The sequence below is a fragment of the Barbus barbus genome, assembly GCF_936440315.1.
Source record: "Barbus barbus genome assembly, chromosome: 35".
In the NCBI taxonomy this organism is placed as follows: Eukaryota; Metazoa; Chordata; class Actinopteri; order Cypriniformes; family Cyprinidae; genus Barbus; species Barbus barbus.
In genome coordinates, this window is record NC_136763.1 from 22,859,761 (window position 1) to 23,125,500 (window position 265,740).

Below are 265,740 nucleotides of genomic sequence, written 5' to 3' on the forward strand. Positions count from 1 at the left end.
CACAGTGAATCTTATAAACCAGTCAGCTCACATTTCACCACAAAATCTAAAGTAAAAAAGAAACTTAATCTATGGAATTATTACATGTCTGTATATTTGCCTTTATATTTCTATAATATATGTAGATTTTACAGAATTTATCATCCATTCAAAATTAGGTGTGCATTTGAATTCATTTTAATATATAGTATTAAACTCAGGGGCGCCGCTATGGTTTCTGGGCCCTCTCCATGCAGATCGCATTCCGCGATCCTCTTGGTAAATCGCGTTCTGAGGGTCCCCCTTGGTAGAAATCGCGATCGCGTTCCCCTCTGTAGAAGTTGCGTTTTCTGCTCAGGGGGCCCCCCTCCATCGCCGGGCCCTTAGAATCGTCCTAGCAACCCCCTACCCACTTACGGCGCACCTGATTATACTGCACAAATGTTCAGGGTTGTTTTTTGTTTTTGTGTTTGTGAATACATTTTTTCATATTTTTAAAGCTGAATTTTCAGCATCATTACTCCAGTCTTCAGTGTCAAATGATGCATCAGAAATCATTCTAATATGCTGATTTGATGCGCAAGAAACATTTTTTATTGTAAGTGGCAAAAACGATCATGCTTTGATTTAATAAAATGTTCAGAAGAACAGCATTGATTTGAAATAGAAATCTTCTGTAACATTATAAATGTCGCTGCTGTCACTTTTGATCAAGTGAATGCTTCCTTGCTGAATTGATCGAAGTACTATTTTGTTTTTCTGTCTGTCTGTATATGGAATAATAGAATATATTTCACACACACACACACACACACATGCGCACGCTCATACATAGGTGTGTATGTGTAAAATGTAAATATTAAAATGATATTAATGGTATGATGTGGACATGTTCATGATGGTTTTTGTTATATTCATGTTACAGATGATACAAATAATGCCATTCAGGTCATGTACAAACCTTGAGGGGAAAAGCCTTATTCATCACAGAAACGGTGATATTTTCCTGGCTAATGGTGACGAAAGACGGATGTGACATTTCTAGTAGGGATTGATCGAGGTTTCTGTCTCTCAGCGGATGTCTCTGAAAATGTCGAAGTCTGAACTTGCAAAAGCATTTTGCAATACAAATCGGCGACAAAAACATATTTGTAACAAGTTCATATTGATTGTTTGAATACTGACACAGCCGAATGCTGTTAAAGAGCGCAAGGGGAGATGAAGCTTTCCGGAAACCCAACGCAATTTAAACGGCACTCATACATCTTCATTTCACGTGTAAATTGTCATCATTAACTGGTGAGGCTGTGCTTGTCTTCCTTTCCTCGGGAGGACTGTAGGATGATGATGGACGAGTGGCATCAACATGTGACTGAAGCGATACGGCCTTAAAAGTGCATGTGCTGTTTTACACCATTCACAAGCATCTTCCATCACAACCTCTCTTTCTCCATTTAATCTTCAATCTCAAGGAGATCAACACCTCTGTGACCCATATGACTTGCAACACAAATGGAGAAATGTTGAAGAATGTACAGGCCGCTCATATACAGAGATATACAGAGTGAACAGGGACTCTAGTTATTGAGCTCCAAAATAACAAAAACACAATATAAGCAGTTTATATGAGATATGCAGTATATTTCTAAATCATCTTGTGTGTGTGTTCTACTGTTTTCATTATTTTTTAATTATTTTATTTTTGACAAAAATATTCAAATTTTGTCAATATTTCTTCATTATATAAACTAAAATGGGATGGATTTCTGTCTGAATTTAAACATTTAACAAAAGCAACATGTGAAAACTGTACTTGAGAATTAATTTTACACAATTTTAGTGTGCTGTTATAGAAATGTGACTTTCTCACTATCATGTAGCTTAGTTCAAGGGCACTTGTGAATTATATGTTATCATAAATACAATTTTCCTAGTCAGAAATTGGACATGAACTGCCTCTCAAGTCATATTTATGACTGAGAAGATAATTGTGACACCCAAGTTTTTGACTCGGGTGGGCCATAAACTTTAAACATGGCGGGAAAGGGAAGCATTACCCACATAACCCACATAAGCATTTACCCACATCTACATTGCTTTCTCTTGCTGTTACAAACAATATAAATAATCATTTGATGCAAATTCTATTTTACTCAGTAAATACAGCATTTAACTGAAACTTGAATCGTTAGCAAAATGATTATGGTGAATGTGTACAATAATGCAAGAACGAGACACTATTTTAGTCAAAATCCATTGGAAATTGGTTGAATATCTTCAATACATTTAGGCTTTAAAAAGATTTCCCAAAGAAATGGAAAAAATTAACCCGGTGTAATCCATGATTCCTATTCTTTTTGACAATAAAACCCTTGAAAACGACAAACTTATAATTATGACTTCAAAAGTGGGAAGTAGGACATTTTCAATCGCTGCTGGTAAAGGCAACAATTAACCCACTTCAGTTTATACAGCTTTATTTACCTTTATTTTGCATATCCTTATCATTGACAAAATACAAAACCTTTGTCAATAAACATTTTCATCTGTGAACGAGATTAACACTGGAAGAGACTGAAATTTAAATGGTCATTGACTAAAAATCTTGCCACATTAATGTCGCCATTTTTGAATCAATGCAGAGGGTAAATGACACTTTAAGTCTTTCTATTTGCCACACAACGTTGTTGTTAGGCTTCTGAATGTTTGGAATACAACAAAAAAGCACTAGAAAGGATCCTAAAAGTAGTCCATAGTAGAGCTTGACAGGTTCATTATGTGGAAAAGAGTTCATTTCTCAATCATTCTGATCTCCTATTAGTTTGGATTGACATGTGGGTAAATAAAATGGGAAACTTGTCTATTAAGCCGTTATATGCTTAAAAGGGATGCCTATAGTATACGAATATTTGACTTGCCAGGAAATGCTTAATATGCTCCAGAGGAGACATGACACATGGCAGACGTTAGCACAAGCCTTTCATTCATCTCTGTGTATCTTGCTGAGGCACATCTGCCATTTTTTGGCGGTCCCACCCCTTGGCCGTGGTTCTGAACCCCTCGAGCTGCAGAGTCTGCCGAGGGGTGATAATGAGAGATTGTGTCAGAGGCGGTGGGTGCCGTGGCTGCGCTGTGATCGCTGGGTACAGAGAGACCAGGGCTCATTGAGCACACTGCAGGGGGACCGTTGTCTCTACTCTGCACTAGGCTGTGTGTGTGTGCTGATGACCTGCTTTTACACATTTGGAAGAGACTCTCTACTGAAAACAAAGCTGCAGGCTGGGAGTAAAAAAAAAAAAAAGTGTAAAAGTGTGAGTGAGCGTTAGAGAGAGACAAACGGTGAAAGAGGAGAGGGCTGTGGAGGAGAGATTTTGGATAAAAGCGTCTAAAGTGAAATAAGATTACCACACAACACCTAACCGGTACGGCCAATAGCGTTAGGCATTGTAAGAAAAAAAAAGAAGAAAAAAAAACTATATTCTGCTTTTTTCCTTTGACAACTCCTGAGGTGTGTCTCAGTTAGCTCCCTAGCTCATGAGCAGTGTTGCCAAGTCTGTTTTTCCCACGGAATTGGGCTAATTTATACTGTTATAGTTGTGGCCTAATGGTTAGACTCGTAATCCAAAGGTTGTGGGTTCGAGTCTCAGGTCTGGCAGGGATTGTAGGTGGGGGGAGTAAATGTCCAGCGCTCTCTCCACCCTCAATACCACGACTGAGGTGCCCTTGAACCCCCAACTGCTCCCCGGGCGCTGCAGCATAAATGGCTGCCCACTGCTCTGGAAACTTATAGAGAACAACAACAAACCGATTTTAACTGCTCTGCACCAAAGCATTAAGCTAATCACAATCGAACCTGAATTATATACGTCATATACAAGTCCAGGTCAGGTATGGAAAAAAAGTTTGCAGCTTGACCAGAAATCGATGTCGTCAGTATGTTCCAAATGACAACCTCTTTAAACGGTGTTTGGAGAGAGTCTTTTCAGGCTGACGTGTAACTACATTGTGAAAGTGGCATTTAAAGAGGCAGCCAGTCCATCGATCCGCTGCTGTCAATCAAAAAGACACAAAATCGGACCAGCACTCACATCCCTTCTGTTCCTCAGGTAAAGCAGAGATTCTGCTTTTCAAATGTCTTTAGATCAATGGTTGAAATGTACAGCTTAGGAAAAAAACAAAAACAATAAAAAAAAACAATGACCATCCAGGTATGCATGCATGGAATGCAAAGCCTTTTCTTTGTAGTAAATGAATAATTATCCTCTTCATAAAAAGTACAGCGATCTTGGAAAAGGCTTGATATCTAGCACATGGCTTCACAGTTGCACTTTGTTCCCGCCTACGCAAAGCTGTTGTTTGAAGTCTTAATTAAGAGTGTCTTAATTAGTCTTTGCCTTCTTCTTTTTCTCCGTATCCTCCTGCTGACCGGCTGACGGTTTTTTCCAGGGCAGGGCATTGTAGGATATATACGCAGAAATCAAATATGTGGCCATCCCCGTGTAACCACCTATAATCAAACACAACGGCTGAATCAGCACAAACAGGCAGAAGACATTGACCGAAGCGCTGTCGGGCAAATCCACACGGCCGTCCTTGTTCGCCTGAAACACGCCGAAGAAATAGATCAGCGCCACGGCTGGGTAGAAAGCTAGGTCTACCATGGTGCCAACTCCCGAGAGCAGTCTCACGTATGAATATGTTGCAGCTGGTGAGGGACACGATATAACGACGACCCTTCCTTCGACCTTTCATCCAGCAACTGAGGTAAAACATTACCTTCTTGCCGAGATAACATGTGCAGGCATGTTATCAAAGACCAAAGTGCAAGTTCCTCTCCCAACATCAGGAAGCCCCCAGAGAGTGACCTTTACTCTCTAATGGAGTTTGAGAAGGAGCCAACAGCCGCCTGCAGGGCTGCTAGTATTAGCATCAAATACATGAAAGGAGACAGCCGAGAGTCCCCAGCTTCCAGCACATGCTTGGATTAGTCTAGTGCGCTGTGCTTGGCAGAGATTAGGCCGTAGGAACGGACTGCTTTGAAAAAGTCCTCAACCACCTCTATTCTTTGCCAGGGACTGGAAAACACACTGGTGGGAGGGAAAAAAGATGCAAAAATTGCTGTTGGTGGTAGAGCTGTAATTTATTCATGAGCCTTTGCCAGCAGCTGATGGCCTTTTGAGCACCTGTGAGCTGTTAGATTGTTATCTTAGACTCCTATTTAAAAGATGGCGCCACAATAGAAGTGATGTCAAACAAATTCTGGCTTAGATGCCGAGCAGGATGGCAAGTATAAGCCTGTCTGTATTTGACCCCCCGGTCTTCTTTGTACCCATATTAATCATCTTATCAAGACCTTGCAAGGGTCTTCATTTGGACCTTACCCCTTCAATTCCCTCCACTTAATTGCACCCAAATAGGCCTATTTCTGGCCCTGTTGACGCAATGTGAGAGAAACACAGCAATTAAAGCCCCAAATCACAGTGAATGGTGCAGTTTGGCTGACATTATGGAAAACATTCTTTTTTCCTGTCTTTGTTCTCTGTGGCAGCTTTGCCTTCCCATCTGGTGCGTTTACTGGTCCCGGTTACCAGTGCAGAGATCCAGTTTGCATCCCTTCCTCACCCTGGCATGGACTTCACATCGCCTAAAGTTGGCACTGGGTGGTAATTAGTATGTGCTACAGGGTCAAAGTTGAATACGGGCACCACTTCTTCTTCTCACTGCTGTGGTGCTGAAGGCACCACAATTAAACCTCAAAATCAAGAGCAGATCTGTGTGTCCTCGCGTCCACCCACACGCCCATCTGGAGGGCCGCTTGCTTTAACGTGGCCTTTACAATCATGACTCACTCCAGAGGGGAAGGGGAGGCGAGGGTGGTCGTGGTGCCAGTGTGAGGCTGTTTCCGTGCCCACTGATCTCCAAAGTGGCGCCTGCCTCTCACCCGGGAGCTTAAGACCACTCTACTTAAGTCGTCCAAGAAAAAGGGATGAAAATAATTGCTTTTAATAGACTCGCATTCTGGGGAGAAAAAAGGTGGCTGCAAGGATTCAGCCGCTACTCAGAGCAACAAATATAGAATAGCAATACTTTGTGTGATTTTACCGCATTAGTACTTTCGTTCTGTACGCTGATGTTTCTTGGAAATGGTTATTTGGTTCAGAAAAGTGTTGCTGCAGTTGCACTACTGAAGATAATAAAAATGTGCACTGCCTTCCTGTCAAAATAAAAGAAGGAAGGAAAGGCACATTAATTGCATGCTTTTTTATAGTCCCCATTAAAAAGAAAGAGATTAGCCACTTATGCATAATTTTTTTGCATAAGATTTTTAAACAAACACTGAAACATTGGGCTTTTAGGCAACAGTAAATATGTTTGCACATAATAGCTGACTTTTCTGTGGTTGAACTTTGGTTCAAAAAGTTCCCCTGTTGCCCCTACGCACATTGGCTCTTGGGAGCTGTCCACACATGGTGGTGCTGAATTTACACATTTTCCTACAATTCTAGGTTAGAGCTTTGCATTTTTACACTAACATAATATGAATTCACAATGGATCTTTGTTGGACAAGTGACTTGATGCTTTTGATTACTAATGCAATGGATAGTGCTACATATTTCTTAACACTCTGATGCATTCAATATGAAATAAAAAAGGAAAAAAAAACTCATTATTTCAGTCTCTCTCTCTCTCTCTCTCTCTCCCCAAAAATTATGGATGTATTTTGGGAGAATTACACATCTGTCCTGTGTAATAGAAAATAGGGGTGAATATTACAGAGGTACTCCACTACTTTCATCAGCTCTAGCACAGTATCAGCCTCATTATTGGAGGCTTTGCATCCAGTTTGAAAAAATTCTGACTAGATCCAAAATTTTGATTGGATGAGCAGATGAACACACACACACACACACACACACACACACACACACACACACACACACAGTGACCAAACAGCTAAATTCTTTATTAATGTGACAAGTTGCTATGGCAACCTTATGACAACTACACGACATAATTTTTTACATTTAATTTTATTTTCTTTATAATGAAAGATTTCTTGCTGATATTTTATAAAATATTAATAATAGCATTAAATCAGTAAGTCTTTATAAAAAAATACCATCAATGGCAAAGAACAATCAATAAAATCACAGACCCTGTATGTTATTGCATACATATATAGATTAAAATGGTGTCTTTTGGCACAACAGGATTTAGATTCGGCTTTTACTCAGTTGTAACTCAAGCCCCACGCAGCGCTGTAAGGAATCGCGTATGTTGAGTGTGGTGGAGAGCGCAGTAGTACGCATGGGCGTGTTGGAGATAGCAGGGCAGGGCTGGAGAGCGCTGGATGCTCTTAACGAGCGCACATGTAGAGCTCTTGATGTGCAGAGGAGATCTTTCTCTCTCTGGCGATGAGCCGTAGCGGACCACCCGATTCTCCAGCACAGTTTTGAGAGACTTTCCCCCGACTTTAACCCCATTCAAGTTTCTTGAGTTGTAGGGGGGCTCTTCATTAATACCCTGGCCTTGTTAACTCCGGGTTGGTCCGAGCGGGACCGTGAAAGCCTCCGCGGGGCTCAGCGGAACTGCCCCGAGCCGCGCGCGCTCATGGAGGGAGACATCATGGACAAACTCGAAGACATGGCTTCGGTCTACGAGTTCGACCCGCTGACGGGGAACATCCCCGCCACCAAAGTGGAGATCACAGTTTCATGCAGGTAGGATAAAAAAAACCCCGGCGATAGCAGGGGGGGAAATGCGCGTGCGTTTACGCCTCTGCCAGAATAAATCCTAGATCAGCCCCGTTCATAGGGTTATTCAGCCCAGAGAAGTTAACTGGAAACTTATAATTCTGTCGGGAATGGCGCTCTAATGAATAGAATCTTCAAACATTGCGTGTAATAGAGCAAAAAAAAAAAAAAAAAAAAAGCATGCGTTTTTAACGCATAAACGTTACATGTCTAATCTACTATAGATTATTTGCATGCGTATATATTTGTACTTGTTTGCAAGAGGATTTTAATGACTTAGGAAGTTTTGGTTATGGGTGGGGACAGTTGCCACTATGTATGCATGAATAATAGATAATGCTGCTTGTTTAAAGTGTTAAAACTGTTTTATAATTGTTCATTTACTGTACTGTATGCAGAGAATATGCATAAACCAGTAGTGTGCTTACTTACACACGATGGATTCATGCAAAAGTTCACAGTTTTGAATTATTGGTAAGGAATACGTGTGTTTTTCTCTGTGGAGATGCTAGAACATCTGTGGCGGATGCATGCACAATATGCTCTGTTGCTCTGCTCTCATATTCATTGAACATTCTCAGCTAGATATTGTCATCGGCTCTAGACCAACAGAGTCTATACTGTATGTTGAAGAGCAGCTGTATTGAGTATCTGCACTCATTGATTGATAGCCTGTGTAAATACTCTCTCATAACTGAACTGAATGTAGATTAGAAGCATTGGGTTGCATCTGTATTAGGCTATGCCTGCTTTAACTGATGCAACATGCATTTTTGTTGTAATGTTGTGTTGGGTGTTAATGGACTAACCGTATCTGGATTATGTAATCCGACTACAGACATCAAGGTTATTTTAATTCATATTTTCCTTTTCCTGTCCCTAAATTTTAAAATAGCCTGAGACATAGGTTGAAAGAAGTTTAGTGGATCTTCATGAGATTTTTGAAAGGGGAGCAGACAGACATGATCCCAGCAGCTACTTTAAAGATAGAGCTGTCTCGTTCCTCATTTGACCACGAACAGAAATAACTTTCAAGGAGACATATGGAAAATATCGCTGAAATGCAGTCCTTGCCTTTCAAAAACAGCAAAAATATACCCACCGCAAACTTTCCTAGTTCAGTATAGTCTAACTAGAATGAAAGGATGGCTATTTGGGATTATTATACAAATTTTTGATGAAAATGTTTCGTAATTTTTTCATGCATTGAAAAACAATATAGTTTTCTTCACACAACACCAAATAAATAATACTATCTTGCTATCTTACAATATTAATTTCTGTAATTTGTAATCAGTTGTACATTACATTTCAGAAGGCAGCACTATATTCTTTAAGATTTCAACTGTAAGCACAGTAGTAAAATTTCTTGATTCGTAAATCCAGTATGAAGATTAGCCTCAAATTCCAGAAACATGCAATATAAAAGAAAAATGACCAGCTATGTAATCGTGACTGATTCAAACGTCAAAAATTTCACTCGCGTGAATATTCATTTTTATGATCAAAATGTCATTTGTTCACAAGTATAAAGATGTTATTTAAAAAATGAAATCTGAATTCCATTGTACAAAAGTGATGATACATGGGGCAGATTCCTAAGAGGTGATTAATTGCATTTAAATGAAAACAAATCTCTGTGGATAAGTGCTATTATTTTGTGCCAGGATGATTTGTCTTGGTTTGAAGGTACTTGCAGATAAAGGAAGAGCGAGAAGTCATTTGTACATGGGTGATTTATAACTGCCTGCACTTGTGGACCATTTATCCTTTTCCTGTCTACTCCAGCATGTATTGCTAACATGTCATTGATAAATAGTGGACAATATTGATTTGTAGAACCCTTTGAGGATAAACCGTGAGTGAAAATACCAATGAATAATAAGTGTGAAATCCTTTGGCTAATCTCCAATACTCTTCTATTATATGAGTCATACAAAAGCACATTTTATTTTCTTTGAGAGCCTGGAGTTAGAATGAATGCTACAAAATAATGCTATTTCAGCTTTTATGCAATTTCAACATGCCTAATACAGCACATTATGAAGTAAAGAGAATGTGATGATTGACATCAGTCTGAACAGGAGGACGAGGCATCAACATGATTCCACTGGTTTCATGAAACAGGAGCTTCATTTACTCTAGAGACTTCGATTGGCATTCCCTTCACATATAGAGCTGAGAGCTGTTGTCATAGAGTGACAAACAGAAGGATCGGCAGATTAAATCTATAATGGATTTCACCAAGTTTGCATTCAAAGGTCCAGCCAAAAGACTCCATTACATCTGACTAGTCGTGTGATGGTTATGCGGTTTGTAAGCTAAATGGAAACCCAGTGTGGCAGTTCGGCTCACATGGTGGTCTTTCAGTTTAACCTCTTTCATTATCAATGAGATGTTCTTCCAGTGCTTATGTCATTATGATGACTTTTGACATAATATGGCAGTGGCTTCCCAAGCAATCCCTGTGCAAACAGGAGACTATTACCATTTTTCTTCATTCAACATTCACGCCACATTAACAATTCATTTGGTTATTTCTATAAATGTAAATATTAATGTTCCCCATAATCTAAAACACTCAACCCACCCACTTTCTGTTTATATAACACATCCAAATCTCTAATTGGCACCAAGAAACACTTTGAGCTCATCATACACTCCATATAGTTGTGTGATCAAGAGCGTTGCTTGCTTGTGAAGAGCATTTCATTTCTTAGTTTTTTACTGTAACTAGACATGCCCTGATTTTAATCGCAAGCATTAAATTATTCAACAGCTTTTTAAAAAAAAAGCTTGAAAGAGATATGGCGCAAAGATCAAACTTGTGTTGATTTGTATTTGTGCTTTTGAGAGCCTTCAGAGAGACGAGGGGAAAGCCGTGATGTTTTTCAGGTGCACTCTGGGGTGTAGCCCCTCTTGCTTTGTTCTTTTATGGTTTGTTAATTGTTTATCTGTAAAGTGTATGTTTGCCACCAGAGACCGGACACCAGTTTTATTACCCGAGATAAACGCAAACATATCTGCAATACGGTTCACCATGCAAAGAATCCCCTCTGCTTTCATATTCTCTGTGCATTGTGGGAGGCGTGATGTTTGATGATTGATTGCTTTCAGCAGCCAATCACAGTACAGATAACCGCCAGTGTGAAATGTCGGCGTGTACCTGGGGACAGATCTCTCAGAGCCATTTCCCTCTCCTGTCAGCTCTTCAAATCACCCAGGTACGGTGATTCACTGTTCTTCTCTGGATTCGGAGAAAAATAAAAATTACGACCTGTCTTTTGTATGTAATTACAGTGATTTTACAGCAACTACTGGTTGGCTCATTAAAATCCCTGTCACAATGATCAGGCATCAAAAACCTCTTAGAGAAAGACCCTCACCGGCGGGTGAGAGAGGGCTGGGATTACTGTAGCTGGATAAAGCAGAGAAGCCAGATTACACCACACACAGTTCAAGATTTTTCAAGCGCTATCGACAATGGGAACATTGAGCATCTGTTTTCTTTATCAGGAGCATTGCTGTGTGATCACAGAGATATGCTTTTATCAAAAGCAACACCAAACTGCTTTATTGACCTTCACTTGAAGTCCGCTGTGTTCCACTTTATAATATAATACAATACAATACACTACAATATAATTTATATAATAATATAATATAATATTCCAAATTCAAAACATCTCCAAAAATGTTGTCAATTAATTTTGTCAATGGCTGGGAAAGAGTTAATAAACAGGAATTTGATTAAATGTGACCACAAAACCAGTCATAAGGGTACATTTGTCAAAATTGAGATTTATACATCACCTGAAAGCTAAATAAATAAACTTTCCATTGATGTATGGTTTGTTATGAACAGACAATATTTGGCCGAGAGACAACTATTTTAAAATCTGGAATCTGAGGGTGCAAAAAAAAATCGAAATATTGAGAAAATCGCCTTTAAATTTTTTAATTTGTCCAAATGAAGTTCTTAGCAATGCATATTACTAATAAAAAAATTATGTTTTGATATATTTACAGTTGGAAATTTACAAAATATCTTCATGGAACCTGATCTTTACTTAATGTCCTAATGATTTTTGGCATAAAAGAAAAATAGATAATTTTGACTCATACAGTGTATTTTTGGCTATTGCTACAAATATACCCCAGCGACTTAAGACTGGTTTTGTGGTCCACGATCACAAATGACATCTTGCTATGCACTGTAAAAAATAAATAGTTGAGAAAACGTAAAAAAAAAATAAGGCAACTTGATGCAGTAAGACTTGATTTCTCAACAATATTTCTTTTTAGTTCTGCTCAGTAAAGATACTTTGTTGAGCCAATGTAAATTAGTATGTTTATGAAATGTTGATTGTCTTATTTTGCTAATAGAAAATGTCTTGTCACAGCAACTGAAACAACAATTAATGTCGCTGAGGTAATTATTTTTTTTCTGTTTTCTGGAAGAAAAAAAACAATGTGCAAAAAGTCACCACATTAACAAATGTATGTTTGTTTACGAATGACAAACGTTAATGGATAACTTAATCTAATAAGTAGACAACATTGTCTTTGTTTGTAAGACAATTTACAAGACTAAAATATCCAAAAAATGGATATAAGCTGTTGAACATACTTTTTTAGGGAGTAACCCAATATTATAATGCATTACTTTTAAAAGTAACTTTCCCCAACACTGGTTGTGGAGTAAAAACATGTTACAATATTCTCTTGGACAACAGGTTTAGAAATGCTTTCACATTGCAAGTGAAGATGTTTGGCATGTGTTGCTTTTCCAAAAGCACGTTATAAGCAGGGATGCATAGACTCATGGACACGCACAAATGAGCCAATTCAGAGAGAAATAGATTGCACTGAAATGACTTAAATGCAAAACCTGAAAAAACAGGCAATTCACAAGCATGTATTGAACCGTGGTTGTCATATCGAACGGTTTAATATTATATTGAGAATTGTGGCATGCCTAATTTCTATAGAGTGGTTAGTAGCTTAGCTAGCTAGATTTTTTAATGGCTAGCCTGCTAATGAGGTGATTTAGCTGATGCTTTATGCAAAATACTTACAGAACATTTATTCCCCCTATAGAAACCTGGGTTAACTGAAAGGTAATTATTTATGGATCGCACCCTGTGGGTTTGAACCAGCAACAGCTTTCTGGATATCATTCACCACTACAAGTCGTCCATTGAGCACTGATGCCTCGCAGAACCTCATATTACGGAAAAAAGTCTTTATATAAAAAACAAGAGGAATGGAGAGAGTGTTGGAAGAAAAGAGGAAGTCTTTGAGGTGAGCAATGTCGACAGCCTGCCCACATTCAACAGTCACTCTAATGACAAAAACATATTTAACAGACTGTCCGCCATGAAGATGCAGTCCACTGAAGCACTGAGGAAGTAAACATGAAAAAACTCAAACCAACAGAAAAAATCTGATTTCTTGAAACAGACTTTTTGCTGTCGTCGCCGATAAGGATCACAGAACGATTGGTGTTCGAAGCGGAGGCGGTGGCAACCTCGGAAACCCCAGCGGAGATCTAGTCCAGCCTGAGCTGTTATGATCACAAGGAACATTGATTTTTCTGATCCTCAGAGGTCTGACCCTTGTTCCTGTATTCTAACATGTGCAGACACATGACAATTGTCAATCTTGCCTCAGTCTCTCACAAATAGCTGTTCAGTATGGCTGACTGGTGCTTTTTATTGGTTTTTCTGATGGACGTGGCAGAGATGCCGTAAATAACTTCATCCAGTTGTTCATTTTCTCAGTCATTGTTGCATGCCGTCAGAGAGCCCGAGTTTTCTTCATTTTGATTTGAAGCAGAAGAGCCTCTCTCTTGTGAAGTGTGTTCATGAGCCACTCAACTCTACTGATTGTTTGCTCTTATAAGTGATTTTGGAAAGCATTCTCGACAAATCCATGTCAGACTGGAAGCGAAATTCTTTTGTTATTGAACACATCATTCGGTAAGCTGGGTGTGACCTTTCAATGGCTTTCTATATTCCATTAAGTTGAAGAAACGATAGTGCCTATTAAAGATACAGCTTTGACCTAATTAGTATTGATTAATCAAGTTTTTAAGTCCAGATTCAAAGTAATTACTGTAGCATAAGTCAAGGCCGTAACCATGTCTTGAACACTTTACATTAGTTTTATAAAGTATAAAGAAATAGTATGAAATTCTAGGTCTAATTGGGAAGTAATCATTTTTAACTATTTGCAAATCATTTTAAAATATGCACACATTCACTCTTATTTGTATACCTAAAATGTAAAAAATGCAAAACGTTTATTGTCTCATCACATCCAGTTAAAAATTGCATGAATCATATAAATTATGCAACATTTTCAATTCAAAACAGCAAAATTTGAGGATAAAAAGTCGAGTAGTTTGCATCTCTAGATGTTACGGTTGGTTGTCAAATATGAAATATATTGCTACTTCACTCTTTAAAATGGCGTTTAAAGCAGAAAAAACACACTCTGCTTCTGTGAATAGCAAACCCGCGTACTTTGTCTAATAAGTAGGCTTCATTCCCTCAGAAGTCAAGAACTGGCTGAAATGAACAGATCTTATTGGCTGGTTTCTAGGATTGGGACACAAGTACTGTACATGCTTGTGTAGTCCAATTCGTTATGAGTGAATCTTATGAGCTGGTCCTTTAGTGATTCAAAAATATACAGTGTGACCAATATAGCCTGACTCCTGAACAAACGACTCTTATGATTGGTTATTCTTAGTGAATCAATCAGCTTACAACTAAGTTTGTTTTGTTAGCTATGTTGTACTTATCCTGTGAAACTTCAGTGACAAAAAAAAAAAAAAAGCATAATAGCACGGTTGCATCAACAAATTAATTTTTATATCACTTTTGCATTTAATATTGGGTAGGTTTTTGTGTTTGGTTTGGTGTAGGGTGTATTTGCAGTACGAGCGACACTCCTGGACATTTGAATTCTGAACTGTCACAATACGTACCTGAAGCAACGTAATAAAAACGCCACTCACTGGATGTTTCACTTTGAAACTGCCTTGAAACATGCAGCAAGTTATGTAATATCGGTCTTGCAGAAATGCCACCAGTATGTATTCCAATGAGCCTGGGTTGTAAAAAGTGTTTATTGCAGTATTACCAACCTGATCTCATAACGAAAATGTACCTGTGGGAACTCTTTTCACAAAATACAAAATTTGTACCAATAAGTACGTATCACTGAAGTTTCCAACTGAACACTCTTTTAGCGCCACATTTCACATCGAATATGTGATGAAGCATACATAATGCTACATATTTTGCGTCTTGCAAAAAAGGTCCCACAGGTACATTTTCGTCATGAGATCAGGCTCAGTATTACAGTACAACAGTGATAATCCCACAATTTGAGGAAAAACTGGTATCTAGATTTGTCAAAAAGTTTGGATCTACTAACTTCTTTGATGTGTCTTTATAACCTGAAAGGCATAGTTCAGCAAAAATGAAGATTCTATCATCATTTACTCACTCTCATGTCATTACAAACCGCTTAGACGTTCGTTCCTGTGGAAAAACTAAAATATTTTCAGAAATGTTTTGTGGTTTTGGCCATACAATAGAAATCAATGGTCGCCAAAATTGTTAGATTACAAAAAAGAAGACACTTTGAAGAATTTTGTTGTGTTCAGCAGAAGAAATAAACTCATACAGGTTTAAAACAACATGGGGGTCACTTAATTATGTCAGAATGTTCATTTTTGGTATCTTTAAGTGAAGACTGCTGTTGTAAAACTTTGTGCACCAATCTATCCTGTACCTGTACCTATAGTCAAAATTTCAGGTTCATGTACTGCAAACCATGGAGCTGTGACTGGTGTTGGCTTTTACTTGCTTCCTGTCTAAGTAGAATAGGTGGTTTTTGGACAGAATATCCTGCAGGGTGGATCAGACCTTATGCTAGAGAATATAGTTTTAATGACTTATGAACTTCCAAGCATAGTCTGTGCTTATCAGTCGTGGCCTAATGGTTAGAGAGTTGGACTCGTGATCCAAAGGTTGCGGGTTCGAGTCTCGGGCCGGCAGGGATTGTAGGTGGGGGGAGTGAATGTCCAGCGCTCTCTCCTCCCTCAATACCACGACTGAGGTGCCCTTGAGCAAGGCACCGAACCCCCAACTGCTCCCCGGGCGCTGCAGCATAAAATGGCTGCCCACTGCTCCGGGTGTGTGTTCACGGTGTGTGTGTGTTCACTGCTGTGTGTGTGCACGTTGGATGGGTTAAATGCAGAGCACGAATTCCGAGTATGGGTCACTTCACTTATCACTCTTAATCGCTAATGGCTCTTTGATGTGCATCCTTAATTTGTGACAAACACGAGTCGCTCTTTCAATCATCTTTCTATTTCTCTGCTATCCAATTGGCTTTTAATGCACTTCCTCCATTCCATCTGGCTTTGACTCATGTGCAGAATCTTCCTTTCTCTATCAAAAAAAGAATCTGCTATCTGCCTCCTGTTCTTTGTGGCTAAATTGACCAAATGCGACTGGCCGTGTGGACTTTTTCTCGAGCTGATAAATGCTCCGGGCCGAGCGAGAAGACCGTGAAACTGAAAGGAACGCCGACTGTGGTGGCAGAATTGGATGTGTGTGGGGCAGTGGGACGCCCCTGTGCTTCTGTCTGTCTCATCACAGTCACACACAGAGACACACACCAGACTGAGAGCTAGTCGAGCGTAGAGGGACCTGGTTATATATGCAGACTGCCTCAAGACCACCAAAGAGACAGATCCGTTCTGGAATACAAGAAAGATGGTCTCATAATGAGTCTCAGAAGTTATAATTAAATAACTGGTGGATGAAAGGAGTTTGACACCATTGCATTTAAAACCAGTGATGTGGTTCAGCTGATTTAAACTTAGTTAAAGTATTTCATTGTTTTGTAGGGTTGTTATAGGGTTGTTAATTTAATGTTCTCTTTTAAAATAAATTGATGAATTATATTAATGTATCATTTAAATATATTAACAAATAAATAAAACAATAAGAAACTAACCATATCTAGACCTGTTCATACATTAAGTGTAAAGAAACTTTTCTATACTATTAGAGCTAATCAACTACCACCTAAATTGTATATACACACACAACAGTTCTTTCTGGCCCACGAATCTGATTGGCTGATAAGAGTTTTGATATTAGATTCCAACAGAACTCCAACAGCCGTTTCACCATTAGTATCACTCCACTTGCCAAAGTTGCCGTATTTCTCACAGCGAGTGTCATGGCAGATGCCCAAATCCACTATAATTTAAAAAATATACTGTTTTGTTTTCACGGAATGCAGTTTAAGAGCTTTTTAGGCAAGAATGTACTTGTTTGGACTTCAAATATGCAGTTTGCTAATAAAGATAACTATTTGAAAATTTGCTTTGACGTTCTCAGAGATGTGAGCTCCTGTTACGGGGTCAACAAGACGTGAGACATGCGGATCCATTTGCAAGGCTTTATTAGCAAACGTGGTCGTAATACAGGGAGGGTCAATGGGAGCAAACCGGTATGGCATAGATAAGACACAAGAGCAATCCTAGAGCAAGCGTGGGTCAACGATCGGCAAACAGTATCCAAACAGGGCAAGGCAGAGAGAATAATCCAGGAACACGGGCAGGAATCAGAACACAGGAACTCAAACAAGAGCTACATGAACGCTTTGTAAGGTAGCTAGGCTAGACAATACTCGGCAGAGAGCAAGAGAATGTCCCAAGCTTATGTAGTGTGTGTGATTGGGTGATGGTGATTGTGAGATGGTTCTCAGGTGCAAGCGTGATCAGTGTGAACAGCTGTGTGTCGTCAGTGCAATGTATGATGGGAAATGAAGTCCAATGTGCTGTGTAGTGTGAAAGTCGATGTGGTAAGCGGGTGACCTCTGGTGGTGAACAAATGGAAGTTGCACGGACCAGATTCGTGACAGCTCCAGGGCTCACAAACCCATGCTCATGAACCCGCCGAGAGCAGCCTCATCTTGGCCAGTTATATTAAAATTAAAGACTTATAAACTGAAAAATACATTTTGAACAAGGACGTTTTTTTTCTTTCAAAACCAGCTTGTACGCAGCCAATAAATGCACCGAGCAGTGTTGTCATCAGAAATTACCCATAAAAGATGAAAGCATAGTATGAGATCGGACATTCAAACAAATGTTTTATTGTGAATATGAGATTGAGCGGAAAAATGAGTGCTGTATCAGATGCAGGTAATCACACTTGCTCAGTCCATCTCTCTGTACATAATACACTGCTTTTACTACAGTAATACAATAAGCTTTTAATGAAGCAACTCAACGTTCCTTTGTTACTTGTTCTAAAGTGACATTTTGGATTTAGTAACGGAGGCTTTGGATCAGCTGGTGGAAGGAAATAGTTTGCACAAAAGAGGGTTTTTAAAGACCCTTCGTTGTTGTTGTTTATGTATTTACACACTTATGCCGTCAAACTGTTGTATAAACGCAATATCACAGATGTAGACGTGAGATATGGCTGTATATCGGCATGCTGTGATTACCTACGGCACTTGGCCTGCAGTCTCGTGCCTACGGCCGAATCACAGCTGTACTGATATACAGCCAAATCTCACGTCTACTGTTGTGATATTGCTCATAACTGCTAAAGCCACTTTATTTTCAGTGCCTAAGTATTTTACTAATCTAAGCAATGCAATATGCCATTAAAAATTAATATTTGAAGTAGGGCAAATTAAAATGTCTCTTTCACTACATAACATAAAAAGAGGTACTAAATGTCACACAATGTCATAGTTGCTCTTTTGGTGTAATTTATATCAATCCAATTAAAATGACACAGTGACTAATCCAGATGTAATATTCTAATTGAACTTAGGGCTGAGGTGATACTGAAGCACATGTGCAATGCTTCATTAGCATTGAGTGTTGGAATGATTGATTGTTTTGGGGTTGAGGCTGAAAATGTCGGTTCTGGTTGTCTCAACCAGTCTGCTTGTTGAAACATGTCATTTGGCTGGCAAAACTGCATTCACCAATGGTCGTTTTCATTTGGGGCAACATATGTTTCCTGACGGGCCTCAACACGTGAGCCGTTGCTGTGTTCCCCCTAGCTTGATGATAAATTAGTATCATTAGGTTTTGCTTTATTAGAATGGATGCACTTGCCAAGGCAAAGCATACTGGGTACAGCTGTTAAACACCAGTGAGCTTTAGAACATGCAAAAATCTTTTATTTTCTTTTTGGATTAAATCGAGTCAGTTGATTAAATTTGCATTGTGGCCATTTGAGAAGATTTAATGGTTGGAACTTTCTGTGACAGAAGTTTCTTTTTCTGTCCATTGCTTGGACATAAGTTTGTGACACTACAGTACATCAGTCAGAAGTATCTAGATTTTATTGCTTTGAGATGTTTTACTATACTAAATACTGAACATTTTTCAAAGCAGGGTTTAAAAAGAAAAAAAGGCAGCAGCACCATAGAAGAACCCATCTGGGTTCCCCAAAGAACCTTTCTGTGAACAGTGAAGAGACATTTTTTTCTTAAAGTGAAGAACAGTTTATTAATCTAACAAACCATTATCCATTATAAAAGAGCCTTTAGTGCAATAGAAAGGGTCCATGAATGTTAAATGTTCTTCATGGAACCATAGATGCCAATGAAGAACATATTTTTAAGACTGCTGTGTGCTCGAAGTCACAGGTTTTCATCAACAGCTCTGGGATCTTGGGTGAAAGATTTCTGAAGCCTCAAATGCCACCTCTTTATTCTAAATTTCATGTAAATAATGTTCTATCAAAATGAGAGAAATATTGCACACAGTATGTAGGAGTAAGAAGAAGTCTCATTCAGGGATGTAAGAGTCTAGAGACATGTAAATGAATGGTGCATTTGACAAAAAAAACCTGATGAACTTTAGGTCCACTTATAAACTCATATATTTTAAGGTATGAATGTGCAATATATAATATAGATGTGTCTTATCTAACTGAAACTCTCCATTAATTATTTAAATTAATGCTCTTGATTTAAATTAAAGGGTTAGTTCACCCCAAAATTAAAATTATGTCATTAATTACTCACCCTCATGTCGTTCCAAACCCGTACGACCTTCGTTCATCTTCGGAACATAAATTAAGATATTTTTGATGAAATCGGAGAACTATCCTCCATAGACAGCAATACAACTGAAATGTTCCCAGATCCAGAAACATAGTAAATACATCGGTAAAACTTCAGTTTTGTGATGCTACGAGAATCCTTTTGTTTTTGCGCAAAGAAAACAAAAATAACAATTTACTCAACCATTCTACTCCCCTGAATTACATCGTCCGCCATTTTAGGGAGTATCACAATGCATACGCACGCTTTCGCCTAAGTGTAAACAACGCTTATTACGCACCTTTCGTTCATGCGCGCGCTTTCCCCCTAAACGTAAACAACGCTGATTACGTCAAATATGTTCTTGGGTACTCTCCAAAATGGCGGAAGACGTAACTCAGGGGAGAAGAATGGTTGAGTAGATTGTTATTTTTGTTTTCTTTGCGCAAAAAGTATTCTCGTTGCGTCACAAATCTTACATGGACTGTTTTACTGATGTATTTACTACGTTTCTGGACTTGGGAATATTTCAGTTGCGCTGCTGTTCATGGAAGGTCAGATAGCTCTCCGATTTCATCAAAAACATCTTAATTGTGTTCCAAAGATGAACAAAGGTCTTATGGGTTTGGAACAACATGAGGGTTAATGTAATTAATGACATAATTTTCATTTTGGGGTGAACTAACCCTTTAAGCGCAATCTACAGTGTCTGTGATATGCTGTTAATTAAAAATTGGACTATATGTGGCTATAATTTCCAAATGCTGTATTTAGAAACTGAATAAATTAAACTGCATTCAATTTGTGTGTTTCCCTGTAGTCTTCTATATAATGTGCATTATTGAAAGCAACCAAAAAGCCTCTGTGCTAGTTTTCTTTAAGTAGGCTAAAGCTGGTGGGGAAAAATGCTATCAAGACCAAATGTCAAATTTTGCTGTAGAGAACAAGTGTGTGGGTTTGGTGTGTGGCTTTGGCTTTAAATTTGAAGCTAGATCTGATCTATTTGCTCAGGATTACACTGGCAATCACTTCCACTGAATGTGATTCAGCAGTGTCATGGTCAGAACAAAAAGCCTCCAACAATCCTCCGAAGCATAGCGGCGTAGTTCACACACTCTAAAGATTGTTCAGATAAAAGCATTTGTGTAGAGCACTTTTTTTCTGTTGAGTTTTATATAAGATGAAATTTCAGTTCACAAGAATGTTTTATAAATGAGACTCGTGGGTTGGAGATATGTGACATAGATTTCTGAGTGCGTAAGTGAGAAAGAGGGAGACAGAAAGACAGAGACAGCAAAAATGGGGACATACAAGGTTGTAGAGCCGAGATAAGAGTTTTAACAGTAGCTGGGGGCAGGGGTTATAGAAAAAAACCTCAGAGAGCTTGAGCCAGACCCTTAAAACAGATTTGTGGAAAGAAAATCTTGGAGGACAAGACAAGACAAGCATTCTACAGAGAGTTGGATCTCACTTTGAAGACACTGTGCAGGAAAGCACTTGACAGGTGTTGTAGAGATGTTTCTGCTACTTCTCCTGTTCTGCGACCCATGCCTCATTCTTTAAGCATACAAAGCTGCAGTGGTGAGGCGACCCATAAGGCTGTGCAGGTATCACCAGCTCTGCATCAGTGGGATTGGTGACAAGAACCATCAAAGTGTCTCCTCCTTTCTTCTGTAGAAGACAAAAGAGGGAATTTTTAACATGTCTATAATATGTGTATATGCTCTTGTCCATGCAATTACAATGAATTAGTTTCAAGACTCAAAATTAATGCAAAATAGGGTGGCCATCTGTCTGGTTTTTATCTGGTTTTTAAATTCCATTTCCATCTACAACCAATGTTAACACATTACAAGTAATGTGAGTTACGTAATCAGATTATTTTATAAGTATAGTAAAGTAATGCATTAAATTTACAAGAAGATAAGTTACTTAGTTTTCCCATTTATTCACTGACAGCTCTCCTGTCTGTGTTGAGAGAAATTGGGAGTGTGTAAGAGCCTTTACAGTTGTCAAAAATATAACTTTGGGGTTTTTGCTTCTTAAAAATTAATAAGCAAGCCCAGCTCAGGTGACAAAAATGAACGCACAATTAAATGTAGTGCATTACTTTCCATAAAAAGTAACGGCAACACTTTCTATGAAGCCCAAATTTATAATTCATTATAAGGGTATTCTTAAGGCATTATAATGAATGCATAACGCATTATAAAAAACCTTATAATATGTTATATTGTCTTATAAATAATCATAACAACAATTATAATACATTGTAATGCTTACGCATTTGTGGTTATAACTTTTAAGATTATGATTATTTATAACACAATGAACACCATATTAAATCTACTTTTACATTTATAGTGGATTATATATCTGTCAGCAGATAGACACAAAACACAGAGGTAAGTGCAATACAATCAACAGGTTTATTGAGTAGTAGCAGAGGGGAATGAGATGAGCAGAATGTCCAGGTAAGCAGGCGGGGAATGGGAATGTCTCTAGGGGCTTATCTGAGTGTGAATGTCCTTTTTCCTTTTCCAGGGGATCCGGAGGTAACAGTGGAGCATGGAGACGGTGGAGAACTGGAGCGGTGGAGAATAAGGATAGGAACACTGGAGCAACTGTTAAGTAGACAAAAGGTAAGTGGGTCAGGTAAGTCAACATGGAAAGTTTGAGACCAGACAGTGAGTGAATGGGAGGAGTACAGGGATATAGTGCTGCTGATTAGTGCTGACAGGTGGCGGTGATCAGAAATTAGGGGATTGGGATCTGGTGAGTGTCATTGGTGGAGACTGCGGTGACTGTGGTGACTCTCTGACAGTACCCCGTCCTCCAGGGGCGGCTCCTGACACCCTATTACGGGGACAGGGTCAGCCACGGCCTCTGGGTGCGGGACGTTCAGGGTGGTTGGTGAAGGTGGTTAGCACCTGAAGGTGACCTCATTTATCTGCCTCTCGATGGTAAATGGACCAATATAGCGGGGACTCAGCTTCCGGCAGGGCAGGCGGAGACGCAGATCCCGGCGTGGAGAGCTAGACCTTATCTCTGGGACGATAGATGGGGGTGGCAGACCGACGGGCATCTGTATAGGTCTTGTGTCTCCGCACTGCCTGCTGGAGTTGGACATGAGCTGAGTGGTGATGGTGCAGTGGATAAGACACATGCCTTTGGTGTGAGAGACCCGGGTTTGAATCCACTGTGAGACACCAATGTGTCCCTGAGCAAGACACTTAACCCCCTAGTTGCTCCAGAGGCGTGCAACCTCTGACATATATAGCAATTGTAAGTCGCTTTGGATAAAAGCGTCAGCTAAATGAATAAATGTAAAATGTAATGTAAATGTCCCATACTCTCTCGCTCGCTCGGAACCAGTGGTCGACAGCTGGAACGTCGGAGGGCTCTTCTGTCCAAGGAAACAGAGGGGGTTGGTAGCCGAGTATGCACTGGAAAGGGGTGAGGCCGGTGGTGGTTTGCTTGAGGGAATTTTGTGCATACTCGGCCCACGGGAGGAAATGGATCCAGCTGTGCTGGTTGTCATAACAGTAGGCCCGGAGATATCTCCCAATCTCCTGAATCATCCGCTCAGCCTGGCCGTTAGTCTGGGGGTGATACCCTGAGGAGAGACTGACGGTGAAGAATGAAGAATGCCTTCCAGACACGGGAGACAAACTGTGGCCCACGGTCGGAGACAACATCTTCCGGGATGCCGAAGGTGCGGAAGAGATTATGGAAGAGGGTCTCTGCTGTTTCGAGGACTGTGGATAAACTCCGGAAGGGAATTAACTTGCAGGCTTTGGAGAATCTGTCAACTGCAACGAGTATGCAGGTATAACCTTCTGACTTGGGGAGATGTTTGATGAAGTCAACTCCTATGTGGGACCAGGGGCGACGTGGAATGGGTAATGGGACTAATTTTCCGGCGGGTAAGTGATGTGGAGTCTTGGAGATGGCGCAGACTGAACATCCACGAACGTACTGGGAGACATCCCGGGCCATACTGGGCCACCAGTACCGAGCTTGGAGGAGCAAGAGAGTACACTGGCTGCCCAGAGCCCGGGGAAGCATGCGGGGAGCCCAGAAGGGAAGTCCTCAAGGAGGTGGGCATGTAGGTTTTGCCCTTTGGGCCCCCCAGCAGAGCGGGTTTGATGATGGAGGCGATGCAGATCTATTCATCCAGGGCCCACCGGATGGGGCTCACAAGGACGGCTGGAGGGAGTATGGGTTCAGGTGTGGAGGGTTCGTCAGGGGCATGGATACGTGAGAGGGAATCTGCCTTGACATTCTTATCTCCGGGTCGATACTTGATGGAAAACTGGAACCAGATGAAGAAGAGGGCCCAGCGAGCATGCCGGGGCTTCACCCTCTTAGCACTTCAGAGATATTCCAGGTTTTTGTGGTCAGTGATGACCGTAAAGGGGTGTTGAGCTCTCTCCAGCCAGTGTCTCCATTCCTCCAGCGCCAGTTTAATGGCGAGCAGCTCCCGATTTCCAATATCGTAATTCTGCTCCGCTGGGGAAAGCTTCCACTAAGAATGGGAGTTGAGGTTCAGGATGTGAGAGGATGGGAGCAGTGCAGAAGGCCTCCTGGAGCTTTTTGTAGGCGGCTCTAGCTTCGGAGTTCCAGGACAAAGACTTGGGTTTCTGACGGAGCATGGAAGTGAGTGGGCTAAGAGGAGACTGAAGTTCAGAATGAACCTCTGGTAGAAATTTGCGAAGCCGAGGAATCGTTGAAGTTCCTTTACTGATTGAGGCTGGGGCCAGTCCCGGATGGCTTGGACCTTCCCCTGGTCCATCTGGATTCCATCTGCACTGAGGATGTAGCCGAGGAACTGAACTGTGGGGCGGTGGAACTTCTCGAGCTTAAGGTAGAGGTGGCGTTTCCTGAGTTGGCGTAGGACCTGCATCACGTGATGGTGATGTTCGGCCAGGTTCCGGGAGTAGATAAGGATATCGTCTATGTACACGATGACCAACCGGTGGAGGAACTCCCGGAAACACCTCATTCATAAACCCCTGAAAGACGGACGGAGAGTTGGAAAGGCCATACGGCATGACCCGATATTCATAGTAGCTTGAGGGGGTAATGAACGCCGTCTTCCACTCGTCGCCTTCCCGGATACGAACGAGGTTATAGGCGCGCCGCAGGTCCAGCTTAGAGAAGATGCGGGCCACACGAAGTTCCTCGAGGGCGGCCGGGACCAGGGGAAGAGAATAAGGGAGCTTGACAGTGTGATCATTGAGGGTCCGGTAGTCGATGCAGAGCCGCAAGCCTCCATCCTTCTTGCCCACGAAGAAGAAGCTTGAGGCCGCTGGAGAGGTGGAAGGGTGAATGAACTGTTGTTGGAGAGCCTCCTTGATGTAATCTTCCATCGCCTTGCACTCCGGAATGGACAGGGGGGTATACTCGACGCTTGGGGAGTATAGCTCCAGGCAGCAGGTAAATGGCACAATCCCATGGCCGGTGCAGTGGTAACTTGGTGGCTGCCTGTTTGCTGAACACATCCTGGAATGCCAGGTTGTCAGATGGGATCGTCGGAACCTCACGAGGTTCGGGGCTCTCCACTAGGGTGGAATGAACTTGGAGCTTCAGGTTTCTAACCAGGGGCACAGGGACGTTGGAGAGGAAGTTTTGGATGCAGGTTTTACTCATCGGAGGATCTCGCTGGTATCCCATCTGACTTCGGGGGAATAGCCAGGGGCTATCTTGTTGAGATAGCCAGGGGCGTCCCAGGATGATATCGAGGGTGGGTCCCTCCAGTAAAGGAAATCCTCTCCTGATGAAGACAGCCTACTTGCAGAGTGATCGGCGGGGACCAGAACTTGATGTACCCACACCCGAGCGGTTTTCCCTGTATGGTCTCGATCTTCAGCTCGGCCTGTCTCTGGTGGGGTAAATCAAGCTGTTTTAGGAGGGCTTGTGAGATGAAATTGCCTGAGGATCCCAAGTCCACAAGGGTGGGTACTGAAATGAAATGATGTGGGGTGAGCAGTTGTACGTTAGCAGTGGTAGGGTAGAGATAGCAGGCTCCAATTGGAGGGTGCTCACCGCTGGGCGTGGAGGGCGAGAGGGGCACACCCGAATGAAGTGCCCCGGAACTCCACAGTAGAGGCACAGCCCTGTGGCGAGATGTCGAGCACGCTCAGTGCGTGAGAGGCGATTAGTATCCCTTTGCATAGGTTCTGGTACCGCATAAAGCTCTCCAGACCGACAGTGTCATCATAGATCACCATCTGGGCTGCCAAGCCCTGACGGTAAGCAGTGAGTAGCGCTGCCTCATTCCATCCACACGAGGCCGCCAGAGTACGGAACTGCAGAGTATAGTCACTGGCCGAAGAATCTCCCTGACGGAGGAGGATGAGTTGGTCGTCAATGGAGAGCGAGCCGGTGGATAGGCCGAAGTCCTCCTTGAAGTGGGAAGAGAAAGCATCGAAATAGTTAATTATAGTGGTCTGTGAGTTCCAAATGGCTCGTGCCCAGAGCAATGCCCATCCAGTTAGGAGATCAGGAAGGCATCTCTATGTAGAGTGAAACTTGGAGTAAAAAAACGCTACATTCAACCGCCTCACCCGAATAGTTTGCAGGGATGGCCTTGGGACTGGCAGATGCAGCCTGAGGGTGTGTGATCGGAGAGAGAGCTGTTCGAAGAGCGCTGACCAGCTCTTCGAGGGGGATCTGCAACGGCAGGGTTCGGGAACTCCATCTCCGGTCGTCGGTTCTGGTCTGGTCTTCTGACAGCAGATAGACACAGGACACAGAGGTAAGTGCAATACAATCAACAGGTTTATTGAGTAGTAGCAGAGGGGAATGAGATGAGCAGAGTGTCCAGGTAAGCAGGCGGGGAATGCGAATGTCTCTAGGGGCTTATCTGAGTGTGAATGTCCTTTTTCCTTTTCCAAGGGATCTGGAGGTAACAGTGAAGCGTGGAGACGGTGGAGAACTGGAGCTCTGGAGAACAGGGATAAGAACACTGGAGCAACTGGTAAGTAGACAAAAGGTAAGTGGGTCAGGTAAGTCAACATGGAATGTTTGAGACCAGACAGTGAGTGAACGGGAGGAGTGCAGGGATATATTGCTGCTGATTAGTGCTGGCAGGTGGCGGTGATCAGAAATCAGGGGATCGGGATCTGGTGAGCGTCGTTGGCGGAGACTGTGGTGACTCTCTGACAATATCTTGACATTATTTAAGATCTGCATAGTATCTTACTACAGTACATCTTGTAAGTGTTTAGGTGTGGAGTGTTATTTGAGTGTTCCCTGTGAGGCTAATATTAATTTTGATGTGAGCTAGTTAATAATTTCAACTGAAAAAAAGCAATGTCTATATGTTAGGTTACATTTTATTTTGATGGTCCCCTTAGTCTATTGACTCTAAGCAACTTTGCAACTACATGCCATTAGAGAATTAGTAGGCTTAGGTTAAGGTTAGGGTATAATGCTGACATATTTGCAAAGTTAATTATAGTCAGTTTGTCTGTTGGGGAACCATCAAAATAAAGTGTTAGCATATATTTAGCAGACATACTACTAATTCTCCAATGACTGCTAGTTAACGTGTAGTTGCAGAGATACCTAACAACAGCTGTCTATAGGGTACCATCAAAATAATGAAACTGATATTAAAATAAAAATAGTTCAAAGCAAATGTGTCATATTACACATTCATATGCTCTGATATCTGATCTTATGGCTGTTTGAGAGAAAATTATTATTACTATTATTATTACTATACTTATAAGTGGTCATTGATGGCTTTAAATAAAGTAGCAACAGAAAGGTGGCAAGATATGAGACTTATAATATATTATAACAATGAGAAATATAATCCATTGTAACTTAAGTGGTTGCAACGTGTTCACTGTGTGTTATAAATCACCATACTCTTAAAAACTATAACCACAAATAAGTAAATATTATATTATATTAAAACAGTTCTTATGAATATTTATAAGATGATTTAACACATTATACGTTTTTTTTATAATGCATTATGCATTAATTATAATGCTTTAAGTATACCATTATAATGTATTATAAATATGGGCTTTATAGAAAGTGTTACCAAAGTAACTAAGTAACACAGTTACTTTTTTAATGTTGTAATGCATTACTTTTAAAAGTAACTTTCCCCAACACCACCCCAGCCTTGAGCGGGGTGCTCATTTTTCCTTCTTTTAAGATAATCACTGTAACATTTTTCAAATGGTATATAATTAATAAAATATAAAACAGGCTAAGTTTAAGCTATTATTAAATGACATACATTTTAGATACATTATTGTCAATGTTGTCTATTTTTTCACTAACATAGTTCCAAACAGCAGAACGTTTGCATCTCTGAACAGCATAGTGGTTTTGTTGTTGATTATTTAGTGACCCATTCATAAATCACTTGCTTTGTTCCAGAATGAATCAGCCTTTTAAAAAAATGTTTTATTAATGTGTAAATGAATCAATGACTCCCTTATTAAAACTTTTTTTCTACCTACTGGTGGTTTTATTTTCGTATTTGAGCTATACAAAATTATAATATCTATTATAATTATATATTCATTTAATTAATCTACATGCCACTTCAGATGTAGCTTCTCTGCCACCTTTGCAGTACAAAGATGGATTTTGTCTGATTTCATTTCATCAGCCCTGTAATGTTTTATTATTCTAACTGCATTTATTGAATTAAAAATAAATAAATAAATAAATGAAAGTGGACACATACATTTAAAAAGGTTAGATATCACCCCTTAATGGAAATGTTTTAGAAAAGTTTCATGTCACTGTTAACAGGTTTTTACATTTTTATCCTGATTTCGCTGCATCCTGCAAAGTGTGAAATGAACGCATGAAAGTTTTAAAAGTATCATAAAAGTAGTCCATATTCCAGCGATTTTGTGTGACGGACTGCCTGAAAGTAAGTAATCAATTGGTCAGTAAGTCAATTGGTCATTTAGATTGATTTTCCAAACTGAATCAATTCAGTGAATGATTCATTCAGTGACCAGATCATTAAATATAGATTATGGTTGAATAATTTACACCAATTTTGTGAACTGGAACAGACTGATTAATTGAAAAAATCCAACCCTGCGTGCAAATATACGTACCTACTTGCCTACTATGTAGTAGGTGAAAAGAGCAGTATGTCCGAATTCACATTATCCTCGAAGCAGTATCCCAGAAATGCCCAAATGACCTTTTATTCCTAAAGTGTGCATCTGATGGGCAATTTACTATCCTATGAGGCCACAGGAAAGGATTTGTGAATGACAGTGAAGCGATGCCACATGACAGAGTCACATGACAATGACAGTATAAAGAATGTATGTCCAGATTTCATTCATACTATGCATATTTATACTACTGTATTTATACTAATGTTTCATTCAATGACCGAATCATCTTGACAGCCCAATTTCCATTCACTTTTATGATGTTGAAAAAAGTGTCAAAAATTGACATTTTGTGTTCCATGGATGAAAGAGAACGAGATGGGTGAGTGATGTTGATGTTGTTGCCTGTTAGTTGTGTACGTGATGTGGTGTCGCTTTCCTCCTCCAGAGAGTTGTACCGCCACAGAGCTGCAGTGATACATCCTGCAATAGGCAAGCCTGCCTCTGCATCTGTACCTCTGACATTCCACACACTGCATGGAAAGCCCTTCAGGGGCAGCTGGCCGGAGTGAATAATTAAATAGATGGTGGGAAAAGCATACTGCGTGGGCATCCAGATCGATCCAGAGAGTCCTAGCTCTGTTTGCATCGCTCGGGTTCCCATTGCCGGGCACACATCAAGTTTTTTTATTAAAGGGATGAAAGCCAATTAGGCCTCACGGCAGCCTGGCCCCAGCCACCACAGACCGCACTATGGGATTGATTCATTCTGATCTGGGTTGTTTAGAAAGAAAACTTGGCATTAGTATGCATAGAAGAGGATGAAGAATTCCCAAACGCCATCACAACTTAAAGCCTGCAGACTCTAGAGGTTTTCCAAAACGGCAGGGACATGACTGGACTGGAAGATTGTCTACACTCAAAAGCAGTCGGGTTACTTAGAGAAAAATCATTTTAACTGAAATATTGTGAAATACGGCGTATAACTGCACTGGTCTCTCTTGAGAATCGGGATATAATTGCTTCTGGGATTGGAGAGGTTTTGTTGTTGTTGTTGTTGCTGGAGCAAATTGTATCTATCCAATATCCATTATAAGAGGCTGCCCCAACAAAACTCCTGTTCTTGGGACACATATTCAGTCATGCACTATGGCCTCAGATATCAAGTCTAATCTATACGTAAATAAAGAGATAATTCGAGCGATAGCTATAAGTAAACATCGCCATATGTTGCTGTATTTCTAGTCGGGATATAACGAACCGCTACATATGCATATCATTTGCATTTTAAATTCTCAAAGGCTGCTGTAAGGAGGCTGCCTATTGTGGTTTGCATCCAAGATGAAACTCTAGAACTTAAGCGTGTGTGGGTGTATTGGCTCAATTAGTTCATCTGAAAGTGTTGCAATGAAAGTGCATCGTGTTATGATGCAGTCAGGCGTTATTTACGTTGACTTCGATCTGCACTGACAGACAGGTGTTGACAGCATGATGATGCCTCTCCAGACAGGCTGTTTGTAGCTCTCTTTTGTGGTGCTCAAATGTATTGTACTTTGATGTTTCATTTGTCTGAGGAGGAGAAGACTCAATCAGTCTCTTTACTTCAGAAGTAAACAACACACATGCTCTGTTCCGTTGTTGTATTTTCAGAATTTTCCTCTCTTGACTCAGATTTCATATTCTATCTCTTAATTTGGGCTCTGACGTCGTTCTGACAGATCCAACAGTCCTGTGATAACATCAGTTTCAGAGTTGTCATGGCGATCCGTTGAACCACTCAGAGAGATGTTTGATGTGAGGAAGCCGGTGCTTTTGCTGGAGAGCATAGGAGTTTTGCAGGATTTTTTAATCAATGTATTTAGCATTTTAAATTTGTGCAACACGTATGGCAATAGAAAGACCTTGCATGAGGGACTGCTATGAGGAATAATCAATTTTGGAACTCAACATGTATGTAACCTGGCATAATGACTATTTGATGGTGACTTGGTTTTCTTTTTAGTGGCAATGTGATTGGTAGTCACAGTGAACTCTCATTGGTCCAAAATCACTTTCCAAATAACTGTATTGCAAGTACTGTAGGGCTGGACGATATGATCTAAAATCAAAATGTCGATTAATTAAATCGACATAGTTCGACATAGACCTCTCATAGTTCACTATGTTTTTACTGTACAGTATATGTCACTTTCTAGTCTGTGTTGGTTTTGTTTTTCCCGTGTTTGTTCCTGTTTCCTTATTTGGTCATTTTCCTGTCCTTGTTTAGTTTTATTATGATTCCGTTCAGCGGTGTTTGATTAATTATCTAGTTTCATCCTGTGTATTTAAGTTCCTGTCTGTTCAGTTAGTTTTCGGCTGGTCTACTCATTACTCCCGGTGTTTCTGTGCGTCAGCCCTGCCTTGTCTTGCCCTGATGGATTGTATTAAAGACTGTTTAATTTGAGTTAACTCCTCATCTCGTGTTCCTCCCCGTTGTATGCACCGTGACAGTATATATGTTCTACTATAAATTTGTGATTTTAAAATTATTGAAGGAAACACAAACTGTGATTATTTATTGAATATTTTGTACAATTGAAATCAAAGCACACATTTCTTGAAATGAAAACTTCTTATGAAAAAAGTCAAATTTCAGTTTAATGTAACAAAAGGATATTTTCACATTACAAATATGCAAAAAAGCATATTTTTACGCTGCTTCTGTTGTTTAGATGACTGGGGTTTGAGTCCTTCTTTGCTTCCATGCCTCTGACTGCATGGAGTCATGTGACTACATGTAGTATGTGTTAAGAGGAAAGTCAGGGTTGCCAATTCAGGCTGCTGCCGTGGGTTGTTTTTCAGTTCACTTTTAAATAAAGTGATCGGCCCCACTCCCTGAACACTATTTTGAAGGAGGGGAATACTGCAGGAAAAAATGCAATTTTGGTCTAGCTTTGAATAACAAACGGCCTTATTTGTTTCGCTGACCTGGCAACCCTGGGAAAAGTATTAACAGGATTTAAAAAAACTAACTAACCCACATAGGAAAATTACGTCGTTTAGACATTCTGAATTTCGATTACTTTTCGATTAATCATCAAGCCCTAATTGCAAGTCAACATGACATTAAAATGGACCGTTTGCCTTGTTAATATACAGTAAGACGTGCACTTACTGTGAATGGTTCATCAGTGTACATTGTTCATAAAATATGTTTCTTTTTCAGTAAGTTTACAGTCTGTAACTTCGAAATTGACAAAATTGAAAGGAGCAAGGACACCATAAATCCATCTTCCAAACCATGTTATTGCCTTAACCTGAATCACTATAGTAAACCTTTAGTTATTATTTATATTTTAGAGCTGTTAGGACAGATTTAGCAAGGAAACTGCATACTTCTGTCATTTGACTGTGAGTGTTTATGTCGTATCCGGAACAGTGGAGCCAAAGTCCAACTCATATTTGGCTAACCGGGCCAAAATTTACAGTGTAGCTTTAATCAAAACATAAAACACCTCTAAAATGAGTTTAGCATGTTAACTTTTTGGCTAATGCTAAGTAATATCCAGAAACCTATGTAGGCATTGTTTTGTAAAATCTTGCTAATTATTAAGGCAATATTTTATTGTTTATGGCAAAAACATCATATATTCTAACAATTAGATTATTAGCTCTCCATGCCCTGGTAAATAACTGCTGTAAAAGTAGGCATTTCACTTCAAACTAAGGGCTTCTATAAAACAGTAGAATTAGCATTCTGTTAATTTCCATTAACATTCCCGTACATGTAAATGGCATTGCGGTACGCCTTAAAAAGTCTGTGAATGTATTATATCCTGACGCATTATCACTGTCAGTATGGACATGTTACGTCCCTCCTGGTTCAGTCACAGTGCTAGGTTCTGATGTTTGTAGCTTCAATATATTGTTGTCGATGTTTTACAGTGTCTTGTCTTCCTGTCTCATGCTGCTTAACAATTTGTTGGAACAAAAAATCTGTTTGTTCCAACAACAGATTTTCCAGCTGTTGCAGAACTCTCTCATAATGCATGTCAGGAACCATGTCAAATTATGTTTGTGTTTCTACTGAGCGCTGGTACAACGCGTTCCTGGTTTGGGCTGTAACAAGCTCAGAACACTTTTAGAGTGCTTTAATTTCTTAATTTCTTTTCTCCAACATCGTTACGTCTACAACCAGTATTGGAAAATGCAATGTATTGATAAATGTTTCAACAAAACCTCAGCACAATGGAGCAGAACATTTATATTTCATGCAAAAGTACAGGTGTAATACATGCTAGTCATGGTAAATCTGCTTCTCTCTGACAATTTGAATCACCAATTTGTTTAGGTAATCACACAATAACATCACATATATGCAATTGTTCATCATTAAAGCATGCAATGATGTGAAACGCAGATTTACATGCCTAGAGCATTTGAAGTGTATCAACTATTTTTAATCAACTCTCCTTTTTACATTAATCATGGGAAACCATAAAAATCTCTATTTTGCCCCCTCATTTAAGTCATTTGAGTCCAGACTGTTTTCTCAGTTCAGTGTACTGGTGACTTGAGAACTGTTGTAACCATTAACTGACTCTTGACTCAAGAACCATTAAAATTGTTTTATTTTCAATACATTTTATTTGTTATGCTCTGCAGCAAAAGACATCAGAAACATACATTTAGCCCCTTTGAAACCCATATCAGACATGTCTGTACTGTAGTCAGTCCATTGTACTTGGACTAACTGGAGAACTGAATGAGTTGGGGAAATAGCAGCATCAAGATCAATTTTGAGTCTGAGTGACTATCAGGCACGTCCAAAAGTGAGCTTTGATTGAGTGACGATTAGATAATCAGTCTGGCCCAGGTGGAGCTCGTCAGCTAATCACCTTAACAAGCACAACAGCCAACTCACCGCTGTTCCATGACAGTTTTCCAGCATCCAACTCTCATCCGCTCTTAATCTAATTTCATCCCATTCTTGGGATGGGATGGGATGGGGGGGGGTCCCTTGGTTCGGGCTCTATCTCAAGCTTGGAGCCCTCCCTCTGGACAGCGAGCCAAATATGCTTACTAATTGCTCAATCATATTATATGTTAGTGTGAACTCATGAAACTGTTTCAGGGATTTCAGTCCAATTTAGTGAACTGGTTCGTCCAGTTCGCAAAAAAGACCAAGTTCTAAATAAAGATTAGTTCACGAAGCAGACATGGCTAGCACACGCACTGACACATGGAAATACAATACCTGAACAGAAGGAAACATGGTAGAAGATGTAGAGAAAGACTTGATTACTCAACAGACAGGGGGCTGAAGATAACCGTTATTCAGAAGGCATTGTAATCAGCACTATATTACAACCCTCCACCGCCCCACTCAGGGTCAAATCACTGCCCCCACCCCATAAATAGAGCTCCATCTCTGAGATATCACCGGTCTTTCCCTCAACAGCTTCTCTTTCAGCCAGCTGGCCTGAACAGTGGACGTTATCTCCAGCTCTGGGACTAAAATAGTACTCTAATGGAGCAAATGGAGCTCAGGCCTCTTTGTCCTCTCTAACTTCGCTGCTCAGGTGGTGTTGAGCGGGTGGCTGGCAGTGGTGATTGGAGGCACTTTAAAGGCAGGAACGGGCACTCCTAGACGCCAGAGTGTGTGCTCTCTGCAGTGTGTGTGTGTGTGTGTGTTAAAACTCCAGGGGAGCTGCACAGGAGGCTTCTGTTGGAGAGGAAAAAGGGGCACGATATAGGCCTGTTTTATGTTTTATATCGCCCCCTGAGTGCAGATGACACATGCTGTTTGCCTTGCGCCGCAAACTAACAGGAGAGCCCAGCATGTGTACTGACCAAGGCCATATCCATAGGCTCATTTGAGATGGCAAACGCTTTGCTTAGAAAGTAGACGAGAGTAGGCGGCTTCAGTTAGGGAAGGAGTGAAATAAGTGCAGTCAAGATGGACAGTTCTTACTTATCGTTGTGGATTTGTTGATGTTGTGCTTGTGATTCACACTTATGTGGTTTGTCCATTTTAGTTTAATAAAGACTATTTTTTTTTTTTTTTTTTTTTTTTGTTAAGAAATATGTCAGCAATCACAAATCCCATGAAGAGATCAAAGCATAAAGAGCCATCTGCTCTGCTCTCTATAGCGCTCATGAATGTCACAAAATGTTCTACCTGCACAGTGCAAACAGCCAAAACCCTGAGAAGAAATCCTGGCAATGACGCGTCCCGTAAAAATGGCCCATATGGTCACCCTATAATAAAAACATCACACTAATCCACAAGTAATCCACTCAATCAGTGATCATCTTGTGAAATGAGAAAACTCTCATATCTATGATGCTTGTAGCCCTGGCACTGACTCACTTCAGTGTAGCCGGACTGCTGGAGTAGCCTCAAAAATCAGCTGGCAAAAAATTTCCTCAAATTGGAAATGGGGGATATTTAATTGAGTTTATAATGTCAGTGAATCCTGGAGAGCGAGATTTGGTTAGCAAATCCGAAGGGCTTGCAAAATAACATTATGAATACACATTTCTTATGGTGTTTCATGATCTTCAGGAGCTCATTAAGCACATAATATTTCAATGTCATTTTTTTAGTTATTTTGTGTCATTACATGCACATTAGACATCTAGTTAATCATGGCTAATTACACGACTCGCTCCCTGAAAGGAACTTTACTGCGACAAAAAGCAGCAGAAAAATGCAATTTTAAAGAGGAAGTAAACAGTGGGAGCAAAACATGGCCTCCCACAGATTGTTTCAACTGTCTACATCACAAGTATTATCACACCTAGCCCCCGCATTCACACTTACATATAACTCCACAAAAACAGAACAAAAGACGTGATGTCCAGCGATTGTGGGTGTGTTTGCTGTCAGCTATTAGTTATATACTCTGAAGTTAATCTGTCACATTTATACTGAGGTCAGCGTGTAGAACATTTTAATAACACGTTCCCTCCAATGAAATCAGCAGTTGTCAATAGCTCTTGTATGCAAAATAGGCCTACTCTCAAAAAGAAATGTCACTCTGTACTGACATATAGTCATTCACCACTAAAACATTGTTCTCTAAATACTTTTCAGAAGATTACATAAAGGCTTCTCTTTTGGATCTCTTGTACTACATTTTGCAGAACTTTTGTGCTTGTTAACAAAACTGTTGATGGAAATAACATGAGGTTTGAGCAAAAACTATTTCAATGCTTCTGTGAGTGAACCCAAGGGATTGCAAAACCTTTGCGTGGAAATGCAGTTTTTGGGGGAAACACAAAACCTTTGTGATTGAGTACAAAAGCATTAACCCTCTGGGGCCCCCTGTATCGCCGGCGATACCAGCTCGGTTTTTTTAAGATCAGTGCAAAAGACACTAAAAATACTAAGTTGATTTTGGTCACACAAATAAGTGTTATACATCAATCGAAACTGTTAAGTGTCTTTTTTTTGTGTAATAATAATAATTCAATATTATATTAAAGATAATATGATAATATGGATCGATAGTATGAATGAATTTGGACTTATGACATCCCCCACTGTTGCATGACCTATCACTGTCAGTTGCGTCGTTTCATTCATAGATGTATATACATAGATGCCTCATTAAAGGCTGTTTCTTTGGGCCGCTGTATGAAAGGTCATTGGAACAGTTATTGATTGGAAAACTGTGAGTGATGACACTTTGACCATTCCAAGATGGAGGACATGTCGACATGTCTGGAGCCGTCAAATGTGGATTCTACTCATACATATCTATAGTTCCACTGCCATTTACAATGCATCTTCCATGGCCTCATGGGATAGTAAAGTGTCCATTAAATGAGTATTTGGTACTTTTTGCCTACTGGTTTGATTACATACTGTGTACTGCTTTCGTTTACTATATACAGTATAATGGAAGAAGGCATATTCAAACTCAGCTTAAGCGAAGAACATATGACAAGAAGTGAAAGCCAATGGAACGTTCCATTGCAACAGCGGTGCCCAGCAGCAGCCCTGCGCTTCCGCCATTTAACTTCTTGCTGTCACTATGGCAAATATCAGCTGCTTTGTTTAAAAAAACGTACATTAAAGCTGAAATACAACCTGAATGATGACAACAATGACGTACAATCACTAGACTAGTGATCATCAAATCCTTTTAACAGTTTATTTTACAGACTTTGTGTCTAAGTCTTCCCTTTTACCTTTGCTCTCTATAAACCATGTCCGTTTCGGTTGAAATTATTTTAAGTTAAAGTGTTAGCATTATAAACACTTAATTAATACCGACATATGAAATTAAATTAATAATTAAAAAAATATGAATGTTGGACAATAAATATATAAAAGGATAAAACAGCTTGACTGTAAACTGTTTTTGCAGTATTTACTTATATTAATGTCCGTTAAAGGAAGACTGTAAACAAAAAAACTTTATGAAAACACACACACACACACGTTGGTTTTTGTGGTTGATGTGGACTCTCCATAGGCGTAATGGTTTTTATACTGAACAAACTGTGTGTGCCATTGCCCTACACCAACCCTACACCTAAACTTAGCCCTCACAGGAGACTTTGTGCATTTTTAGATTTTCAAAAAAACACCATTTAGTATGTTTTTTTTAAGCCTTTTGAATTACGGGGACATAGGCAGTGTCCTCATAAACCACCTTCATATTGTAATACCTCTGTCATACCCATGTCATTATACAAATTTGTGTCCTCATAAACCACATAAACATGCACACACACACACACACACACACACACACACACACACGTACAGCCACTTTCTCCAAATTAAATAAATTGTATTATTTATTGAATTATATCCAGTTGGAATTATGGCTGTTCATCTAGTGGCCGTTACCCAAAAAACATCTTCTATACTATCTATACAGTCTTCTATACTCTTTGGCGTAAGTCAAAACACAAGAAAAACAAATGTCAGATTTGACCATTTTTGCTTCAGTAATATATTGGGATGTAAAATGATCGCTGAGCTTAATTTGATGCAAATTAATCCATCGTCCTGTGATTCTAGAAGTCTGCATCATCATCTAAATAAAGATGTTTTAGGTGGTCCCTAGATGGTAATTCACATCCCTCAAACAAATGTGTCAGCTCCCCCTGAGGGTTTCCTTTATTCAGAGATCCTGCTGTCAAATTGATATGTCATTCATGATATTGTAAAACGTATTACATCATCTCCTCTAATCCATCTTGAGAAAACGGGCTTGCCTGCAGCTAAATCTTGAAGACATCAAAGCTTTGTTGCTTTAAGATGTAGAAGACCGATTTGGGATGATGACAGACTTATTTTGGAACGTCTTCATTATCGTAGATGTATTGTGTTTATTGGTTTATGAGATGCAGATGTTTAATCAGATCTCCATAAGGTTTTGTTAAAAAGTGGATTAAAGCAGTGATTTAGTACAGGGGTACAGTATGTACCCATCATCTCTTCATCGCCACCAAACCTGAAATGCATTTCTGTTAGCTCCCATAATACTGGATGTCACTGGATAGCAAATTCATTAATAAATGAAATCCAGGTGGTACATGCAATGCAGGGTGAAGTCAATCAGTCTTGGTGTGGTGAAATTTAATTGTCTTCGAATTATCTTGAAAAACACACACAGATAATATGACTGTCATGCAAAAAACTGACAAAGCTTACACATACCATTTATTTTTTCTTTCCGTAAAACAGAAGCTGAACAATTATGATATTACTCGCTATTAATAATTTAATAGCGAGTAATATCATTAAATGTTTAATTCATTTTTCAATGTAAAAGTTGAACTTAAAAATGCATATTTTATCATTACATTACAAGTCAAGTAAGTATTAAATTAAAAAAATAATTAATAAAAAAATAACAGTTTAGCATATCTATTTATTAGTCATTTTGAAAGTAGAGCCAACCTGTCACATTTAACTACATTTTTTTAAATATTTGTTTAGTTATGAATATTTTAGCATTACATTTATATTGCATTTGACATATTAAAAATAGTAAATGAAATATCAAATAAAAAAATTAAGTAACAGTTTTAACTTTGTCTATTTATTATTCAATCTGAAAAGTGATTTGTTAATTTACATTATTTTTTAAAATGAATACATTTCTTGCTGATTCTAGCATTTTGTTTTTAAGTGGCATTTCTGGACCTCCATTGATTTCTCTAAAATATCCTGGTAAATATGGAGCTATTATACTTAAAATGCCTTTAAAGGAGATACCAAAGATGACCATCACGTATGCAGACTGATATCTAAAAGTCCATAGATATCACGATCAGTTAATGCTGTTCAAACTTTCTTCGACAAGTGAATACGATGAAATCGGTTTTCTGTTTTGGTCAGGTGATTTTCGACAAAAAAAAACATTCTTTTTTAACAAATTCGAAATATCTCCATATTACTCAACCAAGGTTCATTGGAAATACACACTTGTGCTAACGTTTCCACAACACCATACCTTACTGCTCGTTTCTCAGCAGTTTAAAAGTGAATTGTCCGGTAAGTGGCACTAAAACGTGTGTTCAATATGTGCCTCTGTGGCCACATTTTTATGTTGGTACAGGCATGTATTGTGGCATTTTTGTTACATTGCGTCAGGTACGTATTGCGGTGGTTCAGAATTCAAATGTCTGGGGAGTGTCGCTAAAAGTTTAATGCTCTATTGGGTTGGAAAATGACATACCCTCTACACCAAACCTAACCCTAAACCTAAATAGTGTAAATAAAAGCAGAAGTGATATAAAAATACATTTGCTGATGCAACCGTGCTATTTTAAAGGAACACTCCACTCTTTTTTAAAAATCATTTTTTCTTAGCTTAGCATAGATCATTGAATCAGATTAGACCATAGCATCGTGCTCAAAAATGAACAAAGAGTTTCGATAATTTAAAGCTTGACTCTTCTGTAGTTACATCGTGCACTAAGACTGACGGAAAATGAAAAGTTGCGATTTTCTAGGCTGATATGGCTAGGAACTATACTCTCATTCCGACGTAATAATCAAGGAACTTTGCTGCCGTACCATGTTATGATATAGCTGGGGACTACTTTTAGGTGCTGCGTCATATCATTGGACCTGCAGCACCCATGGCAGCAAAGTTCCTTGATTGTTACGCCGGAATGAGAGTATAGTTCCACCACCAGTTCCTGAATGGATTTCGAAACGGTAAGGCTCTACTGTATAACTCTTGGGGAGTTGCAAAATGAGCCTATTTCCAAAAAAAGTGGAGTGTTCCTTTAAATTAAACGCATGTTTGAGCTGTTTTGTCAAAGCAAACCACTTCTGAATTAGAAAACCCGTATAACTGAAGCTGTATATGTGACGCTAACGTTCAAAAGTTTCAGTTTTCAGATCTCGCAGTATGTTAAAATTGTTTTGAAATCATAACATAGTATTGTGCAAGGAATTGTGTGAAAATGAGGCCTTCTTATGGTAACCGTGGCCCTGTAAATCATAATATGTGTGAAAAGGAATATTTGTCAGTTTTACTGCCTCTAGTTTTCACTTCAACTAGAAACTGCAGCGATTCATACGAATAGGTAAGTTTTTTTTTGGTATGAAGTACGAGCTTTGCAGAAATGTAGGTGGAGGCACATATTTCCAATGAGCCTGGGTATAGGCTACAATGGATAACAGAGTTGATGCTTCTTTGGCTGCTCTTCCATTATATTTCAAGTGTCAGTGCCTGGTTTTTCACACACACACACACACACACACACACACAGAGGACTGTGACTCCAGGGCATCGATTTACTGAGTGGTGAGCGCTGTTTTTTTAGTGATCAAACCCTTCGAGTTCGTAGTGATCGGAGTTTGATGCCAAAGAGAAGAGAGAAAGAAAGTGACATAGACAGAGAGAGACACAGTGAGAAAGAGAGAGAGAGAAATATGGAAGGAGAAGACTGATGAGATGAAATATGTGAAATCAAGCAGAAGGTTGCAGAAAATAGAGCTGGCATCTTCTCCAGAGCAGTCGGTATGTTCTCTCTTGTGGGAAGAAGCCTGTAGACCGCTTCCTTTTATAGTCTTTCTGCTGTGCCTGACGGTTCTGGTGGCAAAGCAAAACTGCCACTTCACAACACTCTACTACTCTCATGTACAAACCCTCTCGGGATTCGATAACAGCCAGCCGTCTGTTTCCAATGCCATCTCACAGGTTTGCATCACATTGCCACTTCGACATTCCCTCGCTGAAGTCAAGAATCTTTTCATTGTCCTGGAGCAAAGAGAAGAGTGTGACTTTATGTTAAAGGAATATTCAACGTTATTTTCAATCCTAATGTCTGTGGACCGCAGCTATTGCATGCTGTCAGTTACAGAGGATAGTATTTGCCACTAATTTCTCAGGCTGTGAAAAATGAGTAAATACACAATAAAATACACATATAACAGATGCATGTGTATGGGCCCTCTGAAATCAGTTTTTTTTTCTTTTATGGATTCCGTTTTAATGGTTAAAATACATTTTTGCAATCAAAAATCTTGTTACATTAATAATTAAATAATTATTTAATTTAATTCATTCAACTTTTAAAATGTGATCAAATGAAAATGTCTAGCCATTCCTAGCTTTTGCTTGCATCACAGTACTGAAACTGCTTTAGTAAGGGTTGTCAATGACCTCCTACTTTATGGTGATTTGAGCAATCGTTCCATATTCTTATTACTGAATCTCAGCTCAGCTTTTGATGCTGTCTGTCATAAGTTATCACTTGTGCACCTTTCAGAGTGGCATGTCAGAAGCTGCGTTATCCTAGTTTTCCTCTTATCTGACAGACAGACAATACTACATCACCATGCAAAACTATAAATTTCCCACTGTCTTACTCAAATGGTGTTCCCCAGGGCTCAGTTCTTGGCCCATTATTGTTTATTATTTACATTATGGCTCTTGGACAAATAATTCGCCGCCATGGTTTTCAGTACCACTACTATGCCGATGATATTCAGCTATACTGTATATTGCTTGCTGACCACAATTCACCAGCCTGTTTCATGTATCAATGAGTTAAAGACCTGGCTAAACTCGTTTTCTCATCTTACTTATCGGTCCTCAAACTCTCACAAAAATGTAACTAATGCTCCCAGACTTGACCTTGAAGCTACATCAATTACTCCATCTGCCGCTGTCAAAAACTTAGGTATCATTCTTGACTCTCCACTGGCCCTAGATGCTTATATTAGTAAACTTAAGCTACGTTTTTCAACTTTGCCGTATTGCCAAAGTCTGTTCCTATGTCAGTTCAGAAGATGCTGAATCATTATGCATTTATCCCATCTCGATGAATGTAATTCTCTTTATTTTCTGGACTACCAGTGTACTCTTTCTCCCATTTGCAATATATTAAAAACTCTGCTGTGAGAATGTTAATTTACATTAAAGGCCTCATATCACTTCTTAATCTTCACTGGCTACCTGTGTTGTCTTATATTATTTACAAAATTCTTCTGCTTACATTTATGTTACTCTATGGTCTTGCTCCTTCCTATCTGTCGGACTTACTTTCTCCTTGTATTCCCTCTTGACCACTTCGATTATCTGGAGGTGAGCTTCTTTGTGTACCGAGATTTCGTCTATCGTCTATGGGAGGCAGGTCTTTCACTGTTTTGGCTCCTTAGATTTGAAACTCATTGCCACTGTTTCTAAGCACAATATCCACACGCATGAATTTAAGTCTAAATTCAAAGCCAATTTGTTTAACCAGTACTACCTGTCATAATGTGATTCTTCTTAAAAACGTTTTTTTTTCTGTTTGTATTTGGTTGTTTGCACTACTATTGTGATATGCAACTGCAGTCGCTCAACGGCAGAGCCAACTGTCTATTTAAATAATTATGTATGAAATGAATGTTTGTTTGCTACTGTTACTGTGAATTGTCCTTGAGCTTGGGAAAGGCACAATATAAATTAAACATATTATTTATGTTATGATCATCTAAAACTGTTATTTTGTTACTTTGGTTAATGACCAATGATGCAAACTTCGGTAACACTTTGTTTTAGGGTCTCTGAACTAGTTGCTTATTAGCATGCATATTGCTAGAATATTAGCCATTTATTATTAGTAATCAAGCACATATTAATGCCTTATTCTACATGACCTTATTCTACATTCCTAATCCTATCCAATATCTAAACTTAACAACTACCTTACTAACTATTAATAAGCAGTAAATTAAGAATTTATTGAGGGAAAAGTTGTAGTTAATAGTGAATAATTGTTCACTATTCTAAAGTGTTACCCCAAATTTCCTGTAGCTCAAATAGTAGAGCATGGCGCTAGCAACGCCAACGTCATGGGTTCGATTCCCAGGGAAAGCAAGAGCTGATAAAATGTAAAAACTGTAACTTGAATGCAATGTAAGTCGCTTTGGATAAAAGCGTCTGCTAAGTGCATACATGTAAATGTAAACTTCTGAAATATGATTTACTTTGGTAACTCATAACCAGATATTTCTACACTTAGTAAAAGCTAATTCTTAAAATTTCACAGCTGAAATAACATATTTTGCTAAAAAATTAATGTCAGTGCTTGAACTGACTTAAAAACCAACATACATATTGAACTGTCAAATGGTCCCTAATATGTATATACAAGGAACCCAGCCTGTTGTGTTAAAATGAGTCACCCAAGCAGTTAAGTTATTTTTAACCTAGCCATTTTTAGAGTGTACAAGTCCAACATTGCAAGTGTATTATTGTACGTCTACAATACATGTGACAAAAACACAGAATGCAAGGTCAGTACAGGGGTATTCTCTCTGTTTATCATCACAACAATATAGACTGTGTGTCAAAAATATAATATGTTGAATATCCCTTTAGCCCAGGCTTTCCTTCACATTACCACAGAGAGGAAACTGTTCATTGATCTTTAAAGTCACAAGGACCTGCTTAACCTTTATACCACTGTGATATAATCACACCATGACACTCAACAATACAATAATTTCCATTGCCACAGTAACTCACAATCCTGCTACTCCAGACGTGTCCAAGTAGCCCGTGCCCATCCACACAGCTCTCAGATAACCTTTCCGAAATGAAACAACATTTTTGATTAATCTTTAATGAATTCTCTGTTGACCTCAACAGCACATTTCTCAGGGTCACAGAGTATCGAACTGGGATATATGAATTTCACTTTAGAAAGAAGGATTGACACGGAAAGAAGGAAACAAGGTGGACTGGTTCCCTGGTCTCGAGACACAGGGGCTTCAGAGCGATACTCATAACGGATTCAGCTTCATCTCACAGCTCTTAAAGGCTATAATTAAACCTCCAGTAGGACTCCTCTGAGCCTGGAGAGAGAGAAAAGATCCTTTTCTGAGCTTTGGACAAGATATTCTGATTTTCAGTAGGTGTGATGACAAGGACATGAATAGAGTTTAATGATGGCACTTGCTGTCATAGACTTAGCAATTAATGAAGAATGGCAGGTATTCATGCTGAGCCATCACTATGATATAGTATAGCTTTTCACCCTACTTAAAATGCATTTTACATGGTCTTGAGTGCTTGAATATATGGTCTTATATGCTAGAAATGATTAGTAAGAGGTTTATAGTTTCAGCAAAACAAGCAGAAGGTTTTGTTTGGTTATTTTCAGAAAAATCATCAGCCCTCCCTCGCAATGTCTTTCAACAAGCGTGACGGAGAAGATCAGGCTGATTATTTGCTCTTTGATATGCAGAGGACAATACTTAAAGTTAATTACATTTTGGGCTGTTGCAAAGTGGATGAGTAATTGAAATTAAACTCACCAAGCAAAGAGCGTAATTTACAAAGATAATCATCCACACCTGCTTCATACTTTTTCAACAGGCTTTTTGGACACAGGCAAAATGTTTCACACGTTATTATCAAAATTCTTTAAATTCTCGATTGAAAGCTCCTTATTTCTCAAATGTGTTGAAATTGGAGATGGTGACATGTTTACACGTAAACACTTGGTTAAAGTTGCATTTATGACAGCGGGGGAGCGAGAGGGGATATTATAGAAAAGATCCTCAGATCCTCATGACTGTGTGACAACTTCAATAAGTTTCATAAAATATCAAATCAAATAATTTGTTCTTTTCATGGCAAGGCAAAGTTAGACCAGCTTGTAAAACGTAATGCAGTGTGATTCATTTGTACAAATATTTTTTCCCCGACAGTCCACTTTAGACATTCTTCTAACTATAAGTAACTTTATATAACATTTCTCTATAAGTAAGTATTAGTAACTAACTGTCATTAGAGTAATTAGTAGAGCTATTAGTAAGGAATCTGTGTACTCACACTATAGACTGAACACATAATACACATGTGCACCACATGACAGTTTTCACAATTTCACATTTCTATAGTTTACACAGACGATAATGGTATAATTTTCAAAGACTCATATATATATATATATATAACTTGATTACACCACATTACATGCCTAGAGTCATTTGATTGTAACCTTTCTCAAAAAATGGTATATGTTTTTCAACACCACGTTAAACCAACATGAATGCAAAGAGTACATTTCTAAGAATTTAGCAAGTCTTAAGCTCATTAATTCTTTGCTTTGTTGTAATCATTCAGATTTGTCACTGACCCAGTTTTTGTAGCAAGCAGCGGATCTTGCCTCAAATCTTCATCTCTCATCGAAAATAAAAGAATTCTGGTAGCTTTGTCACAGCAAATAACTATGTATACGCCTCTTAATGGGAACGCCATGAGCATTTCTTATTTTCATGTTAAATATACTAAGCATAAACGGGGATGAGTGTTATGGATGATGAGTTCAGAATAAATTTAGTCACACAGATCTCTAAATGTTTTGCTAAACCTTATCTGCCATCTGCATTTATTCTGCATGCGAGAAAAGTAATAATGTCGCAGACATTTGGCCTCTGAGCAACCGTTTATGAAAGAGCAGGGCAGATTCATTTCCATATTAGAAATCCAGAGTGAACGAAAGAAGAAAAAAGAGTTTGGCATTTTCTGAAGGATATTGCAGTGCTTGCAAGCCTGCAAAAGAATCATGTTCAAGTTTTAGGTAAGATTAGATTTGGGTTTGGTTCTGTGTAAAGGAAATGCTGCATCAGATATGCTTTTTTTACTCAGGTTGCACACAAAAAAATCAACACATAGAAAGACTACTGTACCCAAAGGCATTTTTTCATGTTCTTATACTTGTAGGATGCTACTCCTATATTCCTTCCTAATTAAAGTGATTCCTTGCATAAGTTTCCGCTAAGAAAGTTTGGTGCCAATCAATAGGCACAAGGTAACGCAATAACAGGAATACGTTCAATAATAAATAATAAGGAATAAGAATTACACTCTGAATACATTAACATGTTTCTTTCATTTTTTTATTTTTTTCAGTAAGATATAGTTAAGGTTAAAAATAGTTACATTTATTGAGCTCATTCTCTGTTTCTTTCTGTTCATTTGACATGCAAGTACACACACTATTTTTTTTCTAGTCATAGCTTTGGTTTGTTTCTGTTATACACTGGTTATGCCAAACTTTTGCCAAATGGAAATACGCACATAATTACAGTATAAGTTATTACATAAGTTATCTCTTGATTGTAAGCAGCTTAAACTTTATTTATAAATGACCTAATTTAGCTGTGCAAATGTGTACTTTGTCTAAAGTGTGTTTCCTTCATGATAATATTTTTACCAAAATTAGTTTGTGCCAATTTTTCATTTTATCGGGCGTGAGTAATTTTTAATGGCCCAAAACATAACATAACATAACATAACATAACATAACATAACATAACATAACATAACATAACATAACATAAAACCCCCAGTAATTACAGGCTATCAGAAAACTGGGATATACAAGGCAAGGCAAGTTTATTTATATAGCACATTTCATACACAGTGGTAATTCAAAGTACTTTACATGAAAGTGAAATAGTCATGAAAAACAAATAATTTTAAAGTGATATACAAATTGATTTAAAATGAATTTAAAACAGTTAAGAATAGAAAATGATTACATAAAATACAGTGCAGTCAGTTCGGACATATAGCACAGTGCTCATTCAACAAATGCACAGTTAAACAGATAAGTTTTGAGTCTTGATTTAAATGTGGCTAATGTTTTAGCACATCTGATCTCTTCTGGAAGCTGGTTCCAGCTGCGGGCCGCATAATAGCTAAAAGCTGACTCCCCTTGTTTTGTGTGAACCCTTGGTATTTCTAACTGACTCGATCCTAATGATCTGAGTGGTCTGTTCGGTTTATATTCAGTGAGTCTATCTGCAATATATTTAGGTCCTAGGCCATTGAGTGACTTATAAACAAGTAAAAGTACTTTAAAATCAATCCTAAATGTAACTGGAAGCCAGTGTAAGGACCTGAGGACTGGTGTGATACTGGATGAGTTGCAGCTGTCTAATGGTCTTCTAGGGAAGGCCGGTGAGGAGACCATTACAATAGTCCACCCTGCTTGTGATAAAGGCATGAACAAGTTTCTCCAAGTCTTGACTGGAAACAAAACATCTCATTCTTGCAATGTTTTTGAGATGATAGTATGCTGATTTAGTTACTGATTTGACATGACTACTGGAACTAAGGTCTGTCTCCAGAATCACCCCAAGATTTCTGACTTGATTTTTAGTTGTTTGACCCCTAGAGTCAAGGTATGCATTCATCTTGAGAACGTCATCTTTGTTTCCAAATGCAATGATTTCAGTTTTCTCCTTGTTTAACTGAAGGAAGTTCTGGCACATTCAACTGTTAATTTCATCAAAGCATTGGCAGAGGGAGTCAATGGGGCTGTAGTCATTTGGAGATAAGGCTAGGTAAATCTGGGTATCATCAGCATAGCTGTGATAGGCATATACAATGGTTAATGAAGTAATAACTTCCTAACTTCATAGTTATTTAAAAAAAATAAATAAGTAAAAAGCAATGTACAGTTGAATGATGGGTGGGAAATATATAATTACATATAATCGTTTTAGCATATTTTATCAATTTGTTTTTTTTCACATTTTAATGATATTATTTTTAAATTTCAATTTTTTATGTATTAATATTTCATATTTGTCTATATACAATAATTGGATTCATTTATTTAATTAATTGAAAATGAGCGGATTATGAGCAGGTTCCTGTAGATGAGGTGAAGCAGAAGCTTGTAGGGTGAGGGCCTTTCCTGGAGGCTATAATCACAGCTGCTTTGTTAGTGAGAACAAAACCACACATTTCCCTCTGATCATCTATCCTGCCTGAGTCCATCCTGAGTGTGTGTGTGGGTATGTGTATGTAATCCTCATAATAGAAATGCCATTTCTGATTTAGACGTTGAGATGTGATGACAGTCGTGCCGCTGGGAGTGAGGCACACAGCATATCAACAGAAGTGAAACTCTAGGGCTGGAATCAATATCTGTGTTCAGAGTTTACCGCAGCTGATCAAGTGTCCTCATATCTGGAGAGCAGCGCTTTTTAAAGAAAATCATTTGACTTTTTATGGAGTAGTTTACTTAAACATTCTCATATGTCTTCATATGATTTGGAACATAAACAGAATTGGGAGATCCTCACTGTATGCAAGAACAGCAAGAACATTTTTCAAAATATCTGCTTATGTGTTTCACAGAAAATAAAGTTATTCAGAATGACATGAGAGTGATGCAATTAAGTGCATTTTAAATTCTGGATGAACTATCTGTTTGACAATCTCCACAGAGAATATAATGTTTATAAAAACTGCTCTGACCTTAACAACAAAAGAATGCATTGTCTGATGACATATAACACTGTGGTACCTTGATATATAAGCTGGTCTAAAAACATGCCCAAATTGAAGTAAATACCTTCATGAAGGCTTTAAGCCAAATGTACACATGATGGTTAATATGAGTAATTTTGTCATTGATCATGTGATTTTTGGTGTATGTCCTCATAATTATTAAAATGACAATTGTTAAAACTTTTGTAAAAGTCTGTTAAAAGTAAAGGTAAAAGTTTTAGGGTCTCTTAACTAGTTGCTTATTAGCATGCCTATTACTAGAATATTAGCCATTTATTAGTACTAATTAACACATATCCTACCCAATACCTAAACTTAACAACTGCATTTTTATCAGGCTCCTATGTCTAGGCTCAGTAATTTTACTCTAATGGCAATGTATAGGTCCTTTACTATGCAATTAAAGTGCAATAACTGCACATAAATGTAGGAGCCTGGTACAAATGCTCATTATAGAAGAACATTTCAGACGGCACTTGGTTTTTGCATCTCAACTCTTCAATTGTTGTTAATTTTTGCCTTTTCTTTTCTTTGCTTTGCTTTGTTAAAGCTGCTCTGTGTCTTTTGAAACATATTGTTCATAAGTTTACCTTACATATTGAAAGTGAAATTTAGTTTCTGAGCAGCGAAAACCCCTGCAGTAGTTGAAATGACAAATGTGATGTTACTTAAGCGGGGTTTAAATGTGAAAATCCCCTTAGTATTTTTGTGGGAGCCTACAGTCAACATTTCTGATGTCATCTTGAACCTTTATCCTGATATCTGCGTTCGTGCAATTCTAATAAGCCAGTTTAATGAAACTGTCAAAAAGCCTCTTCAACAAAGCTTCATATTTCAATGTGTCACTGATAGCGTTTAATCGCGCTGTCAGAATTATACTGATCTTGGTTTTTTTTTTCTTTCTCCGCAGGAATCTATTAGACAGAGACACGTTCTCCAAATCTGATCCACGTGAGTATAGCCATTGGAAGATGAAACTGAGCTATCGTCATTTTATACTCCTCCTGCATTAATTAGCGACCCCCACTCGTTTTCAATCTCTTGTCTTTCGCCTCTCATTAAACATCAGCGTGATTCTGATGAGTTCTTCTCATCTACAACGCTCTGCATGGTTCTAACGAACCTGAATGAAACATGAACTCAAATGAGCAATGGCAGCAAGTTTCATAGAGACCCTTTGAAGAGAACTGACAGATTTAGTTGAAAAAGAAGGAGGGAGAGAAGAAAGAGGTGGATAGAATTTCAGCGTTTTAACTAAGCGAATCTCTCTCCTTTCTGAAAGAAATATCTCTTCTCATCTGCCAGAGTGGTAGATAAGGGGTTATAATAAAGAAATAGTTCACCCAAAATATTTAAATTCAGCTCACCCTTATTTCAAACCAGTATGATTTTCTTTCTTTGGTGAAACAGAAAAGAGAAATCTTTAAGTACAGTATGTATTGAAATCATAATGGCTACATAATGAACAGACATATGGATCACAATGAAAGTGCTACATAGATACACAGTATTAATTTTTTCAGTGGTGTTGTATACAAATAGAAATGAATAGGGGAAAAAATTTAATATGTTTCCACATATATATATATTTTTTTCATTTTTAATGTTCCCAGCATTTGGCATTTCCAAATACTTTTATCTCAAATTTAACCGAATCATTATTAAAATAGTTACATTTTCCATCCCTATTGTTCATTAAAGATGTTACTGATGTGTTCCATTTTAAAGCAATATATTTGCTTAAACAGATTAGTATCTTTTGAAATTAGGGATGCACCGACATTTCGGCAAACTAAAATATCCAGACAAAACAGTTATTTTTGGTTTCAGATAAAATTGTTTTAAAGGGCCATAGTCATTGAATCGGTGGTGCTAAATTAGCATTTCTCCGATGGTGCATTTTGACTCTGTCAGTATCCATTGTCGGTGCTGGATTTCAAATTTTTAATCGATAATCAGATAGATTCTTAAATCTCAAGACCAATCTTTTAGTATGTGCTGTTTTCTATATTGATGCATGAACTTAAAGCTGCAGTCCGTAACTTTTTTGTGTTCAAAATTGATATAATTAAAAATAATTAATTTTCCAAACCGTGTTTTTGGCTTGTCCTGAATCACTACCGTACATCTATAATAAGTGTTTATATTCTGATTATTTTAGACTGGTTCAGGTAGGTACTGCTGTGGAGTACCTGCATGGTTCGTCATAGACATAAACAAAGAGAAGTAGCTCCGGCGACAATGTTCTTCCTCAAGACGCTCGCAGTTCTGTTTATTAACCGCTAGAGCGCCAAAATGTACGGACTGCAGCTTTAACTAAACATTATTTGTCACAAAGTCTCAGCTTTCAAATTCTGTCAATTTTTTGGATGGTCTTTAAATGTGACTTGACAGATATTAAGTTTAAGTGGTATGTGAATCAATCATCTCTTTATTACAAGTTATAGCAAGAAATAAATATGATGAACATCAGAAGGTGTTGGAAAAAGAAACAGCACAACTTACTGAAATGTATCATGTCACATGTAATTGCTCAATCAATGTTTCAACCGCAGAAAGATGTCAACATTATAACAATCATAATTTGCCTCCGAAAAGACATTCATTGTCCACAAACTCTATTCAACTAGTCAAAATAACTCTAGAAAATAACATATGTAGTATATTATATATTAATTACATTTGACTTAATTATCATTATTTAATGTATGTTTGAATAAATTTGTCATTTTATTACAGCCACTGTTTCAATGTTTATATCCCAGCAACAAATTAGACATAATTTTGTTATTTAAAAAATCATATACTTGTGTGCAGTTTAAATGCATGTACAATTAAATTTAGTTTTTTGGCCAAGTACATCCTTAATTTTCCGTTTTGGTTTCTGTTTCACCCAGAATTTTCATATCGGTGCATCGCTCTTTGAAAGGGTATCACAGCAATCTCAGCTTCACCTTTTTTCTGAGAGTGTAGCACTAATTTTTGCTGTTTTTGTCCCTTTTCACAGTGTGCGTCTTGTACACTCAGGGTGTGGAGACCAAGCAGTGGAGAGAGGTGAGTCTCTCTCTCTCACACACACACACACACACACACACACACACACACACACACACACACACACACACACCATGAATGATCCCAGCTTGCATTGCTATGGTTTCATCTCTGGTGTTGTTGTCCAATCAGGCGTGTCGCCTCTCCCTGCAGCAGCATGCAGTCAAACCGCTGTCTGTTCTTCTTCTTCTGTACGCCATCAAAACACATCCAGCATCTTATCACTAACAAGCAACACCCTTTTCAGTGCCTGTACAACAGCTCTCTGTTCTGTCTCGACCAGCTGTACTGAGCGAGTGTTGTTTTTCCAACGGTGTCTTTATAACGATGAGTTAGTTTCTGTAGTTTCCAATTTGAGGTTATGAACCAGAAGAGTACTATCCTGCTGGGTGGTGCAGATTAAGCTTTGATGTTTTTCTCATAGGTTAGTGGTAAGATCTGTTACATGGTTGGACATTTTACCCTCTAAATGTTATTATAAGTATGATAAAAATGATCATTAATAGCATTAAATGACCAAGTGGCGCAACTCCTCTATTGCAAAAAGGTGCCTATAAATGTAATTCACTGCAGTTTTAGCTGAAATGAACACTAGTGGCAGTAAAACACCAACAACCTTTATTGCTTTTCATGCAAATAATTATGTGGGCAGATTATAACCTCACAACAGTATAACCATAGTGTATGAGTTGTAAACTAATACATTTTGCATCAAATAACTATCTCCATATGTACGGATTTTCTGCTGTAGTAAACTTGCTCAGTTACTCACCTGGTACAGCTATGTACTTGCGATCCAAACCACTCGTATCCTCTGAAACAACAGTCATGAAAATAATATCAGAAATAAATCAGCCGATTTCCATGCTTTAAAGTGCTCATGTATCCGTATAATTGACTTTCTTCTGCGGAACACAAAAGAAGATATTTTGAAGAATGTTCACACTGTTCTTAATGATGAAAGCATGTAGATACTACAAACTGTTAAGCTCATGATGGTGACGAAAAAGCATAATACATGCACCATAAAAGTGGTCCATATGATTCGTACTCTATATTTCAAGTCTTCTGAAGTCATGTGGTAAGTAGTTAATCTTTCAAAATACATATCAACAATGTCAAATGCCAATAGTCCTCACATGTCTTTTCACTAATGTGCCAAATGAGACTGTGAATGAATGATTTTTGAGAGGTACATTGGGAGTGTAAGAAGTTTAAATTTCAAATCTTCTGATGAAAATACAGTATAACACAAATTACAAGTCATATGGACCGCTTTTATATCAATTTGTGTTCAACAGAAGAACGCAAGTCAATAAAGGTCTTGAACCACATGAGTGTGCAGAAATGACATAATGCTTTTCTTTTAAAGTTAGAGACTTAGAAACAGAGAGTGACATTTTGTAGTCATAATCAAAATGTCTGTATGAACTTCAATGTAACTGCAACTGAGTACGAAACCAGGAATGTTTTGCCATCTGAATTTCAGATCTGAGATGAAATAAAAACACACCTCACAAAATGTCAAATACAATCACAAAGGTTTTGTATTAAAAACAGAATTTCCTTATCCAGCGGCAGATGATTTTGCTCTGTCCCCTGACTGTTAGATATAAAGCTGAGGGCTGCCTCATACACCTGCAGAATATTTGTAGGTTTTCGTGTAGGCGATGACAGCTCACCATAGCAATAAATCCTGGCATGCTTCATTTCTCAACTGTCTATTTTTATAAGCACTCTGCTCGTATTCAGTGTGAATAACACAAGAGACTGTCATTAAAGAAGTTAAGCAATCTGAACGAAAGGTTATTATTTTGGATTTTGTTTAGAAAGCTTTCATTTATATTTTATGGTATGTTATGGGACATTCAGTAATATACATAATCTACATGTTATTGTGTTAGAGTTCAATCTTGGGGTATGACGGAAAGGCACTTTGCCTTTTAACACTCAATAACACAAACACATTTGAACAACAGGAGATGATTAGTGCTGGTTCTGCTCACTGCCACTGCATCTCTCAGTATATTACACTGTGGTGCTCCACTGTTCTGTCAAGCATGATCTCCTCAACTCATTTCTGTGAGGGTCTTGGCTGGTTTCCTGCTCTGGAAAGGGGTTTTGGGCCTTTTTGTTATATAAGCTTCAATGCTTTCATGACATCCTGCCCACTCTCCATGCAATCTCTGCGCAAGAGCTTGCTTTCTGACAGAACCGTCACCTCAGGTTGGCAAATTCTGGAAGAGAATTTACTGTTCGGAAATGTTTGGATTTCACAACAGTAGTGTGAGTGTCAAAGATTTTAGCTGTTGCTTCTATTGTACAATTAAAAAAAGAAAAAAAGAAAAAGAAACACAAAACTCCAGTGCAAAACATGTCTACATTTTGTTTTGACTAATTTAATAGAAAGTATTTTTATTTATTTATTAAATAAATGTACCCAGATAAAGACCCAGATTTGATTTGGTATCAAGTGGTGACCCAGCAGTTTCCAAACTGATTATTTTACAGCGCTGACCAGTACGGGTGACTGCCTTTCATTGGTAGGTGTGTGTGTGTGTGTGCTGTCACTGGCAAGTCAGTGGGAGAACCCTGGCTTGTGTTATTTGTCTAAAAAATGGTTTCCTATAACCTTTCTGTACCGAAATGTTTTTATACAATTTTGAGGCCAGTTAGATTATTAAAAAGCTTTATGTGGACCAGAAATAATGCATAACAATAACAACGTGCATTAGTTAATAAATGTTAAATTTTTAACTTCTTTGTCTTAAAATGTTGCACACTAGTCCTGCTGTTAGAACGGTTGAAAATCCTATTTTATCAGACACAGTTTTTCTATTTTAGAATGTAAATCTGTTGGATAATAATAACTTTTATTTAAAACTATCTAAAAATATAGTGCAACATTGCCGCTGGGTCATTTATAACAGTGGTTCTCAAACTGGGGTACGGAGGTAACGGAGGGGGTACGCAAACAAAATTATGAGTTTTGGCATTAATTTAATTCTACTCCAACTTAGAGTAGGCTAACATTCCAACCGAACATGTATTTCTGACAAGTAAAATGCCACTTCTAATGTAAAATGGGAGTACCGTAAACGGTTAAATACGTGATATCCAATCAGCTCACCTCATCTTTAGCGGGCAAAACTGACGGCATCCACACAAGCAGCGTGCATGTGATAGGATGCCTGCTGAATGCGCTGCTGTTCAATGTATCTTTAAAGTAGATCTTCACTTAATAGCATGAAGAGCAAATATTGACACGGACTGTACACTGAGATCGATTTAAACTCTCTTCGATACAAACACATACCCTGCGCGAGTTATTGTTTTCATGTTTAAAATATGAGCAAGAATGCAAATTTCCCTGAATATCAAAACGATGGCAAATGTGACATTAATTTTTACAACAGTTCAACAAATAAAGAATATTGTATATTATTTAAACAGAATATTGTCATGTTTGTTATATTTTAATAATCCGTATCATCTGGTGTGCGTCTCCAAGCAACAGCGGTGTTTCGTTAGTGAACGAATCTGCGGTTTTGAACGATTCGGAGAGTCAGTGATTAATAACCCATTCATAACTACAGCATTGTGCGCCGTTACTGAATGAAAGAATGAATGAAACGATGCCTTGACTTGCCACCATCTATTGGCAGTTTTGTTTTTAAATCTACAAGTATCATTTTGATTTGCCATCATTTATTGCTTTATTATATTAATAATAGACTTAATATAGAATGTTAAGAATATGACAAAACATGGATAGAAAATCTGTGCCTCTATAAAGGTATAAAAATGCAACTGTAAATCAATTTAAGGGGGCAAATATTGTCCTTTAATAGAAAAGGTGTGACTGCGGTCTAAGTGGAAGAGAGGGGGTACGCAGAAGAATGTTAAATGCCTCAGGGGGTGCGCCGCTGTAAAAACGTTTGAGAACCACTCATTTATAATAATAACACAAGGAGAACTTAGCGAATTAGTTCACCTAAAATTGAAAATATATTGAAAATTTACTCACCCTCAGGCTGTTCAAGATATAGATGAGTTTGTTTCAGAATGAGAGTCCTAACGGCTGATAAAAACATCACAATATTCCACAAGTAATGCACACCACACCACTCCAGCCCAGTCCATCAATTAATGTTTTTTAAGTGATTGTAACTAAACGTATACCTACGGGACATTCTGAGCAAGTTACAGTAATACAGGGGGCTGACTTTAGTGTAGGGATCATTCATGAAGTTTTCATTTCGGTTTTAACAAGCTGAAATAAAATTCACAATGTTTAGAACATTGAGCACAGAGAAGGCAGAAACCGCTTAGCATATTCTGTCAACAAACATTTTAATTACGAGGCTTCATTGCTGTCATTCCTGACAAAGTAATTGCAAAGCTACATAGACCGTTTAGTTCTTTCTCTATGCAAAAGGAAACAGAGTATAACATTAAAATCCAGTCTATAGAGTGAATTGTTTTAGACGAGGAGTGATTATAGCAATTGCACACATTTGTCAATAATTGCTAATAATTAAGGCTCTCTTTATATGGTTTTTAGCTTGAAATTAACAGAGCAGTCTGAAAGGTTCATTTCTACCAGCAGAGCAGCGCAGTGCTTGTTTGCCAATTAGGTTTTATTCATTAGATGGTTGAAAGCTCTTTGTGGATACTGCAATTAAAGTTGTTACTTAATTGTTGCATGAGTAATTTGAACTCCTGACTTTCACAAGGTTTCGCATTTGGCTTTCCCACCATTTTCTGTAGAGAAACTATTGCTTTTTTATGGCCATTGATGTGATGGTCATATTATTCACTTTTGAATGAGCAATGTTTTCACTGAATGTGGTTTCAGTGTCTGAAAATAAAGAATTTTTGAGGGGCTTAACTTAAAATATGTCTAGCCACTGATTTGTCCTTAAATTGTGTGTTATAAAAAGTGTGTATCTATTTTATATATTTTTTTATTAATACTTAAAATGCATAGTGAGATATTTTTGTTTGAAAATATCAAAACATTGTTAATAGTGAATTTGAAAAATCATTGTCAGTGTGGAAAAACGTTTTTCATTTATTTATTTGTTTGTTTGGAAAATAATTCATAATTAAAATGTGTACCCAAAAGCCTATTACATTTTTAAAATGTATTAATTCCTAATGGTTAAATTGTTTTAGGGTCATTAAACAAAAAAATGTATGGAATTACAGTGAATGCCAAAACATGACACAATTTGAACTACATTTTTAAAATTAAAAACTTGATTTTTTTGACCATTTAACACCATTTACAGTATGCTCATACATGAGTCACATGACAATTTACTGTATATTTGCTGTAATATCAGTTTAACATCAGGTTATGCATCTCTTGACTGTCAAAAAAAACAAGGTTTGCAGGGCAAAAAGTAATAGAATTCAGTTTACAACTTGAATTTTAATTTTTTTTTCATTTTGAGTTGTCCAGACCCCCTGGTTGAGAACCACTGTAAACGGTGTGAAACACTTTATGATCCACAGAGTAATGCAGACACTCTATAACATTCGGTTGTTATCATCTAAATATCAGTTCATGGAAACAAACTCTGTTTGCAGGCTGTCTATTCACTTACGTAAACTTTTATGACACTGAATAATTTATGGTCGACATATATCGCATGAAAAGTCCCCATGCCTGTAGGCCACTAAACAAACATTGGCTCAGATCAGTTAAATGTCAAAAGGTGGCCTCAATTCGTTTGTAGCACATTTAGCCTTACAAAGAGGGGAGGGAACCTATCCAATTATATAGTCTTTTTTTTTAAAAGGGAAAAGGGGTTAATGATGGAGTGAGGTGGCCCTAGCTGGGGTTCAGAGGAATTTAGCACTGTGTTTGGCTGAAGTCCCCCTCTAATTAAGCAGACATAATTGTCACCGATCTTCAGAGCTGTCGAGTAGCTACACCACTGTAATTAGTGCTGCCGCTGAGGACTAAACCTTTCCAGTCCTCACACAAGAGCGCACACCTCAGCAAACCAAACCTCCGGCTTTAGACAAGTCTCTGGAGGACAGCAGGAGAGTAAAGGAAAAAAACAGTAACAAGGGAGAAAGAGAGTGAAATCAGGGAGGATTACATCAGTTTTTTATTAGAGAGGAGTTGCCATTTCAGATTTAATTCTCATCTCTGCAGTGTCCTGAAACAAACTTTTCCAATTACTCATTGTTACCTTTCATTTTCTCACCTTCTTTTCTCTCTCTCTGACCCCATCTCTCCCTCCGCTGTCCCTAATCCACTCTCTAGTTTGGAAGAACGGAGGTGATTGACAACACACTAAATCCGGACTTTGTCAGGAAGTACATCCTCGACTACTTCTTTGAGGAGAAGCAGAACCTGCGCTTTGATTTGTGAGTTCTTTCTTTTGATCCCTGTGCTGAAGTGCCACATCCACACCTCTCACCTCCTCCCACTTCCTGTTTCCTCTGTCGCTGAACAGGAATATTGCAATGCATGAAACAAATCTTATGTTCTCATTTCCCATTTTATTCTGATTTACTTTGACCCTCTTACTAACTTAATCTTGACCTTTGTAAGTATCCATGCATGATTGTTTTGTGGCTTATTTAGATAGGAAATGGGTGTCAGTTGAAATTATAGTTATTGTTATAGATATCATCTCTGGTGTGAACAGGCCTTTACAGCCTCTCTCGGTTTACTGAATGCTTCACAAATCTAGCGTGCTGGACTCAAAATTCTGTCCCACTTTATAGTAGGTGTCTTTAATGATAAAATAAATAATTGTTAGGGACAATGCACCTATTGTGTTCATGTTGAGTTGCTAAACACTTTTGCTGATCTTGAGGTGGGATATTGGTGAGGTTAGGGACAGGTTTGGTGGTATGATTAAATTTAAGTGTGAAAGGTAGGGTCGACAGTGTTAATTATAGATGTAGCTACAGATGTAATTACAGGACGGATTTTTCAAATATAAGTACAATGTAAAAACATGTATGTACACAGTAAGTTCATTTTTTCAAATGATTAAATTAAGTGTTAGTATAGTAGTTAAGGACACTTAATATAAAGTGGGTCACAAAATTCAATAACTTTTCAAAGAAAGACAAGTTTTATGTCTTGAGGCAGGAATATCAAAATAATAAGCTTTACTTTCGAAGACGTAGAAGGGTGTAACATACAATCACGGACAAAAACTGAACAGAAAGGATGACTTAAATAGTGCAGCTGACGAGGGATGAACAGGTGATGGGAGTTAACTAATCAAGACTAATGAGCAAATTGATCCTAAACCGAACAGGAACAAAACCAAATAAGGAAACACAGAAAAAGGCAGATAAAACAGAAAAAGACAAAACTAAAGTCCAATATCCTAACAGTTGTTAAGTTTAGGTGTTGGGTAGGATTAGGAATGTAGAATAAGGTCATGCAGAATATATGCTTAAGTAATATGCATAAGTAATAATGCTTAAGTAATATGCATGCTAATAAGCAACTAGTTAAGAGACCCTAAAATAAAGTGTTACCAAAATTCTTAAGACATATTCTAAGAAGTTAATAACGTCTTAATTTTCTTAAGAATGTGAAATATAGTTCCTGAAATTCTTAAGACGTTCTCAAATATTTTATTAAGATTGTCTTAAGAAGAAAATGTCAGGCCTTTGCATTATCTGATTGGATGTGGGTTCTTGCCAAAGATTAGCTGATCAACTCAATGAAAAACACCTCAGAGGTTTTCTTTTTACTGTAATAATCACATACTAGTGTGCACATTATTTTTGTTGTGCCAGTCTTGAGGAGCATCCAGCACTGAGAATTCAGAACTCTATTGAAAAAAACCTTAATTCTAAAATTAAAAACAAGCTCCTTGTTTATCTTGTTATTTGTCTTTACATCATTCTTAAAGGGGTCATATAATGCTACATGCACTTTTCCAAGTTTTTTGAACTGAAATGTGTGTTGGCAGTGTGTGTACACAACCACCCTATAATGATAAAAATCCACCCAGTGTTTTTTTTAAATTTACTAAAATCTTTACCCCTTTCTCAAATCGAGCCGTCTGTCTATGTGACGTCACACGGATGGAGGCCCCTCCCACGATAGTTTGATTGACAGTAGCGTTTTAGCACAGACTGCACTGGTGTCTTACCTCAGACCCGACCTGAGTGAGCCGTCATCAGTTGTTTCACCGCCGGAGCAGATGTAGACAAGAATGACTCCTAAGCGATTGAGGTGTTTTGTTGTTGATGTAATAATGAACATAGCAGTCGTCATTTACTCCCGTCATCTGAGCGGCTGAAGAGGATTACGTTTGGTTCTGAAGGGAATGCGCCCTCGATCTACCTAAATGTATCTATGTTCGCGTGAATCATTCGTGATCCAGCTTCACCTACAGAAGTGAGTACAAGGTTTTTTTAAATGAATCTTAGCAAATCACCTTTCCTAATAATGTGTTAATTAGCAAGTTTCACGATAAAAGTCTGTGCTGACCAATTGGCCCCCATCTTTACACAAATCTTCAACAGATCTCTGGAGCTGTGTGAAGTTCCCTGCTGCTTCAAACGCTCCACCATCATTCCCGTCCCCAAAAAGCCCAAAATCACTGGACTTAATGAAAACAGACCTGTCGCACTCACGTCTGTGGTCATGAAGTCACTTGAGAAACTGGTCCTGGCCTACCTGAAGGACATCACTAGACCCTTGCTGGATCCTCTTCAGTTTGCCTATAGAGCAAACAGGTCTGTGGATGACGCTGTCAATATGGGACTGCATTACATCCTGCAACACCTCGACAAACCTGGGAATTATGCAAGGATCTTATTTGTGGACTTCAGCTCGGCCTTCAATACCATCATACCTGACCTTCTCTCAGACAAACTGAGACAGCTCTCTGTGCCCTCCTCCATCTGTCAGTGGATCACCAGCTTCCTGACAGACAGGCAGCAGCTAGTGAGGCTGGGCAAACTCACATCCAGGACTCTCACCATCAGCACTGGCGCCCCTCAGGGTTGCGTTCTCTCCCCACTGCTCTTCTCCCTCTACACGAATGACTGCACATCAAAGGACCCCTCTGTCAAGCTCCTGAAGTTTGCGGACGACACTACAGTCATAGGCCTCATCAAGGACGGTGACGAGTCTGCTTACAGACAGGAAGTTGAGCAGCTGGCTATCTGGTGCCTTCTTAACAACCTGGAGCTGAACACGCTCAAAACTGTGGAGATGATAGTAGACTTCAGGAGAAACCCCCCTGCTCTCCCCCCACTCACCATCATGAACAGCACTGTGACTTCAGTAGAGTCATTCAGATTCCTGGGCACCACCATCTCCCAGGACCTGAAGTGGGACAATCACATTGACTCTATTGCGAAAAAGGCCCAGCAGAGGCTGTATTTCCTCCGCCAGCTAAGGAAGTTCAACCTGCCTCAGGAGCTGCTGAAACAGTTCTACTCTGCAATCATCGAGTCTGTCCTATGTTCTTCTATAACTGTTTGGTTTGGTTCAGCTACCAAAGCAGACATCAGAAGACTACAACGGACAGTTAGGACTGCTGAGAGAATTATCGGTGCCCCTCTGTCCAGCCTCCAAGAACTTTACACCTCCAGAGTGAGGAAAAGGGCTAAGAAAGTCACTCTGGACCCCTCACACCCAGCTCACTCTCTCTTTGTACTGTTGCCCTCTGGCCGGCGCTACAGATCACTGAGCACCAGAACAACCAGACACAAGAACAGTTTTTTCCCCCAGGCCGTATCCCACCTGAACAGCACATAACACACCCCGGTACTGTACATCTGTAAATAACCCATCAAACCTTCATCTGTACATAGGACACATGCACGTTCACAGTTCTGTCTATGGTCATGTCTCTTTTCTGTATATTTTTATTTTTATTACTATTGTTATTCTTAATTATTGTATATTCTCTTCATTAGTGTTCTTTATCACCTTAATTATATGTTGTCTGCACTATGTTTGTACTTTCTGTACTGGAAGCTCATAACACCAAGACAAATTCCTTGTGTGTGCAAACACACTTGGCAATAAAGCTCTTTCTGATTCTGATTCTGATTCTGATTCTGAATGCAGCTAACAAACAGTCCCTCAGAGAGCGGCTCGGAAGAGAGGGGCGGAGTCAGCAGAGCTCATTAACTTTTAAAGGAGAATGACACAATACCGCTTGCTCTGACAAGAGCTGTTTTTGACGCGGTAAAAAAGGTGTTTTTAACACTACCAATGAGAAATTTTAACCAAACTATGTTACAGACTTTTCATTAAGACCCTAAAGAATAATATCAACTTGTGGAAAATGGGCATTATATGACCCCTTTATGAACAAAGAAAAGGATATTTTAAAGAAGTTTCCTAATGCTTTTGAGAATACAAAATATTCTTAACTTTATTCTTAGGGTAGGAAACAAGAAGAATGTTTTGTGAATCCAGCCAGAGATACATTGCTTTAATAGTAAAAGACGACAAGTTTTTACTTTATGCACTTTATGAAACGTGTGTCAACATCAAGCATGTTTGACTCTTATGTTGTTATGCATGCTTACTTAAAAGACATTTTGTGTGTGTGGGTTTGAGCACTTGTCTTATCTTTTAATTAGATATTCAATGTGTTTGAAGACTTTGGATAACAGTGTTTTTCCCCCTACTTAATTCAGATATGATGTTGACTCTAAAAGTCCTGATCTTTCCAAACACGTAAGTAGTGCTGTAATATGATTGAAAACATTAATATGCAAATCAGTTTCTTTAAAAAAATATCCAAATATATTTTGAGTGCACTCCCCTTTTTGAAGAGAAAGTCATTGAGATACTGTTACTTTCCATTTGAAATTAGATATTTACATGAATATTTATTTTAGTTGGGTCCACAGTTGATTCCTGATGTCATGAAACTGATCTCATGTAATATTATACAGGTATTTTAGTTATTTTAATTCTTATTTTATCTTATCTTATTTTTGCTATTTATGTTTGAATCTACATTTAAAATCTACAGTATTAAGTTTTGGATAATAAAACTAACTATTGTTATTTAAAAATGAAGTACAGTGTTTGAAGCCACTGGCATTTTTACTTGTGCAGAAGCAAAAAAATGAGAAGGAAATCAATATATTTGGATATATTTTAATCATATTCCTCCCCATTCCTGTGATTCTCATCACATTTCATTTAATGCATGCAAAGCGATCATGTAGATCTACTAATCTTCACTGTCTTTTCTGGTCTGATCATCCCCTTAATTGTATATGTTGTTGTCTGTGTGGCTGGTATTGTATTTGTGTCTTGTGCTTTCTGTTACATGCTGTGCTCTGTTGTAAACATGGCCGTGCTCCTTCCCAGAAGCCCCTTGAACTATACGTACGTCTTTGCCTTTCAATTCACTTCTATAAGAAGAGGGCAGAGCGTTGGTATTTGTTGAATTTGATAAGCTCTTACCGCCTCTTCTGCTTGATCCTGCCCGCTCCGTCTAGGACTTTCTTGGCCAGATGTTCTGCACACTGGGCGAAATAGTTGGGTCGCCGGCCAGCCGACTAGAGAAACCTCTCGGGTGAGTAGAATTCAAATCACAGCTGTGTTTTCAGAAGTGTGCTCACTGGAACTGTGCTGGCTTGTTTCCAGGGTCAAGTATTAGCCACACCTGCCAGTTTCGGGTACATTTTAAGGTCCAATTCTCACCATTAACAAACCATTTACTATGACTTTTGCCTCAATAAACTACTAATTTGCTGATTATTAATAACTAGTAAGGTAGTTGTTACGTTTAGGTATTAGGTATGATTAGGGATGTGTAATATGGTCATGCAGAATATGGGTTTTATACGTATATAAACAGCCAATATGTTAATAATAGGCATGCTAATAAGCAACTAGTTAACAGTAAGAACTGGTCCCTATACTAAAGTGTTACCTTTCTTTTCTTATTTAACATTATTTGGTTACACTTTATTTTAAATATTCTTGTTACAGTGTAATTATACATGTAAGTACTGAGTAATATTAATTAACTACATGTATTTACTTGATGGTTAGGGTTAGGATTAGAGTTTGGCTTAGGGTTACGTGCATGTAATTATGCATAATTTATTGTTATTATAGTAGTAAGTACATGTAACGTGTAACAAGGACACGTGTAACAAAGTGTTACCCTTTATTAATCAATTAATTAAAAATATATATGGTTGCACTTAATTTACCCTTGTTACAGTGTAATTACACATTTAACCACAGACTATTTTTTTTATCAATAACTTACTTACTATAGGGGTTGCGGTTAGGAAAATGTTTGGTTTAGGGTTAGTCGCATGTAATTATGCATAATTTGCTGTTATTGTTAATGATAATAAATGTATATAATACTACTAAATAAATTAAACAACAAATACATGTTTTATATAAATAAATAATTTTTTTTTTTATATAATATATTTATGAAAATATTTTATATACTGTTATTATATAAATATATACAAATACAGAATATTTTTATTTAAAAATATATATTTCTACTTTTATTCAGCAAGGATGCAATAAATTGACTTTAAGATTGTATTGTGGTTTCCAAAATATATTCCACAAAATAGAAACTGTAGAAATATTTATTGAACAGAAAATTAGCATATTTCTGATTTCTGAAGGATCATGTGTCACTGAAGACTGGAGTAATGATGCTGAAAATACAGCTTTGATCACAGGAATAAATTACATTTTAAAATAGTAATAATATTTCACAATATCACTTTATTATTATTAATACTATTATTTATTTTAATTTTTAAAAAAAGCAAGTTTGATGGGCACAAGAGACTTGAAAAACATGCAAATATCTTACTGAGCCCAAATGTTTGAATGGCAGAGTGTTTAATATTATTTATAACTATATAAAGTGTAATTGAGTGTACAATTAAAGTGTAATATAATACATTATTTATATAAAATGTTTTATTTTTATATAATATTTTTATATATTAAAATACATTTATGACAGCCAGCACAGGTCATTGTGATAACTTACATTTTAAATTTGTTCTTTCCATTTAAAGCATATATAATGTATAAGGTTACTGGCAAGTTTATTCTGTTTTATTTACACACAAAACCAATTTTCAGTCGCATTTGGCGCTTGGCGAGTGTTAATTTTGTACCCTGCTTGTTTCTGTTGGCTGTTTCAGTGTTGACAGAGAACACATTTACAAAAGCAGTCGTCTGTGGCCCATTTTTTTCAAAAGCATTGTTAGTCTTTTCATTTCCCCATCATTGGCCCTGGTAGAGCAGGTCCATCCAGATGGAGTCTGATCGTGGAGCGCAGTATTTCTGGCAGAGAAACTCTTTAATTAGAGAGGTACCCTGATGTGTGATATCAACAGATTTCAAGGCTTAGCTAGTGATCCTCATTAGCTATAACTGTGTATTGTGGGTAAACTTGTCAGATGATAGTTTCCTTGGTGTAAAAATGTTGAGACATGCATTTTTATCCTTTTCTCCATAAGTCTTTGTTCTTTGTTATGTCTTACAAAAACAGAATCACGTATTTAGAAAGTCCCAAGGCAGATACAACTTTTAAAGTGAGCAGGAATTAGCAGAAAAAAATACAATAGACTAACTCATGTGATTGTTTAGTATTGAAATCATTTGTGAGTTGGGAAAGGCGTTTACATGAGCTCTACATTAATGTAAATGACAATATTGTTCAGACAATTACCCCGTTCTTGATTTAAGGCTTTCAAACATGAAACATACAATGCATGTATTTCCCCGGAGCGCCTCTGAGTCAGTGGACCCTGTTCAAAGCTCAAAGTATGTGTGTGTGTGTGGAGAATGTGAACATGTTTTCCATTGATTGACTCAAGGAAACTCTTCTCGAGGGAATAACTGGATTCCTAAAGTCCAGCAAACACACTAAATTGCCTCCTTCAGGCTTGTAGACCGTCTAATAAACTGAAAGGGATAACACAGTACGCTTCTGAGGCTGTGTGAGGATATTCACTGTCAGCATGTGTGTTTCTATCACGTCTAAGAGAAATTCAGTTTTGCTGTGCTGCTGTTGTCGTGCGTAAGCCTGTATCCGGCTTCAGGCATTAAAAGAGATGCTGACCACAGGAGGCTTTCATGACATTGATGAAACAGATCTAAAATCAGTAAACCTGAAAGTTTAATGTCTGCCTAGCCTTCCCTGGACGTGCCAAGGGTTTAAAGATCTGAGATTCTCATACAGGTACAGAGAGATTCATACACATTTTCAGAGATCATATGCCACTTTTCATTCATAGGGATTAATTTGGTGTTCTGTTACTCTTATTAAAATCAACAGTTCATTTTTCATTGGAGTAGAAAATACTCAAATCTGTTTTTGACTTTGACCTATACTCATAACCTCCATAGTAACAAATCAAATCAAAGTCTTGCAAAAAAAAAAAATTGGGGACACTTTAGAATAGAGAACACTTATTCACTATTAACTACAACTTAACTACAACTTTTTCCTCAATAAATTCCTAATTTGCTGCTTATTAATAGTTAGTATGATAGTTAAATTTAGGTATTGGGTAGGATTAGGGATGCAGAATAAGGTCATGTAGAATAAGGCATTCATATGTGCTTAATTACTACTAATTAGGGGTGGCATGGTACATGTATTCGTACCGAACCGTCACGGTACAGGCATCTCGGTTCAGTGCATGAGGCCTTACAACGAATACACCCCCAATCCAGAAGTAATGCAACGCTGTTTGATAACCGCCAGCAGAAGAACAGCAAATGCCACGAGTTGCGCACTTGAAAACAAAGGCCACTAAACAGTGACCGTGTGCTGATTCTGAACACGCGTCTCTCACATAGACTGACAAAGGTGTATACTTTAAATGCTTGTGCACTCAATTGTTTGCGAAATGGAGGTTTGTGCTCGTGTATCCTACCTCTCTCATTCGGCAAAAATCCAAATATTCCATAATATTTCCATATTTGTGATGTAACAGAGGCGGGCGCACTGATGTTTGGTTCACTGTATTTTATTTTGATAAAGTACCAACGTTAGCAATGCTGGAACTGATGTATATTGGTGTGTGTGTGCGTGTGACGCGATCACTTCTACTGTTTCCTTATACCAGCAGAATCAACTTTAAACACTTATCGTCTTAATAATGCATCACTGTATAAAAGCCTGCTTTTATTTGTGTACACTCACAATGAAATCAAAACTGTCTTTTTATAAAATAAAGAAAACGGTCCCACTTTATATTAGGTGGCCTTAACTACTGTGTACTTACATTTAAATTAATCATTTGATACAATGCACTTATTGTGTACATACATGTTTTTACATTGTACTTATATTTTTAAAAATACCTATTTGTAATTACATCTGTAATTAATTTCTGTAATTACATTTCTAATTACTCTTTTGACCCATCCCTTACACCTTAACCCACCCTTAAACCTACCCATACCACCAAACCTGTCCTTAACCTTACCCCTATCCCACCTCAACAGCAGCAAAAGTGTTTTAAAATACAATATGACCACAATAAGTACATTGTACTTATTTTCTGATGTAAGTACATGTAGTTAAGGCCACCTAATATAAAGTGTGACCAAGAAAACAAATAGGATGTTGCTTTCTGCCATTTGAGTTTTCCTTTCTGTGAACAAATTAAGCCTGTCACAAAAATGAACTTAAACTCAGCATATATAGGCTATGTTACGTGTCATACTGTAACATACCATAACTAAATCAAATATATTTCAAGAATTGATTCCTTGTATGTATATATGTACTGCTGATTATATATATAATGTAATAATAATAATAATAATAATTTATTTGCATAGCACTTTTCATACATAAAATGCAACTCAAAGTGCTTCACAAGCATAGAACAAATATTAAAAACAACATAAAAAAACACACAGTTAACAAACACAACTTGTGAATTTAATAATGCATCAGTAAATGCTGAAATTAACATTAACTAAGATTAATAAATTCTGTAGAAGTATTGTTCATTCTTAGTTCATGTTTACTAATGTTGTTAACTAATGTTAATAAATGGAACCTTATTGTAAAGTGTTACCAAAGATTTTTACTGTTTATAGTCATTTTTTACATTTAAAAATTATATTTACATAAATACAGTGGTGGGAAAAAGTGTTGGCCCCCTTCCTGATTTTTTTTTTTTTTTTTGCATGTTTGTCACACTTTAATGTTTCAGATCATCAAACAAGTGTAAATATTAATCAAAGATAACACAAGTAAACACAACATGCAGTTTTTGATTAAGTTTTTTTATTATGAAGGGAAAACAAAATCCAAACCCACATGGCCCTGTGTGAAAAAGTGCTTGCCCCCTGAACCTAATAACTGGTTGGGCCACCCTTAGCAGCAACAACTGCAATCAAGCGTTTGCGATAACTTGCAATGAGTCTGTTACAGCGCTGTGGAGGAATTTTGGCCCACTCATCTTGGCAGAATTGTTGTAATTCAGCCACATTGGAGGGTTTGAGCATGAACCGCCTTTTTAAGGTCATGCCACAGCATCTCAATAGGATTCAGGTCAGGACTTTAACTAGGCCACTCCAAAGTCTTCATTTTGTTTTTCTTCAGCCATTCAGAGGTGGATTTTCTGGTGTGTTTTGGATCATTGTCCTGCTGCAGAACCCAAGTTCGCTTCAGCTTGAGGTCACAAACAGATGGCCGGACATTGTCCTTCAGGATTTTTTGGTAGACAGCTGGATTCATGGTTCATTTAATCACAGCATGTCTTCCAGGTCCTGAAGCAGCAAAACAGCCCCAGACCATCACACTACCACCACCATATTTTACTGCTGGTATGATGTTCTTTTTCTGAAATGCTGTGTTACTTTTACGCCAGATGTGATGGGACACACACCTTCCAAAAAGTTCAACTTTTGTCTCGTCAGTCCACAGAGTATTTTCCCAAAAGTCTTGGGGATCATCAAGGTGTTTTCTGGCAAAACTGAGACTAGCCTTTATGTTCTTTTTGCTCATCAGCGGTTTTCGTCTTGAAACTCTGCCATGCCGGCCATTTTTGCCCGGTCTCTTTCTTATGGTGGAGTCATGAACACTGACCTTAACTCAGGCAAGTGAGGCCTGCAGTTCTTTAGATGTTGTTGTGGGGTCTTTTGTGACTTCTTGGATGAGTCGTCGCTGCACTCTTGGGGTAATTTTGGTCGGCCGGCCACTCCTGGGAAGGTTCACCACTGTTCCGTGTTTTCGCCATTTGTGGATAATGGCTCTCACTGTGGTTCGCTGGAGTCCCAAAGCTTTAGAAATGGCTAATTAACCTTTTCCAGACTGATAGATCTCAATTACTTTCTTTCTCATTTGTTTCTGAACACTTTTTCACACAGGACCATGTGGGTTTGGATTTTGTTTTCCCTTCATAAAAAAAAAAACCCTTCATTTAAAAACTGCATGTTGTGTTTACTTGTGTTATCTTTCATTAATATTTAAATTTGTTTGATGATCTGAAACATTAAAGTGTGACAAACATACAAAAAAATAAAAAATCAGGAAGGGGGCCAACACTTTTTCACACCACTGTATATATTTTTAAGTGTTAATATAAACAATGATCTAACACTAACCTAGCATGAAAAATATAGCTAGTTTTGAAGTTACTGACAAGATTATATATTACAGAAAAAAAACATAACAAAAAAAAAATTAAAATGAATTTGAATTTAGTCAACACTACAATTTGTAGATTTTTTTTTTTTAACTAATGGAATACGATTTTTTTTACTTGTTCACAATACTTTAGAAATGCTAATGTTATTTTGTGAGAGGAATGTAACTTTGTTGTTGTTGTTGTTGTTTAGAAGGACCTTATGCAGTAACAGGGTTTGGAAAAAATAAAAAATGTTTAAAAAATGTACAGATTTATCTTAAATTTAGAAAAGGTTTATTGGAGTCACTGTAATAATGTTATATTACTAACATCAGGTTTGTTTGTTTGTTTTATTTGACAAAATTTAAAATATAATACCAAAAAAGTCCAAAAATACTAGTTAATACACATTTCAAAACTGTTGAGGGTAAAATACACACAAAAAACCTTCGGCTTATTTCCATTGTGGTCCTCCATATTTAAAAAATGGACGAACAAATCATAAATGGAGTGCAATCTACATCAAGTTCAGAGACTCACCACACAAGCTTCAAAACATCAATGATAAAACAACCATTTTTTAAATTCCCTTCTAAAAATACTATCAACTTGTATCTCTTGTATACACCCAGGTAATTTATTCCAAGCAACAGAGCTAGTATATAATTTTTTTTTTCCCAATTTCACTCTTAAACCTACAAGGATATACAGGTCCTTTTAAAAAAATTAGCATATTGTGATAAAGTTCATTATTTTCTGTAATGTACTGATAAACATTAGACTTTCATATATTTTAGATTCATTACAACACAACTGAAGTAGTTCAAGCCTTTTATTGTTTTAATATTGATGATTTTGGCATACAGCTCATGAAAACCCAAAATTCCTATCTCAAAAAATTAGCATATTTCATCCGACCAATAAAAGAAAAGTGTTTTTAATACAAAAAAAAAAAAAAAAAAGTAAACCTTCAAATAATTATGTTCAGTTATGCACTCAATACTTGGTCGGGAATCCTTTTGCAGAAATGACTGCTTCAATGCGGCGTGGCATGGAGGCAATCTGCCTGTGGCACTGCTGAGGTGTTATGGAGGCCCAGGATGCTTCGATAGCGGCCTTAAGCTCATCCAGAGTGTTGGGTCTTGCGTCTCTCAACTTTCTCTTCACAATATCCCACAGATTCTCTATGGGGTTCAGGTCAGGAGAGTTGGCAGGCCAATTGAGCACAGTAATACCATGGTCAGTAAACCATTTACCAGTGGTTTTGGCACTGTGAGCAGGTGCCAGGTCGTGCTGAAAAATGAAATGTTCATCTCCATAAAGCTTTTCGGCAGATGGAAGCATGAAGTGCTCCAAAATCTCCTGATAGCTAGCTGCATTGACCCTGCCCTTGATAAAACACAGTGGACCAACACCAGCATCACTGACTGTTGGTACTTGACACTGGACTTCAGGCATTTTGGCATTTCCCTCTCCCCAGTCTTCCTCCAGACTCTGGCACCTTGATTTCCGAATGACATGCAAAATTTGCTTTCATCCGAAAAAAGTACTTTGGACCACTGAGCAACAGTCCAGTGCTGCTTCTCTGTAGCCCAGGTCAGGCGCTTCTGCCGCTGTTTCTGGTTCAAAAGTGGCTTGACCTGGGGAATGCGGCACCTGTAGCCCATTTCCTGCACACGCCTGTACACGGTGGCTCTGGATGTTTCTACTCCAGACTCAGTCCACTGCTTCCGCAGGTCCCCCAAGGTCTGGAATCGGTCCTTCTCCACAATCTTCCTCAGGGTCCGGTCACCTCTTCTCGTTGTGCTGCGTTTTCTGACACACTTTTTCCTTCCCACAGACTTCCCACTGAGGTGCCTTGATACAGCACTCTGGGAACAGCCTATTCATTCAGAAATGTCTTTCTGTGTCTTACCCTCTTGCTTGAGGGTGTCAATGATGGCCTTCTGGACAGCAGTCAGGTCGGCAGTCTTACCCATGATTGCGGTTTTGAGTAATGAACCAGGCTGGGAGTTTTTAAAAGCCTCAGGAATCTTTTGCAGGTGTTTAGAGTTAATTAGTTGATTCAGATGATTAGGTTAATAGCTCGTTTAGAGAACCTTTTCATGATATGCTAATTTTTTGAGATAGGAATTTTGGGTTTTCATGAGCTGTATGCCAAAATCATCAATATTAAAACAATAAAAGGCTTGAACTACTTCAGTTGTGTTGTAATGAATCTAAAATATATGAAAGTCTAATGTTTATCAGTACATTACAGAAAATAATGAACTTTATCACAATATGCTAATTTTTGGAAAAGGACCTGTATATCATTATTACTTGCCCTTGTAGAATGACAGTGAACCTCTTTTACAAATACATAATATTCTAACAGATACTTTGGAACCATTTTCTTTAATATCTTAAACATCAGTTTGATGTCCTTTTCAAAATAACCCTACACAACTTATTTTGAGCAGTCTGCAATTTATTTCTTAATTTCTTTGAAACACAGCTATACCAAAAAACTGCAGCATAGTCAAAGTGTGACTGCACTAATGCACCAGCCTTGGTGTTAAAGAGAACGGTAGTAAAGAGAAAACCACATGATGAATTAAAGTTCATCACAAGAAGGTGCACAGTGTCATGCACACAAATACAAAACACACATTACATGAAATGTCCCATTAGATCTACTAGTTTAGTAATATTTAGTTTGACCCTGAGGCTGACAAACAAGAACTTTCTCTTTCAGAGGCTTTGTTGAAAAAGTACATAAATCAGACTTTTAAAAAATTAAAAAAACTCTATTTATGGAAAGCGCCACAACTTTTCAGTGATATATTCTTGGAATATTTGATACAAGCTCTGCCCAGCAGTGGGCTGTTGAAAATCCCGCAAGTATTTCAATTAGTGTACTTTAACTCTCCTTGCATGAGCACCATCTGCAGATGGCAGGAAGCTAACTTTAAGTGCTAGACGACCCCCTGCCATAATGAGGTCTATTATATGTTGCAGTGGATGTAAATGTCAGTGTATAATTAAATGGAGAGACAGCAAAAGTGAAGGTATGTGAGGTGTCTGTGTTCATTTCCCAGCATCATGGACCCAGCGCTGTCACCACACATATGTCTGAGTCTCAGGGGGGGGGAGAGTTCCAGACAAGACACCAATCTGTTTTCAATGGCTTAATACGCGCTCCTAAAGCACATTTATGCAGTCTATTACAAGAGCCAACCTTCTGTCCACAAGACACTCCATGAACACATGCACATTTTCTCTTTACCTCTAAGATTGCTATTACAACTGCTCGTGCTTGAATCAGGGATTTGTTCAAACATCAGTGTGATGTAAACTTCTGCATGTAACTCGACCCACATCATTTGTGATCCGGCTGTTAATGAATGACACATCAAATATTGTGACTTGTTGTAGCCATATGGTTTTTGGTCTTAATATGTTACTGTATGGTATATGAGCTAATATAGTGCATTATGTTGATATTGATAATACATTGTTGGTGCATTAATTCATTACATGTTGCCTGAAGATGTTGTTATTATTATCATTAAAATTTACCTAAATATATCAAATCTAGATTTATATTAAATATTTTTATAATATATTAAAATTATGAATACATTTCTATACAAACTGTAATTTAATATGAATATATTCATTCAAATATGTGGTTTGTGTATATATATAGAAATAATGTATACAAATATTCATAAAATTATAAAAGTAAAATTTTGTATTATTTATATTTAAATAGGAAGGTCTTATAGAAAAAATCTTCGTCCTCCGTAACATCATCGAGTAGTGCGTCGAATACCGGAATCTGTTAGCCATCAACTTCGTAGACTTCAAGAAAGCCTTCGATAGCATCCAGCGCGAGTCCCTTTGGCCGATCTTGTGCTTGTACGGGGTACCGGAGGCCTTTGTCACCATCTTCAAGGGACTGTACCTATGCTCGAATTGCTGCGTCAAGACCGGGAATGGCCCCACAGACTTCTTTGAGATTGCAACTGGGGTCAGGCAAGGATGCATCCTGTCCCCTCTCCTTTTCCTCGTCGCCCTTGACTACGTAATGTGGCGAGCTGGAGCACGCGTTGGGACTGGCATCCACTGGTCAAAACTCGATCGTCTCGACGACCTGGATTTCACCGATGACATCGCCCTGCTCAAAAGAAAATGAACCAAAGCTGCATCATGCCACGGCCACACTGGAAGGAGAAGTAGGCAAAGTTGGCCTCAGGATCAGCACCGAGAAGTCCAAGATCATGCACGTGAGCAACACGGCCCAGACATGGGGAGTCACAGTCGGGACACAGCAATTGGAGGAAATAGAGAAGTTCACCTACTTGGGGAGTGGGATCTCCCAGAACGGCGACACTGAGGTGGATGTCAAGTGCCGCATCGGGAAGGCAGCAGCTGTTTTTTGGAGCATGAACCAGATCTGGTCCTCGCCGTCCATCTCATTGAAGATCAAGCTTCGCCTATTCTCCGCAATCGTGGTCCCCACAGCCATCTATGCCAGTGAGACCTGGAAGGCATCAGGAAGCATTAACAACAGGCTCGAAGTCTTCCAGCAGAGGTGCCTACGCCGAATTCTGAAGATCCAATTTTATGATCACATCACCAATGAAAAGGTACTTTGAAGGAGTGGCGTGTGCAAACTTCATAACATCGTCGCCTGTAGAAGACTCCGACTGGCCGGCTACATCCTCCATATGGAGAACAACAGGATCCCCAAGACGGCCATGCGATGGGTACCCCTTGGCACCAAATGACCACGAGGACATCCCGGAACACCTGGTGAAGAACGTTCTTACAAGATCTGAAGACGCTTAACATGGCATGGCATGGGATGCCATTTTAAGACCGAAGCTGATGGAGAATGATTGCTGCCCGATATGCTACATAGCATGGGAGGAACTAAGTCTAAGTAAGTATATATATATTGTGACGAGTCGGCTGCCTGAGCCCTTATTATCATCACAACCCCGTCCCATATTCGCTACCCTTCACCAGGCTCCCGACGGGAGTGCGTGCGTGAGAGAGGAGGGGCGCTGAAACAGCTAGGGCTGGCGGCATGTGATCTCATGGAGCCTCATCACCACTGCTGTTTAAATGCCGAGCGCGCCTCTCCTCAGGAGACCGGTCTCTTCCCCGTGCATGCACGCTGGTGTCCTCGTGGGTCCAGGAAGGGAGCGTCGAGAGCAGATGGACCACCACACACGTGAGATGCCAGGATGCCGGGCCGTCGAATCCCCCGGAAGTGCTGCGGACAGAAGATGGACGAAGCCGCTGATAAGAAGCCGCCGCCACTCGCGCCCCGGCCCCGAGAGGGGAGCGTGTGCGGCCACAGGACTCCGCCCCTTAACTGGACCCTTCCTTTCCGAACACTGCCCTCCGTCATGAACCCCACTGCACGACGAGGACACCTGTTTATTTTGGACACTTTTACCCCCTTTTGGACACGTTATTTGATTATTTTGTTTAATAAAAACCTCTCCGAGGCCTGACGCCACCCCCACTGTGTCTGTCGTTTACTCCTCCCGCCACAATATATATATATATAATGTACTAAAAAGAAACTTAACTCTCAGACGAACTTTAATTTAAATGAAATATGCATGTAATGACAAAAACATAGCATGCTAATTCTGTACTAAAATATAACTATTAAACAATAATTTTAATTGTTTTATTATTATATTATATTGCATTAATATGAAAATAACGAAATACACTAAATAAATTGATTAATTTCACAGATACACAGAAGTAAATAAATGAAAAAAAGTGCTGCTTTTCCATGTGTCAAAAGGTTGGACACTTGTGGGGTTTTAGAGTGGTTCACTAGAATTTTGTTAATGTTCCAAATGATCCCAGGTCCCTCTAAAGCAAACCGAGCAGATCATTACAGAGGTGTGAAGACTTAAAATGTGGATTAAGAGTGCCAGTCAAACATTTTCACATATTTTGGAGAGGTAACAAAAGTAAACTGACATTTTTCCAACCAAAAACCGTCTCTCATTCCTCCTCTGGCCTTTTATTCGTTCTCATTTCTCGTGGTCAATCATGGCTCTTTGGGCAACATAATACATTTCAAAACCACCTCAGTGCTGTTCTCCAAACAAGCAAACAAAAGCTTCTATCTGCAATTCTTCCTCAATTTCCACCTCCTTTCTCCGCTGCTTTTAATTGTTTTGCCTTTAATCTTCAGGAAATTGGACCTCACATTAATTATGAGTCGCAGGTTGGGTTTTGATGATGAAAGAGGGACGTGAGAGAAAAAAGCAGAGGAAAACACTGAGCATATTCAGTGCAAAATACGCTACAGATCAAGTGTGTGTGCTTGAATGGCAGATGAATAACGGTCTAGAAGGTACTAAGCAATAAGAAAGAGCCAGTTCTGAACAAGTACAGAGACAAAGAGGATCGTGCCTTATGAGACTGGATTGTATTTAGAGATAAAATTAGAATTTCACCTGTTTTAAGGAGAAAGCTTTCCGCTGGCTTTCCTATTTATCTAAATGGCAGCCGTGCAGCAAATGCATATTTACTCAGGATTTATATGTTGCTTAAAAAAAAGTTTTATTTTTTCAGAATAAACAGCTACTTTTGAATGGCAGTCAGTTGAGAAAGATGCTTTTTTCAGCCAGATTGTGTATCTATGACAGGGTCAACGGGTCCATGCTAACTAGCCAAACCTTGTGCCCTTGTATTTGGTCAGCCAACGATTCATTAAATGTAGTGGGGAAAAAAAAAAGTTATTAAAACAGAAAACAGTTATTTTAAATCACACAATATTACTGTATTTTTGGAACAAATAAATGCAGCCTTGGTGAACATAAGAGGCTTAAAAATCTTACCGACCCCAAACTTTTAAAAATAGTGTAAGTGACTGAGTACCATTGGTAAACTTATAAATAAAAAGAAGTTGTAGGGAGAAATGGGAGTTTTAACTTGATGTAGTTGCTACTTTGTTTCTAACATAACCAATGTTCTGCAGTTTCACCATGTTATCCCTGATAGCACACATACATCTCGGAGACGTCTATTTCACGTATGTATTTACATCTGCAAGACGTATTCAGGTATTGTTTAGAGTGTTTGCTCACCTGCAATACGTCTATAGGATGTCTCCTATCAGATGTCAAACAGATGTCTATTAGATGTCTTTAAGATGTTTATGATTTAGAATGTTTGTAAAACTGACATCTGAAAGACGTCTGTCAGACGTTTGTAGACAGCAGATGCTTTCCAGATCAAGAGATCTTTAACAGACATCTTGCAGACATATGTATGCTATATATGCAGATACAGCAGAGAAACATTTAAAATGTGCAGTTCTCTGAATAAACTGACAAAAAAATGTAATCACAACTGATCTTGTATGCATTCTAGAGAGCATTGTATTGTACAAAAATTCTACCATTTGTCATAAAACATGCTCTGAATGAGAATGTCATTAGTATCAATAGCAGGCAGCAAATCATGGTTTGTTTATTTGTTCTCATTCATGCATACATTCATTTCGCAAACATCAGCTGTTTAAAATTACTGATTTTGAAACATTAGTGATACAAGCCAGAAAAAGTGTTTTTTTATTTTTTATGTTGTTGTTTGTCTTAATGCTCGGCTGCATCATAGACTATTGACTATATGCTCCAACCTAACTTCCTGTTTCAACAGGAAATACAACAACACAGGAAATAAAACTGTACCTTGAAATCCATTTCATGACCAAAACTGTCTCAAGATGCAGCTTATAAAATTGTTCAGTCGTAAAATGTTTCACTGCTATAACTAATAAATAAATAAATATAAAAAAATAAATAGATAAATATCACAAGAACTCCCTTTTCATTACAAGCAGAACTTGATTTAAGAACCAGATGTTGTCTAACATAATCAAGATAGTTTCATAGCCATTATGTGGCTAATAATGACCTGAAATTAGGCACAAATACAAAACGACAGTAATTGAAATTCAAAGACAGTTGTGCAGGCTAAGTAATAGGATGCAGTTAAATGAGAGCAATTACAATTTCCTGACCTGAAGTTTTCTTAGTTCAAGCTCCAACCTGTTACACACACCAAGTTCAAATTAGTGCACTGCGGTGGGATAAGAGTTTTGGCTTTTTGTTTCTCATTGGAATATCAAATTAGATAAACAGCGCTGAATACAAAGCGAGCTGAATTATTGCTGCAGTGAGTTGTGAGTGCCCATCTTCTTTTTGTTGAATACAATTCCTCATTTCCTGCTGGTCTCAGAAATTAGTGAATTCCCTTTACACCTTTTCTCTGCTCATTGAAAATGCAGGCTTTTGCCCTAAGATCACTTTGTATTCAGCTTTGTGTTTAGCTATTCACCAAAATCCCAAACTATGTAAATGCACCACAGGACCAGATTTATATTTTATTTAAATATGAGGAAGAGGATCTGTGGACAAATTCCATCTGTGACCTGCTGGTGATTACCAAAGAAACAAATTCAGACTCTTCGACCCTCAGTTTTCTTCAAAATGCGTTTAAAACTTTTGGGTTGGCTGGCTGCTAGACTTCCATTGTAAGTGCATTAATGTACATGCATATTCAATTCCTTTTTTTATGTGAGTTACAGAAAGTGTCAACAGGGACTGATTGCCTCTTTAAAGGGCCCATTATGTATATAAAATGTTTGTGTATACAGTGCCATATGCACAATTTCTATACCAAACAGTTTCTGACCATGCTTCCTTATGATATCAGTCATTGTGTTGTTTCTTGTAAAATCCCAGCCCATCATAAAGCAGTATTTCCAGACTATTTTAGCAGCCATTTCTAAAAGATATTTCTCAATAATTAACTGAACCAAAACAGTCCAGGCGTGCTGTGCAAGAATTCAGTGATGGAAATCTTTTTCTGAAATTAGCCGTCTGATTTGGGTTTCATGAGGCCGTGGTAATATCCGTATGAGCCTCCTTCATTTCTGCTCTGCATTTTCCAGGCTGCTTATACGAAAGCCGGAGGAACTGAAGACTTTGAATGATCTTTTGTCTGGTTTGTGTGTCAACATCAAGCCCATATCTTCCTTTGTTTGATCAGAATGCATAACCTGCACTTGTGTTGATTGTCTTTTAGAAGCATGCATCGCCAAACAAGCTATTGGTTTGCTCCAGATCATGATAGATGCGAGTGTAATAGGTGATATTCAAGATTTGTCATGTCTCCCAGAATCACACCAACTTTGAGACATCCACAGGAGAAATCACACACCACATCTCACAGTCACACACCTCGTCCTTGGTATGGCGACCACCTATTTCAGAACCTCACCTAAATAGTGGCTGGTCCTTTGAGGTTTGTTTTTGTGTATCTCTAGTATGCAGATGTGTATGAAAACATCAGCATAATAAGTTCACCTCGCTGCCTTTCCAAACAGCCCTTTACAGCCTGTCGCTTGGGTTTGATAAGGAGAGTATTTTTATCTCCAGGAAAGAGATGGTATTTTATTTGGACCCCATTTCTTTTGCTCCTGATCTTTACACTGAGAGATCCTTGATGGGCTCTACGTGTAATTACAAACTCTCAATTCAGTTCACGAGTTCGCACTAACATATTGAGCAATTAGTAAGCATATTTGGCGTGCTGTCAGGAGGGAGGGCTCCGAGCTCGGGATGGAGCCCGAACCCAGAGAACTCCCCCCTCATCCCAAGAATGGGATGAAATTTAGATTGGAGTGCGGAGTTGGGGTGGAGGCGGGATGCTGGAAAACTGTCATAGAACAGAGGTGAGTTGGCTGTGTATATATACACCTGATGTGCTTGTTAAGGTGATTAGCTGCACCTGGGCCAGACTGATTATCTGATCGTGCTCCTCCCGAACCTTGTTAATAAAACATCATCTGTTTAAATGTGGAAAGAAATTAAAGCTGTATTTATGTATATATATATATATATATATATATATATATATATATAACCTGTAAGATGACAGTGCTTTACTCATATCATCTACTTGTATGAAAAATCTCCTTAATACCTCAATTATTTCACCTAGACAGAAGTGGGATTAAAGGAATAGCGAAAATGGATGAATCCTTTGCAGTGAATGGGTGCCGTCAGAATGAGAGTCCAAACAGCTGATAAAAACATCACAAGTAGTAATTCACACGACTCTAGTTCATCAATTAACGCCTTGTGAAGTGAAAAACTATGTTTGTAAGAAACAAATTAATCATTAAGACATGTTTTACTGGCTAAAATATCTTATCTGAATCAGGAGAGAAATATGCACATATCAACCACTGTTTACAAGAGAAAACAGTCCAAATCAGTTCTAAACAAATATATTGGTGGATTTTGATGTTATAGGACAACAGAGGATGGACTTTTTAAGTGGAGGAAGTGCTATTTTAGATTATGGGCACATGCTAGAAATCTTATAAATTGTTTTACTGTATACATTATGAATTTCTTTACTCTCCTTTTTGTCACATTAAAGGGATAGTTCACCCAAAAGTTAAAATTCTGTCATCATTTACTTTACCCTCATGTTGTTCCAAACCTGTATGATTTTCTTTCTTCTGTTGAACATAAAAGAAGATATTTTGAAGAATGTTGGTAACCAAATGACTTCCATAGTAATTATTTTTCATTCTATGGAAATCAATGGCTACCAGCAAATGTTTTATTACCAATGTTTGACTTTCTTTTGTATTCAGTGGAAGAAAGAAACTCAAAATATAGGTTTACTCAACCTGAGGATGAGTAAATGTATGAACTATGCCTTTAATGCATCCCTGCCGAATAAACATTGTTAAAATGACTTATCCCAAACATTTGAATGGTAGTATAGTTTTGAAGACTTCAGAGCTTTTCAGTATCCATCCCATTTCATTGTATGGAAAAGAGCAGCTTGCATATTGTGCTTAAAATCTCTTTTGATGTTAATTGTAGAAAAGAATAGGGTGAACTATTTCTTTAAATTAAATTACTGACAAGCTATGAAAGAGCAATAATATTTTCCTCAGCTGGAAACAAAGCTACAAAAATGACATTTCTCTAAGTGCTTTCATCCGTTGTTTAATGTGACAGTTATTTGTCCACATAAAAGCCTTTGAACTAGCAGAAGTGTCGGGGGTTCCTGCACACCTGCAGAAGTGATGATGCCCCCTATAGATGGACATCCCTCCTGCTGGCATTTGGCTGTAAACAGCTGAGACAGTGGTCATGTGACCTGCTCGCGCGTGTCTTGATAAAGACATCACATACTCTTCTGTCTCTGCTCTTCCCGTTTTCCCATCAGCACTTGCAGCAGTGCTCAGGGAGCGAGTGCTGAGCTATTCTCTGTAGTGGGATGAAGGATATGAGTTCCATCACTCGTCTTCTTGATTGTCCTGCTGCAAAGGTATGATGACAGGCCCGATAAGCCCGAGACAGGACTGTAATGTTCTCCTGCTGCAGAGTGCAGAAGAAGAATAATGATCATCTATGTAATTAGATCTTTGGGGCTCTTTTTCCTCCTTTAACACACTTTTTTCTTGCTCTTCTCCTCTTGTAAGTACCTATGTGATGAATGGTTCCCTTTCAGGAACTCGAGCTGTGTCGAAACGTTATGAGAATGCCTCCAGCGTGACAAACAGTGTTGTTTGTCCCTACACAATCACTTAAAATAAGCTCTAATATGTCTATAAGTGCTGCAAAAACTAAGCACTTAGGCGAGAGCAGATCACAGTATAGGCTGTGTGTTCCTGCCTGCAAACGTAACATCTCTGTTGGGGATACACACAGTCTGTGTGTGTGGGGTCTGCTTGGGAGCAAAGCACGCAGAGTCGGCTCTCGAGGGAGTGCACTTTGCTCCTGGAGGGCTCTCTTTGCCAAGGGAACCCTCGCAAGCGTTCCCTGTGGTGTTGATCCCGCTGCCGCTGAGGCAGAACGGCGGCTGCATTCGTGGGGTTCACAGGTGGATCTGGTGGAGGGAATGGAGACGGGCGAGTCAGACAACGCGTGCATTACGTCATTCTCGGTTCATTATATGAATCTCTTCATTAGACCGTGTTACTTGTCTGTTGGTTTGGTTGCATTTGATTCTAAGGAATTAAATTATGTATTTTCATATAACTATGGGAAGATATATATATATATATATATATATATATATATCCACAGGAGCCTCTTAGGGTATTTCTCGTGTGAGAGGGGGCTGCTGGGCGGAGCAACCCTGTTTCAGCTCCCGGGCCGAAGACGTCGGCTAAGACATCCTGCTGCCTATGGCCCAGGACTTTAGAGGGCTCAGGAGATCAGTCTGCCAACCCTGCCAGTGTTTCAGGGCGCAGTGCTCTCCAGTGAGCGCTTCACTTTTTTTCCGCCCGTAAAACGAAGCAGAGCTGAGAGGCTCGCCACCCCTTCGGGTGTCCCCAGAGCAGCTGGTTTCGGTCGTCTCCTGCCGTTCCTCCGCTTCAGGGCACCGAGCTAGCAGCTCTAGGCACACCAGAGACTGGGAGACTGGTTCCCTTAGCAGGGGGTTCATTAGGTTTGCTTTGGGGGCAAAGCATACCAATATCGTTCTTCCCCTCAAAACGGTCACTGCAAGCGTTGTAGGCCTCCTCTCGCTGCTGAGAGTTTTCGAGGCCTCCTTTTCCTAGAGCTCTGCTGGGACAGTCTGTGAGTGGTATGCCCTAGGTGAGCCTCTTTACAAAATCCCAGCATGTGGAGTGTAGTAGGCATCCTCTCGATCCAGAGAGTCGTCATGCTGAGGCCTCCGCTCCTAGTGCCCGACCGTTTCGGCAAGGGTCGTCAGGCCTCCTCTCGCTAAACAAAGAGTTTTCGAGGCCTCCGCTCGCCAGAGTTTCGCTGGGGCAGTTATGTGAGTGGTAGCTGCACCTCCTCACAGGATGCCCAGTGTACGGAGTGTAGTAGGCCTCCTCTCGATTTAGAGAGTCGTCATGCAGAGGCCTCCGCTTCAAGAGCTCAACTCTTCAGCGAGTGTCACTAGGTCTCCTCTCGCTCAGAGAGTTGTAGAGGCCTCCGCTCGCCAGAGTCGGCGAGTGTCGCAGGCCTGTTCCTCTGCAGGGTTAACCCACTCCACCCTGAAGGTCTACGTGGTGGCATCATTGGCCTACCGCGCCTTTCTTGGTGGCCAGTCAGTGGGCAGACACCCCCTGTTACACGTTTCCTCCAGAGCGCCAGAGCTCTGCGAGCAATATGTCTAGCGTATGAAGTGTGGTAGGACTCCTCTCGACCTACAGAGTTGTCATGTTGAGGCCTCCACTCCAAGAGCTTGGCTGTCTTGGCGAGTGTCGTCAGGCCTCCTCTCGCTCTGAGAGTTTTTAAGGCTTCTGTTCGCCAGAGTCTGTGAGCGTCGTAGGTCTCCTCTTGCTCAGAGAGTTGCTAAGGCCTCCGCTCACCAGAAGTTCAGTTATGTGAGTGGTAGGCTCTAGGTGAGTCTCCTTACAGGATGTCCAGCTTGTGGAGCATAGTAGACCTCCTTTTGGTTTAGAGAGTCGGTATGCAGAGGTCTTCACTCTGAGAGCTCGACTGTTTCGGTGAGTGTCGTCAGGTCTCCTCTCGCTTAGAGAGTTTTAGAGGCCTCCGCTTGCCAGAGCACGAGGCCAGAGAGCTTATGCCTGTGGTGGATGAGGATGCTACTCTATAGCCTCGAGTCCTCTGCTCTCCTCTCTCTTGGGGACCATGTTATCATTTTCACATCCTGCGCCATGTTGTTTAAATAGCAAATGCATTTGCGCCCATTTGTGCACTCATGGGCGTGCTGGTCTGAAAACGAGGTGTGTTCAGGCGCATTGTTGGCACTTTGCTATTTTGAGGCAACTGAAATAGACCGCACCATTGGCCAACTAAAACCTGGTCTATAGTCAATGGCGCAGTATTTTTGTTGTTATTTAAAGAGCACATTAGTAATATGCGCCTATAGGTGGGTCCACAACACGCTTACACTCTGCTTTTTACACACACACAGGGATGCGCAGCAGCACACAAACAGATATAGTCAGATATTAAAAATTACAAGGTAAAAGATTATTATTGTGTAGGCTACATCAATATAAAATGCCTACATGTCATAATGGATAGTCATTGCATCAGAATGAGGCTACCTATTTGCTCGTGCAAGAGCAACTCCTTTTCCTCTCTGGAGACGCGTTCAGTCTTTGCTCTTGCAAATTCCGCCGTGTAAATAGCGAATCCCCCATGGCACGAGCACAACTGACAAAGGGAATGGGAGATGAGACTCTGATTGGTTTATTGCACGTTATGCCCAAAACACATCCATTACTCATTAAGAGAATAGGGACAACCCTTTTAGACCATGCGCCGGGCACGCCAACTGTTTTTCCCGTCATTAAACTAGCTAAAGTCGAAACACGCCCTAAGTGCACCTGCTCCATGCGCTTTAGACCTTGCGCTTAGATCGTTAAAATAGGGCCCAATGTTTCTAAGAATTTTGCACATGCCTTTTTTTTTTAAAGATTTTGGTAACACTTTATAATAACAACTTTATTTTATTTTATTTTGCTTATTAGCATGCATATTACTAGAATATTACTAGCCATATATTAGTAGTAATTAAGCACATATTAATGCCTTATTCTATTAGACCTTATTCTACTTTCCTAATCCTACCCAATACCTAAACTTAACAACTACCTTACTAACTTTTAATAAGCAGCAAATTAGGAATTTAGGTTACACTTTATTTTGCTAGTCCACTTTAGACATTCTACTAACTATAAGTAACTTTGTAACTACGTGTCAACTACATGTCAACTAATTCTCATTAATTAGCAACTACATGTCTATTAACTCTCAGTAGGGTAGGTTTAGGGTTAGTAGAATAAGTTGACAAATACTTGCAGAGTTTCTAATACTCAGTGTGTTGTATTTTGTGGACCCATCAAAATAAAGTGTTAGAAGTTATTAAGCAGACAGTCTACTAATACTCTAATGACTGCTAGTTGACATGTAGTTGCAAAGTTACTTACTGTTAGTAGAATGTCTAAAGGTGGACTATCCAAATAAAGTGTTACCGGAATTTATTGATGGAAAAGTCATAGTTAATAGTGAATAAGTGTTCCCTATTCTAAACTGTTACCTAAATCATAAACAGACATTATATGACGCTTAATAAATCATTAGGTGATATATATATATATATATAACAATATCTAAAAACATTAGATATTATGCTTGTTAATGTTTATTAACATTACCTAATGATGAACAGATAAAATCTACAAATGATTTGAACAAATGTAATACAGTGAGGTTAAGGTTAGGGACGGGTTTGGTGGTATGAAGTCTACAGTGTACAGTGTACATTTGATTACTGTAAGCGAACATGGTTCAATCTGTTTACATTGTTTTGATAAATGATAAATAATGTCTTGAAAAAGTTATTTATTTTTTCCTGTTGATGTATATGATTCAATAAATAACCTGTTTAATACAGTAGGATACTAATACTGAGGCAGTAAAAACATGTTTTGCACCCAAATTACAATGTGTGTCATGACTTTAGTACGCATTTAGATAAACTTAACGGTAACACTTTATAATACGGGTGAACAAATATGCATTAATTCCTGCTTACCTAATGCACAGATAATCACGAGTTAATGTATAACTCATGAAGAAACAAAACATTTTTTAATGATTACTACATCAGGAACTAACTGACATTTTATATGATTCATAGATTAAGTAATAAAGGAATTGCTATTAGTTAAATGTTTCATAATGTATTAGTTCCCTAATAACATTATATTAACTAATGATGTAAATGCATATGTTAGATACCACAGTGGTCAAAGCTATGCACTATAACTTCCAGTTGTCTGCTTTAATTAATCATTAGCTAATTATTTGCAAAGGTTTCATTATGTTATGGTATGACTTGACTTGTTGAGGCACAGAAATATTAACTAATTGTTAGGTAATATGTCATTGTGGTTATGGATATTAAATTAGTTAGTTAGTCATGTGCCTCAACAAGTAAAGTCATAACATAATGATATCTTTGCAAACCATTAGCTAATGATTAATTAAAGCAGACAACTGGAAGTTGAAATGCGTGGCATCGACCAATTGTGCTAACACATGAATTCACACTATTAGTTAATATAATAATATTATACTTGTTATTAGAGAATACATTAATACATTATGACACATTTAATTAATAACAATTTATTGATTACTTAATCTATGAATCATATAGAATGTTCATTTGTTGCTGATGCAGTAATTATTAATAAATGATTTAGTTCTTCATGAGTTATATATTAACTAATGATGAAGCTGCAGTCCGTAACTTTTTTTGATGAAAAATTATCCAATATCAATATTTGAGCAATTACATAACCAGCCAGTGTTCAAAACTATCGCCTTACTTAGCCTGATTCACAATGGTTATCTAATAATAATGTTTTCTATTTTGAGTGGTATGGGTATGTTTTCGTGGGAAATTCGAGCATGGCACTGCGTCATTACGTCACATCTGTAAACATAAAGAAGTTGTCCCGGCTACTAGGCTATAATCACATGTAAGGACCCTGCAGGTGCCGGATCATTTATAGCCTTTTCTTACAGCTGCTAGAATTATTAAATGTATAATTTTGATGAAAATTCCAGAAAGGATTATGTGTTTATGAAACACATGTGAATGAAATTAAATAATATTCAAGTTTTAAATGTGCTTCTGATTACAGATAGCCTGGGATTACACAAGATTTGTATTTTAAAGAAAACCAGCTTTTTGGATTAAAATAATTTCTTAATATGAAATGACGATTAGATTAGACTACAGATATTGAAATCTACACGTTATAACCAATTATTATTGTTATACTTTATTCTCAAATTGTTAACAACATCAGCATTGCATGACTATGTGAGGGAACCATGTGAGGGAAGTCGTGGCCTAATGGTTAGAGAGTCGGACTCGTAATCCAAAGGTTGTGGGTTCGAGTCTCCGGCCGGCAGGAATTGTAGGTGGGGGGAGTGAATGTCCAGCGCTCTCTCCACCCTCAATACCACGACTGAGGTGCCCTTGAGCAAGGCACCAAACCCCCAACTGCTCCCCGGGCGCCGCAGCATAAATGGCTGCCCACTGCTCCGGGTGTATGTTCACGGTGTGTGTGTGTTCACTGCTGTGTGTGTGTGTGCACGTTGGATGGGTTAAATGCAGAGCACGAATTCCGAGTATGGGTCACCATACTTGGCTGAATGTCACTTCACTTCACTTCACTTCACTATGGGTATAGTGTGTATTAGCGTGTAGATTTCAATTTCTGTACAGTCTATTCTAATTGTCATGCCATTTGAATTTCACCTTTATTTATATAGCACTTTTAACAATACAGATTGTGTAAAAGCACTTAACAGTATCAAATTGGAGGACTGAGTGTCAGTAATGCATAGAAATAAGATTAAACACTCCATTTTGAGTTAAGGCATTTCATTATTGAATTCAGAGATGTTATTCTCTAGCTCAGTTTAGTTTAAATAGTATGTGATGATAATAATAATAATAGTATAGTGATGATAATCACTAGAAATGAAGTGTCCCCAACTGAGCAAGCCAGAGGCGACAGCGGCAAAGAAACAAAACTCCCTCTGTGACAGAATGGAGAAAAAAACCTTGGGAGAATCCAGGCTCAGTTGGGGGGCCAGTTCTCCTCTGCCAGGAGATTATTGTTTATTTATTGTTTTAATTAAAATGTAAAATGCATTATATTTCTATTTTATATTGTTGCAATTTCTAACAATGATATTATTATGTAGTTAGCTTTTTTATTATATTTTTTGTTATTTTATTTTATTTTTAGTTTTACTATATTTAAGTCGAGGTCTTCACTGGGGATATGTCCCCAGGGCTCATCCAGGTGTCCCGCCCTCCACCGACAATCAGGGAGACATCATCTCCCGGCGCCGATCCACCATCTGATCCAGACACGGACTGAGAAACAGAAAAAGAAAGAAACAGACAAATATTAGCGTAGGTGCCATTCTTCTTACGATGTAACGAGTACATCGTGAGTTATGGGGAGTGTTCCCAGTTCCGGTTGATCTAATTAATGCAGCCTAACAATCCTTTAACGGATTTGAATAATATAAGTGTATTAGTGTGTTATGTGTAAACCAGGTTAAAGAAATGTGTCTTTAATCTAGATTTAAACTGACATAGTGTGTCTGCCTCCCGAACAGTGTTAGGTAGATTGTTCCAGAGTTTGGGTGCTAAATAGGAAAAGGATTTGCCGCCCGCAGTCGATTTTGATATTCTTGTTATTATCAAACGGCCAGAGTTTTGAGAATGCAGTGGACGTGGAGGACTATAATGTGATAAAAGCTCGCTCAGGTACTGAGGAGCTAAGCCATTCAGGGCTTTATAAGTAGTTAACAAGATTTTAAAATCTATACAATGTTTGATAGGGAGCCAGTGCAGTGTTGACAGAACCGGGCTAATATGGTCATACTTCCTGGTTCTAGTAAGAACTCTAGCTGCTGCATTTTGGACCATCTGTAGTATGTTGATCAAGCATGCAGAACAACCACCCAATAAAGCATTACAATAATCTAAAGTTAAGCTCATAAACGCATGAATTAGAATTTCTGCATTTGACGTTGAGAGCATAGGTCGCAATTTAGATATGTTTTTGAGATGGAAAAACGCAGTTTTACAGATGCTAGAAACGGCTTTTTAATGGCTTTCAAATGAAAGATTGCTATCAAACAGCGCACCTAGGTTCCTAACTGATGAAGAAGAAATGACAGAGCAGCCATCAAGTGTTAGATAGTGTTCTAGGTGGTTTTAAGTCCGATAATTAACACCTCTGTTTTTTTTTTTCAGAATTTAGCAGTAAGAAGTTACTCGTCATCCAGTTGTTTATATCGACTATGCATTCCGTTAGTTTCTGAATTTGGTTTGTTTGACCGGGCCGTGAAGAAATATAGAGCTGGGTATCATCAGCATAACAGTGAAGGTACCTTGAGGTACTCCATACTACACTTGTGATCGATATGATACCTCTTCATTCACTGCTACGAATTGATGGCGGCCAGATAAGTACGATTTGACCCATGCTAATGCACTTCCACTAATGCCAACAAAGTGTTCTAGTCTATTCAAAGAATGTTGTGGTCGATAGTGTCGAACGCGGTGCTAAGATCCAGTAGAACTAATAAAGAGATACAACCTCAGATGATAGAAGCAGGTCATTAGTAACTTTAACGAGAGCAGTCTCAGTACTATGATCCGGTCTAAATCCTGACTGTAATTCCTCACAGATACCATTTTTCTAAAAGAAGGAATATAATTGTGAGGATACTATCTTTTCTAGTATCTTTAACAGAAGAGGGAGAGTTGAGATCGGTCTGTTATTAACTAGATCTTTGGGGTTAAGTTGTGTTTTTTTAATGAGAGGCTTAATTACAGCCAATTTGAAGGTTTTGGGGACATATCCTAATGACAATGATGAATTAGTAATAGCCAAAACAGGATCTATGACTTCTGGAAGCAGCTCTTTTAGTAGTTTAGATGGAATATGGTCTAACATACATGTTGTTGGTTTAGATGATTTAACAAGTTTATACAATTCTTCCTCTCCTACAGTAGAGAATGAGTAGAATTGTTTCTCAGGGGATCTATAGTACACTATCTGATGCGATACTGTAGCTGACGGCTGCATGATTACAATTTTATCTCTGATAGTATCGATCTTGGAAGTAAAGTAGTTCATAAAGTCATTACTGCTGTGCTCTTGAGGAATGTCAACACCTGTTGATGCTTTATTTTTCGTTAATTTAGTGACTGTATTGAATAAATACCGGGGGCTATGTTTGTTTTCTTCTAAGTTTTCTTGAGACTAAAAGTAATCAGATCTAGCAGTGTTTAATGCTTTTCTGTAGGATAGGGTACTTTCCCGCCAAGCTATACGAAATACCTCTAGTTTTGTTTTCCTCAAGCTGCGCTCCATTTTCCGGGCTGCTCTCTTTAGGGTGCGAGTGTGCTCACTATACCACGGAGTCAGACTGTTTTCTTTGATTTTCCTTAAGCGTAAAGGAGCAACTGTATCTAAAGTGCTAGAAAAGAGAGAGTCCATAGTTTCTGTTACATCATCAAGTTTTTCTGCGCTGTTGGATATGCTGAGGAATTGAGATAAATCAGGAAGATTACTTACAAAGCAGTCTTTTGTGGTAGAAGTGATGGTTCTACCATACTTGTAACAAGGAGTAGAATTTACAGTTTTAGCTTTTATGGAGTTTACACAAGACTAGATAATGATCTGAGATATCATCGCTTTGCTGCAGAATTTCAGCACCACTAACATCAATTCCATGTGACAGTATTAAATCTAGAGTATGATTTCGACAATGAGTAGGTCCTGAAATGTGTTGTCTAACCCCAATAGAGTTCAGAATGTCGATGAATCCTGATGCTAATGCATATTTTTCATTATCAACATGGATATTAAAATCGCCAACAATTAAGACTTTATCTGCAGCCAGTTCTAACTCAGATAGAAAATCAGCAAATTCTTTAATAAAGTCTGTGTGGTGCCCTGGTGGCCTGTATACAGTAGCCAGTACAAACATCACAGGGGATTTATCACTAACACGTGTTTCTCTAGATAATGTTATATGCAGCACCATAACTTCAAACGAGTTATACTTAAAGCCTGCCCTCTGAGAAGTACTGAGAATATTGCTATAAAATGTTGCAACACCTCCACCTTTACCTTTTGGATGTGGCTCATTTTTATAGCAGTAATCTTGGGGGGTAGACTCATTTAAAGTAATGTATTCATCTGGTTTTAGCCATGTGTCTGTCAAACTGAGCAAATCTAGGTTATGATCATTGATCAAATCATTTACAAAAAGTTATTTTGTAGAAATATTATTACCTATATATATTACCTGATATTCAGTAAGCCAAGTTTTATCAATTGTTTCTCTGTATTGTAAACATTTTTTATTTGTTGAACATCAATTAGATGGTTACTCTTAATTTGATTTGGACGTTTTCTGTATTTTCTAATTCGGGGAACAGACACAGTCTCTAAAGTGTGATATCTAGGTGAAGGAGTCTTTATGTGCTGAGAATTAACTGACTTCTGTGACGTGAGGTGGCTAGCAGATGGTCGGTTTAGCCAGTCTGTCTGCTTCCTGACCTGGGACCCAGTTAGTCAAGTACGAACTCTAAGACTATGTGCCATATTTCTAGAGAGAAAAGTGTCACCACCCCAGGAGGGATGAAGGTCTGCCCCAAAAACTTGTCCAATTGTCTATAAAGTCTATGTTATTCTGCGGGCACCACTTAGACATCCAGCCATTGAGTGACAGCAGTCTGTTATGAATCTTGTCACCCCGGTAAGCAGGAAGGGGACCAGAGCATATGACAGTGTCTGATATCGTACTTGCAAGTTCGCACACCTCTTTAACATTATTTTTAGTGATCTCCGACTGGCGAAGTCGAACATCATTAGCGCCGACGTGAATAACAATCTTACTGAATTTACATTTAGCATTAGCCAGCACTTTTAAATTTGCCAAGATGTCAGGCGCTCTGGCTCCCGGTAAACAATGGACTATGGTGGCTGGTGTCTCTATTTTCACGTTCCTTACAATAGAATCGCCAATACCTAGAGCACTTTCATCAGGTTTCTCAGTGGGTGCGTCACTGAGTGGGGAACACCTGTTTGATGTTCTGATCGGAACGGAAGAGCGGTGTTTTGATCCGCGACTATGCCGCCTCACCCAGTTGCCTTGCTGCACGAGCTCTACCGGAACCAAACAATGTACATGACTCGCTGAGCTATTCACATCCAAAGCCGTATCTACAGCCCTCACATTCTTACTGTCCCCAGTTAAAGTTTGGATGCGTGTCTCTAGTTCTAAAATCTTCGCGAATAGAAATGTGAATGACAAGCTAACTGGCTAACGCATGGCACACGCGTTGCACTCGCAGTTTTAGATTAAAAGCGAACGATCAAATTAGTCAGATTAGTTTGATAGATAATATCAGAGATATGGAGGGAATTAAGTTATATTTTATCACTTTAAACAACAGAGAGTGATGGTAAAATTCAGCAGAAAAGCAAAGCTAAATGGAGCTACAATCGCAAACCTCTCAGCAAACCTCTCAGCAGAACGGCAGACAGGAGCAATCGAGCAGCAGTGTTCTCAGCGTACAGTCAAAGATGTTTAAAACTGGAATATAATTTAATTTCATTGACATGTGTTTCATAAACATTCCTTTCCAGTCATCCTACTACCTGTCCGCTTGATCCTATTCCATCTCATCTCCTTCAAGCCATTTCTCCTGCAGTTGTACCTGCACTCACTCACATCGTTAATACATCTCTTCACACTGGAATTTTTCCCTCAGCATTTAAACAGGCTCGTATAACTCCACTTCTTAAAAAACCCACTCTTAACCCAACTCTTTTAGGGAACTATAGACCGGTTTCCCTTCTTCCTTTCATTGCAAAAACATTTGAACGAGTTGTGTTCAACCAAGTCTCTGTCTTTCTCACACAGAACAACCTCTTGGACAGTAACCAATCTGGCTTCAGAAGTGGACATTCGACCGAAACTGCCTTGCTTTCTGTTGTTGAAGTCCTAAGACTTCCAAATCTTCATTACTTATCTTGCTGGATCTGTCTGCTGCTTTTGATACAGTCAACCATCAGATCCTCTTGTCAACCCTATCGAGAAAGGGCATCTCAGGAACCGCACTCCAGTGGTTTGAGTCTTACCTCTCTGATAGGTCCTTCAAAGTATCTTGGAGAGGTGAGGTATCCAAGTCGCAACATCTAGCTACTGGGGTGCCTCAGGGCTCAATTCTTGGACCAATTCTCTTTTCTGTCTACATGGCATCACTAGGTTCTCTCATTCAGAAACATGGCTTTTCATATCACTGCTATGCTGATGACACTCAACTCTACCTCTCATTCCATCCTGATGATCCGATGATAGTTGCTCGCATCTCAGCGTGTCTAACAGACATTTCTTGCTGCATGATGGACCATCACCTTCAACTCAACCTAGCTAAGACAGAACTGCTTGTAGTTTCAGCTAACCCATCGCTTCATCACAATCTCAGCTTCCAGTTAGGCTCAGCTACCACAACTCCTTCAAAAACAGCCAGAAACCTTGGAGTTGTGATTGATGATAAGCTGAATTTCTCAGACCATATTGCTAAAACTGCCCGTTCCTGCAGATTTGCATTATGCAATATTAAGAAGATCAGGCCCTTTCTCTCGGAACATGCAAACAACTCCTTGTTCAGGCTCTTGTTCTGTCCAGACTTGACTATTGCAATGCTCTCTTAGCAGGTCTTCCAGCCAATTCTATTAAACCTCTACAATTAATCCAAAATGCCGCTGCAAGATTAATCTTTAATGAGCCGAAAAGAACACACGTCATGCCTCTGTTCATCAATTTACACTGGCTACCAATAGCTGCTCGCATTAAATTCAAGGCATTAATGTTTGCCTACAGAACCACCACTGGCTCTGCACCCCTTTACCTAAATTCATTACTTCAGACTTATATGCCCTCTAGAAGCTTGCGTTCTTCAAGTGAACAATGCATTATTGTACCATCCCAAAGACACACAAAAACACTTTCACAGACTTTTTCATTAACTGTTCCCAATCAATCCGAGTAGCCGAATCCTTACCCATCTTCAAGAAATGGCTAAAAACCCATCTGTTCCATCTTTACTTGACCCTCTAACTCTAGCACTCTCTATTCTAATTTTATATTTTATCTATGTCTTTTTATTTAAAAAATAAATAAAATAAAATTAATAATAATAATAATTATCTGTACTGCGTTATGCTAACCAAGACTTGTAATAGCACTTGCACGTTGTTGCTCTTTTGTTGGTTTTGATTGCTTCTTATGTCCTCATTTGTAAGTCGCTTTGGATAAAAGCGTCTGCTAAATGACTAAAGAAATAAAAATAAAGTAAATAATAAACATATAATCCTTTCTGGCCCACAATCCGCCATCAAAATGATATATTTAATTATTCTAGTTGCTGTGAGAAAAGGCTATAAATGATTTGGCACATGCAGGATCCTCACGTGCATAGCCTACTAGCCGGGAAAACTTCTTTATGTTTACAGATGTGACGTAATGACTCAGTGCCATGCTCGAATTTCCTGCGAAAACCTACCCGTACCACTCAAATTAGAAAAAATTATTATAAGCTAAACATTGTGAATCGGGCTAAAGTAAGGTGATAGTTTTGAACACTGGCTGGTTATGTACTTGCTCAAATATTGATTTCGGATAATTTTTAACCAAACAAAGTTATGGACTGCAGCTTTAATGAATTATATGTTAACATGAATAGATTCTGGAGTGCTTAAAATGACTAGTTTATGGTACTTGTTAGCATTCAAAAGTACATTAACAAATAAACTCTTTGTAATCATTGTATAAGTTCTGTTAAACTCATTTGTAGATTTAGATTTTAGTTAAGTGCATGATCTTATATATTAAAAGTTTTATGACATTTGTAAATGTTAACTAATGATCTGTTAAGCATTATATATTGTTTGTTAATATTTTTTAATGAAGCTTTTAATCACTGTAAACTATCTGTCAAAATCATTTGAAGATTTAAAACAAAATGCATGACCAGAGGAATTGAAAGTTGAATGACATTTATACATTTTAATGTACATTAAATAATGATCTGTTAATCATTAAGTAATGTTTACTAAGTTGTTATTATGGATTAGTAAACATTACATTATCTCATATTTCTTACGCATTATATAATGTTTGTTAATGATTTATTAACAAAAGTTATAAAGTGTTACCAAGATTGTTCCTTTTCTCTATAATTGACACTCTTTTTTATCATTGAACCATGTGTCAGTTTAAAGCATATTGTTTTGTTGACATTTTTCCCCAAATGTTAAATTTCCTGAAGAAAACATGAATAAATTAAATGCCGTTTTTCTTTCTCTCTCTGTCTCTCTCTTTCCAAAAAGTGACCTCCTAAAAGGTTTTCTAGTGAAAGGACTTTGTCTGGAGTAGTGACAGTTTGATGTGATATTTTCTGTGCTTTACCCTAAAATGCAGCTCATATCTAATTGTTTGTCAGCTAAATCTCACAACAGAAGGCTCTCAGGAAGACTATTATTTGATTATTTTCTCTCTATCCATATGGCAGTCATCTTTATAATATACAGAAGCGAAGTGATTAAATCTCAAGAACTGTAAATATGTGATGCTAATTTTAGATGTAGAACATGTTCATCTGCTTTAAAACATAATATTCATCTTCCATCTTCAACTATAAAAAAGAGCTCAGAGAGCTGCAAATATTTAAATATGAGAATAAAAAACAAATTTTCTACTAATAATATCTCACTGTTATTGTACATTGTGTGGATAAACATTAAACCTTTGGCGGTGAGAATTCACAAGGCTTTTTGGGGGGGGGAAAGAAGGAAAGGATAATCAAGGAAGATGAAACGCAGAAGATGAAAGTGTTTTTCCTGCAGCTGTGCCAATGAGCCAGCTTGCCACGGGAGCGTTGCTGCAAGAATAGTTTAATCAAAATATTTATATTGTGCACTGACGCCACTTTATCTATTTCTATCACACACTCACCGAAATGTAACCAAGTGTGTAATTTTTTTAAACTTTAAACTCCTAAACATATATTTAGGAACTTAAAGCAAGCCAACCAATCCCTCCAACCATCGCTTACATTATTCAGCGTGACTCACAGGAGAATTCATTGATGTTTAGTAAAGCTTTTATGGAGAATTCACGGAGGCTGTTGCTGTATTAAGAGGAAACACATCTATTTCCATTTTTTATGTGTGCAGAGGTGAAAATGAGTTGGCAACATCAGCCACACAACGTGGTTTGTCAAAGTCCATTTTTTTATGTGTGTTCAATTACACCTAGAAGCTTGATTTTAAACAGTATGTTTTTTTGTTTTTTTTTACATATACAGGTGCATCTAAAAAAAATCATGAAAAAGTTAATAATTTATTTAAAAAAGTGAAACTTTTAGATTCTAGATTCATTACATGTAAAGTAAAACATTTCAAAAGTTTTTTTTTGTTTTGATTTTGATGATTAGAGCTTACAGCTCATGAAAGTCAAAAATCCAGTATCTCAAAATATTAGAATATTTACATTTGAGTTTTATTAAATGACCATCCCGATATATCTTGTTATTTGAAGCCACAATAATGGGGACTTGGCAATGGTCCAGAAGACAATCATTGACACCCTCCACGAAGAGCGTAAGTCATAAAAGGTCATTACTGAAAGGGGTGGCAGTTCACAGAGTGCTGTATCAAAGCATTAATGCAAAGTTGACTGGAAGGAAGAATTTGGGTAGGAAAAGGTGCACAAGCAACAGGGATGACCCCAAGCTTGAGAATACTGTCAAGCAAAGCTGATTCAAACACCTGGGAGAGCTTCACAAGGAGTGGACTGAAGCTGGAGTCAGTGCATCAAGAGTCACCACGCTCAGACGTCTTCAGGAAAAGGGCTACCAAGCCACTTCTGAACCAGAGACAACGTCAGAAGCATCTTACCTGGGCTACGGAGAATAATAACTGGACTGTGATCAGTAGGCTGATCGCTTCCATGCCACACCTCACTGATGCTGGAGTTTGTGCTAAAGGAGCCCCGGCCAAGTATTGAGTGCATAAACAATCATACTTTAATGAACTTGAACTTTTCTGTTTTGCAAATCCTTATTTTGATTGATTTTAGGAAATATTCTAATATTTTGAGATACTGGATTTTTGACTTTCATGAGCTGTAAGCGCTAATCATCAAAATTAAAACTAAAAACTTTTGAAATGTTTTACTTTACATGTAATGAATCTAGAAAATATGAAAGGTTCCCTTTTTGAAATAAGTTACAAAAAATTATGAACTTTTTCAGGATATTCAAATTTTTTGAGATGCACCTACATGTATATGAAAGGATAAATGAACTAAACTAGTTTATTTTAAATAAATGTTATACCTTTGAACGTTTTTGATATCACATTATAGACACTGCTACACAGAATCAGGTACAAAATAAAAACATTTATGACATGATTAAAAATGACATTTCTTTGCCAAATGAAATGCTCCTTCACAGCCCACATTCGGATACTATTGACTCATACTAGAAGTGGCACACTTCAAAATAGAAAGAAAAATGGGTCCGTGTATGAAAGTAAACGAGAGTCTATATTAACCTTTGTCACGTCTTCAGCAAAAACAGTTTTAGAGATTTACTTAATATCAAAGACTATGGAGATACAAAGACTTTTCACACCTATACTTATGAATGGGAGAAACTGCAACACGAAGTATGGCCCGCCTTCTAAATGAAAGACCCGTCGCTGATTGGTAAAATCATTGCATCACTGCAATGGCCGTTAAAAGCTCTGGTTCCCTAGAAACCTAAGGCTAGACCAGCCAATGCGCATGCGCAGTCATAAGCGCGATATAACTGCACATTGGCTTGTCTAGCCTGAAAAATAAGCTTTTTAACGCTATTTGAGCATTCATGGGGCAGTTCATTTCAGATTTTGTTGCTGATTTGAAATATGTAATTTAATTGTGACTTCAGCAAGCTGTTTTTGAGATTTCAGGATTGTAAATATGGCCGCTGAGTGAACAGACTTTCCTTGAAAGGGACTTTGTACATAAGAGTAACTTCTTGGTGGGCGCCAACAGTGCTGATACATACCACTCAATATCTGAGCATGTCTCACCCCTGTGTGTGTGTATATAGAGTGTGGGTTGGATGTCCTGGTGAGCTGTGAAGGTATTTCCTTTGCCGCGTGGCTCTTTTGAGAGCAGGTTTTTAGCAGACTTTCTCGGCAGCCTAATTCAACAGCAACTCATTAATCCCAGCGTCTGAACGATGCCACTGCAGCTCTGAGACCTGCTGTCTCCATTATAGATGACTGCACAAAAACCTGCTCCTCACACCCTGCTAATTGGAAGAGTAAACTTCTTTTTTTTGAGCTTCATTAGGAGATTAATCACGTAAGTGACACTGGTAATTCTCAACCAGTGGTACTTGTAACCTAGGGGGTGTTTGAACAGCTTCACAGTTTTTTCTTTTGAAGTCCTTATATAGCAACTTGTTAACAAATTACTTTTTTTTAAAAAAGAGAAAAAAGTTTTTAAACTCCCTGGTTTCACAGACAAGTCTTAAGCCTAGTCCCAGACTACAATGTAAATATGAGCTGTTTCAACTGAAAGAAACTTGAATCTCAAAATATATTTTGATCTTAAAATACTGTATATAAGTGTCTTTGTTTTGTTAAGATGCGCACCAGTAATAATTTACTGGTCTTAGATGCATTAGTTTAGTTTAGTTCAAGATGTGGCTGAATGTGATTTATGGGTTTAATGAAAAGTAAGAGTGCCTACAATAAAGAAAAAGAAAATTTTTTAAATACAAAATTTAAAAAAGCATACTGTATCATATTTAATCAAAAAAACATTCTAAGTCTCTAACTTATAAACATGATTACCTTTGCTCATTAACCTGTTGTACACAATCATCTACAACCTTATGTCATCTGATTAATAGTTTTTAAGTTTTTAGCAAGTTTTTAGCTAGCAACTTTCACAATCTGCAAATCTTTTTGTACTGTAACTGTATTTGCTATACAGGGTTAAATACATAGTTCTTAGAAATTATGTGCACTTTTTATTTATGTTGATTTCATATGGGATATGAAAAGTTTCCATGTAATAGTTTTTGAAAACATTCATAAATATGATTTAAGATTTGGGGAGCTGCACCAAAACACATTTTACAATTAAAACTAACCTTGTCTAGTCTTAAAATTCTGATATTTTAAGAGATTTAATGAATTTCATGTAGTTGTTTTTTTGTTGTTTTTTATTTTTCACACCAGAGAAAAAAGTTTTTTCAATATTAAAAAATCACTGTGACTGTTCTTGTCTGAAAGTGAATTATTGTAATGGAAATTAAAAAAATCTAAATCGTAATAATATTCTGCTACAGTATGTGTTCAACTAATGCAAAACAAGAAATAGCTTTAACCAGTCAAAGCTGGTTTGTTGTCCTTAGGTGCTGGTTTAGGTTTTTTATTACTCAAAAAAGTGCACACTTCTAAACCAGCCCACAGACTAGCTTGACCTTTCTAGAAGACCAATGTAGACCAGTAATCAAACTTAGGCTGGTTTTAGCTGTTATTTGAGTGAGGAGGATGGGGTACATAATAGAAAGAAAGTAAGGAAACAGCTGCAACCCATCAGTAAATCACGATGAGCTCTCTATGTGAGTGTTTACCGTACCATTTACTGAACACATTTAGTCTTTAAATAAATGTGACAATGAACTTCAGTTAGTAGGTGTAGAGACAATGCCTGACGCAAGTTTTTAACCTTGCAGTCTGCTGTGAATGCTGCGGGTTACCGGGCTAATGTGTTCTGAAAAGAGGGACAGTCGGCACTGCTCAATGGCCATCAATACAATTGACTGCTGACTCTACGGCCACTGCCAAGACATATCATTAAATGTACTGGCTAATCCAATCATGTCAGCGTGAGTGTGCATCGATGCAAATTTATTCCGCAGATACCCGTGAAATAAGGTGCTCACAAACAGGTTTCCTTTTGGGCCTCAGGAACATGGTGAATGATAATCACCTTCCCGATTGCCCTCCAGATTGGATGTCTCGCTATTTTTGTTACGCCCTCTTCCATGAAACTGCTGTATCCAGAATAATGCCGAGGTCATGTTCTTGGTATGGCAGCGACAAGTCATGCTGACTTAATTGCTTCGGGCTGCATTTGTAGTTGGATTCATGGGTCGATAATCTGAATGACACTATTTGTGTGAAGTACCACTCAGTGAACCACTTCCCTGTTGTCCATTGTGTATGTACCCACACAAACATGTTTGTTTTGCACAGGTGCGCAAGAGCGACTTACCAAAATGCATCACAGTATTCTTTTCGTATATCGCTGTGAGGAAATGTTACAGTGCTCTTTTATCATTTTTCGGGAGCATTAGTGTCCAACTCAAAAGGGCTGCAGTACCTGCTGTTCAGAGATTCATCCATCTTTAAATCCATAAATTAATAACAGCCGTTTCCAGACCTCTGCTGTTTCCTTTTGCCGTTTCCACGAATGACGTATCACCTACTCCTGCGAGTTTGAAAAAGCTGCTCTCGAGCCTTTCAGATGGATGCGGGCCTGCTGTGTAGATGTACAACCACCAGGGTGCCGTCTGCTAAGATGTCAAGGGCCTCAGCCTGAAGACTGCAGAAGTCTTTCTTAAAGCTCAGATTACAGCTGATAACTTCACCGTGTAACTGCCAGCAGAAGTAGCCTTCGGCATTATTCGCTATGTGGCAAGCTAGCCAACAGAGCAGGCGCAGCACAACATTAGAAACCCATTACTGTGACTTATTGCACGTTTTAATGCCTTGAGAGGCTGTAGTCGCTGCTGTGAGGTACTAACTAGCAAAGAGAAGACAGCTGCTCGTACAACAATGCTCAAGACTTTCTGCAGTGAGAAAGTGAAAAATGCAGTGCCTGAAGAGCTTTTATTCAACAGCCAGTTGGGTTAGTGACAAACATGCTTGTTTTTTTATTAATGATTAATGTATCCAAAATATATTAAAATGCACTTTGTTAAAGTGCTCCTATTATGGATTTACCTTTCATGCAGTGTGTAACACAACTCTAAGTGAATGAAAACATCCTGCAAAAATGTTTTATTTTATTTTTTTTATTACCTTTATTTAACCAGGAAGAAACTCATTGAGATAAAAAATCTCTTTTTCAAGAGTGTCCTGTCCAAGATAGGCAGAGTACAACCATACATACATACAGACACAAAATACACAGAAATAATAATAACATTAACATAAAAGAAAATCCTTTAAAATCAACCACAATCCATAACACATCCGGCAAAACATCTACAGCTAGATGTGGCTGCCTCCAAGTCAGCCAACATCCTCTTAAAAGCGACCAATGAGACCAGCTTATTAAGTTTCATGGATTTCTGTAACTTGTTCAATGTAGAGGGAGCAGCATACTTAAACGCCTTTTTCCCAATTTAGTTCTAACCTTAGGAACAGACAGAAGGAAAAGATCCTGTGAACGAAGATTGTAGGAAAAACAATCTGGGAAAAACTTGACCATCAGTCAATTTTCGCATTGGTCTAAATGAAAATGAAAATTCATTGTTAGCCACTAGGTGCTGTTTTTGGAGCGGTAAAATAGTTGTTTCCCCGGTAATGGCTCACAAACGCTGCTTTATCAGACATTACAGGCATGATGAATTGGAAATGAGACCAATTGGACCAATCACCACAGATTAGCATCATGAGGTTTGGAAAAATTAATTGTTGAGCAAATCGTTTGGGAGTCGTTGAGCAAAAAAGGTAAACATAAATGCATATTATAAGACAATGAAAGTGTTTTTTGACCTCGCATGCATGTCAACCTGTTGTTGGGGACTCCCAAAACCAAAATACGAACCTTTCATAACCCATAATAGGGGCACGTTAATATAATTATTAGAAGACACCTCTTCTATAATGAACATGCTTCTTATTTCTGAGATAATTTTTCAGTCATAACGTAAAAAATGTCAGTCTGGTACAGCTGTCCTGATATAATAATGAAGGGGAAAAAAATAAATAAAATGAAATTCAGAAGAAAACCCTTTTAAGTAGTTTAGCATAATATTTTATTATTTCTGCAAGAAAAATTATATATATGTCTCGGTCACATTTTCTTGGTTAAATAAACATTGCTTACTCTACCAGAACAAAACTCTGTATTGTATTTTTACACTAACAATGTAATTAATAAAGTATAAATTTAATCAGTTTAGTATTTAAGCATTTTACATTTATTCCAAAATTATAACTCAAGGCAGTAACATATTTAAAACAAATATTTTATTTAAACAGTTTTATATTTTACTTATGAACTAATGTTCAGATGTTCTTTTTCATAAACTTATTTTCAGATCATCAGTCATCAGAGCTCAGTAAACACTGGTCACAGACCCAGATGTACCTTTAATTTCAACAAGCTGATAAAGCTTTTAGCTGCTCACTAAAAAACCTCACAGATCATGTTTTCATGCCATTTCAAGTGTGATTTTGACTTGACAAAGAGAAGATATATAAGTGTGTGACGCCATTATATTATTCATTCACAATTTGCATTTTCGTTCTGACCAACGCGAAAATCGACTGATGGTCAAGTTTTTCCCAGGTCTGCTCACGCAACAAGTTGGCGGACAATATGCTAAGGGGAAGTCGTGGCCTAATGGTTAGAGAGATGGACTCATAATTTACAGGTTACAAGTTTGAGTCTCAGGTCCGGCAGGGATTGTAGGTGGGGGGAGTGAATGTAGAGCGCTCTGTCACGTCAAGTCATTCAGACTGATTCATGAATGCAGAACGCACATGAACACAAGAGGCGGGATTTGAACCAATCATAGCCCGTCATATCCAATCATGTCGTGATGGAGGCATCGCCTCCTCTAATGTGACTTTCCCCCATTCATTCTCAATTACCCCCACCAAACCCACCACATGCTTTAGGGGGTTTGTTAAAATTCACTGGGCTCAGGGAGGGCAAGAGAGACGTGAATTCCTGTTCTAACTTTACCTGATTGGTGTCACTGTTGAGCAGTTTTACTTTAGAAAAATGAGTGATCTATACCCTTTTTATGTCATATTTTGTAATATTTACGTTGTTTCATTTTTGTACTATGAATTTTTTCTCATCCATTTTTTTAGGGAGACACTGCCTCTCTTGCCTCCTCGAAGGATACAACCCTGATATACCTTGCCAGTACTGGGTTGAACCTTAGTTTTGCCTTCAGAACTGCCTACATTCTTTATGGCATACAATAGATTCATGCCATAGATTAAACAAGGAGCTGGAAATATTCCTGGAAATATTTTGGTCCATATTGACATGAAAGCATTACACAGTTGCTGCAGATTTTTCCGATACACCTCCTTAATGCGAATCTCAAAGGTGATCTATTGTATTGAGATTTGGTGACTCTGGAGGCCGTTTGAGTAAAGTGAACTCAATGTCATGCTCAATAAATTGGTTTGAGATGCTCTGAGCTTTGTGCCATGGCACTTTATCCTGCTGGAAGTAGCCATCACAAGATTTGTACACTGGTCTTAAAGGATGGACATTGTCAGTAAGAAAATATTCTCCACACCATCACCATCATCAGCAGCCTGAACTATTGATACAAGGCAGGACTGATCCATGCTTTCATGTTGTTATGCCAAATTCTGACCCTACCATCTGAATGTCTCAGCAGAATTTAAGACTTCAGACCAGACAACCTTTTTCCAATCCTCTTATCATCCAATTTTGGTGAATTTGTGCAAACTGTAGCCTCAGTTTCCCATTCTTAGCGGAAACCATATTGGTTTCCGCTAGAATTGGCACTACTCAGCCTCCACTTCTGTTTACTGACATCTGGACGTAAGTCATTATTCTCTCCGTAATCGCTGATGAAATCGGCTGTGTTTTCTTTGCATTAGCACTGTTTTGAGCTTACTGTTTGAATTTGTTCACTGGATCCTTGGACTTTCCAGGAGTTTACGGTTTAAAATTATGTGATTGGTCGAGATGAGAGGTGATCCCGCCTGGGTATTGTGATTTACATAGTTTCTATATAATTTCTAATCATATATGGGATCGTATAGCCTAATCACCCAGACCCTGATGATTTTACTCTGAGTACCGGCAACATGTCAGAAGTGCCGGTACGCACAAAAAAAGTGCAGGTACTCTAAAGGCTGATATAAAGAAGTGCCGGTACTGCATACAAGCACTGGTTGTGTGTGAAAATCCCAGTAGATCATCAGTTTCTGAAATACTCAGACCAGCCGTCTGGTACCAACAACCATGCCATGTTTACAGTTTTAGCCACTGACCCAGTTGTTTTTCACTATTTTCTTGAAGCTTAGGCTGTATCTCGCTTCCGCTTTCATGCTTTTTCCTGCTGGTAATTATTATCAGTCAAAACAGCAGTGCACCCAACTAACTGTCTTCACTACACCATCAACTGCCATATTCTTCATTACACCTTATGTATATTCAGTAAAAAGCTGATGAAAAGCTCAGATAACAATGGGAATCTCAAATGATCTCTTTGTGCACTGCCTGAAGAAAGTTTCAGTGCTCGCACCCCCACACAAATCTCCCCAGTTCCCAAGGCAAATATGAGATGAATATGTAAAGTGCCGCCTCCATTATTACATTTCTCCTTTTGTTAGTTTTCTCTCTGTTGGGTTTGTAATTATGTGCTCTGGTTGCTGTAGAGAACAAAAGCACTAAAGCAGGGAGTCATGATCCAGGCAGTGAGTGAACGCTCTGGGGTTTTGAGGAAGTATAGAAGTCCACAAGCATTTGATTAGAACTCGGTCCATGTCCCAGAGTGGAGTTTAGTGAATATATAAGTCAAGCTCAGATGTTAATATGGATGGGGTGCACAAAGCACCTCAGCCCTTCTGGGTCTCAGGAGCTTTATGTGCAAAGCCCAACCCACATGGTGACTTTGCAATGAATGATGTATCTTATTAATGCACATGTACTCAACTGCAGGCTACTAAGTAACGCACCCTGAAGTAATGGTATATTTATACTCATGAGCAGAAACAAATCTAGAGCTAAACAAAAAAGAAATTCAGGAGCTACTGGGGATGGTCAGGGTGTAGGTGTAAATGCAAATAGATACTGCAGAGCTAAAGCCAAGCCAAATTTGTAATGCCTTTTGGGTTAAACGTAGCAACCGAAGACACCTCTGGCATTTTAGAGCATGACTTATTATTATGAACAGATTGTTGAAAACTAGCTTCACACAGAAGGGCTCATAGTCTCGTGCCATGTATCCTGATACTGTGTCAATGTCAGCTAAAGTTTACACCACATAAACCTTGGATAATGGAATGAAACTTTGATGAGGCTTCGTTATATATTTGCAAAACTTGAATTAGGCAAATCACAAGTTAAACTGGCCCATTTATATTGTCTGCTCATCCCTTCTTTAGACTCTTGGTGGCAGGGGCATCAAGTACTCATTATTTTTGAGGGGGCACAAGTTGGGTTCATCATGTGACACACAGCAGCCACAACAGCACTTATGTTTTATTTATTTTTTCCTTTTTATTCGAAATATTCCCAAACGCATTAACTATATCATGAAATATCTTGATTCTCACCTTTATAGATTATGTTGATCTATGGGAAATGGTCTAATAATGTAATCTATTGACTAGGCTATGCATAAAAACTGTTTATGGGTGTCATGCCATAACATATTTTTTAAAACGACTGACTTTATATTTAATGTGAATTTAACATTGAAAGTTAATGTGAATAAAAACATTGCAAGTTAGGCTACAAATCCTAACACTTTCATTGTACAGAAAGAGAGCAAAGAACATTTAAAGAACATTTTCAGTCTAGTCTAGTCGAGTCTAGTTCAAGCACTCTCAAAAACTATGAAATTAATATCTTACAGATTCGGACACACATTTGCACTTTGTTATTTCTGATGAGAGAATTCGCCAGAAAGAGGTATTCAGTGAAGGTATTCGAGCGAGTGAAGAAAACTCCAGCATTTAAGCGATGACTCATCTGAACACCTCTGATTGGTCATTGCATTCATAAGCTCAACAGAATCGTGTATGATTAGTTATAATGCGCAGTGCTGTAAAAACGCGTTTGTCTCTGGCTCAGCGCCAGCCAGCGAACGCAGATTTGAATTTAGCAGCTGATGATATGACGTGCTGAACGATCTAATGACACCGGAGTGATTGTATTAAATATAGAAAATATTAACCGTCTATTTTTTCTCTTTTGGAAGCTGCATTCAAAATCCACTTGGCTCAAAAATTTGAGGGGGCATGTGCCTCCTGACTTTGAATGGGCATGACGCCTCTGCTGGGTGGAATAATTATGGAATAATATCAGCATTCAGAACCACAGTACTGCACAGATTGGCTTCTTGGCTCTTGCAAGATGTTTTTGGCAATTCAAACACACGTTAATTAAACCGCTTTACCCTAAGAGGTTGTTTTTTAGTTTTATATATTGATTTACTGTGTTCAGTAAGCATCAGCCTGTTTTGGAATCTCAAATAATGGACCAAGGCCCAAATCTGGACCTCAAATTGGTTCCACCTGAATCAGTTTGGAATAATAAAGAAATAAATAAATAAACAAACAAACAAACAAACAAATAAATAAATAAACAAAACACACAGACACACACATCAAACAGAAAACAAGGTGTGTGGTCAACACAAATACCTGCAAAAAATAAAAAAAAATAAAAAAAGATTGTGCATACAAAGTATATAGAAATAAATATTTAGTATATAGAAATAACAGAGTAATAAAATTGAAATATTTAGAGTATATAGAAATCAATTTCAATTAAATAATATATTTGAACGTCATATATTTTAATTATATATACAGTTGAAGTCAAAACTTTACATACACCTTGCAGAATCTGCAAAATGTTGATTATTTTACCAAGTAAGAGGGATCATACAAAACGCATGCTATTGTTTATTTAGTACTGACCGGAATAAGATATTTCACATAAAAGATGTTTACATGTAGTCCACAAGAGAAAATAATAGTTGAATTTATAAAAATGACCCCGTTCAAAAGTTTACATACGCTTAATTCTTAATACTGTGTTGTTACCTGAATGATCTACAGCTGTGATTATTTTGTTTAGTGATAGTTGTTCATGAGTCCCTTGTTTGTCCTGAACAGTTAAACTGCCTGCTGGTCTTCAGAAAAAATCCTTCAGGTCCCACAAATTCTTTAGTTTTCCAGCATTGTTGTGTATTTGAACCCTTTCCAACAATGACTGCATGATTTTGAGATCCATCTTTTCACACTGAGGACGACTGAGGGATTCATATGCAACTATTACAGAAAGTTCAAATGCTCACTGATGCTTCAGAAGGAAAATGCATTAAGAGTCGGGGCGTGAGTCAATGCACAGTCAATGTGCTCGAAGATTCACAGACCATTCCAAAAATGGCGGATGGCTTATGTATTGCGGCCTATAGAAACAGTCGATAATGAGGCATCTAGGTATATATATCTATGGATCATACTAAACTTCAGCCGTGAAACTGACTAACTAGCACATTATTAGAAAAGGCGATTTGCAAAGATTCATAAAAACCGTTATACTCACTTCTTCGGTAGATAAAGCTGGATCATGAATGATTCGGGCGAACATTAGGCAGATCAGGATCGGCGCATTCCCTTCAAAATGAAAGTAACGTTAATCTTCTGCGTCTTCATCGGCTCAGATGTCGGGAGTAAATGACGACTGCTATATTCATCATGACATCTGTCACAAACTCAGCCTCTGTGGCTCCCTCCGATCACCACCAGAGGGCGCCATCACCTGAGTATTAACCATCATTGGACTCCATTTCCCACATACCCCGTACCTGTGGCTGATTACACTCACAGGTGTTTTTCATTGACTCTGATCTATTTAAACAGTTCTCTCTGATTCCTCATTGTGAAGTCTTGTCTTGCCATGCAAACATTTCCGAGCGTTTATTCTGTGTGTGATTCCCCGTATATGACCTGGACTGTTTACTGGACTCTGATTCTCTGCCGCCTGCCTATTCGAATTCAATCTGCCTTGTCATTTGATTATCCTTTGTGTTTGCCGCCTGCCCTGATCTCTAGCCTGAACTCTGACTTTGATTCTGCCTTATCTACGTTGTGTTTGAAGCCCGTGATTGAACTCAGCCTGTTTGACTTGCATTCTGTTTTAATAAAGCTGCACATGGATCCTAACGTCACTGACTCCTCGTTACAGAAGACTTCGCCAGATCTCGATCCAGCAGCATTCTACCACTTCACCACCGAGGTCTCTGCTCAAGCATCGGTCCTGGCCACACACCAGCAGCAGCTCAACCGATTGACCTCGATTACCGAAGAACTGGTAAAGGCTTTACAAATGCTTCATCTCCAAGCACCCAACGATCCTGCTCCACCCCCCAACCCACCTCAGGCACATGCTATTCCCAACACCTCCAGCCCTCATCTCGCCTTTCCAGAGAAGTTTGATGGACCCCCAGACAAATCTAAGGGCTTCTTACTTCAATGTTCTATGTTTGTCAATCAACAACCCATGTTGTACCCTGCAGACGAGAGCCGCATAGCATTCGTGTGTTCGCTTCTCACGGGGAGAGCGCTGGATTGGGCTACTGCAGTATGGAGTGAGGACCAATCTTCCCTTCGTTCAGAGCATTTATTCAACGCTTCATGGAGGTGTTCGAGCACTCCGCTGGAGGAAAGGAAGTGGGTGAGCAACTGCTATCTCTCCGGCAAGGAAGGGGTTCGGCGGCGGATTATGCTCTATCATTCTGCACTCTCGCAGCTCAGATGGGGTGGCCAGATGATCCTCTCAAGCTCCACAACCGTAAAGGCTTGTCTATGGAGCTGCAATCCGAACTCGCCTGTCGTGACGAGGGAAAGTCACTAGAACAATTCATTCAGCTGTCCATCAATATTGACAATCTCCTTTGATCTCGTCGCACCAACCGTCTGCCCACTTTTCCCATGACACCTTCAGCAGTTAACTCAGACGTAGAACCCAGGCAAATTGGCTTGACACGCATCAGCGAGGAGGAGAGAGAGACGCATTCGACAGCGTTTATGTTTGTACTGTGGATTACCAGGACATCTACGAGCATCCTGTCCCACTCGTCCATCTTGCAATCCTGCTGCGGTGAGTCCAATTTCTAAATCCGATACCAGTCTAGAGATTGCATTCACCCTGGAAGTCAATGGGAGGGTCGTTGAGACGGTAGCGTTGATCGACTCAGGGGCTGCAGGAAACTTCATCGATATGTCATTCGCAAAGAATAATAATATTCCTCTTGTTCCCTGTGACTCTCACTTGGCAGTCGCAGCGCTAGATGGCCGACCCTGGGCTCAGGTTGCATTAAATTCACCACTGAAGATCTGCAGTTGAGCACCGGAGCTCTCCACACTGAAACCATCCGCTTGTTTGTCTTCCAATCTCCACTTAATCCCCATCCAGCATAACCCCACTATCTCATGGACAAAGAAACAAATCATTCAATGGTCAGACTTCTGTCTTCATAACTGTTTTCGCAGCATGCCTGTCAAGAAGAGGAGCGCGACTCCCTTAAAAGACCCACTTCCCAGTGTCTACCAAGACCTAGCTGAGGCCTTCAGCAAGGTGAAAGCGTCACATTTACCTTCTCACCGAGCCAGCGACTGTGCCATAGATCCTCTCCCAGGATCACAACCTCCCAAGGGCAGAGTCTTTCCGCTGTCACAACCCAAGGCAGAGGCTATGAAATCCTACATTCGGGAGGAGCTCGCCAAAGGTTTCATCCGTCCCTCCACGTCACCCGCATCGGCAGGATTCTTCTTTGTCAAGAAGAAAGATGGAGGTCTTCGTCCTTGTATCGACTACCGAGTTCTCAACAACCTCACAACCAAGTTCCGTTATCCTCTACCACTCGTCCCCGCAGCTCTCGAACAACTCAGGCGAGCAAGATATTTCCCCGAACTGGACCTTCGCTGTGCCTACAATCGCATTCGCGAGCGGGATGAATGGAAAACAGCATTCTCCACCACAACGGGGCACTATGAATATCTTGTTATGCCATTTGGCCTGTCCAATAGTCCTTCAGTGTTTCAGGCATTCATTAACGACGTTTTCAGAGACATGCTGAACCAATGGGTAATTGTATACATCAATGACATCCTGATTTACTCTGAGACTTATGAGGAACATGTCAAACACGTCAAAGCAGTCCTACAACGCCTCATACAACACCAACTGTACGCCAAGGCAGAGAAATGCGAGTTCCAGCAATAGACCATCTCCTTCCTCGGGTATGTGATCAGTTCTGGAGGGGTCGCCATGGATGAGCAGAAGGTATGAGCAGTAGTCCGCTGGCCTCAGCCTACCACTCTCAAGGAACTACAAAGCTTCTTAGGATTCGCTAACTTCTATTGACGGTTCATCCGTAACTTCAGTACAATCGCTGCCCCCATGACGTCCATAATAAAGAAGGGAACCCAGCGTCTCACCTGGTCTTCGGCGGCTATAGCAGCGTTCCGTTCACTGAGAGAGAGATTCACAACCGCCCCTATCCTGCATCATTCCGACCCCGATCTTGAATTCATTGTAGAAGTAGATGCTTCCAGTACAGGCATTGGGGCAGTACTTTTCCCCTGTGCATTCTTCTCCCGCAAACTGACCTCTACAGAACAGAACTATGACATGGGCAACCACAAACTCCTCGCGATGAAGGCAGCATTTGAGGAGTGGCGTCACTGGCTGGAGGGGGTAAAACATCCATTCACTGTTCTCACTGACCACCGTAACCTAGAATATCTGAAATCAGCCAAGAGACTCAACCACCGACAAGCTAGATGGTCACTCTTCTTCACCAGATTCAACTTCAAAGTTACTTATCATCCTGGCTCTCAAAATACCAAGGCAGATGCTCTCTCTCGACTCCATGAGTCCGACCTTCAATCCCCAGATCAGGAACCCATTATTCCATCCACCATTATTCTCGCACCCGTGCAGTGGGACATAATGACCGAAATCTCTGAAGCCCAGGCCACTGATCCACCACCGGCTAAAACTCCACCTAACCTCACGTACGTTCCGCAGGCCTTAAGACAGAGAGTAATTCAACTAGTCCACTCCAATCCTAGCTCCGGCCATCCAGCTATTGTGGCTACATTACAGCTCCTCGACAACAAGTTCTGGTGGTCCTCCCTACGATCTGACACCATCACGTTCATCCAGAACTGCACCATCTGCAATACATCCAAATCTCTGTCAATTACCTGCCGGCCTCCTTCATCCATTACCCATCCCACAACGGTCGTGGTCACACATCGCCATAGACTTTGTGACTGACTTCCCATCCTCTCAGGGTCACACTACCATCCTTTCGGTAATTGATCGTTTCTCCAAAGCCTGCAGGCTGATACCACTTCCCAAACTCCCCACTGCCCTAGAAACTGCTGAAGTTCTCTGCAATTATGTATTTCGGTTCTACGGACTACCGGGGGATGTGGTTTCTGATCAGGGTCCGCAGTTCACCTTCCGCGTCTGGTCCGCCTTCTGTCAACAACTGAACATTAATGTCAGCCTCACCTCCGGATACCATCCTCAAGCCAATGTACAAGTGGAAAGATTAAACCAAGGACTCACCCACTTCCTTCACTCATACTGCCATAAAAATCAGTCCGACTGGAGTCGCTATCTGCTATGGGCCGAGTATGCTCAAAATTCACTCCGCAAGCAATCTACAGGTTTCACCCCCTTCCAATGCATCCTAGGCTTCCAACCCCCATTGTTTCCGTGGTCAGGCGAACCCTCAGACTTACCTGCAGTTAACTCATGGTTACAATGCGGTTACCCTGCAAGAAGCTCAATCCCAGGTACGTGGGTCCTTTCAAAATAATCAGACAAATCACCCCAGTTCCATTTAGATTAGCCTTACCTGCCCATTATCGTATCTCACCCACTTTTCATGTCTCTTTGCTCAAGCCCGCTGGTGGTCCAAGAGGAGAGGAGGTCCTAGACGAGGCTGGTGACCAGAGGGCTCTTCCCCTCATCATCGACGACCAGGAGGCATACCAGGTCCATGGAATCCTGGACTCTCGTCGTCGGAGCAGGTTCCTCCAGTATCTTGTGGACTGGGAGGGATACGGTCCGGAAGAGCGGTCCTGGATCAATGCTGATGACATTCTAGACCCTTCACTCACTACTGATTTTCATAGAGACCACAAGGACAGACCTGCCCCAAGACCTCGAGGAAGACCCCGGCGTCGTTTGCCTCCTCGCGTCAGGAGCCGCTCACAGGGGAGGGGCTCTGTCACGAACTCACGGCCTCTGTCAGGGCCTCCGTGGCTGATTACACTCACAGGTGTTTTCCATTGACTCTGATCTATTTAACCTGTTAGCCTGCACCAGAGCGACCTCGCACTGAACGATCTTTGTTTGCATGTGTCATTGTTTACAATAGAATAAATGAAACGGGACAAAGTTAATCTTTACAAACTTTATATCATTCTGAGGGTCTAAGCCTCAAGCATCGACGACAGATCGCTGTTTTTCGATGGAAAGCTTATAAGGAATGAGTGGCACAAATTTGCTACATTTGTGTAAGCAGTACACATCCAAACACGCAGAGTAAAAAAGCCGTACGTACCTTTATCATTGTAATAACGAGCCACAAACGCGTCCACTGCTGAAATCCCAGTTTAGTTAGAGAGGTAAGGGTCCACAGAAAAACATCCCAGCGAGCACTTTTAGTCCAGCGAAACAATAACGTTGTAATAAGGAGGAATATTCCTTTGTTTACATTTCATTTCTTCAGAGAGTTATTGTTCGCGTCCGTTATGGAATAAATTACGCTCAAAAACAGCGTCTTGGTGGTAAAAAAACAAAACGATGTTGTAGAATACGGTCTTACAAATATAACGAGACCGTCTACGGAAAAAAAAGTCTCAGAAAAGCGGAATATAGATTATTTGAATTTGGCGCTCCCTCCTGCCGGCAGTGACGCTTCTGTGACGCACGCTGTCATCTGAGCGGGGCATAACTTAGCGATCTGCTTTATCCATAAAAAACTGTTTTTTTTCTTCTACATTTTTTATATGTGTGTGTGTGTGTATTGTGTGGGGAATGTGGCCGTGTCTGCATGATTATAATCTGTATGGACGCACATCAGCGTGTTTATTAGCGACTCTATGACGGCTATCATTGTGATTCATTGATCAGCTATTATTGATTATATGGCCCATCTGTTTGATTATAATCTGAATGGAAGCACATCAGCGTGTGTTTACTGACTCTATGACCATGTCTGGCAATATCACTTCACGTCTGGCAGTGATATTTATCATTGTAATAACGAATAACGAAGAATACTTCAGTATACATACTATATACAAAGCATTTTTTTCTATTTTTTTTCCTTTTTTATTACTCAAATAATTATTTTTGTATTTTTTAGTGCTCAAATAAATCTGTCTATTATTTTATAATTGAAAAACTATGCAGGAACATGTATAATGACTAAAATAGCTTGTATAATTCTGTAATCCATTTGGTGGTTATTTTTCCTCAAACAGGGGGGTGGGGGGACCATAAATAGTTTCAGAAAAAATATTGCAGGAATCTCATTTTTCATGGTATCTTCTTCAAATTTGAAATATGAACACATGAGACATGTGGCTTTCGAGCCATTACTTTTCTGGATTGCTCCAGGACTTATTTCATGTATTTGTATATGAAATAAAAAAACATTCAGTGTGGAAAAATATTTTTCAAGGCACGTCAGTGTCTATAACTTTTTATCTTTTTGAGCATTATCAACTCTGGATGATAGATAGTAAAGCCCAGAGTCTCTTCTTTCAAAAGATACCTAATTTGTTTGTGTAAGCACACTTTGTCACAAACTGTTACCATTTTAATTCAGGTAGGTTATTTTCACCTGCGAGGCCACAAATGGGGTTGAAGGTTAACAGGTTAAACTGTTCTCTCTGATTTCCTCATTGCGAAGTCTTGTCATGCAAACATTTCCGAGCGTTTATTCCGTGTGTGATTTCCCCGTGTATGACCTGGACTGTTTACTGGACACTGATTCTCTGCCGCCTGCCTATTCGAATTCAATCTGCCTTGTCATTTTGATTATCCTGCGTGTTTGCCGCCTGCTCTGATCTCTAGCCTGAACTCTGACTTTGATTCTGCCTTATCTACGTTGTGTTTGAAGCCCGTGATTGAACTCAGCCTGTTTGACTTGCATTCTGTTTTAATAAAGCTGCACATGGATCCTAATGTCACTGACTCCTCGTTACAACATCAAACAACTAAACACTTCAATCGCTTAATCTGAGACATCTTGTCTTCCTCTGCACCGGAGTCGGACAGCTCTCAGCTCACTCAGGACGGGTCTAAGGTAAGGTGCTAGTGCTAAACAACTATCGTAGGGGGGGCTGTACAGATCTACATCATTCTGACAGGGCTCTCAGAACAGTCTGATTTGAGAAAGGGGAATTTAAAATAGGGATTTAAAAAAAAAAACACTGGGTGGATTTTTATCATTATAGGACAGGTGTGTACACATACTTCCAACACACATTTGTTCAAACAACTTGAAAAGTGAATTTTGTATCCGGTGACCCCTTTAATGTTAATTTCAGCATTTACTAATTATTAAAATGTCAAATTATGTTTGTTAACATTAGTTAATGTACTATGAACTAACAAAGAACAACTGTATTTTTATTAACTAACGTTAACAAAGATGAATAAATAGTGTAATAAATGTATTGATCAATGTGTATTCATGTTAGCTAATACATTAACTAATGTTAACAAATGACAGCTTATTGTAAAGTGTTGCCAAATTTTTTTTGAATATTTTTGTATCTTATGTATTTTTCTGTAACACTATATTTTAGGGTCTCTAATAGTTGCTTATATTACTAGAATATTAGCCATTTATTAGTAATAATTAAGCACATATTAATGCCTTATTCTACATGACCTCATTCTACATTCCTCATTAGGTATCCTACCCAATACCTAAACTTAACAATTACCTTACTAACTATTAATAAGCAGCAAATTAGGAATTTATTGAGGGAAAAGTCGTAGTTAATAGTGAATAAGTGTTCCCTATTCTAAAGTGTTACTGCTTTTTCTATTTTTTTAGGGGATTTCCAAAGGATATTTTGTTTTCAAAAAATTAGAAAACTGCCACATTATAGATGTTTTGTCAGTAATACTGTCTCAATCAAGTGGCTAGTTCAGTTGAGTAGTAATGGTGATACTTTCAGCCGTTTGTGATTTGAGTGTTCAATTTGGCAAAAGCAAAAAGCCTTTCACATTAAAAATACAACCTTTAGCTCACCGGAGGGTGTCAACACGAAAGACTGTCCTGTTCATTTCTCAAGACAAGCCTTTGAAGCCGTTTGGAAAAGGCCCCTTTTGTAATAATTCAACAATACAAACTAGTACTCCTGTTGTTCGAGAAATTAACCAATTAGCAAACACTGGAGTGTGAGCAAGCACGTGTGGATCTCAGTCCAAACAGAGCAGATGAAATGGCATTCTCTTACTTGTACAGCCTAGAGTTTAAAACCATAACAAAACACAATGCAGTCTGCACTCTTGACACAGCATGTCTTGACAGAAGGTTACTGAAGTTGTTGGGATACGTTTCAGAGTTTCATCTAAAAAAATGCACATTATTCTTCAGCTTTTTCATAAGTTTTTCATAAGCAGACATTGTTCATCTTTGTTAAACTAAAAATGGTGAAATTATGCTACTTACAATTGATAATGAAAGTCTATGTATATATAAATGAAAGGCAACTAATTTTACATAATGGGTCTGTGCAATGCACGGTGATATGAATCAATATTAATGTATGTTTTTTTTAATACTTCTGTAACTGTCTTATGTCAACACATGATGTCCAATGTAAATTCTGTTGGTAAATATGATTTGTTTTTCCATGGAGCCAGTTCATATGAATGATTCAATAACATGAACTTGTTCAGAAATTAATTATTTGAATCACTTCTCCTTTTTTTAAGAAATCAATATTTAGTTAAATATTGCTTTGTAATTACTTATAAACTAGGATGCAGTGTAGTTACAGTGTTAAGGGTAAATGTTTGTGAACTACTATGAACTAACTACTATTTAATGCTGCGATCCTAGTTGATGTCTTTGTTGTTTCTGAGCCAGATAAACAACACTTTTGTTTTCAAATGAATAATTTTAAATAATTATATATCGTAGTCAGTGGTTAAGGTTTTTGACTGATTACTTTATGGTTAACCACAGGTTTGTCCAGGGAAATTGTTTTAGCCGTAATACACCCAATGTGTCTTTCCACAGTTGTTTGAAAGTAGAAATAAATCAGACCAGCTCAACCTCATTCAGCAAGTGTGATGTTGTTGTAACAAACTTGGTCAAATGTGTTTTGAGAAACCAGTTGTTTTGGCAAATTCTTTATTTTTTCTTCTTTCACTGGCACAACCCACAGGTTTAGAGACAAAAATCAGGCTGTCCATCTGGTGATGATGTAACTTTGTTTTATGGAGATATTATCGTACAGAGCAGGATGTTTGCCGACAGAAGTCATGTGGAGCCATTATGGTTTTCAGCTAGAGAAAAACATGTCTAGCAAAATGGTTTTCAGTTGTGAACACATGGCTAAAGCGTTAACACAGACTGCACGCATCTGTCTCTATTGCAAATGAAGAATCCTAAAGGAGAACTTAGCCATATGGGCAACATCAGTGCTAATGAAACTGTTTATGCATTTTAGGGACTATTTGTGATTTCTGTATTAATGGGAGGCTGAGAAAAGTGTCCAGAATCTGAATGCAGGGATGTGCAGATGATGGATCTTTTAAAGCCCAATTCCACAACTCCCTTCTGCATTCTGTAGTTGCCAACTGTCACCAGTTGCTTGGAATGAGATTTATTCACAGGCCATAAATTTGACATGTGTGCCCATAAATATCACATGCCTAGCAATTATATCAGAAAATGTTGTCAATCCTGACATTATTGGTAAAGAGAAATAGTGTTATAATGCTTTATCGGGTATAACAAGTGATTGCATAGTTCCCTGGCCCAATGATAAATAACTGTGTCTGAAATATGTATGTCAAGTTAAGTCAATATTATTTGTATAGTGCTTTTAACAATGCAAATTGTGTCATTATCAGCTTGATATAAAGCTGGGTGGCTTTATATCAGCTTTACAGTATTTAGATGGAGAAATAGGTTGTCGAAATAGTATCATTCTCCTCTGGCCAGACAAATTCAGCAGTTTAAATCTACGCTAAAGAAGAATCAGTTTGTGCAAAGGACTCATCTGGTTCCTGTGGTCTTGTCCCGATGGCCGTCTTGGAGACAGGGTCTTCACTGGGGATCAGTCTCTGGGGCTCATCTAGGTGTCCTGGCTGTAGAGGTCATCTCTAGGTGCTGATCCACCCACTGATCTGGATACAGTCTGGATCTGGGTGGCTATGGTGACCTCGGAATAAGAAAGAAACAGACTAATATTAGCGTAGGTGCCATTCTTCTAACAATGTAACAAGTACATCAGGTGTTTTGGGAAGTGTTCCCGGTTCCGGTTGACCTAATTAATGCAGCCTAACAATCCTTTAACATATTTGAATTATAGAAATGCGATGTGTATTATGTGTAAGCCAGGTTAAAGAGATGGGTCTTTAATCTAGATTTAAACTGACAGAGTGTGTCTGCTTCCCGAACAGTGTTAGGTAGATTGTTCCAGAATTTGGGCGCTAAATAGGAAAACGATCTCCCGCCCACAGTTGATTTTGATATTCTAGGTATTATCAAATGGCCAGAGTTTTGAGATCGCAGCGGGCGCGAAGGACTATAATGCTTTAAGAGCTCACTCAAATATAGAGGTGCCAAACCATTCAGGGCTTTATAGGTAATTAGCAAGATTTTAAAATGCATACAATGTTTAATAGGGAGCCAGTGCAGTGTTGACAGAACCGGGCTAATGTGGTCATACTTCCTGGTTCTAGTAAGAACTCTAGCTGCTGCATTTTGAACCAGCTGGAGTTTGTTTATTAAACGTGCAGAACAACCACCCAATAAAGCATTACAATAATCTAGCCTCGAGGTCATGACTGCATGAATTAATGTTTCTGCATTTGACATTGAGAGCATAGGTCGTAATTTAGATTTATTTTTAAGATGGAAAAATGCAGTTTTACAAATGCTAGAAACATGTTCTTCGAAGGAAAGATTGCTTTCAAAAAGTACGCCTAGGTTCCTATCTGAAGACAAAGAATTTACAGAGCAGCCGTCAAGTATTAGACAGTGATCTAGGTTATTACATGCAAAAGTTTTTGGTCCAATAATTAACACCTCTTTTTTCAGAATTTAGCAGTAATAAATAGCTAGTCATCCAGTTTTTGATATCAACTATACATTCCGTTAGTTTTGCAAATTGGTAAGTTTCATGAGGTCGCAAATAAATATAGAGCTGGGTACCATCAACATAACAGTGAAAGCTAACACCATGTTTCCTAATGATATCTCCCAAGGGTAACATGTAAAGCGTGAAAAGTAAGGGGCCAAGTACTGAGCCTTGAAGTACTTCATACTGCACTTGTGATTGGTATGATACCTCTTCATTTACTGCCACAAATTGATGGCAGTCAGATAAGTACGATTTGAACCATGCCAGTGCACTTCCTCTAATGCCAACATCATTTTCTAGTCTATTTAAAAGAATGTTGTGGTCGAGTGTCAAACACGGCGCTAAGATCCAGTATCACTAATAGAGAGATACAACCACGATCAGATGATAAAAGCAGGTCGTTTGTAACTCTAATGAGAGCAGTCTCAGTACTATGATATGGTATATGACTGGAAATCCTCATATATAATTTGTCTCTAAAAAGGAACATAGTTGTGATGATACTACCTTTTCTAATATCTTTGACAAAAAAGGGAGATTCGAGATCGGTCTTTGGGGTCAAGTTGTGTTTTTTTAATGAGAGGCTTAATAACAGCCAGTTTGAAGGTTTTTGGGACATATCCTAATGACAATGATGAGTTAATAATATTCAGAAGAGGATCTATTACATCTGGAAGCACCTCTTTTAGGAGCTTAGATGGAACAGGGTCTAAAATACAGGTTGTTGATTTAGATGATTTAACAAGTTTATACAATTCTTCATTTCCAATAGAAGAGAATGAGTGGAATTGTTCCTCAGGGGATCTATAGTGCACTACCTGATGCGATACTGTGGCTGACAGCTGCATGGTTACAATTTTATTTCAATTAAAATTTTATTTACTTGCTGAAGTTTCAATCTTGGAAATAAAGTAGTTCATAAAGCTGCTGGGTAATGTCTGCACCTGCTGATGTTATATTTTTTGTTAATTTAGCCACTGTATTAAATAAGTACTTGGGGTTGTGTTTGTTTTCTTCTAAAAGAGACGTAAAGTAAGCAGATCTAGCAGTTTTTAATGCTTTTCTGTAGGATAGGGTACTTTCCCGCCAAGCAATATGAAATACCTCTAATTTAGTTTTTCTCCAGCTGCGCTCCATTTTCCGGGCTGCTCTCTTTAGGGCCCGAGTGTGCTCATTATACCACGGTGTTGGACTCTTTTCCTTAATCGTCCTTAAGCGTAAAGGAGCAACCGTATCTAAAGTGCTAGAAAAGTGAGAGTCAGTAGTTTCTGTTACATCATCAAGTTGTTCTTAGCTATTGGATATGCTGAGGAATTGAGATAAGTCAGGAAGATTATTTATAAAGTAGTCTTTTGTGGTAGAAGTGATGGTTCTACCATATTTGTAACAATGAGTTGGCTTTACAGCTTTAGATATATGGAATATACACAAAACTAGATAATGATCTGAGATATCATCGCTCTGCTGCAATATTTCAATGCCACTGACATCAATTCCAGATGACAGTATTAAATCTGGAGTATGATTTCGACAATGAGTAGGTCCTGAAACGTGTTGTATAAATGCTGATCCCAACAAATCTCTTTCATTATCAACATGGATATTAAAATCACCAGCAATTAGGACTTTATTTGCAGCCAGCACTACCTCAAATAGAAAATCAGCAAATTCTTTAACAAAGTCTGTATGGTGCCCTGGTGGCCTGTATACAGTAGCCCGTACAAACATCGCAGGGGATTTATCATTAACACTTGTTTCTTTGGATAACATTATATGAAGCACCATTACTTTGAACGAATTATACTTGAAACCCGACCTCTGAGAAATACTGAAAATATTGCTATAAATTTTGGCAACACCTCCCCCTTTACCTTTTGGACGCAGTTCGTGTTTGTAACTGTTATCTTGGGGGGTAGACTCATTTAAAATAATGTAGTCATCTGGTTTTAGCCAGGTTTCTGTCAAACAAAGCACATCTAGTTTATGGTCAGTGATCATATCATTTACAAAAAGTGCTTTTGTAGAAAGGGATCTAATATTCAATAAGCCAAGCATTATCATTTGTTTATCTGTATTATATCTGTATTTTTTATTAGTTTAACATCAATTCAATTGTTACTCTTACTTTGGTTTGGATGTTTTCTGTATTTTCTAGTTCGGGGAACAGACACAGTCTCTATAGTGTGATATCTAGGTGAAGGAGTCTCTATGTGCTGAGAATTAACTGACTTCTGTGACGTGAGGCAGCTAGCAGACGGTTGGTTTAGCCAGTATGTCTGCTTCCTGACCTGGGCCCCAGTTAGCCAATTACAAACTCTAAGACTATGTGCCATATTTCTAGAGAGAAGAGCGGCACCACCCCCAAGAGGGATGAAGACCATCTCTTTTCAACAGGTCAGGTCTGCCCCAAAAATTCTTCCAATTGTCTATGAAACCTATGTTATTCTGCGGGCACCACTTAGACATCCAGCCATTGTGTGACAACAGTCTGTTATGCATCTCATCACCCCGGTAAGCAGGGAGCGGACCAGAGCATATTACAGTGTCTGACATCGTACTTGCAAGTTCACACACCTCTTTAACATTATATTTAGTGATCTCCGACTGGCAAAGTCGAACATCATTAGTGCAGACGTGAATAACAATCTTACTGAATTTACGTTTAGCATTAGCCAGCACTTTTAAATTTGCCAAGATGTCAGGCACTCTGGCTCCCGGTAAACATTGGACTATGGTGGCTGGTGTCTCTATTTTCACGTTCCATACAATAGAATCACCAATAACCAGAGCACTTTCATCAGGTTTCTCAGTGGGTGCGAGTGGGGAGAACCTGTTTGATGTTTTGATAGGAACGGATGAGTGGTGTTTTGACCCACGACTAGGCCGCCTCACAGTCACCCAGTTGCCCTGCTGCACGGGCTCTACTGGAACCGAACAATGTACAGGACTCCCTGAGCTAGTCACATCCAAAGCCGTATCTACAGCCCTCAAATTCTTACTGTCCTCAACTAAAGTTTGGATGCATGTCTCTAATTCTGAAATCTTCTCTGTCAGCCTAACTATTTCCCTGCATTTATCACATGTGAATCCCTCGTTGCTGACAGAGAGAGATAAACTGTACATGTGGCAAACAGTGCAAACAACAATAGCAGGAGAAGAAACCATTACACACCGTGATTGAAGAATGATTAGCTTACCACTGTTGTTTGATGAACTCGGGAAAAACGGAGCGAGAAAAAAGAAAACAATAATAGACGCAAATAGAAATGCAAATGGAACCGCGAGTGACAGGCTAATCGGCTAACGAATGCTGACGCGGTGCACGCGCACTGCACTCGCAGTTTTAAAAAGCGAACGATCAAATTAGTTTGATAGATAATACCAGAAATATGGTGGGAATTAAGTTATATATTATCACTTTAAACAACAGAGAGTGAAAATAAGATTCAACAGAAAAGCGAAGCTACATGGAGCTACAATTGCAAACCTCTCAGCAGCACGACAGACAGAAGCAATCGATCAGCCTGTGTTACTCATATGTACTATATGTTACTCGTATGTATATATTTTTAAATTGCTTTAAATGTATGTTTTAGTTCCAGAATTGTATTCATAGTGGTTTCAAATGCTTTTGAAAATACATACATATACATGCACACACACACACACACACACACTATATATATATATATATATATATATATATGTGTGTATGTTTTTCAACTAAACAAAATGTTATGTAGCATAACATAAAACATCTTAATCATTTTCTAAATAATGTTTACTTTGAAAATATGTTTCAAGACGTTTTAATACAAATAGCATGCATTATTGTGTTGTAAATATTATTATATTTTTTGAGGAGTTGCACCATGTGACATTTTACATCATGAACTAACCCTATCTTGTCACAAATAGATCAAATTATCTGAATATAATGAAAATGGTTGATCTTTACTCTCTTGTATAATTTCCATATATATTATTATTCTGTTTTGGTTGCACCACATGACTTTGAGTTTGTGAAGAAAAGTTTTTATCTTTTTATAATATTTTAACAAAAGTGCAAAAGTAATTAATTTTGTTTTCCTACATTTTTATAACCATGAGTGTAATTTGTTGCCCACATAAGATAAAGTTTACTTGTTTAAAACCATCAGAAAGTTCATTCACTATCTCTGGGAATTCTTATGCCTGAAACTAGCATAGAAAACCACTCTTGTCGAATAGTTCTCATTGACTTAGACCTCCTTATGGTGTTTTACTCGGGTTTAATTGATTACTGCTGTTGAGTAATCAATGAGTTCAACATCTGATAATTCAATGTCATCTTTATTGTCTATTTCAGGGGCATACCGGGAAAGAACTGCGGCACTATCATCTTATCTGCTGAAGAACTGGGGAACTGCAGGGTGAGTGTGTTAGTGTGTCTTTAGAGGGGCACATAGTGTTGCATTCATTGTTTTCTCTCTTCAAGGACAGGCAGAAATTAGTTTTAAGCAGATGCCTGCAATTTACTCTTTGACCTTCAATTAAAATCACTTGGTCTCATTAAAGCCCATGGTGCTGCTGCGCAGATAGAAAACGTCTCAGGTTACGTATGTAACCATGGTTCCCCGAAGGGAAGGGGACGCTGCGTCGAAAATGCTAGGGGACGCCAGCATGACCACGCTCTGAATCACATGTGTAATCTGTCCAATGGAAGGGTGATACGTCACAGGCGGGTGACGTAATCGGCCAGGAAGCATAAAAGCACGTGAGGCGGAGCCGGCATCAGCTTCTAGGAATGAAGCAAGCGCTGGCAGGGATGCTGGAAGTGTGGCCTTCGAGATGCAGCGTCTCGTTCCCTTCGGGGAACCATGGTTACATACATAACCTGAGACGTTCCCCTTCAGGAACTCGAGCTGCATCGAAAACGCTAGGGGAATGAGATGCCCACGCCGCCAGACTTCCAAGTCCCTGCCCTGTGTGTATCCCTCGGGAGCACAACGAGGGCGAGAGAAAAAGAGCCACGAGTGGCTAAAGTCAGCGGGGCCTGCGTCCCAAAGGCCAACTTCTAAGAAGTGAGTCTTGATCCCCAGGAAAGGGGAGAGCAGAGGACTCGAGGCTATGGAATAGCATCCTGATCAACCACATAGCATAAGCTCTCTGGCCGGAGGCCTCAACCTCTGGAAGAAACATGTACTAGGGGGTGTCTACCCACTGAAAGGCCACCGAGAAGGGCGTGGTAGGCCGATATAGCCACCACGTAGACCCTCAGAGTGGAGTGGGTTAACCCTGCGGAGGAACAGGCCTGCACGAACTCCAGAACTGTACCAATCGGGCAGTTAGCTGGGTCGAGCTGGCAACCTCCGCACCATGAAGTGAAGAGCTTCCACTTCAGGGCAACATCTCGTGACCTTGAAAGTGCGGAGTGGTTTTCCCCTCGGGGAGAACCCCTTGGTCTTGAGCCACCACTGTAGGGGTCTCATGTACAGCAGGCCAAAAGGTATCACGTTGGATGCAGCTGCCCTCAGACCCAGCAGTCTCTGAAACTGCTTGACAGTGAATGACTGGCCTTCTTTCACTCTCTTGACTGATGTGAGGATCGACTCGATCCGAGCAGGGGACATGCATGCCTGCATCGTGGTCGGATCCCACACCACGCCTAGATCCCTCGAGATCCCTCGAGAGCTGACTATGCGTGCTCTGCTCTCAAGCAGACCACACACGGACTGTGTGTATCTCCAGCAGTGATTTAATGTTTGCAGGGAGGAACATACAGCCTGTAATGTGATCTGCTCTCGCCCAAGTGCTTGCACACATTGTGGAGCTTATTTCAAGTGATTGTGCTTAGGGACAAACAACACTAAATAAGACTCACAACACAGATCGACAGACACACACACAGAGTAGCGGTTGCTGAATAACAAAAAGCTGATGCCAGCTCAACAGCACATGCTTTTATGCTTCCTGGTCAATTACGTCACCCACCCGTGACATCTCGCCCTTCCATTGGACAGATTACACATGTGATTCAGAGCGCGGTCACGCTGGAGGCGTTCCCCTAGCGTTTTCGATGCAGCTCGAGTTCCTGAAGGGGAACAGCTTTCTAGTTTATGAATTTATCCATGCAAAACAAAAAATAGTGACTCTTGTCTTGACTGTGAGGATCTTTAAAATAGAAAAATTACTACTTTATTTAAAAGTTTATGGAGGAGTCTGAGCATTTCTCAACAGAGCATGATAAACTGCAAGGAAAAGAAACCAATCAATGATTTTTTTATACAAGAGGCCATAAGGTCAGTGTGGGGGCATTGGATCCTCTCAAAGACGTGTGCACAGATGGAGGCAGGGAACTGTTGTGTCGAATAAAGTCCACATCATCAGTGTCCAACATGTAACAAACAAAGACCTTATTAAGGCACAGGCTGCCAATTTAGAGCATCACCCTCATTGGAAAAGGTAATTTCAGTCAAAATATAAAAGCATGTTGTATGCATTACAGTACTTTGGAGCTAAATGGCATTACAGTGCACATTAACGCAAGCAGTTTTACATAGTTAAAAGTAAACTTTGTTTACTTCTCAGAAGTCACAGTGAACCTCATGGAAGTGTCACATCTTGATTTTCTTAAGCAGTTTACTTTTTGATACCAGTTTACAATGAAGTCCCATTAGTTAATACTAATACTAACCAATGAGCTATCCGATCATTAGATTTAATCACCATTGTAGCGTGATTTATTGTAATCCTTTTTCCCTCAGTTGGTCAGAACAAACGTGTCAGACTTGTTACTTACTCGTTCAGATGACAATATCCATTGAAAATTCTTATTGGGTAATACTTCCAAGACGTAGGCAGGGATCTGTGATTTCGAAGTACAGTGAATATCCACACCGGTGCGGTGACTGACAGTCACACATACTCCTTTAAAACATTAGATTCATCCGCGCTTATTAGCACGTGAGGTGCAACTAGCGTTAGCTTTCTGTCACTCAGCAAAGCTCTCTGTGTGTGTCAGTCACGATCTATGTTCCTTGAATCTTATTTACTGTTGTTTGTCAAGTTACAAGTACAGCAACATATAAAGCTCCAGTATGTCTAAAGCCGAGGCAAAGACAAAACATAAGGGCGAAAGCAGATAACGTTACAGATTGTGTGTTCCTCCCTGCCCACGCTAAATCACGAACGGGGATACACACAGTCTGTGCATGGTTTGCTTGGGAGCGAAGCACGCAGAGTCTGCCCCGCTTTCGCCGAGGCGGAGTGGCGGCTGCGCTCATGGGAATCGCAGATGGATCTGGTGGAGGGAATGAAGACGGGCGAACCCTATCTTCTTCCTTTCCCATCAGATCCAGCTCTCTGGGATCGAAAGCGAACCCCGGGGTTTCTTCCCCTTGGAGAGAGGACTCGACGCTCCGCCTGTCTACTTATCTGGAGGTGGACGTGGAGGACGTCGATGAGCTTTCGTAAAGCATATTGTTTGCACAAGCATATTGTGAATGAATATAAAGCATTGTGAGCAGCATGTCTGGGGAGCATCAGCTCTATCGAGAAAAAAAGGAGGGGCTGATTTTGCTTTTCTCCACTGCAATATGTTCCACTCCTGCCTGGCATGCTCCGAGGTGTGTGTCCATGCATGTGATCTCGAGGTTCCAGTTCAGGCTGCTGCTGAGGCATGGCGGCGATTGAGATTCTCTGTTCATATGAATCTTTTCACATCAGACCGTGTTTACTTTGTCTGTTTGTTTGGCTGCATTTAATTTTGAGGAATAAAATGTTGCATTTCATCTGACTATAAGAAGCTAGATATATATATGCAATTATATATATGGTATACAGGAGCTTCTTGGGATAATTTCTCAAGTGAGAGCACGATGTTACCTCTCTTCCTCCGAGGAGGTTGAGGTGGTCAGCAGGGGCTGCTGGGCAGGAGCAGCCCCAATCCTGTTCCAGCTCCTCATTCAGGGAATGCCACTTCTCGTACTCCCCAAAATTTTGGAGTCAGAGCGGCGCTCCCGGGCCAAAGGCTTCTAGTAGAAGGCGGATCTGTGGACCATCTTTCTCGCTGGATAGTCTTCGGCTAGAACGTCCTGATGCCATAGCCCAGGACTTATGAGGGCAGGCCCCTCTGGGGAAGAGCGGGGTACACCACAATACACGGTTCCCGTCTCTCTTCAGTGCCCTCAGGAGATCGGTCTGCCAACCCTGCCAGTGTTTCAGGGCGCAGCGGTCTCCAGCGAGTGCTTCTCTCAGTCTCTTTCACCCGGAAACGTAGCGGAACTGAGAGGCTCGCCGCCCCTTCGGGGGTATCTAGAGCAGCTAGAGCGGCAGTCCCCTGCTGGTCCTCCGCTTCAGGGCACTGAGCTAGCAGCTCTAAGCACACCAGAGGCCAGTCTTGAGAGACTGGTTTCCTCAGTAGACTCTTTGGCAGTGTGGAAACTACTGGCAAATGTGTCTCGATGGGTCCTGCACACTGTAGAACGAGGCTATCGCATTCAGTTTGGCGCTTCGCCACCGCCTTTCAACAGTGTCATTCCCACGCTGGTGGGTCCCGAGCAGGCTCTTGTAATGGAACAAGAAGATACTCTCTTGAGGAAGGAGGCCATCGAGGTGATCCCTCCTTTCGACAGAGAGTCCGGGTTCTACAGCTGTACTTCATCGTTCCCGAGAAGGATGGGAGTTTGCGTCCTATTTTAGATCTAAGTCAACTGAACCGCTCAGTCATGTGATTGAAGTTTTGGATGCTCTCTTCGAGCAGGTCATGTCTCAGACCAGGTCCGAGGACTGGTTTGTCACGTTCGATCTAAAAGACGCATACTTCCCATCTCCATCCTTCCCCATCACAGGAAGTTCCAGAGGTTTGCTTTGGGGACAAAGCATACCAATATCGGGTTCTTCCCTTTGGCCTTGCACTCTCACCCCGCGCTTTCACAAAGTGTGTGGATGCAGCGCTGGCTCCTCTGTGACTCCAGGACATCCGCATACTCAACCATGTCGACATTTGGTTGATATTAGCTCAGTCAGAGCGGATGGCGGTTCGGCATCGAGATGTCGTTCTCGCTCACACGAAAGAGCTAGGGTTAAGACTTAACGCCAGAAAAGTGTGTTTTCTCCAGTACAGAGAACCACTTATCTGGGCGTGGTGTGGAATTCGACCATGATGCAGGCACATATGTCCCCTGCGTGGATCGAGTCGACCCTCACGGCAGTCAAGAAAGTGAGAGACGGCCGGTCACTCACTGTCAACTGATGGCAGCTGAGTCCAACGTGATATCTTTTGGTCTGCTGTATGAGACCCCTACAGTGGTGGCTCAAGACCAAGGGGTTCTCCCCAAGGGGAAACCCGCTCCGCATGTTCAAGGTCACACAGCGATGCCTACGTGCCTTAGACATGTGGAGGAAACCTTGGTTCTTGTTTCAGGGCCCGGTGCTGGGAGCTCCCTGTCGCCGCATAATGCTAGGGATGGATGCGTCCCTCACCGGTTGGGAAGCGGTCATGAGTGGCCACCCTGCCATCTGCCACATCAAATGCCTGGAGATGCTGGCCATGTTTCAGGTTCTGAAACACTTTCTCCCAGACCTGAGAGATCATCATGTGTTGGTGCGCACCAACAACACAGCGGTGGTCTCTTACAAGCTGGCGCACCAGATCCTTGTGTGGTCCCAGGGCAAACTCCTCTCGCTGAGAGCAGTGCACATTCCTGGGCATCTCAATATGGGAGCAGACATCCTGTCGAGGCAGGGGCCGAGGCCCGGGGAATAGAGGCTTCACCCAGAGGTGGTGAAGCAGATATGGAGAGTTTTTGGCCAGGCTCAATTGGATCTGTTTGCGACTCAGATAACATTGCACTGTCCATTCTGGTTCTCTCTAACTCATCCAGCTCCACTGGGGCTGGATGCCTTGGTAAAGACTTGGCTGATGTTTTGTCTGTACTCCTTACCCCCGATCGCTCTGCTCCCAGGAGTTCTAGAGAGAGTGCACTGGGACGGGGTCTGTCTATTGCTAGCAGCCCCATTCTGGCCAGGCCGAGTATGGTTCTCGGACCTGATTTCTCTCCTCGACGGCTCTACATGGGAGATTCCCGTCAGGAGGGATCTCCTCTCACAGGCAGAGGGCATGATCTTTCACCCCCGCCCGGAGTTGTGGAATCTGTGGATGTGGCCCCTGAGGGGCCTCTGGTTTCTCAACTGAGTTTGTTGAGAGCATCCTCCAGTCTAGAGCTCCCTCAACAAGGAAACTGTACGCCCTGAAGTGAAGACTCTTCACTTCATGGTGTGAAGACCTCCAGCTTGACCAAGTTAACTGCCCGATTGGTACAGTGCTGGAGTTCTTGCAGGCCCGTTTCTCCGAAGGGTTAACCCACTCCACTGACTGCCTAGGGTGCAGGGTTCACCATCCGGGGAACTCTACTGGAGGAGGAAAAAGGCGCTCACATCCCCAGTTGAGGGGGAATGGCGCAGCAAGTGTGACACCGGCCAGTTCTTCCCACCACTTACCTGTTACCCAACACATGGGAAGAAACGTGAGAGTAGTCCGACCCGAGCACAAGGCACTCTCCACTCACTGAAATGCTTGGAGGTCCCTGACCCTCTTGATGGAAGTGAGCGCGGTCAGGAGCGCTGTCCTAGCAGACAGGAACTTCAGCTCGACTGAAACCAGCAGCTCAAAGGGACCTTTCTGGCCTGAGTGAAAGTATCTTCCACCGCCGGTAGACAAAACACTCAAGTCTTCCACGTCTCATCCAGGAACCACACATCGAGGTTCCAAGATCTGGACGCGGGTGCAACATGGTGCTGGGCTCCTGAGAAAGGAGGTCCTTCCTCAGAGGGATGCGCCAGGAGGGGCTGTCATGAGGAGCATGAGTTCCGAATACCAGGTCCGGGTGGGCCAACGGCACAATCGGCAGGACCTGTTCCTCGTCCTCACTGACCTTGAACAGTGTCGGTGTGAGAAGGCTCACTGGGGGAAGCGCAAACTTGCTTAAAACCCAAGGCCAGCTGTGCGCCAGTGTGTCCGTGCTGAGGGACCTCGGTCAGGGAGTCATACAACTGGCTGTGGGAGGACTCGTGGGAGGTAACCAGGTTTACCTGAGCTTCCCCGAATCGACTCCAGAAAGGCCGGATTGTCTTGGGATGGAGTCGCCATTCTCTGGGCCGCACGATTTGAGCTTCCCCAGGATGTGGACAGTGTGCAGCGACTTGCTAGTTGTGACATGCGACGTGATCGTAGACAACCCTGCCAGTTGATGTACGAGACAGCCGCAGTGCTAGCCAAGCAGCAGCGGCCGAACCGCTGAAAGACTAGTAGCACTGCCAGCAACTCAAGGCAGTTGATGTGCCAAAGCAGTCAAGGCCCTGTCCAGAACCCCGAGGCTGCCTGCCCATTGCATGTAGCGCACCAGCCCGCACTGGAGGCATCCATCGTGACAATGACGTTTCTCTGCACGGGGGAAAGCTTGCTATTTTCTCAGTTTTCCCTGCGGCAGAGCGGTGGAAGATGGTGCATCACGCCGGGGCAAGATGTGTTGGATGGCCTCGGTCTGTTTCTGTACTGCCGAGAACTGCTGGGCACAGTCCTCAACAGTGCCGCCGAACAGTCCAGCCTGGGAGACGAGAGCGTTGAGAAAGCGCACTTTGTCGACATCGCTCCTCTCAGCAAGGCTGAGCCATAGATGGTGCTCTTGGACCACAAGTGTGGACATTGCCTTCCCGAGGGACTGCGCTGTGACTTCCGTCGCCCATAGGGCGAGGTCAGTCGCTGAGCGCAGTTCCTGCTTCAACCTCGGGTTGGTACTACGCTCGTGCATTTTAATGCCTTGACTGTACTCGCAGGATAGCCATGGCATGCAGAGCAGAGACTGCTTGGCCCGCAGCGCTGTAAGCTTTGGCAGCGAGAGCGGCCATCAGCTTACAGGCTTTGGGCAGGAGACGAGAACGATTCCTCCAAGTGGCGGCGTTTTGCAGGCACAGGTGCACAGCAACCGTGCTCTCCACCTGGGGAATGTCAACGTACCCCCTAGCCGCCCCATCATCGAGGGTAGTGAGAATGGGGGAGGCAGACGAGCCGCTTCTGGCCCTAAAAAGGGGCCGTCCACGACTTCATCAGCTCCTCGTGCACTTCCGGGAGGAAAGGAATCAGGGCAGGGTGTGGTAGCGTGCCATGGCCCGTGCCGAGGAGCCAATCATCTCGCCGTGAGGGCTCGGGACTGGGAGGTGTGCATGCCTCCAGCCCGATGCTCACGGCGGCCCGGGAAAGCACGGCCGTCAGCTCTGGGTCTGATTCGGCGGCGGCCGTGACATCCGAGGGGGGACGATTGCCCATCCCCCGATGCTGCAATCGACATCTAATCCTCTATCGGCACGCCGAACAGCAGAATCACCGGGGAGCCGCACAGGACAGTTGCTGCAGGAGGAGTGAAAGGTCCGTGGGGACCGGCACGGCGGAAAGCTCTCACTGTAACCCTCAGATCGCCCAGAGCACTAGCCGATGGTTCTCTGATCGTGGCAGAGAAGCCAGCGCGGGTAGTGACAGAGGGAGCCCCTCCCATCCCCGTGATGAGAGAGAGGCGCGATCGCAGCGCTGCCATGGTTACATGCTCAGAACGAACGCATAAACCATTCATGAACGCAGCTTCAGCATGCTGGATGCCCAGACACTGAAGACAAAGATCGTGGCTGTCAACGGAGGATAGGAAACGGCCACAACCAAGAAGACACGGCCGGAACGGCGTCTTTAAAAAGAATCACGCGAACCAACCGTGATTTGCTCTTTTAGGAAATCTGCCCAGGGGAATCGTTGCAGACAGGGACACAGTGTTTGCACCGTGACACTAACCAGAACAGCTTCCAGACAGATGATGAATGGCTTTGTGGAGATCAAAACGTTCATCCACTCGGCTCCGAAGCAAAAATCTGATGAGTGGATGCACCTGTCACGTCACCTATTTATACCCGTATGCACAGGGAGTGGCTCCGGTATGCAAAATCCACTAGCCAGTATTCATTGGCGTTTTCTCTTAAAGTCAGAGATGATTGGGGCTCCCACGTGAATCCCCTAATGTCGTCACGACATAACTCGTAGTGACCGACAGATAGGGAACCATGGTTACATACGTAACCTGGGACATTTTGAAAGAACATTTTGTGTTGAAGCAAGCAACAATAAATGAACCACAAACAATCAAATATTCTTTTTATTTTGAAGTACAATTGAATTAATACATTATAATGAGGACAATACAAAACCATTAGTTTTATTGTTGTGGTCTCTTTGTTCTTTTGCCTGCATGTTTCAGCTACAGCAATATAAGATTTCTAATGAGATAAACACTTAATCAGCTTGATCACACTGTAATGGTTTGACCAAATCATGCAGCCCTATACTTTTAATAAAAAAAAAAAAAACACTAAAGAAGATCAAATATTTTATTTGATTACCCGCATATCATTTCACTGATTTCCGAGAAATTTGAACTTATGAATGTATTGTTTAATTATTGAAATATTAATCTAAATCTCAGGGTGGCAAAAAAACTTGGGAATCCGTTTTACAGTAATAAATTCACCTAAATCTTGTGACTTGAGACACCGTAGCATAGTGTTAACAATAAAAAGTGTATCTCACTGCTATTGTAACATATGCATTTGAGGGGGAAATGTCTAACAATGTGGCTGTGGGTTCATTGTAAAGTGTTTGTGATACTGAAGCGTTCCACATCATGCACACTGAACTCTTGTTAGGACTGTGACTGGACAATGCTCCTGTGAAGCACCTTCATTACAATTTCAAAAAGATTTTCTACTGCCTCCCTGCTCTCTTTATCAATGGTGGAGTTCATTTCTAGACCTTTTTGCTCCGCTGCCTGTATTTTACACACCAAAAGCTTTAATTTGAGCTCAAGGTAACATGAATCCAATGGAGTTGACTCTTGTTATGCAACTGTCCCAGATCCCTCCTCTGTGCTTTAAGTCACATGCTTACTAAGAAATCAGTATCCAGCTAAATACAGTATTTTCCCTTCCTCATTAAAGTGTGAATAAGTATAATAATAAATAAATTGGAAATACCAATGGAAAGGGCTCATGAAATAATTTTCACCCAATGGTTTCAGATTTCTGTACCATTGCACAGATGTGTTATGGTTCAATGTTAAAAAACTTGAGTCCTAATGTTATCTGCAGAGACAGCTCTAAGTAAGCTATTCATAAGTTGATTCCATAAAATGTGTAAACAATATTATTTAATATATTATGCAAATGTTATTTGAACTAAACTGTATGTTGATGCTACATTCATTTAGTAATTCAGTGTGTAAAGATATTTATGATTAATTGTGAATTATAATAGTCAACTGTTTGATTAATTAGTAAAAATTTTAATCGATTCAAGCCCACCAAAATTGCTGGACACATTTACATTTAAATATGCTTTATGTAACTGAGACTTTGCTCTCTAGAAGCATCTAAGGACTGGACACACTCAGGGCTGTGTTTTTTTTAACATAATGTACTAAGAGTGAGAGATGGGAAAACCTTGGTTTTGTGATTAGCCGTCAACGTGTGAGAAAATCAATCCTGAATTCTTTACTAATGATTTTTGCTAATTCCTCTTGTAGGCTGACAAGAATCATTCAAGAGAGCAAACTCAACCTAAAACTTGAATTCAGTCCAGCATGATGAGTTTGACTATGTTAGCAAGCTATTTTGAAACTGTAGTTGGCCAAATTGCAATCGATATGAAGTAGTTCAAATACACTGAAGTTGCTCCAAAGTGTAGATATTGTAGCTAAATACTGTAAATTAAAGTTAAATAAGGAGGTAATTGTTTATCATATTTAACATTATGTACAACATATAATTTATAAACCTCATATTGTGTTCAGGTCAAATTGAAGCAGAAAGGATTTTCTTTTCCCTGAAATGCTAGTTAATGTTATCGCATTGGACTAAAACTTACTGAACTGACTTTGTTCAGCCAAGGTATGGGAACTTCCTAAAAACATGAATTTTTGTGCTTTTGGGGGGTGTTATGTTCACCTTGTTATACTTGTGGTGTTATGCTTTGGTATTTCCAATTATTTTTATCAACTTTTTTTTTTTTTTTAATTAACAGGTTTTATATTTATTTTTGTAAGAGACTGATCATAGACCTCATTGATCTGAACTTATGCACCTCAGTTTTATTCGAGGTGAATAACCTTGAGTTAATTTTTTTCTTTTCAAGACTCAAGCACATAAACTTCAGTGGGGCCTACGATCAGTGAGTTCAAAAAAGAAATACAAAACCTGTGCAAACTGAAAGAAAACAATTGAAAAGGTTGAATCCAATAGTAAAACAACTAGGCCTAACCTAAAAGAACTATTGAGAAATGTAGTTAAAGGAACACTCCACACAAATGACAGTTCTGTCATGATTCACAGTACTTGCCCTCATATTTTTTCAAGCCTGTAAGAGTTTCTTCTGTGCAACACAAAAGAAGATACGTTTAAGGATTTTGGGAACCAAGCAATATTGGAGCCCATTGACTTCCACTGTGGGTGAGAAATAAAGTTGTAGATTCACAGTGACATAAGGGGAGTAAATGAAAACAGAAATGTGATTTTGAGTTAACTGTCCCTTTAAGTAAGTAGCATAACCTTATTCAGGTGGACAATACCACAATAAAATACCAGCATAAACATCTGCAGCATCTGTTTATGTGGCTTCTGAGGGTCTGAAGTGGAAAATGTAAGACTGTGTCCGAGTTCAAGGACCCATGCTTGTCTTTCAGCAGTATTGCAGTATTATCTGTGTTGAATAGAGAATAGAATTGGACACTGACAATATTGATAATATTGATCTTCTTTAACACCCTCAGGCATGTTGGGATTGTCATAGCCTGTCTCCACTGAGAATTCAGCATATAAAAGCACCAAAGCCCAAAGATGATTGAGAATATTAGCAGATAACCTCTCTTTCTGACTGACCCCTGAAAGCCAACTGCTGAGGGTTGATAGCCGACTTCACACAAACATAATTTGCTTATGAATTATCCTTGCTTTCATGCCAAATTGACTCCTTGTTTCAACTCTAAATTTGATTTGACTGCTTCTCAAGAGCAGAATGTAAGTCAGTTTCATTTTGAGTCAGATAAATCTCTTCTTTTGGAGATATTATTCAGGCACACTTCCCATTTCTGTTCTGGTCGTCAACATTTTTGACACTAAAACCACAGGCTATTTCACAGGCTTGTTTTGTACTGTGAAACCTCATGTTCTACAGACAGAAGTACATGTACCCCACACTAAATTGGATTTGTTTCTATACCAACCAATGACATTTTAAGGTTGGACAAAGGCTTAGGTTTGGGGTTGAGGCTTGAGCTATCTTCTTCTGAGCTAAATTTCCCTAATTATGAAAGTAGTGTATGGTTAAGGAGTAGGACAATGACACAAAATGTCTAAATATGTCCTGGAATCTTTCCTATTCTTGGCCCTCGGTGCTTCTTATACTTGCATTTATGTTCTGATCTGAGTGGGAGCAATGCTAATGATAAAATATATCTAACATATCATGTACAATTATGATTGAGTTGCACTGGTATGTTATTTATTTTATATTTCATCATAAAAAATGATCTAATGGATTTTAACTAGTGATTATATTTATAAAGAAGAAATTAAAGAAGATATTAAGAAGATATTAATTGCTTTTTTATTTATTATGATTCAAAATGTAATTATTCTTCTTCAAAAAAGAAAAAAAGAAAAATGCAAAACAGACCATGCATGTTCTGTTTTGTTGTTAATAAATTATAAACTATAAACAGGGGTCGGATCATTTATATTTTAGGCCTTTAAAATAAAAAAAGTTAATTATATCAATAATAATAATAATAAAAGTAGAAGAAAAGAACATAAATAATACAGAGAAAAATTACATACTTTATCATGTTAAGTATCTTGTAAATGTATTCTGGCAGACAGCTAAAAAAAAAAAAAAAAAAAAAAAAAAAAAATATATATATATATATAATATGATCAAAGAAGGCTGTGAAAATAAACCTACATTATTAATCCTTTTGATGTTTTATTAAAACAAATCACAAAAACTCTAAACTTTCATTGAACTAAAACAATTGAAAATGGGGGAAAATCACATTATGAAATAAATGTTTTTCACAAATACACGTTGGACACAATTATTGGTACCCTTAAACATTCTTATGAATAAAATATCTCTGAAGTATATTCCCATTCATATTAACAATTTTGAGGACTCCAGGGGGATTATGAACATGAAATTATCCAGCCATGGCTTCCTGTTTCACAGAAATATAAATAGGAGGGAAAACAAAGTCCAAATTCCCTTAATTATCCATCACAATGAGAAAAACCAAAGAATATATTTATGATGTGAGATTCACAAATTAGTGAATTGGCTTTTAGAAAAGAGCTAGAGCAGTGACAATTCCCATTTCCACCATCAGGGCAATAATTAAGAATTTCCAATCAACAGAAAATGTTATGAATCTGCCTGGAAGAGGACGTGTGTCTATATCGTCCTAACACACGCTGAGGAGGAGAGTTTGAGTGGCTAAAGATTCTCCAAGGACCACAGCTGGAGAATTGTAGAGAAAGGTTGAGTTTCGGGGTCAGAAAACCTTAAAAAAATTGTCAAACATCCCCTATATCACCACATGTTGTTCGTGAGGGTTTAAAGAAAAATTTTCCTCACTCATCCATAAACAATCTCCACCATATTCAGTTGTCAGACACGACTGGAACTTCAAATGGCACAGGCTTCTATGGTCAGATGAAATTTAAAAAATGAGCTTTTTAGCAGCAAACACTCAAGATGGGTTTGGTGCACACAGGGATAAAAATGTACCCCATGTGTACAATGAAATGTACTGCTGTATTTTTAATGTTGTGGGCCTATATTTCTACTGGAGGTCCGGACATCTTGTTTAGACACATGGCATCAAGGATTCTATCAAATACCAACAGATAACAACAGTCAACAAGTGACTGACTCTATTAGAAATCTTATAATGGGCCATGTTTGGATCTTCCAACAGTACAATAATCCAGAAACAAACCTTAAAAACAACACAAAATTGGGTCACTGGGCACAAAACCAAGCTTCTGCTATGGCCATTCCAGTCCTCTGACCTGAAACCTGTAGAAAATGAGTGAGGTGAACTTAAAGAGAAGAAGCACCAACATGGAGCTGGGAATCTAAAGGGTCTGGAGTGATTCTGGATGAAGAAATGGTCTCTGGTCTCTTGTCAGGTGTTCTCTAACATCATCAAGCATTATAGGTGAAAATTTAGAGCTGTTAAACTGGCAAATGGGGGTTTCAAAAAGTATTGAATAAAAGGGTGCCGTTAATTGTGGCCAATGTGTATTAGAGAGAAAACATTTATTTCATAATGATATTTCCTCCCATTTTAAATTCTTATTCTCCAATGAAAGGTTATATTTTTGTAATTTTTTTAAATAAAAGATCAAAAGGATTATCAATGCAGATTAATTTTCACAGCCTTCTTTGGTCATATTTACCACTTCTAAATGAGCATGACGATATATGGACAGTTTAATGACTAACTTTAATTTATGATTACAAATTTTAATGTTGGTGTGATTAATCATGATTATTTGTGCATGTCAAAATGAATCATGACTAATCACAGAAACCAGTTAATTTTTTTAATCAATTTGCACAATACTGCAGAAAATACTTGCATATATTGGCTAGTGGAAAATTTACTTGCAGCAAGGATAAACATTTTTATGGTAACCACAATGTGTTTTTTCCCATAAAACCATTTTGGTCACCAATTGATATCTAATGTGAAATTTGGGTTCTGAAGCAGAACAGCGATGTGATCAGAATATGTTTAAGCTGCTGTAAGCTGGCAGAGAGAGAATGTCAGGCTTCTTTCCCCTTTGTAGTCCTCATATCCAGGAACCCAGAACATATTTATGAGGCTTTGGGGCATTACAAAGACCGAGTGGCATTATTTTGTAGCTGCAAAGGGGTGTGTGGGTGAAGACTGCATTTTAATCCAAGTGCATGCTGAACTTTCCACCCTTACCTCCCTCTCATAAAGTGCCCTATTTAGGGTGTCTGCGCTTCAGGCGGATATTCATACCACCTCATTTCAGCAGGTGTCACTGATGATTTCTAGTGAGAACCCTAAAGCCACTCTTAAAGTGTTATGTCCCTCTACAGCTGGCAGATTCCTGAAGGTTGTCATGCGAAAAGGCACCAAGGCATCATTTGCTGCTGAGCTTTTTATGGGAAGGCGATAGAAGGGACGTGATAGCTCTCATCTACCATGCCATACTATCTGGAAAGCTGTAAACATTAGTGCTGGGGTGTTGCAACAAGAGCGAGTGACTTTGGAGGACAGAAACAAGCGATTACAGAGGGGAAGGAGAAGGGCTTTCAAAACAGCTTCAGAATATGTTGATATAGCAGTCTAGGAATTAGCCTTTAGAGCAACCGTACATTTAATTGCTCTCTAAGCAGAGCATCTTCGAGTATGATAAACGTGAAACCGCACTCATCAGCAGTAAATGTCGATTAGCATGTCATCAGTATTCTGCAGGTCACACAGCTTGCAACAACAAAGTTTGTTTACTAAGAGCGATCTAGTGCTCTGTGCAGGTAACAGGGCTGTTCAACATCTGCTTCTAGATTAGCCATTAGTTTGACGCTTCAATCGCTCACGCAGGAGCATGTAGTTTGCTAAACATGCTGTAATTTTAAGAGCTTGGTTTTGATTTGTTGTGTTATCCACTTGTAAAACATATTGCCTGAATGCTAAAGAAACAGTTCACTCAAAAATGAAAATTCTGTCCTCATTTATTCATCCTCATGTCCTTCCAAACCTGTATGACTTAATTTCCTCTGCAGAATATATACATATATGTGTATATATTCTGCAGAGGAAATTAAGTCACTCTTCATATATATATATATATATATATATATATATATGAAGAGTTCATTTGCAAAAACCGATAACTCCATTTTTATTTTCTTTCAGAAATCACGTTTTTTTATTGCGGATTCCAAGTGATATCAATCAAACTGCATTTGGGTTGTTTTTATTAAGTAATAATAACTTAAACAAATACAGGTCATTTACAAAATAAAGTTAAGTGAAAGTATTTTTTTTCCATATTAAAAGTTTGTTTTTATAGCAAAAGCAGATAACGCCAACAGTCGTTGGAGTCCACATTTCATGTTTTAGAGTTTAAAAAAACTTAATCTTTGCAATCGCCTCAGATGACAATGTAGATGCCTGACAAATGTTGTTGTTGTTGTGATCATAGATTTAAGGATGTGATTACATGCAATACACAGAGCTTTTCCCTCACCATTGTAACACGCTGCTTTTGTAAGGCTCCGTGAAAACGTTCCAGCTTTTATTTTACTTTTACGCCCTGAAGAAGATATCACAGGTTCATCAAGTTGGTCAAAATTATCCATCCTCGATCACTTTTAGTCAGCTTTGACAAAACTCCTCTTAGCTAGCACGTCTTTTCAAAGTGAAGGTAACCTTGTCACCTGACCTGAATACAGCACGCTGATTCGCTAAAATTGACCTATCGGCTTCTGTTCACAAACAACAAGCGCGCTTCTGCGGTAAAATGTGAACTCGTGATGCCTTGGAAGTGGACAATACCAGACTTTTTGACAAAATGTGGGTTCAGATTGCGTTATATGTGGAGAATAATGCACAGCGATCAGATAATTTTTTTAAAAGTGGCGTTTATCGGTTTTTGTAAATAAACTCTTAATATATATATATATATATATATACAGGGTGCGATTTGGTCTATGCATCCCTGCCTCTGCTGAATTTTTTTTATCCCCGGTGGAGATGAAAACATCCCGTCCACCTGCTTTGACGTTCTAGGCTAAATCAAAGGATTTGCGATACGTGCTTTGAAGTCCCTGTGTTTGTTTAGCTTTCTCTCTCGTTTGCCATTGTTTGAACAACCGTGGAAATGAAATCATTATAATTAATAAGCCTAATTTACAATGTTTTTTTTTTATTAAACTGTGATCACGTTAAAACAGTTTCGTATTAAAAACAGTGTAGTTGGGTCAGCCTCCGCCTATAGAGTTTTATACGCCTATTAAAAGTTTTCAAAAGTATCCCCGCCTCCGTTTTTTTCACAAATCACACCCTGTATATATATATATATATATTGTGGTGGGAGGAGCAAGCGACAGACACAGTGGGTGTGGCGTCAGGCCTCGGAGAGGTTTTTATTAAACAAAATAATCAAATATAGTGTCCAAAAGGGGGTAAAAGTGTCCAAAATAAACAGGGGGTCTGGTGTCCTCGTCGTGCTGCGGGGCTCGCGAAGGAGGGCAGTGTTCGGAAAGGAAGGGTCCAGGGAAGGGGCGGAGTCCGGTGGCCGCACGCGCTCCCCTCTCGGAACCGGGAGCGAGTGGGGCGGCTTCTTTCCAGCGGCTTCGTCCTACTCCTTGGCCCCCGGAACTTCTGGGGGATTAAACGGCCCGGCATCCTGGCCCGTCAGCCGTCACGGGTGCGCCAGTCTCCCTTCTCGACGCTCCCTTCCTGGACCCACGAGGACACCAGCGTGCATGCACGGGGAAGAGACCGGTCTCCCGAGGAGAGGCGTGCTCAGCATTTAAACAGCGGCGGTGATGAGGCTCTATTCACATCAGGTGCGCCTCATCACACGCCAGCCCTGGCTGTTTCAGCGCCCCTCCTCTCACACACACCCACTCCCGTCGGGAGCCTGGTGAAGGGCGGCGAATACGGGACGGGGTGGTGATAATAATATGGTGGGAGGCAGCCGACTCGTCACATCCCCCCCCCCCCAAGCGACATCCCCGTCTTCAGGTCGCCGCCCACGCAGGAGTGCTACCTTCCTCAACCAGGCTCCAGCGGTCGGAGTGGGCGGGGCAGGAATTCCTCTCCGGGCAACTCTCCCTCTCGCACCGTGCCGGAACCGGGACAGAGAAACCGGGTATCAGTCGACAGCCTCAACCAACCAAAAAGACAAATAGACGGAACGTCACTTACTCCTTTTGGTGGCTGGGAGGCTGTCCCCGTTGTTCCTCCATCCCCCGTGCGGGTTCCACAGCTTCTTTTGCGAGCGAGAGGGGATGACGTCGTCAGGTGTTGCCCAACTGCGCTGTCTAGCTCCGCCTTGCCCGCATTCTCCACCACTGTGGCGGGACCCACGAGGACACCAGCGTGCATGCACGAATATATATATTGTGACGAGTATATATAATTCATTACAACTGTTGAAATAATTTTAGCATGTTAATGGGTGACAATGTTAATGTATTTGGTCTGGTCATACTAGTTATGCTATGTGAGCTGTTCCTATAGCAGGTATGGACTTGCTTCTACCAACAGATACAGAGACACTCTTCTGTGATCATATAAGAAATGCAGCTGCTGCACGAGTGAGCATACATAAATCCCACATGAGATCTAGACGGGTGGAGCTGGGGGAGGTGGAGAGTTTCAGAGGAACTCTGTTAGATCCACTGCCAGCTTACAGCAAACACTGAACCAGACTATTTAAATGTTGAGAAAGCAACACATTGGCTGCAAAATCAGGCAGTGCCATGTAAATTGTTTTAAAATATTTTTTTTATATAATTTATTCTTGTGATGGCTGCAAATTGAAAATACTACATATTATAATTATATATGTAATAATAATTATATTATATAATATTTATGATAATGAATATTATTATTACCAATCTACTAAGATAATGTCTGCAAAATATTGCCTCTGTATTGTGGCTCTGTATACCTGTATTGAGTGTACTTTATTTTTTTTGTGTGTTTTTTTTACCCACTATTAGATGATACATATTAACCTGGAATAAAAACATCCGATCCCAGTGAATGAAATTAAGCCCTACCATATATTTCCCACTGAATATTCTGACTCAGACAGAAGTATTATATGTTTCAAAATGTACTTTGCTATGAAAGCCATTTTATGCTTTAGCCATTTATTTGTGTTTCTTGTTTCATTTTCTCTGTTGTGGGTGTTGCTTTATTGACCACTGTTTCTCTCGAGTCCACTTACTGCAGAAGTCTAGAAGGCTTTTTTCTCTTTGACTCATTTGTGAGTGTGCACTGAAGATAATATGGTAAAGTCTCTTGCTCAGTTGTGGTAATATCTGGAGCTAATTGACACAATATTTAATAACAGTGTTCATATACAGGATGCAATGACAAATTACAATCTTAAATAAACACTATGGAGTTTTCTTTAGAGAAATTACTTTCTCTGAGGTAGACTACCAGGGAAAGTGAAAATTGGTTTCCAGGGAGCTCTGTGGGCGCTCAGCTGAGAATGAGACAATCCAGACATTTTAATTTGAACAGTGTCAATCATCAAAAACAGCAGCGAGACTCTGACCGCTGCTGTCAAACGGACAAGCTTTACAGAGTTATTTTAAATGAATGGGAAACTAGAGTATGACTCAATTAAAGACACTGTTGTTTGCCTACAATGACGACAAGGCACTTTTGCTATAAAAGTCAAGAAAAACAAGGGAAGCTATCATGATGTGTTGAGTCTTTTGTAGAAACACATTTAATATTTGGATGCATTTTATAGTGGTCATCACTTTCGAAAAGCAGGATATTGCATATTGGTTTTAGCATGAAGTCACATGGCATTCATGCTCAGCCGGTAGTGCGTCTGTGAACCGCAGTGCCACGCCTCTAGGTCAGAATCAGCAGCAGCACTGTGGCAGGGAGAAAGAGCTGCAATTTATATCGGAAGGGTGTTATTCACAGGGGAGCATTTAAACTGTAAAATGTTTTGCAAGCACCTTACTGCTGAGACCAAACAGCCAGTGGCGTGTTGTGGGCTTTTGAAATGAGAAGGCGGTGTCCTCTCTCTGGTTTTGTATGTGTGTGTGTATGTATGAGAAATCATAGATGTATAATCACAAATTTCATGACTAATTTGATGTTTACACAGCTTTTGGGGTTCAGAAAGTAATGCTATAATATTTAATACTACACTATTTCAATACTAAAATGTTTTATGTTTATATTTATATAAAAATATTTATATATAATTTATATGAGCAATATCACACAATCAGCAGTGTGATATGGCTTTATATTGGCACGGCTGTGATTCAGTCACAGTGTGCCGATATACAGCCAGAATGCACTGCTACTTGTGTGATATTGCCTTCATACAACAGTTTGAGGGCACAAGTGTGTAGATCTTAAGTCGACAAATTCAGATCTCAAGTTGACAGTTTAACAGCTGAGCCCAATCCTCCGTTTCTATTTCGAAAGTGTCACTTTAGAGCTAGTAACGAAGTAACGATGAGTTACTTCATTGAAAAATTGTTGCATTACTGTATTAAAAGCTCACTATATTATATAGAATCAAGTATTATGAGAGAGATGGGCTGAGCGAGTGTGATTACCTGCATCTGATTCAGCATTCATTCCTCAGCTCAATAAAACAATAACAATAAAATATTACAATAAAACATTAGTTTGAATGTCCGCTGAGGAAAGCAATAGGCTCTTTGTTGTACTATCCTTTCATCTGTTAAAGTGCCCCTATTATGGATTTTTGAAAATGACCTTTCATACAGTAACACAGCTCTAAGTGAATGAAAACATCCTGAAAAGTGTTAAATCTCAAAGTGCACCATGTATAAAGTTATTGTCTCTCAAAAGAAAGAGTTGACTCTGAATCATTGAAACGAGTCATTTTTAAAACACAATGTTTTATTAAGGTTCGGGAGGAGCACGATCAGATAATCAGTCTGGCCTAGGTGGAGCTCGTCGGCTAATCAGCTTAACAAGCACAACACGTATATATACAGCCAACTCACCTCTCTTCCATGACAGTTTTCCAGCATCCTGCCTCCACCCCAACTCCTCACTCTTAATCTAATTTCATCCCATTCTTGGGATGGGGGGGTTCTCTGGATTCGGGCTCTATGCCGAGCTCTGAGCCCTCCCTCTGGACTGCATGCCAAATATGCTTACCAATTGCTCAATCAAATGATATGTTAGTGCAAACTGGTGAATCCCAAGCCGTTTTAGGTTTGCTCGGTAGCTCACACGATACGGTGTTGTACTTGAGAGGTGAAGCGCTCCGGGACGAACCCCGTGAAACTCTGGTTCGACATAACAGCTCAAATTCGCATGAGGAAGTTAAAATAGCATGGCTGCATCAACAAATGTATTTTTATATCACTTTTGCATTTGTTAACACTACCGAGTAGGTTTAGGGTTGGCTTTTGTGTAGGGGATATTTCCAACACAATAGAGCATTAATCTTTAGCGACGCTCCCCGGATTTTTGAATTCCGAACAACCGCAATACGTTCTTCAAGCAGTGTAATAAAAACGCAGGAATACGGGCCTGTACCAATGTATTAAAAACGTTCCACAGTTACGTATTGAACGTGTGTTTTAGCGCCACTCTCTGGACATTTCTCTTTGAAACTGCCTCAAAACGTGCAGTAAAGTAAGTCATAATGGTGCTGCAGAAATATATTTAGAGGCACGTATTTCCAAAGTACTGTTGTATTCATTTATATATATAATCATTGTCAAATCAGATTCAAGTCTATGCAATTTTACATTTTTTTTTTTTTTTAATTATAGTACAATAATCAGTAACTGCTGTAATACTGCCAAAACATTTAAAATTTTGTTCTGCTATTATTATTTATAACCACAAATAGTCTCTTTTTATGCCAATAATCAATAAATCTTCACTAAACCTTTGAAAGTATATTGTTACAGGCTTATTTTCACCATATTTTGGGTCTCCATTCACTTAGAGTGCATGATTTTACATTATTTCAAGCTTGGAAATGATATACACTACCACAAATTTCAAAAGTTTGGAGTAAGATTGATTGATTGATTGTGCCTGTTGTGCCTTTTTGGAGAGTGCCATGGTGTTGGTGGTCCAGGTGAGATCCTCTGGGGGTGCACATCACAGGGGATCTCACCTGGACCACCAACACCATGGCACTCTCCAAAAAAGCACAACAGCGCCTCCACTTTCTTCGCCGGCTGAAAAAAGCAAGTCATTGAGAGTGTGCTGACCAGCTGCATCACTGTCTGGTACGGGAACTGCAGTCCTGCTGACCGCAAGACCCTCCAGCGGACAGTGAACACAGCTGCAAAGATCATCGGTGCCCCTCCATCCTGGACATTTTCCTTACACGATGCTCCAGCAAAACCAACAGCATCGTGAAGGACTCCATCCCACAGTCTCTTCCAGCTCCTACCATCAGGAAGATGGTACCGGAGCATCAGAGCCCGCTCCGCCAGACTGCTCAACAGCTTTTTCCCCCAGGCTGTGAGAGCCCTGAACTCAAACCACCCCGCCCCCCTCTGAAACCCCATGCAAACCCCTACCTCCTGAAACATGGACCACCCCCCACCCCAAACAACCCCCCCAACCTTACCACACCAAAGAAAAAACTGTATAAAACTTTTTTGTGCAATTCAAAGTGTGCTACACACAGGTGAGTGGGCCTGTACAAACCACCTGTAGTAACACACTCTCCTCTATGTGCACTAGACACTTTACACTCACTGCTGCGTGTACACAATCCCACAAAAGACTCAGCAATATATGTATGTTTACATGCTCATGCACTACAAATCATCCTGCACTGTTCCCCAGCCAGCTGCTTGACTCAAAATGTCTCTCTTTGCACATGTACAGTATTTATGTGAAGCATTCGTATAGTTTGTATTTTTTATCTTTTATTTTTTAGTTTGTATAGGGTAAATATTTATATATAGTATACTTATAGTTAAAATCTGTTGTGTATAGGTTTATAGTGTTTTTTTTACTTCATTGTTGTAGGTCTGTATTTATGTAGCATCGTGGTCCTGCGAGGCACGATATTTCGCTCCACTGTATGTCCCCACATGTAGCGGAATGACAATAATATATGTTTTATTTTAAAGGATGCATTGAATTAATCAAAAGAGACCGTGAAGACATTTATAATGTTATAATATAATGTATATTTTAAATAAATGCTGATCTTCTGAACTGTCTTTTCAGCAAAGAATCCTGAAAAATCTGTGTAAAATAATATTAAGCTGGTTTTTCAACATTTTACAAGGTTGAGAGGCAGCATTATTAAAAAAAGATATTGGCTCTTTGGAGAAGATGCTTTAGAAAAAAAGAGAAAAGACTGCATTATAAACCAATTATATTTTGTATTATGTCATTTTTTCTCTAGTTTTATTTTTGTACTGTTGATTATTTTCTCATCCAGGTTTTTTGAGGAAGCACTGCCTCTTATGTCTCTTCTGAGAAAACACCCCTGCAAACAACAGCCATTAGATATTCAGCCAGTGTTTGTACAACTAAATGTCTTTATGTAATGTCTCTATGAAGCTTTCAGACCTTCAGAACTTGCAGTGTAATTTAATAACCAGATAGAATAATTTCTCAAATGGCTTCATTCTAGTTGAAGTAGACACATCTTCTGCACTGAATGTGCTTACCTTTGATCTCAGCGGCCAATCCAAAAATTATAAGCATGAGTTGATTCGCATCCAGAATTATCATAGCTTGAAACTGCTGATCAAGAGTTGTTTCTACATGGCAGTCATGGTCATAATCATAATGACAGGTGAAGCAGAAGCTGATCACAGACCAGCATTCTTCATGACCGAATAGAGCTCAAATCCCAAAGCTTCATAGACTTAATTCATTTCTGTGTGTTCACTTCAACAAGATCACAGATCTAGCTCTAATGAGCCTATATATATTTCTCTCTCTGTCTTTTTAGGACAGTGCAACCATGCAGTTCTGTGCCAACAAACTGGACAAGAAGGATTTTTTCGGGAAATCCGATCCTTTCATGGTCTTCTACAGAAGTAACGAAGATGGCACGTAAGTGTCCTACCTTGATTTAAACACTACAGCTGTGTGTTAATCATAGGTACTGTGAAAGCAACATCTCCCAAGATACCCATAATGATGCTCTTGGGCGCAGATTAAGGGGCTAAGTAATTATCAAATGTTAAATAATTTCTGTTATAAAATGGAAGGAGGCTACTTTTTATAGTTTGATAATTACGCTACAATGCAATTTCAAATACTTTTGGAAACCATTTTATTTACATGACATATGTCATTTCCATAGTCTAAAAAAACACCCCAAAAAACAATGTGATATGTATAACTGATGCTATATGATTTATCAGCTTTGACCACCATGAGATAAACACAGCAGGTGGCTGATGTCAGTCATGTTCAAGTTTCCTCAGAAGGTATGCAGTGCCTTCACATCTTTGTGTTTCTGTTTGTTATCTCAACATGAAGGTTTACGATCTGCCATAAGACTGAGGTGGTGAAGAACACCCTCAACCCTGTTTGGCAGCCGTTCGCTATTCCAGTCAGAGCTCTCTGTAATGGAGACTATGACAGGTAAGACACGCAGACCAGCACAGGCTTTCTATCTATCTATATGTCTATCTGTCTGTCTGTCTGTCTATTTTTTTTCAAAGATAAGTGTTGTTGGTTACCAAAGAGAAAGCAGAAGAAGAGCTTGTGATGAAATATGAGACATGTGTCAATGTAGGCTCATTGGAAAAAAAAATGCCTCTACCTACATATCTATACTGTACCATTCATCAGTTTTTAGCTGAATTAAATGTTACAGTAAAACACTAACACATATGAACTATTACCATAGTACATAATTTATAAAGTAAAGCATTTTGATGTTTGCATCACATAACCAGCTTCATATGTGTGGATTTTCTGTTGTAGTAAACTTGCTCGGTTGCTCACCTGGTACAGCATTTTTTTTTTTTTGCAGTTACATATATATATACATATATATATATATATATATATATATATATATATATATATATATATATATATATATATATATATATATAATAACGCCTTAACACAAATTCATTTTAATGGCACTAATTTTATTAACGCACGATTAATGCAGCGCGCATTTTCTGTTTGACCTGTGGCCTAGCCCGTAGTTGGAGAAATGGAGATGCACAGAGTTGCCAACTTTGCAGACCCCTTTAGCGACTTTTCTTTTCCAAAAAGCACCTAGTGACAAATCTTTAGGGTTTTCCCAAACCTTATTTACTTTCTAAGACTCGTCACAAGGTCTTGCTTTCCCAGCGCTCGCACACACCTCTTTCTCTCTCTGTGCATCTGCTTTGTTCAGTGAGTGGCGGAGAGGAGCAGCACTTTCAGTTGAAACATATATTATTAGCTCGATTATCAGGATTTTTGTGCAGATTAACATCTTGGAATGGAAAGCTGGTTATGTAGTCTTAATGGGTCACGTTTCAGCAGTGGCGTAACTTTGCTTTGAAAAGTGGTGGGGACACCGCACAACTCGTTTTGCTATTTGTTTATTTAATAACCGAATTTACTTGGGGACTGAGTTCAGAGTTGGAAATGCACTTAATTTTCACTTTGATGTACACCTGCATCACATTCACAAATATGTCTATAAACATCCAAATAAGCAAAACGTAACATTCACAATGTGAATGTTACGTTTTGCTTATCACAACACATCCAGGGTAGCTAATATCAATCAAAATACGCAAGATAAATATGGTGAACTTACCATTTCATGGTCAGCTCAGCTGCAGCGTATTCATTAATTGCACAATTGTGTGTGTGTGTGTATTACGATTCATTCTACTTTGAATTACTTGCATATGTTCTCTTAATACCAGCCGGACAACTTGCTGAAAGCAGATGTGATCGATGCACGCGCTGAACATGGAAGAATCAACATTACGTCAAGAGTCACCACAAGCCCAAATGTTTCCTCATCCAATCAAATAATTTAACCAATCCTGAACTACGCAAAACCTTGTGTAAAACATGAATGAGAGTTAATTTGTGTTTAAAATGGTTAAACTACCTTTATTAATTAAATAATTAAATAAATGAAATTGTTTTAACAAATCTTTTTTAATGACGTTTTTATAAAAGCTCTATTTTTTCCTCCCCCACCCCACATGTAAAGGCTAGTTAACGGTAAATGTTGCTACCTATAGCATAAATGTTAAAACATCAACAAAATGTCCAAAAGAAAGTGTGGAAGTGATATAAGAAGCTTTTTAGTGAAGCAGCCACGCACAGTAAGTTACTTTGCTTAACACAAAAACATATTATATTTAACTTACGTGAATATAGACATACTGTCGCTAATCATGTTTTCTGGCGGCCACTGGAGCGTGCTGTGATTTAATACAAAACTGAATTAAAGGACTATGAACTAAAGTCATAACATAGAATTGTCCTGTTGCCTAAAAGTGCTTTAACTATTATTCAGCCTTCAATGATGGACAAATGCCAATATTGCTTATGATTGCAAATGTAAACATTTAGATCCTGGGTTGAACTAGTAATTTTTTCCCCAGAATCAGACAAATGTGCCTACTGACAAAGAACAAGAACAGGGAGCAGAAAATGTAGAGGTAAGAGTAAGACTAAAATACATTAACATTGTAGACTACAAATAAATTTTAAAAGAGGTACAGGATCTGTAGACTAATTATAGGGAAAGGAAACTACATATCCCATGACGCATATCGCGTATCTCGCGATAGTTTCACAACGAGACTTAATATTCATCTTTGAGGACGTTGAAAAGCTTCTGACCGGCGGAAAAAATTGTTAAATCAATGTATTAGATTATGAAGAGTGACGATTTGTAGATGGTGCTTTTCCTTTAATACATACCTTACACAATCTATTTTTCAGTTACTTTTTAAAAATGGTGGGGACAATATCGAGCCTGGTAAAAAGTGGTGGGGACATGTCCCACCCGTCCCACCCGTAAATTACGCCTATGCGTTTCAGTCACTATTTCATATCCATTCTGTTGTTTGACAACAGAAACAGTAAAATATATAAATGAAAATATTTTTATTGAGAATTTAGCCGCATCCAAATACAGTATGTGGGCACAGAGAGGTAAACAAATGTAATAATAAATAATAATTGTACATTTTGCATGTTCAGAAGAAGTGAGCTGCCCTGTCCTGCGAAAATGTAAACAGGCTTGTATAAGTAAATTGCTCGGTGCAAATAAAGAGAAGTAATGGGAACCTGGAATTTCTTTTTTCATGTTTCTAATAGACATGAACAAGTTCTTTGAAAAACATCTATGACCTCTATGAAACATGTCTAGTCTTCATGCTCTCTGTTGACTATAGTTTCAGTAATAATAAACATACATTTGCATAACGTTTCCATATTTGTCCATGCACATGTTGATTAGAGTATTAAAAAAATTGAAAAGTATTAATTAAAGCTACATTTAGAACAGATAAAAATGTGTGATTAAGTTGTGATTAATGACAAGTTAACTCATGACAATCATGCAATTAATCACGATTAAATATTTTAATCAATTGACAGCCCTTATATATATATATTTATATATATATATATATATATATATATACACACACACACACACACACACACACGTATACATACATATATACACACACACACACACACATGTATACATACATGTAACTACAAAAAAAAAACATTACATTATATGGGTATTTTGGTGTTTCTTAAACTATTGCAAAGGCATACACGTGTATACACACACACACACACACACACACACACATATATATATATATATATATATATATATATATATATATATATATATAGATGATAAGCCAATAATGTTACTGTGTTTTAGTTAATGAGTTTTAGTTATCAATAACATTATTGGCTTATCTTCTTGTTTATTTGGTATGTTATGCCCTTGCATGCTTTTTATTTATTCGTTCATTTATTTTTAATGGCATGAAAAGTGTTGCATGTTTGACATACAGGACCATATAAGTGTGATATGAAGAATAGGCCAACCAATATTTGCCTTTTAAAAGCTTGTTCAGGAGTGTTTGCATACAAAGGTGACTGAACATCAGATATGTATAATATAACTAAAATATGTAGTGTTTTAAATAAGATCATAATAACTGCTTTTACAAATCTGTTTTAGAAATGCCAGCAGATCGTCTCCATGGTTACCACAGAGGAACTGTTGAAGTTGACCCTTGCTTCCATGTATTTGCTTGAGAATGCTATAAGCATTATACGTTTATTATACATCAGTTCAAAAAGAGAGATATTGTAGAGATAACATAAGATTTGGTGTGACGTGCCTGAGTAGCTACAGTAGTACATGCTCTGCCCACTCCTCACACATTTGACACAGCAAGGGTCACCACCCTGTCCCAACCATTCAGCTTGGGGAACCAAAACTGGATGTCAAAAAATTACGTTCTTGCCTGTATGTGCTCTAGCTGCTTTCCAGGGTTAATCTTTCATGACAGGCATCATGCTGCAGTACGGTGCTGAAATTTGCCACATGCCACGCCAAATCAAGAAGCGAGGCATTTTGACGAAATGGTCGGTGGTAAAAACTAAAGCCAATGTTTTGGTTGTGAATGGGCTACTTTTGAGTAGGAATTAGGATGGTTTTGTTACACAGACCTGGCAACCCTGGATGCTAACAAGTGGTTATATCTAGTATGACCATACTTGCCTTTTTTCCTGGATATGTCCTGGCCAGCATTTCTAAATTGCATAAAATATCCAAGGGTTGGCTTTGTATTCCTGTTTTCATACTTTACTTGCTGAAGGTAATGATTGAAAAGTAGTTTGACCAATAACATGCAGACATTGTACATAAATGACCAATCGTGACGTGTAAGAAGGTGGGATCTACAGAGAATGGACAAAGTGAGGCAAATATGCATACATATTTGGTGTCTTCAACTTTAAACGGCGCTGTGCAGACTGAACGGTTTATGACATCAAAGTACAGTTAAAGCGATTGAAAAGCATAAGGAGCCGTCTGTGTAAAAATAGGGACTGCATTACCCATGAAGCATGGCAGAGTGGGGAAATGACGTGGGAGGATAAACAGGAAGTAATAAAAAAAAGTTTGTTCACCATGTGAGAGAGACATGACTGTGTACTGCGTGTTTATTGAGAAATCATACAGAGATTATTATACATGGTGTCAGAAGTGAACCTTAAGAATGGGTTATACACATAACTGCGTACAGACAAGCAAACGAAAGATGGCTGTTGCAGCAGTATATATAGCACATACAGAGCCATTTGACTTCTCCAATTCGGCGGACTATCCAAGATGGATCAGACGTTCGAGTTCTTTCGTCTAGCACAGGCATCCTCAAATCTGGCCCACTCCTGCAGAGTTTAGCTCTAACCCTAATCAAACACACCTGAGCATGCTAATCAGAGTCTTCAAGATCATTAGAAAATCACAGGTAGGTGAGTTTGATCAGGGTTGGACCTAAACTCTGCAGCAGATTGGCCCTCCAGGGAAAGATTTGAGGAACCCTGGTCTAGCATCTGGATTGAGCACAAAGCCTGAGGAATATCACATCAACTCCTTGTTATATGCCATGGGAGATGAAGCAGATGATGTCTTTACGTTATTACCGCTGGATGAGTCAGAGAGAAAAAAATATGACTGTGTGGCAGAAGCTTTCAGACAGCACTGTCTGGAAACACAACGTCATATTCGAACGAGCTCAGTTTAATCGTCAATGCCAAAATGACTGCGAAAGTGTAGAGACTTTTATAACAGTGGTACACAAACTAGCAGAACATTGCAATTTTGGAACATTAAAAGAGGAACTAATACGGGACCGTATAGTTGTGGGAATTAGAGACAGGAGACTGTCAGAACGCTTGCAGCTGGATCCAGAGCTAACAATAGCCAAAGCTACTCAAACAGTGTGCCAGAATGATACAGTCAAGAAACAACAAGCGGTGTTACATGGATCAGAATGAAAGGAAACGCACAGCTTGAACATGGATGCGATAAGAGATAAAGCATTAAGGAACAACACAGCTCAGTTTAGGAGACCAAACAATTCAGACAGATACCATGACAGTAAAACAAAAATCAATGCAAAAAGACTGCGGAAGATGTGGAACAGGATGGAAACATTCTTGGAGAGAGTGTCTGGCGAAAGATGCAAAATGCAGAAAATGTAAAAAATTAGGACATTTTGCAGTTGTATGTCGGACATATAAATTGGACTCTGTTTCGCAACAGGACAGAGAATACCCTAAGGAGTATGAGGAGTATGCTTTTCTGGGGAAACTGTCAACAGGGACTGTTACAGAATGAACTGTCACTGTGAATGGCACTCCTGTTAAATTTAAACTCGACACAGGAGCAGCCGTGTCCGCAATTCCAGAGAGCATCTTCAATGCAAACAAGTTTGGTGCGTTGAAAACCCCCCCAAAAGTACTGTACGGTCCAGGGCACAATATTCTGGAAGTGAAAGGCTGTTTCCAGTGTATATTGAGTGCAAAAGGACACAGCAGTATTCAAGACATTTATGTTGTAAATAAAGTCACAAAATCTCTTCTTGGTCTCCCATTTATTGAGGCTTTGAATCTTGTTCACAGGATTGAAACAGTCACACAACAAGACACCAACTACATTACAGCATTTCCATCAGTGTTCAGCGGTCTAGGATTGCTGAAAGATCCATACCACATCGAGCTGCAAACGAGCAGCAGTGACACCATATGCGTTGTCAACACCCCGCAGAGTCCTTATACCTCTCAGAACAAAAGTGAAAGAGGAACTTGACAGAATGTAGTCTATAGGAGCAATTTCAAAGGTGAGCAGTCCCACAGAATGGTGCGCTGGAATGGTAGTAGTTCCCAAACCAAATGGAAAAATCCGTATATGTGTGGACTTGAGGAATCTAAACAAATGGGTCAAGTCTGTTGATCAGTCTTTAGCTATGCTGTAAGATGCTGCAGTTTTCACAAAACTAGATGCAAGGTAAGGCTTCTGGCAGATTCCCCTCACCCAAGAGTCAAGACCGCTCACCACATTCATTACTCCATTTGGGAGATACTTTTTCAATAGACTTCCATTTAGAATTGTATCAGCATCGGAACATTTTCAAAGGCGAATGTCTCAACTGCTGGAGGACTTTAGGCCGAGACAAACTTGAACACGACCAGCGTTTGAACAAGGTCTTGACGAAACTTCAAACAGTGGGACTCGTGCAGAATGAAAAATGTGAGTTTTTCAAAGGCCGAAATGCTTTTCGTCGGACACAAAATCACAGCAAATGGGTTAGAGGCAGACCCAAGCAAAGTCAGTGCTATACTCAACATGCTGGAACCAAAGTGCGTGGCAGATGTACGCAGAGTCCTCGGAATGGCGAATTATCGAATTATCAGCTTGCTTCAGTCACCGCCCCACTGAAGGAACTGCTTAAACAGAAAAATGAATGGCTCTGGGATGAGCCACAAAGACACGCATTTAACAGATTGCGACAGGAATTGAGTTCAACAAAAGTGCTGGCTGCATATTCACCTGAAAAAGAGACAAAAGTTGGTATAGATGCGTCCTCCTACGGCATAGGTGCCGTTTTGTCACAGAAACAAAAAGACGACGCATGGAAACCAGTGACCTACAAATCCAGGAGTCTAACAGACACGGAGAAGCTCTATGTGCAAATTGAAAAGGAACCACTAGCAGTGACATGGGCGTGTGAGAGACTAGTTTCATAGCTACAAGGACTGCACCTCTCGATTCTCACTGACTATAAACCACTCATACCACTGCTGGGAAGCAGAGGTCTGGACAATCTCCTACCTAGGATGCTCAGATTTCGCTTTCGATTGCTGCGATTCAGTTTTGACATCCAGCATGTTCCAGGGGAAGAACCTAATCACAGCAGACACACTCTCACGGGCACCAGTGGTGGTTGGTCCATCACAAGCAGACTTACAGCTGGAAAGAGATGTTAAGGTCTTCGTCGATGCAGTCATGTTGTCTTTCCCAGTAACTGACAGCAGACTGGAACAGATAAGCAAGCTAAAGTAGAGGATGCCACCTGCAAAAATGTAAAAGAACACTGTTTAGCTGGATGGCCAGAAAAACACACATTAAGCAAAGAGCTGATGCCATATTGGCAGGTAAGAGCAGAACTGACTGTACCTAGTGACCTCCTTTGAAAAGGGGACAGACTTGTCATTCCAGAGACATTGCAAAAAGACATTCTGACAAAAATACATGAGGGACACCAAGGAATAACGAAGTGCCATGCCAAAGCACAACACTCCGTCTGTTGGCCATGTATTTCATCACACATTCGTCAGATGGTGGAACAGTGCCAAACTTGCAGACACCACAAAAAAGTCCACTGCGAACCATTCTTACCTACTCCTCTTCCAGCAGGTCCGTGGCAGAAAGTAGGGATGGATCTGTTCGAATGGAAAAAGAAAACCTACCTTCTCATTGTGGACTATTTTTCCAGATACATGGAGGTCGCACATCTGCGGAGGTCACAGTCAAAGCAGCCAAAGGGGTTTTTGCTCGTCATGGCATTCCGAAGGAGCTCATCTCCAATAACGGACCACAGTTTGTATCACATACTTTCCATCAGTTCGCACAAGCATACAATTTCAAACACACCACGAGCAGCCCTCATTATCCCCAAGCAAACGGAGAGGCTGAATGAGCTGTACGCACAATTAAAGGATTGTGGACCAAAGAAACAGACTACAACAAAGCCTTGCTCACGTACCGAGCAACACCTTTGGAACATGAGTTTTCCCCTTCTCAACTGTTTATGGGCAGATGCATCTGCAACACTCTACCACAAATACAAAGAAAACTAGATCCAGAGTGGCCAGACTTTCATGAATTCCGGGAAAAACAGGAGGAAGCAAGAAAACGTGAGGCGGGGTACTACAATCGTCTTCATAGATCACATTCCTTGCCTCCACTGCAGAAAGATCAAAAAGTGTGGCTTGCCATAGACAGGATCTATGGAGCTGTTTGCAAACCTGCTCAGACCCCAAGATCGTACATTATAGAAACTGATAGAGGGATGTTGCAGAGGAACAGAAAACATTTTCGTCCCATTGGAGGTGTTTCTAGAGCGGGCAGGGTTTACAAATGAATTTTATAGATCAATTGAGTCTGTGTTCTAAAGCAAATCTTGGACAGAAAAAAAAAAAAGAAAATGTTATAAAAAGGTGTTCAAAAAGAAAATGGTATAACAATGTGTTTAAATTTTTTATATATGTTGGTAAGGGAAAGAAATTGCATTGCTTAGCTAAAAGAGGGAGGTGTAACAATAGGGACTGCATGGCAGAGTGGGGGAAATGATGTGAGAGGATACACAGGAAGTAATAAAAAAGTTTGTTCACCATGTGAGAGAGACATGACTGTGTACTGCGTGTTTATTGAGAAATCATACAGAGATTATTATACAGTCTGGTCTCTATAGCTCTTGTGGTACTTTGATGTCAAACACCAATTTGTCTGTGCAGCACAAAGAAAGCCAAAACCTTGATATTTTAGGCAATATAGAAATACGGACCATGATGTGTCCGTCAAAAAGGGTATGTATGGTCACCCCAAGTTATATCGGACTACGCAAGTTGACCATATAAACTCATCTACTCACTAGTCAACTTTCACTACCTTGTTGTTAATAACCATGCTCTTGCAAACTATTTTAACTAAAACATTCAGAGAGTACTTTTTTAATAAAGACTGAAAGTGTTGTTGAAAGTTTAGGGGCCTTGGAGTCATGTGACTGTGGTCTAGCTTGTTTATATAGCCATTAACCCTTGTGTTAATTTGTGAAGATTAACATGATAACATGTGTAAGAGTCATAAACTTTAATTGGCTGCAGAGCTCATTTTCAGCAATAACCCTAAAGCCAATTATGTTGGGTTTTTGAAGATATTTCAAAGAATACTTCTAAGGTTTTTGTCCATACATAGAAGTGTTGTATATACATAGATTCACTGGGAGTGAGTGAATGATGGCAGCACTTTTTTTGTGTGTGAACTATGCCTTTTAAGATTCAAGATTCAAGATTCAAGATTTTGTATTCGTCACATACACAATTATACAGAGTATAACCAGCTGTGAAATGTAAGTCAGGTCCGCTCCAAGGACAGTGCAATTATAAAGTATACAAATATTAAGAAAAAGAAAAGTAGAAAAAATAAAAGAATAAAATAAAATAAAAGATAAAAAATATAAATATAAATTTGCAGGTCAGTATGTTGTTGACTTATAGTAATATAAGAGGAATGTGCAAAAGAATGTGCAAAAAAGTTGTACAGGGTATTTAAATAGCAGCAATATGAGGTAGAAAAAATTATGAATAGCTTATTGATATAGTGATATTTACATGGAGTCAAGTGATGTTATGTAAATATCACTATATCAATAAGCTATTCATAATTTTTCTATACCTCATATTGCTGCTATTTAAATATAGCAATCTTTTAAAAAAGATTTGTTTAATTTATAAATATAAAAACGCTTTCAGCACATCTCTTTCTGTATCCAGCTGTCTTCTCTGGCTCATCATACTGCAGAGCCCTGGTACTCCACCTATCAGGCACGGTCATATCTTTGACAGGCCATACACATCATGAAAGAGTGTTAGCAGTGGGAAAATAAACCAGGACAGTGAATATATATGGAACATAAATTACATGATGTTGCAGTGCCACCACAGGCGGTTGTCTCCTGGGGAACTGTACCGATCTGTGTGAAGGAAGTTCCCAAAGAGGACGACGTCAATGCATCACCCCTGCCATTTATGTAGACGGTAACAAATTATAGCTCCAGAGCCCATTAAAATAGATGTCAGTGTGCATCCATTCTATTCTAAGCTTCAAAAGAGTATAGATACTAAACATCCCCCACACGTCTCCATGGTTTTATTCTGATCTCAATTAATTTGAGACGGTAATGAAATGAATCACAGACGTTCTACTTTAGACTAAGAATAAACCTTGGGGAGGATATATGTCTTGTTTTATCTATGAAAACCTTAGGCTAAGTTTTTCGAAATTTCCAGAGAAATCTAATTTTCACTAGAAAATGACTAATGTCAAACTGAATTTGAAAATGCATCTCAAAATATATGAATGTTTTATCAAGAGACTACCACAGTTTTGCAATAAACACTGGTGTTGACATCCGATGTGGCTTTCCAATCCCACACAACGCGTTTTTCACACGACGCCTGAAGCGATGAGAAGCTCGGATCGGCGTTTTGGTTTGAGGTCAGTGCAAGGGAATTGAATTGTACCTTCAGCCTTCAATGTCTTCTGCACAGCTCCTTCCCCGCCTCCCATCCTCGCTGTTTGGGCTCAGAGTGCAATCTATTTTCTTCTCTTCTGTTGTGAGGCTTGATAGACAGCTGCCTAGCGAGCCGTCTTGGCGGCTGCCCTCTCTTACTGTCAGGGAACATGACGCCCAGGTGACAGATGCTTAGAGAGGTGCTGACTCACTACTTTGAAGATAACGAACGTCAAAGGATGCTACCGCCTACAATTCCATGGAGGGAGCGTGTTTTTGCTGCTTCCTCGACTACAGGAGATCCTCTGATATATAGCGTTTGCTTTGCCTTACTGGTGAGGTGTGCAAAACTTTTGCATACAAGTCAAATGGCAATGTTGAGGTGAAAAGTTTTTCAGATAGAGTTTCTCTTTGTCAGTATAGCGGTTACCCTCTTAAAGGGATGGTTCCCTAGTTGGAGGTTCTCAAAAATTAAAATTCTGTTATCATTCTCATGTCATTCCAAACCTGCATGTGAAACACAAAATACATTTTAAATAATGTTTTGTCTATATACGTTCACCAAAAAAAAGTACAAAAACTGGCGCAGTAGCTTTTCAAAACGTACAAATATATGCAATTTAGGTACTAATATGCACCTTTAAGGTAACAATATATATATATATATATATATGGTAAATAAGGTACAAAGGTGCAGTGTTGGGGTAACACATTACAAGCAATGTGAGTCAGTAATCAGATTACATTTTATGTAACTAGTAAAGTAACTAAAATTACTTTTAAATTTACAAGAAAACATCTTAATTACTTTTTCAAATAAGTAAAGCAAGTTACTTTGTTTTCCCATTTATTCACAAACAACTCCTGTGCCTGTGTTGAGAGAAATTGGGAGAAAGTGAGGTGAAGAGGCAGAGGAACTTACGTCTGGATGAGGCTTATTAATCTCACTTTTGGTGTAAAAGTGTAAAAATATTTTATTTCTTTCTTTATGCATTACTTTTAAAAGTAATTTCCCTGCAACTTCACTGAAAACGTACCACCCCAGTGACAGCTTTTGTACCTTTTCTTCCTGAGAGTGTACATTGAAAGTCAATGGGGTCCATAGCACCATTGAACTCTGTGTTAAACAAAAGAAAAAAAAAAAGTCTTGCAGGTTTGGAACAACATGAAATATATTAACTGCTCACGGCATGCTTTTTCGAGTTTACGGATATCGAGGGACATATTAGCCCACTCATTTGTTTATCCTAAAGTAAACATCAAGACAACTCAGCAGAACTGAGCTAGCCACCCCATGACATTAATTTGTGCTTTTATTCCAGAAACACTGTGCCCTCTGGGCATTGACTCAGTGTAATCATAAGAATTATTTACTTTGTCCATAAACGACTGTAATGATTGCTGTGGGAGTTCTGGACTGTTTGCAGACAGGAAGTAAACAGGAACAGATTATTATTATTTTTTTTGCCGGTCAATAGAATTTTCTTCAATGCCTCTCAGTCGTGCTAATGAGCAAGCTTTAAGAGACTCTCATTAATATGGGCAGTAGCTAGCTTTATTTTTTCAGAAAATCTTGTTGATGTAAGCCGTTGAGCGAACACCTGCCACAGGATGCATTCACCAACCTGCACTCGTTTTGTTTAATTGTGACTGATGGCTCAATTTAGGCCTTAGCAGCAAGAGACCAATCAAAGCGTGGTGAAAGAAGTTCAGTCTTGCACAGGATTCGAAATTGATTAGTTGTGGAATCCCCCTAAATCAGCACAACACAATCTTCACTATTTTCCTGGAACAGACTGATTTTGTCACTTTTATCCATGGTACATAAAAGTTTTAAACACGTTACAATGACCCACTTTAACTTTTAATCACCTTTCTGTTAATAAACATTAATATTAATTCATATTAAATGTGCTAAGGTGACATATAGTTACATCTTTTACATCAGAATGTGATATTTATTCCAACTTTTTTTGATCTTAAATGATCCTTTCTCATCTCTAGATATTACAAATCTGTGAATTTATATTGTGCTAGATTTGGGTTTTTAATGTTAATTTGTTTGATTTAAATTAATACAATTTTATTTACATGATTGTTATTTGATAAAATGATCAACTATTCTAACCATTTTAGAAGACAAATTACATATGATTTGATGTTTTTACTTTACTTTCTTTACTTTTAGTCATTTAGCAGACACTTTTATCCAAAGCAACTTACAAAAAGTAACTAAAACTGAACGTTAACACTCTGTAAATACTCTATACACACCCATTTAAGAAAATACAGAAATTAAATAAAATTGACAAATGCATACAACAACATTTCAGTAGTAAACATATAAAGAAAAAAAAAAGAAAAAAATAAAAATAAAAAGCGATACTAATATCCTTTGCCGGTGTCGTCGCACGGTAGAGTCGATGGTCTTTACACTTTGGTCTTCACACTAAGAGGGCTTCACACGAGGGCTGCCGTGACCGCTGCCACGGTATAATACCCTTTTTTATACCTATCTAACAAATCACTGTTAGAATTCAGCTGAACCCACTTTCCTATTAATCACTAAAAATGGCCAAGCAAGTGCACACACTGACAAGATACGCGATACAGTATGAGACCAAACACGATTTCAGCAACTCTCAACATGCTTTTCTTTATTGATTTTTTTTTTTAGCTATAACATTGACAAATGTATCCATTTATTTATTTTCCATATGTCGGGTGATGCACCATCACCCTGTATGCATGCTAAACTCATCTCTGTTACAATTTATATGTAAATTTTATGTAAATTAAGCTCATTAAACAGTAAATAAGAAACCCACCACTATTTTCCTGATACAATTAATGTTGCACTATTCCTGCATGAAAATCAAGTGGTAAACTGAGTTGTATTTGAAAAAAAATGAAAAGCATATTCTTGTATTATTGCGTGTGTTTACGTTTTCCTTTAATCGTGGCTGCAGTAATTTATTAAGTAATGGAGAAGAGCATTATAACTGGGCAAATACACAGTGAAGTCGATGCACTTTAAGCATTTTAATAAAGCTGATTCAGGTCGCTGGTGGAGGTAGGCTAAAAATGTACAGGAATGATGATGTTCAAATTCAGTTCAGCTTTCAGTGTTTGGCAATGTTGGCACCTTTGCCTAATTTTCATCATTCCTTTAGTAAATCAGGTGCTAAAACAATGTAGACATTGCATGCACATTTCCAGTGAATTCCCCCCTCAGAGTGTATTGATTTGTCAAACATGCCTGGGCCTTTTCTGTTTTCCAGAACAATCAAAGTGGAAGTATATGACTGGGATCGTGATGGCAGGTAAGATGACGACTGGCTTTTGATGTGATAACAAAGGAAGAGTTGAAGTGATATTTCGCTGTAGTGAATCTGTGAATTTTCGTATGTTTTTAGCCATGATTTCATCGGTGAATTCACCACCAGTTACAGAGAGTTAGCCCGAGGTCAGAGCCAGTTCAACATATATGAGGTGAGATGTCGACCACACAGAATATATTATCTTCAGAGGCCATTTTTTTCCAGAAACAAGCACATGAGACCCTTTGTGAATTTAGTATTTTTTCATGTCATTACATTGTTTAGAGCATAAGAAATTTAATTTTTTTTAAATTATATTTTATTCTATGTCCTCTGTAGAGGACACTAGGACTCAGTTTTACTAAAAATAAAATGGCATGAATAGACATCAAAAAGGTAAAAACAATAACCAGGTTTCCATCCAAGGATTTTTTTGCGAAAAAATATTTAGCGCTTTAAAATATTTACGATATAGCTGATGGAAATGCCAATTATCGATTAAATTTCTCCTGTGTCAAAAAAATATTTTTCCGTTTAACTTTAGGGGGAAGTCGTGGCCTAATGGTTAGAGAGTCGGACTCATAATCCAAAGGTTGCGGGTTCGAGTCTCGGCCCGGCGGGGATTGTAGGTGGGGGGAGTGAATGTCCAGCGCTCTCTCCACCCTCAATACCACGACTGAGGTGCCCTTGAGCAAGGCACCGAACCCCCAACTGCTCCCCGGGCGCTGCAGCATAAAATGACTGCCCACTGCTCCGGGTGTGTGTTCACGGTGTGTGTGTGTGTGTTCACTGCTGTGTGTGTGCACGTTGGATGGGTTAAATGCAGAGCACGAATTCCGAGTATGGGTCACCATACTTGGCTGAATGTCACTTCACACTTTAGTGCATAAATTCCATATCGATACTGGAAATGTCGCAAAAATTTGTTTGGAAACAATTTTTGTCGAGAAAAGGGGCTTTAACGCAAATAAATGTGGTGTCACATGACAGAATTAGCCTATAGGCAGCGTCCGTGTTCATGATTGTCAGTCCTTGTCTTGTGTTTCCCCTCCTCTCGTGTCCCTATTTGGCCATCCTCGTTCCTTTAATTAATAGTTAATGTGTCCCCAGCCCTGCATGTGATTGCCCCACACCTGTTTCTGTTCTTCCTTGCCAATTTCCCTGTGTTTATAAGCCCTGTGTTTCCTAGCCCCTGTGTCCGGTCTAACGTCATTGATGTTCGTCTCTCCCCAAGCTCCTCGTCTCATAGTGTGTGTGATCAATAAAAAGGATTATTGGTACTCCTACGTCTCCTCGCTCCTTGTGTCCCGAGAGGGAACGTGACAATGATGTTGCTCACGTTAAAGCACCGTTTCCCTTATTCCTTATTATTCAAAACTATTCAATATATGTATTTCATTTCTGTGCATTCACAATAAAAAACAAAACGTACTTTTGTGAAATAAAGGAAAACTGCCACTTTCTCAAGAGTGCATCACAAAAATGAACCGAAATTCTGCATATAGGCTGCTAATTGTTGCAGTTTTTTTCTTTCGTTTTGTTAATTCATTAATTATTTAGAAAAATATATTTTGCATATGGGCCTGTTTCTTTTATATAATAGCAGGTGCGTGAATCCTCACCTTCATGTTGTTTATGTTGTTGTTCATGTTGTATGTGTGTGTATAAAATGAATCCCTGGAAAACAAATTTAGGTGTTTGTAATGGGTCAAGCCACCTATCAATTTAAATTTAATTTAATTGTAATTTAACATAATCTTGTCGGTTAACGGTTAATACATCTTAACGACCGTCGGTTAGGAGAAATAAAATAACCGGAATGAACAATCCATATTTCCTATAAACGTTAATCAGAAAAATGATAATAATACAATTGCAACTGTTTATGATCATTGCTTGATTATCAACAGAGGCCTATCTATCTAGTCTATAACAAAGTACAAAAAAAAAAACACATGACACTAAATAAAAATTATTTTATGTAGGCCTATACAATTTAATATAGGCTTTTTTTGTTTGTTTCAAATGAATGAAGAACAGCTAGCCTAGCCTATAATTTACGCAAAAGGATAAATTATGTATGGAAACACCAAATCTTATGCGGCAATTCGTTTTTTAGGGATGACATCATGACGCACACCATTTTATCGGTAAAAGGCCAGTTGGATGGAAACAGGCTGTAGACAGCAAATACGTAGACAACAAATACGCATATCTCTTTGTTAATAACAAAACAGCGCAAAATCTGGATGGAAACTTGATTAATGGGATTTTATTTTTTAAATCACCAATCAATTTTTTTTACTAAACTTTGTTTAAGGATGATTCTCAACAATGTTATAAAATATATAACAAAATTATTTGCTATAGTATTTTGTTTTATGCAATATGTGTGTAAAATTTTCCATAAATGGGTTTTCTCATTAAACACAGTGTGTCTATACACTGTATCTTATTTGCATATTAATGTCTTGCTGTTGGGACAGCATGTTGAAAAAAATAATCTTATATAATATATAATATATTATATTATATAATATATAATATAATAATGTGTAATAATCGACCCCTTGGTGTGGCCGCCAAAGCAGACAAAGAGTTGTTCCGTCTGCCTAAGGGGCGCGGAACGCTCGATGTACATTCTCAATGCCCTGACCGGGCAGAGAAGGTTGAACTCTCGTCCTCCCCAGAAGAGGGGAGCGCAGAGAGCGTAATAACCTGGGCCTTTATCCTAAACGGAGTGTAGAGCGCCTTAGGGACAAAAAGCCGTGTTTTGGTTTTAGGACGACCTTAGAGTCGTTAGGCCCAAACTCAAGACAGGCAGGGTTTACAGAGAGAGCCTGCAAGTCACCTATGCTAGCGCTAGTAGCAGAGTGGTCTTGAGCGACAGTGTTTTTAAGCTTGCAGATTGTAGTGGCTCAAAAGGAGGGCCCTTAAGGGCTCTCAGGACCGTGGGCAGGTTCCATGCAGGGACTTTGAGGGGTCGCGGCGGATGGAGCCTCCTAGATCCCCTCAGGAAACGGACAAGCAGGTTGTTCCGGCCCACCGACTGTCCGGCTATAGGAGCGTGAGAAGCTGCTATAGCTGCCACGTAGACTCTGAGCGTGGAAGGGGCGCGCCCCTTATCCAACAGCTCTTGTAGATATGACAATATCACTGATATGTCACATGTTGTCGGGTCCTCACCGCGGGCTCGACACCAGGTGGAGAAAACCGTCAACTTAGAGGCGTCTCGTGGACGGGCCTCTAGCCTGTTCAGTGGTATTCAGGACATTCTCGGGGAGATCTATTGAGTCCCATCGAGTGCCCATAGATGCAGGTCCCACAGCTCGGGCTGGGGGTGCCAGATCGTTCTGTTCGCCTGAGAGAGGAGGTCTCGCCTCAGGGGAATGGGCCACGGAGCTGCTATTAGCAGCTGAGATAACTCCGGGATCCAAAGCTGGTTCTTCCAGAGTGGGGCCACTAGAAACACTTTGTGCTTGCATTCCCTGATTCGCCTGATTCGTCCAGAAACCCAGCTCGTCAACGGCCTTAGAGATGATGCGGAAGAGCTCGGCACCATCCCTGGATTTGCTTCGCTGGGTTCGGCAGACGAGAAGGGGGCGGGGTCAATGGTAGAGCCCGATATATCCTCCTGCGCTATTAGAGACATGCTGTCATCTACATAGATCGTCCTCAACAGTACCGAACGAGATCACGTCACTCGCACCAAGAAGAGGACGAAGAGGGGGAATCCTCTCTGCATAGCGGGGGCAAGACACGCGGGGTCTGAGCCGGCGTGAGCTCGCTTCGCCGCTGAGCGCTTAAGCCTTTTACCCCGTCGTTTTTTCCCCACAGGTCACTGGGAGGAAGAAAACGGGAGGGCGCGAGGGGCGGAGTCGCTCTCTGAAAAGAAAGCGATCTGAGCGCGCAGAGTCATGAGACTCATGTTCATGCAATATGAACATTCCATCTCGCTCAGAGCGGTTTCTGCGTGGGATTTACCCAAGCAGGAAACACATTCTGAGCGGGCATCGTGCAGAGAAAGTCTGCACGAGACGCATTGACTGCGCGGCAACAACGCCGCGATTGCTCTTTTAGAAGAAATTTGCTCTTCTTGAAGGCTCGCCGGATGGCAGCAGGGGACGAGCTGGCGTCTGCTTTGATCGCTGAAGCGGCTCGACGAAGCGGGCTGGATCAGCGAAGAGCAGGAAAAAAGGCAGCCTTCCAATCCGCAGCAAGGCGTTTCAACGGCGAGCGTCTGGAGTCCTGTATCAGCGAAGAAGTCATCGCTGAAGGAGAATTGATCTGTTTTCCTATGGCGAAGCGCCCGCTTATATAGCCAGATGACCCCGCCCCTTTTGGCGGGCTCTGGCAGGCTTTGCCGCCATAGGCTCGTGCAGTGCCGCTGACGAGCCATTGGTTCGTTTTTTATTACTGCACGAACCAATGGCCGTGCAGTCACACTGCGTGATTGAAAAAGTCTTCAGTCCTCGGAGAAAAAGGAGTTTTCCCCATAGCGTCTAGTGACGCATCGACAGGGAACTCCATAGCTGAGTCTCAGGAGGATATAAATCATTATATGTGAACAATGGCTTATATATCAAAAACTATGTTAATAATTGTGATTTAAAGCGCCCCTATTATGGGAAAGGTTAAATTAAATGAAATGTTCATATTTTGGTTTTGGGAGTCCTCAACTACAGATTGACATGCACGCAAAGTCAAAAAATACTTTCATAGTCTCATAATATGCATTTATTTTTACCTTAGCAACTCAACGACTCCCAAACGATTAGCTCAACGATTAATTTTTCGAAACCCCTCCTTTGCGTGATGCTAATCTGCGGTGATTGGTCCGATTGGTCTCATTTTAATTTCTTCATGCCTGTAATGCCTGATAAAGCAACATTTGAGAGCACAGTGCTGCTTTGCATACAGCGTTACCAGGGAAACCACTATTTTTACCGCTCCAAAAGCGGCACCTAGTGGCAAAGAATGAATTTGCATTTTCATTCAGACCAACGCAAAACAAGTGGGTGGGCAATATGCTAATGTTTCATGTTGACATCAACATGAAACGGTTTGGGATTCGTTTTTAAAAATGACTAATTTCAATGATTCAGAGTCAACTCTTTCTTTTGAGAGACAATAAATTTATACACGGTGCACTTTCAGATTTAAAACTTTGCAGGATGTTTTCATTTACTTAGAGCTGTGTTACACACTGCATGAAAGGTAATGTTCAAAAATCCATAACAGGGCCACTTTAATAATAATGATTTCTAAATAAATCATTAGAAAGCAGACTTTTCATATTTATTCAGTGCATACAATTCAAAATGTATTACTAGATAAAAATCACTCAAAATGATGTAGCAAGTCAAATATTCCAAGCCATACGGATGCTTTTAATTTTTCAGCTGACACATAAATCATCCATGAAAAATAATATTCTTTTTATGGATATTTCACACTCCTTCTCCAGCCACCCCCATCCACATTTAGTGTCGCAGGTATCTAAAACTCTCCTCTTTGTTTTTCTCTGGTAATTGCTTGGACGGTACAGTCATCAAAGCCCTTGGGAAGCATGCAAATGGGGATTACTATAAGAGCGTTCCCGGGATTCTGAATTATTGCAGTGATTTACCATCTCCTCTCCAAAGGATGGTGTCTAATACTGCAAGCATCCCCAGCACTCCTACCTTCTAATGTGTTGATGCCAACACACCACCAACACATTATAAAATCTCTCATGGCAGATGAAGCAGTGATTCAGGTGGCCTGTGAAAATGTTGTTGGGAGCTGTGCATTCAGAGCTGATAAAACATTCATAGTATCTCTTTGGGAGGTAGCGAGGCTTAAACAAAAGCGTCAAGTTGGTTTATTGTCCTTGGAATGAATTCTGGTGTTTTATTTAGGGTACAGATATTACTGAACATAAGAGGTTGTTTTCCCTAGAGCAATTGTAGGAAATGATGTAATTACAGTGTAATAAAGCAGTTATTACAGTGTAATATAATGTTTTATTACAGCACATGACCTTTTTTATGCATCAAAGAGTCTTTAGATTTACATCTTATAAATTTCCACTCTGTAATCTCACCTCTCAGGTTTTTGTGAACCTGAAGGGTTGATGGGTCATGAGTCTACAGCGAACATGTTCAAAAAGTATTTTCATGTCCAGCTCCTGGCATCCATCTGAGCACAAAGAGTCTATTTGAGCTATTGATTACTTTGTGTTTGGAGATGAATGGAGGATGACCAGGGGTTGCCAGTCCTTTCTTCTGTACTTCACCCCTTACAGCTAAGAGGTCACCTGGATGGTTTTACTTTTATTTGTGTGCTTTTCAGCATCATTATCCATCTTATTCTTTCTCACTCTGCCTCTTTCTCCTTTTCATTCCTTCTTCTAGAGACAATAATCTAGACCAAATCTCTTCAGATCCAATTTGTCAAAATGGATCCCCTTAATTCCTTCATGCTTCTTATCAAAATATATGTGGGATGTAATATATAATATATAATGTAATATATAGTTAAGAAACAACACTATTACTGTTGCTTACACTTCAGTGCAAAATTGAGAACTAATGCTACCAACAAGTGTTATATAACTACCAATTTGTATTATATATCATATTATATTATAGATAACTCTTCATCTTTTTTATTTAGTTACACTATTTATTCTTAAAGGAATAGTTCACCCCAAATTAATCATTAGTCATAGTTTACTCATGTTGTTCAGAACCTGTAACTTTCTTTATTCTGTAAAACACAAACAAATATATATCTGTTTTATCAATATAGTGTCAATTTAGTGAGGTCCAAAGCAACATCAACACTGACATTTTCCCCCAAAATATCCTAAATGACAGAAAATGATATAATTGTGTGGTGAACTGTACTTACTGCACGTTTTTAGGTTGGTGCTGTCTGATCTAAAATATATCAAAATATCCAAATGCCACTGATATTTTCTTTAAAAAATGTGATACATTTTAGGGCTGAGAAGTGGAGAATTCAATGCGAAATCACATTTAACTCAGAGTAAGACATTAATTCTCAGCGTTTCCCACATCTTCCGCAGGTGGTGGCATTTTGCAAGGAAATATAATTTATTTGTTTTTGAGGCACCATCTTGTGAGAGGAAAGGCAGTTTGTTATCTGTTTAATGAATCTGAATCCCACTTCTGGCTTATTTTGATTTCTGATTTGCTCTCCAATGGCTCTTAGGTGGTGAATCCAAAGAAGAAGATGAAGAAGAAGAAATATGTAAATTCTGGCACGGTGAGTGGTGGCTCAGAGATTAATTTGTGAAACTAATTTCACCACTGTGAGCGTGTAAGCGCATGTGCATCAGAGCATACGCTCAAACACGCATGTACAGGTACATCTGAAAAAATTTGAATATCGTGAAAAAGGTCAATATTTTTTGTCACTCATTTCGGAAAGTGAAACCCATATATGATATAGATTCATTACACATAGACTGAAATATGTCAAGCCTTTATTTCTTGAAATTTTGATGTTTACAGATAATGAAAACCCAAAATTCAGTGTCTCAGAAAATTAAATATTACATAAGATCAATAAAAAAGGATATTTTAAACAGAAATGTCAGGCTTCTGAAAAGTATGGTAATTTCTATGCACTCAATACTTGGTTGGGCCTCCTTTTGCATGAATTACTGCATCAATGCGGCGTGGCATGGAGGCAATCAGCCTGTGGCACTGCTCAGGTGTAATGGAAGCCCAGGTTGCTTTGATAGCGGCCTTCAGGTCATCTGCATTGTTGGGTCTGGTGTCTCTCAGCTTCCTCTTGACAATACCCCATAGATTCTCTATGGGGTTCAGGTCAGGCGAGTTTGCTGGCCAATCAAGCACAGTAACGCCACGGTCATTGAACCAGCTTTTGGTACCTTTGGCAGTGTGGACAGGTGCCAAGTCCTGCTGGAAAATGAAATCAGCATCTCCATAAAGCTTGTCAGCAGAAGGAAGCATGAAGTGCTCTAAAATTGGCAGAGTTGACTGTGGACTTCAGAAAACACAGTGGACCAACACAAGCAGATGACATGGTAGCCCAAATCATCACTGACTGTGGAAACTTCACACTGGACTTCAAGCAACATGGATTCTGTGCCTCTCCACTCTTCCTCCAGACTCCAGACCTTGATTTCCAAATGAAATGCAAAATTTACTTTCATCTGAAAAGAGGACTTTAGACCACTGAGCAACAGTCCAGTTCTTTTTCTCCAGTCAAGTCAAGTCACCTTTATTTATATAGCGCTTTTAACAATGTAAATTGTGTCAAAGCAACTGCACAATATCAAAAAAGGAAAATAGTGTGTCAATAATGTAAAATGAAAAGATCAAAAAAAGATTTTCAGTTAAAGGCATTTCATTATTGAATTCAGTGATGTCATCATCCAGCTCAGTTCAGTTTAAATAGTGTCTTTGCAATGAGGTCGACGATATCGCTTGACACAGCCCAGGTAAGACGCTTCTGACGTTGTCTCTGGTTCAGAAGTGGCTTGGTAGCCCTTTTCCTGAAGACATCTGAGCGTGGTGACTCTTGATGCACTGACTCCAGCTTCAGTCCACTCCTTGTGAAGTTCTCCCAAGTGTTTGCATCAGCTTTGCTTGACAGTATTCTCAAGCTTGCGGTCATCCCTGTTGCTGGTGCACCTTTTCGTACCCATATTCTTCCTTCCAGTCAACTTTGCATTTAATATGCTTTGATACAGCACTCTGTAAACAACCACACCTTTCAGTAATGACCCTCTGTGATTTATCCTCTTTGTGGAGGGTGTCAATGTTCATCTTCTGGATCATTGCCAAGTCAGCAGTCTTCACCATTATTGTGGTTTCAAAGAACAAGAGATACCTGGAATTTATATTGTAGGGACGGTCATTAATTGAAACTCAAATGTAAATATTCTAATATTTTGAGATACTGATTTTTGACTTTCATGAGCTGTAAGCTCTAATCATCAAAATTAAAACAAAAAACGTTTGAAATATTTTACGTTACATTTAATGAATCTAAAATATATGAAAGTTTCACTTTTTGAAATAAGTTGAACTTTTAAAAATGAACTTTTTCACGATATTCTAATTTTTTGAGATATGTATGTTTTTCTTACACAGACAATGCCTTTAATTACAGCCGTTTCCTATGTTCAATTATGTGATGGGAAAGGGAACGACATGCACAGTAGCTTTCAAATGTCTTCCTGCATTAATGAGTATTCCTTTTACACCCGAGCTAATTACACTATATTACGAGTGCATCGCTTCCCAGAGTGTCCGACACTTCACCCACATCATTCACTGCCTCATCTGAAACAAGTTATATTAGGACAATTTCTAACATGACTGAATCGCATCATGTGGCATCATATTTTCTCTTGTTGTTTTGTTGTAGATTCAGTTGTCTCTTTTGATCTGTTTTTGATGCAGGTGACACTGCTGTCATTCTCAGTGGAATCAGAGTCGACTTTCCTCGATTACATCAAAGGAGGGTGAGTAGAGAGACAAACGCTTTTGCACAGGTGCTGTGAAGCACACATATTACTGTGCATTGATGCTCTGACAATAGAAGGATGGGTCACAATTTATATTCTATTATAGGATATAGCATTTTGAATTGCATACAATTTCGTCAGCAGAACAGTACGAGCGTACGTACTTTGTACAGGTAGGTTGCACATGCGCACTGAAGTTATTTGGCAGTAATCAGCCTTTCCTCATGCATTTCCTCATGAATATTTTGTTGATCCTAGAACAAACGTAGTCCTCACTTTGCCCCAACCTATTGTAAACCATTTACTACCTTTCAAATCAGAGTGAATTTCAACTCATGTCAGGCTCATTTCTGCAAAATAATATAATGTTGCTTTTTCCACGTTTTGTGACACTTTCCAGATGAATTGTCCAGTGAATAGCACTAAAAGTTTAAGTTTTGTGAATGTCCAGATGAATGTGAACCTGGAAATGTTTTACATCAATGGCTGTTGTAATTTGGAAATGAAATGTGCCACTGAAATTTGTGAAAAGGAATAAAAGTTGTTGGTATTTTACTGCCACGAGTGTTCATTCTACAGATGTCTCGAGCCGATCTCAAGGATCAAAATCACATCCGATATTTTTTTTTAATGATCGGTATCGGCTCTCCTTAGCCTGATCCTTATTTTGTGTCAGCTGTCATGCCGGTGACATGCAGTAGGTGGCAGTATTCGCCTTCAAGTAGATTTGCCAACCGCCATTAAAAGGAAAAGAAGACGCTCGCGTTCAATTGCCATTAAAACCAAAAGAAGAAAAAATGTGCGTGTGATGTGCAAGAACCAGTGAGATCTGTTCTAGTGCGTAACGAACGTTTGAGCTTCTGAGTTCAATGTATTTTATGCGCAGTTTTGTAACAATCACTCATTGATTTTATTTACTTTTATCTGCCGTCAGAGTATCTGAGAGATATCACGTATCATCTGAGACGTATTATAGCCATAATGCATTGCTGTGCATCTTGCTTCGGATTTGACTGACAGACTGGTGTTCTGACACCGCAAGCTTCATGATTTCTAACCTTATCTCCACTTTTTTATGTTGCAGTTCTTCTGCTTATTGTATATACTGTATAAAATACAAGAAGTTTACATGGGTAGTCTCATGTTCGATTAATGTCTTTATACAGTGTGTGCAGATATATACATACAGAGAGTGTGTCTTATAGATGTATATACACACATATTACTTTTACTTTCTGCACAACTCTGTATATTGGATTGATTTGAATAACTTTAATATAATTGAATTGTGCATCAAACACAAGGAATATACAAGTAACGGGTTGGGACTCAGTATTGGCAAATACTCAATATTCTGCAGAATATAATATTCTTATAATATTCTTATATTAAACTTATCCTAATGTCAATTCAAACCTGTATGGCAATGCTTTTTGTACCCCTTTGACAGTCAATGTATGAACTTTCCTCAGAATGCCTTCTGTAAAAGAAAGAGTCATATAAGATTAGAACGATAAGAGAGTCAGGGTAAAGGATGGCAATCTTCACTTTGCGGAGAATAATCTCTTTAAATATTTATGCATTTGTAAAGTTGTGGAATGCGCAAACACTTTGCTTTCTCTACAGTGTAAATCATGCATTTTGACTGAGACTAGTACACAGTACACATTTATAATGTTCTCATTTCACACCCATGTGCATTTGCCACATGGTCTAGGCATTGATTTTCTCTTTTATTCACCGCAAAGAACAGTGAAAATTGTGATTTTTAAAGGAAAGCATATGCCAGATTTTCAAACAAAGATAGACACTCTGTCATAACGTGCAGAAATGTGTAATTGTGGCCATCTTCCTTTGTAAAGATTCTGGATTCAGCAGATGGTCAAGAAATATTTTGTTTCATGTTGCTTGAATTAAGGTAGCAATAGATTTCTTACTGGGGTTTAATATAAGACACTGCTGTCAAAGACAAATAGTGTAATGACCATGAGCTGAAGAAGAGAGTGGGGTGGAAGTTTTGAGCCTAATGCAAAGTGACATTTAGGTGAATCCCTGTCAGTTTCGACTGACTGCCACAGCACGGGCAGCCCTGATAGGGTTAGAGGGTTACTGCCGTTGGGTTGTGTAAACATCAGGAGACAGCCTGCAAGTTCATGCTCACATGGAGACAACACAATGAAATGTGAAGAAAACAACAGCGTGTGTGGGCGCATTTGTGCGCACATGTGTATTCATGGAGCTGCAACATTGTGTTTCAGAGCGCACACAGCATGTGGGATTAAGCCCTCGTCTAAATGAAAACAGCAAATTGCCACTTAGAAGAAGAACCCTCTGCATTATTGACAAATATTACTCTTTAAGTGACTGAGTCGGGAACAGCAATAGAGATGATGAGTAGAAGAAGGAGAGAATTGGAGCACATCACACCCAAGCTGCTCCAGTTTGGTATTAAATCAGCCACGAGGAGAGCCAATCAAATCTAAGACCTCGCCAAAGCTTGATGAAATGACCAGACAGCGCTATTTTTACTGAGAGAAATCTATTATGGCTCAGATAACATTCGGCACACCCCAAAAACAAAACAAAGCAAAACAAAACAAAAGATAAAAGAAAAATGCATTAATAAAAATAATATACATGTTACGGTGCTGTGCGGAACAACGGACGCACGACAAGCATAAACAATCAACTTCTCTTTTACTCAGAGATCCAGGAGCAGATACAGACACAGGAGTGCACACACACCATAATGGAAACAATAACCGACAATCAGACATACTAACACAGGAACTTATAAAGGGACAGATAACGAGGATGGACAGGTGCACACAATGACTAATTAAACTGAACTAGGACACAGGGGAAAACAGAAAACCCGACATGGAACAGTCACAAAAAAACCCAACATGTAACATATCGCCCCCTCCCCGCAAGGCGTGGCCTCACGCCGTAACGTAACAACTGAGGAGGGCGGGTGGGGGCTCTGGAGGAGGATGTGGAACAGGAGGGTGACAGAGAAAAGGCCTGGAGTCCAAACAATAAGTCCATGGGGGAGTGGAGGGTGGGAGGAGCCAAGGGGGAGCCAGGAACAGGAGGAGCCAGATGACGACCCAGGCCACAGTCCAGATGGTGGCCCACGGGGGAGCCGACGGAGGGAGGAGCCATGGTGGAGGAGGGACCGCCGACTCCATGGGGCCGACCAACGGCGGCGGAGCAGGTGGTGGTGGAGCCCGAGGTGGAGACAGAGAGCCGAAGAGCCAGGGTGACGCCGAAGATCCGGAGGTCCAAGGCGGAGCAGATGTCTTCGGCGACCTCGGCGCAGGCGGAGATCCGGATGGCCGCGGCGGAGCTGGAGCGACAGAGGACATAGGTGGAGCAGGAGGGAAGGAGGAGCCCAACGGAGCCGGAGGGACGAAGGGACGGGGCGCAGCCCAAGGAGAGTAGTCCTGAGGTGCAGGTAGGGGGACGACTGACCAATGCGGAGCCGGAAGGACGAGGGAGCCCGGTGGAGCTGGTGGACAGACGGGATCCGGTGGAGCCGAGGGAGCTTGAAGGCATGGTGGAGCCGCAGGGTCGCCGGACTGAGGCGGAGTCTGGGTCTCGGAGGCTGAGGGCGGAGATGAGGGATCCTCCAGACTCAACGCCAACAGAGCTGGAGATCGGCAGACCAGCGGCGAGCCCACGCCACAGATGGTGAGCTGAGGGTGAGCAGAGGGGCTGACGAACTCCAGTGATGAGGGTGTTGGAGTAGGAACCAGATCAATGAGAGGCGGTGGGAGAGGGAGGTCGGGTGGGATAATTTCCCAGAAGTTCAATACAGGAGCTGGCTTAAGGATGATCGTGTCAGAGTGGAAGTCAATGAGGTTACCCAGGTCCAGTTCATGCTCACCCTCAGCGGTGGCGCCGTGGGCGGGGCGTTCCATCGCCCCCGCGATCTCCACAGCTTTCTCCACCGTCGGATGCACTGCCGGCTCTCGCACCTGGTCAGACGTTTGGGGCTCGGGCTCCGGGACGATCGGCAGCTCTGTCGCTCCTGATGGCGATGGCTCAACGACCGCGGCAGGCTCTGGCTCTCCGTCTGCGGTGGGCTCGGGCAGCTCCACGCTGCGGGGTGGTAGTGGACTGGGCGCTGGGTCCCGAGTGGGGCTGGTGTCATTCTCTGCGAGGTCCACGGTGAGTTGCGATTTGCAAGACACCAGCACCCACTCGATAAAGGCGGCGAGGCTCTCTCGAGGGCCGTCCCCGGACAACTGCCTACGTGTGGTGATGTTAAGTCCAGCTTTGTAGAACGTGCAGAGGCAGTAGTCCGGGAAGTGTGTTAAGTTGGCCAGGAACAAAAAATCCTCGGTGTGGTCCTCGAGAGAGCGGTCCCCCTGCTCCAGCAGGATGACGAGGACAGCGGGATCCATAATAACAAATAAAAAACTTGACAAAAAACGGGAAACAAAACAGGGAAAAAACACGCCGCAATCTTACTGTTTCGGTCGGTTATTCTGTTACGGTGCTGTGCGGAACAACGGACGCACGACAAGCATAAACAATCAACTTCTCTTTTACTCAGAGATCCAGGAGCAGATACAGACACAGGAGTGCACACACACCATAATGGAAACAATAACCGACAATCAGACATACTAACACAGGAACTTATAAAGGGACAGATAACGAGGATGGACAGGTGCACACAATGACTAATTAAACTGAACTAGGACACAGGGGAAAACAGAAAACCCGACATGGAACAGTCACAAAAAAACCCAACATGTAACAATACACTACTACGTATTCACTGTTGGTAAAAAATACAGTACAAACAGACACATTGTGAAATATTATTACAATTACTTTTTTTGTGTTTTTCAATATATTCAGTCTTTTTTTCAGGATTCTTTAATGAATAGAAAGGTTAAAAAAACAGCATTTATTTGAAACAAATCTTTTGTAACATTAAATGCATCTATAAGTGTCATTTTGATTACTTTAATGTATCATCGCTGAATAAAAGTACCAATTTAAAACCAAGGCTTAAAACAAGAGAAAACAATTAGCCAGTGAGTTAAGATTAATACATTTCAGTTGTATTTTTGTAAACTAGCCTAAAAATCTCATGCAGATGTGCTTCTCATGTAAATGTATCTTTTATAGAATGTCTTATTCTGAAGATTTTGTTTTCTTTTTTGCTAAAAAAAAAACAGCAACCTATTAATCATGAGACAGTTGAAGATCTTTTGGCCCTTGCCAATGAAGAACGTATCTGCTATGCTGAGTTCGGCATTCATTGCTGTGAGTGCGTGCACCTGATTAAGCGCTGACCTTTACCTGCATGGAAGCGATCATGGCTGAGTGGCAGATAACCTGTTATAATGTGCTCCGAGTCTAAGGCCAGCCTGTGCTTCCCACGCAGGACCAGTTTTGACATTTCTATTAAGGCGGATAAGATTGTGCTGGCCAGGGTAAGAGTCTATTTTACAGAAAAAAGTCAAAGAAGAAGAGGTGAATTTGAAATCAACATGTCACATTGACACGTATGTGACTGCATGTGGTGGCGTTTTAATGATTTCAATATGTAGAACAGACAAGGCTGTCGCTAGCAGGGAAGAAGGTGGTGATGATACTGTGGACCCCTGACTGTTGGGGGCCCAAGGCCACTGTGCTACAAAAAGTAGTGTTACATTTGTGTGACTGCTTTTGGAAACCATTAATGATGTCACTGGGTTATAATGGATCATGCTACATAAAAACAACATTATCTGTGCTGTCCATTCCATTCCATTAGATACAGGTGGGGTTTCTATCACTATGCAGGGCTTCCCTGCCTCCCACAGCACTGCAGAGAGCACTGCAGCTGACAAATGAGAGGGAGACACATAGTGACATGCATGTCTCCAGAAATTGATTCCTCTTGTCCTTCTGTTTACCCCATCCCAGGAGATGTCTGTTGTACTATACTAACCCCTAATGCAGGGTATCCTTTTTACAGCCTATTAAGTTTCTGGGCCGTGGAAATGACCTAGTGCCACAGGCTGAAACGGCTGGCAGAACAACAGCACTAATGAAAGTAGCTCAGGATTTGCTCTAATTTGGAATGGCGCATTCATGAGCAGACAAGAGAAAATCAAAAAGAATATTCCTCAGTTTCCTTTTCCTCCTCATAAATGTATAATTAAACCGTAATAATCCAGGGTATTTTAGAAGGGCTTATTTTCCACAGCTTCTGTCACCTAGTTTCCCAAAATGAGAGAATTGTTTTTTGATGCGGAGATGCATACGCTGGGACCCGAGAGTAAATGCTTTTAATGAATTAATAAAGAGGATAATTACTCTCTGAGCTACACAGGGGCATGAGTCATGTATTAGCATGGGATTCTAAAGGTTAATGTAATTTTCTCCGCTTTTATTATGGTTTTACCGATTTTCTTTTTTTCTCACTCTCTTCATTTTTTTCTTGTAGCCCACTGAATCCCTAATGGGTTGTCGTGTTTGACTTTTTGGGGAGGGGAGTTGAATGCTGTCTTTTGCTGTCTGCGACACATTTTGTATCTTGAAAATTTAATTCCTTTTTAAGTGCTCCATTTAATTGCTTTGCTTTATGTGTATCTGCTTTAGTGGTATGCTAATTTAGAATATGGTACGTTTATAAAACAGATTTGGCAATAATAATTTCTGTCTGGTCAGTTGGACATGTATTTATTAAATTATACAGTACCTTTAAAGTCTAACATATTAGCCTCGGTTAATTAGCATCGCTCAAAGTTAAACTCTTTCTATTCACTGCATCTTCTGCTAGAAAGCAAGTCATCCTTTAAGGTGCCTGTGGGATTCATTTAGTAGGTATTTCTAACATGCTGCACAATGTGGTTTTATGGCCGATGGGAAACCAGAGCAGTAGGAAATGCTGTGTGAAGGGATGTGCTAAAGGCAGGGATGCAGATGGAGCTGCGGAGGCTGCACTGCCCTGCTGTTTGAGTGCAGTACAACTGTGAGCTCAAAGTAATGGCTCTTCCTGTTTATCCCAATTAGACCATACAGCTGGGGTTGACAACACACATTAGCCATCATTTAGCCATATTTGTGTTCATGCTCGTGTGTGCTTGTTAACATGTGCCCACACAGACCTGTCTCTATGGAAGCTTTCAAATCACTGCAGAGCGTATTTTTGCTTACTCTTTTGTTTTCTCATTTCTGCTTCTGTTCCCAGGACCCAGATCAATTTCACTGTGGCCATTGATTTCACCGCTTCTAACGGTAAGTAATTAAGTGGAGAGAACGGTGTGTGACCTCTTAAAAGGTTGGGGAATCCAAACCCAATCGTTGGCCTTTCTCTTCTCCTTGTGTCGCTCAATACACTCCTATTAGTCGTAGCTGGGTGGCTCCCTGTGCTGCGGGGCTGAACAGGGAGCTGTGTAAGGGTTTAAGTCACGCTGAGACGTGAACCGGTCGGATAAAACAGTCTAAAATGGCCCAGCTACACCAGCCAGCAGTGAATGCTACTACCCATTGTTTTCGACAACGCACTTGCTGCAAGTGTTCAAATAATTACTGTTCTTTCAAAAGAAACTGCTTCCAAACATCTTTGCTCAGCAGCAAGTATCCCACAAGTAGAAGATCTAGTCCACTAAGACCAAATAATATGGGGCATTATGGATGGCAGTATAGTTGTGGCCTAATGGATAGAAAGTCAGACTTGTGACCCAAAGGTTGCGGGTTCGAGTCTCAGATCCGGCAGGGATTGTAGGTGGGGGGAGTGAATGTCCAGAGCTCTCTCCACCTTCAATACCACGACTGAGGTGCCCTTGAGTAAGGCACCGAGCCCTCAACTGCTCCCCGGGCGCCGCAGCATAAATGGCTGCCCACTGCTCCGGGTGTGTATTCACGGTGCGTGTGTGTGTGTGTGCACTTGGATGCGTTAAATGCAGAGCACAAACTCCGAGTATGTGTCACCATACTTGGCCACACGTCATGTCCTTTCCTTTTTCCCCCCCTTTTTTTAACATTGTCTCTTAAATTGTTGTCCTAATATTACTAGAAACTTTTTGTTTGCTGTTACATTTCCAGGAAATCCATCCCAGTCCACTTCTCTCCATTACATGAACCCGTACCAGATGAACGCCTACGCCCTGGCACTGAAGGCTGTGGGGGAAATCATCCAGGACTATGACAGTGACAAGATGTTCCCTGCACTGGGATTTGGAGCCAAGTTGCCCCCCGATGGACGGGTGTCTCATGAGTTCCCCCTAGTGAGTGAGCTGATGTTCATCTTCCTGTTGTCTTCAACTTCCAGAAAATCCCTGAGATTAGTCCAAAAGATTTTGTTGATGCCAAGAGTATCAATGTCCTTCAGTTTTTCTCTTTCTCAGTCATAAACTGGAAAGTATGAGATCCTAGGTGCTCTGGAAGTGGTTTAATGATTCTGAGATGAGACGTGTATGGGAGACATCTATAATTGGCAACCTCTTTTATCATATCGATTGATCCAATCCATGTTTTCTCTCTATAGCATTGTTTTTCTGTTGAACTTTGGTTGGCTTAAATGAAGACACACATGTGAACCATTGATTCCTGTCTTTCAGAATGGCAATATTGAAAATCCCTACTGTAATGGTATTGAGGGGATATTAGAGGCATACCATCAGAGTCTAAAGACCGTCCAACTATACGGACCTACTAACTTTTCCCCTGTTGTAAATCACGTGGCCAGGTAGGTTTTTTTTTTTTTTTTTAAATGCAATATCAGTTTTATAATCAACTTATAATATAACTATAATAAACACAGTCCACATTAACTATTTATTTATTTAATTATTTATTTATGGTAACTGAAAGTAAGTGATTTTTGGTTTGATGGCAGGTTCAAAACATTAAAAAAGTATTTTATTATTAGTAGAAGTATTATTTTGAATTTGGCCTTTTTATTATTATTATTTCAAGATTTAAGATTTAGTAATGTTGTTATGTGTTGTCTTTTTGAATGTATTTTTATTTGTTTTAGTAATTTTGTTATTTTTTTCCTTTACATATATTTTTGATTTCAGAAAATAGTTTTGATTTCAGTTTTATTTCAATTCATAAAATTGATTTTGTATGGCTTTACTTTTAGTTAACAATAACAACACTGATGTTTAGACAGGAAGTAAATGGAGAAGTAAAGTCATTTGTTTTTACCTTTGGTACATCCAGTCCTGAATATGTGGTCACAGTTTTGAGTAACAGCATCTAAACACAGCATACATTGATATTTATTTAACACTCCTCCTCTATCTAACCTTGCTTTGCCCACTCTTGCATCATTTCAAAATTGACTCTATTAAATTGCCATTTAAAGCTATTCAGCTTGTTTTTGTTTCCATGTAAAATGTCAGCCTGTTTGCACTTTGCATGCAAATGATAGATTTCCCAGATTTAGTGGAATGCAATGCAAATGTTATTTTCTCCATGAAGAGTGAAATTGATCTTTGTTTAGATTTTCGAGTGCGTAGCATATGAACAGAATAAGCCTGGCATTTCAAACTGCTTGGCTAAGCACCTTGTCTATGGACTGTATCTTGATGATTTCCTTACCTTCAGTTTGTTCGACTCTCCATGGTCTGTCTATCATGTTTGACCACGAAGGCCAAACACTTGGCTTTTGAACCCTTATGCTGTTTTTGTTAGTCCAATAACTGATAAAAGAAAGATGCTGACATGGAGCACGCTTGTTATCCCATTGTAAAGCTCACAGCATGGGTGTCATAACAGACTGACTCAGTACTGACTGCAGCTAAATTTAATCATTATTTGAAAGGATAGTGGGTGTGTTTCCAGAAAAAGGAGACAAGGTAATTGTCTGAAGACATCTCCACCCCCTCCCTTATGTCACGGCATCACACAACCAAATCATTTTCCATCTGATTACACTGCATCCACTGTGGTAATTAAAAATGCCGTCTTCCGCAGATTTGAATTAGATTTTCTAAATTGAAGCATGATACACCTCCTCAGGCTCTAGCTCAGAGTAAGCGATGACAAAGATTTATTTAAACAAACAAAGCAGAACATGGCATTTGAAAACCAGGAAAATAAGAATGTAGTGAGTAAAATGTCTAATGTAAAAAAAAAATCAGATGTCTTGAAGTATGCATTGTTTTTGTTGTCTCTGAAGGTACGCAGCTGCTGTCCAGGACGGCTCGCAGTATTTCGTGCTCCTCATCATCACAGATGGGGTTATATCAGATATGTCACAGACCAAAGAGGCCATAGTGAATGTGAGTATGACCACTAAAAGAGGACAAGTGTCCCAACAGGACAGGCTGGAGAGGGTCCAGATTGCTGCTCTGTTCCACTTTACTTCCTTTTCAGGCTGCATCTGAAATTAAACCTTATAAGTGAAAAGGCTGCAAATCCACACGCATCATAGAAAATAGATCTGTTCACAAAAAGTGCACAACGGATTCAACTCGCAATTGATTTTGCATTGGCATATTGCTAAGCTAAAGAACTTCAAAAAGCATATTACAGAACTTCAAAAAGCATATTACACACCAAACAAACACAAGTACTGGATAAATATTCAATTAGATAATCAACATGTCTCTCAACGTCCACCATTGCGAATAATACACAAAATGCTTCCTTAAAATGTTGCCAAAATGAAGCATCTTAGGAGGCAGCACACCTATTACACCTTAAAATGTGGTCTACAAAGGCACCTAGCTAGGTTTCGGAACAGAGCTTTTATAATTTAAAATACGTAAAATCTTCATCTTCAGCCTGCACTGAACTATAATACCCTTGAGTACTAAAGCATCTCTTGTGGTTGATATGGGTTTTTATAGATGATATATATTGTTATAATCTATTTAGGGTGCATAATGCATGCAAAATGGATGACTTGCGGTGTATTGCTGTCATAATTTACGCTTAAAAGGTCAATCTCATCTCCAGTGGTGCCTGTCATTCATCTAGCGGGCCCGATTTCCCAGCAGACTGGATTTAAAGGGAATTTGCGACTGTTACTCAGATTTGTAGAACAGCCACACCTTCCTTTTAAGATCTTGCCTGCTGCTCTTTCCCCAGCGGCCTGCATCTGCCAAGAAACCTGACATTTCTGTCCCCGTGTGACATTTAAGAGCTGAACATGCAAGGTAAAAATGGTGACCTATGGTGCGAACCTATGATTTTCATTCAAAGGACTTTTACATTTTTTGAATCTAAATTTGGGTGTTTGAATTTAAAACAGACATTTTCATCAAAACATAATGAATTAAGGATAATGAATGTTACACTGCATTGCAGATCTGATTAATGATTTCAGGAGGTTTAAATCAGAAACAGGAGATATCAGCATAGAAACCAATAAATCTAATCAAGAAAGGGGCTGCATCTCTTAATCAAATGAAAAGGTCATGTGGTCTTGGTAACTGATTAGCCATGTGTGCATAAATTCAATAATTACTATATAGAAATATGGAAATTGTTAACTATTTTATCATTTGGAATCTATAATGGGAAAGTTCACCCAAACCCCCCCAAAAACCTGTCATCATATATTCACCTTCTTCCAACATTCAAAACCTCTTTGACTGACTTTCTTTCTACTATATATAATTCTTTTAGCCAGAGTTATCTTATGCTTTCAGCCCACTGAGCGTATTGTTTTTATGGTGCTTTTTTGTCATTTTTGAAGCGTTTGAAGAGTTTTGTTTTGAAAGAAAAAAAGCACTATGGACATTCTATCTAAAATCTCCTTTTGAGTACCACAAAAGAAAGACGTTATACGCATTTGGATTGGCATTAGAATGAGTAAATGGTGACATTTTTGGGTGAACTATCCCTTTAAGCAGAATTTGAAAGAAATTGTCATTCACAATAAATCATGAGAGGTCTCTGTGTGAATGGTATAATTTGAAGTAATCTTTTTTTCCAGCTGTGCTGCGTTGAGGGAAATGTGTCAGAAATGAAAGCTGTATCTGAAGTGCTAATACAATCTGCGTTTTGCTCTCAAGCACAGAATGATGGTGAACAATGTTCATAAGTGCTAAATCAAGCTCACCATAATGCTGCTCGGAAATTCAACATAGGAGGTCTGTTAATTTGTCCAGGTGGACCATGTGTCCTACTCTTGTGCTGGGTTGTCCTGAGTGGCACGCATATATTGCGATAGTTTTATAACAGTGTTTAAAGTGTTCACAGAAAATATTAGAGGAACTCTGACCTACTTCTCTCCTCTGGTCTGATTCAGTAGGACAGATGCATGTATCATTTATGAGTAAAGCTGTTACTCTAAGCAGCTGTTTCATCTCATCCTTCTTAAAAGCAGGTCTTAGAGGAATGGACATTCGCCCACGCAAGGCCTTTTCAATCTAAGGGTGTTTCGACAACATCTCTTCACGTTCCACAACAACTGACAGCATCCTGCTGCTTAGCTGTCTCATTACAGTTTCAGCAGAGATGCGAATGTAGACATGTGGTGTGGCATATGCGTATATAGCAATATATTTACAAAGAAGGGTTTGAGGGAAAAAGTACATTGTCTCGTCAAATGTCTGCTATATTTAGGGTTTGCAATATGGCTTCCTCTGCAGATGTCTATAATGTTTCTCAAACCGTACATGCGCTGAAAAATTAATGCTGAAATTTCTAGTATATCTATCTATCATTTGTGGAGCTTACCTTACTGCAGTCTTTAAGGAAATTGTTCACCACAAATCCACAAAAGAAAGACATTATACATATTTGGATTGTCATGAGAACGACAGAATTTGAAAGAAATTGTCATTCACTATAAATCGTGAAAGGTCTCTGTGAATGGTGCATTTTGAAGTAATCTTTTTATCCAGCTGTGCCGTGTTGAGGAAAATGTGTCAGAAATGTGTTAAGGGACAGTTCACAAATAAATTGCAGCATACAAGTTTGAAAATCAGTTTTGATTGAATTATTCCTTTAAGTGTTATAAAATGCTGTGGTTCTGTGTTGGGTTCTGGCAGACATAATGAGCCGTGCATATTCATTTTCTGTCTTAGACAATTAGCATTGAAAGCTGGAATCCTCCCATCCGTCAACTGAAGACATGCCGTCTTTTTTTATTTGACATGGTAATTACAAATAACAATAGGCACGGGTGAGGGCTAATCGGAGGATGATAATGAGAAACAACAACATTACGAGCGCATTCATTTGTCATGTTAGACGTGGGCAGGCCTGCAATGATAAGCCAGTCAGGATGCTTGAGCGCTAGCAGAGGTCCATCATCCGCCAATCAGATATGACGTGCAACATGAAGGACGGTGGGATTAATCAATTAGACAACTCTTTGTCAGATTGAACCGCCCGCTTGCTGTGTGACTGATGATAGGCTTAATAGAAGTTCCTGTCCTCAGTCACACCCTGACAGTATTACATGCCATGTCCTGCTTTTTCTACCCTTCGTTAGAGCACGGGCATCATTAGTTTAACCCCAAACTGTCTGTCATGGCTCCAAGTAGAAATCTGTACAGTGCAGTTTTCTCACTTACAGTACATGCTCGTACAGAAGACCTGGAAGCTCTGCTTACAGTAATCGTTGGGCCGGAACAACAGCTCATAGTGAACATCAAGCTTCAAAAAGAACAAAAAGTGTTCTGAAGCCATGCAATACAAGGTTATTAATGGGCAAAATGGTGCCAATAATTACATATATTATAACAATAATATATATATATATATATATATATATATATATATATATATATATATATATATATATATATACAGTGGTGTGAAAAAGTGTTGGCCCCCTTCCTGATTTTTTATTTTTTTGCATGTTTGTCACACTTCAATGTTTCAGATCATCAAACAAATTTAAGTATTAATCAAAGATAACACAAGTAAACACAACATGCAGTTTTTTATGAAGGGAACACAAAATCCAAACCCACATGGCCCTGTGTGAAAAAGTGTTTGCCCTCCCCCCCTGTTAAAACTTAAGGTAACACTTTATTTCGATAGTCCACTTTAGACATTCTACTAACAGTAAATAACTTTGCAATTACATGTCAACTAGCAGTCATTAGAGTATTAGCAGACTGTCTATTTAATAACTTCTAACACTTTATTTTGATGGGTCCACAGAAACTTTGCAAATATATGTCAACTTATTCTACTAACCCTAAACCTACCCTAACAGTCTACTCTGAGAGTTAGTAGTCATGTAGTTGCAAATTAATAAGAATTAGTTGACATGTAGTTACAAAGTTACATATAGTTAGTAGAATGTCTAATGTGGACTATCAAAATAAAGTGTAACCAAACTTAACTGTGGTTTATCACACCTGAGTTCAGTTTCTCTAGCCACAACCAGACCTGGTTACTGCCACACTTGTTCGCAATCAAGAAATCACTTAAATAGGACCTGCCTGACAAAGTGAAGTAGACCAAAAGATCCTCAAAAGCTACACATCATGTTGAGATCCAAAGAAATTCAGGAACAAATGAGAAAGTAATTGAGATCTATCAGTCTGGAAAAGGTTATAAAGCCATTTCTAAAGCTTTGGGACTCCAGCGAATCCATCCAAGAGGTTACAAAAGACCCCACAACAACATCTAAAGAACTGCAGGCCTCACTTGCCTCAGTTAAGCTCAGTGTTCATGACTCCACCATAAGAAAGAGACTGGGCAAAAATGGCCGGCATGGCAGAGTTCCAAGACGAAAACCGCTGCTGACCAAAAAGAACATAAAGGCTCGTCTCAGTTTTGCCAGAAAACATCTTGATGATCCCCAAGACTTTTGGGAAAATACTCTGTGGACTGATGAGAGAAAAGTTTAACTTTTTGGAAGGTGTGTGTCCCATCACATCTGGCGTAAAAGTAACACAGCGTTTCAGAAAAAGAACCATACCAACAGTAAAATGTGGTGGTAGTGTGATGGTCTGGGGCTGTTTTGCTGCTTCAGGACCTGGAAGACTTACTGTGATAAATGGAACCATGAATTCAGGTGTCTACCAAAAAATCCTGAAGGACAATGTCCGGCCATCTGTTCGTGACCTCAAGCTGAAGCGAACTTGGTTTCTGCAGCAGGCCAGCTGGGTGACTGTGAGGCGGCCTAGTCGCGGGTCAAAACACCGCTCTTCCGTTCCGATCAGAAAATCCAAAAAGGTTCTCCCCACTCAGTGAGGCGCCCACTGAGAAACCTGATGAAATTGCTCTGGTTATTGGTGATTCTATTGTACGGAACGTGAAAATAGAGACACCAGCCACCATAGTCCATTGTTTACCGGGAGCCAGAGCGCTTGACATCTTGGCAAATTTAAAAGTGCTGTCTAATGCTAAACGTAAATTCAGTAAGATTGTTATCTACGTCGGCGCTAATGATGTTCGACTTGCCAGTCGGAGATCACTAAAAATAATGTTAAAGAGGTGTGTGAACTTGCAAGTATGATGTCAGACACTGTAATATGCTCTGGTCCGCTCCCTGCTTACCGGGGTGACGAGATTCATAGCAGACTGTCGTCACTCAATGGCTGGATGTCTAAGTGGTGCCCGCAGAATAACATAGACTTTATAGACAATTGGACGAGTTTTTGGGGCAGACCTGACCTGTTGAAAAGAGATTAATCCCTCCTGGGGTGGTGCCGCTCTTCTCTCTAGAAATATGGCACCCAGTCTTAGAGTTCGTACTTGACTAACTGGGGCCCAGGTCAGGAAGCAGACAGACTGGCTAAACCGACCATCTGCTAGCCGCCTCACGTCACAGAAGTCAGTTAATTCTCAGCACATAGAGACTCCTTCACCCAGATATCACACTATAGAGACTGTGTCTGTTCCCCGAACTAGAAAATACAGAAAACGCCCAAACCAAATTAATAGTAACAATTTAATTGATGTTCAACAACAAAAAAAAATGTTTACAATACAGAGAAACAATTGATAAAGCTTGGCTTACTGAATATCAGGTCCCTTTCTACAAAAGCACTTTTTGTAAATGATTTGATCAATGATAATAATCTAGATTTGTTCTGTTTGACAGAAACCTGGCTAAAACCAGAAGAATACATTACTTTAAACGAGTCCACCCCCCAAGATTACTGCTATAAAAATGAGCCACATCCGAAAGGTAAAGGGGGAGGTGTTGCAACAATTTATATCAATATTCTCAGTATTTCTCAGAGGGCAGGCTTTAAGTATAACTCGTTTGAAGTTATGGTGCTGCATATAACATTATCTAGAGAAACACGTGTTAGTGATAAATCCCCTATGATGTTTGTACTGGCTACTGTATACAGGCCACCAGGGCACCACACAGACTTTATTAAAGAATTTGCTGATTTTCTATCTGAGTTAGTACTGGGTGCAGATAAAGTCTTAATTGTTGGCGATTTTAATATCCATGTCGATAATGAAAAAGATGCATTAGGATCAGCATTCATCGACATTCTGAACTCTATTGGGGTTAGACAACACATTTCAGGACCTACTCATTGTCGAAATCATACTCTAGATTTAATGCTGTCACATGGAATTGATGTTAGTGGTGCTGAAATTCTGCAGCAAAGCGATGATATCTCAGATCATTATCTAGTCTTGTGTAAACTCCATAAAAGCTAAAACTGTAAATTCTACTCCTTGTTACAAGTATGGTAAAACCATCACCTCTACCACAAAAGACTGCTTTGTAAGTAATCTTCCTGATTTATCTCAATTCCTCAGCATATCCAACAGCGCAGAAAAACTTGATGATGTAACAGAAACTATGGACTCTCTCTTTTCTAGCACACTTGCTCCTTTACGCTTAAGGAAGATCAAAGAAAACAGTCCGACTCCGTGGTATAGTGAGCACACTCGCACCTTAAAGAGAGCAGCCCGGAAAATGGAGCGCAGCTTGAGGAAAACAAAACTAGAGGTATCTCTTTTGGCTATTATTAATTAATCACTGTCATTAGGATATGTCCCCAAAACCTTCAAATTGGCTGTTATTAAGCCTTTCATTAAAAAAACACAAATTGACCCCAAAGATTTTGTTAATTACAGACCGATCTCAAATCTCCCTTTTCTGTCAAAGATACTAGAAAAGCTAGAATCCTCGCAATTATATTCCTTCTTAGAGAAAAATAGAATTTGTGAGGAATTCCAGTCAGGATTTAGACCGTATCATAGCACTGAGACTGAGTTACAAATGACCTGCTTCTATCATCTGATCGTGGTTGTATCTCTCTATTAGTTCTACTGGATCTTAGCGCTGCGTTCGACACTATCGACCACAACATTCTTTTAAATAGACTAGAACACTTTGTTGGCATTAGTGGAAGTCAAATCGATCATGTTTTTTTCAGACCATTCTCTGTAATCCCTAGAGATGGTTGTGCGTGAAAATCCCAGTAGATCAGCAGTTTTTAAAATGCTCAGACCAGCCCGTCTGGCACCAACAACTATTCCACGTTCAAAGTCACTTAAATCCCCTTTCTTCCCCATTCTGATGCTCAGTTTGAACTTTAGCAAGTCGTCTTCACCACATCTATTAATTATGTATTCCTTCCCTTGTTAGCTTGTACTTATTTGAACAATGCCTGAGACTTGGTGTTACGAGCACTTCCTCCGTCTAATTGCCTCTTCAAGATGAATCGCTGTATGTACAGTATTCCCCAATTGTTAGTCGCTTTGGATAAATGTGTCTGCAAAATGACTAAATGTAAATGTACATGTAAATCTATTCAATGCTTTTCTCATTTAACACAGTGACTTTAAATCGTTTTTTGGTCTTTTAATTTCTCAGCCCAAATTCATGTGCAATTTGCATTGTGCATTTTATCTAATTGTATATTAGATAAATAAAACTGCTAAAAATTAGCTTTAGGCAGATAAGATTAAATGTTTCAAATGATTCAAATATGTTAACGGGTTTCTTTTCTTTTCTTTTTTCTTTTCCCAAAAGCCCTGCAAATGTTTCCGTATGACCAACGAGTGTTGATTATTATGAGATTATTAATAACCTGAGTGTATTTTTGAAAGGAGTAATTCAATGCAGTTTTAAAGGGTTACTCCACCCCAAAATGAGAATTGTGTCATTAATCACTTACCCACATGTTGTTCCAAGCCTGTAAAAGCTTTGTTCATCTTCAGAACACAATTTAAAATATTTTGGATGAAAACCGGGAGGCTTGTGACTGTCCCATTGACTGCCAAACTGTCAAGGCACAGAAAAGTATAAAAAACATCGTCAGATTAGTCTAAATAGTACTAATAGTACAAAAAGTATTCTTGGCAGATGGACTATTCTGACAATGTTTTTTATACTTTTCTGTGCCTTGACAGTGTTAATTGTTTGGCAGTCAATGGAACAGTCACAAGCCTCCCGGTTTTCATCTAAAATATCTAAAATTGTGTTCCAAAGACTAACGAAGCTTTTACGGGTTTGGAATGACATGGGGATAAGTGATTGATGACAAAATTTTCATTTTGGGGTGGAGTAACTCTTTAAGGGATTGTGTCCATGATAATCAAGTCAGTAAAATCTGCTTTGCTTATAACAATAAATCTTCAGAAATTCTCCTTTTATGTTCCAAAGAAAAAAATAAAATAGAAAATAACAGCATGAGGTTCTGAAATTACAAGAGGGTTAAAAAATAATGATAGAATTGCCATTTTTCTTGCCAATTTAATTCTCCAAACCATGTCTTTCCTTTAGCAGCGTAATGATAATTTCCTACTGCAGCTGGGTGCTGATGACATTACATTAGCATTCTCCCCAGACCAAATTATAATGCTGTAAGCATGTGAGCGTGCAGATTTTTTTATAAATAAACACGGTGCAGGTAATTTAAGGATTCTCAGAATTGAGTTTTTTCCTCCCATTTTATTCCTAATGTTTGCATGCTTCTGCGTTCATATATGTTGGTGTGGGGGTTCAAGACTGTATGCGTGATGTTGAAGAGCTGTTGTCAAGGAAACTATGGTGAACTAAAAGACTGTTTTGTTTTCTCATTTCTTCAAATCTGTCCTGTCAGTCATGACAGAAGACGATGGCACAAATTGGGCAACCGACTTCAATTATTCATAGTGCCCTGCCTCTCTTTTATGACATGCAGGCATGACAGGACTGTCATAATCTCTGCACTGATAATTTAAGATTGTGGAAATGGGAAACACCTTACAAACCCTGTCAGTAACAGTCAATTTGTTGTTGTGGTCTTTGAGCAAAAAATGAAGATGAAAGTTTTTATTACAGAACATCTCAAAGGGGAAATGGCATTATTATTTTGAGCTCAATCAAACACTCTGCAAGTGCCACATGCAAGTAAAAATTAAGTTTTGAAAAATGAAGCAAGTCAATTTATTTGCCAGTTGATCTGTAAAATTAACTGTAAAATGATCTACACGTTCCAAATATCTACTGAAGAAACAGTTGAAACTTGCAAGTTTTCTTTACCATCAGACATTTAAATCTTTCAAACTTTTCTACACATATACAACTGTGTAGGATCAGTAACATTTTTAATATTTTTGAAAGAAGTTTCTTATCCTCATCAAGGCTGCATTTATTTGATACAGAAAAAAACAGTAATATTGTATATTATTGTAATTTACAATATTGTTTTTCTGTTTGAATATACTTTAAAATATAATTTATTCCTGTGATGAAATGCTGTATTTTCAGTATCATTACTCCAGTCTTCAGTGTCACATGATCCTTTAGAAATCATTCTAATATGCCCATTTATTATACTTTTTTGAAATAGTTGTGCTGTTTGATTGATTGAACCTGTAATGCTTTTTTTCAGCATTCTTTGATGAATGAAAAGTTGAATGGTAATGTATATATTAAAAATTGAAACCCCCAAAATTAACAAAAACCTCCTACAATAAATGGAAATGTGATCAGAGCTACTTAGTGTGGGGAAAAATAATTCACATTATGATAAGATAACTATTAAGTATGGCTCCTCCCAATACAAAATCAGTATCAGTATCAGAGGCATTGATATTTTAAATTATTCTGTTCTCTTTGTACTACGGTCTGAAGTGCAATTTATGCACCCAAGTATGATGCCATTTTTTGGTCTTTTATTTGCATTCAGGTGTGTTCAGGATTCAATTCTACCGTAATAGTATTTGTCTACCTGGTCTCATGACATAAACGTACCTGGGCGCACTTTTTAGCGAGACGCAAAATACGTACCAATAAGTACATATCACTGCAGTTTCCAAAAGAAATGAACACTAGAGGCAGTAAAACTCCAACACCTTTTATTCCTTTTCACACAAATTTACAATTTCAATTAATAAAGTGTAATTTTCGCAAAATTACTTGAAGAATATCATGTTATGACTTCAAAACAATATTAATATGCTGAGAAATTTGAAAACTGATGCTTTTGAACGTCAGCATCACACATAACCAGCTTCATATCTATGGGTTTTCATAGACAGTAGGTTTGTTTGGTAGCTCACGGAGTACTGAGACGTACTTGAGAGGTGAGGAGCTCCGGTTCGAATCCCGTGTAACTACGGTTTGACAAAACAGTTCAAATCTGCATTTAAGGAAGTTCAAATAGCATGGTTATATCAACAAAGGCGTTTTTGTATAAGTTTTGCATTTGTCAACACTATCGGGTAGGTTTAGGGCTGTGTTTGGTGTAGGGCATATTTCCACCACGATAGAGCATTCATTTCTAACGAGGGTCCCCGGATATTTGAATTCTGAACCGTCGGAATACCTATATCAACGTAATAAAAACATGCCAGGGTTTACGTATTGAACCCTACCTGTCAACACTCCCGTATTTCCCGCCCATCGCCCACCCCCCTCCCGTTTTGTTATTTCTCCCGGGAAACTCCCGTAATTTGTATGGCCCAAATCTAGTTATATGAATAATCACATCAATATTTTATTCCAAGGTTGTACAGTTGCCAGATCTTGTATGAAACGCATCACCCAACGCATCACCTCACACAATCAACACGATACACAAATTTCAAACCATTTGTGACCTCAGCCTGGCAACCTACAACCCAGTTGCGCTGTAGATTTCTGCACAAGTAGCAGACGTGGGAAGTTGAATCTACCATCAGTGGTAAAAATGGAAGGAGAAGAGTCAGGTGGATGCTCTGGCGAAGAAAAAACAATATTCGTGTAAATTTAACAACAGCTGCACTGAAGAATTTAATTTCTTGTCTCAAAGCCATATAAACAACGCCCACGCCTTTTGCAAAGTGTGTTGCCCTAATTTTAATATCGGGCATGGTGGGAAAAACGACATATCTCAACATCTTAAATCACAGCGGCACATTCGAGGCACAGAAGGGCAACACATATTATAAACACACAATGTTAATGTTATGTACAATGTTACAAACAATGTAATGTAATTTGTTCCACTGTGTTTCTGTTTCATTAAAAATTCCCGGTCTCCCGCATTTTGGTACCCAAAAGTTGACAGGTATGTATTGTACCCGTGTTTTAGCACTACTTAGTAGATATTTATCTTTAAAACTGCGGCGAAACATGCAGTAAGGTACGTAAAAACACTCTCGCTAAAAAGTGCACCCAGGTACGTTTATGCCATGAGACCAGGTTGATATTTGTACTCCACATTATTTCTCAAGATAACTAGCACACTTCTGTGCTACTTCTGTGATAGTTAGCACACATTCTGCCGAGAGTATGCTAAGTCAATAACTATATTAGGCCATGCTAGCAAACTTGCATTTAACTGGATACTGTCATTAACATTAATTTGTTTACTGCTGCTTTTCTGGCAGCCATTTTTAGTTTTTTTTTTTCTGCTCATAAGGTTGTCATGGGGTCAGATGTGATTTTTTTTTTTTCATTTTGTCTGGCTGTTGTGGTGTAAATAGCTGTGCTGTGTGGCCTTTGCTATTTAGACCGCTGTTCAAATAGTCACTCTGAATCTACTAGCCTTTAATTTAGCAGGGCACATAAATGATGTAAAATGGCTTTTATGGTATATGAGTGTGATGTACATGAGAGGAGGAATGTTTGGTTGTAATTTTCACAGATATCTGGAGGGGGAGTCGGTGGGAGGGCTGCTAGAGATGCGGGTGTCGTGGTGATCATGCTGGCCCCGCCTCCCTCTCCCTTTGCTCACCCTCTAGAACCCTTAAGAGCGTTCTGTTCCATCACTATATAAATAGCTAAACACCTCATCTATCTATCTATCTATCTATCTATCTATCTATCTATCTATCTATCTATCTATCTATCTATCTATCTATCTATCTATCTATCTATCTATCTATCTATCTATCTATCTATCTATCTATCTATCTCTGTCTGTCTGTTTCATTTAATGAATTGTTGTATGAATGTAATGGGTTTTTACTTCGTAAACATGTATACATTCTGCCTGTGTTTCATATATATAACAAAAAAACGTAAAGTTGTGTTTTGAGAACATAAATATTGTTTTGCCATCAGGCTGCCAAGCTTCCCATGTCCATCATTATTGTTGGAGTTGGACAGGCTGAATTTGATGGTAAGTTTTTTGATGGTAAGGGCTGTCAATTTGATATATTAAAGATGAATATTAATTATTTGCATTATTTTCATAAATTAATTATTTATTTATTTACTTATTGGAAAACTCCAACTTTTACTTCATAGAATAAAATAAACATTATCATGTAATAAATAAATATTTTTAACTTGAGCACCTGAAAATGCAAACTTTTGAAAATGCGTTTCAAACTGCGCATTTCATAGTGCATAATACCGTTATCATCATATGTATGACATGTTCAGTCTTTTCTTTTTTTTTTTTTTTTAGTGCAGTCATTGTCATGTAAACATAAATGGTAACTTTTTACTTAAAACCTTTATATATAATGCATTATAAAATATTTAATGCTGTCATTGTGGTTTGTAATGTACTTAATAATGTATTGTATGATCATGATAATAGTAACCACAGTTATAATCCATTATAATGCTTATCTATTAATTGTTACACCTTTAGAATGTATAACACATTAAAACATGATAAACAAACCCTCAAATATTATAATGCATATCAACTTTGGTTTACAACATTTTATGAAAAATATAATGCATTTGAATGTACACTATAAATACCTTTATAATGCACTATTCATAAAGGCTTCAAGTAAATTTTAAGGATATACCCTTAATACCAGCTTAGTGTCCCTGAAGCTGTGTATAGCAATTAGTCAAAGTGCTTTGATAGCAATAAACAGGGTTATTTTTTCTCGGCTGTGTGCACAGTACAGGTAATCTAGAAATCATTTTAGGAGACCTGGTTTGGGTAATAATCAGCTACATTGCATGGGTATTATTAAGCACATACTATCATGTCAGGGCATGTATGAATCTCTCAGACCACTTGGGAAGTTAAGGTGCAAGATGAGCTCCTGTCAGATGAGGCGAGCAGGTCATGAGGAGAGGGCCTGTTGTTTTAGAAGACATTCTCTATGTGCATTCTAGTTACAGAGCTCAATTATATTCAGCTGGTGCCAAAGCAGTAGCCTACCTGATGATCAAGGAAATGATGGCCCTAGTAGTTTTGAGACCCAAAATGACTTTTTCAACTGAATGCATCACTGTGCATACAATAAAAATAGTGAATTTGTTTTTTTATTGTTTAGATTATTTACACACATTTATATCCTTTTAAAACTGTATTTGTTAAAACAAAAATGAAGTGTACTATTTAATTGTTATTTAAATAAATGTCTAAGCACAGGTCCAGTGATTTAAATGTACTTCCTGTGTTTTCCCACAGCTATGGTTGAGTTGGATGGTGATGACATCAGGATTTCCTCAAGAGGAAAATTAGCGGAGCGAGACATTGTCCAGGTGACATCAGTAGTAGTATGGTTTTATTAATACAAGTGATGCTCTTTCAAAGCTTGTTTAAACCACAAGTATCCTAAGTTAACATTCAGGTTTTAAATAGCTGTGACTTGTCACCCCATGTCTCTTTCTTACAGCAATCAAATCCATTAAGCATGAGAATTTTAATTACTAATTCAGTCACTGTGGAACCAAGCCCTCGTGTAAGAGCTCGACACCATAACCCACATTATTATAAAGCAATTCATTATGCAGGTTTTAATTTTCATCTTAATGTAATATGCATAAGCATATATAGACTATCGGACAAAAGTTTGGAATATGTAAAAAAAAAAATTATTGATCGAGAGTGACAGCTAAGACATTTATTTGTAAGATTTCAAGTAAATGTCGTTCTTTTGAACATTCAATTCATCAAAATGTATCATAGTTTCCACAAAAAAAAAAAACAACAACAAAAGAAAAATGTAAAATAAGCAGCAAAAACAGTTTTCAACATTCATAATAATAAGAAAGATCATAATATTTAAATTAATAATTGAGCACCAACAATAATTGAGCACCAGATCAGTATATTAGACATTATATTAGAGGGCCCTTGAATTTTGTGTCGGACAACATGGGGATTTGATTCAAAGAGGTTAAGAAGCCCAATATAAGTGGAAGAATAAATAAATGTGCACGTTGCTTCCTTCCTGCCCCTTACAGTTTGTGCCATTCCGGGATTACATGGACCGGACGGGAAACCACGTGTTGAGTATGGCGCGACTGGCCAAAGACGTTCTGGCTGAGATTCCCGACCAGTTAATTTCTTACATGAAGAGCCGGGGAATCAAACCCAATCCGGAGCCGCCTCCGCACACACCACCAGGACACACACACCACACACAGATCTGAGCGCACGCTCCCAAACCTGCTTTGACACAACAGCTCCTCTCCCTGGAGTCATGGGATAGATGTACCAGAGCTTCTCTTTTCGGGTTTAGCTCCCAGTGTCATCATGTGTTTGAACTCTCCGAGATGCTCTGAGGTACAGTGGCATTCTGTTTGTGCCATTTATATTTTCTGCCCATTTATTAAATTATTTTTTTCCTCGGAAGATGATCCACGAATCGGACCCAAGGGCAGCTTTTTTATTTGTTTTGTTTAAAAATATCTATATCTTGGCCTGTGACTGTTTCTTATTTTGTGGATCAGTTGACAAGAGGACGAAGAGCAGGAGGAGAAGGAGGAGGGTGTTTGTGGTTTCAACTTGTGCCTGTCTGTGACTGTTTCAGTGTTTCAGGACAAGTGTGCCCTAATCTGACATTTGACCTTACTCCACATCGGTATACTAGAGTGTGCGCTTTACGTTTTTAGATTTGTATCGCTTTCATTTCGTATCAGATCAGGCCTGTGTCCATTTAGGTTTATTACGTTAAGCACTGCTTGTGCAAAAATGTTATTTGATGCTCCGTCTTAATCCATTTTGATTTAAGAAAGCATGCATGTGTGAGGAGAGGCAAAATTAATAATTTTGTTCCTATTCATGAATGGTGGGATGAGAGATTTTCACCACAATTTCACCTGCTTCTAAAGTGACTGTAGAAGCACAACTTCATCTCGCTCATGTGCTTTTGTAGGAATGCATAGGGGCCATTTTGGCCGACCCTGCATAAGTGCAGTACAGCCAGTATATGGGTCCTCTCTCCCTCTCAGGCAGAAATGATGCCTGGAGTGTGCTCAGAATCATGTCACCCACTCAACCGTAGTTCATTCACCAATTAATTTTTGTCAAGAGGCTTTTAATCAAGTGAGTGCCTGATGTATCTGTACTCTGCCAGTATAGGGCTGAATGGAGGAGCTTGTGTAATTGAGCACATTACAGTCCTGTCTGGATATAATAACCATGAGCATTTAGCCCTGTGGCTGTGTATGGGGTGTTCATTATCTCCAGATGTATTTCTGCCAACCCATAAGGATTTGACAGAGCATCAAAGCATCAGAGGCTTGTCCCCCAGATGTCATTAATCTATTTAATTCTATCTATTTTAAAATTCAAAATAATGTTTTTTTTGTTGTTTTTTTTAATTCAAACGAGTTGATTATTTGATTTGTATTTATTGCACACAGTATTATTGTTTTTTTTTTATTTTTTTTTAATTTTCACAATTTAAGTCAATTATTCTATTTGTTTTTAAAATAAATGATGATTGTTACACAGCATATACTATATTAACACTACATTTGTCCTTTTTCATGTCAGTAACACATTTTATTCTGTATATTTGTGTGTATATTTATTTTTTTCAGGTTTAAATCAGTTGAATTTCTTCAGTTTAATCAATTTGTATTTCGGACCATAAAATTGCTTTATTTTATTTTATTATAGTTTATTTTATATTTTTATTGTTTTATTTTATATTCTGAATAAATTATTGGATTTTACACAGCATATACCAAATTAATAAAAATTCACTTTTTTTATTTTCTACTAGAAAAACTGCAAGCATGTCGTTAATACATTTGATTCTATATGTGTATGTTTGTCCACCTAAATTTACAATTCTAAATAATGCTTAGTTCAGATTTAAATCTGTTGATTTTCTTAGGTTGAATTGATTGCATTAATTCTGTTTTTAGTAAATTATGAAATAAATTATAGGATTTTTACACACCGTATGCCACATTAATAAATATCCTGCCCTCAAGATAATCACTGGAAAGATTGTTGCTTTTGAAAAAATAAAATAAAATAAAAACATAAAAACCAGCTAATAAACCTCTATCCCAAATGATTCCATGAAAAGGCCAGTGTGATCACTGGAACCAGTTTAACTATGCATATCATCAAATGATTTTACTACACATAGGCTTGGTCGGCTATCATTACAAAATCAATCCAATGTGGGGAACATTTTCTAAATCTAGCGTTTTAGGATATTTTAATGCAACACTAACACTTTGTATTACACAACAGTTCTACACTCACCACAGAGTCTAACTGCCTCATTTTGGTTTTGAAAAACAACAAAACATTATAACTAAAATTACCCACAATCAAAAGCGTCAATGTTTACACTGCTGCAGTTTCCCCAAAGAAGGTCCAGAGATAATCTTGGGAACCATTGATGTCGGATGAATAGGATGTTGCGACAGTAATTGGATTCGTCCATTTCAATGACTTCAAATTAATGACCTTTTCTCAGTAGCAACCCCACACTATTCAGTCTGTTCATCTGTTCATCAGTTCTTTGTCATATGCGAAGTCAGTGACATCAATTCCTTTTTTTTTTTTTCAGGCAGGAACGTCATTGTGCATGTAATATCTGATCTGATCTACTGAATTAACACAGAGGAGATTTGCCCTGTGTGTTTATCTAGAAAAGCACACAAAGGAGGTTCAAGCTTTTTGCATATTCCATAGTGAGAAATTTGATAGCGATGCAAACATCATCACTGCTGTCCAAAGCTAATACTTCTGAAAAAAGTTACAAAAGTTGTCACCTTTTCAATGTGTTACCTTTTCAAAAGGTATAAATATGTACAATTTAAGTACTAATAGGTACCAATGTGCACCCTTTAGAAATAAATAAAGAACAAGGGTGTATCTTTTGAAAAGGTACTGCCCAGCAGCTTTTGTACCTTTTTGAGGGATTTTGATGATCGCATCACTATCCATTTGAGTATCAGATTTTATTTGACCATAAAAATGTTTCTCCACAACACAGGTTTAAGTCCAAATGTATTATTCCTGCACTATACGCAAAAAATGTCATTGTACTTAATGTGACTCATAAGAACTGAAAACAGGAGGAAGCAAAAATTATATGAAAAATTGCTTGTACAAAACCCAACAGCATTGTGATCAGCATTAAATTTGAAAAAAAAACTACCAAACTGTATGCTGAAATAAATGCTGCCCATTCACGCAGAATGTCCTTGCGTAAAAAAAAAAAAAAAAGTTACACTGCACACAAAATGGCAAAAAAACAAAAAATTTTAAAAGCTGAAATTCTTTTAACTTCACATGATTTTTTAAAAATGTGCCGCACTGGTCAAATATGTTCATTTAACCAGCGCATGTTTACATAGATAAAAACAACTACGAAGTGTTTTTAAAGCAAAAATACAGTCAACACCACAGTGGTTAATGGGAATTGAGAGTATGTTTTCCAGCATGGAACTACAAATGTTTACAGTTTTTCGTAAGCAATTCTCATTTCTCTGAAACATTAAGGGAGCACTTTACTGTCATAGGCCTGCTTTAAATAGGCATCTGTTTGTTTCCCTTTCTTGAGATGATGTTGTAAGAAAACTGATTTATTTTTGTTCCTGCCTGGAATGTACGATAAGCCATTAAATACAGTGTTCAGCAAAGAAAATGTCCAGCGTTTGTGAGGATTGAATCGCTTCATAAGACAGCGTAGAGGATGTATGTATACCTGTATTACAGGAAGTGTGTGACGCAGGACCTGTAACAAATACATTGAGCGCTGTTCACATGTAAAATACTGTAGAGACTGTTTTCATTGGAATACTTGTGCATGTATGGCCTGAAATTTAGTGGACTGATTGGGATTGTTTTCTCTTGCTATTTCTCTAGTTATGTTGGGATGTTTTATACATATATATACAGTATATTACAATATATTTTAATAATCATAATTCATTTTCACCTGAGGCATTGGCAGCCAACCAGCGTATCATAACCATTATTATTGTAACTTGTAATATACATATAAATCACAAACATTATGTTCTTTAAATATTTATTTTCATTAATGCAACCATTTTTAGCATTTTATTGTTATTATTATCATTTGTTTTGCATGTTTGCTCCCAACAAATTCTATTGTACATGATCTTTGTCATACGGTGGGTTGTGAAATGCTTTGTATTGAAATGCCTTAACTAAATAAGAATAAAAAATGAAGTCTTTTACAAACTCTTGTTCATGCACTTTGCAGAGTATATGTATTTATAGCTGCTGGTTGACTGTATGTTGAAAGGTTTCCACCATTATCACGCTCACTTCGAGACTGTGGCCCTTAATGTTCTCCGCTCCTGTTGAGTCATGCAGGAAACCTGTGACACGTTCAACAGTTCTTCACAGCTAATGAAGAGACCCAAATAAATTAGAGCTTCAGAAGGCGACAAGAGTCACATTCAGAACGCATCAGACTATTTTGAGACAATGAGTGTGTAATATTTTCAAGGCACTTTCAGTTCAGTTTCATTAACAAAAATGTCACTGACTAAAAGGAAAACGTGGAGGAAAAGGAGAGAGAAAACATAGAGGGAATAAAGAAAATAGATCATTACTGATACAATGAACAGAAATACTATGCTGTGTTTCATGGGAGTGATGCTTCAGGACCCTCATTTTGCATTGGACATAAAGTGCCAAAGATGTTTACCACATTAAAGTAAGCAAAAGCTTAAACCTTAACATTTATTAACCCTGTAAATCCTGACATAAGAAATAATAAACATGGAACATAAAATGGAAGAGTTTATTTTAGACAAACCATATAAGATTATACTCGAGGAGTATTAAATACTAGTTTTATTCAGAGACCCAAACAGAGCAACAATATGCAAATTGGTACAGTTGCTGATATTTACATGGCCACAAGTTAGATGGCTTGTAATGTAAATCAATGAGATCTTTATAACAGTATAGCATACTACTTACATAAAATGCATATAAAAATCAGTCGCTCTATATCTCCAATAATATATATTTTTGTAAGATTATATTTAAATGCTTACTTCATTGATCAAAGCTCCAAAGTTTTAATTCAGTGTAATACTGATGATTAAGACATGCCCTGAATAAATGAATTAATAAATGAATGAATAAAAAAAAAAAAAAAAAAAAAAAAAACAGCTGGTTGGCTGATTTTAGCAGGTTGGTTTTAATTTAAGTGGTTCTATCTATCTATCTATCTATCTATCCATCCATCCATCCATCCATCCATCCATCCATCCATCCATCCATCCATCCATCCATCCATCCATCCATCCATCCATCCATCTATTAGGGGTGGCACGGTACATGTATTCGTACCGAACCGTTACAGGCATCTTGGTTCGGTGCATGAGGCCTTACAGCGAATACAGGCAATTCACCCTCAATCCAGAAGGGGGTGCCCGCAGTAATGCAACGCTGTTTGATAACCGCCAGCAGCAGAACAGTGAATGCTATGTAGCGCCATACGTAGCCTTAACCCGTTTAATCCCAAATTGTTCCCAGACATGAAATTATCCAAATGATGTGTCATTAGTAACAATCAATTATCAATTATAATCAATAATTATTATTTTTTAAAAATTTTGGAAAAGTGTGTGAAAAATTGTGTTTTTGGTTGGGATAATGCGTGTACTGAAATAACATATTTCTGCAGTCATAAAAAAATGCCCAGCTATTTTAAACTGTTTGATCACATTCTAGGGTTACTATTATGCATAAAAAAACCTTATGCAACATTGATAGGAACACTGAGATAAAAGACAAAAAAATTCAACCATGACCGCATTTCAGAATTGTTACTTTTTTGTAAAATATAACATCAAAATTTTATATTAATGCTATGAGTATTACAACATCATTATTGTAAATTTTGTGTAACATTTGAATTTTTAATTTAATGCAATATTTTGTCATTGCAACATTTTATTGTCATTTTCACTAGCAACTGCAATTGGATTTATATTGTATACCTAAGTTCACTGGTCATCTTAGACAAACAAAACTTTTCTCCTAATTGTGAATGGATTATGTAGAGAAACCGAGCAAAGAGTGCTCCTCTTAAGGCACAGTACACTTGACCGGAAATGACCGAGCTGGCTTATCTACAACCAGGAAGTAACCGTTGTGGCGGGAGGAGCAAACGACAGACACAGTGGGTGTAGCGTCAAGCCTCTGAGAGGTTTTTATTAACCAAAATAATAAAAGAAAGTGTCCAAAAGGGGGTAAAAGTGTCCAGAATAAACATCCGGACTGCGGGTCCGGCAGCTCGCGTCTTTGGCGGTGCGGGAATCCTCTCAACGCTCCCTTCCTGGACCCACGAGGACACCAGTGTGCATGCACGGGGAAGAGACCGGTCTCCTGAGGAGAGGCGCGCTCGGTATTTAAACAGCGGCGGTGATGAGGCTCTATTCACATCAGGTGCGTCGGGAGCCTGGTGAAGGGCGGCGAATATGGGACGGGGTGGTGATGATAATAAAGGGGGGGAGGCAGCCGACTCGTCACACCGTGCATAAGGTCAATTTGCATTAATCATGTGCAGAGTTGTTGAGAAACAGAGTTGCGACAACGGAAGTTCAAAACGCTTGATCGTCACGTGATTCACAAAGACCTCAAATAGTTAAGGAAGTTCATAGCGGGCAATTGGAATGCATTGAGTTAGAGAGACAGAACTGTGATTTTTGGTAATAAGTAGACAATAAAATTATTTATTTACATTATTTATAAAATAATGTATATGCAGCATATGTAGCTGTATCAGTGTTGTTTTTAAAAGATAAAATCCGCTAATATTTGAGGATTAATTTGGTCAGCTACCCTTACCTGCCTTGTTAACATATTTTAGGCTAAAGTTACCATTGTAAAAGTCCATGTTATATAGGTCTTTTACCGAGTTGACTTCAGGCTCTGAATATATATATATATATATAGATAGATGTATGAATGTGTGTATGTTGTAGTCAAGTGCAATCACATCTAAATGTTCATTTTTGCATTACTAATCTCATGCTAAATATTAAGTTTGTTCTTAGAAAATGCATTCCAAATAAGTGAAGATATTTTAAGATCAAGTGAAAATGAATCTTGTTTAATGTTTTTGATTCGTGTGCACCCCTCAGTTATCAATATATAAAAATATATTTGTAGTATAGTCAAATTTAAAACATTTTTACACATTTAATCATATATTTTATGTATGTTGACTTTTGCTATGCTCTTATTTACAGCAATCTATTTATACATTTATAATAAACTATACATATAATTAAATAAATATTTCACATGTATTTGTATAGCACTTTTTTATACACAGTTTCAAAGCAGCTTTACAGAAAATGAATGTTTCTATATTACAAATAAGAGTATTGTTAACAGGTGTAAAGGTGTCAAAGTAATGTTCCTATGGCAGAAATTATCTAAAATTAGGCTGTACAAATCATGCAGTTATGTAATTTCATGTATTCAGAAAAAATGAAACATGTAAACAGAAACAATGAACAAATTAATGCAATGGTTACATGATGTGATCATTACAATGCAAGGACAATTTAGCAGTTTTGTATGTTTATTCAGAGTCAGCTTCATCTGAAGTCCTCTCAAGGGTTGGCGTGATCTCTTCACAAGCGGTGGGTCATCTGAAGTCTTCATGAGAAGCTGGATATAGTCGGCAGGAGCAATCTATAGATTACACCAACAAAATGTGATGGAATCACACTTGGGAACTGGCACTTTTTCACAAAGAAGAGGGAGAGACTTGCCAAACCCAGTGAAGAGACTCATTGTGAGGGTGATGTCTCATTACAGGGAGTCTTCAGGTGGTTCTTGTTCTGAGCAAGATGGAGCATCACTTAACCATTTCTCCTGTGTTTTTCTCCTTCTCTATCACATTTCAGTCCTGTGGCATCACTGCTCCTTCAACACAGTACTTCTATAGTTGCTGAGTAAGTATAAAATACAGTAATAATGTACAGGTTTACTGTGATTACTTCTATAAAATAGTAGTGGTATATAAAACATTTTAGGAAATTTAGTCTAGCGTAATACTGAAATGAAAACTGCTCACCTATTTTAAACTTTATCACGCATCCTTTGAAATAAATCAGAGTCTATTAAATAACTCCCCACATTTAAAAGCCTTAATTACACAATGATGTATGAAACTGCATGTAGAGAATGAATATCATCCCGTAAATCTACTAATTAAGTGAGGAATAATCTAATAATGATCCGTTTTAATGCACAAGGCAATTTGATTAGCTGCTGATAATATACAATTTGTTTCTGTAAATCTATCAAAATTTTTCTAAATCTCATCTTCGGATACTAAAACACATTTGCACTAATCACTAATCAAATTAGGATGTCCTAATATTGGTGCAGAGGACTTTGAATATTACTATTTTAGATAAAGGTTGTAATACAGATGGTATAATAACACATATAAAAACAATAATGGAGAATAGGAATATTGTATTTCTCTCAGTTTATGCCCCTTGTACTCCTGACCCTACTTTTTTCTCTGTTTTGTCAACCTATCTCTTGAAGTTTTCGGATTTTGAAATTGTATTGGGTGCAGATACGGATTCTGTAATGTCGCATATCCTAGATAGATCTGGACCAAAGGAATCACACTCTCAAGCTTTGTGTTCTGACAAACTTCGGCAATGTGTAACCTCATCCTCGTTGGTGGATAGTTGGGGTTTATTAAATCCTTCTGTCTTGCACTTTCTTTTCTGCTACTCTGTCCAATGGACTCATAATAAAGTAAACATTCTGGGAGATATCTATGATGATAGTGGTTTAAAATCATCCATAATCTCAAAACTCAATATAATCTACCTACTTTTTTATGTATTTGCGCATTATATCGGCTCTACGGGTGTATGGGGTGCCTTGAAACTCTCAACTGCCTGTTCACCCTTTGTGCAAACTAATCCTTCCTTCTGAGGAATCTCCCTCCTCTGCTTCAGTCATCTATCTCTTTCTTCTTGAGCATTCATACAAACCTTTATCTATTACTACTGTTTGGGCTAAGGATCTTAATGAGGATGTGCATGTTTTATTTTCCGATCAGATATGGGGTATGTTTAAATTGTCTTCTAAAAAGCCTAATCACCAAATGATTCATTGGAAATTGCTGCATAGGGTTTACCTGACTCCAATGAAACGTTTTTATATGAATCTGTCGTCTTCTCCTAAGTGTAATCCCCTTAGAGTTTTAGGCATGTTTTTGCTTTTTTTTTTGGGGGGGGGGGGGTGCCCCTCTGTCTCACTTTTTGGACTCAGCTCTCACAGGACCTATCATATTTGTTGGGTACTGAGATATGTTTGACTCCTCGCCATTTTTTCATAAATTACTTTTGGGACTTCACCTCTTGCACTATATACACCTCTTCTTCGCTACTTTTGAACAGAATGAAGATGTCCAAATTTTTTCTTATTTTGTAGAAATATATATTTTTTTCCATTTAGTACTGTCCTTCGGAAGCAACAGAAGCTACTTGCATGTTTCCTGGAAGACAAATTAAGTACAATTTACCTTGATCTTCAAATTCAAAAAGTTTTCACCTCCGGCTCTTAATGCATAGTGTTTCCTTCTGGAGCATCAGTGAATGTTTGAACCTTTTTTTTAATATATATTAAATAATTTATTATTATTATTTATTTATTTTTTAAGTCTACCATGGGGTGGGTTCTAAATTTGTACAGCTGCTTTTTGTTTTATACTATTGTTCGCAGGTAAATAAAATAAATAAATAACAAACAATTAAAGGGCCAGGAACTGATATGACCTTCTGTTAGATATTTGCCTTTACACTACTTGTAACTTTTAATTATTTCTCAATTTGAATGGGGAATTGAGCTGTCATATCTTGGATTTAAAGCCATGTGAGGATCACAGCCTTGAACCTGCTAATTCAAACCGTGACTTGTTCTTGTAGATGATTTCTAATTGACACCTGAATCAATGAGACTCAGTGAATGTGTTGCCACTTTTTTCTTTCTCTCTCCCTCTCTCTCGCTCTTATGCACACATGCAGTTCCTTTCCTTAATGAGAGGCTCTGCCTCTGTGCCATCTGGGGGACTCGAGCAGCTGTCAGAGCCTCAAATCTGATCTGAGACCAGGCACCTGCCGGCCTCCTCTGCACCCACACAATTAGAAACACATTCTCATAAGGACTCTGTGTGAACTGTGTCCTGTCTGACAGATGAATCCAGACCAATATGTGCAATGCACCTCAATAAATGTGTGCTCTCATTAGCTTAATGCTACACTCATCTATGTAAATATCTTGAGGGATGACAGTGGCCACAAGGGTGTATTTATAATACTTCATTGCAGACATAGTTGATTTTAAAAAAATAAAAAAACCTTTTAGGCATCCAGTAATTATTCCAGGGTTGTGATTAGGCCTATACATAATACTCTTTTGCCTTGAGCAGGGCCTCCCAAGGGATCTATTTATGATGGAAAAGAAAGGTAAGTGAAATATGAACTGAGATTTTTTTTTCTATGATAAATGATGTGCAGTCATAATTTGCATGTTCCTATGAAGAAACTGAAAAAAATAAATCATTTTATGGTTGATTTATTTTAAAGTGGTTACATCATTTTAAACTTTGCACACACAAAAAAAAGTTAATTTTTTTTTTGTCCATCAATGGAGGAGCACTGCATAAAATGATAACTGCAGCATATTATTAAAATCATTCAAGTCTCAAAATAAAAGCAGTTAAGTCTGATTGATGAATGAATAATTCCTTTAATCAGCTGAGTTCACAACAACGATCTAAATATTCTATTCACGGTTCTATTCTGGTTGAGTTCAACCCTGTGATTCAGTTGCCATGGATAATATCTCACTATGATGGCATTTTTGTCTGTTTATCACACAACTATTCTATGACATAAGACTTTCGCATATGAGTCATTTGTCATAATGAGTCATAAAGTCCCTTTATGAGAGGTAAAGACAGTAACGGATCTTGTTCAATCACTTTATTTTGTAAGGATACACCCATTATAATAGTTGTACAGAGCTATGCATCAACTGCCCTTCCATTATTCTCTGTTTCAGACTGTGGTGGCCTCTTTTGAGACAGGCTAATGTCCTATGAAGTACACTGGCGTCCTCTGCTGGCCCTTGAGTAACGATCACGAGCATGACATGAGTTTGAGAGACCAACGGTAAACCACTTCTGATATCGTTTGTTTATTCAGGCAGATGTATATAACTTTTTGTTTAAGAGAAGGTGCAGCAGTTTGCAACTTGAAAGTGCAAGGTTTCCGGTGTCATTCCTGTTATTTACATTTAGAAAAGCTGCTTGATGCAAAATGGTATCACATTATTCAATTCATTATGATAATATTTAATACACTTGTTTTGTAGCGCAAATAGTTTTACAGTTGCTGCATTTTTTTGGGGATAAATTTAGTTATTGTGTTTTTTTTTTTTTTTTTTCATTGTGTTACAACTTATATAAAATATATATAACTTATTTATTATGCACTGATGTAAAAATTCCCATGTCGCAATCTTGGAGAGCTCTACAACAATATTTATAATCAGAATTACAATGAGAATGAGCTTTATTGCCAGGTATGTTTGCACATACGAGGAATTTGTTTTAGAAACAGAAGCTCCACAGTGAGACAGAATGACAGCAACAGGACAGGACACAGATGATAATAATAATAATAATAATAATAATACAAATAATGTACAAATATACAAAATGGACAATATGCAAAATAGCACAAACACAATATACAAAATAGACAATTCAGTATGTACGGGTATGTTAGGAGCAAATTTTAAATGTAATAAGTATGTGTGTTAAAAAAAAAAAAAAAAGTATGATGGTGTTGTGTGTTTCATGCTTATTGTTAAGAGTGCAAATGTTCATGAGATGGATTGCCTGAGGGAAGAATCTGTTCCTGTGTCTGGCTGTTCTGGTGCTCAGAGCTCTGTAGCGTCGACCAGACGGTAACAGTTCAAAGAGGGAGTGTGCTGGATGTAAGGGGTCCAGAGTGATTTTACCAGCCCTTTTGCTCACTCTGGATAAGTACAGTTCTTGGAGAGTGGGGAGGCTTGTACCAATGATTCGCTCAGCAGTCCGGACTACCTTCTGTAGTCTTCTGAGGTCAGATTTGGTAGTTGAGCTGAACCAGACAGTTATTGAAGTGCAGAGGACGGATTCAATGATGGAAACTGTTTCAGTAAGTCCTGTGGCAGGTTGAACTTCCTCAGTTGGCGAAGGAAGTACAACCTCTGCTGGGCCTTTTTAACAATAGAGTCAATGTGATTGTCCCACTTCAGGTCCTGAGAGATGGTGGTGCCCAGGAATCTGAATGACTCCACTACAGTCACGGTGCTGTTCATGATGGTGAGTGGGGGAGAGCAGGGGGCTTTCTCCTGAAGTCCACGATCATCTCCACAGTTTAGAGCGTGTTGAGCTCCTGGTTGTTAAGACTGCACCAGACATCCAGCTCCTTAACCTCCTGTCTGTAAGCAGACTCACCTTCCTGGATGAGGCCGATCAGTGTGGTGTCATCTGCAAACTTATAATAACTTATAATTAAAATAATATAAAACTTATAATAACTTATCATTAAAATAATATCCACCTTCACCCTGTACTGTCATCTTCATTGAATTTATCTCAGTAGTTTTCCATAGTAGTCTATATCTGGTAACAACGATAAAAATATATATATATATATATATATTTGAACAAGTTATTTAACCAGGGAGGAACATTTGGGTAGCACTACACTGACTGAAGCACGTTGGTTTTGAGATGACCTGGCGCCCCCTGGTGGGTATCTCTTTACAGTAAGTATTCTACAGTCTTTGTGGGTATTTGATGTTAAAATACTGTTGTTGAGTAGGCTATTGACTGCCAAGAGCATGTAGCTTCAATCAGTAAATATATCAAAATGGCAAAGCAGAGGGGATTTTTAATTTTTTTTTGTGAACTAATTAAATGCAAATATGTTCTTGTAAAGCTATTTTACATCTTAAGAAGGCTTTCAAGAGTGTAAGGCTTATGAACTATTAGTATGGTATGTTTTTATCCTGTCTGGACAGAAATGGAGTAAAAATCAGCAGTGCAGGTGGGGCAGTCACAAAGTGGTCCATCAATCTCACAATCACTGTAATCCTAAATGCTCTGTGCTTGTTGTCAGTATTGGCTGCACTAATCGGTCTGTCCACTGGGTAGCTAGATGTCTCACATGCTTCAAATAACTAATCAAAGACGACAGACAATATAAAACAGAATATTACGGTTTTAATAAGAAAAATGGGTGTGTCAGAAGATAAATGATTTTACTCGAGTTTAAAATATAAAGATAAACAAATGGTTTCCCACTGTTTTTTTTTTCCGTAAAACCAAAGTATATGTCCATTTGTAACAGAATCTAACAAATACTTGTTTGTCTGTTGGCATTGTTTTTTCCCCTGTGTTCACTGCTGTGTGTACACCTGGATGGGTTAAATGCAGAGCTCCAATTCCGAGTATGGGTCACCATACTTGGCCACACACCACTTCCCTTCCTTCCCTTCCCTTCATTTTGCCTTTGGTCTCCTCCACTTACATTGAATCAAAACCAACTGTTATTTGTCAAATGAGCACAGACAGAATCATATACTGGAAAACTGTGAGCTCTTTAATGATACAAAAGAGAGAGACAGTCTCTTACTCTTACAGTCAATGAGATAAGCTGCTGCAACCTATATGAAATCATTTTTACAAAGACGCACAAAAATATTTAAACAATCTGATTTATCTGGTTATCAAATTCTTATTTTGATTTCCATATAATTGGCTAGTTCTGATTAACATATAATATGACCTTTTACACTTATAATATGCTTCACATGCTTTAAATCAGCTAATACTTGGGTTAGTTCACCCAAATGAAAACCTCATTATTAGTTCACCCTTTTACCTTATTATTATTATTTTATTTGTGTTGTTGTTGTTTCTTTGTTTTTTTAATAGGTAACACTTTATTTAATGTGTCCTTGTTACACGTTACATGTACTTACTATTACAATAACAATAAATTATGCATAATTACATGCAAATAACCCTAAACCAAACCCTAATCCTAACCATAACCATTTAAAAAGTACACATATTTAATTAATATTACTCAGTAATTAAATGTATAATTACACAGTAAAGGACACCTTAAAATAAAATGTAACCAGAAAATATTTTAACGAATGTCCACTGAGTTCTATGGTATGTACATTAATTAATTAAATGTGGATAGGTCTTTAAAAATGCAAAGGTTTGTTCCACTACTCTGCTAGGATTACGCCATTATAACCCTCCTCTCTGTTATTTGTCCATTATATGGTAATTTACTGCTGCTACAGAAAGACAGCAGAAAAATCAGAATGCGTACATCAATATATATTTTAAAACAAAATTCTGTTTACTGTTTTGTGGGCATTACTTGCATCAAGCAAATAGTGCAACTGAATTTAAAGAGCAATCTATAATAAACCTCAATTTCATAGAAAGGAAGTGTGTCTGTAATGAAGATAATTACATTGACTTCATTTAATTACAGTGCAGCACTATTTCAGCTTATCCAAATCCTGAATTAAACTGAATTGCAGGTGGTTAGTGAATGAGATGAAGGCATTTGCACTGTATAGCATACAGAAGTGGCACAATTGTTATGTGACTTTACCACAGAGTCCTGGGTGGGTTTTGAATTCTGAGGTCACTCAGTTCTACAACAGCAGTGAGCAATCTTCATTATATCACCAACATCAGACCTCATGAACAAATACAATAAACAGTCAGCAAGTGGGTTCAGATACAGGAGGTATCTGAGAAAATAGTACATTTTAATATACTTTACAACATCAAGATTAATGCCAAACATCATAGTAATAAAATTAAGTATAAGAAAGGGGAGAATAAGAAATGTGTAAGTCAATAGAACCAGGAACAAACTGCCCAAAATTAACTTGCGCTTAAGGGAAGTAAGTGAAATTGAGTGTGAAAGACCCCGATAAGTACCAACAAAACATAGAATGATTACTGGGTAGGGGATAAAACATGCTATACATCTGGACAGGTCTTTGAAAAACAGATAAGGGGGAACTATTTGTATGATGGTCAGAGGCAGAAGCCAGATGATCAAAGAAATAAAACTGGAGAGTTTCAGTGAATAGTGAGATTTGTACCAGTGAGGATGAGAAACCAAAAGATATCTTTCAAATGCAACACATGCCATAAAATACAGACCCACAATCAAACAATAAAAATATGCAGTTTCCAATTTAAGTGACTGCTCTGTTGTTGTCATTAATATACAAATGATCTGTATAAGATCCGAAAGAATCAAATGACTAACAAAAACTGAAGCAGCACGATGAGACTTGATCAGAACACACAAAGCAAACAGAGTTAAGAGCATGATTGGAATCTCAATGGCTGAAAGGAACCAGATAAACAACGATCCAGCAAAATGACGTTTCCAATAAAATTGGAATATCTTCAAGTCTTCATCATCTAATCCAGTTGAGTCGTTGATGCTGATGTTGTGTTGTGCCATTGTTTCACAAAATCTTGACAAGCAGCACTAAATCACAAACAATTAGTTGTTTTAATATCTAATTGGAAATATAGGCTAATAGGGAAAAATATAGGCAGCGGCTATTTATTTGCACTAAATGCAAATAGCTATAGATTCTATGTTAAAATAGTAATATTTTCGGCTATTTATACTATTTATTGCAAATAGTGGAAATTATCTGCACCTCAGTATTGTAGTACATTATAAAACAGTAGGCGATAATAACATATTGAGTGTAAATTATAGTTTTAATTCAAATTATCAAATGGATGCCATTTTATTGGGACAATAAAGCCCTCCCTACACCTACCCTTACCCTACCCGATACTTTTATTTTCAAGTTTTTGATTATTTCCTTAATTTTTATTGTAAATAAATGCCTTTCTGATACGATATGAGATTTGAAAAGGAAGAAAAAAAGTTCGGGAAAAGGCGGATCGAACTCGAGGCTTACTGATTTGAAGTAAGCCTCTTTTTTTAGTCTTGACTAACTCAATCACGCGTTGGTGGGTGGAGTTAGCATACTCTATTTCTCCTGCTGTCTCTTCCTTACAAATGCACACACATGCAGGGCCCTATCATACACCTGGCGCAATGCAGTGCCAAGCGCGACGCAAGTGTGTTTTGCTAGTTTCAGACCGACACAGTTATCATTTTCATGTCCTGCGCCACATTGTTTAAATAGCAAATGCATTTGCGCCCATTTGTGCGCTCATGGTCGTGCTGGTCTGAAAATGAAGTGTGTTCAGTCTTGAGGCATCTGAAATAGACTGCGCCATTGACCAACTAAAACCTATAAGCAGTATTTTATTTTATTTTATTTTTTTGTTATTTAAAAAGCGTGTATGCGCCTATAGGCGGGTCCACAACGCGCATACATTCTTTGGGCCCTATTTTAACGATCTAAGCGCATGGTCTAAAGCGTATAACGCAGGTGCACTAAGGGTGTGTCCGAATCCACTTTTGCTAGTTTAACGACAGGAAAACGGTCGGCGCGCCCGGGCGCATGGTCTAAACGGGTTGTCCCTTTTTGGGCATGATATGCAATAAACCAATCAGAGTCTCATCTCCCATTCCCTTTAAGAGCAAGTTGCGCTCACGCCATGGCGGATTCGCTATTTACACGGCGGAATTTGCAAGCACGAAGACTGAACTCGCCTCCGGAGAGGAAACGTCTCGGTTACGTACGTAACCCTCGTTCCCTGATGGAGGGAACGGAGACGTTATGTCGTGACGACATTAGGGGATTTACTTGAGAGCCCCGACTGCCTCTGATAAGAGAAAACGCCAATGAAATTTGGCTAGTGGATTTTGCATACCTGAGCCACTCCCCGTGCATACGGGTATAAAAGGGCGACAGGTGCATCCACTCATCAGGTTTTCCGCTGAGGAGCCGAGAACGTGTCCCTGGCAACCAGCGATGGTTCAAGATTGTGGCATGGGGACATAACGTCTCCGTTCCCTCCATCAGGGAACGAGGGTTACGTACGTAACCGAGACGTTCCCTATCTGTCGGTCACTACGAGTTATGTCGTGACGACATTAGGGGTCTATGGAAAGCGCCACAACCTGAACCCCGTCACGACCTTGTGGCATGCAGATGTTGACAAGCTAGCGCGTGACAGACAAATGCGATGCGAAGGTCGCAACCTTCCCGTCGCCCCAGCGCAAATTCGCTAACCTTGGTGCCCGCAGGGACCACTGAGTACATTGCTGCTGGAGATAGCCAAGCCGCTGTTCCTTTCCCCAGAAATCGGAAGGGATTTCGACCTTCTATGAAAGACTGCTTCAAGTCTTTCCTGTTTGTTGCTACAGCCCGGCAGTAACGACGGGGAAGCGAGCCTTCCGGAGAAGGGCGCTACGGAGGCCACAACCTGCCCGAAGGGAGGTAACGTGTGGAGACACTGGTATGGACTGGCCCAAGCCTGGGGCAGTGCTACATACGCCTGGACCCTGGGGCAGATCCTACCTAGGAGAAGGGAGGAAGGCTGCCAGCAGGGTCTGACAGAGCTCTGTCAAAGGGAAGACACGGGTTTACCGTGAGGGAAACCGTACCGTGGATGAATACACATGTGGGATCACCCGAAGGGAATCAGGCCACACGGGCACCTAGCCGAGTACAGGGGCTGACCGGAGACCCGGGCAAGCTAGCACCGGTACTGGGCCTGGCGTCAGACTGCTCCGCCCAGCCTGACTGCCGGGGGTGCTGGAGGAACTCCGCCAGGGTTCGCCGTCCGGGGAACTAACTGGAGGAGAGAATAGGCGCTCGTATCCCCGGGTAAGGGGGAATGGCGCAGCAAGCGTGACACCGGCCAACTCTTCCCGCCACTTACCTGTTACCCAACACACGGGAAGAGACTGGCTCAACGCGGAGACTGTAAAATCTCGCGAAGGTGTTCGGTGTCGCCCAGCCCGCAGGTCTACAGATGTCTGCCAAAGAGGCGCCGTGCGCCAGCGCATAGGAGGAGGCAACACTCCGTGTGGAGTGAGCCCTCACCCCGAGGGGGCACGGCTCGCCTTGGGATTGGTACGTCAAGGCGATGGCATCCACTATCCAGTGGGCCAACCTCTGCTTGGAGACAGCCTTCCCTTTCTGCTGACCTCCGTGGCAGACAAAGAGCTGCTCAGAGCTTCTGAAGCTACGGGTGCGGTCCACGTATATGCGCAGCGCTCTTACGGGACACAGCAACGCCAAGGCTGGGTCTGCCTCCTCCGAGGGCAGTGCTTGCAGGTTCACCACCTGATCGCGGAAAGGCGTGGTGGGAACCTTAGGCACGTATCCAGGCCGGGGTCTCAGGACAACGTGAGAGTAGGCCGGCCCAAACACAAGGCACTCTTCGCTTACCGAAAGTGCTTGGAGGTCCCCGACCCTCTTGATGGAAGTGAGCGCGGTCAGGAGCGCTGTCTTGGCCGACAGGAATTTCAGCTCGACTGAGTCCAGCGGCTCAAAGGGACCTCTCTGAAGTCCAGCCAGGACAATAGAGAGATCCCAGGAGGGCATCAGGGGTGGCCTAGGAGGATTTAACCTTCTGGCACCCCTCAGGAACTGATTGGGCACTGATTGGGCACGCTCGTCCGAGAGACGTGCCATCATACTCACAGAGTCTAACTCCACACCGAGAAAAGAGATTCTCTGCACAGGGGAGAGCTTGCTCTTTTCCCAGTTGACCCGAAGCCCCAACTGGCTGAGGTGCCGGAGCACCAGGTCCCTGTGACCACCCAACTGTTCTCGCGATCGGGCCAGGATGAGCCAATCATCGAGATAGTTGAGGATCCTGACGCCCACTTCCCGTAACGGGGCAAGGGCGCCCTCCGCCACCTTCGTGAAGGCACGGGGAGACAGGGAGAGCCCGAAGGGGAGGACCCTGTACTGCCATGCCCGCCCCTCGAACGCAAACCGTAGGAACGGCCTGTGTCGAGGGCGAATCGAGACATGAGAGTAAGCGTCCTTCAGGTCGATCGCTGCAAACCAATCCACGGAGTGAACTCATCTGCGTCAACATCTTGAACGGGAGCTTGTGTAGGGCCCGACTCAAGACTCGCAGGTCCAGGATTGGCCGAAGGCCACCGCCTTTCTTGGGCACGATGAAGTAGGGGCTGTAAAAACCCCTGCCTCATCTTGGCTGGAGGGACCGGCTCGATTGCACCCTTTGCCAGAAGGACAGCAATCTCCTCGCGCAGGACAGGTGCATCTCGGACTGCCACCGAAGTCTCGAGGATGCCGCTGAACCTGGGCGGCCGCCTGGCGAACTGAATCGCATAGCCGAGTCGAACTGTGCGAATGAGCCAGCGAGACGGGCTGGGTAGCGCAAGCCACGCCCCCAGATACCGTGCAAGCGGCACCAAAGGCCCAATCGACGTGCCCGCAGTGGTGCAGCGAGGGGGAGTAAGGTTGGATGGAACAGAAGGCAGTGCGTTCTGACTCATCCCCACAAAACTCCCTAAGTCCCCGGGGGGACTGGCTAGAGGTGCGCGGGGAGGCATCGCGTCCCCAGACCGCACTCTCTTGGCCACTGGCAATATGGGTCTCGGGTGAGAGTGAGGAGGCATTGCGTCGCACACTGTCAGCCCGCAGACCTGGGAACCCGGAGGGAAGGGAAATTGCTCTTTCTTTGACAATGTGGGTACCACTGGCCCTTGAGCCAGTGGCGGAACAGAAAGAAAAGAAAACACAGGATTCTCCACCCGGCCCTCCTCCGGGGGAAGGAGCGACGCTAGCCTCGTCGTCTCCTGGGAAAGAGCAAATTCCTCCATCTCCGGGTTGTGCGCGTCAGGGCCGCTTTGTCATCTTCCTGGAGGACTTGGCGGCCGGCTGAGGCGCAGGGGGCGCCGCACTCCTGCGAGTGTAGGTGACGACTCAGCACGGGGCGGAGCAGCTCTGGAGGACGCAGGAGGGCGCCCACGGCGACCAGCAGACTGGGGCCTGGCCCTTGGGCCAGCGGTGGCAGCTGGAGCATCCCACCGTTTAGGGAGGATGTGCTGAATTGCCTCCGTCTGCTTTTGTACTGCCGAGAATTGCTGGGCAAAACCCTCGACAGTGTCGCCAAATAGCCCCGTCTGGGAGATGGAGGCGTCGAGAAAGCGTACTTTGTCGACGTCCTTCATCTCGGCCAGATTGAGCCAGAGATGGCGCTCTTGGACCACTAACGTGGACATCGCCTTCCCGAGGGACCGCGCCGTGACTTTCGTCGCCCGGAGAGCGAAGTCAGTCGCCGTGCGCAGCTCCTGCATCAACCCCGGGTCGGGACTACCCTCGTGCATTTGTTTTAGTGCCTTGGCCTGGTGAACTTGCAGGATGGCCATGGCATGCAGGGCAGAGGCGGCCTGGCCCGCAGCGCTGTAGGCCTTGGCGGCGAGTGCGGCCGTCAGCTTACAGGCTTTGGACGGGAGACGCGGACGATTCCTCCAGGTGGCGGCGTTTTGCGGGCACAGGTGCACCGCAACCGCTCTCTCCACCTGGGGAATATCCACGTACCCCCTGGCCGCCCCGCCATCGAGGGTAGTGAGGACGGAGGAGGGAGACGAGCGGCTTCTGGCCGAGAAAGGGGCCGTCCACGACTTCGTCAGCTCCTCATGCACCTCCGGGAAGAAAGGCACCGGGGCAAAGTGCGGCCGCTGGTCGCGTTTTGCGCCGATGAACCAATCATCCAGCCGCGAGGGCTCGGGACTGGGCGGTCTGTTGACCTCCAGCCCGATACTCACGGCTGCCCGGGCAAGCATGGCCGTCAGCTCTGGGTCCGGATCGGCAGTGGCGACAACACCCGAGGGGGGCAGCCCCGCCGATCGTTCATCCTCAGAGGACGAAAGCCCATCCCCCGATGCCGCGATCGACATCTGATCCTCGGGCGGCGCACCGAATGAAATGCTGGCGGCCCCGTGAGGCAAACCAGCGAAATCACTCGGGAACCGGACGGAACAAGCGCTGCGGGAGGAGTAAGAGGTCCGCGGGGACGTGCCCGGCGGAGAAGCTCTTACCGTCACCCTCAGATCTCCCAGAGCGCCAGCCGGCGGTCCTCTGCTCGAGCCAGAGAGACCGGGACGGGTGGCGGCAGAGGGTGCCAATCCTTTCAGAAAGGAAAGGCGAGAACGCAGCGTTGCCATGTTCATACGCCCACAACAGGCGCATGACTCATCCACAAACGCATCTTCAGCGTGCTGGATGCCCAGACACTGAAGACAACGCTCGTGACCGTCATCCGAGGACAGGAAGCAACCGCAACCAAGAGAACACGGACGGAACGGCATCTTTAAAAAGACGCGAACCGCCCAGTGTTTTAGAAATTTGCTCTTTCAGGTGAAGTGCCCAGGGGAATCGCTGCTGCAGGGACACCGCTGTCTGCACCGTAACGCCACCCAGGAACAAACTTCGAGGCAGACGGCTTTGTGGAGATCTGATCTGTTTTGAAGATTTCTCATCCACTCGGCTCCGAAGCAAAAATCTGATGAGTGGATGCACCTGTCGCCCTTTTATACCCGTATGCACGGGGAGTGGCTCAGGTATGCAAAATCCACTAGCCAAATTTCATTGGCGTTTTCTCTTATCAGAGGCAGTCGGGGCTCTCAAGTAAATCCCCTAATGTCGTCACGACATAACTCGTAGTGACCGACAGATAGGGAACTGATCTGCTCATGCGCGAGCAAATAGGTAGCCTAATGCTGATACACACAATGACTATCCATCATGACATGTAGGCATTTTTGTATTTATGTAGCCTATACAATAATAATCTTTTGCATTGTAATCCTTTAATTTTTAATATTTGGCATGTTTGTGTGCTCTCCCTGTAATAAGCAGAGAGTACGGGCGTTGTGGACCCGCCTATAGGCGAATATTACTAACGCGCTCTTTAAATAACAGAAAAAAAATAAAAAATAAAAGTCTATTTTCAGTTCCTCAAAATAAAACGTGCCAACAATGCACCTGATCACATCTCTTTTTTAGACCAGCACGCCCATGGGCGCACAAATGGGCGCAAATGCATTTGATATTTAAACAACGTGGCGCAGGACGGGAAAATGAGAACTGCGTCGTGCTGAAACTTGTAAAAACACTTGTGCTGCGCCTTGCACCGGGTGTATGATAGGGCCCTTTTTATTACACACAAAGGGACGCGCAGCAGCACACAAACATGCAGAATATTAAAAATTAAAGGATTACAATGTAAAAGAATATAATATAAAATATAAAAATGCCTACATGCCATAATGGACAGTCATTGCATGTATCAGAATTGAAGGCCTGGGTATACTTCACTTTCCGCGTTCCATTATGCGCAGCTTTCAATAAAGTACACTCAACCGTGGATGAGTGCGGATGGAAGAGCTCGACACATGCGCAGTACCACAGACTTGACGCGCTCTGTCTAAACATTCACTTCGGTGCATGCGCTGTTGTAAGCGCACCGTCCGCACGGCCTAAAAAGCCTCAATTATTAGGTCTAAAATGTTTTGGAATTTAAGGGTTGGATGAGATGCATAATAAATAAATCCTACTCATAGGGTTTTAAGGACAAAACCGGATGAATGCCTTGAAATATATCAGGGTGTTTTCACGTCATCAATCCGAAAATTGGCCATTGTACTGAGAATTGTAAAATTTAGTTGTTATTTAAAATGTTGGTGTCATATAAGTTTATTTATTAGAATAAAAGATAACATGGGTCAAAAACAATGATAACTGCATCTATTTTATTTTCTTGTTGGAGGGCCAGTGAATATAGCCTATTGGCAGCGTAAGCAATAGAAAAAAGCCTTAGTGTTGAGCCCTGTATTAACCTTAGTTTATCAAAATATTGCACCCTTTCCTGCTTACTAAGTCAAATTATATGATTTAGCAGCTTCCATAATTTTTTTTCCCCGTGGTATAAATTAGTAGAATAACGTCTTCGCTAGTACATTAACCGTGCAATCCATGCTGATGTCGCCAATATGGCCACGCATCCGGGTAACTGACCAAACCGTGATGTAGGTGCAAACCTTCTATAAGCTCTTCACATCGTGGCCGCATCACCACCTCGGGTGTGCATTATTTTTCTAATAATTCAGTGGCTTGTCGTCAATTATTCCTTACTGTCTTTTAAAAGTAATTAGTTACATAACAATATTACTGTCTCTAAGTTTTAATGTGTTACACTCCTTTTAAGTTACTTTTTACCAAAATATCCACAGAAGTATGACTAGGAGCTCAGGCTGAACGCCACAAATTGTACTACGGACTATTTAAATTAACTACTGTAGCTATAGGCTATGTTTGGTTGACTATATTTAATTTTGATAATGAACAGGCTGCAACGTTTGCAATGCTGTACGTGTGTGCCTGAGGCGCCAGCGCGGTTGAACAGCGGAAACAAAAAATAAGTTTTGGTCATACGGATCATTCAAAACTGCAATGTGTTTACTTTTATTTTAAGATGCTCTTTTTGTCATTTCAGTTTCCTTTGCGTGAACTTGTTTGCAGAACACCAAGCCACACAAAAATGACCAAACTTAGCAGCATTTCACTCAGTTTTTCTATTAATTAAACAGTCAAATATATTTTGCATATTCATTCCTTTTATATATAGACCAGGTGTTTCTTCAGTTCTTTACTCTTGCTATTTCTCCATGTTGAGTTCGGTGGTGCACATAGATTGCATTTGACTATGCATTTTGTCCTTTTCTCTGAAATTACGGGAATATGCTCATCTCACATATATGTAGAATCCATCTCTGCAGTCATCACAACCATCAAATTACAGAAACAGGAAATAGACAAACTATTTTACCTGTGGAATTTGTTCTCTAGTGCTCTTCTGCGATGTTGATAAATTCGCCACTGTAATTTTGAGTTCAAATGTTGTTGTAACTTGCGTTACTGAGATTGTAACGAGCCTAATATTACCCACATTTTAGTAGTTATTGCGTATATTACTGCATTACAGCAAAAAGTAATGTAGGCTACTGCTATAATATTGCTACTTTTGTAATACGTTACAACACTCTCAGTACTACAGCAAGTGAAATATTGCTTTTATACAATAGTTTAATAAACAAGCAATTAATATTGAACAACTTACGTCTCTGACAAAACTTGGCCAGTTAGTTTGTATGTTTCTTCACCACCAGAAAGCAGCTATAAAGGAAGTCAAAGCAGAAGTGTTAGTCTAATGTATAACATGGTTGAGATTACAAATGTGAATAAAATAAACATGTAAACTTTAAAAAACAAAACAAAAAAACAAATACCTGATGATGACAATAAAACTGACAGCCATTTGGGACACTAGTGGCGCTATCACAGCTAATCATGATGTGTGTCACAGTAGCCCGCACCGTCACTACACATAAACCCAGCACTTACCCTCACATTTTATTTGGTCTCGTTTGTGTTAACAATTGTTATTGGAGACTCTCTGCTCATCTGAAGGGCTTATCAGTGATATTCCTCGTTGTTTTCTTTTTTACTCGTTCATCCTCTCTCCAGTGTTTCCCTAATCCGTGTTGTCCTCCTGAGTGTTTTCCTGGTGTTTTCTCGTCTTTCACAATTACATACAAATAAGACTGTCAGTTGTTCAAAGCAAGAAGCGTCACTGCATCAACACTCACTGCATGTCACAGCATTATGTTTATTAAAAGACCAACTTCAAATGGTTATTTTGATGCAACTATTGCTCCTCATAAACAAGCACTCTATAGAGTTAACAAACTTTTGACAGATTATGATCCACAGTGACAGTGACACTGAAGGCTGAAGCACAATTATAGTTTACAATCTGAGACAATTCACACAAGATGACATTCTTACCTGCAATCAGACCATGGCTCCACTTACAAGACAGAAGATGTTGCTCATCAGTATGATGGTGGCTATGAGCTGGTTGTTGTTCTTTTATAGTCCTCATTCACTTGGGAAAAGTCAGAGAGTGGAGAGTGGTTCTGTCAGATAATGACTTTGAAAGGAGAAAAAATGCTTTAAACATCATGTGCGCTTAATGCAGTTGCAACCACATATAACATTGCAAACCCAGGCCATCCGTAAACAAAACCAAACATTAAAGTGTAAAACCATCAAAAAGGTCCAATGTATAACTATATAACAGTAAGATTTTGTCAAATTATTATTATACCGTGAGAGCAAAATAAAGAAGTTAGGCTTATAGCGACTTTTGCTACTGATAACACAATAGCTACAGTCATGGTCAGTGACATCAGTTTTGTATTTGCAAAGTTTGTTGCAAATGTTGTTGTGATGTAGATTCACACTGATCCAATGCATTTGTTAAAAAAAAAAGAAAACAAAGAACACACCAGTCTCCGTCTCCTCTGGTGCTGAGCTTCTCTTGTATGACAGAGGAGTTCTGCACCATGACTCAAAGAGTGATATGATGCCCCTTCACTTTTTCTGTTTTGAAAATCTGCATTGTAACCAAAACAACCCATGCAGATAGATTGGTTATGTCGAGACACACAAATCTGATTTGGTCACTTGCAATCAATAGTGTGGCTAGTCTGCCTAAAAAGATCAGATTTGTCTGCAGTCTGACCATAATGAAAATGACCAGCTAAAGTATGGTCATTTCATTTATTCTATTATCTGCATGTAGGAAAGTGTGAATGAGGGCTAGTCAGATGAAATCACTCTATAATTCTGATTGGATTAGAAGAGGAGAGTGACATACACGAGTCACACATACATGCAATCAGATATAATAAAGTATGCATATTTGGTGTGCTGTCTGAGGGAGGGTTCCAAGCTTGTCTTATATTAATAATATTGACTTGTTAGGAGAAGCAGCAAAAAAGCCACTTCTATTGAAGAAAAACATCAAGAACAGACTGAAATTCTAAAGGAAGTGCTAAATTGAATAGAAGACTGGTGCAGAGTTGTTTTCTCCAAAAGCCCCCTTCTGGCTATTTGGGACATCTGGAAAATTAATTGCATGAAGAAGAAAAGGTTAATGCTACCATGATTCCTGTGTCGTGCCAACAATGAAGCATCAGGAGACCATCCATTTGTGGGGTTGCTTTTCATCTAAGAAAGTGGCCTTCTGCCCAAAAACACTGCCATAAATAAAGAATAGTATCACTTGTCCTGCAAGAGCAACTTCTCCCAACTTTCCAGCAATTTGGTTGTGATCTGTGCATTTTCCATTGTGATGGAGCACCATGTCACAAGGCAAGAGTGATAATGAAGTGGTTTGGAGATCATTATGTTGAACTCCCACTCTTCATTGCATAAAGATTGTGTGGTTATGAGGTTATGAAGAAGGGACATAACTGTAAAGAGTACTTTTTTGCCAATAAAAGCCTTTAAAACTGATGAAATGCTTATGATTGTTTATCTACAAATACTGAAGCAGCAAAAAAATGGTGTGTTATGTTCATTTGCGATTTCTTTATGTAGTTTACTCTTTTCATTGGGCCCTGCTTGGTCCCTTACAGCCTACCATTTTGGTAGGGAAATAAACACAAAAAGGATATGATGCATTCTTTAAAGTTTCAGGATTGAAGAACCTTTAACCACAGAGTTCTCCACATCCATTTAGTATCATAAATGGATTGGTTTATGTCATTTAAAACCACTTCCCTCATTGTGTGGGTGAGAGTGTTTTTTATTTTTTATTTTCAAAAGCTCATTAACTGAACATTTGTCACTGATAGATTCAATAGTGGTTGCACATTTCCTGATTTCTCATCAATCCAATTTTGAAATATCATGGATTTTATGTTTTATCCTACGGAAAGTATCTGGACAGGATGAGTTGATATTTGACATTGTGAGTTGGTATGGACTTGTAGGTATGAATTTAATTATTTGATTTTGAAGAAGATTTTGCAAACAAAGTCCCACCTTGAATTACATTTTGTTTTGGCAGTGCACTTAATCTGGTTTACATTTACATTTAGTAATTTGTCAAACACTTTTATCTAAAGCGACTTACAATTGGGGAATACAAAAAAGCGATTCATCTTGAAGAGGCAATCAGACAGAGGAAGTGCTCGTAACACCAAGTCTCAGTCATTGTTCAAATAAGTACAAGCTAGTAAGGGAGGGAGAGAAAGATAGAGGGAAAGAGTTTTTTTTTGAGTTTAGGATGAAGTCAAGTACTGCCGAAAGAGATGAGTTTTCAGTTGTTGCTTGAAGATTGACAGGGATCCGGCGTTCCGGATAGGGGTGGGAAGATTATTCCACCAGCCAGGAATGGTGAACGAGAATGTTCTGGAGAGTGATTTTGAGCCTCTCTGTGATGGTACCACAAGGCGTCGCTCACTAGCAGATCTCAAACTTCTGGAGGGGATGTAGGTTCGTAATAGTGAGTGGAAGTAGGAGGGTGCAGAGCCTGTGGTAGATCTGTACGCAAGCATCAGTGACTTGAACTGGATGCGAGCTGCCACTGGTAGCCAGTGCAAGGAGATGAAGAGAGGTGTAACATGCGCTCTTTTGGGCTCATTGAAGATCAGTCGTGCCGCTGCATTCTGAATCATTTGTAGAGATTTGATTGTGTTTGATGGCAGACCAGCCAGAAGAGCATTGCAGTAGTCCAGTCTAGAAACAACAAGGGCCTGGACAAGAAGTTGTGCAGCATGCTGTGTCAGAAAGGGCCTGATATTTCTGATGTTGTGTAGTGCAAACCTGCAGGATCGAGCAGTCTTTGCAATGTGCTCTTTGTAGGTCAGCTGGTCATCAAAGATTATACCAAGATTTCTGACCGAAGTTGATGGGGTAATCATTGATGAGCCGAACTGAATCGGCAGGGAAGACAAGAAGTTCCGTCTTTGCCAGGTTGAGCTGTAGGTGATGTTCTTTCATTCATGCCGAGATGTCCGCCAGGCAGCCTGAGATCCGTGCAACGACCGTTGGGTCATCTGGTTGAAAAGAGAGATAGAGCTGCGTGTCATCGGCGTAGCAGTGATAGGAGAAGCCACGTGCATGTGTGATGGGACCCAGCAATGTAGTGTATGTGGAGAAGAGGGGGGGTCCAAGAACCGATCCCTGAGGAACTCCGGTGACCAGTTGTTGTGGTTTGGATACCTCCCCTCCCCAGGCCACCCTGAAAGATCTACCGGTGAGATAGGATTCAAACCAGCGAAGTGGAATCCCAGTGATGAGAGGGTAGACAGGAGAATCTGATGATTGACAGTGTCAAAAGCAGCAGAAAGATCCAGCAGAATGAGGACTGATGATTTGGAATCGGCCCTTGCAATAGTTTTCTAAAAGAGAAGTGTTTAATGTAGGTTTTTTGATCAATAGGGTTACCCGAGCCTGCTTGAATGCTGTGGGGAAGATGCCTGTGAGGAGAGATGTGTTGATAATGTGTGTGAGTGCCAGTAAGAGTGTGGGAGAGATTGTTTGGAGAAGGTGTGAGGGGATTGGGTCGAGAGGACATGTTGTAAGATGGCTGGAGAGGAGAAGTTTGGATACGCCTCAGTGAGGGGGCAGAAGGAGAAGATGGGAGTTAGAGCAGTGGATGTGGTTGATTGGAGGTCCTGTGGAGTTGAGAACTGGTTACTGATTGTTCTAGTTTTGTCTGTGAAAAAAGAGGCAAAGTCGTTAGCGGTTATCAAAGTGGTGGGAGGTGGAAGAGGGGTACAGAGGAGAGAATTAAATGTTCTGAAGAGAAGCTGAAGAGAAACTATTCATCATTTGTAAATGTTTATAAACCTTTACTAATCATTTATTACCTTTATGGACATTGGTAAGGGTGTGTTAAGGTTAGTTAAATGTTTGCTGAGGAATATACATTGTAATTTGTTTTTGTAAATATACATTGTATATTTTGATTTCTCAACACCTATATTATGCCTGTGGGGAAGTCGTGGCCTAATGGTTAGAGAGTCGGACTCGTAATCGAAAGGTTGCGAGTTCGAGCCCCCGGCCGGCAGGATTTGTAGGTGGGGGGAGGGAATGTCCAGCGCTCTCTCCACCCTCAATACCACGACTGAGGTGCCCTTGAGCAAGGCACCGAACCCCCAACTGCTCCCCGGGCGCCGCAGCATGGCTGCCCACTGCTCCGGGTGTGTGTTCACGGTGTGTGTGTGTGTGTGCATTTGTTCACTACTCACTGCTGTGTGTGTGCACTTGGATGGGTTAAACGCAGAGCACCAATTTCGAGTATGGGTCACCATACTTGACAATACGTCACGACTTTTTTACTTTTTTTATTCTACTGCTGTATATCATTAAACAGGATATTCTGGGAATTGTACTATAACGAAAAAAGCTTTAATCATTGTATAACATCTGTTAAAATAATTTGTAGATTTTCAAGAAGTGCATATTCATATAAATTGAAAGTTTACTGACATTTGTAAGCTTTTTAATTTACATGAAATAATGATCTGTTAATCATTAGATTATATTTATTAGTAAACATTAGCAAGCACATTATCTCATGTGAACGTGTATTACCTATGGTTGGTTAAGTATACTGTTTGTTAAAGGGTTAGTTAACCCAAAAAATTAAAAATAGCCTGTGTTCTACTCACCCTCGAGGCAACCTAGGTGTATATGACTTAAACGCATCCATAATAAAATATGCCTCACACGGCTCTGGGGCATGAATAAAAGCCTCCTGTAGCGAATCCATGCGTTTTCATAAGAAAAATATCCACATTCCACAAGCATGGAATCATTTTGGCAGACTGCCTTCAATATAAGATGTTTAATGAGAAGGTTTTGAGTACTGAAACTTGCAGGATGTTTTTAATAGCACAATGACATCTTATAAGTCAAAAGATCAAGGGAATTTAAATTTCTCAGTTCATGACACCTTTAATCAATGTATACAAATTTGGTCTTGTAATACACTTTCAACCATGCAGTTAATCTTGCAAACAGTTATTTTGTTAAAATGTTTTCCATATATTGTATACACAACAAGAAGTAGTAAAAATGTACACACAGGTTTGCTGATCTGGACAGACAGACCAAAGGAAGGGGTTACAGTTACAATGAAACCAATGATCCTCTTCCTAATTCAGCATATTATTGATATGTAATTTCAACATGCATAGCTCACATAGCAATTACACAGAAGATGGAAGCTGTACTTGCATTGCTGTAAATATCCCCTTGGAGCTTTAAAAATCACATGAAAAATTCATGGTAACACTTATAGGGTCTCTTATCTAGTTTCTAATTCGTAGTTAATAAGTGTTCCCTATTCTACAGTGTTGCCAAATTAATTTTGCTCACCTTTTAGTTTACTTGAACATTATGGTGCTGCCTGTTGTGTTGATGTCTGATTCTGATGTCTGTCAGTACTGCAATGTTGTGTTAAATTTTGAGGTCTCTCAGTTCTACAACAGCAGTGAATAGACTTCATTATATCACCAACATCAGCCCTCATGAACATGTACAATATACAGTCAGCAAGTGGGTTCAGATACAGCAAACTAGTAAAAAAGTAGCTAACTTTACGATATTTTAAGCTTCTCTTAACATTCAAGATCTTTACAATAAAAGTCATAAATATTATTGGGAAAATTAGACATGTATAAGTCAACAGCACCAGGAACAAACTGCCCAATATTAATTTGCGCTTATGAGAAGTAAGTGAAATCGAGTGTGAAAGAGCCCGATAAGTTCCAACAAAACATAGGATGATTATTGGGTAGGGGATAAAACATGCTATACATCGGGGCAGGACTCTGAAAGACAGATTAGGGGGCTTTATATTTGCAAATATTAAAGGCACAAGCCAGATGATCAAAGAAATAAAACAAGAAAGTTTAAGTGTGTGGTGAGATTTGTACCAGTGAGGATGAGAAACCAAAAGATATCTTTCAAAAGCAACACATGCCATAAAATACAGACCCGCAATCAAAGAATAAAAAAATGTACTATCCAATTGCTTTGATGTCCATTTGGTTGATAATAATGTACAAATAATTTGAACAATATCTGAAAGAATCAACTGTATCACATAAACTGGAGCCGCATGATGAGATTTGATGAGAGAAAACAAGGCAAACAGAGTTAAGAGCATGATTGGAATGTCAATGATTGAAAGAAGCCAAATAAATACAAATCTGGCAAAGAGTCGTTTTTCAGTGTAAGCAGAGAATTCTTTCGTTAATCCAGCTGAGCTGTTGATGCTGATATTTTGTTGTGACATAGTCTCAAAAACTCCTGAACGGCAGCACTAAAAAAGAAGAAGAAAACAAATATTTAGTTTACTATGTAAATAAACAGGTTTCCGAAACAGACACACAGGGGAGAACAGGGATAGTATGTATGTATGTATATATATATATATATATACAGTATCTCACAGAAGTGAGTACACCCCTCACATTTTTGTAAATATTTTATTATATCTTTTCATGTGACAACACTGAAGAGATGACACTTTGCTACAATGTAAAGTAGTGAGTGTACAGCTTGTATAACAGAGTAAATGTGCTGTCCCCTCAAAATAACTCAACACACAGCCATTAATGTCTAAACCGCTGGCCCTAAACGTGAGTACAGCCCTAAGTATATACATATTTACAAAAATGTGAGGGGTGTACTCACTTCTGTGAAATACTGTATGTATGCATTTATGTATTTATTTATCTTTGTATGATATTGACATCAGATTTAATGTCAAGGCATTTATTTTGTTGATCAAATATACATTTTAAATAACTTTTAAAGTATTTTTATATCATCCCCTATTAACCTGTCCCCTGCTCTCAATTATTTTTTGCCATTATAAAAAAAGTGTAACACAGGAAACATTTTATTAAACATCAAACAAGTTGGAAAAATTATTGAACTAATAAATAATAAATAAAACATCAATTTAAAATATAAACATTTATTTCTTGATTTATTATTTAAGCACATACGTTTATTTAATAAACCCAAATCTAAACTCACTTTTTTGCCTGAAGAGTTGGCACAGTACTGCGTAATGTTTAAATAAATTAATTAATCCCCACCTTCTTTCTTTCTTTGAGAAAAGTGAGAAATATCCAGGTGAAGCAAGGAGGGTTGGACCAGAATTTGAAGGTATACCCCCTTTCTGCACTTTGTAGAACTCATGGTGACATACCTGTCAGAATTTACCATGCTGCCAGATAGTCCAAGGGAGGCAACAGATGCTCTGCACCTAAAGCTTGATACCCTGCTGTGGGAAGAGAGCCTGCAGCATTTCACGCAGCTGCCACACTCACAAATCAAATCACCACTGGGGGATCTGAAGCGGGATTCGAACCTTCAAACTGGCATTTCCAGCTTGGGAGGCAGGCACGCTAACAAGGACACTAAATACTGCAGCCTCTAGTGCACCAAGAGATCAGGGGAGCGAGATTTGCCCACACAGCTTATACCAGGTGGCCTTTGTTACACTAGTATGGGCCAAATAAACCACTTCTTGACTTCTTGAAGAAAAAGACATCTGAGGAGTGATGGCATGGTTGTGCATTATATACCTCTAGTGTGCAATATCTTTTAAGGGGTCACGTCAGTGCCATCTGCCAGTGAAGTGGCATATTTCTACTCTGGCTTCACAATCAGTACATCCACAGGTGATGCAGTGTTAAGTAAATTATGAAAGACAACATTTATTTATGAAGATAATGCATCTCCAATTTGAGATCAAAGTTTGTGTAGACCATATATTCCAGTACTGCTTTTTAATGAGAAAATCTTACTGGATTATTTCACTATTTGCAAAAGGAATGTCTGGAAATCGAAAAAATTGCTACCACTGAAGTAGGAGATATGCCCAACACCCAACAAGCAGTTTGAAGAATGGATGGAGTTTGGAGAAGGTATTTTTTTCTGTCTAAAATATGTGAAGACTTTTTGCACAGTATATTTAAGCAATATCATACAACCAAAGAACTGCTAATCTGAATATTCCCCCTACTTACAATCCCTGCTGGTACCGAGACTTGAACCCTTGACCTTTGGGTTACAAATCTGACTCTCTAACCATTAGGCAGGAAGCTTCCCAAGCATGTCCTTCCCAAGGTCAATTCAACATCCCAAGGTGCAGCAATGAGTGTAGCTTTTGATATGGAACGTCTCAGTTTACTTGACCGTTGACCGTAACCCTGCTCTCTGAAAAAGCAGGAACGAGATGCTGCTCCTCATTGCTACACTGCAGGTGTGCCTGGACAAAGTGGACATCTCTTCAGACAAAAGTATAACCTGAAGGTGTGCCCATTTCACGTCTATTTATAACCTCCCACGTCCATGCATTATAATAATGACCGAGGCTATTTAAGACAAATTCTTGGTTGGTTTGCCATAAATGCTTCACAACCATTCAAACAAAGAATGTACTCGTCAACATTAATGAAACGCAGCATCTCGTTCCCACTCTTTCAGGGAACAGGGTTAGAGTCAAGTAACCCAAGACATAATTCCATTTTGTGCACTATTGTACAGAAAATACATCTTCAGATTTGAATCAAAAGAACTTCAATAAACTTTAATGCTGTATTTAAACCTGGTAAGATATTTTTAATAAATGACATTCACAGTGATATCATAACCTAAATAATAAAGATACGAAAATGCATGAGATGGCATGCTCTTACCTGGAATCAGACTGTGTATCCACTTACAGGACTGAAGATTTTGCTCACCCGGTATATGATGGTGTTGAGCTGACTATAATTATGATATTTTAATCATCTAAAAAAATCAGAGTGGTTTTGTCAGACAAGAACCTATAAAAATCAAAAGTTGAGAAAACCTAAAAGTTTAAGGCAACCAGCTTCAGCAGATTTTTTTAATTGTCTCAACTTGTTTTTGTAGGAGATTTTGAGTTTTCTCAACTTTTTGTTGTTTAAACTGAAAACAAGAAGTTGAGAAAAAACAAAAATCTGCTGAAGCTGGTTGCCTTTCATTTTTAAGTTTTCTCAACTTTTGATTTTTACAGTGTACATAAACATGCCAAAAAATAACATAAGAAATTACATTTTATATATATATTTACATAATACATACATTTTATATATATATATATATATATATATATATATATATATTTGGACACTTCAGACACTTGAGAAAAATTGTTAAAAGTTTTATTGTTAAAAGATCCACAGAGGTTGAAACACAATGACAGTTTAAAATATAGACAAACAATTCATGCATGAGATGATATGATCTTACCTGGAATAAGACTGTGAATCCACTTACAGGACTGAAGATATGATGGAGCTCTTCGTGGTTCTTTTATAATCTGAATTAACTCCAGAAACATCACTTAAAGTGAAGAGTGGTTTTGTCAGATAATGACTTGAAAGAAAACAATCTGAATTAGTCATCATTCTGTAATGCAGATGTAACCACTTATGCTGTTACTGTAAGTGGTAAGCCATCAGCAAACAAAACCAAAATGCAACCTGAAGATGCAAAAGCAGTTCAAAATTTCAAGAGTACCCAGTATTTCAGAGAGGAATACATATATGCTGTATAACAATCAGAAATGTAGTGATTTACATGCAAGATATTATACTGAAAGTGTAACAAATTATGATAATGTACAAGCAGCAAAAAATAAAAGACGTCATCCAGACATTTGCTAAGTGAGAACACAAACAATCAGACAAACAAAAATCCAAGTACAAGGAGCAGAAACCAGGAAACACAAGCGTAGAACTGAGGAAACCAACAACACAGACATACACTCACCTAAAGGATTATTAGGAACACCTGTTCAATTTCTCATTAATGCAATTATCTAATCAACCAATCACATGGCAGTTGCTTCAATGCATTTAGGGGTGTGGTCCTGGTCAAGACAATCTCCTGAACTCCAAACTGAATGTCAGAATGGAAAAGAAAGGTGATTTAAGCAATTTTGAGCGCGGCATGGTTGTTGGTGCCAGACGGGCCGGTCTGAGTATTTCACAATCTGCTCAGTTACTGGGATTTTCACGCACAACCATTTCTAGGGTTTACAAAGAATGGTGTGAAAAGGGAAAAACATCCAGTATGCGGCAGTCCTGTGGGCGAAAATGCCTTGTTGATGCTAGAGGTCAGAGGAGAATGGGCCGACTGATTCAAGCTGATAGAAGAGCAACTTTGACTGAAATAACCACTCGTTACAACCGAGGTATGCAGCAAAGCATTTGTGAAGCCACAACACGCACAACCTTGAGGCGGATGGGCTACAACAGCAGAAGACCCCACCGGGTACCACTCATCTCCACTACAAATAGGAAAAAGAGGCTACAATTTGCACGAGCTCACCAAAATTGGACGGTTGAAGACTGGAAAAATGTTGCCTGGTCTGATGAGTCTCGATTTCTGTTGAGACATTCAGATGGTAGAGTCAGAATTTGGCGTAAACAGAATGAGAACATGGATCCATCATGCCTTGTTACCACTGTGCAGGCTGGTGGTGTAATGGTGTGGGGGATGTTTTCTTGGCACACTTTAGGCCCCTTAGTGCCAATTGGGCATCGTTTAAATGCCACGGCCTACCTGAGCATTGTTTCTGACCATGTCCATCCCTTTATGACCACCATGTACCCATCCTCTGATGGCTACTTCCAGCAGGATAATGCACCATGTCACAAAGCTCGAATCATTTCAAATTGGTTTCTTGAACATGACAATGAGTTCACTGTACTAAAATGGCCCCCACAGTCACCAGATCTCAACCCAATAGAGCATCTTTGGGATGTGGTGGAACGGGAGCTTCGTGCCCTGGATGTGCATCCCTCAAATCTCCATCAACTGCAAGATGCTATCCTATCAATATGGGCCAACATTTCTAAAGAATGCTTTCAGCACCTTGTTGAATCAATGCCACGTAGAATTAAGGCAGTTCTGAAGGCAAAAGGGGGTCAAACACAGTATTAGTATGGTGTTCCTAATGATCCTTTAGGTGAGTGTATATCAACATGACACCCAACGGCTAACACAGAAAACACTAGGGTAAAAATACACAAGGGATATAAAAAATACAAAATTAAGAGAAGCACTGCTCAGTATTTTGTTTATCGGGTTTGAGCATCTTCCACTCAAAAAGCAGTCGTGGTCAAAAGGTTTTTTGTTGTTGTTGTTTTTTTGTTGAAGAAAAAATTAAAATGTAAATATGCATTTTCACTTTCATTTTAATTTAAAGTGCTAATTTATATATTAATATTGTATAACTGAACTGCAAAAGATAATACTGTATACATTAAAAACATAAAATTCATACTCATTTCATATTCAGTCAGAAAAGTTAATTACATATTTTATGACATGTTTATAATGAAGCTGTAATATTTACCCAATTTGATCTAGTTGTGGTTTCTTCATGAGAGGCATAATAATCGCCAGTATGAAGGTTTTGGGACGTGATCTAGAGATAATGACGAGTTAATAATATTGAGAAGAGGCTTTTCTGCTACAGGAAACAACTCTTTCAGTAACTTAGTGGGTGAAGTATCTTATAAACATGTTATTGGTGTGGATGCAGTGATATGTTTATTTAGCTCTTCCTGTCCTAGTTGTAAAGCACTGCAATTTTACTTTCAGGGTGATAATTGAAGCTGAGTTATATATCCAAAGCGACTTGAAAAATGAGGACAGTAAGTGCTATGCATACACACATACATACATAAATGTATGCATGTCAAGTCAAGTCAATATTATTTGTATAGCGCTTTTAACAATGCATATTGTGTCAAAGCAGCTTTACATCGGCTTGATATAAATGTCAAAGGTATGATCCAAAAAATGATTTGACAAATACATTTAAAATGTTCACATTATCCTATTAAACAGCTAATCAGGTAAATATATTTATAATTAAATAGTATAAAATAGTATAAAAAAATATAAATAGTATAAAATAAACATATTTGTTTGCATAATATGTGTGTGTGTTGTGTGTATATTTATTATGTAAATATAAATACACATTCATACAGTATATATTTTGAAAATATTTACATGTATTTACATGTTTATATTTATATTCATATAATTTATATTATAAATAAATATATTTAATATATAAACATTTTTCTGAAATATATACATGCATGTGTGTGTATTTATATATACATAATAAATATACACAGTACACACACATACATTGTGCAAACAAAACCTTTTATTTTGGATGTGATTAATCGCGATTAAGCGTTTGACAGAAGAACTAATAAAAAGCTACCAAATTTTTACTTTTTACTTCACATTAATATATATTTAATAAATTGATATTTCATGTATGTGTAACGGGGCTGACGAGACATGAGACGTGCGGATCCATATGCAAAGCTTTATTACAAAACATGGTCAGTGAACAGGCAGGGTCAGACAGGGGCAAACAGGTATGGCAAGGGCAAGACAAAGCAATCCGTGGAACAAGCGTGGGTCGATGATCGGCAAACAGTATCCAAAGGGGCAAGGCAGAGAGATAATCCAGAGATGAGGGCAATAATCTAAACAGGGAGCGAACAGAGTCCAAACGGCAGAGGCAAAGGGTAAATCCAGGAAACAAGAGCAGGGTCAAACACGGCAGGAAAACTAGGCAAGACTATGACAATGGCTATGTAAATTTGCTATCGCTTGGAGAGTGATAAATGCAAATAATACTCGGCCCCGATGCTGAGGAAGTCCATGGCTTAAATAGTGTGTGTGATTGTGAAATGAGCATCAGGTGTGAGTGATGAGTGAATGGTGACAGCTGTGATCGGTGCAATGCATAGTGGGAAATGGAGTCCAGTGTGCTGTGTAGTGTGAGAGTCAATGAGGTGAACGGGTGACCTCTGGTGGTGGTAAACCAGGAGAGCATGGACCAGATTCGTGACAGTATGTACATAGAATGTACATAACTGCAAAATGGTAAACCATCAGCCAACAAACCAAAATGCAGTCTAAAGATGCAAAACCAGTTCAGAGTATCTATAGCATACCCAGTATTTCAGACAGGAATATATATGTTGTACATGTTGTATTCATATTCATATACATGTTATATTCATAAGATGCTGGATCCCCACTGCTATTCTCCTTCTACACAAATGACTACACCTCTGAAGACCCCTCTGTCAAACTCCTGAAGTTTGCAGATGGCACTACAGTCATCGGCCTCATAGGAGAGCGATGAGTCTGCTTACAGATAAGAGATTGAGCAGCTGGCTGTCTGGTGCAGTCACAATAACCTGGAGCTGAACACGCTCGAAACTGTGGAGATGATAGTGGACTTCAGGAGAAACTCCCCTGCTCTCCTTAAAAACCACAACAAATTCCTCGTGTGTTTGCGTACACCTGGCGAATAAAGCTAATTCTGATTCTGATAACAGAAATGCAGTGATATACCTGCAAAATCATTTTCTTATACTGTATGTGGATCAAATTGTGTAGGGGCGCAAAAAAGAAAAAAGAAAAAGAAATTACGGTATATTGATATTTGCAAAGCCCCATATCTGTTCTTGAGTAAACATCTTCTCCTTATTTTCCTTGCACCTTGGATTGGATCACATACTAGGCTTGTTTTCATAATTAATGATTATTTGCTACTGAAAAAAAAATTATATTTCTCATTAAGAAATGAAACGATAAGACTTGGCTTCAGGCCTGGAGAGCTCTAATAAACACCACAGAGTGTTATTGCTCAACAGCCCTTGAGTTACTGCACTCTCTCTCTAGTGGTTTGGTGTCTGCCATTAGAACCATTTCTCCTCTTGTGAATATTGTTTTCTTCCTTGTTTTAGGGGTGGTAAATGATTTACAATCCAAATTGGTAAGCAGCTTTCAAAACCAAGCTTTATGTTTAGTTTATTAGTTTAGTTTATAACCTCTTCTTCAATTTTAAGTCTATTTCTGTCTGCATAAAGTTCCAACGATGTCATACACATCGGCACTCCTTGTAGCACTCAAACATAGTATTAAACCTACCAGGCTGCATCCTTGTTGCCATTGTTGTATGTTTGTTTACCACAACTCCGCTTGAATACACCAACAAGTCGAAACAATCCTGCCCTTACAACGTACAAATGAGGATAATGGAAGCAATCAAAATCAACAAAAGAGCAATGATATGCAGTCATACAATCCCCCTCTAATTTAGAAAATGTTTATTTTTTCAGCAATCTTTCTTAATTGTGATTAAACTGTTAGTAAAATTAGTAAATAGTAGTAAAATAGTACAAATCCATAGCTGGTGCCCCATTTATAAAAGGAGCAAGGAATCCTCTGACACTCCAGACTGGTACCTGTTTGAGAATACTACATTTTTGGTGCCAGTGAGAAGCCAAATTATTACAGCTTGCCTCACTTAGTTGGGTTGGATTTCTTAAAGGAAAATACTAGCTAGATGACATCCAGTTGACCTTGTGGTCGAAACTGACTGCAGACTGCAATTATAGATGCATATGCGGTCTGTTATTGTGGGGACGTTCCCATGCCCCTGAACATGACAAGGCACAAAACGAAACATTAGGTACATTAGTTGCTTTACCTGCCAGTGACATGGGTGGTCCTTGTCCATTCAAAGCAGCCATGATTCCTAACCCTTATGCTGTCAGTCTGGCTACATGAGACCAGTATAGCCCTTAACTTGCAACTTATAACTTTAATATCTAAAAATATATATATAAAACTAATGATGTATACAAACTTTTGCCGAGGTTTTAAGGGGGCAAAGTGCCATACATGTTTATAATATAACAATCAAAGCAGTAGAAACGTATTAAACAAACTGGAAACATGCTTTGACTTTTTTGTTTTGTCAACTATACGATTGCAGAAGTTTTCAGCTCAACAAACTTACACATACTGCAACAGTGGTTCTTGAGTCAAGAACTGGTTGCAAAAGTTTTCAAATCGCCAGTACACTTAACCGAAAGATCAATGCAATACAAATTAAAAAACATCACCAGAAAACATCTTCATCAGTTTGACAACATACTCACAGTGCAAACAGAAACATGCTGAAAATACGCACAATGCGACCAAATACAGAAAAGTGCTGCACATACTCAAAAAACGGATGAAATACACTATTAACTAGGGATGTGCATCTCCAGAACTGAGGGCGATGTGATAAGCATCTCGATGCATAGCCAACGATACATATGAAGCAGCTAGTGATGCGATACGATTCACCAGGGTTTGTTGTAGCTTTGTTGCTTACATCATACCATTGTTTGCCTAGCATGTTTTTACCCTTCTGTGATTTTTAATTGTAACAGTTGCAAACTTACAAGAGTGGGCAGGTGTTAATTTGCACTTTAACATTCAAAGTGTTTAAGTATTGTCATACTTAATGTGTTGTGCTGAAAAGTAGCTAAATAAACCAGCAGATAATGCATTTATAGAACAGAATGTTATTTAAACAACATGCATATTAATCAAAGTTATACTTTTATTACAAGTCATACTTTTTTATAATAAATATTAAACACAGCAGAGAGCATCTGTACATATAAAACAACAACAACTCTTAATCTAAATCTAGCTAATTGAGGCTTAATGATTTTGGAATTTAACAGCGAAGACACGCTAAGGTAAATAATATTTAGCTGTTATCAGTTTATTAAACAGAAGCTTATATTTTTATTACAAAAATATATACCCAGAAAAGTTATTTCTACGCAGAAGACAACATATTAAGAAGTCTATTTTCTGATGTTTTGATGTTCAAACTTCCCTAAAACAAAAAGATACCCTATCTAGTCTATGCTAATTAACTTCCACCCCTGATTTGTGCCACAAAACCATGAATTTGTCCCCCCTCCACCCCCAAAACGCGATCGATTTTAATAATTTGCCACGCCACGCTTTGGGTGGTTTCAAGTCAGGTTTTGGACATTAATTTCTGCTTTTCCTCAGGTCTCCGTAGTGTTGTTGTGATTCGTCATGTTCACGCGCAGCGGTGATGAGACAATGCGCTTGAGAAATAGTTTCGAGAGGAGAAATCAATCTAAAATATTGGTCGCAGATTATTGATCACTTTCTAAACAATAAAAGTGTTGTGCATCCACTAGTAATTATATATAAATAAATTGTTTTTTACCGATGCAAATATGTTAGAAACAATGCATCGTGATACAAATGCCAACTTGTATCCGATGCACACTTTTTAAACCGATGCATCACATCGTTAAATTTTCAGTTAATCAGTCAACTCAAATCTGCAGACTGGCTCTGATCTTTGGCAGCTAGCATCAACTTCTCCAGACTGTAAATCTGTGGAAAATCGGGGCAAAAATCATGTAGTGTTCTCCAGCCTTAAGAGACTATAAATAAGTTAACAGCCATTTAACAAGAGGCTTCCTAATGAGGCTAGTTTCTATGTTTGTCCCCATGAATTAAACGTTTTATTGGTTTGTTTTATTTAATTTTTGAATGTTACTTAGCTGAAAGTGGACTAGTATAGATGTTGATATGTGCTTAGATGACACTTCACTATGAATATATAACCGATCTACTTGAATGCCATGTTGCTTGATTCTAGTATTCTGTTTTTTTTTTTGTGATTGACTTTGTACCTTAAAAAAATATATCTTTTTACAATTATTCTTTAAAATAAACAAGATTTTTTAATAAAACATGATGTGAGCTTAATGGGAACAGGGGTGTGCTTAAAGGGTACAAAAATTTACCCATTAAGCACAGCTTGACTTTTTGAATTTAATGATGTATATCTTAATTGAAATGCTTTTTTCATTTAAAATAAAATAAAATATTTTTGTGTGCGAGATTAAGATTTTATTTTAAAATAACTTTTTGTACTGAAACCAATATCTTGTGCACTAAAAATGTCTCAATGTAAATTTTGGTGAGCTTAATCAACACGTTCTCACTCCCAACCCGTCACATATTGAAGCTTGGTCAGGATCCCCATGCCGTCATGTTTTAACTTACTAGGTACCCCTTACTAGGTACCCCTTTGGCGTCATGTTGTAACTTGCAGGGATTCCCATAGACTTCTGACCGGAGCCCGCAGTGTTTGACTTTTGACGTGCATACTAGATAAATAGACTACGATAAATAGGAATAAAAAAGAAAAGGCTACAATAAATTAGTTACGGCAGGGCGAGTCGATTGGCGGCCCCCAGGTCATATTTAACAGATTTTTTATTTTAAAAACCACTCGTTGCCTGATATCAAAGTGCCATCTATGAAACAGCGTTCAGTGGTGACTTTAACAACGCTCCAGCGACCAACAGCAGTAAGGCACGGGGAAGTCGTGGCCTAATGGTTAGAGAGTCGGACTCGTAATCCAAAGGTTGCGGGTTCGAGTCTCGGGCCGGCAGGGATTGTAGGTGGGGGGAGTGAATGTCCAGCGCTCTCTCCACCCTCAATACCACGACTGAGGTGCCCTTGAGCAAGGCACCGAACCCCCAACTGCTCCCCGGGCGCCGCAGCATAAATGGCTGACCACTGCTCCGGGTGTATGTTCACAGTGTGTGTGTGTGTTCACTGCTGTGTGTGTGTGCACGATGGATGGGTTAAATGCAGAGCACGAATTCCAAGTATGGGTCACCATACTTGGCAATATGTCACTTCACAAATATGTCACAAAGTGTTTTCCTGGGTAATGCTGGTATTTTTGTCGGAGGCTTGTTGATGATGATAAACGTATTTAATGTGCTGTTATTATGTTTGGTTAATCAGTGATTAATCAGTGCAATGTGATACAATCAACCTATTTATTTATGTATTTATTTATTTATGTATTTGTTTATTTATTGATTGATCAATTGATTATTTATTTATTATTTGTATTTATTAATAACTCCATCAATCAGTGGTGCTGACATCATTGTAAGGTACGATCCCAAGATGCACTGCGATTTCCCGCTCAGTTAATTAACACAGATGAGAACAATCCTTAAATTTACGGAACAAAAACTGTTTAATCAGGTCAAGAAGTTGTGTTTAGAACCTTTAGAATTGCAGGTAGCAGTTTCGTGATGCAGTAAATGACAGCAGATATTATAAAAATATTACATGCTGCACCAAATGTGCAGTAGGCTAGCTATGTTAGCTAATTAAATTCAAGCTTGTTTATTTTTTTCACATATAATTATGCAGGATAATATCATAGGAGATTGTATGATGTGTGTTCAGTTACCCATATTACAGTAAGTTAGCTCAATCACTTTAGCCATTTATAAATGTTCAGATGAAGAACGTCTCGGTTACGTATGTAACCCTCGTTCCCTGAAGAAGGGAACGGAGACGTCACGTCGGTGACCGACGAATTGGGATCTCGCTTAGAGAGACCAATCCCCTACGAGAGTATCTAAACGAGCCAATGCACATTGGCATGCGATTATTGCATCCAGCTGCCGCTAATCACAGCGTGAGTATAATTAGGCAGCGGGTGCAGCGCATATTCAGGTTTTCGCTGAGGAGCCGAGCCGGTGACCCGGCCGCTCAGCGGTGGTACAGCAGCCGTGGCGATGGGACGTGACGTCTCCGTTCCCTTCTTCAGGGAACGAGGGTTACATACGTAACCGAGACGTTCCCTATCAGTCGGTCACTCCGAGTCACGTCGGTGACCGACGAATTGGGATCCCTACCAAAAGGCCACGGGTACTGCCCCTTCCAGTGTCCTGTGGAAGCCTCCTGAGCCCCTATTTTTTGGCGCAGGTCAGGGCTACCGCAGAAGACCAGCTACTGCTGCCATGGCACTACCCACTCAGTAAGACTGGATAACACTGGGAAAACGTACCCATTCCAGTTGGAACCGGGCGCTACGGAAGCTCGCCCTTCCCGTAGGAGGTTCGGAGCAATTACGCATATGATCAACCTTAGGCGCATATGGAGGATTAGAGGAATTTGTACCTCATGGAGATTGGCAGAAGACCTGCCGGGGAAACACGGGCTCTCAGGCTATACCGTGGACTATACACATATGGGGTCCAAAAAAGGCCTTTCATATGGAACCCAGCCCTCTACCGGTTCTCATGGATTCAGCGAGTGAGGGCCTGGCGTCAGATGCTCCGCCACATCTGACTGCCGAGGGGACGGAGGAACTCGACAGGGTCTACAGTACGGACTCTCTGGAGCAGTTTTAGCAAGCCGACCCGAAAACGGGACCTCTCAGTGCTTCTACCCGTTTGAGGTGAGAACACAGGAGGAAACCGGTTCCACACGAAGGCTATAGAACCTAGCGAACGTGTTAGGGGTCGCCCAGCCCGCAGCTCTACAAATATCTGCCAGCGAGGCGCCACGAGCCAACGCCCAGGAGGATGCAACAGCTCTAGTAGAGTGAGCTCTCAACCTGAACGGGCAGGGCACACCCTGTACCTGATAAGCCACTGTCCAGTGGGCCATCCTCTGCTTGGAGACGGCCTTCCCCTTCTGCCGGCCTCCGTGACAGACAAAGAGCTGGTCTGAGGTCCTGAAGCTTTGTGTCCTGTCAACGTAGCATCTCCGCGCTCGGACGGGACATAGCAAAGCAAGGGCTGGGTCTGCCTCCTCCGAGGGCAGCGCTTGCAGGCTCACCACCTGGTCCCTGAAGGGAGTAGTGGGAACCTTGGGCACGTAGCCAGGCCGGGGCCTCAGGATTACCTGGGAGTCAGCCGGCCCAAACTCTAGGCACGAATCGTCGACCGAAAATGCGTGCAGGTCCCCTACCCTCTTGATGGAGGCCAATGCAAGCAGGAGCAGAGTCTTCATTGAAATAAACTGCAGCTCAACTGACTGCAAAGGCTCAAATGGGGCCTGCTGTAGTGCTTTCAGCACTAGAGACAGGTCCCAAGAGGGTATAGAGGGGGGCCGTGGAGGATTTAACCTTCTTGCCCCCCTAAGGAACCTGATGACCAAGTCATGCTTACCCACCGACTTCCCTTCCACGGGGTCATGGTTGGCAGCAATCGCAGCCACATAGACTTTAAGGGTGGAGGGAGACAGCCTTAGCTCCAACCCCTGCTGCAAAAAGGAAAGCACGACTCTGATCGGGCACTTTCGGGGGTCTTCTCGGTGAGAAGAACACCACTCGACGAACAGGTTCCATTTCAAGACGCAGGCCTGTCTCATGGACGGCGCTCTAGCCGAAGTGATGGTGTCAACTACCCCTTGGGGTAGGTCACCTAGAACCTCCGCGTCCCGTCCAGGGACCAGACATGAAGTTTCCAGCTTCTTAGGTCTGGACGCGGGTGCAAAAAGGTGCCCCGTCTCTGAGTCAGTAGATCCTTCCTCAGAGGAACCTGTCAGGGAGGGGCTGTCACGAGGAGCATCAGTTCTGAGAACCAAGTCCGAGTGGGCCAGTACGGCGCCACGAGCAGGACCTGCTGCTCGTCCCCCCTGATCTTGCATAGTATCTGTTTTTGCGAGAAGGCTCACTGGGGGAGACGCACACTTGCGAAGGCCCCGCGGCCAGCTGAGCTGGACCGTCTGGGGATGGAGTCTCCATTCTCCGGGGAGCGCAGCTCGTGACAGCTCGTCGGCTGCCCGGTTGAGCAAGCCCGGAATATGAATGGCACGAAGCGACCTCAGATGCTTCTGACTCCAGAGGAGGAGGTGGCGGGCGAGTTGCGACATGCGACGGGAGCGCAGACCACCTTGTCGGTTGATGTACGCAACGGTCGCAGTGTTGTCCGTGCGGACCAGTACGTGTTTGCCTCGTAAACGCCTTCTGAGACGGACCAAGGCCAGACGTACCGCTAGCAACTCTAGGCAATTGATGTGCCAGTGCAGTTGGGGGCCCGTCCAAACCCCCGACACCGCAAGCCCGTCGAACGTGGCACCTCAGCCGGTGGTGGAGGCATCCGTGAAAATCACAGCATGCCTGGAGACCTGTTCCAGGGGCACTCCTGCCCGCAGAAACGAAAGGTCTGACCACGGGGTGAGGGTTCGGCGGCAGGCCGGTGTGACTTGGACCCGGTGAGTGCCGCGCTGCCACGCCCACCTCGGGACTCGGCCATGGAGCCAGTGTTGAAGCGGCCTCATATGAAGCAGCCCCAGCGGCGTGACTGCCGCTGCAGCTGTCATATGCCCCAGGAGCCTCTGAAATTGTTTCAGTGGGGCCGCTGTCCTGCTCTTGAACGCATTCAAGCAGTTCAACACCGACTGAGCACGTTCCTACGTGAGGCGTGCTGTCTGACTGACCGAATCCAACTCCATACCGAGAAAAGAGATCCTCTGCGTCGGGGAGAGTTTGCTCTTTTCCCAGTTGACCTGAAGGCCCAACTGGCTGAGGTGTGACACCAAATCCCTGTGTTCGCACAACTGGTCCTGAGACTGAGCCAGTATAGGCCAGTCGTTGAGGTAGTTGAAAATGCGAACGCCCTGTTCTCTCATGGGAGCAAGGGCTGCCTCCGCAACTTTCGTGAAGACACGGGGTAACAGGGACAGCCCGAAGGGCAGGACCTTGTACTGATATGCCCGTCCTTCAACGCAAACTGCAGGAATGGCCTGTGGCGCGGAAGGAATCGACACATGGACGTACACGTCCTTCAGGTCGACCGCTGCAAACCAATCTCGGGGACGGATGCACCCAAAGATGCGTTTCTGCGTGAGCGTCTTGAACGAAAGCCTGTGAAGGGCCCAGTTCCAGACCCGCAGATCCAAGATTGGTCGTAACCCACCGCTTTCTTGGGCACAATGAAGTAAGGGTTGCAAGCCCTGTCTTCATATCGGCTGGAGGGACCGGCTCCATCGCGTCCTCCGCCAGTAGGACAGCGATCTCTCCACACAAAACATGAGCATCAGCTGCCTTCACTGCTGTGAGGTGGATGCCCCTGAACTTGGGAGGAAACTGAACCGCATAGCCGAGTCAGATGGTCCACTGGAGCCAGCAAGACGGGCTGGGTAGACAGGCACCCAGACACCGTACAAGCGGAGCAGCGGGACCACCGACGTACCCGCGGTGGGGCAGCGAGGTGGAACACAGGAACACGGCCCGTGGCGGACCAAGGGGTCTGAGTGTGCGGTGCGCGCTTACCTGGTTCCGAGGTTTGGCAGAGGGTACGCACCTTTGATTTGAGAGAGTAGGGCCTTTGATGACGCTCTCGAACCGCCCACTGCTGCCAGCTGGCGAAGAGGAGGATGAGCGCGGTCCGGAGTTGGTCCGTCCGCGACTCTCCATGCCCTCTTGGGACCCAGGGCAGAGACAACCGCTTCTTGTCGAGATTTTTGAAATAGGAGAATCTCCACCCGGCCCTCCACCGGGGGAGGGGGAGGCGCATCCGCCACCTCCCAAAGCAGTCCTCTCTCTCTCTCTGGGTCGCCCGTCCCGTGCCTCTTGCTCTTCCGCTCACCGCCAGGTTTGACGGGGGCCAGGACGGGCGGGGCGGCCTGCCTACGCCCAGCTCAACGGCACCGCTTCTGGAAGCTGCTGCGGATGCGGTGCGGGAGCAGGGACGGACGCAGGGGCCGCCCTCGGCGACAAGCAGGCTGGGGCGCTGCAGCCGGCGGACGGATGGAGGCAGCAGCTGCCCGCCGGGGCAGGAGGTGTTGGATCGCCTCAACCTGCTCGTGAGCAGCCGAGAACTGCTGGGCCATGTTCTCGACTGCGTCGCCGCAGAGGCCAGTCTGGGACACAGGGCCCTTGAGGAACCGATACTTTGTCGGTGTCCCCATGTCGACCAGACACAGCCAGGGGTGAACGTCCTGGACCACAAGTGTGGACATCGCACGACCCAGAGACCGCGTCACCTTCGTCGCTCGTAGCGCGAGGCCCGAGGTACAAGCTCTCAGAGCTTCCGGATCGTAACCACCCCCGTGCATGTCCTCAGTGCCTTTAGCCTGAGGACCCTGCAGTAACGCCGTAGCGAAAGGTGGAGGCAGCTTCCCCACAGGCCATATAAGCCCCGCCGGACAGACCAGACGAGTACCTACAGGCCCGGAAGGGGAGGCACGGTTCGCCCCGCCGAGTGGAGACGGTATTAGGACACAACTGCATCGCAACCGACCGCTCCACCGGGGGGACCCCCGTATACCCCCTAGCTGCGCCACCGAGGGTGGTGAGGGTGGTGAGGGGGAGGAGCTAGCAGGGCGGTTTCTGGCAGTAAAAGGTGCCGTCCACGACCTGGTAAGCTCCCCATGCACCTCCGGGAGAGAGGCACTAGGGCAGGGCGCTGAGAACCAGCGCAAACTACCCCGAGAAACCAGTCGTCCAACCTCGAGGGCTCGGGACACGGTGGGATCTCCACTCGAGCCCTACCCTCTCAGTGGCCCGGGAAAGCATAGCCGTGATTTCTAGATCCGACTCAGGCACTGCTACTGCCGGAGCAGCAGCAGCCGAATCTTCTTGCCCAGAAATCTCCAGCTCCCCCTCCGATGCAGCAGTCGACGTCTGGTGACCGGGAGGAGCGCCAGGGTAACTGCTGGTGCTCCCCTTGTAGAGGGCCCAGCACGCTCCACTGACAGCTCAACTGGTTTTGGAGCGCAAGAGGGGCGATGGTCCCTCAAGGGTTGGTTCCCTGGAGGGTTTGCCACCATGCCACCGCCTGAAATGGTCCCCGTCCGTCTGCAGCCAGAACGAGGGCCAAATCAAGGCAGGGGCAACAGAGCTCCGTCCCTTTGTCGAGGTATCGGAGCCTGGCCCGCAACTCCAAGATGATCACCTTCCCATGAGAAGATGCCTCATCCACGAACGCCACCTCAGCATGCTTACTGCCCAGGCATGTGAGGCAGTGATCATGACCATCACCCGGCCCCAGGTAACGACCGCATCCAGAAACGCACGGGTGACACGTTGTCTGAAGCAAGACCCAACTCGTCTTTACAAAGACGCAACGTCAAGTTTGCCAGATGCAACGTCGTCTTTAAAAAGACGCACCCGTGAATGCTCTTTTAGAGAAATCACTCTTTCAGTGTGCTGAAGCGCACAGGGGAGATGGCCACTTGCAACACAATCAGGGGGTAGTGCAGCCTGATGTGTGCAACCCACTCGACACAGGAAGAACCACCGCCGCTGAAGCGCCGTACCGCCAGCACGAGAGTCTCCCAAAGAGCGTGCTTAACTCGTTGAATTCACTCGTCAGCAGAGGTCAGGAGCAGAACAATGTAACCGCTCGGCTCCGAAGCGAAAAGCTGAATATGCGCTGCACCCGCTGCCTAATTATACTCACGCTGTGATTAGCGGCAGCTGGATGCAATAATCGCATGCCAATGTGCATTGGCTCGTTTAGATACTCTCGTAGGGGATTGGTCTCTCTAAGCGAGATCCCAATTCGTCGGTCACCGACGTGACTCGGAGTGACCGACTGATAGGGAACAGTGTTGCCGATTGGTGTGTTTTCCAGTAATTGATCAAAATCCACACACAATTATATAGTAAACACACAAATCTTACTAATAATAAACTATACAAATTAACTCATAACTACAACAATATTGTGGCTTATCATATGGCATAATAAAGCAAATTAAGTGTTCTCTAAAGAGGACTACATTGTAAACTGTTTTCCATGTCTGTCATTTACCTTAAAGAAATAAAAAGGTACAACAGAAATATCAAAATGACACCTGTCCAAGTCCATTTTATTCCACGTATTACAACTCAAAACTGCACAATCTGCCAACACTGATGAAGAAAATACTGGTCAAAATGTAAGGAGTTCAATATTTTTCCTCTCTCTCTTATCAGGTCTTTCAAATTTGCCAGCTTCCAACATTCTCCTTTATTTTAACCTTCCTCCACACACACACACACACACACACAAACCAAAGGCACTTTTAAGAGCCACGTCCTTCTTGTTAACCTGTACTTGTCTCTCTGTAGCTTGTTCTGTCTCTCTCTCTCTCTCTCTCTCTCTCTCTCTCTCTGTTCTCATCTCTAGTTGTCGTATCTGTCCATCTTTGTTGTGAGTCTTTCTGTCTGTTTGTGTTTCTGCCCATCACCACGAGTGATTCAGAACTCCAAGAACAGTTGGATAACCTGGTTGCTCATCAAGAACTCAATGATGAACTCCGAAGTCTTGATGACTTGCTTGGTGAGCTGCAGGAAGAGGAGGAAGCAGCTCCAGTAAAGACACCTGAACCAAGGGTGCATTAGAGAAAGAGAGACATTGATGGAAACATCGTCTATGCAAGGCCAAGATCAAGCAGGAATCATTCAAATAAGGGTCAGTATAGTTTTTTTTTTTATTTTGGTATAAATAAAACTACTCAGCATGCTCTTACAGTATAAGTACAGCCAAAATAATGTTGATCATAAGTTGATTATTTTAAAGCAAAAAAAAAAATTATGGTTCCAGCTTAGAAAATTGTAAGATTTAATTTTTTTTAGTTGTTTATGTATGTTTTTATATTTATAATTTTGAGGTTTCAACTGCTCACAGTATTTGTGATGATATCTTTGTGGGTAATGTGAAATTTCTCACTATTTTCATAATTTTTACAAACCAAACAAGTGATGGAGAAAATAATTAGCAGATTAACTCATATTGACAATGATCATTAGATACAGTTGTCTACAAAATAGTTCAAAATGAGCTCCACCTCAACCAACTACAAGACTAAATAATCATGAGTAATAATAATCAAACGAAATATGATTCACAGGGGAAAAAGGAATTTTAGGTCTTCAGCCCTGGGCTGAGGAAAAACAACTGTGGCCACATGCCTGTGTCCTAGTTTAGTTTGCTGTTTAACAATTGAAACCTGTTTGGAGACATGGAATAAACAGATTATAATAGGGACATAGACAAGCATGACAAAAAAAATCATGATGAAGAAGTTCATTATTTCCCAACACTAAATGCAAGTTCACCCATTACCATTTTGCTAATGGAAAATTAATGATATATAAAGAAATAATATTTTGCCTAGACATGTTACTTTTACCTTTTTTTGTGTACATTTTTACTGTATTTCTGTTTTCAGTCTCCCAGCACCATCAAAACCTCACATAAGCATGTTGTAAATACAGAAAGGGGCAGAAATAAATAAAAATGTTCAGGCATAAACAGTTTGTTGTCCATGACAAAGATAGTACATCTGTATAGGTTTTATTGCCCTTCCACCCCCAGGGGACCAAAAGTGCCCCCTGGAAGAGGAAAAAAACAGCACATTTCAAATGGCTGTAACTCACAAGTCCAATGAGCATATCAAAGGGAAAAACAGCAGGACAACTACTTATCCTATGTTTAATAAATAATGTTGGGCACAGTTTTCTCACATTTACAGAACGTTTGTAAAAAAGTGTTTTAAAAAGTGTTTCGACCTGGCTCTCAAATATATCGTAAAGATTTGCACAATGAACATATTTAGATATCCCTTTGTTCATTATATATAGTATTTACTTTATTTAATTGCTAAAAGGTTTTTAAACTACATTACCCATAAGCCTTTGCCACTCTATTGATGGGACATGGCACTGTAAATTGTAGTTCCCTACTTACGCTGTAGGGTTAGGATTTCGGTAAATGGGTAATTTCTTGCAACATAGCAATCTGTAATTGTTCAATGACAGTATTACTGAATTATTAAAACATAGTTTGCAACATGAAGCACCTTTTATTTTTGCCTAAAAGTTAGTCCAGGCACAGCGTGTCAAAATCCACGTCACACTTGTCCAAATATGGTCATTACGGGATCTTCCAGCTGAAGGTGGGTTATACCAGAAGGTTAGTTAAATATTTGTTTCTTCTCACTAAAAATAAAAATAAATTTTTATAGTTATAGATGCCTGTCTGGGGCTAACCTGATGTAGAAACATATTAGTGAATCTTTTTTTCAAAGCAAGGGCCTATTGATTTCCATGGAATGAACCGGAGGGTAACTAACTGTGACAGCTGTGTACTGTATAAGAAATAAATATAATAAACTATTTCAAAATGTTTAATTTGTATATATATATATATGTGTTGTATATATTTGTATAAATGTTTAATTTGTATATATATATATATATATATATATATATATATATATATACAAATATATATAATCCTTTCCCAAAATGTATCAATATGTCAAACCTTAAAGACAAATGTAGACAGATGTAGTACAGTATCCTCTCTCACCTAGATATTTGATATTAAAGACATAAAAATAGCAGTTCATTATAAAATTGTACAAATAAAAGCAATCAGTTTTAGTGAAATATAAAAATTCCAATAATCATTTTATTATATTTTAAACAAAATGGAAACAAGTATGTAACTGAGAAATATGTAACAACAAATATATTGTTATTATATTTATTTTATGGTATTTATTCATGTTTGGCATGACAGACAGTTCATGTAAACTTACAGTACCTATACAGAGATGCAAACAGGTAAAGGGGTAAAAAGGTGAGAACTGGGGACATGCTCCACAAGGTTTTTTTTTTTTAAGAAATTTGTTTTACATGCTCATATGTAGATACTTCCAGGTATTTTTTTAAATATTTGTATTACCTTATATGTCCAAACTGTAATTTTACACCAACAAATAATAATAATAATAATTTTGCAACATTTTACAAAAATCAAGTTTGAATATATTTGGTCAAAATCCCATGTTATAAAAGATGAAGTGCTATGCAGGTTATTTAAGACAATATTGGATGATTAGACCTAAAATGCTAAATGTTTGCCCTCTCTCTCTTCGCTGTCCCCACATCTCAGACCTCAATTACATAAAATATTACCCTTTTTAGACAGCTTAGTAAAGAGTAAAGAAAATACTATACAAAGCTTGCTAGCAGTTGCCAGGTGGTTATCAGCCTTACTATTCCAATACAAAAAAAAAACAGTCTAGCTTTTCATAACTGAATATAAATAGTTATGACCAGTCTCATTGGATCTAAGCAAATCTCATGGAGGAGTTTGCATCTATGCTATACTAAAATTGCACTGCAAAAATCTTTAAAAAATAATATCTTTGGGCATGCCATTATAACAAAGAGCATGTTTGTAGCATGTCCTCTCCATGCTACACTACCTGGCTGTTACGCAGTTCATGACAAATGCAAAAGGTGTTTAAAATGACAAATTAAAAAAAAAAAAATACTAAAAGAGTGTATGCACTGTGCAAAAACTTTAATGAAGAACAGCAAGCAAAACAATAACAACAACACACTCAGAATTGAAGTGTGTTTGACGAGTCCAGGTGTTCATGGTGAGTATACTGTCATGGTGAAAGCTGTTTGGGATTTGGAGACACTGGCAAAAAATATCGCTGGCAGGCTCCCATGTGTCATCCCAAGTTTTACAACTGTAAGTATCATAAGTGAAATATATTATTAGAACACAGAACAAAAATAAAGATCATTGTTGGGTTTAATTTAATTTAGTTCATTGACATTTATTGATATTTGTCAATAAATGTGTCATTTATTAAAAAACATTATTGGATTAGCTGGAAATACACAAAACTAAAACAAAAGTGGAGAGGGGGCGCACCTTACTTTTGTTAGGTAGGCTGTTCTGTCACGCAACACCAGGAGCAAGGGAACGAAGGAGCGAGGAGACGGGGAATTCTTCAACAAACAGACTTTTAATGGACCACAAGCAGGATCACAGGGAACGTAGGAGACCAGAATGACATATAACAGCCGACATCAGACTAAGGGAAACACAGGGCTTATAAACAGAGGAGTAATAAGATTAATAAATGACACACACTGGGGACTAACAAACTGATAAGCAAAACGAGAACAGGAACAGGAACTAACCAAATATGGGCACGGGAGGAGGGGAACCACAAGACACAGGAAGACAGGACTGACATCCACAGTATTTGAATGAGTTTGAGTATATTTTCATCATCTGCTGGGGTGATAGAATTGATATCACTGATAATGTGAGAATTTAAAAGAACTGGTTCACTGAAATACACTGTCCAAAAGAACTGATTGTTGTTGGCTTCTTTCAGTCATGTTACTTGTGGTATTGTCTCGATTACAGATACATTATGTAAAATGAATCTTTTTTTTTTTCAGGTCATTATCTGACAGAGCCACTCCTTTTTAAGTGATGTTTCCACAGTTACTTCAGACTATAAAAGGACCCTGAACAGCTCATAAAGACCATCATCTACTGATGAGAAACATCTCCAGTCCTGTAAGTGGAGCCACAGTCTGATTCCAGGTAAGTTATTGTCATCCCATGTGTGAATTTGTCAGTATTGTTTACTGTCACTTTGGATATTTGTCAACAATGGTTAACATGTAGTATAGCTGTATACAGTTCTAGTGTTCTTGTTTAAGGAGCAGACATATTTTTAAAGTAAAAGTGTACATTTGTTTAATGCAAGGTGGTTTTATTTACAGAAGAATCTGCATTTTAAGGGTTGTGTCCTTCATGTAGATGGTTGAACACTTCATAAACACATCATCTACTGATTTTAAATCCTGTATTTGAATCTACACTACACTGACTCCACGTAATCTCCAAGGTATCTTTCTATTTCATGCTCACTGTGATTGTGAACTGTAATTGGTTGTAGTCTTTTATGGGTAAATTCATGGTAAATGACAGTGTGCATTGCAGTTTTTAGGTTTATCAAGCAATAACGTTAAAGTTTTATATTAGTTTTCTTATATACTGCGAGTAAAAAGCGCTTCTGTATAATCACTAAAAAGCTGTAACTCACTTCAATTTATTGCAATCTCACATTGTTCATTACAATCAGAGAAGCTCCCTGAACTGCAAATAATATCTTATTTACATCATGTCTACTGACGTTTAGCATTGAGTAATTCTGACTGTCTCACGCTGAATGCTTGAGAGTTGGCAGCCCTAGATTATGTATTTATACCTATGTTAATATCTTAAATAATATTAACCATTTGCACACACGAGCATTATCCGACTCGTCTCCTCCCGACCGCACACGCAGGTTTACAAGACACTTTTTAGAGCGTTTTTCAGTCAATTTCTTGACTTTTCCTCCCTTATGAACAATACATTTTCATACACGATACAATCTCCTTGTGTTTTCTCGGTTTGACCGATTTGAGCATTCATAAACAACGTAAAACACATGCATCTTGAGTTTCTGCTACTGATATGGAGAAAAATCACTTCCTGATATGAATGCTTAAAATGCATAATTACATAAGAGAAAATATTTTAATATAGGAAATAATTCACACATTAAAGAATCTATATTTGGTCTTGGATAGCAGAAATTTGATTAAAACAAGATACAAGTGCATGATATTTTGATATATACTGCTGTATGTTTCTTTAGGAAAACTAATGACTGATTTGTTATTATTTCAGTCCTGCCTTTCAAGACTTTGTGAGACATGGCAGAACTCAACAACAGCATCAGTTGCCCTGCTATTCCTGGACGTAAAACATTTCAAAAAACGCTTGTTACTTTTCATGCTAAACAGTCCATGGCAGAATCATTATTTATCGGGGTTATTTCAGTCATTGAGATTCCAATCATGCTCTTAACTCTATTTGCTTTGTGTGTTCTTACCAAATCTAATCGTATTGCTTCTGTTTATGTGATTAATTTGATTTTTTCGGATCTCATACAGATGATTTGTATATTATTATTCACGACCGAACTCGACTCAGCTGAACTGATGAAGGCATATGATTGTTTTTTGATTGCAGGTCTGTATTTTATGGTATGTGTTGCATTTGAACGATATCTTTTGGTTTCTCATCCTCACTGGTATAAATCTTACCATTCACTAAAACTCTCCTGTTTTGTTTCTTTGATTATTTGGTTTGTGCCTCTGATCTTTTATCACCTGCCCAAATGTATATCATGTTTTATCCCCTACCCAATAATCATTTGTTGTTTTGTTGGTACTTGTCATGGTCTCTCTCACTCATTATCACTTACTTCCCTTAAACGCAAATTAATATTGGGCAGTTTGTTCCTTGTGTTGTTGACTTACACATGTCTCATTCTCCCCTTTGTAATCATGGATTTTATTGATTTTTATACCTGTATAGACTGGATGAACATGAAATTTAAAAAGGCAGATCTCTTTCTAGAGTGTCTCTTGTATCTGAACCCACTTGCTGACTGTTTATTGTACTTGTTCATGAGGGCTGATGTTGGTGATATAATGAAGTCTCTTCCCTGCTGTTGTAAAACTGATAGACATCAGAATTCAACACGACTCACATCCATTACAAACACTCAACATGTAACATGATGTTCAGTGTTAAAGTTGTTGAAGCGCTTTGATGTAGTTGTTAAATGCTTGTTCAGATCAGTCATTTTTATATATATATATATATAAATATAAATTCACATTTATGAATTACACAGACGGGGAGCACGGCGGGATAAAAATAGCTGGTCTCATGGTGCATGGCATGCTATCACAAACTTTATTAGACCCACTTGTGATTATGAGCTCAACAAACTGAAGCGATCGACTCATATTCCTTTCATATGCAACTTTTAACTACCACATTCCTATTCACGATCATTCATGAAGACAGCCGCAATGAAAACAGACAGAGACAATGGTAGCTTTAGCACCATTGGCCTTAAAGAGTGCCAAGAAGCTCTTTCAGAAGGGCAATTTGGAAAACAAACACGTGATACTTACTTTGTCTGGAGCTGATGTTCATGCACGTAGCGTTGGTATTGATCCCTACACGTAGTGGGGACTTTACCGATTCTTTCCGGGACATTTCCTTAGACAATGAAACTTGACCGCAGTGTCCACAGCGGCTCAGATGGAGGGAGTCTATGGAGACGCCTATGTTCGTTAGTGCATCCCAAAACACAACACTTGAAAAGCCTCTTTGGTGCTGATATTCTATATCTCCAGCAGCTACAGCAAGTAATCAGTAATGGCGCAGGCGGACCACAGCTTCTCACTCAGGGCTGTGTCTATGCTTATGGGGCAGCGTCACAAATGGGTGGGACTTTTTCCCCTCTGTGATGTGAACAGAGGGAGAATCTAAAACAGCTCGTTCTGAGAGACTGTTTATAAATTTTTTAGATTATAAAAAAATGAGTGGGTGGATTTCTACCATTATAGGCTGGTTGTTGTCACACACTGTGGCCGCATAATAGGTCCCCTTTAAAACTGGAGAGTTTTGTCCGAGTATGTTCTCACAACACTGAGCAGTAAAGCAGGGAACTGAAGTAGTCAAAATGGTGCTTAAGGATGTGGATCACAACGGTAAAATCCTGTCAGTTCGCTATACACAGTTTAATATTGACTTTAAGTGTTTATTACTGTGTGTTAATTGACGTGATGGTTTGGCCATAATAGTTTAACTTCCTCAGTGGGTGAAAAACATGAACAAATTGAACAAAATCTTAATTTGGTTTAACTTTAAAAGCTGTATAAGTATGGAGTTGCTTTGCTTTTTTCTGAACTGGTGTAATACATTTTTATATTTTATTATCTGTTGCCTGTGTTGTCCCTGTTGTCATATTGTGTGTGATTTTAATTTAAAAACCAAAATTTCAAATAATATTTGAATTAAATATAACAGTCACCTTGTTTATTGATATATTACCTGATATATAATGTATGACCTACTGTGTAAACAATCGTTTTAGAGCAATTTGTTGTAGCTACTTACCCTGTAACTACATGGAATAAGTGAAATTTACAGCCTGCAACTGTTGTATCTACTCTGTAACTAAGCACTGTCACTATAACAAATTCCTTGTATGTGTAAACATACTTGGCCAATAAAGCTCATTCTGATTCTGATTCTGATTCATATGTTACTACATGGAACAAGGAGGTAACAGAGGACCACTTTAATTTACAGCCCGGAAATGTTGTATGTACACTGCAACTACATGGAATAAGGGAGGAACAAGTTGGGCTTAAACACAGAACAAGTGTTTATTTGCACATATATATTTATATATGTAAAAAAAATAATATTTAGAAGTTTAACTAAAATCACACTTGTATTGTTTTAGTCCTTAACATTCCAGATGGTAACCAACAAGAAATGCTTTCATTCTTAATTGTCTTCCCTGTATTTTTCCAAAAACTATTAATGTGACAATCAAAATTATTAGACTGAGATAATTTCATGATTAGGTTGTCTTCAAGAACCGTCCTTTTTTGGCTTAAAGTGTTCCAACTTTTCTTAAATAAACACCTGTCTCAAATTTAATAAGCTCCCAATTGGTACCAAAATAATTTTGAATTGTGGCTGTTTTCCAATAGCTAGCAATTAATTCTTTAATTTTATCCTTTACATCTAGTAATTCTAGCAGTGAACTGTTAAGTTTCCACAAAGAAGCTCTGCATTGGCCTGTTACATAATCTGCCATTAAAGGGCTATTAATAATATAATAATAATAATTAATAATAAAGATTTTTTGGATCCAAGAGAGTTTTGTGGTCGGTCAACAGGGTACATTGAATGCCGACATTCAGATCAAAATTTGACATACATTTTGATATGAGCCAATTATCAATACGAGATTGTCTTGAACCACTTTTATTGGCCCAAGTAAACTCTAAACTGTTAGGGAATCTCTCTCTCCAAATGTCCACCAATTCAAACTTGTCTATTAGGTCTAATAGTGCAGGACTAGAACAAGCGGCGATATTCGACGATATCGCTGGAAATGAATTGTCCCCAACTAAGCAAGCCAGAGGCGACAGCGGCAAGGAACCAAAACTCCATCAGAGACAGAATGGAGAAAAAAACCTTGGGAGAAACCAGGATCAGTCGGGGGCCAGTCCTCCTCTGGCCAAACGAACCAGCAGTTCAATTCCAACTGCAGCAAAGTCAGATTGTAAGGTCTCAACTGGTTCCAGTGGTCATTTGGTAATTCTGTATGTTGTCTGAGCGTTGGCATCCTCCGAAATCCTCTGAGGGGTTGGCATTATCTTTTCTCAGGTGTTCGGTCATCTCAGATCATTTAGGGGTTGGATCCAGACTGAAGCTTCTGTCATTCCTAGTTACCACGGGATGTTAATCCCGTGGCAGAAACAGAGACAAATAGAGACATAATTAGCGTAGCTGCTGTTCCATCTAAGCAAAAAATGATTTGTTCAACCCAAGCTAAAGAATAATAATGTACATTTGATCGGATATAACTGCAGTACAAGATTATAAGATGCATTATGTGAATGCTTGGCTAAAGAGATGTGTCTTTAATCTAGATTTAAACATAGAGAGTGTGTCTGAACCCCGAATGTTATCAGGAAGGCTAGTCCAAAGTTTAGGAGCCAAATGTGAAAAAGCTCTTCCTCCTTTAGTGGACTTTGCTATCCTAGGTACTACCAAAAGTCCAGAGTTTTGCGACCTTAGGGAGCAGGTTGGATTGTAGCGTGGTAGAAGACAAGTTAGGTACGCAGGAGCTAAACCATTTAGGGCCTTATAGGCAAGTAATAATAATTTGTAAATGATACGGAACTTAATAGGTAGCCAGTGCAGAGACTGTAAAATTGGGGTAATATGATCATATTTTCTTGACCTGGTAAGAACTCTAGCCGCTGCATTTTGGACTATCTGTAGCTTGTTTATTGAAGATGCAGGACAACCAGCTAGCAGTGCATTACAATAGTCCAGTCTAGAGGTCATGAATTAGAGATGCGCGGTTGGCGGTTACAGCCGCGGACTCCGCGGATAAACCGCGGATCGGGCGGATGACGTGCGAAAAATAATATTTTAATTAAATTCGGGCGGGTGGCGGGCGGTTGTACCAATCAAATTAAAAAAATATATGTATACATTGTTAAATATTATCTGACTATACCTACATCCAAAAAAATCGAGCACACTTTGAAATAGTCAAATTTTCATCAGGCAGTAATATGGATTCTTTCATCAGGCCGGATACAATAATTCTGGATGAAGTACAGAAGTATTCCTCTACAAACTTCCGTATAGACGGATCAGCAGAGGAAAATCTACTTTCCTTTTGGGAGAAACAAGGCCAGTCATTCCCACGACTACAGCACCTTGCCAAGAGAATTCTATGCATTCCAGCAACAAGTGCTGCGAGCGAGCGCTCCTTCAGTGCAGCAGGGTGCGTTATAGAGGCCAGGCGCTCTCGTCTGAATCCTGACACTGTAGATGCTATTTTATTCCTGCATAGTGCCAAGAAAAATTCAAACTAGACCTAAGGTCAGGCATATTAAACCAAATAGCCTATGTTATCTAGGCTACACATAGCCCATGTTTAATATAAACTTTTGAGTTCGGTCAGCTGATAATTTTACGTTCATATTGGTTTAGCCTGTTCTATTCTAGACATGTTGTGTGTTAGTTATTTGGCCTCGCTTTTACGTTCCGAGGCTTAAGGCTATTTTTATGAAGGTAAAATTACGTCAATAATATTTGCATGTGCAGGGTAATATTTGTGAATGTGTACGTGACATTGCAAGCGTAAAATAAATTCGCATGCGCAAATAAGTTTTGTAAAGGTGTAAATCAAGTTATAAGCTCAAGAAAACAGGACTTGCATCATTGTACTATGTTTTGTAAGTGTAAAACGTGTTGAAAAACTGCAACTTCATATTAATTTGAAATAAATATGATCTGTATTCTTCTGACCTACATTTTTTCCGCGCTTGCTTTTTTAGCATGCAAATTTATTTTACGCTTGCAGTGTCACGTACACATTCACAAATATTACCCTGCACATGCAAATATTATTGACGTCATTTTACCTTCATATATTTTGCCAGAATTTCTTTGTCGCAACTGTGATGGCGTAGTATTTCATTATGATTCAAGTTTGAGGGGATGATCCTAAGTCCATGAGTTATTGGGGCATAGACTTGTCATACAGGCAATTTAGCCTGGTCGACTTTATGTTCGCTCAAAGAGGGATGGCATATTTATTTTTCTAATTTAAGTTTGTGGGGGTGACTGAGCCTATAAGGCTTAGCTACGATATGACGTTTTTTATTTTTTTCAACTGTTTGTCAAAACATGCGACTATAGCCTATGCCTATATTAAGATATTTATTTTAATATTTTTTTACTGCCTGTTGTTTCTTCTGGCATATAAAATAGGCATTGTCTGATAGAGATATCAATAAAGGTTCATCTGTGTCGCAGAATTGGTGTTGTTTCCGATTTCTACAAGCTCAATAACATCCACAGCAAAAAATAAAAAATAAATAAATAAAAAATAGTCGAAAAACTGTGCCCATTAATTAGATGTGCAAGGCAAGCAGGTAAGTTTTTGGGGTTGCTATGGACAACTACAAATGTGAACATTATTAGGCTATAATGTAAATGACTTATTTTATTCGAACTTTCTATCTAGTTGCTAAAAAATAAAGTGAAATGGGAATTTAGTAGTAGGCTAAATAGCAGCATGTTGAAATGATGTGCCAAAATGCGTTTTCTATTAGGCTACAATAAAAAAAATTGTACAGTACAGTGCGTTTAATTTAGGCTATTTATTTATTTTTGTCCCTGTGCGCTGATCGGAGACGGAGTTCACTGCTGATATTCTGAGAGCTTTATAGGGTGCTTCTCATTTCTTATTTGTGCATCCTCGTTTCCTTTCCTTGCTTCCTTTCCTCGTGTCTTAGCTCCACCCCTCCAGGATGCGAGGGAAGGATGCAAGGAAAAGACGCTAGGACCGAGGAATCGAATCAAGTGAAAAGACACATCTTCGTATCCTTTAGCGTCACTTCAAAGCGTCGTCAATTAATGCTGGATTTGGCTTGCACGTTTGGATTAACTACATGTCTACATTAAAGTCATTCTCTATTCTCTAATAATCAATAAAGAAACATTCATCTAATAATAAAAATTAAAAATAAGAATAAGCCATTCAAATAAAGAGCCCAATCAGCAGATGGCGTGCGGGTGCGGTTTTAAAAATTGGTCAAAAACGTTGGTGCGGATGGATGGCGGATGGATGATGAGTTTTGTGATGCGGTTGCGGATGAAATAATAGCCCATCCGCGCATCTCTATGAGGCGAATATCATTTATTATCTTAATGAGTGCTGTCTCTGTGCTGTGATGTGCTCGGAAACCAGATTGAAAATTGTCCAGGTATCCATTTGAGTTTAAGTAGTTGTTCAGCTGATTAAAAACTACCTTTTCAATAATCTTACCTATGAAAGGAAGATTTGATATGGGTCTATAGTTGCTCAACATGGTGTTATCAAGATTGCGCTTTTTCAGAAATGGCTTAACAACTGCAGTTTTAAGGGAGTTTGGAAAAGTCCCAGAAAGAAGTGAGGCGTTCACTACTTCTAAGAGATCAGCTTCTAAACAGTTAAGCACATTTTTGAAAAAGGATGTGGGAAGTGTGTCAAGATAGCAGGTTGAAGATTTAAGGTGCTGTACTATTTCTTCCAAAATTTTGTTATCAATATTTTTAAAAACACACATAGTCACTTCTTTTTGAAATTGTGGTCGAATCTGTGTGACCTCTGCATAACTTGAGGATGTGCCAATCTCCTTTCTGATATTATTGATCTTCTCAGAAAAGAAGGAAGCAAACTCATTGCATTTGCTGTCTGAGAGCATTTCACTGGGAATCTGACTTGGGGGGTTTGTCAGTCTCTCAACAGTCGCACAAAGAGTGCGAGAGTTGTTTAAGTTACTGTTTATAAGGTTTGAAAAGAAAGTCTGTCTAGCTGTGGCTAGTTCCACATTGAAAGCATGAAGGCTGTCTTTATAGATGCTATAGTGAATTTCGAGTTTCGTCTTCCGCCACATCCGCTCAGTCTTTTCATGCTCTGAACTGCTGAGCATGACAGCAGTTGGCAGTTGGCATGTTAGTTCCCCTTGCTGGGAGTGGTCCACTGATGAACGACTGAACTTCAAGACTTTGAAGAGTTTCAAAGAGTTCACTGAAATCCTTCTTAAGGAGTTCTGACTGCTCCTTCCGAATATCATTCTTCCCCACATGGATGATGACTCGATTTGCAGTCTTGTGCTTCATCAGAATGTTCCGAAGTTCTTTGTTCACATCAGAGACGGTTGCTTGAGGAAAGCAATATGTAGTTGTAGTCCTGCTACTGATGTTTCTGCTAATAGCGTCACCCACTATCAAGAGTCCTGGGCTCGGCTGCGCTCTGAGAAAGCCAGTGTCTGCTCGACCTTGAGCGCCTGTTAGTAGCGATGTTAGCTGTTGGCTGATTCGATCCGTGTTTAGTCACATTTGCGGATTTCTCACCCACATTCATTAATGCTTCAAATCTGTTCTCAAGATGTATAGGGGGTGGTAGGATACCAGTGTTTACAAGTCTTGTCAGCAGAAGTAGGTTTACTTGTCATAGTAGGTCTTTCGGATGAGACATTAAACCGAGGTCCTGACTCTCTGTGGTCATTAAAAATCCCATGGCACTTCTCGTAAAGAGTAGGGGTGTAACCCCGGTGTCCTGGCCAAATTCCCTCTACTGGCCCTTGTCTATCATGGCCTCCTAATAATCCCCATACACTTGATTGGCCCTATGACTCTCTCTCCTCTCCACCTGTAGCTGGTGTGTGGTGAGCGCACTGGCGCCGTTGTAGTGTGACTGCCGTCGCATCATCCAAGTGGATGCTGCACACTGGTGGTGGTTGGGGAGAGACCCCCCCACATGATTGTAAAACACTTTGGGTGTACAGCAATACACAATAAAGCGCTATGCATCATTCATTCAGTCATAAATATTTGAAGGGACATTTCATATAAGTGCTCGTTTTGAGGTGAGATTTAACTGTGTATGTTTTTGTTGTTGTTGTTGTTTTCAAATGTGATCATTTGAAAAGGTGAGAATTTGTGGGTTTAGAAATTTACGAATTGCAAGTGGTCTCATTTTGAAGTTTCACAAGGGATTTGTTATGCCACTGTTGTGTTGTAAGTGTTAGTGTGAATTCAAAAGACAACACAAAGATTGTAAATTATTTTATTTTATTTAATCCTTTACTCAAACAGAATAAATAATTAATAAGAAAAAGTAGTCTAAAAAAATAAACTGTTTAATTCCTTTTGCACTTATCTACAGTGTACCTTTTTGTTGAGAGCTGCTAGGGAGTGGGGGGGGTCTCGCTTACTTTATTAGATATGGGAAGGAAGGAGTATATCACACTGTCCCCACATATGCAATTTCACTTCAGGAAGCCGTGTAACTTTACCATATCTGAAGCCTACCCTTGTCAATCAGTAGTGCTCCAACACAATAAGGTAAGAAACCACATAAACACGTTAGTGTGTAACGAGACTAAACAGTTTGGGGAGCAGGGACCAAGATCATTTCGTTATCCAAACTTCCAGGGCAGCCTTAATCCATTTCCCCTACACAACGGGCTAAATACTCCTGTTACATTAAATTGCTCACTTTCATTTTAAATGACCCTTCATGTGGCATTCGTTTCCCGTAATGCACTTCAAATTTGTAATTCACAATTTGAAAATACAAGAAGAAACAAACCTGCATGTGGATGCAGTGATGTCCAGTCTGCCTTCAACTGAGTGAAATTCAAACAACACAGTGCACAGATGGGAGGATATATGTGGCATACAAAATAAACTAATGCCAATAAGAACCCATAAGAAAAGTGCAACCGTAATTGAATCTAAGCTTTAAAGGCAAACATTTTGTCAAGGAACACAATGCTAATTAGAGGAAATGGTTTCTAATGGCAGAGACCAAACCTCCTTTTGTCAGGGAGAGTGCAGTTATGATACTCAAGGGATGTTGAGGAAAAATACTAATGGATGGAATAGTAGAGTCTCTCAGGAAGTCATTAAACCTTGCGTTAAATTCTTCAAAGTTTTAAAACAGATTAAACAACTGTTCACAATGATGCAAACCATTTAATACCCGTGGAAATAATTTTAGGTTAGGTTTAGGTTATTTAGGTTTTTGTTATTAAATGACTGCAAACTGGTTTTAAATGTTAGCTGACATTCAACAAGTAATAATAATAATTCCTTTTATATAGTGCTTTTCTGGGCACTCAAAGTGCTTTACATAGAAGGGGGGGATCTCCTCAACCACCACAAGTGTGTAGCATCCACCTGAGGCAATCATGAGATAATCACCGTAGTACAACACCGAAGTGCTTTACTGCATCGAATCATCGACTATTCGGTCACCCCTAATATATAAATATATATATAGAGAGATACACCAATATGAATATTTGTCAGACTTATGAGTATGAAAATCATCTGAATTTCTGGTTAATTATATATTTCGTCACTCTGAAATTCTTTGCATTCTTGGGGCCAGTTTTACTAACAGCTTGGGCCAGTGCAAACCGTCTTTTGCCGTTAAAATAGTACTGTTAGATTTACGCAAGAAAGACGCGCAGTGATGAAGTAGCACTGAAAAGGCATATTTATTTTTATAGGTTATTTTTGCACCTGACCTTATTGAATATGCATTTGTAGGAGTCCTTTCAGACGCAAAAGTTATGGGAGGAGAGTATTCAAATGAATCACGCAATGAGATTTACTAATGTTTGCACTCGTCAAATTACTGGTTTTTGCGCCATTATTTAACACCCCCCCCCAAAAAAACGTCAAACTATTTTGTGCTTGAAATGGCTGCAATTATTGTTGCTAGGAGGAGGCACCGCAGAGAACATAGGTGTTTGAAGAGAGAGGTTTTTTTCCACATGTATGAATTTATTTTGAACGCCAGAAGCACATATTATCTGAACATATTATTTGCCAAGCCATTTTTTACTCACTTCAGGAACTAAAAGACGACTTGGAACCCTGAACTAGGAGTCACACAATACCAGGTGTTTCAAAACTTCTTGCAACCCTTCATTTTTTGGCCTCCGGTTCCTTTCAACGTGCTGTGGCTTTTGTATTTCTTTATTCTTTATTTACGACTACGCTAATTTGCGCTGCGCTTGGTATGTTGAGTTGGTCAATATGTAAATGAGATGCTGCATCTGTGTTCTTTCATTTGACCATTATTATAAAATCACCAGCAGAAATTTTCACGCCCATCAGCGCTGTTTTGGAATTGCGCTCTCGAGCAAATTTGCACTGTTTAGTAAAACTGGCCCTTGATCTTTTGTGTCTTTTGTATTGTATTTGGTTTTGCATGCTAATTGCTGATGGCCTATTTACTTATTTATCTTACATTACATTCAGGCATTGAAATTAACTTTTTCACTCACCAGCCAATTTGGCTACTAATTTTTTAAGTTACCGGCCATTCATAACTTCTACTAGCCAAAAAAAAATTTTTAAGTTACCGGCCATTCATAACTTCTACTAGCCAAAAAAAAAAAAAAAAATTAAAAAGGAAAGAAATGGGAAATAAACCAACAGTTTGAGGCTCTCTACACTGGACGTGACAAAGCTACTGTTGCAAATCATTTTGTGTCAGTACTAGGGGTGTGCGATATTGACAACAAAAAAAAAAAGAAAAGAAAATATCTCAGTATTTTCTGGGATTGTATCGATAAAGATAATTATCTCACATCTCAACCTGCGTTCATTGAGGGCAGCACATGTGCCCGGCATATTGAATCAAGGAGCAGACATGCTATCTCGGAGCAACTTCTCCTCAGAGAGTGGCTGTTACACCTGCAAACGGATCAGAGAATCTGGGAGATCTTTGGTAGAACTGGTAGAAGATCTTTGGGAGAACTCTCACTGCCCAATTTATTTTTCGAAGAGCAAGGACACGTTGGCCCACGATTGGCCCAACCTCCTCCTGTATGCTTTTCCCCAGATCGTTCTGATCCCTCAGTAATGAGGCGAGTCAGGGAACACAGACACATGGTCCTTCTGGTGGCCACGCTCTGGAGGAACCAGCTTTGGGTTTCAGAGCTGTCTCAGCTGTTGATAGCAGCCCCATGGCCCATTCTCCTGATGCAGGACCTTCTCTCTCAGGTGAACAGGACGATTTGGCTAAAGCTGTGGGCTCTGCACCTCTGTGCTCTCGACAAGAATCAGTTGATCTCCCAGAGAGCATCCTGAATACTATTTCACAGGCTAGAGCACCGTCTACGAGATGCCTCTATTTCCTTAAATAGTCTGTCTTTTCCACCTGGTGCACAACCCGTGGCGAAGACCCAGCATCATGTGACACATCGGTGATATTGTCCGTATTACAAGAGCTGTTGGACGAGGGCCGTTCCCCTTCCATGCTCAAAGTCCATGTGACAGCTATAGCAGCTTCCAATGCTCCTATAGCCAGGCAGTCTGTGGGCCGGAACAACTTAGTTGTTAATTTCCTGAAGGGGTCCAGAAGGCTCAATCCCCCTTGGTCCCCCGCGTGGGATCTGCCCACGGTCCTAAGAGCCCTCAAGGGTTCCCCCTTTGAGCCACTACAGTCTGCAAACTTAAAAATCTTGTCGTTGAAAACCACCCTGCTACTGGCAGTAGCATCGGTTAAACATGTAGGTGACTTGCAAGCTCTCTCTGTAAGCCCTGCCTGTCTTGAGTTTGGGCCTAACGACTCCAAAGTTGTCCTAAAGCCAAGACATGGGTACGTCCCTAAACTGCTCTACACCCCGTTTAGAGCTCAGATTATCACTCTATCTGCACTTCCTATCAATACCCACTTATATAGCCAGATGGCTCCGCGCATTCTGACGGGCACTAGTGGGCTTCGTCGCCATAGGCTCGTGCAGCTCTGCTGCCGAGCCATTGGTTCGTTTTTAATTCACTGCACGAACCAATGGCCATGCAGTTACACTGTGTGATTGTAAAGGCTTCAGTCCTCTGAGAAAAAGGAGTTTTCTTCATAAGCGTCTAGTGACGCGATACTTGTTCCCGTATCTCAGGGAACCAGGGTTACATAAGTAACCGAGTATGTTTCATTTCTTTGATAATCTGGTCTCTTTGCAACGATAAACCCCTCTTATCTGGATTTTGATATCCTGCCGCGATCTACAGTAGTCAACATTTGAAGTGGATCAAAAAAGTTGATCAAAGTACTCATAAGACATGAACGCATTTTGGTTTTAGCTTTTAGGACAACTTTGATGAAAGGTTTTGATCCACTTCAAATGTTGACTACTGTGTACCATGTTTAATTCCCTACCTAATAATCATACTTTGTTTTGTTGGTACTTATCAGGGTCTTTTACACTCAATATCACTTACTTTCATTAAGCGCAGATGAATATTGGGCAGTTTGTTCTTGGTGCTGTTAACTTACACTTTTCTCATTCTTCCCTTTGTAATTTTGAATTGTATTGCTCTTTGAATGTATCAGTTTAACCTAAACTTAAAATTCTTTCAATTTAATTTTCTTTTTAAATCTCTACTGTATTTTAACCCATTTGCTGACTTTATATTACTTGTTAATGAGGTTGTTGGTGATATAATTGTTGTAAAAATGACCAACATTTTTAACCTCAGCCAAGTCTGTTTCCAGATGAGCTCCACCACCTCGGGGTGGAGACTCCATCCCTCAGGGGATCTGGCGAGAGGAGGCCTCAAAAACTCTCTGTAGTGAGAGGAGACCTGTCGACACTCGCAGAAATGGTCGCTCTCTTGGAGCATAGGCCTCAGCATGACATCTCTCTAAGCCAAGAGGAGCCCTAACTACACTCCACACTCCGGACATCTTGTAAGGAGGTTCACCTAGAGCCTACCACTCACAGATGCTAGCGGAGCTCTGGCGAGCAGAGGCCTCAATAACTCTCTGTAGCAAGAGGAGACCTGAGGACACACGCAGAAATGGTCGAGCTCTTGGGGCAGAGGCCTCAGCAGGACAACTCCCCAACGGCCTGACTACACGCCACACTCCGGAGCCAAGTCAAGTCACCTTTATTTATATAGCACTTTTAACAATACAGATTGTGTCAAAGCAGCTTTACAGAATCAAATAGGAAAACAGTGTGTCGGTAATGCAAAAGGACAATAGTAAACACTCAATTCTCAGTTAAAGCCAGTTCATTACTGAATTCAGTGATGTCATAATCCAGCTCAGTTCAGTTCTAATAGTATTTGTGCAATCAAGTCGATGATATCGCTGGAAATTATAAGTGTCCCCAACTAAGCAAGCCAGAGGCGACAGCGGCAAGGAACCAAAACTCCATCGGTGACAGAATGGAGGAAAAAAATCTTGGGAGAAACCAGGCTCAGTTGGGGGACCAGTTCTCCTCTGGCCATATGAACCAGCAGTTTGTGCTGAGGACTCATCTGGTTCCCGAGGTCTTGTCCTGATGGCCGTCTAGGAGACAAGGTCTTCACTGGGGCTCATCTTGTTGTCCTGATCGCCGCTGACATTCAGGGCTGTAGAGGTCGTCTCTAGGTACTGATCCACCATCTGGGCTGGATACGGACAGGATCCGGGTGACTGCAGTGACCATCTGATCTGGATGCAGACTGGATCTGGTGGCTATGGTGACCTCGGATTAAGAAAGAAACAAACTAATATTAGCGTAGACGCCATTCTTCTTACATTCTTCTTAACAAGTACATTGTGTGTTATGGGAAGTATTCCTGGTTCCTGTTGACCTAATTAATGCAGCCTAACAATCCTTTAATGGATTTGAATAATAGAAATGTGTTAGTGTGTAAGTCAGGTTGAAGAGATGGGTTTTTAAATCTAAATTTAAACTGACAGAGTGTGTCTGCCTCCCAAATAGTGTTAGGTAGATTATTCCAGACTTTGGGCGCTAAATAGGAAAAGGATCTGCCGTTCTAATAAGATTTCTAGCTGCAAGTATTAGGGTTGAGCCTGGTCAGTACCTGGATGGGAGACCTCCTGGGACAACTAGGTTGCTGCTGGAAGAGGTGTTAGTGAGACCAGCATGGGGTGCTCACCCTGTGGTCTGTGTGGGTCCAAATGCCCCAGTATAGAGACGGGAACACTATACTGTAAAAAGCACCATCCTTCGGATGAGACGTTAAACAGAGGTCCTGACTCTCTGTGGTCATTAAAAATCCCATGGCATTTCTCGTAAAAGTGTAGGGGTGTAACCCCGGTGTCCTGGCCAAATTCCCTCCACTGGCCCTTATCAATCATGGCCTCCTAATAATCCCCATCCTGAACTGGCTGAATCACTCTCTCTTCTCTCCACCTGTAGCTAGTGTGTGGTGAGCGCACTGGCACTGTTGCTGCCGTCACATCATCCAATTGGATGCTGCACACTGGTGGTGGTTGAAGAGAGATCCCCATATGATTGTAAAGCACTTGGGAGTACAGCAATACATGATGAAAGCGCTATATAAATGTTTCATTCATTCATAGTAGAGTGTAGAGTGGACAGGAACCATTGTTGGACTTGAACTCGGGTTGTCAAAACCACTATCACACTGTGTATCAGCACACTACCCACAAGGCTATCGGTTCCAGCAATATGTTTTAGGACCAAGTGCTTTCTATGTCCATGAATGAAGTCCACATTGTTATACAGAAAATTGTTTCTTCTTGTGGATTTTACTATTACTAATTTGACATGATCCTAGATTTTTCTTTTGAAATTCATTCCAGAGCATGGTGGTGGTAGTGTCATGGCGTGGGCATGTATGGCTGCCAGTGGAACTGGTTCTCTTGTATTTATTGATGATGTGACTGCTGACAAAAGCAGCAGGATGAATTCTGAAGTGTTTCGGGCAATATTATCTGCTCATATTCAGCCAAATGCTTCAGAACTCACTGGACGGCGCTTCGCCGCGCAGATGGACAATGACCCAAAGCATACTGCAAAAGCAACCAAAGAGTTTTTGAAGGGAAAGAAGTGGACTGTTATGCAATGGCCAAGTCAATCACCTGACCTGAATCCGATTGAACATGCATTTCACTTGCTGAAGACTAAACTAAAGGGAAAATGCCCCAAGAACAAGCAGGAACTGAAGACGGTTGCAGTAGAGGCCTGGCAGAGCATCACCAGGGATGAAACCCAGCGTCTGGTGATGTCTATGCATTCCAGACTTCAGGCTGTAATTGACTGCAAAGGATTTGCAACCAAGTATTAAAAAGTGAAAGTTTGATGTATGATTATTATTCTGTCCCATTACTTTTGGTCCCTTAACAAGTGGGAGGCACATATGCAAACTGTTGTAATTCCTACACCGTTCACCTGATTTGGATGTAAATACCCTCAAATTAAAGCTGACAGTCTGCAGTTAAAGCACATCTTGTTCGTTTCATTTGAAATCCATTGTGGTGGTGTATAGAGCCAAAAATGTTAGAACTGTGTCGATGTCCCAATATTTATGGACCTGACTGTATAACAACTGCAGATTTGTGAACAATGTCAACATAGCACTAAACTAAATCTTTCAATATAGGGTAGTGGGAGATTTTCAGTCCGTATTAAAAAAAAAAACAAACAAAAAAAAAACCGCAGAGACTGTTTCCAATCACTCCTTTGAATAGTCTATTTACTATGCCTGAACTTGTAAACTCACAAACATTATCAAACTCTGAAAGTACTCACCTCATATTCTTAAGTGTAGTTTCAATGGAGGGACTGAAATTGTTCGGGTTTCATAAAATATATTTGAATTTGTGTTTCGGAGATGAATAAAAATTTCATGGGTGTGGAATGACAAGAGCTTGAGCAATTTTTCCCCCTTTAAGGTTAGCCTGAAAAGCTCTTATAAATTACCACTTCCTATTGCATCCCCTGGACCTGAACCCGACTGTTTATTGTACTTGTTCTTAAGGGCTGATAAAATTAAGCCCAGTGAATGGGTGTTGAGATTTTGAAGTCTAATAATGGGCATCCATCCACCATAAAATGTACTGTATCTCGTCAGCTCCAGGGGTTTATTAAAGGCCTTCTGAAGTGAATCGATGCATTTGTGTAAGAAAAATGTCTATATTTAACTTTATAAACCATAATCTCTAGCTTCCACTCTGTCATACACGTGTTCACAAGAGAGTGGCGTCCAGCAGATGCAGGACGTAGGCGTAGTGTAAGCTCCGGTGAGAAGCGAAGATCATTGAAGCGAAACAAAACACCAGTAATTAATTAAAAGTACAAAACGAGGAATTCAATTTAAGCCAAAAGGAGACTTGTCTTCCAAAACTTGGTTCTCGTTAGACT

General features: G+C 39.7%; 1 protein-coding gene across 3 annotated transcripts; it reads left to right on the top strand.

Annotated features, from left to right (window-relative positions):
- Positions 1 to 7,320: 7,320 nt before the first annotated feature.
- LOC306854701 (copine-5) lies at positions 7,321 to 195,444 on the top strand. 3 transcript variants are annotated; one of them, XM_079392909.1, is made up of 20 exons: positions 7,347 to 7,701; positions 49,626 to 49,666; positions 51,723 to 51,769; positions 58,050 to 58,153; positions 62,423 to 62,462; positions 63,239 to 63,315; positions 121,807 to 121,870; positions 145,260 to 145,363; positions 145,796 to 145,900; positions 159,909 to 159,950; positions 160,044 to 160,119; positions 167,166 to 167,219; positions 169,391 to 169,452; positions 176,654 to 176,700; positions 177,511 to 177,692; positions 178,026 to 178,153; positions 179,594 to 179,696; positions 191,840 to 191,897; positions 193,161 to 193,234; positions 193,940 to 195,444. In XM_079392909.1, exons 1-20 carry the CDS (start codon positions 7,592 to 7,594, stop codon positions 194,126 to 194,128), a joined length of 1,707 nt encoding a protein of 568 aa, XP_079249035.1. In that variant the 5' UTR covers positions 7,347 to 7,591; the 3' UTR covers positions 194,129 to 195,444. The 3 variants fall into 3 exon arrangements, with proteins under 3 accessions (XP_079249036.1, XP_079249035.1, XP_079249037.1); XM_079392911.1 differs by having other exon boundaries at positions 179,594 to 179,723; positions 193,940 to 195,439; XM_079392910.1 differs by lacking the exons at positions 159,909 to 159,950; positions 160,044 to 160,119; positions 167,166 to 167,219; ... (6 more) ...; positions 193,161 to 193,234; positions 193,940 to 195,444 and adding an exon at positions 147,196 to 148,721 and having other exon boundaries at positions 7,321 to 7,701.
- The last annotated feature ends 70,296 nt before the right edge of the window (positions 195,445 to 265,740 follow it).

What these genes read in the sequence shown, in the direction of transcription:
- LOC306854701 (XM_079392911.1), top strand. Translation starts at nt 7,592, where the DNA reads ATGGAGGGAGACATCATGGACAAACTCGAAGACATGGCTTCGGTCTAC. An exon ending in TGACCACTAAAAGAGGACAA is followed by an intron (nt 179,724 to 191,839) that starts GTGTCCCAACAG and finishes TTTTGCCATCAG; the next exon opens with GCTGCCAAGCTTCCCATGTC. An exon ending in CGGAGCGAGACATTGTCCAG is followed by an intron (nt 193,235 to 193,939) that starts GTGACATCAGTA and finishes TGCCCCTTACAG; the next exon opens with TTTGTGCCATTCCGGGATTA.